The following is a 288358-nucleotide window of genomic DNA, read 5'->3' as shown; positions in this document are numbered from 1 at the left end:
TCATCCCACCGCAGTGAATGTAATGGTGTCTGTTTATGTCAACATGCACAGCTCATTCAAATGAATTCCCGTTTTAATTGTGGAAGCAGTGACGTTAAACAGCTTGCGCAGGGTCTCCACAGGTCACATGAATAAAAGTAGCCTCCGGCCTAATTAGCGCATCTTTTTTCTCCAGTCTAAAAAGCAGGGGACGCATCCAGCTCTCCGCATGGTCGCCACCTCTAATTGTGTCTAATTAAAATCCCCTAGTCATGTTTTCAAACTTGACCAGGTGTGCTTTGAATGGGAGCATTGGTGGGCTTTAAAGTCTGGTTTCAGACTGGTATCTGGAGAAGAATCGCTTCTGACGCTGGAACAGAGACAGCTGAGGTGAAGCTGAAAACTTCTGGGTGTTACTGAATACTGACGTGTGTGTGTGTGTGTGTGTGTGTGTGTGTGTGTGTGTGTGTGTGTGTGTGTGTGTGTATGTGTGTGGTCCAGGTATTCCTCAAGTTGTGTGGATTTAAATCTGTAAACATGGTCATGTTGTGGGGACTCGAAGTCCCCTTAAAGTAAATCATGAATTTTAGGGTGAAGACTTGGTGTAAGGTTAGGGTTAGGGTTAGGACTGTCTCCACACCCTAGGTCTCCAGGAAATTAATGTAAGTCAATGTAATGTCCCCTGAAGTGATGAAAACACGACTCTGTGTGTGTGTGTGTGTGTGTGTGTGTGTGTGTGTGTGTGTGTGTGCGTGGTCTGGTTTGTGCTTCTACACTATTATACAAACTAGTTTATAATAAAAGACATACTGTGGCTCTGAATCAGTCACCATAACTTAACCAGTGATTTGCTGGTGAATAAAAGGAGGATAAACACCTGGTGTGTATACCTGTTATAAGTGTTGTGATAATGCATTTTTCAGACCATCCAGCGCTTTATTTAGCTGTAGAAATTTTCTCTGCATATAAAAGAACACTTAATCCTTCAGTTTCTCTGAAAAATCCAAATTCACCAAATTTGGATTTGGTACACAGTTTTGACTGAATAGCGACGAATTGTACAAAAACAACATAATCAAGATAAAAACAAACTTCACCCTCTAACAAAGCAAGCCTGATCCGTAATATGTCAATATGATCTGAGGCTGTTGAACTGGTGAATATTATTTGCATATTACCGTTCTTTAACACAAATCAAGCTGAACACCAAGCCCTCATTAATGAATGCAGGATCAATAGCGAAACAAAGGTATATTTCAGAAATATGATGGTGATAATACCATTGAAAGATGCTGTATTAAACAGTGGAGCTAAGACAAAATCATTCAAATGACTTTAGTAAAACAGACACAATTTGGTTCAAAATGACTAAAATATTATCATATTTTGAACCACCAGTATCTCCTAAATTAGTTTAGTAATTTGTTTTATATCTCTTAAAAATGTAAGAGTGTAAAATGTGTACTTCTGTGTAAGTGTCAGTGTAGCAGGTAAATGTGATTTTGTTTTTGTTCTCTGTACTTAAATTGCAACAAAACCGCCCCTGACCCTGTCTGATGATACAGATTTTTTTCTGCATGTAATTATAAATCTAAATCTATAGCATACATCAGAAGTGAGATATAGATGATAAATTGGAGTTGTGCAGATTTATATCAAGCCTAAAAGATTAAGTCAAGTCTATCAGCTTTTGATAAGGGCCTTGTTTTGACATCTGCTTGTAGAAAAAGCTGAAAGCGAGCTGGGGGCAGATCAGACAATCAGCACAGATGTTCAGGTAGCTCAGCAGTGTTTTGAGTCATGCACAGCCCTTTGTTTAAGCCTAAGAAGTGGCCGACCTGTCGGTGAACCCTTACCCAGCATGCTTTGGAGGATGACTTAATCAAGAGAGTCAGAACTCATTAAGTCTCAGGAGTGTGGTTTACAAAAATCTTCTTATTTTAGATGTGTCAACTGCAACTGCAGTCCACAGTCATCAGTAGACAGAGTAACGCTGCTTACTGCAATCTTTTCAATTCATATTCCTGCAAAACTGAAATAACTGAAATATTGCACATAACCTATTATGACTGAATTTATAAATATTGTTACATTGTATTTATGAAAATGTGCTATTGCCTACAATTACATATAAAATGCAACTCTATTTGTATTTTATTGCAAGAATAATTTTGTTAAAGACACTTAACTGTGACTTAAATTATGCAGCAAAAATATACATGCATATATTTTAGTTCTATTTATTGAAACTATTGAAATATGACTTAAAATGCACAGAAAATGGCTTATGAACTTAAATTCTTATTATAATATTAAATGTTAGAGTTGATCAAACAGACTACATACAAATACTGTGGTGACTGAAGATAGATCAACACAATTCGTCTGTATAAACCACCTGATTTAGTGGTATTTTTATACTCTAATATTTCATTCTATCCATGTGTTAACTGAGTTATAGCATACAGTCCCCAAAATTAAAATAATAAACATATTCTATAGTAAAAGGGTCATTCTTGGGACTTTAAAGAAGTTAAAAAGCTCAGGACAGTATTTCAGCAGTTCAGACTACAGTTTTATGTATGGATTTTCTTTATTTTAGCTTGATTAGTAACTTCAACAGTATGCTATGCAGCTAGTTCAGCCAGTTGGGATCTCTTTGTCCAAACCTTAGTGTAATACATTCATCATGGAAACCTGCTGGCCTGTAGTCTGTCTCCATTTTCTACACTTACAGCTCCCTCTAGTGATGATCACCGAGCACTGCAGCTTCAGTTCATTTTGTTGATGTCCAGCATCTTCATGATATAAATTTTAGTGTAATGAAGAATGAAGAGTTTAGCTGTTTATGATAATTGGTAAGTCAAAAATTGCAAAAACACGCACCTACCACCATGCTATTGTAGGTTTATATATACTAACTAGAGTTCAAGCATGTTGCATTTCTCTCCACTGATGTGACAATTAATTAACTGTGATCTAAAGTTGGTGAGCAAACCACCAGCAACAGAAATGAAAAAGAACTTTAAGGGAAACTCCACAGATGAAAAAAAAGAATGGTCAAAATCAAAGCAGCAGAGGCTACGATACTTTACTACCTAGTTTGAGTCAAGCTCTAAAAATGATGGCTCCTACTTTTTCCTCTAATGCAACCAGTAGCATCTTTCTGTTAGACCTTGCCTACCCATGTTTTTCAAACTGAAGCTACCTTTAACCATACAGACTAAATAAGAGCTTGATTCCAACAAAAGTCAGATAAATGACATCATTTAGACCCTCTACTCTCTTCTAGCAGAAGAACGCAAACAGCAATAAACACATAATATCAAAAAACCTGATGCGCTATGTGTGTATGCATTGCTGTGCACAAGTGTGTGTGTAAAAGTGTTCCTTGATGTGTGTATGAAACTAAATATGTTTCTGTGTGCAGGTTTTTATCAAAATTCTGAGTTCTGAGTTCTTTGAACTTCAACTGACACCTGCTGAGTAATTCTTCCTTAGCAAGTAAATTCCACTTAATCTGTAGATTATATTAGTTCAGGGAATCTCCTGTCAGCACATACAGTATTTGTTCACCAATAATTACAGATTTCCCTCATTTTCATGTAATTTTAGGACATTCTCTACCTTTTTTGGGAAACATATTGCCCTATAAATATCTGGATCAAGTAGACATGGAGCACAATCAGATAATGGTTGAGAATCTATGAACTCAGCACAAACACCAACTAAACCTGCAGATAGATTTCCTCTCAAAGCATCTCAATCACAAAGACTACACACAGCACAATCAAATAATTGGTCCAGTAAAATCATTGCAAGTTGACAACCAAAGATATCCTCTGCATTTGGCAAAATCACTGTACAAATCTGAAAGTTCCATGGTACAAAAATCCATGTCTGACAAAAAGAAGATCCTTTTGTAATTATAAACTGAAGGATCAGTTCAACCAAAACCATATTATCCATGTCGACCATATTGGTTTTATGTCCTGAGGGTTTCAGATATCTCTCTCTGAATCAGTTGCCATGACTCCGCTGTATTCCTTTGAATGATCCACAGACCTCACTTTGAGATATTTTCACTGGGACTCTTTCTTCAGTAGAGAGCAGTGCCAATAACAGCCTCTGCCTTCTCAGTTTTCCAATGAAAACTGAGATGAAGCCAACACATTTACTGCAGTTGAACAGTTTCACCTTGATACATCCATCCATCACAAGTTCTGGGGCAGTGCCTCAGCAGCCGTGAGGAGGACTGAGTGACCACTAGATGGAGTAAGATGCTGGAAAGAAACAAAATGACCTCATACATCCTCACCAGATGCCAAAATCAAGCATCTGGTCCTCCACACTGGAAATACTACACATTATACTGTCAGTGGTGGAAGAGGTATCCAGATCATTTTCTTAAGTTCCAGTAGCAAATCCACAATGTAAAACTACTCCATAAAAGCCCCTCTGAGTGGTATTATTATACTGGATTACTACTACAGATGCAGTTATGTGCTAGATAGCAACAGATGAAAAAAGACAAGAAATGAGATGAGAGATGGGGAAGGACCTTCACCATGAAAAGGGACATAGGCATGCTTTACCCTTATTCCTCAAAATCCTGCTTAAGTACAGTACTTCAGTAGATGTACTTAGTTTGTTCCACCTCTGTCTACATTACTTTACTTATATTTATTCATAGGAATTTACAAAAGAAAGGAAAAAGCCCTGAGAATAACTACACAGGCAAAATGTACACAGTGTTCTAAGACAGTAAGTACACACTCAGTTTTTAGCTTTTAAGTACCAGGAGCTATAAACAGTGGTTCTAGCAGTTCTCAGAGAAACCCAGGTACTTATTAACTGATTTGTTGTAAACCTTATTCTCTATATTTGTTGCATGATACCTTGCTGCGCATTGACTAAAAGATGGTAACCCCCCCCCCCCCCCCCCCCCCCCCCCCCCACCCCCCCCACCCCACCCCCCAAAAAACAGGTTTGGAATTAACTCAAAGTGCACCTATTGAACACTATCAACATTTTCCCTATAATTATTAATAAAATACACAGTCCTTTACAGGAAGCTTCCTTCATCCGGTGACAAATATTATAAAGATACCATATACAGTTACAAAGTAGTAATACAAGTAGTTGCATGACATATGCCTCTCTATATATATCTTTTCTGTCTATAGCTACATCATCAGCTGTCTAATAAAGGCAAAATGCATCAAAAATTAATTTAACCCATATTAGTGTGGGTGTGTTGCTATAGTACCAATGAGAGGATCAAATACAAACCAGGATGGCCAGTTTAAAGGCTTATCATCTTAATTTTTTTTCATTTCAGATTTTATTAAGGACACAACTCATGGGTCACATAGGTCACAATAAAATACAACATGTAAAACAAAACAAAAATGAATAAATTAATAAACAGACACTGCACAGCAGCTTTTACTGCTTTACCACTCTAGGAAGTTATCACAGCAGATGAAGTGTGAAATTAGCCCTATGCTTCATACTGTATACGGGCTGGTATGAATGCTTGCACGTATTTGATTGGCCAACACAATGCATTGATTGACTGTGCTGCGACAAAGGCACAGCTTTTTTGTGGATGACCCAGCATTTTTTTTTTTTTTTTTGCTGTGGCACTGAATCTGATGCAGAGCTATGGGTTGGTCTGAATACAGCTTAACCCCCCCCCCCCCCCCCCCCCCAACCCTCTACCAAATCAATAAAGCCTCTAATGCCACTTACCTCTATCTGGATGGATATCTGATGTTCCAAGATAGAAGCTACATTCATCACAGTGTTGGCCTAGCTTACCTGTCTCATGTTGCTTTTTTGTCCTCAATGTTTCCTTTCTTCTTGTTATTGAACATTGTTCTTTACCACAGTATTAAATGCATGTCCATCTATATTGCTTTCTTTTTGTGTCTGATTTTCCATTAGTTTAATTTAGTCAAAGGATGTGTTCACAATTTTTCAAGTCTGTCCTAAAACAACAGTCAGGAGCCCAAATGAACATTGAAACATGTTTTTCTTGCTGTAATCATTCTTCCTGTTCATACTGACCAATAGAAGATCCCTTCATGATGCACTTACAATATAAGTGATGGGGGACAAAATTCACAGTCCTCCTTCTGTGAAAAAATGTATTTAAAAGTTGATGTGAAGCTAATATGAAGCTAATCCAAATGAGTCAAATCAAGTAGATATCTTTCAATGTTACAGTCTTTTTAGTGCCAAAGTCCCTCTTTTTGTTACTATACTTCCACTACAGCTCAACAGGGAAACACTGTCTGAGGAAACACAAAGAGGGAATTTGATGCTAAAAACACTGGATTTTGGCCTCCATCCCTTACATTGAAAGGACATGTGAAGGGGATCTTTTAATAGCCAGTATGAACAGGAGGAATGATTACAGCAAGGAAAACCTCTTTCATTGTTCATATGGACACCTGACTGTTGTTTTAGGACACACTTGAAAAATTGTGAACCTGTCCTTTAAGTTTTAGTTTATTTATTTACTTTTTAGTATGCTGTCTGGCTAACTGGAGGATTTCTCTTGGTTCAATTTATACCTTGTGCTAGGAGACGTTTGGTCTGAAGTCACGTCCCCTTTCCCAAATGTCGTTTGCACTAGAGACCTGCCTTGCTTGCACACTGGAGACAGTGGACTCACTTGAGGATCAGTTAACAATGTGTAAAAGCACTTTTGATGATGCAGTGTAGTTGTACATGAAACATGAAAACAGCATCAGGTAAAACCCACAGCAACACTTAAGAGTACTGGTGGCAGATGCTGCTGAAATTGAAGTGGTCAGAGAGACATTATCAGTATGTCAAGCAACCTGTCTGAAACTACAGCTCACCAAAAAACAGTGAGCAGGGTGCTTTATGACTTTGAAAATGATATGACTTTTTTGTTGATGTTTGGTTATATTATGACGTTTCTCTTAAAGTTACGGTTTTACTCTCGTAGGATTATGACTTTTCTCTCAATACATTTTAGTGGAGATCTCAAAGTTTTCAAAGGTAGGTTTTGGGAAATGTATAAAATGAAGAGACTGAGAATATTTCCTTTTGATGTAAAGATGAACTCATTGGTGTCTTGGATTGAATATTTCACTCACTATAAGCATCATGAAGTGATGGCATCAAAACCATCTAATCTTTATCTTGAACTCTCCCTCCACTCAAAAATATGTTTTTCCATCCAAATTTTATGGATGGGCCTGTATGCATGATTTGTTACATCACAACTAGTTTGGAAGACAATCCTGGTCCAATATTCAACTTATACAAGTGTGATGTGGAAACTTGAAGCCTCCATTGCACAAACACTGAGAATAGACTTTGCAGTGAAGTAGGAGACATCTTGTGTCCAGCAGTTAAACTTCTGAGATGAAAAATATTTGCATATTCACAGATTTTGGCTTTTTAATGAGGGAGAAGGAGTGGTTGCAATTTTATGGATTTTAACAAGGTAATTAGACTTTTTCGTGGAAAAGCCATATCAGACACACTTTATTGTCTCTAGCGGAGTATGTTTATGTCTTATTACATGTCTGGAGGGGATCGTTAACATTTAACTAGATTCACATAAAATACTCTCCATGTGGTATAAGACATGCCTGAGTCAAATCAGCAGGATGTCCAAAGTAACACGTCTCTGTGACTTACTGCCACAAAGCAACTAATTAAATCAACTGAAAAGTGTAAAGTCAAGCAGCATGACACCATGACATCTTTAAATTTCCATTTTTTTGTTTTTGGAGAAATTTAATACTTTTAGACCAACATGGATGAGAAGGCCTCAAAATGCTTTAAATTTTAACATCCACAATTCCCAGACAACTGGGCAAACTCCATTTACATTTAAGACTTTCTTCCAAAGTGATGTGTAAATGGCAGTTGCCCTCTGCTCAACTGCGGTCAATTTATTTTTTTTGATCCGTGGTAAGGCTATGGATAAATGTGCTTGAGACAGACATCATTTCAAGTAGGCTGCATAGCCCAGATGATTGACCATTCTTTATTTCACTCAAACAGCAGTGAGAACCCTTTCTTTCCTTTACAATCTCACGCATCTCTGAGCTTTCAATGGCTGTGATCTTCAAATGTCTCTGGAAAGAGCAGCTTTTACTCCCATTGGGAAAAAGGCTTGCAAGATGTTGTCTGGCTTTGTGTTGCTACACAGCTTTTCCAAACAGCCTTTTTATGATTGGTTGAACTTTAACAAGTCCATGCGGGATCCACATAGGTTACTGACAAATGTAAAGAAATATTTACATAAATAAATAAATAAATAAATAAATAAATAAATAAATAAAAGTAGAGCGAATAAAAAAAAATTAATAAAAAGGATAAACCAGCAAAACTAGGTAAACACACGGGGCTGAAATGCTGGTCCAACACTGACTCATTTGGGCACACATGGACATGTAAAAGGGCAAAAGTTGTTGTTTGGCTTCTACTGACACCCACCATACATGTTATTACTAGAGAGCTGAAATGATTGGTTGGCAAAATTAATTCATAATTTATCAATCATTTAAGATATTTTTAAGGCACAAATGCCCAGAATCCATTGCTCCTAGCATCTCAAATGTGAGTATTTGTCAGTTTTCCTGTTTTCGGTGATAGTTAATTCACCATCTTTGGTTTGGTTTTTGACTGTTGGTCAGACAAAACAAGACATCTGAATATGTTCACTTGGGTATCAGGGTATAACAATTCCCATTTTTCACTATTTTCTGACATTTTTTAAATAGACTGAACAATCAATAGATAAATAAATTAAATGATTGATAATGAAAATAGTTGGTTGCAGTCTTACAGTACTCCTATGATGGAATAATACTACATCGCCCTCAGTTTTCTGTGTGTAGTTTCATAAAACACAACTTAACAACTGAGCTCAATGAAAACTAAAACTATTAAAATCTTATAACTAGATTTTGACACAGAGTACAAGGACCACATGATGTAGGACCTGTCCTGTCATAGTTGATATTGCATTTCAGTGCTGCAAATTGCTGAGTAATTTACAATTAATCAAATTATGTAAACCCAAATGACATGAAGTAGAAACCTGGGCTTTTGGGGCCCCTGGGCAGTTGCCTACTTTGATCGGTTGGTAATCCAGCCTTGGTTCCATTTATCTACCTGTCCAGTTAAGTTTGTCAACATACCTCTGAAATCTGGACTCCCTCATGTTTGTCAGGAGGAGAGCACAGCATCTCTGCCGGCTGTCCTGAGCAGAGCTGCAGCAGACTGAGCAGCAGCATTCCTGGCCAGGACAGCCGTGAATGTGTTGGGAGGGGCGGACAGAGCAGCAGCAGCAGCAGTCTGGGGTCCAACATCCTCTGTGCTGAGGCACACTGCCCCCCCATACTTCAAAAACCTCCCGACCCTAAATCTTCTACATGTGCTTTTATCGCCTTTCTCATAACGCAGGAAGCGGCCAAGCGAAGTGAAGTTGAAGGGGACACCGAGTTAGCAGCGTGGAGGGTGTTTTTGTTGATGTTTTTTCTTCTTTGGCCCGGTTTTCCCACTAAACCAGGAAAATTGCTTGGTGTGGCTGTATCGGAGAGAAGGCTCGGGAGGAGGTGAAACTGCGGGATATGATGACTGAGAAAGAAACGGCGACAGAGAAGATAATAACAGGTAAGTAAGCCAACTTCGTTAGTGTTAAATGTTTTTTTTTCTTAGTTTTTAGCAGCATCTCTGATAGCAATTAATGCGCGCGCACATACGTTTTGTGGTTCGGTGTGGTGTGTGGGAGTCGTTCACGTACACTTCAGTGACATTCCTGAGGTTGGCGGTCCTAGTAAAGGGTATTAACTCAATTTAATGCTCTATTACGGTGCTATTCACTCTATAAAGTCTTTCCGACATCTGTGCTGCAGTGCAGGGAGGTTGTGTGAGCTATAGAGCACCGCTTTGGCTCTACCAAGGGCAGCCGCAGTGTACAGGACCTCGCCTACTGGCCTGCGTAGAGCAGCACTGTCCAAATGAATATGGCGATAATAAAAGTTCATCATTCTAGCTGATGTTTTCTGATTGCTAGGATGAGCTCGGTGTGTCAGGATGTTCATACTGGCTCAGAGTACCGATAGAGTACATTCGGTCCTCCATAACGGTGCAGAGTTTGGTCACATGGCCCGTCCCACCGGAGTTGTGACTCAATGCAGCAAAAAAGTCTGCACCATGTCCTCAGGTAACGCAGTGCTCATCACCCGCCCTGTGCTGCCGCTGCTGCTACGGGTGTCTGCTCACGCTCGTCCTTCTCAAATCATGATTATAATATGTCGCCGTTTTTGTCATTCTACTGTGTTTATGTCTGGTCGAAGGTTAAGATTGTTTTGCCCTAATATTACTCTTTCCTCCGTCATAGGTAGTACATACCTAACAGTCAGGCGAACTCCATTGAAATTTCTCTCAATTTAATGGTCTGAATGAACACATCCTGTACGTACTAGGAATTATTTAAGATATTTTACAGACACAGTTAACGTTCAATTCGGCATTAACTCATTTAACAGTGTTTCAACTTTGAGCTTTATTAGTCGTCCTGCTATCTCCATCATGATTTCACATGATAATCCACTGTGGATGGCGACAGTAAGCACTGTGCAATCATCCTAAAAAGTATGAATGTTAAAATGCTGCCTGGTGAGTCATTTTTATGCCGATTATTTCAGCAGGTTATACTAATTTGCATGACATCTTATGCATGACTGTTTGAGCAGTGTAACTTTATCATTAAGCAAAGAAGCATTAAATTAGTGGATTATTAAATGGAGTTTGGTTGGTTGAAGTTCTTTCCTTACAAGAGATATTGGAACTAACCTTTCCAAGGGCTTGGCAAGGCTTCAGTGTTATGTAATGTAACTGATAGAGAACCATAGAGACTGCACCCTGCTGATGTTCTGCAGGGATGAGAGCTAAATACCACACAATTGTCATTTCAGCTCCTGAAGCTTAAGAAAAGTACTTTGTGTTGTTGAAATGTAAAACTTGTGGGTTAATAAAGTAAGATTATGAAGAAGGCAGAAACCAGCTGTGAATGCTGTTTTAAGCAACAAAGGCATACTGTCGCCTGGGGTTGAAGTTAATACATTTTGCAGTGGTTGTGAAGGCAGAGCTTCACACATAGTAGAAGTTAAGAGTTTATCACACTGGACAGGCGTTACCATCTGTGTGTGATAAAAAAAAAAGTGTCAAAGTTTACAGAAAATGTAACATTTTCATAAGATTTCAAATACTTGTTGCCATTTTTCTGACTGATTGAGATTATTGCGTGATGATACTGTTATGTGACATGAATGCAGCATCACTCTGCAGATCCCCCACTACTATCAGGCTCTTTCTCCCCACCAGTCAAACCAAACTGCATTAACTTGATGCAGGATGTTGCACAAGCATGTGAAATGTCAACACTAACAGCCAGATGTCATATGTTACCACTGGGGGTGACGCTGATCTTGGCTGATTACTTTTCTGTCAAAACATCTTGTCTGGGGATTTGCATCACATTTTATAAAACTTATTTCTCATCACTAGATCCAGTGTGGCAGAGTCTCTATGACTAATGCCATTTACTTGGACATAATTTGTTTTTCTTGGATTTTGACAGCAGCACTTTGGGGGGGATAAAAGAAACCTTTTTGTTCATGTTGATTTGCTGGATTCATTTTCTGTGAGCCAACACATGTCAGACTGAACGAAAAGCAGACTGATGAGTAGATCAACAGAAATATCTGCCAGGATTTTGACAAATCTAAGGGTTTTTTAAAAGCAAAAACTCTAGTCTAGTTAACTCTTATCATCTAGCTCCTGCTTTTCTAATGTGAGGATTTGCTGATTTTCTCTTACAGTGTAAATGTAACATTAGGGACATTTTAAGATTATCACCTTGAACTTCAGGAAACCGTGATGACATATTATAGACCAAACAATTCATCAAGAAAGTAATGGGCAGACTAATTGATAATGGAAACAATAGTGAATTTGCAGCATCTGTATGGACCAGGACAAACAACACTTTAGAAAGAAGAACAATGGAGAATGTTTGTCAGGCAAATTAAGAGTCCTCATTAGTATTTGACCATTCAAAGGGAGCTGGATGGTTAGAAAACAAATGATCTCTCAGTGTCTGGTAGAAACGGGGATACAACACACACACACACACAGCCAAAGACTGCACTGAAAGAAAAAAGATCAAACAAGAGTATAGAATGAGAATGAATGAGTGGCTCTGCAGTCATTCCTGCTGCGCTGTGATGCTGATCACATCTTAATTTGATCATCATGACAGTGTCTAACAATATCAACATGAGTACAGGTTAATGACAACAGCTGTATAGTGTGATTGGCTATATTGATGTTTCAAATGAGTGATGGCAGGTCTTTCATCATTTTGCAAATGCTCCATTTTTTGGGGTGAGAAAAACTCTGGCCTAGTGAGACAGAGAAAAATATGAGTAGTGCGGGATAGTGCTGTGGAATTAAACAGAGAAAAGTGCAGCGACAAAGCATCTGTTACCATCTTTGCACAACACAAATAATGTCCAACCTCAGTTGAGCTGTGGCACAACTGGAACACAGCAGGAACCTGTTGACCTCCTGCATTAAAAGTTCAGGTTACAGATTGTTAAATTCCTGCAGTGGAAAAACTGTGTAATTGTCACTGGAATATAGATATCAGTCATATGATGTGGCTCACTGCTCACTCATACAGGTGGTGTCACTTACTCTGGCTGATCAGATCTAGAGTTAAAGCTGGTGGAAACATGCTTGGAATGATGTGATGTCATAAAACTCTTTCAACCAATGAGAATGATAACAGGGTAAATTGTCCTAGATGCAACAGCCCATAGATGTGAAACACTAGATGTGCAGCACCTCATTGCTTTACTAGAAGGACCAAAGAGGCTGACATCACTTTCACACACATCAGTATAGAGTGGATGAGAGATTTATTTTTTACATATGGGTCAACTAAAACTACAAAAAGTTAGTGAATGAGGTCACTTTACTGTTAGCTACCAAGTAACAGACCAGCTGACTTCTAAGTCAAAGTTATTGCTGATTGCTAGCTCACATTGATCTGTTAGCTAAACAGATAACTAGCAAACATTGTTTTAATGTTAGCTACGTGTGTGTGTGTGTGTGTGTGTGTGTGTGTGTGTGTGTGTGTGTGTGTGTGTGTGTGTGTGTGTGTGTGTTTCAGCGAGAGAGAGACCATTTATGACATGAATAAATATATTAATATATTACAGTAGGTGTTTCTGACTGTAACTGCCTGCCAATACAGGCCATAACACTGAATCTATTTAGGATTTCTACATAAAAGATATTGCTTAATGGAGTATATTAACCATTCAGAATACCAAAGACAGTTCTTACATATTAAGTTCAGGCAAAATTGAAAAAATGAAATCATTGCCCCCAATATAAATGCACAATAATGAGATTATTGTCATGATTGAAAGCATGATTTGTTCTCTTGGAGCTATAATAGTCAAAATTCTACCGGAATCTTTTTTTTGGGGGGGGGGGGGGGGGTTAATTCTAGACAGGCACAGTTGTCTTATGCTCATTACTTTGAATAAAAATCAGTATTGGTAGAAAAATACAAGGATTATAAGGACAACATGAGGCTCTTTCACCATAGCTTCCAATTACATCAACTATATGGTTCCATCCCAGAATGACGAGTCATTATGACACGTCACATTTACTCTTTTACATGTATGCAACAAACCATACAGGAGAGTGACTGTGACCGTGAGTACAGTGTGTACACACCCACAGAGTCTTGAGAACGGATGGAATCAGGCAACAGAGGTGACACCACCTGCGGGTGTGTGTTTCTCTCTTCACTGCAGTCATCTGTTCTGAACAAAGAAGGACTGCTGTCATTACTGTGGAGGCTTGAACTCCACTCACACTGCTGTTGTCTCCTGATATAAATGTTACATTTCCCATTAAATGAAATGTCACAGGCCATACATTTCATTGTCATATGGATGTAGAATTTAGTAATTTATCAAGTCACATCAAGGACAGTGCTTGTTGCCATGGTAATACAACTTCCACACCTTCCTTATCAGGCACTTAAACAAGACTGACAGTAATGTAAGTAAATATTGTCACTTAAATGACTTGTGCCTGTATATTGTTATAATTCTATGATGAGTGAATTATTCAGATTTAGAGGTGACTCTGCTGAATCATCTGTCTTCCTGCTGCAGTGAAGGCAGAGCCAGTTGCAACATCATCTTTTTAAACAACAGTCCAGACTCTCCAATGACAAAGCATAATTTACAATGCATAAAATAGCCATCCAAAGGAGGGATAGATGCTAATCTCATTATTCTCCAAAGGTGCTGAGGAAGGTGGAGCTAGCTGAGACAGCATTTTCCATTCAGTCACCGGTCAGATTACTGACAGATATTGTGCAGTACAGAGCGGTGCAGGGAGATAACACCGCTCAGCTGATTACTGTGACAATAAAGAACATTTCTAGACATGAGAAGTTATTATTGCCATGTCATTCTTTAACCGCCTCAGTGTTGACATGCTCTTGATGACAGTGAAGCAGCTTGAACCAACATGTGGTTCAGTAGTAGTTGAACTGACTGACTCACTCTGCTCCCTGTCTTCATTACAGTTAGTTTTGTAGTTATGTTATACAGTGATGCAGTGATTTGAGTAAGTAATGTTCTAGTCGGGGGGCTTGTTGAATGATGACAGTGATGATTGACAGTTAGGGGTCAGCCCTATTTTGAGGTTTATCAGACGCCTGAAAACTGTATAGATGTTTATAGTACAATCAGACAGAATGTTTGTCCTCTATCTCAGCTGTTGAGAGGTAAACAATATGCTGTTTAAGTTACAAAGTAATCAACCAGGAATCTTGGCGGCTGTATGGCTGGGGACCCAAGGGAGTGCAGTGTGGAATTTGGTGCAATTTTGACACGCGATATGTTTAATATTAATAAACTTTGAATGAACCAGGGATCAGTGAGCCGCTCTGCTCTGCAGCAGGAGCAGGGCGGTGCCTCAGAGCTCTACTGACTTGACTCCAGCATGTCAGGGAGAGACCAGAGACGAGGCGTGACATGAGTCAGAGAAAACTAAGTATGGACACTCTTACCCTGTGTTTAGACAGAAAATGTAGCGGCATGTTTAGCAAATCAGCAACAGCAGCCAGTGACTACACAGGAGGCACAGGAGGCGTTCAGGTGCATGGTTCAGCGTAGGCCACCAGTGTTTTGGAAGTGCTCAGAGCCCAATTCACAATGAATGTAGTTACATGAGTAAAATGGAGGAAATACTTCCATGAGCAGTTTAAACCAGTTGTGTTGTGATTTGAGTATCACATATGCTCAGAGACCGTGGCTATTGTGAAGCGCCACTACAGACAAAGCACAAATCTTTAGAGCAAACATACCCACTCCAATCCAAACTGAAGGCACAGAAAATAGGAACAATCTAAGAGCCCAATATGATTTGATGCACATTTGATACACATTACTTTATTTTGAAATGCAGCCGTACTTGAAATGAGAGAAGGAAATGTATTTACTATCAGACTACTTATTGTTTATATCATCTGTGTATAATAGAGTGTTAGTGTCTTTCATGTTGTCAGGGTATATACTCTCTTACACCTCACATCAGCTGTATTCATTTTTGTATGCGCTGAAGCAGCGGCCAGAGGTCAAAAAATTGTCCAGTTCTGAACAGGACCAGGATTCATTTGGAAAAGGAAAAAAATTCTTAGGAAATGTATTAAATGAGCCAACAGAGAGTTGTTGCTGGATGAAGTCACACTGTGTTGAGCCAGATTCAACTTTTTGCCTTGTGTTTGGCTTTTTTTTTTTTTTTTTGTCAAAGCCCTCTGTGTCAAGATGCTTGTGGAAGTGCATCTGAACATGGCCTTAGACGAGGTGATACTATGGAGGAAACACTGACTTGTTATCTCTTCTCTGAGATTGTCTGCACAGTTCTTTGTGGACATGTGCAGCTTTAGCTAGGAGAGGCGTCTCTGCATTAGCTTGGGAGGAGGAGCAGTTTGAAGGTCCAAGTCCAAGCTGTTTCACATTTTCCACATCGAGCTGGAGATACTTTAGTAGCTGGACAGACTTATGAAGCATTAAAACTATATGATGTCAGTAAAGCAGTCTGCTACTTCAGCAATGCAGGTTATTGATATAACACCATACAGTACAGTTTTAGAGGAAACACTCAATCTTTGTATTTTCAGAATTTCTGACAAAAGTTTGAAAATATCTCTGCTGCCGCGACTCAAGTTCAGCTGCAGCTTAAAGAGATGAAGCTTCCAGACAACCTAAAGGAACTTCATTTACATGAAGCTCTTGCATGTTGTTAACGTCTGCCTGTGAATTGTGGTGGGGGGAGGGTGTCAGACAGGGGGTTTGGTTGGTGGTGGGTGTTGAGGGGGTTGGGTGATTTAACACCCTGGACATTAACTTCACCAAGATCAGCTCAGACCACTTTCACTAACTGAGCAGTGTGGGCTGGGAGTATTCAGACAGATTAGTGAAGGCTCATGCAGGTTGGATTTGAAATGAAACAATGACCGTAATAATTATTTTACTGAAGGTGTTTTTTGTAAGTAGCCCCCAAAGGGTAGAAAGACCTATGAGTCTGGAGTACAGAGGCAAACCATAAGAAACACATCACTGTCCTAATAATTACAGATGCTACACTAAATATGATATGTTATCAAGTTCAAGCAGCTTTATATCATGCTTTAATGCAGAATTTACTTGTAAGAGGGCCAAAAGTCACTGCCAATATCTGCTATGAAGTTACTGTATGTTGACTGTAGTAATACTGCAGTTATGATAGTGTTCAGTGTTTGGTTGGGAGCAGCGTCATACTGCCTGGTCAGGTAAAACACAGGCTAACAGTGTGTCAAACACGTATTGGCCATTTGTAAACTGCTACAATTCCTCTGATTGTCTAATCGATGAAGTGTTGGAATGTAAATGGTCTGGTAATTCTCAGTCAGCTGTCTCTTCATCACCTGTACTATAGCACATAACTGCAGAGGCTATACCAGTCTGCCAATCAGTATCACACTCCATCTTTCCATCACTCCTGAACAACCCAACAAGCTAGTTTAACTCCTTCATTTCAGACTCAGTGCCAACCTGGAGCCTTTCATATTCTGCCATCTGTTTTCACACCTTACATTAAAATGTGATCCAGTACAACAACAGGAGCCTAGCCAGAAACTACACCCTTAAAAATACATGATTACCAAAAAAAAACAACTTTTTCACACCACTTAGTGAAACAATAGTTCCACTCCCCTAAATGATGTTATGGTTTAGAGCATTGCAGGGAAAAGGGGAGAGGGCTGCCGCTAAGCATTGTGTCATGTCTCAGACATGAGCCATGTGGAGTAAGAGGTGGTGTTCTGAGGAGGAGTAGGATTTACAGGATGGGGGGAGGTGCTGCTCACAGGCCATCAGATAGGAACTGGCAAAGAGGGAGGGAGGGAGGAAACAGGATTCATTTGGAAAAGGAAAACATTGTTAGGAAGTCTGGATTGTGACACTCTTATAAATAATTCTTCCAGCAGATACTGTGGAGGAGTCTTGTCCTTCAGTTGACCCATTAAACTGTTTGATGAGTTTTAAACGCACACCATAAGCACCAAGAGTTCAGCAGCAATATGCTGAGTCTTCAGTGAGATGGTAATTGCTTTCATATGTTGCTGTGGCATGTCAAGCATGTACATGAACATAGTATTTTCCTTTAGTAAAAAAAAAAAATAAAAAAAACAAAGCTGCACATTCCCTCTGCTGCTGTGGTTAAGTTCACCCACATACCATCCATTCATATATATCTGTGGTACTGTGCTTGACTAGTTCACAGGACTGTAGTCTGGTCAAAGCTCAGTATGTACAGTATATGATTTTCAAGATTATAAACAATTGTTTAAACTATGTTATCTTGAGCTGCTGGTTGGTGATGCTGCTGGATGATATGTAGAAAAATGTGGTTTTGAAGGTTTGGATTCTACCCTAGTGTTAGCATAGGGAAAGCTATGAGCTCATAGTAATGTACAGAGTGCTGAGGTCACACATGAGGCTAGACTTCCTACAGAGTAATCTACAATCTTCAGATAGATGACGGTGCTGAGACAACCCGAAGAAGCTACGGGCGAAACACATTGTTCGCTCCTAATAAAGTCACAGTAAAGTCGTCTCAGTGTGTGCTGGTTAGTTTTGATTTTCACCTTATATGCTCCTGTGACTGACCACCACCTGACTGAAGATACTGGCTGTGCATTCTGTCCTTCAGATAGATGTGTTGTGCTCTACATTATTGGACTGCTCTGTATGTTCATTTCATACCTGGAGTAATTGTGTTTTTTTTTTTTCAGTTTTAGAGGGCAGTACGTGTTGCAAAGAGAATGCTTCCACCTGAAGTGGCTTTGATAGATCACAAAATATCAATTCAATAAAGACCACCCTGCACCCCGATGGAGAGGTATAGCTTGTACGTGTAAACGCTGTTGCTACGCTGTAGTGGACATGCACCTTCTCAAAAATGCAGCTACACATCAGGGCTATGGCAGCTACAGAGATAACACATGGAGACCACAAGAACTTGATTGGTCAGCTTGGGCTGCTTGTGTTTCCTCCTGTAAGGTGCCAGTTGCAGGGGGGAGATTGTTGATAGTGGAAACTGCCAACCTTGTTGTCACTGTGATTACCACTCTCTATCTAAATGAATTAAGGAATGATTAGTGATTGAGGCACCAAATCACCAAAGACAGCACTGCTGTACTGTCGTGTGTAATTCCACCTGTAGTTCTAGCTGCCCGTTGTATCTGTCACTACATTTAACTTGGACATGATTAAGGCCATGGACAGGCTATTTATTGGCATTATCCAATTAGAATCCATCACTTTCAGTAATCAGGAACAAATCATGTTGTATCCTGTATAATTACAGGCGGGCACTAAAAATATGGGGAAAGACAGATCACCAGTCTATCTCAGATCTGGAGGCTGACTGGTAAATTGATGTTAGAATAGAACATAGCCCATTAGTGCTAAGAAATCACAGCTCAGAAATGCCAATTATATGTTTGTGTCATGTGATGTTAAAACTCACAAATATCAATATTGATGTTGTGTGCTTGGGGTAACCAGGGCTACACCCAGTGCATCTGACCTACATGTCTTTAGAGATGTTCTACAGCACCCAGACATCATTGTACAGGGAATCATACAGACTGCACACTGAAAGCTTCAGCTAGTTGTCAGACGTTCTGTAGCATGATTAGGATCCATCTGCATTCTTCAGCTTGTCTACAGCTTGCAGTTTCTGATCTGTACTGGAAAAAAAAAGCAAAATACAGGTAGCACACACATCAATGTTAGACAGACACAAATTGAACCTTCTCAGTCAGAACTGAAGACCAATCTGCCTGCCTGTGGTGTTCTAAACTACAGCCCCAGTAACAGATTCTGGTGTTAGTATCTGTCAGTATACTGTTTACAGCACAGGAAAGAGCAGCAGCTGTGAGCAATTTGTGAATATGAAGCAGAATTAAATGCGTTTTTGGTAAACTGTGAGGCAGACAGATATGCCCCCTGAAAACATGGAGCAGCAATGCACCACTAAAGATGTGAATACTTCTTTGTTGTTAAATAATACATAGGCTGTTAAAAAATGCACACACTCCAAGAGAAGCATGGCTGCTGAAGATGAAGGCATATGATGAAATGAGAGGACACATCAAAAAAGAAAAATCAATTGTTAATCCAGATGTGTATTGTTGTCAGAGGATACTACAGACCATGAGGTGTTGACGTGGATGTCCACACAATAGTGATCTATTTTTGTCTACTTTGGGTTAAGAGAATTGTTCTCACTAATCAAGGACTATTTCGGTGGAGCTTTTGTTGTTATCAGTTTTTCCATTACATGCAGGCAGGAAGGAAAGCCATTGTTCAACTGAGAGTTTTAAGGCTTTTCCTCAAATCGCTCTGACCTCTCCAGGAGCCTGCCTCGCTCTCTCTTTCTGTCAGACGCTTCTGTTCATTGTTTCATATAAAAGTCTTTGTTGCTTTGTTGTAATGAACAATTACAACCACTTGGATCCTTGAAACATCTGTTTCAGTAAAAGTCACGTTCTGTCTAGCTACTTTGATGTGGAAATATGGAGGTAGTTGGAAACGACAGATTTAAACGGCCAATAGGTAGTCATAGATAAAACTCTGTGAACAGGTGACTCTTAGAAGCTTAAACACAGTTACAAGTCATTAAGGTCGCTGCAGTGGAAACGGGCAACAGTTGCTAACTGAACGCCAAGACTCCGACCATAAAGAATTATTTTGGTCTAGTACATCTTTGATCTTGTTTTCATAGTTTTCCATTGTTAATAATAACTGTAAGTTAATTGTTGAGATCTGGGAACATGGTGACATCACTGCAACAAGGTCAGACAAGAAAGACAAGTGGTAAACAAAGCCCCAGGTTAGCCAAACTTATTAGGAAGAGACACAATAATTCATAAACTGGACTTATCCTTACTTTATTTTTTATAGTGTAGAATTCCACCTCTGTGGGTGAAAGCTGAAGCCAGTGTGGAAGTGCCTGAAGATGTAGTACTACTAATAGCCACTAAATGCTATCTTCAACCTCTCTCACCATCATTATAAAGTCAATTTTAGGGTCTCAGCTTTTTCTTCTTCCTTTTATAAGTTACCAGTTGAGGTGGTTTGATCAGGATGCCTCCTGGATGCCGACCTGGGGATTTATTCTGGGCAAATCAAAATGCAAGGACACACCAGGGCAGACCTGGAATATGCTGGTTGGATTAAGTATCCCATCTTGCCTTGGAGCAGCTCCGGATTCCCCAGGAGGAATTGGAGAACGTGGACATGTGCCACTGTGACCCAGACCTGGAAAATGGATAGATGGATGGTGAGGATTTACAGGTGTTTCAACACAATATAGTCAGCTGTTCTTGTTACTGGTTGCTCTCCTCCACCCTGATTGCTGCCATGATTTCTCTGATTTATCTCTGTGTGAGTGTGAAGCAGTCCAGAGAGAGGCCTTCATGCCTTACAGTTGGGATGTCTTTATCAGTCACAGTTCACTAGGTACTCTGAGTGGGCTGGAGAATTTAAAGTCAGTTCCATCATCATTCTAATCTGGCCTGGACCACATGGCTTACAGTCCATTTTCAATCACAATTCACCATTTAGGCTAAATCATAATAATCATTGCACTGGAATGATGGTCTTCTGCCTGAGAGACACTATTTATCTTTGAGCAGTCCTGCTACTAAGTATTGTTTTATTTTGTTGATGAAAATTAGCAGTTGCTTTCGTTGTGATGTGACTAAATCTACACACTAACTTATAGTGCCAGGAGATGTGTTTTCTGCCTGCTCTGCAGAATCTCTGTACGCATATAGATTTATTGATCTGCCAAGCCTCTCTCTGGCTGTTCAGCCTCTGCAGTTTATTCACACTGTACCTGCCTGCAGAGCTTAGTGATGAAGAAATGGTCCTTGTTTATGCAAGCTGTAGGTGGGTAACAAAGAAACTCTGACTTAGAAAGGAGCACACACATTATAGAGATTGTTATTCATACTAATGGTAGGACATATCTGTCTATGGGTAGTATAAATGCAACCGAGTAGGGGTGGGTGATAGGGACAAAATTAATATCACAAGATGATGCTTATCTTGTCATATTGGCACGTTAAAATGGTAAAGAGTCTAACTTTTTTTTATCCCTTTGAGTCCAATGTTTTTCAATTTAATGAAAGTCTGTGAACATGGAATAAAAATCACAGATTTACACATTTTGCAGTTGCACTGAACATTTAATTTACAATGTACATTAAGTTCACAGTGAACACCTAAAAGTTACTGTAAACATTAAGTTTACAGTGTACAATTAGTCTACAGTAAGCATTTAGTTTACAGTGAAAATTTAGTTTACAGTTGCAGCGAACACTTAGATTACAGTGAACATTTAGTTTACACTGAACACTCACTTTACAGTTACAGTGAACATTTAGTTTACAGTGAACAGTTTACAGTTACAGTGAACATCTAGTTTACAGTGAACATTTAGTTTACACTGAACACTCACTTTACAGTTACAGTGAACATTTAGTTTACAGTAAACAGTTTACAGTTGCAGTGAACATCTAGTTTATAGTGAAATAATAGTTTATAGTCGCAGTGAACATTTGGATTACAGTGAACTTAGTTTACAGTGACAGTTTAGTTTACAGAGAAAATTTAGTTTACAGTGAACACTTACTCTGCAGTTACAGTAAACATTTAGTTTACAGTGAGCAGTTTACAGTTGCAGTGAACATCTAGTTTACAGTGAACATTTAGTTTACAGAGAATATTTAGTTTACAGAGAATATTTAGTTTACAGTGAACACTTACTTTACAGTTGCAGTTTTATATTATAAAAAGTCATAGAATGTGCATATTCACATGTCAGCGATGATTGCTTTATCGCTTACTTCTGTGCATTATCCCTATTATGTGTAAAAACTGGAGTCTTAGATTAGAAATATGCATTTAAAGTCTAAGTGCACAAGTATCCATTTTTGCAGTCAAGAGTCATGTCATGTCCTTTTTAAAGGGAGAAAACAAGGTCTTTTGTGATAAATCAATAATGCCCCTTTTTCTCAAAGGAGAGCATAAGACATGTAATCAACAGAGGTCTGTATGCTGTAGCAGAAAAACTCAATTTAATTTCAATTGACCATACACACTCACATATTTTGGTTTTGTAGGTCTGGTGAAAATCATGCAGCGTGACATTGCACTTTATCTCTACACCATCCACACAGTCAGACTCATGTATAATATATTCCACTTGACAGAGGATGAAAGGGAAAAGCTGTTTCAAACCTCATGCCATAGAAGAGTAAGAAGCCACTGACAGAAATACATACCATACCTAGAGTTAACACATGTGCTATCACATACAGTCCACCAACTGCAGTTAAGTGATGTTCACTGTAGATTTACACCGATAGGTCAGGCTGATCTTAGCCTTAAAATAAAGCCAGTCTGTGTCATCCATCTCTGATATGATGAATATTTTATAACACTTGTCTGGCCCGAGAAAAGAAGCCTACCTGAGACGTTTCATCAGTATAGCACATTACTGTAAGCAGTATCCCTGGGTGTTTGAGAGACTTCATCCATCACAACAACAATTAAGAATATTTGATGTGGAAATGATCTAAAGATAATAAATATCTGCAGCTATTAGCAGCATAATTCCAAAAATATGTCCTTGAAAACCTGTGTGATTAAATATCATAGTATGTTTGTGTAGATCTGTGTGTGTGCTTTAGATGTGTGACCGTGTCTAGTGGCTGCAGCTGTTGTCAGGCTGTTTCTCTGCACTGTGTGTCTGGGCTGATGGCCAAGTGGATGCAGTGAGCTGGGGAGAGAGTAGGGGGGGTTAGTCTCTCTCTCTCTCTGCGTGGCATGAATGAATGGGACCTCTGATGAGAAGAAGAAGCAGCACATTCTCTCCCCAAACTCATTTTGCTGTCGCCCTTCTGAATGTGGTTCTTTGATAGTTGATTTTTTTTGTGTTTGTGCCTCCCAGTTTGCCGCAGTGAATTTAATGAGGCTGCTCTCCTGCTATTGTAGGTAACAGTCGGTGCCTTGCTTTGTATCTGTCTCTGTGTTTCAACGCAGTCTTAGCCACCACTGTCTTCTGAAACAAGCTGCTATTGTCTATCAAGATCTCTCTGTAGGGTTCATTAACAAGTTAATGAACTTTTTTCCATTTCAAATATTTAAACTAGATACAGTTTGCAGATTGAAAATTTGCCACAGAATGAATTTGAGGTCGACTTGTAAAAGTTACAATTTGTATGACGGACAGGCAAAATGCAAAAGGCCAAGAGATACAATAGACAACTCATTAACAAAAAAATATGCAGACAAAAGAATGATTGATTAAAAAACCTCAAAAGACAGACACCATGTGTTCAACTTAGATTGCTAGCATAATTGGCTTGATGCCCATCCTGCCTACTAAGCTTGTTTGAATCAAGGAATCAAAGGCTACTGTCATCTGATGAACAAGCAACGATGTACACATTCAAGAACAGTATAGTTATTTTGTTACTGTGAACAACATCTCAGAGATTGCCAGCAAAAAGATAAAACAGCCATCCTAGCAAACATTCTGATGTTGGAGACATGTTTAAAGCCCAGTTGTTTTTATGCATATTTTCAATTTCTGCATAAAACCTGAGTGGAAACGCCAAAATCAGAAAAAATAAAAAAGCTGAAACATTGCAAAAAAGTTTTTACCTTTGGTTGACAGAAGATGCAGTTATGGCCGATGGAAACAGATTTTATGAAATAGACCTTGATGTTATAGTACCTGCTGCAGAAGACCAGAGGTATTGTAGGTACATGCCACCCCAAACTCTGTCACCATAGCAACTGACAAAAATACCAGTTGCATGTGGATCAGAAGAGATAATTCATTTTTAGCTTTTTTTTTTTTTACACATTCTGTATAGCACACCTTGGTAGTGCTGTGCCACACCAAGCAGTGATCTTGTGTGTTTCCACAGCTGGAGATAACGGGGCTTACTTGTGCTTTTGCTTGGTTGCAGGACCAATCAGGAGCCATGTCCTGCACTAAACTGCTTGCCTCAACATGTGGTTGTGCTGGTGACCAGAGATGAGAGCACCACATTTTAAAGTCTGCTCAGTAACAAATTGTGTAGCTTGTAACTGAATTGCTGCAGTTTGGAGTTTGTTCATATTCCTTTTGTACTGTTGCTTCACACTGAAGCCTCCTGCTAAGCAACAACAGGAGGCTGTTATTGTGAAGCAGTCTCAAGAAATGCAATGTATTAATCACTGACATTAACTTTATTAGCTAGATATTCCATTTAATCAGTGGAATCAGTTTTAAATATTGCATGGAGGATGTTGTAGAGTGTAGTAAGCTGTTATACGAAGTAGTAAATAACACCTTTTATTATGCCATGCTGTCCTCTTGCTCTGGCAGCATTGGATGAATGGTCTTGGCTGCCCAAAAATTAAGGTGTTTGTTTGAAACTTGTATGATTCACGTTTCATTTTGTGGAAATTACAAATATTTCCCTCAAACTTGCATTTGCATTTGCACATTTTAATGGAAACATATAGTAGTTGGTAAGCTGTTAAGCTATATCGCTATTAGAAGTTAGGCTGATGGTGGCTGAGGAGTTGCTGGTGATGTACTCCCTCCCTTGACTGCTGGTCAAAAGCATATATTGGATTTTTTCATCAGCCAGACCCTCTGAGAAGGTGACCTCAGTTCAGCAGATCAAAAGGACTCAATGTCATCAGAAAATGGAAGACTTCCCTTATTTATCGATGTAAGCCTTTTAAACTCAGAGGAACCCCTTTTCAGTAGTACTTAGACTAATTGATTTCAGTTCGTCAAAGCAGAAGTGCCTGATCATTTTACTAACATGCTCTTGTGTCTCAGGCCTCTGAGTTAACATCGTTTGGGGAACAGATGGAATGTGAGGCCAACAGGAAGTCACTGCTCCTGCTGAGAGGAGAGAAAATAACAAGGGTCTTCACATCCTTTTCAGCTGCACACTCAATGCCGCTATGTCGACACGAGTTCCGCAGGCTTTTCAGGAATCAAAAGTTTCCTGTTTAATTTTACTCATCCTTTTCAACTGTGTTGAACGTGGGTGTTCTGCAGCTCTCACATCTATGCTGTTAAAACTAACAGTAATATTTTTCAGTGTCATGGTTGTAACAGGAAAAGCACTTCCTTTTTTCAAAAGTAATGCAATTAATTACTTTCATTATTATTTCCACCTGAGAAGCAAACGTTGGCATGTTAATTGGTATAGCCATCGGGTTGGCTACTTAAAATATCCTTGTAAATTTTGAAATGGAAATGTACATGAAAGCGTACACGAAGCATAAATTAGTTTATAAAATGCTGTTTTGCAGTCGACTCATCTCAAATAATGCTAATATTGTTTTAGACACCATTACCTTTACTCGTTTGTAAAGAGACAGAGGAGAAACACAGGGAGAGAGAAGGGTATTCTACAAAGTCCTCAGGCCGGAATTGAACTGGGGATGTTGTGGTTACATGGTATGCTTCTTGGAACACTGCCATAAAGAAATCGTACAAAATGTTTTCAAAGAGATAGAACCTATAGCCAGATTCATGAAGGATATGCAGTCTCCAGTTATGTGTAAGTGGCAGTGGGTTGGTGGTTGGTGTGTTATATTGGAAAAGACAACAAAATGAAGCCAGAAATAAACCCAAAAATAAAAAATTGTTGTTGTTGTCACATAGTATAACCTGACTGATTCACTGGCATGGCTAGTACTATACCAACTTCATCTTACAAGAAATATATGAATGTAATGAATGCAGAAGAGAAATTCCAGATATGTTTGAGGTAGTTTAGCAACTGTCTTGCTACTATAAACATATAAACGACATTTCCAACTGTGAAATGTCCCCTAACCTTACATCACCTGGGGGGCCACTGGCCAGGTTGTTCTCTCCTAGAGAACACTTGGCAGAAAAACAAATCCTTTTTCTATCCGCCCTGAAGCTGAGCAGCTGATCGTACCTGTCACACTGCATGCTTAGAAGAACAATGCAGCCTGAGTTTGTTTTATTAGAGATCAGTGACTTTCTTACAGCTAATACAGGGAGCAGTCACATAAAACTCAATGAAAAAATGATCAGTTCAAACTGTCTCTGCTGCAGGTAAAGCTTTATTTCATAGCTAATGCTTTTAAGTTCAGCTTTGATTTTGCAGCCTATCCAGAAAATGACATTATTATTCTGAAATAAGACTGGCAGTACAAATGTAGAAAATAAATGTCAGCATAATGTCTTCAACTATTTGATTAAAAAGTCAAAGCAGCGAGTGTCACTTGAATCCACAGCAGTACTAATCATTTATAGGGATGATTGATGAGTTAACCTGCATCATAATTACTTCATCGCCATTAGCTACTGACATGTTGATAGACTTTTTTTCCTTTGTTACATAAGACCTGCTCCCCTTTATCTGTTGACAATGTAACATGTTGGTCTCATGTCTGAATAAGCGTGCGAGTCATTTTCACATAAAAGTCACAATGGTAGTCTTACAAGGTTGTATTTCTTTAGCACTTTCAACACGGCACAAGTCTGAACTGAATGCTGTTAGATGAATATAAAGGCTGCAGCAGCACAAAGTCAAACATGTACAGAGAGCAGTGTGCATCTTGTAATAAATTTAAAATCTCAATCTGCACTCTGCACAAAGAAAATATGAATTTAATGAACTGCAGTGAAAGAGCCAGTTTTAAGTTGTTGAGGAGATTCTTCTCACATCAGAAAAGATCAGTGTAAAAAAATATTTTCACCTCAACAGAGGCAGAAGAGGTTAAAGAGTATGACATGCAACAAGACATTGCGATCATGTGATATGCATCTTAACCAGTAGACCACCCAAGCTATGAACTCACCCTCCATCTCTCTGTCTCCCACAAATATTGTACGAGCATTGTCTCTTTCTGTAAATATCCTGTCATGTGTCAACATTAATCTTTTGTCCTGGAGGCAATGTTATGTATTTCATGTCTGAAAAAGACTACAGTGTTTCACCTCTGTAAGAACAAAGAAACATTAACCCTTTGCACCAGAGGGATGCAACCTCAAAATTTGTACTCCTTAATCTCAAAATCCTAACTGTGTCAAACACAGACATCATACACACTCTGTAAAAATCAGAAGAACCTCCCCTTTACAAAGATGTCCATTTCTGTGCAATCTGTGAAGGATAAAAAAAAGAGACAAAAGATGTTCCCTATAACTTGAGATCTTGGTTCATAATCATTAAATCTTTTTCTCCAGCAAAGGCTTTTGCAGCTACAACCATGCCTGTGTGTAAACTGAGACTACATCCACACTATTACGTTTTCACTTCAAAATGCATAACTTTTGCTACGTTAACGCCTAGCATCCACACTACTCCAGCGTTTCGAACCTCCCTCTACGGAGATGTTTTAGTTTGAAAACTCAGGGATTGCGTTTTAGTCCGGATGGGCAGAAATAGAGACTTTTGAAAACGATGGCACAGACACCTATGTTCACTTCCTGATTGGGTGTTATCAGTCATGACATGTCCTTCCTTCTCTTCATCAATCCCTATCACGTGACGCTTTTCCAGCTACAACTCCCAATCTATGTTTTCTGCCGTTACGTTACACTATTGTTACTTTCAGAGACATTTCCACCTTGTCGTCAGTCTAAGCAGAGAAATCTCTGGTTTTACTTTTTGCTATTGCTGTTCTTCCTTTGTAGTAGTTTCTGCAACTAAGCAACCAACCATAGAGTAGACAATCTGCTTCCTGTTTACACTAGCACGCGCATTCCGAGTGTAGGTGAATGGTCATGTGATATGCATTTTCAGGTGTGTTAGTATGGATGGAGATTATTTCCAAAACGCTTGTGTGGACGGAGATCATAAGTGTGGATGTAGTCTGAAAAAATGCAGTGTATAATTCCATGGAACAGATTTGCCATAATGTTAAAAAAAGAAACCCAAAACTGCTCCGTTCCCAAATATGTGACATCAGTGATAAAATAAATGAAAATGGGGTGTCAGTATTTTGATCGTTTGGCACTATCAATACAAAATGCAAAAATTATGGCATTTCTGAATAGTTTAACTTATCCTGAAAATAATATGACATACCTGGGTGACACATATAGTTACTATACCATATAGGCTACCTATAAATGAAGGAAATGAAAAATGAGCAAAAACACCCTAGGGTTCAAGGGGTTGAAAAAAATATTAAAACATCATAAAAATTACAACAGAATGTAAAAGGAAGTACGTTTATTTTACTGTATTTTTATGGAATGTTTAAGAATTTCAATGTTAAGTCACGTCACGTATGGAAGATACAGTCAGTGACCTGTAGCATGAGCGCTGTACACAGTATTGACTGGAATGACTTCACCTCTTGGCATTAAAAGTAGGTTTGCAAGAATCAAAGTTGTTGTAGATACACAGTTGGCATTCACACTTCACAGCTGCCTGTTAATGAAATTTCTTATTACATGGAGGTAAACAAACTGAGCTAGCGCAATAAAAAAGAAAGGCTGAGCCAAACCTCAGTGATACAGCAGTTGAGATATTATTTACTACAAGAGCAATCACTTTACTTCTCTAATCGTGATTTGATTTTTATGGCCATTGTTGGGAATAAAAACTCAAGGTTGGAAAGGTGATTTTAGGAGTGGGCTGCCAGGGCCATGGAAAGACGGGCTGGATGGCAGCTAGATGGAGTCTAGCCACAGGTGGTCTATAATTCTTCACCGTAATTGCCTGGCAAAGTGTATTATGGGTCTTCAGACCACTCATCCACTCTGTAGGGGTGGACAAGAGAAAAGGGTGAGCGAGGCGGAAAAATAGGATGGATAACATGATGTCCCGTCGTGAGACAATTCTGCCAGACGCTCACAATACGTCGAGGGAGTACTATTATTGTGTGCGTTCAAAGAACACTTTCTGTGAAGGCTATTAAGCCAGACTAATGAAAATGATGGTAGCAAATGGGGAGACAAACTTCAATTCAATTGAAATGTCATTGCGTTTTAAGGACAGGTGCAACAGACGTTTTTTGCTATTTGAATGGAGTCGATGTTGTCAGTCCGCAGCACTGCATCAGGAAAAGAAGGCAGCCACAGTTCAGGTTCAGCAGCAATGATTTGGTGTTCAATACAGCAGGCACTGTCCAACCAGTCAGTCCCTCAGTTGAATTTCTGAGCCTCCTCAGTTATTCCAATTAAAATGTACCATATATCACATACCATAGTGTTTGACAAAAGCTTTCACCAGCCTTTTCTGGGGATTTTGACCACATCTCATGGTCTTCATCAGTGAATGGAGTTTTCTCAGTTGACTCAGGTGTCATCATGTTACCTACAGTAAGCATTGAACTTTGGTCACATGACAAGAGGTGTTTATATATGGGAGGAGATGGTAAATCCTGTCTCTGTTTAGAGATGGTCTCTGGTGTCAGATGGGAATGTCTTCCATGATCTTCCTCCTTCCATCCACTGACTCCTGCTCCATGACCTTTGACCCCCTCCCAGTGGAAGCTGTGAGTGGTTTTGGTCTGGTGTTCACAGACAGCTGATGTCGTCTGATTCTGATGTTCATTCAGTCTCTTGTCCATAGACAAGGACCGGTCTTACATTGGCACTGGTTCCTGATAGTGCGAACCATAATACTGATAAGCTCCTGCAGCATTCTCTACTGCTATAAGTATTTGGTTGCCATTCATTCCTTTATTTAACATTCAGCATTTTCAGTTTGCCTACTGTTAAACTAACTTTTCCCTTGGTGTGGTGGTCCATTGATCGTCCTTTGCGTTGCGTGACTACATCATTATTGTGTTTACATTCTGTTAACTGTGTAGGGCTGTAGTTACAGTGGGCAGGTTAAAACTCTCAGTGGGCTAACTAATGGGACAGTACCATATATTACCATATATTTATGGTGTTTTGGATTTTCCAAGCAAATCAGCTGCTGCTCCACTCTCAGCTCAGGTTGGCAGAACAAGCTAGTTATTAACTAAAGAATGTAGCGCACCAGTTTACAGGTCTATATTTTTAATCTGGGGCTGTACTGGAATATCTTTACATTATTTACAGTTCAAAAATCTCCTTATTTATCTCATATTGACCGTTTATGCAGCCCAGACTATTTTAACTACTGTCTCTTTAAGGCTCCCCTCCTGATGAACCCACTCTGTTCTGAATGGTTAGCTTCTGGAAGCTATGTCTCGGCCCTTTAAACTTTAGCTGTGCGACTGGCTGTGATGGTCTGACGGTCATCCTGCTGTCAAAACTCTCTGCTCTTAAATGTACGCCATACATTTGTTTTTAAAGCAACTAACTACCTGTTTGTATGACTCACCCACAGGGTATTGTATAGTTACACATCATAATGTGAAAGAGTACATTTATTAACCACGGTTACAGCTGTAGGGTGACAGTGATGACTCCTGCTAGCCAGCAGTTCCTCATGCTTAAAAAATCCAGAATAAAAATCAGCAAAAATACTAATAATAATCAAATTAAGCAAACAACAGAATGGAATGATCATCTTCATATGCAGCTATTTCTTCAATGTACTTGGTAACTAGTCTATGTTATATGGTATTTACGACATTAAAGAAGGTTAGTTACAGTTTGGCTTATTGTACAGGGTCTGGAACCAGTTTTATTCTCTAACATGGCATGATAGCAGGATACCAAATCTATCTCTATCTCTCTCTCTATCTATTTCTGGTTTAAAATAAAATGAAATAGTACACGATGTAGTATAATGGAAATAACTGACTGAACATACAGAAACATAAAGATACAGCGGGTGTGATTGTGACATAAATATCTTTGTCTCTCTCTCTGCAGATGCGATGGCTAATCCTTCTCCAGCAAAGAGCATGGGTGACCCTGGAATCACTCCACTGTCTCCCTCACACACTCAGGTAACTCAGCTCATTCTCTAATGCACATGTACTCATTTCAGTACATATTTTGAATGTTAGTAATCCTGCTTTATGGTGAGCTGTATGTATAATCTCCTGTCTGCACAGCCATCTTATCTGTTAGTCTTAGATGTTTGTCTCACAGGCGTTTCCATTATGTGCCTACCTGTGATTCTCTTTTGATAACATTGCTATCTGTCCACCAGTCTGCTTCACTGCCTGACCTTCATGCACCAGTCTTGCTGGTTTGTGACTATGACTATCCAATGTAGAAATGTTTCATCTACATAATATCCAACTACTATGGGTGAACATCTGTTTTTTGGAGAGTATTTTGTCTATATATAAACAGGAAGAAATGCTTTACTTCCATACTAGAGTGGTGAAATAGTGCTGTTCCCTGTGGTGCTGCCCAGCTCAGTGCTATTCATGGCTTCCTCTTCCTCACTCATGTATTTTTCATAACAATGTTAGCGGACCACAGGGAGGGTCACTGCAGCAACAAACAATGATACTACACAGTCAAACAAGTGAAAGTTATCATTATTCACAGTGTATAATGATAAATAACACAGAGCTGAAGCTTCTGTAAATCAATGAAATCTCCACAGTCTAAAAATATCTACACTGTGAAGTGTTCTCTGTCCTGCTGTTGTTACAGATGTGTCTGAACTAACCGCGACCCCTCCACTCGCTTATGTTGGACTAGGGTTTATGGGAAATGGTGTTTGTTAAAGACTGAAAAAACAAAAATATTGAATAACCAGCGATATACTGTATATAGTTTTAGAAAGAAACATCTAAACATGAAGCGAGCCCAATGACATACTGCTGAGAAAGTTTCTTTTCCGTGGATGGATTTTTAGTTATATGTGTTGTTAGTAATTTTGAGGTTTTCTTATTTGTGGAACACAAGTTCTGGTTTCACTTTGGCTCTCTGTGTTAGTCCTTTCATTACCAGGGGCCTGTACCACAAAGCAGGATTAGTGGGTTAGCCAGCTATCTTTGGGCTTAACTCAGGTTTTCAGGTATCATGTAACTGGTTACCATGGTGACCTATGCTGAGCAGCAAACCTGATCTGGAGCAGAATAACTTGAAAGGATCAGATCAAAAGACTGCTGACCAATCAGATCCCTGGAAAAATTGAGCCATCATTCCTACAGGATGCTTACAAAAGTCCTGAGTTTACAATGAAGGTTTTTACACTCTGATTCCATCACTGCAGCTCACACAGCTGAGACAACTGTGTGATGATAACTGGAAATAAAAACTAAAGCCTATGTTGTCTTTTATTAGAAAAATAATCCACATACAGTGATTAGCTCCCATCATTATAGATGCAACATTTGGGTCAGATAGACCTCGTCAGGCATTGACTACTTTTCCTCTCCTCTCTGCTTTGGCTGCACAAACATTACTTTTTTATGTGCATCACATATTCAGAGTTTGTTCATCATCCAGCAAAAAAAACAAAAACATACTCATTCTATACTGAAGTCATATATAATATATAACCAGTTTCATCATACCAGTCATCCAAGATCACAAATGTTAGGCTCAGTGAAGCAAGCTAACCCAAAGAGAGCCAGACTAGGTTGAACTTGCTTGGTGGTACAGGCTGCAGGTCTGCACATATCATTCACATGTACTGTTTACATTAAGCGCCCAGGCATGCAGACATGTTATCTTAGCGCTGTATGTGTTCATGTCTGTGTTAAGTAGTGATGCAATATTACATTGTAATTGATGTTTCTTTTCAATTTTGACTTTTTATATGTTATTGATCTGGATCTACAGTTGTGCTGTCACAGTTAATGGCTGTTGTGAATGTGAAGAGGTTTCTAACAGGTGAATATTTGTGTGTGTGTGTGTCTAACACTATGAATCTATATATCATCTCTGTGCAGCAGAACGACACAGACCAGGTCCCGTCAGGACCGTCCTTCATGGTGGTGGTTGCCATTGACTTTGGCACCACGTCCAGCGGTTATGCTTACGCCTTCACTAAGGAGCCAGAGTGCATTCACACCATGAGGTAGGCCAGCACCGCAATGCAGACACTCATTGAGAGGTGTGGAGGTTGGCTGAAGCTAGAGCAACACATTAGACAAACACTTTGCCAATGGTGGGCTACCAGTGAAAAACAGAAGTACTTCCCTTACATAATAACATGATCCAAGAGACATTCTAATGATACCATGTCAGACTTGCTCAAAAGCTATGAGCCACAGACCTCTCAGGTCATCTGGTTCTAATATTTTTGCTATACCAAGAGTCAATTCAAAGTCTTGACAAAGCTGCATTTACTTTTTATGCCCCTAAATGCTGGAATTGCCTCCCTGAGGACCTGAGATGTGCTCAGTTTCTTTTAAAAATGGTGCTTAGTCTTTTCTCTGTTGCCTTTCAATAATATGCAATTCATCCTTTATAACTGAATAATCTAGATGTTCCTTACTGTATGCTTGTTGTAAATGGCTATTATCATTATTACTGTTGTCATACCCATCATTATTTTTATGAATCTTCTTATCATTATTTTATTTTCTCTCCTTCTCTCTTCTTCCTCATCTCTGTTCTTGTGTTCTCACATTATCTTCATCCTAACATCAGTGGTAGCTGTTATATGAGTGATTTAAGAAAACGCAACTTTTTTGAAATTCACAAGTACTCCAGGCCTGTCGTATGAGACATGTAGATCTATGTAGGCTTTTTCTACCAGGGAGGCAAATTTCAAGGAATTCCCTAATCGATTATTGGACGTTTCAACAATCTCACTGCCCACCTACTCATGAACAGGTCAAGATGAAACAAGCAATATAGATCAAGTCGGTGAATCCTACTTGAAACACTCGTACAAGCAAACCTCACAGAAAAAAGTAAGAGAGGTTTAGGATAGGAATACAAAAATCTCCTTGCATGAGATCCAGTGAATGTTCCTTGGCTGTGTCTGTAGAGGATTTAATCAACCAATGAGAGTGTGTCAGCCTCTGAAGCAGCTCTGCATCTGAACAATACCTGTGTGACTAAAAACTGCTTCTTATTCATTACAACAGAGTGCAGGAGATAGTGCAGCCACTGAGATACTCATCCCTCCATGAACCAAGGGCTTATTTTGTGGTCCCAGATGAAGTGAAAGTCGTTACTCAGTCAACTTCATACATTGCTAATAAATGTAATTTTAAACAATAGGAAGAAAGGTAATATAAGATGTTGTTGAGTACAGTGAGTATGATCTGTATGATGCATAAACCTGCACATGACTGTGTAAGTGTTGAGTGGAAAGGTTGTGAGGGTTGTGTGTTGTCGTGTGTGCAATCACACAGTAATAGACGTAGTGTGTACATTTCTCCTTCCTGTTTCCCTGTTTTTGAAAAAAACATTTTAACAACCTGAAAGATATGATCTTCAGCAGTCAGCATTAGTGAGCTTGTTATGCTTAAGATGGTTGTAAGACACAGGGAAGCTCCTCAGTTTAGAAAGCCACATTTTTGCACGTTTGCACATATTTCACATTTTGGTGAAATGAGCTTATTTATCTTTTTACAGAGAGTGAGATGAGAAGATCGATAGCACTCTCATGTGTGTGAACAACAGAGCTGGAGGCAGGCTGTGGTTAGCCTAGCTTAGCATAAAGACTGAAAGCAGCTAGCCAGACTCTGTCTGTTCAGAAACAACATCTGTAAACATCTCAGAAAAGTCAAAATGACAATTTGTGATTTGAAGTGATGCTACATGCTGGAAAGTTTTCTTGATGAACACTAGTGTATCCATGGTGCTGGCTCATTCACTGCATCCGGCTGTTGTTTGCTAAGAAACTGTTTGCAGCACACATTGTTGTTTTTACATTTCTGTTTATGTACAGATTAAACTAACAAGATACAACATATTTACTTTAGAGTGTTTAGCTGTTTTCCCCTTTTTAGACAATTTCATTCAGTTATTTTACAGCTGCTTATGATTGGACAATATTTAGCATCTGAAAATGTTAGCTTCTTTTGTTAAATGAGAAGACGGTTTTATAGAAAAGCATGTTCATATTCCTCAAAGCAGGGTAATAGAAAATAAATACTAAAACTCAGGTATTGTATTGTAACTAGTACTGATAAATCCCAAATGATAGTCAGTCTCATCATTGATTTCATTATTGATTGATTAGTTGTTTGGTCCATAAAATGTCAATCACTGTTTCCCAAAACCCAAGATAACATCCTCAAATGTCTTATTTTCTTAGCTGTTGTTGTTGTTTTCTTCACCTTTCAGCAAAACTTGCTAACCCTAACCCTAGCTAATGGAGCTGGACGATCTTCTCTTAGCCCCAGATCTTTTCAAATCCTACCAACACCTCTTGGCCCTGACCGCTACCTCTGTCAGTATAGTCTAAGTATAGCAGAGGAGAGAAGTGGTTGAGGAAGAAAGAGTGTCATGACAGCAAGCTTTGTCCAGACCAGAAGACAGAAAAAATGATGAGGGCTGCAGCTTCCCCAGAGCTCATGGATATGTCTGTAGATTACTAAAGAAACTGAAGTTACAATGATAAAATGCATGTTTCATTACCAAAATGATGCACCTGTGTGTTACTGTCACCTTTTTCTACTTACTTGAGTTTGCAGCCATGTGTTTATTCAGTTTACTGTCATAGAGGACTAAAGAAAGCAGAAAATATTCACACTTAAGAAGCTGGAACCACAGAATCAGTCATTTGTTTTTTAATCTATTACGGATGATCAAAATAGTGGACGATTAATTTAATAATTGGCAACTAATCAATTAATGGACTAATCGTTGCAGCTCTACATGATTCCTTACTACAGTGTTATTTAGCTGCTTGCAGTGATGGTGTGAAATATAATCTGATTTGACAGTTTTGAAGCTGTGCGTACTATATGTACTGCAGGTTATGATAGCAGTAAGTTATTTACTGTCATACAGGAGTTTCCACATCAATAATAATAATAAGTAATGATAGATATTTCAGCAAAGACCCCTATTTGTTAAGGCAAATCTATATGGAAAGTAGTTTAGTTTGATTTACCAAAATGTAGACAGTAGTTCTAGTTATTATCATCAGTGTTGGTTTTAGACTTTGGGATTTTTTTAATCAATTAAATTGTAATGAAATTCAAGTATTAAGCTTTAAGCAAGGCCTTCCTGCCTTGTGTCTAATGTTAACAAAGTTTGATTGAAGTGGTGAAAGAAGCTGGACTACAACCCTGAGAGTCCCATGACCTCTGAGGTCAGGGCTCCTGGCCTCAGTGCCGGGCACCACAGGGGTTAACAGCTTCCATCCCACCACAGGCTGACAGGTGTTTAAGTTGCAGCTCATGTGTGATTCTTCACATTCTTGGCATTGCTCTCTGTTCTGTTCTCTCTGTTCACGGTGTTGCACACACTCCGCGTCCTTAAATCCTTCTATCTTATCAGCCAAATCGAGCGGTATAGTGTAAGTAATGCTGATAGATGTGAAGAGAAGCAGGATAATTGCTGCTCTGTTTAATGCAGCCTTACCTACAGCGCTGTTGCTAATGTGTTCACTTGCTGCAGTATAACATCTTGTACCATACCTGTCTCAAGACACACATTTTCATCAGGTTCTTCTGGTTAGTGTGATTGTTGTAAACATTTATAGTAGAGTGCAAAAGTTTTAGACACTAAAAGCAAAGTGAGGATACTTTCAAAAATAATGCCATGAATAGTTTTTATTTACCTTCATACAAAGTTCAGTAAACATCAGAAACCTAAATGAAATCAATATTTGCTATGAGCAGCTTTGCCTTTAAAACAGTAGCAGTTCTCCTCGCTACACCTGTACATAGTTTATCAGGTAGTTGGCAGGTTGGTTGTTCCTGCATCTTGGAGAAGTTGCCACAGTTTTTCTGTGGATTTAGTTGCCCTCAGCTGCTTCTGTCTCTTCATGTAATCCCAGACTGACTCCATGATGTTGAGATCAGAGACCATCTGTTGCAGGACTCCTTGTTCTTCTTGTTGAAGATAGTTCTTTATGACTCTGGCCTCATGTTTGAGGTCATTGTCATGCTGCAGAATAAATTTAGGACTGATCAGGTGTCTTTCTGATGGTATTGCTTAATGGATATGAATCTAAACATCTGAAGTGCATAAAGCTTTTGCACAGTACTGTACTGTATATCTTATTGTCATTTTAACAGTTGAAACTCCATTCACATTTCAAAAAGCTCAGTTACTTTGCACTCATCAACTCTATATATGCTAATAATGATAAGCTGTATACTTTGTAAGTTATTATAGGTTATATAATACATTGAAGTCTATGGAGGTCCCATTGGTTATATTCAAATGTAAAAACACTCAGTATTGCAGTATTGCACAGTATTGATCAACTATAGATAAGTAAATCCTAATTAGTCCCATTGTATTCATAAATCAGCACTTGCATACAGCACAATCTCACATTTATATTTCAAAATGCAAATTGATCAACTGTACAAAAGCTCATTATGATGACATGTGTAAATATACACCATTGTCTTTTTGTTTGTTTGAAAGCCTTATTGCATCTATAACTCAAAATCAGGCCAATCAGCATCAGTGGCCACAACATTCTCTTTTGTTATAAAGACTTTTTGTGTAAAAATAAAACTCACTTTATTTTGTTTTTTGAATCCCTTTAATGAGAGAAAATATCCAACACAAGCCTTTGGGCATTGCCTCAGGAATCCCTCTTCACACGAGTCATTAACTCTAACCATCAGATTAAACTGAATAAGATATTTTCACTCAGTGCTACCACATTTGCAGTGAAAACAGCTCCAGATCCCCCCGATTATTTAACTTGGGTGAGACCCTCCTCTGCCGAAATCCTTACCCAAACAAGAGCTGCCGAGGAGAAGCACAAAAGCAGCACAGAGGCTGCCTGTGTTGTGTCAAAGAGAAGGTTTTTAGTTTCTAGCAAGAAATTCTTGAATAGCTGCATCAGAGGGGAGGGGAGTGTACTGGTGTGCTAGTACGAGACATTCCTCACCATATAGAATGAACATTAGCATTCAGCAGCTGTCTTCACTTGTGAGCGAAACAAATGGAGCAGGGACCAGATTGCTGGCGCAACAATCCCCCCAAATACAGAAAACAGTCAGAGGTGCTGACAGCTAGAGATGGAAGCTAGAACCTCATCTCATCATTTCAAATGTCCCTCAGGGAGATGCTGCTTCTAAATAATCTTTTTAAGGAATTAATTGTTTTGAAATGTTTTCTACCTCAGCTGACCTTCTCTCAGAAAAATACATTCATAATTAATAATCCAGCAGGATTCAGTGGATGCTTCAGTCAGGTGGAGCAGTGTTCAGGGTGATGTAAGGCCAGGCTGTAGTGATGTAATGCTGAGCCTAATAAGGACAGGTAGCCTAGCTTTCATTGGTGTTCTGACTTATGCTGGTGTATCCAGCCTCAAATATTTCAAACCTGATTCCGTACCCTGTCAGTGACTGTCATCCCCAACGTTTTGATCTTACTTGGATCTGATCATCCGAGTTATACTTTATAATAATGTCATTAAAGTGAGACTATGTAACTTCTGAAAGGAAAAATAACACCTTTTCCCCTTACAAAATGAAAAGTTGAATTCATAAGCAATAAAACACACGGTTGCTCAGTGTAATACACTCAGAGTCTTGCTGCTACAATCTTACTTGGTCTGGTATTTTTATCATTATCCCATAATTACCACTTGTGGCCACAGTGACTGCGGTTTAGCTAATTTACATAGGCTCACTTTAAATACAGTATCATTAAATTAAGTATTCCCTCTATGTACTTTCTGGTAGAAATCCTCTGGCACAGAACAACCGATGCAGTTTATATGTATACACTCAGTGGGAATAAATTATAGTGTTGTTTGCATTAGCAGTGATAATCACATTTACTGAACAGACTAAAAAAAACAGTGGGCAAAGATACTGTCAATCAATCAAATATAGATTTTGTGGCTCAGTAAAGATAACAGTAAAGAACAGAACAGTTTCAACTCCAGTGGGAATAAAACTGCTAACATAAAAACATACGCAGGAATTTTTTTCAGTTCAGTTTGTGCCAACAAAATGAAAAAGATATCCCATCAACCCCATATTTCATATCAGCTAAAAACTGTTCCATCCAGTTTTTTCCAGGTCTCTCAAATTAGTTCTTCTTCAAATCAGGTGCTCTTGGTGAGGCGGCCTCCATAATCCCATCAAACACTTTTCCCAAGGAAAGGAGATAACACTAATAATAGCTGACCTCCATTTGTCCAGAAATACTGTGGTATCTCAATTAGCCTACAAGCTGAGTTCAGGTGGCTTTTCTGAGAGAATTGAATCACTAATTTGAACCTCATAAAAGTATTTACGACTTAAATGTGAATGTTAGAAAAAAGAATTACTAACTACAGAACTAACTTTTCACTATACATATACAGTAGCATGTAGCAGATATATAACTGCATGTGCAATGGATGGAAAGTCCCAGAAGAGTGGTGCTTAAATAGGTGGGAATTATTATTCAGCTGACCTTTGCAAGGTGCTAACAGTTCCAAAACTGTGTTCTTGATTAATACAAAAGCAGATACAGACTTATGGTATGTATGTATTGATAACTGATTTGTTTTTATCCCAGGCGTTGGGAAGGTGGGGACCCTGGTGTGTCCAATCAGAAGACTCCAACCACGATCCTGTTGACTCCAGACAGGAAATTCCACAGTTTTGGCTATGCGGCTCGTGACTTCTATCATGACCTGGACCCCAGCGAGTCTAAACAGTGGCTCTACCTGGAAAAATTCAAAATGAAGCTCCACACCACTGCAGTAAGGACAAACACACACACACACACACAGTGCTGATACTGCAGCACACTGCTGCCTTTTTCTGCCAGCGGCTGTTGGCTCAGGCTACTTTACTGCCCATAATTCACTGCAGGACATGATGTGGATGATGCCATTACCATCAGCAGTACACCTCTGTGTCTGCTGTGGTGTTCATCCAACCACAATCATTTTGTAGTCGTAGTAATTATAGCAACACTTAAATAAAAGCAGAGATGATGTTGATGTCAATGCTGTTCCACCCCGACAAAAATAAATATGAAAGTTAGTGAGTATTCAGAATTTAAATGGAGACAGACAAGATTAATAATAAGTAATTTTGGAAGGATTGAACCACTGTACATACTGACAGTTATGCTGTCAGCATGAAAATTTAAAGAATATAAATATAAGGTTTGATCTGAGGGTGGTGCTAGAGGAAAGATTAGGTGGTCATTGACTCCTAAGGCGAGCATGAATATTCTCAGAAAATGTCATGACAATTTGCGATATAAAATGTCTTCTGAGCAAAGTTGACATTGAAAAGGTTAAGGTCAGTGATGATATATTTTACATATTGTGAATAAACCCTGTAAAAAGACCTAAATCAACACTGAACTGATCTAGTGTTGTCTGTGTATCAAACTCTGATATATCTTACTTCTCTGTGTCATAGAGCTCCGTTGTTGTCCAAAAACTATTAAAATCACATCAATGAGCCACAGTGGTGCACTGGGTGACATGTTCCTTCATTACCATGAACACACACTGTAGTTTATTTTGACTCAGTCCTACACACACACCGTCCTACTGCCAGAAATACTCAGTGGAACACCGAATGTGGATTGATCCACCACTGAAAATAGTCCCAAACAAATGCACTATTTCCTCCTGTTTGAGTAATGCTTGATAAAACTACAGTTTTTATAGATTTATGTCTTCAGTAGAAAACAATGGACATGTGTCACAGACAGGGAAGGGCAGGCAGAAAGTATTGAAAAACAGACTAACGCATTGTTGGTTTTAGTCTTTTCATGGGATTTGTTGACAGTAAGAAAAATGTAGCATAACACCAGCCTTATCCTTTTAAGCCTGATGATGGAACAAAACCATTAGAAATCATCCTCTGGTGACCATGAATATTTTATGACAATGTGGCCAGTGGCTGTTGAGAGACACCATTTTGAACAAAGTGTTTGATTGATGACTTGAATGATCAACTGACTGACCTGGCCCTGCAACAAGGACAAAAAATAAGTATACTGAGCAGTGTCATATGTCACATCCACTACAAGGATAGCTGAAAATGTCATTGCAAATCTAGACCTCATATGTCCACTATATGTGACAAATGAGTATGTGTCCTAATTCATTCATTCAACTCAGACTTTGAATTCTCTCCCACAACCAGAATCTGTCCATCGACACAGACCTGCAGGCAGCCAATGGGAAGCGAGTGAAAGCTCTGGACATTTTTGCATATGCGCTGGCCTTCTTTAAGGAGCAAGCACTAAAGGTAACACACCTATCTCATGTATATTCTGTTTTACACTATGTATTTTTATTTGGTTGCTATTAAAATATTTACATTCTGTAGAATTTATTTTCAATATACAATAGTATTAAAAAATACCTAATCTGACTTGTTCAGGTGGTATTTTGTGACATAGTGAGTAGCTAACATGTAATTCATCAAACGGTAATGGGGAGCAAATGAAATGCACAAGCAGTAAATTCCTTTTTCTGAATTGAATTGAATGGTCAGTGTCACATTAACAGAGTGGGTTTGACTTTTCATCCTGCAGGAGCTGAGTGATCAGACAGGTGGCGAGTTTGACAACAATGATGTGAGATGGGTGATCACTGTTCCTGCCATCTGGAAAATGCCTGCAAAACAGTTCATGAGGGAAGCTGCCTATAAGGTGGGCGGAGAAGCTATACTCATATATCTTACTAACACATTTGTTTCTAGACTCCAGCGAGGGCAGTTTTCTTTCCAGTTAGCAAATGACTGATTCCAAACCTTAAAGGAATCATAACTATATATATAGAGATTAGCTGAAAACAGGATCTAACAGGTAAAATGATGTCTGTGTTACACATGTATTGTGGAGGGAGAAGGAGTTGGATGCTCAGGGCTGCTGCAGCTCCACTCAGTAATCAAGACTCCCAGTCATACGTGACTGTCATACACATATACAGTGACCTACAGACTGTGGTAGAGGACATGGGGATAGAGACTGTCATCAATATAGAGAGAGAAAGAAACACAAAGAAAAGAAGGAAAGAAGGAGAACTACAGAGTGATAAAGCACAATAACAAACCCTCCACAAATACTGCAGTTAACCAACAAGTTAACACATCTTACACATTTAATCAATGCAAATACATCTTGCAGGGCTCTTTGAGAAATGTTCTTTTGTTCTTGCTAGCTTCTGTAACTCAGTGCAGTCTCATTCAGCATTTCTTTCAATGGCCATCACTAAAAAGCATATAGTTTCCATTCTAGGACAAATTTCTCTACAGTAGTTGCTTTTAGACACTGAGACGTTTGTGATTTTAACCAAGTTAAACAACAATTTATTTTTTAGCATAAAACAAAAAATTGCAGCTCCCATGAAAAGTTATTGGTGCATCAGTGCAGGTACCTGGTTTCGTCCATATGCATAAAATCCGCCAACACTTGTCTAGAGCCAATTTTCCAACTTTTAATTGTTATCTCTGCTGTCTAAAACTTATAGATTTTTAGTTTAGTTTAGAGTTTTAGTTTATTACAAATGTCAGTGAGATTATAAATTTTCCTACTTCTGGAACAGAATCTGGAAGTTATAGTTTCACTTTGGCTCACTAGATGGGTGTCATTTGCATAGCAATAGAGATCAGTACTGTGCTTACGGATGATGACTCCTAGTGGTAGCCTGTAAGACTTAAAAGGAGTGGACCCAGGACAGAACCTTGCGGTACACCATATGGGGCTTTCCAAATCTGATCAAGCAGAATTTAGGTTTGCAGTACAACTCCTGACTGTCACTTCTAGGTTGGCTTGCAGTATGTATTTTACACTCAAGTATTTATTCATTGTACACACAAGGAATATATATTGATCTCAATTTGCTGTGAAATGTAGTCACCACAGAAGCTTGTAGTTTTGTCTGCTTCTCTACTGATTCTACTTAGTCACCACTTTTCTCTTTCATATACAGTATCTATACTGTATATATATTTTCATGTAGATAAAAGTAGCTCATCATAGAATCTCAAGAAATATTAACACCTTTGTCTGCTTGGTGACATGCCCCTTGCAGTATTTGTCCTTGCAGTCTTGTAAATAGAGGGTCCTCACTAGCAGAGAATTTCAAACTTGTCTCTCCAGACCATCAGTGTATGTGGTCACCAGGGTGTGGCTATCTGCAGTGAAGAAAGAGGCTGGAGGAAGAGAAGGGAGAGAAACAGGACAGATGTGAAGGGTGGGGGAACCAGGGATGTGTGTGTGTGTGTGTGTGTGTGTGTGTGTGTGTGTGTGTGTGTGTCATTGTGTGATGGGTGTGTTTGTGTTAGCGATTTGAATTTGCTGAGGGTGGAGAGTGTTGAATCTGAACAGTACGTCTCCCCCAAAGCATGTAATAAAGTAAAGAGCCAACTAGCTTTTTTATATTTTGTTTTTCTAGAGAATTGTTTTTGAATACCACCTGTTCACGAGAATGTAAATTACCAACACTTTATTAAATTTTCTATCATGTCACTTTTTTATATTTAATGCCTAAACAATGCAAAGGTATCCCTCCGCATGCTGAGGGAGACTAGGAACTTAACCAGCTTGGAGATGCTATAAATTGTGCTATAAGATAAGTGCACAAAAGAAAATCCACATGTAACAGTGTCAGGTGCCAAGGAAGGTGAAACACATGGAGGTTTTTGCCAGTTGGAAAGACGACATACAATTCACAATTTGCATTTGTGCACTTCTCCTCCATTTAACCACTATACTGTGTGGCCTGAGATGTGAGTGCATCATTTATTAACTCAGCCACAAAAGGCTTGAAGGAAAGTCTAGCAGGCAATGTAAAATGTATTTAAATGGTCCTGCAAAATTTAAATTGTTGCCAAACCTCATTCACATTTGGGTAAGACACTAAAAGGCAGTAATACAAACAAGGCTTCAAGAGGGTATCTGCTGATCTTGAGAAAATTTTGAAATATTAGTCTTTAGTCTTTTTTTTCCTGTTCTCTTAATCTGCTCGGTTATAGTTTAATATTAGCTTCATTAGCTATGTTAAAGATGGTTATTCTGTCTTAAAGGAATAGTTGAACATTTAGGGGAATATGGCCGTTCGCTTTTCTTCTGAGAGTGAGATGTGGATTGACACCAGGATGATGTAGCTTAGCATAAAGACTGGAAGCACAGGTAACAGATAACCTACCTTTGAAAAATTAACTACCAACATCTCCAAATTTGACTTAACGTGATATATATAGCATTTTTTATCCTTAAATGAACAGATACATGAAAACAACAATTTGTGGTTTTAGGTGGAATTAAATGCTGGAACTGTTTCTTGACAACAGTTCATCCATCCGCTTGGCACTTCTGTGCAGTGTCTCTGGCTGTAGCTTATGATCACCAGTATGGTTGGTGAGTACAGACATGATGGTACCAAACCTGGTAACCACACTGTGATGACATGATTTCAGGAAGCTGTGCACTGTCACTGTGGCTGACTGAACATGCAACTCAACCTAAAACCACTAATTGTCATTTTTATGTCTCGGTAACAACTACAACTTCAGTGTGCAGTGTCTTAAACAAATGAGAAACAACATGTTCATTAGTTTTAGCAGGAGTACTACAAGCGACACCTGTCACATTACACATAGTCATTTGAGCCACTGCTACATATATATAAGATTTAAGTGCTGCTTTAACACACAGACATGAGACTGATATTGACCTTCATTTTATTCTTAGAAAGAAACAAATAAGCTTTTTTCAAATAAAATGTTAAAATTGTTCCTTTTTGTTTTGGTTGTACAATTCATTTTGAAGTACCATCAAAAATCTTACTTTAAGAAGTCTTAAATGTGGCTCTCTGAAATCTCAAACTGAATTCCATTTTCACACTAACACTAATTCACATTCCTGTTTGCCTGCTGTCTTCCCCAGTGATATCATTCTTTTGTCCTGATCACATCCCTGGTGTGCATGCTCAAAGAGGAGCAAGACATGAGGGGGAATGTAGAGGAGGGCAGAAACAGAGGAGGAGGATTTTTAGCTGTTATCTGCAGTGTGCCTGGAGGCAGGGATGGAGGGACGAGCTGGCAGAAACAGGATGTGATTAAAACACAGAGGTAGAGAGATAGTGAGCAGGGGGGAAGCTGGGCATCCACAGTGACTCAGCATCGACAGTGGCATTCATTTGATTGGCTGTTCATGGAGGATGGAGGGAATGAGCCCCCTCCTCCTCTGATCACATCATCCATTAATTCTCCAGGGGCCATGACATAACCCCACAGCCATTCTCTTGCACTCTCTTCAACCCTTTCCTCTTTTTATTTGATCCATCTAAGGAGCTGAGGCATTAAGGCTAAGGACTTCTCTGTCTTCTCTGGCTGCTTCTCAAACAGAAAAGCAGTGCAGCTTATTTGGACTTGGTTGTTATTCAGGTGCTCTTGGGACTTAAAACAAGCCAAGAAATCTGCCTAGCAATAAAAGTAAACTCAAAAAATCTGAAATATAGTATATTCTGGATTTGACTTTAATGTCTGCAGAGTGCAATTTATAATGTCTGTGTTTTTCTGTTGGAGTCTGTGGTCCTGAAACAAGCCTCATTCCTTACCAGGAGCTATTAATCAGTTAGATGAACTGAATTATGGATGATCTGTATCATAGCTAATGTTCTGCATTTGTCTGTACTCCCCATGACACATTCTTGGCTCTTGATTGCATGGGTGTATCATACTCTTTAAACAAAAACTATACAACCATCTGAAAATCTTTCGAAACACTTTGACTTGCGCATGAATTCACATGTTCTTGAAATGTTTATGTTTAGTCCTCTGGTTCCTGTAATGATCAGCAAATTAACAATTTATAGCAATTTACATCCATTTGTTCATGATGGACAGATTGATGTCCAACTCTAAAACTAAAATGATATTGAATCCACAAAAACATTCAAAGATATTAAACATATGCCAGACAATATTAGATGTATTTTTGGTCCAAAGCCATCATCAGTCTGTCTCCTCATCGAGTCATCTTTGTGAACTCCAAGTTTAACCTTAAAAATGTTTAGTTTTCTTCTCTATCACAGCACTTTTAATTGCAGATATCCAAAAGTTTTGCTTTAGTACTTCTTCTGCAGTTTTTTGAACACATGTGTCTGGCACACTGACGTGCCAGACATAGAAGGTCTTAATGCATTTACAGTAGTGGGAATAGTGTGTTTTCTGTCTGCTAGTATGGTGGATGTTAGAGTCATTCGGACACATGTACTACTGTGCTCAACATACTGTGTTGTTCATCACTTTTAACACCACACAACTCTCAACATGTGATGTCCCAAACAACATTATCACGTTTCAGAAGTAAATAAACCAGTAACATTTTACACGCCTGTTTTGAGTAAAAGCATGAACAAAATATGTAGGAAAGAAATAACAATAAAATGTAATATTAAAAGCTGAAGTGTATTTTTCTGTCTGCATTGTGTACCTGTGTAGTCTGGTCTGGTGTCCCGTGAAAACCCAGAGCAGCTGATCATTGCCTTAGAACCCGAGGCAGCATCAATCTACTGCCGCAAGCTCCGCCTCCACCAAATGGTGGACCTGGGCAGCCAGACCACCCAGAACGGCTTCAGCCCCACGGAGAACGTAGGGAGTGGAATGACCCAAGGTAAGTCCCATCAACACTGACAGTACTAACTTTATGCTTTCATACAGTATGTATCACCTAATCATGCACACCACTGTACTGTTGAGTAGATTGTTCCAGTGTCTTTCTTATGGCTGCATTAGTATTGATGTTGTAACATACTGTTTTTCCTTCTGTTGATTGTTGTTTCTTCCATAGTTTCTCCAGGTCATGGTAAACGTGCTTTCATTTTAAATTCAGACACAAAATACATGAGGGTTTAAAGGCACATTGACTTTTTATTTATCTCCAGTCATCACGTTTCAACTTGCTTTTGCTTCTTTTCCATTAAAGCCCTTGTATTCACTCTGAAATTCTATCCCACACACACACACAAACACCTAGGAGGCTGGGAAGTTCAATAATGAATTATTCACATCTCTGGGAAGGAGCTGGGTAGAAATCTGGACACTGTAACAAAATCAGAGTGTGTATCTTTTACATTACACCAGTTGTCAGATACTAATGCAATAACTTCCCATGAACATTATGAACACCAACATAAGATTAAGGTGCAGTTCGTTGTTTAATAAACCGGTTAGCAACATACAATTTGTTTGATAAAAGTTGGTAACATTACTTAAGACACTTGAAAAACTCCTTTTCCAAAACTGTAATAATTATATAATTACAGTTAAAATTCATCACATGCAAATTTCAACAACTGACCCAAAGTGAAACCTGGTAATATGACCATTATGCTAATATAGGAAAGTCAGTATATTAATAGTAGGTATCTGTTAAAGATATAGGCCAACAATTCTGAAAATGCACTTATTTCTTTCTTTCTCAGAGTGAGATGTTCAGATGGATAATAAACCTGTGTAGTTAGCTTAGCATGAAGCAGGGGAAAACAGCTAGGATGGCTCTGTTCAAAATTCCAACCAACCCTCCAGCAACACCTATAAAGCTCACTGATTAACATCAGATTGATCTCCTTTGTGTAACCTGTGGATGGATACACTGTTGTTCATCAAGAAATACTGTAGTTCCAGCATATAACTCTCCCAAAAACTACAATTTGTTATTTTTAATTTCTCTCTGTGTACAGATTAAACTGCTTCCAGTCTTAATGCTAAGCTAAGCTAACCACATCCTGATTCCAGCTCTGTACCTTAAGGACAGAGATTGATATCAATCTTCTCAACTCACTGTTGGAAAGAAACTGAATAAGTTAATTTCCCAAAATGTTGATGTTTTCCTTTAACACATGGAAATGCATCATATTAGCAAGGTCCAGGTTATCACATGGTTATTTATAAACTATAATAAACCATGTTACATTATGGACAGTTACTACATTTCTAGTCATAATATCATTATTCTTCCACTGAAAAATTGGCAATGCAAGAACATACCACAGAAAAAATGTTTCAGAGCTGAATGGAAAGCTGTTATTTACTAGCAAATAAAGCAGCAACAGCAAATGCCTGCCTCCCCTTTCCTTTCTTCACAAGTCTTTCACCTTTCATCATTTGGGTTTGTTTTTGTTCTTTACCCATCTTATAAAACGAGGGTTTAGAAGGTTGCTTTTTGTCTAATATTCACTGTAAGGATCTGTCACAAAACTGTATATCACTCACTCACCTATATGCAAATAAAAACTGTTTTATTAATTTCAACAGCTCAGTTTTTGGTTATCCACAATAAACAGCTGTGTAAAAAGAGCATCTGAAGGTGTTTCCTTGGAAAAGCACTTCCATGCGAATCGTACAGACACTAACAGACTCCAGATTTATTAGGATGTTTCAATGTGAATTACTGTAATAGTACATGGGTTTGGTAAGATGCATTAATCTCATGTTTAAAACATGTCAGACAAATTAACTTTTATTTGTCCTTCCATAAATTAAATGTTGTATATCATAGCTCTTTCAGATTTAAAACCATCAACCATTTTACTCAACAAGTGATCCATTTACTTCAATCTTGATATTTGATTGAAAATCAGAAAAAGATGAAGAACACAAGACAAAGTTAAATGTAGTAAAACATGGAACATGCTGTCTGATGAAGAGTGGGTCACTTCTTCAGAAAGCCAGGACAAATCCTGAAAAGAAACATTTTTATTGTCTGATTAATACAGATTATTATTAATACTGATTAAACACTGAGGGTGGTATAGAGTGTACAGCTAGACACTTTGTTCTACTGCTGTACTACATTCTGGATTTTTGTTATTTTGCAAAGGCTCAAGGAGGAAGGTTTTGCAGTAGATTGTAAGATTTAGAAGGCTTGAATCTATTTCCTACTCTATCAATAGAATGTATTAAAGTGGACCATACAGTGCACAGCAGACAATGCAGTCAAATGCAAGTGAAGTCCCCCAGATAGTGAACTGCCGCCAGCTCCTTCTTATGATGCCAGGATTTTATGAGTCAGACCTTTAGAGTTTCTCCATTCTCTGAACAATCCAGTATCAGACTCTCCCTCCTCTTTCATGGTCCTCAAGTCCCTTTACACCTGGAACATCATGCTGTATGACTCCATATTAATACCAGAAATATGCGCCTTTTCAACCAAATGCTTCCAATAACCATGCAGCCTCAGGAACTAAACCCAAGAACTAAAGCAGGAACTAAGATTGCCTTTTGCACATTCCTGTTTGAATGAAGATGAGACAAAATAGTGCAAAAATGAATAAAAAATACATTTGAAAAATAGTCAGGAAGCATTCATAATCAATACCAGAAGTATAATGTTAAAAGATCAAAAGGATTACATGCAATACTACAAGAAATGTCTGTTGCTCATCCTAATATTGAGCCAGTGGTGTGTGACTTAAACTCTACAGCAGCCACAAGGTTTGTCTTCGACCAGTCAGTGATGTTCTTTCCTTCAAACTCCTCCCTGAGAGTTCCAGGGTCAGCAGGAAGTACTACTCCCAGATCGGGGCTTTTTTGACACTAAGGAACTAAATTTAAGTTCTGGTTCTGCTGGTTGAAAGGTTCCTGCGTTCCTGTGAAATTTCCTGAGGTGGAAACTGGCTCATAGAGAGCATATTGTCCCTGTCCTGGCATCCCTTTACTGGCTCCAAGCATGTCAGAGAGTAGCCATGTAGATTTTATTCAAAGTGTACAAGGTCCTCTATGATTGAGCCCTTGTCACATTTCTGTCCTCCTGCACCTCCACATTTCCTCCTGGTCTCTCTGGTCATCTGACCAAATGAGTCCTGTGTTGCTGGGCCCTTAGACTGTGCATTGCTTTACCAATTGACGTCTTCAGATCTCTGTTCTTTTACCTTTGATTGATTTGCTGCTTGTGTCTTCACTGATTCTCAAAACTGATTTATTTGATGTTATATTTGTTGTGTACCATCCTCAACAACATTACTGTACTTTAACTTAACATGAATACTTTTATAGAGCATAGCTACAGTATAATCTATGTAAGAGGAATTAGATTGCACGTGACCATGATCACAGACAAAATCAAAGGATGCTTATGACATAAATAACAATAATGAAATTCTTTTTCTGAGATGGTTTGTATTGTAATATTGGTGATGTTGGCTGGTTAATCCTTCTGTCCATGCTGCACTTTTGTCCAGAGTGAGAGTTCTCTACAGGCCAGATTGCCATAAAAATAGCGTAGACATGAATAGTCTCCAGAGGATGACTTTCCTGTAACACCACCATCAGGCCATACACCTGTACACCAGTTGGCTGTCATACTGGTTTTGCTTAAAAACATGAGATGAAAACAAACACTTCTTGCCAGTTAACCCCTTTCATGTTCCATGTCCAGCCACAGCAATAGGCCATAGATGTCTTTTTAAAGGACCGGTGTGTAGGATTTAGTGGCATCTAGTGGTGAGGTTGCAGATTGAAACCAACTGAATACCCCTCCCCTCCACCTCCCCTTCCAAATGTGTAGGGGAACCTACGGTGGCCACAAAGCCTGCGAAAAGCACGAAAGCTCTTTCTAGAGCCAGTGTTTTGTTTGTCCGTTCTGGGCTACTGTAAAAACATGATGGTGCAACATGGTGGCCTCTGTGGAAGAGGACCCGCTCCCTGTGTAGATATAAAGAGCTCATTCTAAGGTAACTAAAACACAACAATTCTTATTATCAGGTGATTATACACTAATTAAAACATACTTATGAATATTATATCCCATTTCTGCCAAGTTCATTCCACTAGATGCCACTAAATTATACACACTGCACCTTTAAAACACATGCTATATTATGAGTTTACTTCACATACCTGGTAATGGTTGGTGATGGCCAGTTTTAGCTGTGTTAAAATCCCGAGGGCAGCTTATAATACAGTCAGAGGTGTTTGAATTAAATCTTTCCTATATGCTGAAAATGCTACAATGAGTGAAACTATGTGTCAATGTTCCCCAGCTCAGGTCTGTAGGAGTTGTGAGGTAATTCAACTTTGAACCCTACTGGTGTTGTTTCCATTGGACTTTCCCATAACGACCATTCTCACTGAAGCACCCTCTATCTGATACTTATCACCACAAATGATACTTCTGTCATTTAATGTTTCCTATTAAGGAGTCATTTCCTTCCTGATTGTACATTTTACTGCATATGTAAATTATGTAGGCTTTAATTTTTGTAGTGGCAGATGTTTTATTAGAATGATTCAGATTTAAGGTAATATTTTGGAATACAAACAGAAGTATTATATAAGTATGAAGTTCGTGGAATGTTAGGCTGACGTAATGTTAAGTGTAGACCTCTCTCATGCCCTCTGCAAAGCTAATGAGTGTTGGAGAGCCCTCTTTCCTTCTCTGTATTGTTTCCTCTGTGTAGGAGGAAATGTCCATTTGACATTTACTTCTGCCAGATCTTCCTGCTAGAAGCAGTCAAGCACAGGTCACATGGCTTCACTCTCCAACACGCTGGATAGCAGGGAGTAGCAGACTTACTAGAGAAGTAAAAACGATGATTTTTTTTTTTTCGGTAAATATTTTCTTCACTCTTTGTGTTGGTTTTTGAACATACCAATACCAAAGCGCAACATGACACACAGACAGACAGATGAGACATAAAAAAGACAGACCTTTGTATTGTTATTATTGCTACTGGCAAGATAGATAGAAATCAACAATAATACAGTGTTGTGGTGGAGGTATTGATAGTGATAAATGATTGAATTTTTCAGGGGAATCATGAAGCACATACCTGCTTCTCTAATTTAAGTTGACTTGTGTGTGACTGGGGAGCTGTAGGCTTCCAATACAGTTAACGCAAAGGATAAAAATGTATATTTAACAAAACTACGGACCTCAAAAAATTAGACTGTGAACTGATAATAGTACGTAACTGCTCCAATATTTCATCTATAAAGAGTTATATTGATATTTTCAATATCATTACACCTCCATAGCTGGAAAGGAGTTATACATGGAGTTATATGGAGGGAAAGAACAGTTAGGAGAAGAGGACCAAATACATCCATCTGTTTGTAATGATTTTTGTGTTCTTTTAGTTCAAATAACCTATGTAAAAACATTATAATTATTGTTCTTTTTAACAATCTAAGAAGTGTTTTTCTCTATATATAATAATATATCAGACCAAACCACTACAAGTTGATAATACTTATGTACTTTCACTTAAAAGTCCAGTATGTAAGATTTAGTGGCATCTAGCGGAATGGACTTGGCAGAAATGGAATGTAATATTCATAAGTGTGTTTTAATCAGTGTATAATCCCATGAAAATAAGAATTGTTGTGTTTTCATTACCATAGAGTGAGCCCTTTATATCCACACAGGGAGTGGGTCCTCTTCCACGGAGCCCGCCATGTTGCACAGCCATGTTTCTACAGTAGCCAAGAATGGACAAACCAAACACTGGCTCTAGAGAGGGCCTTTTGCATTTATTGCGAGCTTCGCGGCCACCGTAGGTTCTCCTACAAGCTTGGAAGGGGAGGGTGAGGGGAGGGGTATTCAGTTTGTTGCAATCTGCAACCTCACCACTAGATGCCACTAAATCCTACGCACTGGTCCTTTAAACTTACAAGTGTCAAGGTGAAAATTTTCCCATCACTTTCATGGAACATGAATGTAGAATTATGAACCTGCTGAGTTAATCTGTATAAACTGATCTGGATTTAACACACTAATAGTGAAGACTTTTATTACATGTTAATTTCATCTTATTTCCAAAATGGATCTGTTTTTGTTTAGATCTTTGAGAGTCAGATGTATAATTTCAATGAGACTCACATGGTTTAATTAAGGTTTGATAAAACATAATAAAATGAAAGAAAACATCACAGACTAGGTTTTTAACTCATGTTTACCGTGGCAGTACATGCTACATGTTACCACATGGACTGGTGAACTTGATGTTCTGTCTCATACTCTTAAACACATCACCTTCACTGCATGTTCACACTGTGAGCAACATGACTGGTGAGTTACCCTGTTAGGCTGCGAATGCAACAGTATATACTTTTCTACCGAAGAGGCAAATAATCTATTTATTACTGACTTGAAGTCAGCTCTTCTTGCATCAGACTTGATGAGCTTGCACACAGTGTGGACATACATGCATCTTAGCCTGCTGCTTGCCTTACACACTATACAAACCTCACAGCTTCACACAGCAGAGCTTCACGCCTTTATCACACTCACCAGAACATTCTCTCTCTGTTAACAACCAGCTAAGGAGCATGTTCGGCGCAACCGGCAGAGTCGCACCTTTTTGGTGGAAAATGTCATAGGGGAGCTTTGGTCGGAGCTGGAAGAAGGTAGAGTCTCTCTCCTCTTTTACTCATCTGTTATGATTTTCTCTTCCTCCCTCTTCCTCTAGGGTAACTGCTCTTGCTGTTTCTGTTGCTGCCGTCTAATATTAGATATTGGATATTAGATACTAGATGTTAGATTTTTATGGTGATAGATCTAATTAAATAGCGTGAGTTTTGTTTGTTTTTTTATTTTATTATTTTTTCCATCATATGACTTTGGAACACAATCATTTTGTTGTCATTGTTGTATCAAAATACTTATATAAACTACAGTATATACAATATTAATCAATGACATGTGATACTTGGTGATACCTTGATTAGCCCATCAAAGGGTCAGCTCAATTACAAAAACATTTTTCTGGTGAACGGAGGTGAATGGAATTTTGTTTTTGGTGAGTAAGGGGTTAAAAAATAACATTTGAAAAATTCAACTGCAGCTTGTGTTTCCAGAAACAGTCACCCCTTTACTCTGGAAAATCCGCAGATGTCACTGTAAACAGTTTTCATTGGAACTATTTCTACTGAAGAAATACTCTCTCTGACAGTGACTTCAAATCTGAGGGTCGGGACCACCTGAGGGGTTGCAAGATGGCTCTGTGGGGTCATAAGATGATTAACAGGAAATACAAAACTACCTGCATGGCTAGATAACACTAGTGTTGAGTGACAAAATGTGTTATATTAACAATAACAAATTACTTGTACATTTTGAATGTCTTTAGTAGAGTCACCCACCTTCTTTAAAATGTGAACTTGGTTGTATTTTACTTTGTGAAGCATCCCAAATCCAAACTGACAGTTCAGCTCTTTGTCAAAGACAATCCTGAATCCCACTCGTTACCTCATCCAATATTTATTCTTTCGTTGCTTCTCCACTTGGCCTCACTATCTTCTTTTTTCTCCACCACTGACTTACAGCCACAGAAAATCTAGGTCAGGAGTACTCTCTGTGGCTTATTTGAAGAAGCTAAAGTGTCACAACGAGTCAGGTCCAACCGCCCTTGAGCATGTTCCTAAAAACAGTAGAGTTGTGGTAGATAGAGGTAGTAGTCCTGTTGGGTAGGATGCTGTTTGATAATATTTTAGATGCCTTGTGCCTGAGCACACTATGTTTCAATTTCTGTGTAATGTTTGTGCAGGTGACCGTTATGTGGTGGTAGACTGTGGCGGAGGAACAGTGGACCTGACTGTCCATCAGATCCGCCTTCCAGAGGGACATCTAAAGGAGCTCTACAAGGCCTCAGGTAAAAGGATGTATAACAAAACACTTTTTCTGTCTGCTTTATAGATGTAGTCTATTGAGTTGAGTCTCAACTTGTTTTTGTTTTTTTTTATTCATAATCACAATCCACTCTTTTCCCAGGTGGTCCCTACGGTTCTATCGGGATTGACTATGAATTTGAGAAGCTGCTGTGTCAGATCTTTGGTCAGGATTTCATCGACCAATTCAAGATCAAGAGGCCGGCTGCATGGGTGGACCTGATGATTGCATTTGAGTCACGGAAGAGGGCAGCAGCCCCTGACAGGACCAACCCCCTCAATATTAACCTGCCCTTCTCCTTCATTGACTACTACAAAAAGTTCAGGGGCCACAGTGTTGAACACGCCCTGCGCAAAAGCAAGTGAGTGCAGTCAGCTGTCTGGATCTCAAAAACCTGCAGATAAAAACATTCTGCCTGTTGTATATGTATTAACCGGTAGCCATGAAAAGATCATTACATAAATACAGAATAAGAAATAAATAACAATAGAAAAGTACTGGAAGAAGAGCAGGAGCTGTTGCACCTTACCTCACGTCAATAAGGGATGTCAGTTTTGGTTGATTTTGCTTTCAATAGACTGACACCTATTAACCAGTAACTAACTGGTTAATTGTGGTCAGACCTAGCTTGTCTGCCCTGGTTAGCTTGACTTTTAGCTCATCCTTCTTCACCTCAAAGTGTTTTCAATGCGTTTAGTCACAGTACCTCTCAATGGCATAACAAACTCAGGCTTGAGTGAGTGAGTGATTGGCAGCATATTGGTCTCAATCATTTGGCACACTAACTGGGTGATGGCCTCGGACCAGCACACATGACACTTTCTCCCCCCGGCTAGCTGTGACGTGATCATTGGCTGCGACTGAGAGCCACCCTCAGACATGACAGCTGAGTTCTTATTCTTAATGTGGTACAGCATTGTGCTAGTACCATATTAGCCTGAATATACAACGACCTTGATTATAAGACAACCCCCCTTTTCTAACAAGTGTTTTTGGAAAAATAATATAACTTACATCATAGTATAGTTACTTACTCACATTCTCCTGCCAGGCTCTTGGAAGTGGTCAAAAATGATTTTCTCTGGCAGTTAGCACAACTGCCTGTTTGTCTTTTTGAGCTCCTTATCATCTGTGACAGTGGTATTTGGCAGCTTTACATATTCCATTTCTGCAGTATAGACGTGGGAAGACGCTTTGGACTCGTTTTCACTCTCCATGAATTTGTTTCCTCCATGGCAGAAAAACACATCACACAAGCCTTCAGAAACTCCTGCAGGTTGAACTAGACTAACGAAACACTTTTAGGGCTGACTGACTCTAACACACTCACTATAAACAGACTTAAAGACACTCGCTAGTCTAGCAACATTAAGGCTACAAACAACCCACAATACAACACTCCATGTAGGAGTCAGTTTTACATTATATTTTTAATTTATCCATTCAAAAAGAATATCTGATGTTGTGGGCATGTAATTGTCTAGCTGTTAGCAGACTGTGCATGCAAATTAACCTATAGACCGACATGCATAACAAGTCAAAATATTCTCGGCAATTAACAGTTAACCATTGACATCCCTAACTTAAATACACTTCTGTTGTCATTGATGACTTTGCTTATTTGCCTTTTCCCCCAAGAGTGAGATGAAAAGATATCAATCTCTCTAGAGTCAAGACATAGTCAGCCTAGCTTAGCATGAAGACTATAAAGACTGGAAGCAGGGGGAAACAGTTTGAAAATACACCCACCAACACCTCTAAAGCTCAATTATTAACATGTTTATCTTGTTGTTTTAAACTGTTTTCAGGATGTTACATGCTGGAAATATTTCTTGGCCAACAACCCTTTATTCATCCATGCTGCACTTCTGTGCGGCCTTGCCAAATAGGAAACAATTTATTTTTATCCTTCCTCTTTTTAGAATGTTCTAGTATCTCATAAGGTGACCTGACCAGCACTACTTACTATGAAAGATTGGATTTTTTCTTAACCTCCTAACTTGATAAAACAATACAGCATTAGAACTCAGTGGCAGACAGACAAAATATTAACGGTGGTATAAGTTTTCACTCCCAGCCATTAGAGTACTATAACGACTGACTTGTGGGACCTCCATGGAGTCTAGATTTTAATGGCCCTGTCTCATGTCTGTGTGTATTTTCATAATCCCACAGTGAGGGACATTAAAAGATATTTATATGGCTGTAACTGGAGCCTCCAATGGCCCCCAGGCTCCTGTGACGCCTAACTGGAAGTGCTCAGTCTGTCACATTGTGCGGGAAAGTCTTGGGAGGAGCCAACATTAGCAACCTCACACACTTAAATGGAGACTCACATGTGAACATACTGTACATGAATCACACACATGGGATCAGAGTAGATGGATACTATGGTTTCTCTCTGAATTTATGATTCACTAGACACACTGCATCAGCCATGGAGTGATATGATAAGTGGCTGATCTGGACACACCACATTTCTCTTAATCCATCCAACAAAATCACTTTCTGAATACATTTTAAGGTGTGCAGGTGTACAATCATACTTCATTTGGATCTACACCTTTCATAAATATTTACTGACTGATCCTATCTAACCACATAGACTCCCAAGGTGGTTGTGTCCAGGCATGAATCTGTAGACTGGCTGTGCAAGGCTATTCCATTCATGTTACAGCCATTGCTGTCAGTGAAGTGAATCAATATGTTGCATGCGGAATGGACCATAGAGGCAGGGGCAAATGCTTTCATCTACAGTATGTCTTGAGAAGAAACATTTCATTTATGGAAATAGATTAAAACATCAACCTTCTTGATGAAGGTATTTTTATAACAACAAGTTTATTGCCAAGTAGGTTTATGCATACAAGGAATTTGCCTTGTTGTTGTGGTGCATCGCAGTCAAAAAATAGAAGGTAAAGAGAAAAATACCACTACCAGGAAAGATAGGTGCTATAACTACTGTATAGAAATGAAAAATCACAATTAAAATTTGAAATATGGTAAATATAGTAAAAACATATATGGAATTGTAAGATAGTGACTGGGGATGTGTAAAAGTTCACAATGTAAAACAGTTTAAATAGTACACATGTAATGTGCAAATGTAAAATTACAAATAATTGCGTTAATGTAATACACAATTGTTCAATGTGATGGTTTTACAGGTGTGCAGATGATGACGTTTTTATATTATTATAATGTGTAGTGTCCATGGGTGAGATAGAGTCAGTGTCAGTGGGGGTCCCAGGCCTTGTTGATGAAGCTGGCTGCAGACGGGAAGAACCGTAGAAGAACCGGAGGTTTTGGTCTTGACAGACCTCAGCCTCTTGCCGGAAGGGAGTGTTTATGTGTGAGGTGGGAGGGGTCAGCCATAATCTTTCCTGGATCAGCTGACTAAGTTTTGTATGAAAGATGTTCCTCATATTAATGAACCCACAGAGAATTATCACCATCTCTGCACTTCCCCTCAGCTCTGTATAGCTTTTTTGTATCTTTCAGCTACTTATTTTGGGGTTTCCCAGCCCAACACTGCTCTCATCACCCTCATTTCCAGCCACTGCAGGCCACTGTTTACAGCCACTGTACAATTCAACCCCAGTGAAGCCATGCAGTGTAGCTTGAGGGATGGCAGTGTTGGTTGGTTGGTCAGTTGCTCCACCACTTTGGTCCAGTATCAGATGGATTATGGAACATTATGTTATCAAGAGTCTAAGCAAATAGTAACTGAAAACTACAAGTGAAGAATTTTGTCAGCTTTTAATGTATAACAGTGAAACACAATTAATTGCACTGAACATCAGTTTGATTTGTATTCTATATGTGATTTGCCTAACATTTGTCATGTTGTGATACAGTATATCGGTATTGGAACTGTATTTTCATTAATATTGTTACGTTGATTTTAACAATGTCACCCTGCTTTAATTACAGATGATCATAGTTCAATGTAATTTAACACTGCATGTAACTGATTCCCTCTCCTCTCCTCCCCTCCCCTCCCCTCCCCTCCCCTCCTCTCCTCTCCTCTCTCCAGTGTGGATTTTGTTAAATGGTCATCTCAGGGGATGCTGAGGATGAATCCAGATGCTATGAATTCCCTCTTCAAGCCCACCATAGACCACATCATCCAGCACCTCAGTAAGCTACACTCCATTTCTTCTACACCTCAACCCATACATATCTCACCGTGACATTCCCAATGTGGTACAGGTCCTGTAGCTGCATATGACACGGTGCTCGACATACTGAAGTTAAGTTTTTTTGAGCACTTTTGGGGACAATAATAAGGACATCTGTTTAATCCTCATTTAAATTGGTAATGTTTTGGAGCATCCATCTTCCCATAGAGTCCAGGCAGTCCTTTAAGTCAGTTAGTTTGCTGAGATCATCATGTCTGATGGACAAATATAGCTGTGTATCATCAGCATAGCATATAAATAAAAGTTTAGCATTCTGTGACATAAAGATGATATAGGCTAGTTGAAACAGACTGTGTAAAATAAGCTTGAGGCACTAATAAAGTTATGTCTAGTTTGGCACAATATGTTAAAATATTTTTCTGAGCTTCTAAACTTGTATGTCAAATTAAGTGAGAACTTTTTCGAGAGTGGACGAGGGTTAAGGAAGAAATACTGAAATGGAAAAAAAATCACAGTCAAACTTTTGGAAAACTATATCATACACTGTATATCATATAAAGTACTAAATTTCACACTTAACATAAATGACTGTAGGTACAAACAACCTCAATCGAGCACAGTACCAATTTGAACCCCTGTCACTCTGAGGAATGTTTTTTTGTTACTCAGTTTTCTGATGAAGAGGGTTGGGCTCTCTCTAAAACCAGCCAAAATACATAATTCATAGTTTCCTTAACCAAAGGAAACTAGGTCACATTACTTTAGCACGAACTGGTTTTGGGACTGGAATCTAACTGGTTTGCTCAGATTGTAAAATATGTTTGTGACTCGTTTGGCTTTCCTTCATGAGGTCAGTAACTTAAAACTGATAAAATCAGTCTGTTCAGAGAAGGAATGTAACAGGAAATGTAGCAGGAAATGTGCACAAAGTTACATGTGCTATACAGATTTATGATGTGTTCATGAGTGGACCAGCAGCTTCTTAAGTAAAATGCAGCGCACAGAGGAGAAACAGCAGACAAAGTAACAACATCTTTCTAGAACCAATGCTGACAGTCTCATAACAACTTAGTTAGTGGAATTCTCTGAACTCTATCAAAAGAATAGTTCTACATTTTGGGAAATACGCTTATTCTCTTTCAGTCTGAGACTGCAATGTTCAGATAGATATTAATCTCATGTCTATGTGTTAAGTACAGGGCTGGAGTCAGGATGTTGCTAGCTTAGCATAAAGACTAGCAAGCCTTTGTCTGTCCATAGTAAAAAAGTACACCTATCAGCACCTCTTCACTAGTTAACATAATGGACCCAAATGCAACACAATTATCTTTGTTAGTTCAAGACCGACGCAGTTGTCATTTTTCCCTCCAGCGCCCAAGTTGTTTAAATAGCAATTGCACTTGTGCCCATCAAAAATCAAACGAAAATACATTCGCAACAAATTAATGAACAGGATCTTAAACTGGTGATCTGGGGCTGACCACAGGAGGGTCCAGGAGCAGCAGGAGCCAATGTGCTCGTTATGGATCATGCACTTTCACTTTGCGCACGAGCAGATCCGTTTCCTCTGCAGAGAGGCATTCCTTCTTACTACTTGGCAAATGCTCCATCATAATAGCAATCCGTCAAGGTGCAAGCACACCTGGCTTTTAAAGGGAATGGGAGATGACACTCTGACTGATTTATTGCATGTTACACCCAAAACACACCCATGATTGATTAGGTGACTATGGACAACCCCTTTGAACCATGCGCCTGGCGCATTGACCATTTTTCCACCGTTAAAATAGCAAAAGTGGATTTGGACACACCCTAAATGCACTTGCGCCATGCGCTTCAGACCGTGTGCTTTAGCTTGTTAAAATAGGGCCCTATATCTTGTTTGTTTAATCTGTACACAAACAGAAATGTAAAAGTGATGATTTCTAGTTTATGGGGGAGTTATAATAAGTGCTGGAACTACAGTATTTGTTGATGAACAATGGTCAGGTGCAGTGACTGTCTGCAGTTCCTTTAGTCTTGTTGCCAAAGTGAGGTTGCCAAGTCTGGATTCATCGTGCCTGTACCGAGACCTCAACCAAAACCTCACTGACCACATCTGGTAATCTGGAGACACTTGGACAGATAAACTCTTGTTTTTCTAGGAAAAAGTTCCAGCATGTAACACCCCCAAAACCACAAACTGCTGTTCTTTACATTTTTATTGGTGTATGGATTCAACAACATTTTAATTATTGAGCTTTAGAGGTGTTGGTGGGTGTATTTTTGAACTTTGGACATAGTTAGGCTAGCTGGTTCCCCCTGCAACCTGGAAGCAGCTAGTCCAAGTCTGTCCATAAATCACAGTATACTGTATGTACTCTTTCTTGTAAATGTTGTTTTTACAAGGTTGTTTTGTTCATTCAGATTCTGTTTTTCTCCTCTAGCTGAGCTCTTTGATAAGCCAGAGGTGAGCGACATTAAGTTCCTCTTCTTAGTGGGAGGTTTTGCTGAGTCACCTCTGCTACAGCAAGCTGTCCAGAACATGCTCCAGGGCCGCAGCCGCATCATCATCCCCCATGATGTAGGCCTCACCATCCTGAAAGGCGCCGTGCTGTTCGGCCTGGACCCCAGTATCATTAAAGTCCGCCGCTCACCCCTCACATACGGTGTAGGCGTCCTCAATCGCTTCGTGGAGGGCAAGCACCCGCCAGAGAAGCTGCTAGTGAAGGATGGCACACGCTGGTGCACTGACGTCTTTGACACCTTCATCTCTGCCGACCAGTCTGTAGCGTTGGGTGAGATGGTGAAGCGGAGCTACACGCCGGCCAAGCCCTCCCAGCAGGTTATTGTCATCCACGTCTACTGCTCTGAGAAGGAGAATGTGGGGTTCATCAGTGAGCATGGCGTCAAGAAGTGTGGGACACTTCGCTTGGATGTGAGTGGAACGGAAAGCACGGCACCGCGCCGCGAGATCCAGACACTCATGCAGTTTGGTGACACAGAGATTCGTGCCATGGCAGTGGATGTGTCTACTGGACGCACCGTCAAAGCTAGCATTGACTTCCTAAGCCATTAAGTAGAGAACAAGAGAGATAATGTTACAGAATTGTAGGAAGCAATGGAAATTGAAATATACAGCTTACACACATACACAAAGAAACACACACACACAACAAGCTGGGGATATTTACTGGAAGGCAGTTAAAGTTAATGAATCTCAAAACTCAGTCACTCACAGTTTAGCATGGATGTTAGACGGTTTGTGTGAAAGTGTTCAACTTCACCTTAATCAGGCTGACATTCAACTGTAGAATTCATGTTACAATATGGAAAAGGAAAAGACAGCCTGAGTGAGTGCGTTGTGTTTTAGGTCTGTCAGTCACTTCACTACATAGTGTCCACACACCACAAACCCATATACCCTATGCTGAGGCTATAGCTTTGTTGAGTTGGGTTTAAAAGCTCCTGACAGGAAAGATAAAGGCTCATTCACTGTTGATGCTTCATCACTTCTCAGCCATAATGTATTACAGCTTTTCAAATCTTAGCTCTGAGCATTCAGAGGAAAGCCAGGAAAAAACAGACATACAGTATCATATAACAACACAAACATGGTGGATAGACATTCAGAGTATGTCTTTACACTATTTAGCTTCTTTAATGCTTTCAACCAGATTACAGCAGATCATTAATGATGCTGATTTATGCAATGTCTAGTTGTTCCATACAGTATATGTGCACTACAAAACAGTTTTGTGTTATAAAAGCTCAGAAGGATAGAATTAAATGCCATATAGCTTTGTTGGCAAGTATTCACTAAGTTCATGTTCTCCAAAAACAACATACAGTTCCACTTCACTACAGTTATGAGGATTGTACTGGTGGATTTGCATCATTCAGACCTTTGATTATTAATTGTGTATACTTCACAGCTACCAACCATTTTTCAAAACAGCATATGATTTTAGATTGAGTTTCTATGTTCTAGACAGTCATTAGTAATGGTAATCCAATGAAGTTAGCATTTAATTGATTTAGTTTTTTGGTCTCAGTTTCAAAGTCTACAAGAACTAGGCTAAACAGTTACATACAGTTAGCTTATGCTTTTAGCTTGTTCATAATAATTGGCTATTAGCCTTACAAGCTGTGGATATCTGTGTGAAACATTCTGACTATGGGTAGACCAGCAGCTGGCTCTGGGTACAGTGAAACAAGCAACACAACACTAACATATTATCACTTATCAATTCAATCAATTATGAAGTTGATATAGCTAATATGTTAATGTTGTTAATGATTGTTATGCAACAATTGACTATTAGCATTCATTTGGAGCCGCATTTGTGTCAAACTATTGAATGTAAGACCAACATTCTCTTTCAGCTCTGATTTGGTCTCCACCAACTCCTGAAAAAAATATCTGGTTCTTTAGCTGCTAAATCCTCCACTGTGTTCACTAGCTAGCCACTAACGCTATCTGTCTGCTGTTTGGTGCTGGAAGGGTAGTGTACAGTGGGTTTTTAGAGTTTTTTTGTTTAAAAAAGCTGCCTGCTTGGTTGATGAGAGCAGTAAGACTGCACCAGACTGAACCAATCAGTAAAGTTGCGGGCTGTAAAACCAAAACAATGAGCTGAAAAAGGCTAAAACCCTCTGAGCTGAGAGGAACCGGAGAATCAAATGACAGTTCTCTGTGGGTTCATCTCTATGAACAACTCCTTTCACATTACACATATTTGATCCTTTGTTAATACAGAAATTTTGATTAGCGTTGCGTGAAGATATGTGGCTAATTAGGCTAAATAGTTGCATACAGTTAGCTTAGTTTTTAGCTTGTTCATAACAATTTGCTGTTAGCCTTACTAGCTCTGTGTGGTTCTGTAAATGTAACACATTTTGATTCAGAGCCTTAGCTTGGAAGATAGCAAATCAGTCTAAACACTGATGGCATGCTTTGAAGAATGGCTAGCAATAATGTCAAGTATATCAGATATTAATCAATGCGCCAAATCATGCAAAACCACCAGATTGTTCCTTAAAGATGATCCACAGTTAAATCTGAATCCAAGAATGTGAAACGATCTGAAAAGCAAGTACAGCCATCAAATGCGCTTAATTAATTGCTGCCTTTATTTGTTTATGCTTCAGATTATTACATGTGGACAAAATGCCACTTTCCCACTTGAATATTTTAAATCCAGGTGTGATTCTGCACAAAGGTGCAGGCCAGTTGAGACAAACAATGAAGTGTGTTTATTTCTGTAAATACAGTATTTAAATATTGTACAGATTTTTAGCATTGTTTCAGCAGCTTTAGAGCCAAGAGTATGTGTGTTTGTGTGCATGGGCGCGCGTGTGTGTGTGTGGTTGTGCGGTTGTGTGTGTACACATGCTTTCACATGGACATCTCTCAACATTTTTTCTCTCACCAGCCATAGCATGAGAGGCCGAGGCAGGTTTGATTGCTGTGTTCATTCAAAGTGAGAGATTGGATGTGTCGCCTGCCTGTTACTTTATTTTGCAATCACAAAAGAAACTTGAATACCTCCGTCCTTAAAAAACATTTCAATAAACAAGTCTGTCTACTGTCAGTTAGTTTTTAAAATGGTAGCAGTCTCTGAATGTGTCCTGTCCCCTTTTAAAATCATCCTTCTCACAGTACAAGTTCTGTAGTGATTCCATAATAATATGACATTACATATTCATTGGATAAACACTGATAAGAACTTATGGCATTGAATTCAGCAGAAAGTGTTATTTCTGTGTTAAAGACTGAAGCATAGTCAGCAATAACCATACAAGTGAAAGCCACATTCTCCAGATAATTAAGAAAAGTTTTCAAGTCTTAATTAAGAGTGCCTAGTATGTATAATGTGATGTCGAGATTCACTCACCCCATCAGAGCATACAGTGCATTCCTTCATTCTCCCCATGATGTATCTAGCCTTACATGTCAGTGTGTCTTCAGATGTAATCACTGAGCAGCACACTGATGGTAAATTCATAACATGTGAATGTTCTACAAGTTTGTCTAACATGCTCGTGAAAACTTCACAGGTTGAGTTAAAGGGACATTACTGTGAATTCTCTTAATCAACCACTACTGACAGCCAGGAGAAACTGCAACTTCTTCAGTCCCTGGTCACAGCAGGAAGTGGCACAGTGAAAATAATCGGTGCGTCCTTGCAAAATAGGTGCTGCTGGAATAGAGAGTGAATACTTAACATATCGTGCAACACAGTTAATATTATAGCTTCCTCCATTTAGGGGTCGGAAATTTGTACCTTTGAAGGTCAGCGCTGTCAGTACGGTTTGGTAAAGGCCACCAGCGCTTATTCAAGTGTCAAGACCTCACTATGCTTCAAACTAACTAGGCCACTGCCTCCTCAGTCTCGGGGGCAGACGTTCATCTAAGGCGTTGGTGTTGTGACTAAAATAATTGCTGCGTAATGTTAGTATGATTTTCGAATTGTCTGTTTCGGAAAGTTACACAAAATGCTGTTCGATGATCTAAAAAAAGCATTTTGTTTGAAACATACCGAGGCCTTCAGAGTTCACCAGAGTTGAACTAAACATGGAAGTACTGCACAAATGTACTTTGTCTCTTCAGGTGAATCCACCAATTCCATTCAAATTAACTAATTTTGGCTGAAATGTTGCTGTTATAAATGCTGGAGTTGTCTAGCCCTTACACCTGCTTCAGCACGTTAGCTTGTTCCAGTTATTTCATACAGAATGCTGTGCTTCCCGCCTGCTGTGGCAGTCACATTCCTGACCACAATGTCAGATCATCCTAATACAACTCAAGAAGGCGGATAGTGTTTACAAGACTTTCCACAAGTCCCTACGCTAAGCTGATTAGCGCAGGGTAGACATGAAAACATACCATAAAGAGGCAACATATCACTATGATAAAAACTGGAAGGACAATAAACCTTCTGACGTTCGTTTGCTCGTTTAGATCAAGAAAAAGGCCAAGTCATTGTTGAGTCGTCGGTATTGATCAACAACCCCCACAGATATATAAGTAAGTGTGTGCTATAGTGTTTCCAGGATCTTTATATCTTAATAATCAGAACTTATAGCCAGTTTTGAAAGCCATTTTCTTAGATTCTTTATTTGAACTGTGAATCAAGGCTTGTCTCGCTTTTCAGTGTCAATGTATAAAGTCGCACAAGCTTCAGTGCCCTCGGCTGTCCTTGGCACTCGCTCTGCAATGCACGTTTCGCATGTGTCACGTAGGAATGACCATCAACAAGTTGATTGCTATTACTAATACACAAAATCAAGGTTTACCACTGATGATGATGCTGATGATGACGATGATGATGATGATGATGATGATGATAGTTTTTTGGAAGAAGATGCGCCCTCCTCAGCCTTGTTAAAGTGTTGGAGAATGGCTGGGCTGTGTGTAGAGCCCTGCTTCTTTCTGAGCTAATGTAGCTGACGTTAATGCTCATAACTGACGGCAGCTCATAACTACTATTGCAGGGCAGCACTTCACATACTTAACTGATGACTAACCTAATAACCTTTTATTTCCTCTGCACATCTCTGTACTCACACAGGTTGAATATGGAGCAGAAGGATTTAATTACACCATGTTCCTATTGTTCCTATTGGGTAGATAATTACAATGTATTTTGTGCAACCTTCAGTATTATGTGACGCACAGGATACAGTTATGTAGCGGCTTTATACATAAAGCATTAATAAAAATGATATGAAGACATGTTTAGCCAACATTAGCTTTCTATTCTTGGTGTGTGAGGCAGCATTCGATGTTTCAGCTGAGGTGTCAAGCAAATTCTTGGTTGATCAGTCTGAAGTGGTTCAGTGGATGTGATTTGAGGTAGCAGTCTAACCAGCTTGCATCATGTAAAAAGTATCTGCTTAATACTATCTAGAATATACAGTAAAGACAGAAAATTTTACAGCTAAAATGATTGAGCTTGTAGTTATGATCATCTCAGCCACTCTGGAACGCAACACAGTGTACACATTGTTCTTTTAGTCCTTTATTGATGATGCTAAGGAGTTTTTTTTTTTTTTTTTTTTTTTTTTTTTTAGTTTGTTTTTATCTTGAGTTACTTAAATGTCTTGTTCTCTTGCAATTTTCACACAGTAATGGGTGTATTTTGATCAATGCCAGGTATTCACTGTCAGACTGTCACCAATAAAATGTATGTGTATTTCAAAGAACAGTCATTTGTGTGGTGTTTTTCTGCTAATTATCTTTCTAATTGATAATTGGTGTTTTACTTTTACTCTGCCACTATTTCAGAAATACTGAGGTCATGAGTCCATCTCCCCTCTCCCCCAGAAAATAAAAGACTAGACACCAAAAATAAAGTCTTGAAAAGTATAAAATGTATTTCACAACATGCAGACCTCTGTCCTCTGGAAACTGTGTATGTCGAAAATGTCAACTCTTCATAAGGAGTAGAATTGAGAATTGTTTCAATCATGAAGGAATACTTAATCCTTAAAGTCCCCCTCCAGTCACAAATGTGCTTTTCTTCTTGTTCCTTCAGTCTTGAGTTTGTGCAGTTAGTTTTCATATTCATCTGCTGAAGGAGGAAAGTTTCTCTGTGCTCACCTTAAATCTCAGTTTAACACAAGAATACAAGAATTATTTGTGACATCACAACTAGTTAAGAGCCAGTCGTGATCCAGTATGCAACCTATGCAACTGTGATTTGGAAACTTGAAGCCTCCAGTTCACACACACTAAGAATGGACTTTTCAGTGAATTAGAAGACAGACACAAAATTAATATTTGCATATTTATAGATTATTATTGTGTGTTTGAGTGTTTTAATTGTTGTAAAAAAAATAATTAAAAATCACTGGACAGTGACTTTGCAGACTGCCAGGAATACAATTCTGCTGGAGGAATAACTCTTTATTTATGTATTTGTGGGCCCAAAAGTAGTTAAAAGTAGTTTATAGTGAGTATGAAAGATAGTGAAACTAGCAAAATATCCAGCAATAACATCCCAAATTCTAAGGGAAAATATTGATAACCTCAATATCTTCAACAGCTACAACACTGCTTACATGAATGATTGCTAAATAAAAGTCTGGGGCAGATGGTCCAGAATTGAATGGATCAATTTCAGCTATCCAGTCTTTAGCTCTGAACCTCCCATACTGGATCCCAACGAGTCTACAGAAAGAGAGAAAAAGAGAAATCCATGTAGACATTATTAAACACTAGCTTCAATTTCAGTTCTTTCTCATGTGTCCTTTAAGTCTGGATTGTTCTAGAATCATTCAACTTAAACATCAGAACAGATCTTCCACTATCTGGACTGTGGACTGGACTTTGAACAGTCAGTGGAGTCTTTGTGAAGCAACACTGCCACCAAGTGGATACAATGAGCAGTTAGATTCAGATTTTTTTCTTCTACACTTGGAGTCCATCTTCAGTATTTTTATGTAAGAAGCCAAAATATAAAAAATTAGGTATATATAGTATAGGATTTACATTTGTTGTTTAAGTAGCTGGTGACAGAATAATAGAAGTAACATGTAAGATGGAAGTGTACAGGCCATGTAAGAGAGATGTAAATGTACTGCAAAACAGTTGAATATAAATTGATCATATTAGTTACTGGTGAAATGATTAAGTATCCAGCTCTAATGAATAGAGCACAGTGAATATGTGAATTTTTTTCCACTGAGCAGCTAAAGCCCAGTGCCTCACTCAAAGGCCAGTTAAGGATAGTTAGGAGGTGATAGCAATACTGACTGATTCCCCAAACTTGTTTTACTCATACGTCATCTGTGTGTGGTTGGCATCTACATCTATATTACTACTTTAGTCTCTACATGTACAGTGATGCACAGAGAGAGTGAGTGAGTGAGTGGGCCGTTTGAGGAATACACTCCTCCTTTGTGTTTCAGAAGCCCTCAGCATGTATCAGTGATATTTCACCACTTCTAATAGTTTTCCATAAAGAAAATAGGCAAACCAACATCTACCAATGTGTCATAATAGTTGATCCATAATTCATTTATTGATAAATTGCTGCAGTTTCATAAGAGAAAAGTAGATGTTGTAGCTTGCTAGCAAGACATCTTCAGATTTGATAGCTGCTGATATGCTAATTTTTGACATAACATTGTTCACAACACCAACTGTAATGAGTCTATTTTCATGTTGTTAAATGTTGAGAGATGCTGTTAAGTATACTTAGCAGAAATATATATAAATAAATTCTCACATTTTGGACATCAAGAGACGTGTAGAACAAGACTAAAAGTGACTGTGTTGCTAAAACACTTTGGACACTATCTCAACAGCAAACACATCATTTCAATTTGCTTCTTTGTTAGTTAGTTAATAAAGAACAATTTCTAAATAAATATCACCCGTTCAACTCTACAGCTAGCAGTTTTTTCTTTTAGTTCCCCCTCAAACACCCCCACCAGTGATTCACCCAGAGGAATATGAAACTAAACACAGCCACTTATTCAGTAACCAGAATACATTTACGCAATGAGTGTATTATTCTTACAGAAGTGGTGGTAGAGAGCCACTCAACCCTTCACAGGGCAAGGTTGTTTTTAGCTTGGATGTGGTGTGTGTGTGTGTGTGTGTGTGTGTGTGTGTGTGTGCGCGCGTGCGTGCGTGTGTGCGTGTGTGTGTGTGTGCGTGTGTGTGTGTGTGTGTGTGTGTGTATGTGTGTGTGTGTGTGTGTGTTAGGGTTGGGGTAAGGGGACTGTGGAGACAGGGTGAGAGGGTTGGATAGGTGTGGCCGATTTCCCTCAAATAGCTATGAAGTAGAGTAGTTGCTACGGCAATCTGGAGGGACCCAAACTCTCCAAGTGGCCCTTTAGTTGCCGGCTCAGCTGCCCTCCCACATACGCGCTCTCTTCCAGTTAATGGCAGGGTTCAGAGCTACATTGCTAACCAATGAAATCATGGGACGATAACAGGGAGCTTGACACACTCTGTGCTTGTTAAAGCTTCACTTGGTTGAAAACAGACAGAATGTAAGTTCAGTAGAATTTGTTTGTTTGAATTGAATATTTGTGTAACCTTCTCAAGTGTTCAGGTGTAAAGGTACGCCGGAACACTTAACATGCACACACACACACACACACACCCTCACCCACCCACCTACATACACACACACTCATGCTGATGCTGACTGAATGAGACAGACTGAGGGCAGCAGGATACTTCAAACAAAATCTGGCATGTTCTCAGACTGTTGAATACACTCACTACAACTCCAGTTCTGTGTAATGGCGTCCATGCTTGTCAGAGACAACGAGTAAACATAGAGCTGCACTAAAACTAGTGTAAAACATGCAGCCAGCAACCAGCCATATCTGTAAAATGTGAATGGTGCCGTGCATATATTTGCACGGCCATATTAAGAAATACAAGCCTCTAAGTGTAGGATTTTAAAAATTCTGACTTTGCTGACTCCTTGTGGTCGTGTCAGAAAAGAAACTGTGGCAGACAGCAATACAAACCACTACAAACCCCCTTCGTCCTGCACCTGTATACATTTCAATCAGGAGAGACTCAATTGAAGGAGAGGCTTAGAGGGTAATAATATTAAATGAATTTAACATAGTGTGCACAATACAGAAGGTTGAAGAATATGTGAGAAGTCTGGCGATTAGACCCTTTTGTGACATCATGATTTTCAGGGGGAGATCATGCCATGAGTGTACAGGAAAAGAGTGTACAGGAAAATCCCCCCGATGGAGTCTAGACACTGGTGGCGGTGGTGAAGAGGTGAGAGTAATAGTTAAACATCTGGATGGATGAGATGTGGAGCAGGAGTCTCATGATGACCCATAGATGCTGAATCTGTTGAGAACTGGAGGTGAATGGCGTGGAGGGGGGTTGCATCCATCTGACACTGAAATGACAGCTGACAGCAGCAGAGGAACAGTTTTAAAAGTTTGACAGCGACAAGGTGGTTGACTCACAGAGGATGTGGTAAAATCTGATTGGTTTAACTGAAAGCGTGAACGCCCTTAGTCAGCTGATTACGCTGAGGCAGGAACAGAGAGAGAGAGAGAATAAATAAATGGAGTAGCATGAAGATAGTCTTCCTGGTTGAACTTTTGCTAAGCTTCATTCACATGTATCTTCACTGAAGCATGTTTAAGCCCTGGACAGTCTGAAGAGTCTATCCCAGTACCCTCTCTCAGTCTTGAGCACTTCAGCGCATGTCCACGCACCACCTCTGAAAAATGCCAACATCACTTCACCCACACTTACTGTAATGCCTAATATCACTGCAGTTGTTAGGTAATGCGTCTTAAAGTTTGCTGCCTGAAAATACGATCATGAATGCAATGAAATACTCTGACACTGGAGTCACACAATGTCACAACCACTACCTGTCTTGAAGAGGTCAAAATGTTTGTGGTGCATGTTCCTATTGGATTTAGATACAGAACTTGATGCCATCTATTAAATGAAATATAGCGGGTAAAGCACCAGCCGCCACATGACCACTCCCCTGCTAGACGGTGTTGGGGTAATAGTGAAACATGAACAGTTTGTGTTGGCCAGGCTCCAACTGCCATGTGGTCAGTTCATGCTTTTATTTCATCTCGGTTAGATTACTGTAATTCGCTGTATTCAGGGTTAAGCCAAAAAACAATTTCACACCTTCAGCTGGTACAAAACACACCTTCTTGGCTTTTAACAAATACTAGAAGACAAGATCACATCAGCCCTGTTTTAGCCTCTCTTAACTGGTTACCAGCAAGTTTTAACATTGATTTTAAGATTTTACTGATCACATTTAAGTTCTTCATGGTTCATGGTGGCCTCAGATCCTCAGACAGGGCTCTGCTGGCTGTTCCTAAGTCCTGACTCAAGACTAAGGTGATGTGTTTTTGCAGTCATGGCCCTTCAGCTCTGGAACTCCCTGCCCGAGAATCTGAGGCTTGCAGGATCAGTGACGTCTTTTAAATCACTTCTCAAAATGTATCTAAAAAGCCTTTGATTAATTCTAGCACACTGTTTTATTTCGAACATATCTTACCTGTTTTATTATTACTGTTTTTTTTTTTCTTTTTTATCTTTATTGTGGGGGATTTTATTCCATTTTAATTTTGTATTATTTTAATGGCCTGATTTTACTTGCTTCAGTCCTGATTTTTTAAAATCCTGGTTCAACCATGTGAAGTACTTTGTTGCTTTGTTTTGAAATGTTCTATATAAATAAAATTTATTGTTATTATTCATGAGAAATCACCAACCAACCACTGACGGCAACACACAGCTGATGTGAGGAACAATTGATGAGTGAGTAGCTACAGCAGCAGCAGCAGCAGCAGGGAGCACAGCTCAAACACAAGCACTCCTCCATAGAGACTCAATGGCACATGAGCATGCTTATTACATCATCTACACTGGATGTGTTTCATCTGTGGTTGACTGTCTCATTTTTTTCTGACAGAGCAGATATACTCCTCCCAAATGAGCCTGTCAACAGAGGACTGATTGTAATATCAATGCAGGTTCCAGCCTTCTTTAGAGCTAAAGTGTCCAGCATGCAATAGATTCTGACATACTGGATTGACATGGTTCTCGTCCCGTTTGGCACTGTCTCACCCATAAGTCACTTCCAAAACAGTGTGTGACGGGCCTTCTTACTCTGCCTGGTTGTTTGCCTTACTCTACTCCCTTTTTGCAGATACTGGGAGTCAGCTAGCAGGTGGAGCTGTGAGGTTTTCCCTCTTGTACTTGCTCATCTGGGTTGGGCTTCCCAGAAGGCATAAAAGGACTGCCCTTCTGGGAGTCTCTCTCTCTCAGCCGGGCCTACTGCAGGGGCCTCAGCATTCTTCCTTTGTTTGGTTTGTTGCACCATCCAGCACTCTTTACACCACATTTTCACTCATCCAGACATTACTAACGGAACTGATGCCACTCCTTCTTACACACCCCGCTGGTTAGTTGATATAGTATTTCTTTGAGTTAAATAAATTACTTTTTGACTGATATGCCTGTGTGTGGCCTCCCTTCTTGTTGCCAGCCTTGAGCCAGGTGGTAACAAATGGGGGCTTGGCTGGGATTGAGGAGAGGTTACTGCTAGGAGACTGGTAAAGCTAACTTTTTGTTTAAGGGAATGCTGCACACAGATTTTGGCTTGCTTTGGTATTCTTAGGGGTTGATTGGTTGGCCTAGTGTGGTTGTGATTTTGGCCTTGAAATGCAAATTGTGTTTTCCTGAGCTGCCAGTAAGTGGTAAGGGCTGATTAGTCATTTGGAACCCTCATTCTTGATAGGCATAAGCAATGAGGGGCACCAGTTGTCCCCATTGATCCTTTTTTTATTTTATTTTGTTTTTTTTGTGCAGTTAATGGTTAGAGCAGTTGCTCGGGTGCACTTCCATGACTGTCGAGGTGATTTCCAGCATGCTGAAGATTAACCGTGTTACTGGGCTCTGTGCTTAATTCATCCTGCCACTAACCTGCATGAAGTCTAGGGTTGAGTGAGTCAGCTAGTATTGTGTAGGCAGTTAGCCAGAGGAATGGGGATCCATGTTTAAAGCAGCCTGTTACCATGTCTGGTAGGGATGGGATCTTTGTTCCAGGTTGTAGTTCTGGCCGATCTGTGGTGTGGTACAACATGGTATTTCATGAAAGTGTCCATAGGTGGTGAGTTGGTAAGATGGCTTCCATTGAAGACTTTGTTCAGTGTCCAAGTGAGGATTTGCTGAATTCTTACAAAAAAGATCAGCTTTTGAAGGTGGCTGACTATTTCAGTGTTGAACTTCCTAAAAAGTTAAACAAAAATGAATTGTTAGACACATTAAAGGCCCAGTTGGTGGAAAGAGGTTTTGTCTGTCGCAGTGGAGGGTGCAAGTGCACCTGTAGAAATGACTGGTTTTTCAAACCTGCTCACACCACCCACCCTAATCAATGACTCACTGAAGTCATCAAAGAGCAAAGAGCAGAACTCAGAGCAGCGGAGAGAAAATGGTGCAAATCCAGAGAGTGCACTGACCTCAGTGACTATCAGGGTCTCCTTGCATCATTCTCCTCCAGTCTAAAAACTGTTAGGACCTCTTACTATCAGAACAAGATCTGCGGTGCCACAGATGCATGGAAAATGTTCTGTTTTTAATTCACTCCTCAATCCGTCTCCTCCTCCGCCCTCCACTCTGCTCACTGCAGACATGTTTGCCTCATTTTTTACTTACAAGGTCTCTGCCATCAGTAACCAGTTCACTGAGCCTGACCAACCCAGTCTACAGCTGCCCACTAACAGGGCCACACTGTCCTCATTCTCCCCTATGACCAAGGAGGAAGTCTCCAAACTTCTTCTAAACTCTCGTCCCATTACCTGTCCACTGGACCCAATACCATCCAACCTGCTGCAGAATATTTCCCCCACACTTAACTCCGCGGTCACACACATCATCGACTCCTCACTTACAACTGGTGTTTTCCCCACCGCCTTTAAGCAAGCTCGAGTCACCCCTCTGCTCAAAAAACCTACACTCAACCCAACTCAGGTGGAAAACTACAGACCGGTTTCACTCCTGCCCTTCCTGTCAAAAGTACTTGAGCGCACAGTCTTTAATCAAGTCTCTGAATTCCTCTCTGCCAACAACATGTAAGACCCAAATCAGTCCGGCTTTAAACAGGGTCACTCTACCGAGACTGCACTGCTGTCGGTTATGGAATCACTGCGCTCAGCTAGAGCTGCTGGTCAGTCCTCAGCCCTTTTGCTACTGGACCTGTCAGCTGCCTTTGATACAGTTAACCACCAACTCCTCCTCTCCACACTCACTGAGCTTGGTATCTCAGGATCCGCCCTCCGCTGGTTCATGTCCTACCTGTCAGGGAGATATTATAGAGTATCTTGGAATGGAGAAATGTCCAAACTGCACAGCTTATCCACAGGGGTTCCTCAAGGGTCAGTGCTTGGTCCCCTGCTTTTCTCATTATACACCACCTCACTTGGCACAATCATCCACTCCCATGGTTTCTCATACCACTGCTATGCTGACGACACCCAGCTCTTCCTGTCATTCCCAAAGGAAGACCACTCAGTCTCCGCTAGGATCTCTTCATGCCTTGCAGATATATCAGCATGGATGAAAGAACGCCACCTTCAGCTTAACCTCTCTAAGACTTAGCCCCTTGTCATACCAGCCAGTCCTTCCATACAACAAAACATCAGCATCCAGCTCGAATCAACCCAACTCATGCCCACAAAGTCTGCCCGAACCTTTAAGGTTCACGTGGCCTCAGTTGCTCGATCATGTCGATTTGCCCTGTACAACATCAGGAAGATAAGACCCTACCTGTCTGAGCATGCAGCACAACTCCTGGTACAGGCTCTCGTTATATCACGCATCGACTACTGCAACTCCTTACTGGCAGGCCTCCCTGCATGTACACTTAAACCTCTGCAGATGATCCAGAACACGGCAGTGCGTCTGGTCTTCAATCAGCCCAAAACAGCACGTCACCCCACTGTTGATATCCCTCCACTGGCTCCCAGTTGCTGCCCGCACCAAATTCAAAACCCTGACACTTGCTTTCAAAATAGCAACTAAAGCGGCTCCTGCCTACCTGAACTCCCTCATTCCCTCCCTCCCCCCCCCCCCAAAAAAAGACATACTTCTATGCACTCTATGCACGCTAATCATCGCCTTGTTGCACTGCCTGTTGGCATCTACGTCCTATCAGGCCCAAACTTAAGCTTTATGGCACTTACTTGTGTTGTTGTCTCCTGACTAGATCCCTGCTTGTGTTGTATCTGTCTCATATGTACGTCGCTTTGGATAAAAGCATCTGCTAAATGAAAAATGTAAATGTAAATTTACGGGAAGCTGAACTAGCTCATGTTCAGGCAAAACAACGGTTAGATTTGGAGCGCTACAAGTTGGCACTTATAAGTGAAGGTAAGCTTCAAGCTGAGCCACCAAGGGCTGAAGGGTCAGGATTTCTTGGTGCTCCTACACACAGATCATAACCCTCTAACCTTTCTCCACTCACTCCAAAACCAAAATCAACAGCTTATGCGTTGGTGTCTTTTTCTCTAGCCCTTTCATTTAGACATACGACATGTAAAGGGAGCTGAAAATACAATGGTCAATGCCATGTCCTGAGCTATGACTGTTTAAGTTAATTGTGTTTTTCTCCCTACAGTGTCTCTTTTGGTTCGTTCTGGTTTTCCTCTCTTAAATTGCTTCCTAGGTACTAAGGTTGCTGAGAGGGTGGTCTCTAGGCTCAAGATTGGAGATTATCTGCAGGTTCTATAGTAATTCACAGGTTAACATGATTATACCAACTTGTATTTGATTGAGATCCTTTAGTTTTAATTATTATTTTAGGCTTTTGGGAGAATATTTGAGGGTTGTACTTGAATTTTAAGGGAGGGGGTGTGACGGGCCTTCTTATTCTGCCTGATTGTGTACCTTACTCTATTCCCTTTTTGCAGACACTGGGAGTCAGCTAGCAGGTGGAGCTTGGAGGTTTGCCTTCTTCTACTCGCTCATCTGGGTTGGGCTTCCCAGAAGGAATAAAAGGACTGTCTCTCTCTCTCAGCCGGGCCTACTGCAGGGGCCTCAGCCTTCTTCCTTTGTTTGGTTTGTTGCACCATCCAACACTCTTTACACCACATTTTCACTCATCCATACATTACTAACACAACTGATGTTTCTCCTTCTTACACACCCCACCGGTTAGTTGATATAGTATTTCTTTGAGTTCAATGAATTACTTTTTGACTGATATGTCTGTGTGTGGCCTCCCTTCTTGTTGCCAGCCTTGAGCCAGGTGGTAACAAATGTAAATCTTACCTTTTTATGGCTTGTCTAAGTGAGTTCCCAAGTGTTGCACCTCACTCTAGTGCACCGCACTCGAAAACAAACTTGGACAAAGAAGACTTCAAGGATAAGGCCTAACTTGTTGGTTTGGTCTGTTTAACTTCCAACCTCTGATAAAGGACAGTCCCAAACAGAGGTTATCTGTTTCTGTTGTCAGAGTACAACAGTTCCCTGTGCTACTGAGTTTTAGAGGAACTTTCTGGGACAGACCAAACAAATAACAAATGGCAATAATTTACTTAATTTACTTTACTCAAACTCAGAAAAATAAAGCTCAAACCTACGGGACTTTATGGAATCACACACTGAGTATCATCTGGGAGTGGACTGCGAGGACACTGTAGCAGTTGTCTCCTGAAAACATTGAATATCAGCAGAAAACAGCTTTAGCACAAAAAGTCAGTATCTGCTCTAAAAAGACTCTCCTGACCCCTCCTCTGAACCATCTGCCTCTATTCAACCTCCCTCCTGCTCACTATAATAGATTCCTTTGTGTACTCTCATATTACTGCTGAATCAATTTATTATGAAGGTCATAAAATATTGTGGTATTCAAAATATTTTTATTATGGAGGTCAAATAGACTTACCCTTTCTTCATGTGACGGCTTCAGGAAGGCGCTGAACAATTGAAATCCTTAAAACCCTTTGGCAGTTCAGCCTAATGTTTCTCTCTGCTCCCTTCAACATTGTCTTCTATATGAAAATATAATGTAACATGTTGTGTTCTGGCCTTGTTTCTGGACTTTCATTTCTTGCTTTTCCCCCAACTTTGCAACAACACACATCTGCATTCTTTACCTCTCTGTTCAAGCTCAATTGTTCTTGACGGCAATACAATGTAGCTAATGGCCAGGGGTTAAGTTTGTTGTGCAAGCATTCCCCAGGGGAGCTATTTTTCTCTCGCCACCTACATCTATACCTCACTAATTCATGACCTGTCTATAAATGCTTTGTTAGTAACAATGCCACCCCCGAAGCTACTGGCTTAAGGATCAGAAAAAAGAAGCGCTGTCATTTGCAAATTTCCTCTGACAAACACACATAATTACAGGAATTAGCACGCTATTTTGTCATTAGCCTTCACTTTCAATGAGCCAATAATGAAAAGAGAAACAAGAGTCGGAGACAAAGACGGATGTCTTTAGAGGATTTCAAGACACTTTCCCCCCACCTCTTAGCCCACACATTCAATTTGCTGTTTTATTAATATTATTAATGTAGTCAAGCTTGAAGCTTTGAAGCCAAGAGTTTTTCCCTCTGATTGGTATTGTGTGAGCACTGATGGCTGAGCTCAGGGGAAGTCAGAGTGATTTCAAATGCACTTTGTTAGCGCCATGATGAAAATGGCAGCTCGCCTTTTTAAAGCAGTATTGCGAGCGTGATTACGGGGTGTGTGTTCAAATAAATGAAGCCAAAACAATGACACACAATCAGGACTTCATAAGCCAGCAAAAGGCCACGGACAGATTAATAAGTGCTTTGCTGACACACACACACACACACACACACACACACACACACACAAACACAAACACACACACGCACACATGCACACGTACATGTACATGCAGCAGCCTTTTGGAATTACAGATATATGTGACACATTAGACAAGATTGTGTGCCGGACCATTCTGCAACCAAATGAGCAGGAGAAAGCAGTGTTCTCACCATGTAATTTACTGTTGATTTGTGTTTACATAAATGGAGTCTGATGTCTTTCAACATTTAAAAGGGTAATATTTACCCTCTCCTTGTCCTGACAGGCCTTGGCAGTGAGGAACAGTTAGCTTTGTGAAGATAGAGGAAGACAAGGGATGTTAACAGTTGGACATGTGAAGTATCCCTTGTAATGCTCTTGTTGAGCCGGGAAAAGTGACAGTAATAACGCTGCAGTAATGGGGGACTATAAATAGCAATGAAGTTGTCAGGGATGATTTTATGTCAGTTTATGTGAATTCTCAGTCTACTACAAAGATTGATAAATAATGAATGGAGATAGTAAGCTAAGCTCGCACTTAAAGATGCACTCCCCACTGACAGATTTATTGAGACGCAACAGTGTTCGCATAACCACAAGCTGACAAGAGTGAGTGTATACATGTTTCCTGACTTTACAGCTGCAAGATCCCACTGTTTTTAAATCATAATTACATAACATACATGTCAAGGTTATATTATACTTTATGTGTCTGCATGTTTGTGTGTAAATCCCTGGTTGGCATGCAAGTGCCTTTGCAGCAACAGGCCAAGCTGTGTGTGGCCAAGCAGTAGGGAGCATCAGAACAAGAAGGCTACATGTACGAACAAATCTTTAATACTTCCAACTGAACTGACTATGCTGAATCACCACTGTCACTGACCAGTAGCTTTTAGTGGAGCTCCTCACTGGTGACTGAGCAGTGATGTCAGCTCATCTGGGTGTGTTACATTCTCGTTATAAACTTATTAAAAGACTGCAAAAGCCTAAGATCTGTGGTGGAAAGTAACTAGGTACATTTACTCAAGTACTGTACTTAAGTACAATTTTGAGGTACTTGTACTTTACTTGAGTATTTCCATTTGATGCTACTTTATACTTTGACACCACTACATTTCAGAGGGAAATATTCTACTTTCTACTCCACTACATTTATTTGACAGCTTTAGTTACCTTTCAGATGAAGATTTGACACAATGGATAATATAACAAGCTTTTAAAATACAACACATTGTTAAAGATGAAACCAGTGGTTTCCAGCCTTTTTGGCTTTTGACATCTTACAAAAAGCAGCTTGTAGTCGGGGTCACATTTCACATGTCTATGAGTTGTTAACAGCTCCAACAAATAGTGATTTTTCCCTCTAAACTTCTCACATGCTTTCATTTCAATAAATGTTCAAATGATCCAATATTTCAGCAAAAATCAAAGATTAGAGAAAAAGTCCAAAAACTGAAAACAGATTTGTGTATCTGAACTTTGTTTTCTCTTCTTTCCTCTCCCATTAATCATCTCACGACCCCTCAGATTTATCTGCTGACCCTTTGGAGGGGCCTGACTCCTAGGTTGGGAACCGCTGGACTAAACTAGCTAACTGTATATAAAGTAGTTCAAACTAGCTCCACCTCCAGCAGCTACAACAGTAACATGCTGCTCTAACACTGATACTTCAGTATTAATGATCTAATGACGTCATATGTAATAAAAAATCAGTCCAGTGGACCAAACCACTACAAGCTGATAATACTTATGTACTTTCACTTAAAAGTTCAGTATGTAAGATTTAGTGGCATCTAGCGGAACGGACTTGGCAGAAATGGAATATAATATTGATAAGTGTGTTTTAATTAGTGTATAATCACCTGAAAATAAGAATCGTTGTGTTTTTGTTACCTCAGAATGAGCCCTTTATATCTACAGAGGGAGTGGGTCCTCCTCCATGGAGGCTGCCATGTTGCACTGCCATGTTTCTACAGTAGCCCAAAATGGACAAACCAAACACTGGCTCAAGAGAGGGTCGCTGTAGGTATTCTTACAGACGTGGAGGGGAAGGGGAAGGGTATTCATTCATTCATCTGCAACCTCACTGCTAAAAGCCACTAAATCCTACACACTGGTCCTTTAAATAGGATTTTCCATGCAGGACTTTTACTTGCAACAGAATATTTTTGCATCTCTGTACTGGTAGTACAGAGATGTTAAATGCTTCTTCAACCACTGCCTAAGATACAGTCACGATGTAATAACTCTGTTGCAGGTAGATGAGCTATTAATTGTATAAATAGTGCTGGGACTAGTTTAGTAATGAACTGAATGTACCAGCTTGAACCAACAACAGACTGAACTGCAGACATAAAGAGCGCTGAACACTGAGATGGTATGAATGATGATGCATTCACTTCCACAAGTGCATTTGAACAGTGATGCACCCCATCAAATAGGAAGCAACACTTTGTTGAACATCTTTTATAATTATTATAACACATGTATTGATGTACAGTACAGTATCTGCTAGAGGTGTTTGTTGCGTGGCTGCTGACTTTTGTCCTTCTAGACTGCTCATCATGATGCTGAGGGGACGAGGGCAGGACTAACACTATAGTTTTTGTACTTTTTATGCTTTAATGATGATAATATTTTCTGCATCAAGGCCAAATGTTAGAGCTGAAAAAGTTGTGGCTTTTAATGTTTTGTCCTTTCATCATTGCTAACCTGAACCTGCTCTGGAGGAACTACTTCAAACTGTATTTTATATCAGGTCATCAAGTCCTTTCCTTTTTCCTTTATAATAATCTCTTTCTTTGTTAACTGACTTCACAGTTTAGTCCTGCTTTAGTCCTCCACTCTTTCCTCTAGCTCACTACATTGTCTGATTGATCACTGTATAACACGGCTACATCCTGCACAACAGTACAAAAGATCAAATGAGAGAGAGCTGAAGAGGTTTGAATGCAGAATCTTTATTGAAAGACCTTGAGTGACATGGTGGTCTGGGCAGGTTAAACTGTGCATGGAAGCACAGACTGGATTGCATTCTCCGTCACGTTTTCTGTTCCGCAGAAGAGAAAGCTGTGAGAGAAGAAAAGCAGATAAAAAGAGAAAGAGGTGGACATAATGAAAAATTAATATTTTGGGTTTCAATTTTGGGTTTTATGCAAATGTGTCTACATAACAGAGCCTTATCTAACTTCTTGATATCTGTACTGAGGAGTAAATCCTAGTGTGGATTGACTTTGAAATCTGAGCACACCGTGACACAGTAGTACAGGGAACTGCTGCAGTTTGACATCAGCAGCATGTGAAGTCAAGCAATCACTTCTTCTAAATGTCCAAATGTTTCCTTTGAAGAAATGTAATTCTCATCCTGACATTATGATCACTTCATGAGGACTGCTGTGGCTCTTCATACTGCCACTAGGAGGTGTATTACCAACATGGAAATGCAGAGTAAGAAATGACCTGGAATGGTTGGGACATTTATGCCCTAATACGGATAATATTATTAACCATATTTAATATTAAATGTGTGACTAATATTAATATTAATATGTTGAGCTTGTGAAATGATGAGCATACATGTACAAACATTGAATATGTAGTGACATGTAGTTTTAGAAAATAAAATTAAAATGTCTAAATATCAAAATATAAAACACTGTGTGACAGACGTTACACATGCACACACACACACATAAGTTACAAGTACAGATTTTACAAAATGTGCGTTTGTATTCGGAAACATGGATTCCTTTCTCACATTTTATACAACCACAGGCTTTAAAATTATGACTGAACATCATTTCTTAAATTTAAAACATTAATATTACTTACATCAGCCCACAGAAGCTGTGATGGTTAAATAACATCAGTCACTGATGTTAATTTATTTACTGCCTATATTTATCAGTGTGACACACATAACAACAGAGATAATGAATACATGATCACTTTACCTCAGACACCTTTAAAAAGGATTTACCTAAATTATACACTGTATATGTCAAATTAAAGTTTTTGTGCAAGGAAAGATACAATCTGAACAATGCATAGAGTGGGATGATTCGACTTTGGAACAGACTTGTGAATATGCCTGAACATCGGCTCACTAAAACAATTTTTAATTGGGACATTTTGCATGGACACCCTTGGATTAGTGAGATTAGTGATGAAAAACAGCTACAGTGTGGAACTGTGTGTTACATTCAAGTACATTAACATCAGCTATAGAAACAGGCAGGTTTACTGTCTTCTTGAAGAGAAAAGACTCTGTTTGCTGTTTGATTTAGGTGAGACTGAAGACAAAATCCATGATGTTTTATTATTCATTATAGGATGATTTAAGGGCCAGGCTATTTAGTAAAATGTCATTAACATCTGATGAATTTTTCTGGATGAATGATTATAAAAAAACTTGAACAGTGTTTCAGGAAGGAAACCTTTTGTGTGTCTGATTTTATTTGTAGAGCAGGTACAAAAGACAAAGTTCTTTGTTTGCAATGTAATAGAAGAAGTTTTGTTGTTGTCTATGTTTGACAAATGTTTCACAATTGCACCTGTATTTTAGTGTCTTGTAAGTCCATGTGGGCTGGGAAATTGTGTGTATACTATACTAACTAACTAACTCACTCATTATCTCCAATTACAAAAAATATTTTTTCTATTTAGTAGGTTGCAAAGCTTAACTATTTAAAAAAGGATGATACCTAGTTACATCATTATCACTGAGAACAGCAGACATTACATACAGTATCTGTCAACATATAGCCACCAAATTTAAAGAAAGAAAGAAACCTGAAGCAATGGCTGAAATATACAAGATTAAAAATGTGATGTGTAGGTAATGTGATACATATTTTCTTGTAGTCCTATGAAGTATTCAATTTAAAGGGACTGCTATTATAATAATAGTGGTTTGCAAGCTTGATTTTCACTCTGGGTCATAACTTTGCTTGACATGTTTACAGAAAAGGCAGACTTACATCCTCTTGTCTTTTCCTCTCTGCAGCTCCACCTTGGATGCACCGTACTTAGGTCTCGAGGGATTTAAGATGTGGTTGTTCCAACGAAACTTCACTTCTGTCACCTCACCCACATCAACCTCAGCGTCGATCATCGCCTCGTAATCCCTTCCAGGCGTCAGCGCACCCCTGCAGAAATGTCACAACAGTTCACAGTCAATACAGTTCATGAAATGTACCAATCCAATGTGTCAATGCATTAAAAAAAGTTCTCCTTGGTTGGCTTTGACAATGAAATCTTAGCATCATTACCAGAACTGGGTGGTGATGTGTTACTGAGTAATGTTTTAATATAGCATCTTACGCAATACAATGCAGGTTAGAAACTTTGTTAGAAGCTCTTATTGTGAAATTCGTAAAAGACCAGGTAAAAGGCAAGTGGTGGCATTGGATATGGAGTTTCTGAGATGTTGAAATTTGAGAAACTTCAGAAGGCATATTGCTGAAGATGATAGAGGGCAATCTTTTCCATACATTATGGAATTGTCCAACAATCCAACCTTACAGACCTGATTCAGCAACAAGGAAGTGCTCAGTTCCCATTGTTTTGTCTTTTAACCACCTGTATACACCGGAAGTGGGGATGTGTTGCATTGTGTAGGTAGACTTTTGCTGCTTGAGATTGTGTTGTGCCTTCATTTTTGCAAATATCTGACCAGAACATACAGCAAAGGACTGACAGAGCTGGATGGAAATGAGAGACTTCCTCTTACAGCCGTCTGACAAACTAATTTTAGTTACAACAGTTGTGATGACTGGTCAGAATGTATATACAACATTATGATAGAAGTACAGAAGTGTGACTGAGTGTGGCTGTTCAAAACATATGCTAACATTTTACTTTTGTAGTGCAAAGTGGAGACTCATTTGGTTAGTTACACTATTACACTACGCAGTCCAATTTCCCATGACTCGCAAGCAACCCGAGGTTAAGAAACAAAACTAAGAATGGAAATGGAATCAGAAAAGGGGCAGATCCTATAACAGAAATAAAGTCAATACACAATATAATTTGGTAAAATACTGACCAAACTTGAAGCTAATAACAAAGATCTTCCAACAATAATACCTGTAGCAAGCTAAAGGAAATAACCAACATGAGGATCCGCATGAGGAGACAGGGGCCTTCGTAATGATACAAATATAAACTCTCTGTGAAAATTGGGAAAATCACCCTTGTTTTGCCCAGAGTGCCTCTGTTATGTTTATTTTACCAGTGTATTTTGTTGTGTTTTGATGTTATATTCATGTTCCTTTTCAAAACTTCAGAACTTACTTTCACATGATCCAGTTTTATGTAAACTTAAGAAATAAGCCATCACATTAGAGCTCCTCGCCACACAGTATACAGCTAAGATCTGACTCCAGGTTTTGTAGTGATAACATATGAAATCAGGATGAAGGTAGATATAAATGAATTGTAGCACATCTCAGGGCCATCAGCCTCCAATCCTTGGAGGAAAAAGGCTACCAGTGCATGCAGACAACAATGAGAGAGCTCTAAAGTAAATGTCTCCTCTGTCCAAAACATGGACATAAAAGTTGCTGGAATCTACAGGTTGCAGTATGTTTTTTTGGAGGTATTATCAGATGTCACATGTGCTAAAGGCCCTTGGTGTGCTCCGCAGAATGATGTCATAATGTTCTTACGCATGAATTTTGTACTCCATGGTGGTCTCAGTGCCTTCAGTGAGTGCCACATACATGAAGCCTGGGTTAGGCCAGCTGGGACCATCCAAAGTTACATTCACTCTGTAGCTGTAACCTAGAGATAGAAAGAATTAGTAAGTGCTCACATTATTTCACCATGGCTCTCACATAATGTCAGAAAATCTTGATACATGCACTCACTCGACTTATCCTACAGTGTGCCAAAGTTTAGCTTGCTTTAAGCAGTGCATGTGGTGACTTGCTGATGAATAATTTCTTCCCCTGGGGGCTTACTGTAGCTATAAGCAGTGAGATCATTCATAATCATTACTATAGAGTATGCAACTTAATATTTAAAAAGGATAATGAAGATGAATTATTTTCCTTTCACTCATAACCCCGACACATCCTTGTGGTCTAATAATGTGCAATGCCTAATATCTGAAAAGTCCAAAGTTTGATGTACTTAGAGGTCCAGAACCAGTATATACAGTACATGCTGGTAAGCAACATAACACTCTCACTTCCTGACACTACTCCAAAACGTAAACTTATCAGGACCTTAGAAAAATAGTTTTGTTTTAACGGTTGACAATCATTTTTGACCTTCCCCAAATTCAATTCAAAAGGACTTCATGAGCCTGCTGGCATGGAGAATGGTACCAGCCCATACAGGACTACGATATGTTATCCTCCAGCTGAGCTCAAAGCATGAAAACACCAAAACTGGAGGTACCAATTTTCCCCAAGACAGAAATGATATGTATAGGTTCTGTAAGTGTGTAAGGTGTATTAGTCATGCTTTTATTTTTCCAAGACAAAAAGGGCAGAGTACATACGGCCAAAGGGCTGTGACCTGCCCGTGTTGAGGAAGTACTTCGTCTTTGAGATGCCATCAGTCATGTCAATGAATCTGTCAGCCTTGTGGCCCATCTGAGGACATTTGTCTGCACAGGGCAAACACTTTCCCTGCAAAGACAAGGACATTGTAAGGTGTAAAGAGTGAGCTCACCGTATGAGGTGATGGAGTCTTCAATAAATATTCAGGGAAGAGTGACAACCCTGAAAGGCTTCAACTATACTCATTTAAAATTTTGAAAATAAGAAGGTGGAGAATGTGCATATTTTGCAGTAAGCAACTGTGTGGGAACAGACTGACTCTGTGGCTGACAGCTATGGCTGCAGTAATAACATCCGAGAGCATTTACGATGTGAGCGACAAGGAGGTGCTGTCATCTCTCAAGTGGGACATAGTCATATGAGGTCATTCTCGGCACTCCCCGGGCCTCCTTTGATCGGGACATGTGTCCAAATCAGGGATGAACTGTCATTAACACCAACAGCTGCAGATACAAGCCCTCTCCATCGAAGCCATGAGGGAAGCCCATTAACATCTGCCCCTCCACCGCAACAAGAACCCAATCTTGCCGAATCAACTTCTAAAACCAAAGAAATTGTTCACAGCCATATCAGTATCATACTGCAGCAACAGGTGGCAGCCCCATAAACATGCTGTGGTGGTGGAGATATGGGCCCCTCCTCTTGTCTTATTTCATCTGATAGCCCTGAGTCACATTATAAATTGAGGACAAACGATGCCTGGATCCCTTGTCTGTAGCCCATACAACCACAAGCTTTTCCTGGGGTCATTAAAGCATCTCTACACACTATTTTTATGTAAAAATCCAGCTAACTTTTCAACTTTTATAATGTAATGTTTAGATTCACAGACCCAAATTAATTTGAGGAGTTGGGTATGGTCACTAGTGGTAAAAATATTTGACTTCTACTACACCACTCACTAAAGTTCAGTTAACTCTAGCATTTATAATAGCAAAGTTTCAAACTGAAATCAGTTGAATTGCTGCAATGCGTTCATTAATGGAGGCCAAGTAGAGTTCAACTTTGACATGGGAATTCATCAGTTACAAAACCACTGAGATAGTGGTTTGTAGTCCAAAAAAGAGGCTTTCATATTAAATGTGTTGCACCATCCAATTTTATAACCCTGCTCTTTTAGAGCATGATGTGGCATTGCTTGGATGTGAAATGTGAGACAGAAGTTGATGGTACAAATAAGTCTCTTAAATAAATGATGTTAACTTGTCCCATAAGCTAGTTAGCAAGCAAACTATCTTGGGGGGTATTATGGCTGGCTAGTGCAGGCATGTTACCCAACAAGTCCTCTAAATTAAATGGTAAAATATGTTGTTTTATATAAACTTAGCACAAAAAGTAAGGGAATTTGTGTTTGGTAGATTATTTATTTGCCTGTTTATTTCCCTTTTAAATGATGCCACATTTGTAAGGAACATGCATTTGTGGGATGAGCAGCAAAGCTGAGTATGTGGGTTGTGCCAAATATGCCAAATCTTCTCTGCCAATGCCAAACAGCTTATTCTGCCATTGACTCTTATTTGGTGTTTGGTGGATTGAATGATTGAAGTTTGAAGAAACAAGACATATTGGCATTTAATTAAATTTATTCATTTAACAAACCAGGCTGGTGACCAGCATGAGGAGGAGGTGCCAGGCTGTTGTGGCTCTATATGATTCTTCCACACGCTACAGAGGCTCCTGTTTGTTAAATGAATAAATTGTTAAATTGCCAATATGTCTTGTTTCTTCAAACTTCAATCATTCAATCCACCAAACACCAAACAAGAGTCAATGGCAGAATAAGCTGTTTGGCATTGGCAGAGAAGATTTGACATATTTTTCATGGGCGCAACCCACATGCACATGTTCCTTACAAATGTGGGACCATTTAAAAGGGAAATAAACAGGCTTTCCAACGGTATAAGATTTATTGTCAAGAATCATTGTTACAATAAAGAAATAATCTACCAAACACAAATTTCCTTACTTTTTGTGCTAAGTTTATAGAAAACAAGATATTTTGCTTTGCTTTGACTTCTAAAAAACAATGTTGACTAGCTGATCCTATCATGGCTACAACTTGAATACTTCAAGGTCAGCTCACTGCATTATCAAAAAAGACTTTGAACACAAGCACAGTAAAGAAGACATTTACCTTTGTGGAATATGTAATTTACTGAAAAATAAACAATTTTCCATTGCTGCCACTTGGCTTTAGCACTGTTAGTTAAATCAGAGACTCACAGCTGCAAAACTGTCCTTGTCAGAGCAGGGATATCCTAGAAAGCCTTGGGGTTTAACAATGCTCTCGCTGTAGTACTGGTGGGCTCGGACGTGATTGCAGGCATCAAACTTCTTGGTACCTGGAAAAAGATAGGATAAAGTGATGACATGGAGGAGGAGAAATGTGAGGGACATAGTGTTCAAAGAGGGAGGAATAAGTGAAGAAATGTGAATGCAGATTTGAGTCTTGAATTTCAGATTGCTAAGTATGAACTTATGACCTTCTGACCAGAGTCTTGTCATTATGCATTGCTAAGCTGGAAGACACATTTGGAGGTCTAACAGAAAACTGACAAGCTGTCAAAGAAAATGATTGGTATAATTTTGAAAACCAGCCCTGATTTTGTACAGAAAATAGAAAATGACTCCTAGCCTTCAGGGCCTGTGTAGAGCTAGATGAGGAAGATGACAGTGAGTAGAAGTAGTCTGTCCCCTCCGATCTCTCCACCTGGACACTCCTCTCGCACTGGGGCTCGCTGATGAACAACCACTCTCCCATAACATTGTAGTTCATGTGGGCTGCAATGACATTCCCAGACAGTCCTCTGAGATTTTAAAACGTGACTTAAGCAAACTCCTTGACTCCCTCATGGTCCATAATAAAGTGATCTTCATCTCCAGTCCCCTCCCCCCACTCAACCCTGCCATGGGTCACTCAAGCCACACTTTTAATTTTCATACGTGGCTTCATTTAACCTGCACACCTCGCAACATAGCTTTTATTGACAATTTTAACCTCTTTTTAACCCTCCTATGCATGTCACCTGCAAAGCTCACCCTCCCCTACAAACCACACTAGCTTCCCCTTGTGGCTAGGTGGGGTAGTTTTTGCTTCCACAGGGATAGAAATACACCGCCTATATCTCAAAGATGTCCAATACTCTTTTAATGCACTAATACAGGAAGCTCAGCCTGCTTACTTTGCTAACTTAATTTCTTCTTCAAGAAGTCCTAAAATCTTATTTGACACTATAAATAACATTGTTTCACTGCCACTCTCCACATTACTATGTTTCTCTATCGATGATTGTAACAAGTTCTGTAGCTTTTTTGTTGATAAGGCTATGGCTGTTAGCTCCAGTATTCATCCTGGGACTTGCCTGCCGACCTCTATCCCTTCTCTATATCCTACTGTTGTGGACTCTTTCCAACCTATCAGCTCACAAGATCTGATGGATTTGATTAGGAAAATTAAGTTATTATCTTCTAGCCCTCTGGATGTAATACCATCTCTCTTCTTCTTCTACCATCTCCGTTTTTAAAAGTTTTGCCAATTATTGGTCCCGCTGTATCAGCTATTGTTAATTCTTCCTTGTCTTCAGGATTTGTCCCTTCATATTTTAAGCATGCAACTATCCAGCCCATATTAAAGAAAACTAACTAAGATCCTGCTTTGCCCAGGAACTATAGGCCTATATCTAAACTCAATAGACCAATAAACCCACTGCTGCATTGGAGAGGCACAATATTTACGAGTTTCAGTCTGGGTTTCTGAAACAGCACTCTACTGTAACTGCTCTTCTGAGGGTTTTTAATGATATTTTAATGTCCTCTGATGCAGGTGATTGTTCTGTGCCAGTAGCAGTACTTGACCTCAGTTCTGCATTTGACACAGTAGACCATCCCCAGATAGCAAAATTGCTGTGGCCCATATCCGGCCCACACCCAACACTTTCATATGGCCCACATACCGCATGGAATGATGGCACTTGGGCTGTCCGCTCCTGTTTGCCAGATCCAGGCCACAAGCAAACCATAGCAATGCCACATGTCAACCAAAAACCAACCAAATAAACAATATCTGGCCTAAATCTGAACCACAGTTCATTTTTATTCTGGCCCTGATCCGGCCTACATTTCATATCCTCATTTGGCCCAAATACTGCATGGAATGATGGCACTGGGGCGTTCCACTCCTGTTTGCCAGATCTGGGCAACAAGGAAGTCATAGCAATACCGCATGTCAACCAAGAACGAACCAAATAAACAAGAACTGGCCCACATTCCTAATGTTCATATGGCCCACATCCTGCATGGAATGGTGGCATTTTGGCAATGCATTCCTGTTTGCCAGCAACATTGTTTTTGCAGTCACCACAGTCAACATGGTTTGCTAATTCCAGGACCTGTGGATAAAGCATTTGTGTGTCACTGGAAAGACAGCTGCGTTAAGCTGTGCAGCCCCCAACAAGGTGCTATCAGTTAATCAGTTCAATTGGGTACATGTGGGGTTCAACCCTAATTGCACCAAACAAGGAAGCGGAAATTAGAGGTGGGGACTGTGGCTGGACTGTTAGGACAATGATCCCTGGACTAACATAGAATAGTAAATTCCATGTTTATAAGAGGAGGAGGCCAGGGAAAACTTTGCTGTAGAAAAATAATCTTCTGGGAGCATTTCCACCATTTCCATGATTCATTTAGAACCACAGCAAATCATATCATATCATATCATATCATATCATATCATATCATATCATATCATATCATATCATATCATATCATATCATATCATATCATATCATATTAGCCAGTTCTGAGTGTGCCGTATCTTGGCCAAAACCGGCCCAGATATGTTTTAAGATGACCGGGCCACATTGGCTGCATCATATGTTGGCCACCTCAGGCTCACTTCCAGATTAGCCAGTAGTAATTGTGCTGCATCTTTACCTATAGTGGCCCAATACTGTTCAACCATATTTGGGCCATATTCATCATTTCAAATATGGGCCATTCTAGGCTCACACCCTGATTAGCCAGCGCTTACTGTGTCGTCTAATTGCTAGAAATGGCCCACATATTTTTAAGATAAACGGGCCACATTTGCTGCATCATATGTCGGCCACTTCAGGTTCTCATTCAGATACGCCAGTATCAATTGTGCCACATCTTTACCTAAAGTGGCCCGATAATGTTCAGCAATATATGGGCCATATTTACTATTTCAAATGTGGGCCATATTAGGCTCACACTATGACAGCCAGTGCTGACTGTGCCATACAATTGCCAAAAGTGGGCCAAATTTGTTATACAGTATTTAGGCCAATTTGCCATATCATATGTCGGCCACTTTAGGTTCACATCAAGTCAAGCCAGTGCTTACCACATTTGCTGCACCATATGTGGGCCACTTTTGGTTTACACCCACATTAACTATTGTCAACTGTGCCAGATCTTTGCCAAAGGTGGCCCACATTTGTTTTAGGATATTTGGGCTATATTCACTATGTATCACATGGGCGACTTTAGGGTCACATCCAGTTTACACATCGCCGAGAGCACTGCATCTTTTCCCAAAATGGCCCACATTTGTTTTGGGATATTTGGGCCATATTTGTTATTTTACATGTAGGCCACTTCAAGCTCACATCCATTTTGTCCAGGCCAGAAGAAGGCCAGCAGTGCAGCATCATTGCCTGAAGTGGCCCACTTCTGTATGCTATCTGGGTCGTATCCTGATTGAGAGGTGATGTGATTGGGTGGGCATATCAGGCATAGCATTAGACTGGTTTACATCTTATCTCACTGACAGACATTTCACCAGAAGTTTCTATTGGTGACTTTGTGTCTGATGCCTCTTCAATGTCGTGTGGTGTCCCAAAGGGCTCGGTTCTGGGGCCCCTGTTATTCTCTTTATATTTGCTGCCCTTGGAACAGATCATAAACAGACTTATTATTGCTTATCATTTATTTGTGGATGATATCCAATTCCACTTTTCATTCAAACCTAGTGAGACTTTTAGGTTACGTAGGCTCCTAGACTGTCTTAACACTATTAGGGACTGGACAGCAAAACATTTTTTACAGCTCAATGCAGATAAGATTGAGATTCTGGTTGTTGCCCCAGAAAAGGTTGCCCTTTCCTCTGCTGCCCACTCCAACCTGCATAATTTAGGGGTAATATTAGATCAATCCTCGTCGTTTGACACCCATGTTAAGCAGATGACCAGATCTTGTTTTTTCCACTTAAATATTATTAAACTGAGATCTGTAGTTTCGACTGCTGAACTAGAGATTCTTATACATGCCTTTATCTCATCTTCTCATCTCTCATAGACTACTTTTATGCACATTCTCCTAACTTAGTATGTCTTTTCTTGATCATCTGAAGACAATCCAGAATGCTGCCACAAGTCCACTCACTAGGTCAGACAGATGGTCTCACATTACCCCTACACTTAAATTGCTTCACTGGCTCCCTGCTGTGTATAGGATCCAGTTTAAAATTCTCATTCTCACTTACAGAGCATTGCACGGTCAGGCTCCTGCATATGTGGCTGATCTACTACACCCTAACTCATCAGCTTGTTCTCTTAGGTCAAATATGCTAAACTTGCTGTCTGTCTCATGCACCTTAAGACCCATGATGATCGAGCTTTAGAGGTCATTGCATCTAAACTATAGAAATGCTATACCTGCACCCTTACAGTCTGCTGTATTGATGATTCTGTGGATTCTATTGAAAAGCAGCTAAAGACATACCTGTTTAGACAGATGGTTGGATAACCAGTATGCAACAACTCAGCATTTTATGTTTTTATTGTGTATTTTTATTGTGCATTGTGTTTTTCCATCGTGTATTGTGTTTTTTAGTTTTGCACTTTTTAATCAAGTGATTTGGGTGGTCACTTCATCTGTATTTCTTTTTTGTATGCTCTTGTAGGGCACTTTGTGATTAATGTCTATGAAAAGCTCCATACAAATACATTTTACTTACTTACTTAATAAGTAAATCAATAAGAATAGACAATCTTAGCTAGAGTTGACGATGTGAGATAGAGAGACAGACATAGAAAGAGGTCATGGCTTCTGTTGTTTTTTCTTCACAGTACAGGGCAAACACCAGGCTCTCCGAGACCTCCAGCTATGCAGCCCTCGCTCCCACTCTCCCTCTCTTATCTATAGGATCAAAAGTAGCAGATTCAGCTGTGCCAACACCCCCCCTCCCCTCTAGACCCAGGCATGGCACCAATGCAGCCATTTGAGCCTTGCTACTCAGCGTAACATTTCAAAAGAAGGCCATCGTCATCCATTTTAGAAAATATTTGCTAAAATAGGTCCAGCAAGAATAACTCCGCCTGGGGTTTCTGTGCAATTTTTCCATTGGGACAACTCCAATATTCCACAGGGGGCTCTGCATTGTAAGTTACATGGATGAGATGGGATGTATGAGTCATTGTGTTAAGTATAGGAAGAGTGCCTGTGCTGAAGTCCATATTAATGAGAACACTGGACCTTAAGTGTGTAAAGCATATCAGAATATGTCAAAGGTCATGTTCTTGTAAGTTCATAGAAACATTTTACTCTCCAAAATGACCAACACAGGCAGAGGGACCACCTTAGATCAACTTTAGACCAATCAGGAAACTTTTCTTTTTTATTGTGATTTTAAAGTGAATGATTGTTGTATGAATCCTGGTGTTTTTTGTTTTTTTTTTTTTACTTTTGGTGTACTGTCTAGCTGCCAAATAAGGTTTACAGATTAATTGCTGACACTGATTGATGACAAGTGACCCATTTCCTGACATGTCAGATGTCTAGTGAGACTTGAATTGTTCATCCTTAAATACATGTTTAGTAACTTCTCAAGAGAATATTTGATGATTTTCTCTGTTTAAAATCATTGTAAAATAAAATAAAAAACCTTTGATTTTCTCTTAAAACACAAACATGGTCAACTAGAACTAGAAATATACCATTTGTACTTGTTTTTCCCCTCCTGTGGGCCAGATTCAACCCAGATTAAAGTAAGATCTGGACCACATGGACATAACAAGTAATACACTAGACACAACAATGGAACAAAAGCCAAACAGCCAACTTGATTGAGTGTGAATGACTGGGGTCCTTCACTGGGTGGCAGAGGAAATATGACAGCATCATTGCACTTCCATGTTTTCTAGTATTAGTCTAGTGTTTAAGTGGGTCTCAGTTTATCTCACCCTGCCAGAAGGCATCAAGGTCAGCGGGACGGCCTCTGTTGCGGGAACAGCCAGGCATCAGTTCTCCTCCGTTGGGATAGAAGTCAATGTGGCCCACAGGCTGTGACATCCCCAGACCTGAAATGATGGAAATACAATCATTGTTTTTCTCAGGGACAAAAGAATTTTCCCCAAATTTGATGAGGACGATCTGCCTCATTTACCTTATTTTCAAGTCTATTACTATCTTACCAAATAGTAATAGTTATTGGAGTATACAAATGGTTAATCTGAAATTGTCTGGTAACTTTTATTTTTGTATATTCAGCACTGCAGCTTCTTTTCTATAACTACTATTACTTACAGGTAGTATATTACTAATTATTGTAGGACTAGAGGACTAGAGACAGTAGAAGGAAGTCACTGAGTGAATCACTTTCATTGATTTCATTGTGATCAACAGTGATATATGTACCAAGTTTGGAGTTGAAAGGAAGTCCATCGGTGTGAATGACATCCACAAAGGTGGCATCACTGATGTCCAGACGCACAGAGACAGGAGTGTCCTGGAAGTAGGGTTCAGCTGGGTCCAGTCCTGAGCAGAGAAAGAAAGGTATAAAACCAAATCAGTAAAGATACACAAAAATAGATTCCTATTCCGTCTCTGCAAGCTAAATCACAAGATGGGCTGCAACAGAGAAGATCACTTTTCCCCAGATTTATCCTATTTGCCAAAATTAAATCTTGGTGTCAGACAGTGTGCCTGCTTCCACCATAGGAAATGACAATTCAAAATGAGCAAAATTCAAGCTATTTTCTAACCAGAAGATGTTGTGAATTTTATTGAGTAATTAGGTGTGAAAAAAAGGCACTGCCAAAAGTGGTGAGAGAATCTTTATTTTAGGATTAGGACATCTTTCAATTCATTATGATTGCGTAGGTTTTTATTAACTCCACCAATGTTACACTTCAAAGTGTGTTTCAAGGTGTTGCGGAGTACTACTGGATGTGTGTAAAAAGTTGTGAAAAGCCTTTTGTGCCTCCAGAGGGAGCTGTGTGAAATCTGATAAACAGCCTCAAGTAATGTCATTTGAGTCAGTGTTGGTTGGATCTGGAGAATACAAGTTTGAAAAGTAAAGAAGAATCTGGGGGCATGGAGTTAGAAAGAAGAGAGGTTACTAGATCTCTGTAGCCCACTCTGCTGGAGGCTAGCAGCTCCAGCCTACATTGGCTAGCACTAGCATAACACACCTGAATCTCGGAACCTAACAGCTGGCAGTCAAGTTGCTTTGTGACAAGGAAGAAGAATGTATGGAATAAAAAAGACCTTTAAAAACTATCCATTGTGAGTCCGACGATGTTATAGGAGTGCAATATTAAATCAAAATACTCTTTTAATAGAAAAATGCATCAAATCCTGTAAAAACAGGAGAGTGTCATTCAGTGTCAAGCTGGTAATCAATGTCAATCAGTCAATTGTATTAACATTAGACACGAATTCAAATGGTTTTTCAATTGTCAAACAAAAGAACCAACAAAAAAACAACTAAATATATTTGATAAATTATATTTCACAACAACATGGATTTACTTATCATTGTCATATAAACCAGAAAGGCATCCACGGTGACAGTGACTTCAGCTAATACACCAGTAAGGTATGAGTAGTCTGGGGGGTTTACCTGTGATGCGTGCAAGGCCGCTGATCTTGCTGCCAACCTCTCCTGCAGCGTGAGCACCGAGGCTGTGTCCGATAATGTGGAACTTATCAGGCTTCTGCTTGAAGTTGCCCTGGATCATGCAACATGTATTTTAAAGTCACAGATACTGTATCTACCACACTATACCACATGTCCTTCAACCATTCTGTGTGCGTGAGAATATTCTCTAAGCTTCCAGCTGTGCGTGTCTGTGCCCTTCAGTTATTCTGCTAGGACCATGGATGTTGTGTAATTTTAGGTTTATTTTTGGCCTCAGGTGATTACACTGATACTCAGCTGTTTGGAAGTAGTCATATGAAAAAAAATCACATACTGCATGTTGATAAAAAAAATTCTGCCATAAAACAGCTCTCCTCTCATTTTACACATAAAGATCAGTTGTTTTGTCATGGGGAGTGATGATGTCATCAGGGTAATCTCAGTTTGGGCTTGGAGATTACAAATTTATAACAAACTGAGGGTGTGGCGTTTGAAAGATGTTCACATGGCAAGGAGGGTCTAACAAAAAGATGCTATCAATTTGCAGTGTAGGATCCAGTGTTTTTGGATCTTTAATTTATGCTTAATTTTGTGTAGCAGATATTGTAACGTACAGTATTGTTTTTATTTTTGTTCTTTTCTATTTTGTTGATCATCTTGCGACAGGAGGAAATTGCTTATCTAGCTTTATCAAAAGGTAAAAAGTATTTCACTGTATCACAGACAAATGTATCCCAAAATGTCAGTTATGAAAGAATAATCATAGTTTCATGAATGTGACCTGCACCTACACTATGCCAGTGTTTCTCAGAGAATGAAGTGCTGCATTTACCATGAGAAATGTGATCATGGATTCCACCTGGGCAGCCACCACCCTGGCGTTGTTGGCAGCCTGAGCATACTGAGTCTTCACACCTTTCTTCCACTCCACAGCAATGCAGTTCACATTCTCCCACTTCATCATCACCTAAACACAGCAACAACACTGTTTTGATTTACTGATTTACAAAAAAATCATATTTTCACACATACAGTGCTTCAAGTGGTATCAAGAATAAATAGAATAGAGGGGGGGGGGGCATGATGGTAAGAACTGCAGCCAGTCATTGATTGTCCTAGAATAAATTGTAACATATACAGAGTTGTTTTCAGTGACTCAGTCTATTCTATTCATGCAAAATGTATCAATTGTATCATACCCATAGTTTCATTTTTCATTCATCCTCATGATCATTGCCATGTTAACCTGCTATTGAGCCCCTACTGACCCCCACCTACAGCCCTCTGTGCAATTTGTATGTACCCTCCAAGTTCCCATCAGGTCCAGTGCAACCAAAGCTCTTATGCTGTAATGACACTTAATTGATTAAGTTGATATTGTACTTAAGTTGAGTGGAGTTAACTTTATTACCATTACAACAAACGTTGTTAAGAATTTGTCTTGGTGACCTCAACAGACAGGAGAACATTCAAGACGCAAACTAATAATAAACTTAAATAGAAAATATAAAAGACAAGCCATAAACAATATATCTTAAAGTGCCAAAGGTTTACCAAGAATCTAATAGCCTCAGGGAATGTACCTCTTTCAAAGATTTAAAACAGATTTGTCTCTGAGAAATTGTAATTAAAAAACCAGAAATTAAGTTATCAGATCAAACTATCCACAGAAATTTATTTCAAATCAAATTACCTGAAACCAATTGACATACAGTGAACTTTAGGCTTTTGGGGGTGTTGGGCCTCAAAGAGTGGGGACCTGGAGCAGTTTCCTGTTGGTAATCCAGTCTGGTTGGGGATGAAGCTGTCATTGCGGGTTCCTCTCATCTACATCTAGTTCTTCAAAGGATGTGTCTCTTACCTTACACATCTCCTGTGGCCAATCCTCATCGTCTTTCTCCAAATACCCAGGAATGATGAACCGAGTCTGTCTCACCCCATTGTAGTTTGATGCATGGATAGTTTTGTCAGTTTTGATCTCCTGAGGGTGTCAACAGACAACCAATTATGAATAGAGTCCTGCTTAATAATATTTACTTGTATCTTCTAAAAGAGCAGTGACATGCAAAAGCTCAAATAAAAATAAAAACAGAGCCTCTTTCTTACTTGGTAGTAGCGGTTCTTCTGGGTGAAGAGGAGGAAGCGGGTGCCTATCTGCTCAGGGGCCCAGGGCAGGACGGAGATAGGTCTCTGGGTAGTGCCCCCCCAGGGAGGCAGGTCATTAAAGCAGCCCAGCTCAAAACAGACCTCAGCCGCTGTACATGGTAAACACAATACTCAGATAAACCATATGAGTACATTGGATCTACATCTGACCACCAGTAATGGAAGATGAGAGCAACAATATAACAAATCCACTTTAATCTCAGCATGTTGACCATCATTACATCCTTTATCATCACATTTATGTGGTACTGACTAAGTAATTAGGGAGTACTTCAGCTAGCTTAGTCAGGTTTTTGATACAAACATATGATAAATTCAAATTTTTGATCATTCTCCAAATACATACTTTAAAGTACCTTAATAGAGAGTGTTATATTTTCTAAAAGCTGATTGGAAAACCTTTCCACCACTGACAAGAATGAAATAAGATAATGATTAGTTTTTCAGAAATATGGTCAAATGTAATCAGCAGAATCCTGCAGGGGGAACCATAATTACAAATCCATAGAACTTTATTTTGAATTCTAATGGGATCACACATTTTCCACCAACACCAAATATGCCACAAATATGTCAGGCTGAAATGTGTAAAAAAAAAAAAAAAAATGCACAAGACAAATAGAATATTTCCATTTGATGGAGTAATGTAGCCATAAAGAATACAGAGTATTGGGTTAGGGTTATAATAATGTAATAATACAGCTTGAATTAAATAGCTGACACACAACATATATGATACAGTCAGTATGAAATAAGATTATTTCAACAACCTTAAAGGCACTTAAGATGGAACTAACTGGATGTTGAGGGGTTTAAAATGCAGCCTGACATTTAATCACAAAAAAAAACTTACCACCTAAACTAAACATTTTAACATTCCAGGCCTAAAGACAACTTACCATATGATGCGCCAGTGAGGAAACAGAGCAGACCTAAACTCCACATCGGTGACATCTGTTGTACATAAAATCATGTGAGTCATAAAGGTTGTTTATAAAGAAATGAAACACAGATATGAATATAATGTGTGTGACACTGTATACTTACCTCGAGGCCAGACAAGAAGATGATGACCTAACTCTGGACTGCTTTAAATACTCTGGATAGATGACCTTTTGCCCGCGAAGGAGTGGGAAACACGCAGGTGACAGATAGACAGATGTATGAGTGTCAGGTCAAAACAGGTCACTAATTTCTTATATGTGTGCTTCAAATATGCTTTTATTGTCAGTTTTTACTTCTTCTGGAAACGCCCAGCCTTCTTACGTCATGATGGCATCAATCCAAATGGCCTAGACTTACACACTTTAACTGACAATATATTCTACAGAATGCAACTCTCCTTCATCCTGACTATCTCTTATCGCATGTCCTTATCCAATACCGGTCACTTCTGGTCTCCACCAGCAAACCTCTCCCTCCCCTACAAACCACACTAGCTCCCCTATGTGGTTAGGAGCACCTACTACTATCTCCCTATGCATATGTAACTCTACACCACCTCACCAGTTCTTATCTACAATAGACCTAGAAAGTTCAACGCTAACATTGCCAGAAAACTTGCCTACGTGCTATTCCGACCTCTTTGTCTGTGTGTTCATAAACTCCAAGGAATCCGCCTTTGCACAATCTATTAACAACAAGGGCAAATTTCTTTGTGATGTTATAATAGACAGATCTTTAGATTTTTTATTTTTAAGTGAAATATGGCACCAACCAAGTGACTTTTTAAACCTAGATCTGTGCTCTCCTCCTGGTTACATTTACATTCATAAATCCAATGCCACTAGAGTCGGTGATGGTCTTGCGGTCATCCATCATGCTGCATTTCCTGTTTCTTAAATTCCGGTGCCAGATGTAACCTCATTTCAATGCCTAGGCCTTAAACAGTGTGCAATACTCCTATTCTTGCTGTTTTAATCTACCGACCACCAAAACCAAACCCACTGTTCTCCAAACTAACTGCTGCTAACACTTTTAAGTCCACACTACTCCCTCATGCTTGTAACTGGGGACCTGAACATTCATGTTGACGAACCTACAGATACTACAGATACACTATGCTAGTGTACTGTCTGATTTACTTGACTGCCTTAACTTTTCCCAACATGTTGACCTCCCTACCCATAACAAAGGTCATATTCTCGACCTAGTCTGCATTAATGGACATCAAATAACACATTTAGAAGGTGCCTTTCTGGGCATATATGATCATAAACAACTCATGTTCCTTCTTGACTGCCCCCTGCCTCAAGCTTCTAATACATGCACAATCCAATTCAGAAGCCTCAAAATCTCAACTATGCCCTCGTATCCAACACCATATTGGAGCTTCCAGTTAGTGCCGCTGTTGACTCTTACAACTACAGACTTTCCTGCTTGTGCAGGTTGCTCCTCTAAAAGAGCATATAGTTTCTTTCACAAAGTCATCTTCCTGCTTAACGAGGGAACAGTGTACCCTCAAAACCAAAGGGCATCAGCTGGAGAAACAATACAGTCCAGACTAACTATCCATTTACAAATAAATGAGCAACATCAGATAAGCTACAATAATGCCTTGAAAGCATCATACTACTCTACACTAATAAATGATGGCTCCAGTAACCATTAACCCCAAATCCCTATTCTCCACAATTAACAAGCTCCTAAAGCCTACCAGTACCCCCTAAACACCATCCACTGAGCAATATAATATATTTTTTAACATTTTCATAAACAAAATTGCAGACATTAATATCAGCACAAGCTCTGCTCCTGTCTCTGTTCGCATTGATTTTCCCAATTTCTGTCCTCCCTCTAGTGGGTTATCCAGATTCAATATGATCACTCTCAACTACATCTCTAAACTTGCCTCCATGATGAGGGCCACCACTTGCTCCCTTGATCCTGTTCCCAGTCTGCCCACATAATACCCCCATTATTAACAACTTCCTGTCAATGTCAGAGCAGCTCAATAACCACCTCTTCACTCACCACCTGTTAGAGCCCTTTCAGTCAGGCTTCAGAAACAAAACAGCACTTGTCCGGGTAACCAACGACTTTCTGATGTCAGTTGATTCTGGAGCCATCAGCATTTTGATCCTCCTGGAGCTAAGTGCAGCCTTCAACACGGTCAGTCATTCCATCCTTCTCAACCGCATGGAAAAATTTCTGGGCATATCAGGAACTGCACTGATGTGGTACATCCTACCTGACAGGCCGCTCTCAAAGGAGTCCCACAGGATTCTATTTTGGACCAAATTTTATTCTGCATTTACATGCTGCCTCTTGGACACATCATTAGGAAATATGGGCCAGGATTTCATTGTTATGCAGATGATACACAAATTTATATAGCAACCAAGCCTGATATGACTGACTCCTCCCTGACCCCCTATGCCTGCTTGAGAGACATAAAAATTCAGATGCAGCACAACTTCTTAAAACACAACTGTACTCAATTACATTAATTACTGTACCGCTCTGTTTAACGGCCTTCCATCACTTATCACAAGTAAACTTCAATATGTTCAAAACAGTGCTTCCCTTATTCTCACACGCACCTCCCCACATCAACATACAACTCCAATTTTACTTAACTTATACTGGTTTCCTGTTCACTCCCACATTGAGTACAAAATCCTCAAGTTAACCTAAAAAGCTGCTCATGGATCTGCGCCCCATTATCTCTGTGACCTTATTCAGACATACACACCCTCCCACCCACTTTGCTCTAGTAGCCTACCCATTCTCCACCAACCCCACTCCAACCTGAAAACTCTGGGCGACAGACCCTTCTTCTGCAGTGCCCCTCAAATCTGGAATACTCTGCCTGTCAAGCTCAGGACTGCACCCAGTCTTTTTAGCTTTAAAAAATTTCTTAAAACACACATTTTTAAACATGCTTTTAACAACACCTGGTAGAAATCTTGTCATCTACCACTGTCTGTCCTACGATACTTTGTGCTTTTATGCTGCATGTTTTTGTTTTTGTATAACTTGTATTGCTTTTATATATTTGTCTGTTGCTGCTTTGGATCTAGATAAGTGTTTTATAAATAAAATTAATTATTATTATTATACGTACTTCAGCCTTCACCTATAATTCAGAATTTGAACAGATGTGTTGATCAATATGTGGAGAAACGCAAATTTGCCTAGATACTGTTGATATCTTCAGGCAACATGATTTCATAATTACAGGAATGCATTTTATCAGCAGTTAGTAGGAATAATTTACAGAAGTATATAACACAGTTTAAGTATGCAGAGCACACAGTCAGCCTCAGCAAAACTGTGCTGATATCACCACTCACAACTACTCACTAACTCATCAGGAAGGTATGAATAGAATCACCATTCAATTACACCATACAAGTGTCACAGCACAGGTAGCACTGGAGAGATCATTTTTTGTAATGATAAAAGGAATTTATTAACACTAAGCCTTGCAGAAACTCACAAGCTCACAACATATACTGAGTGCCAATGGCTGCAAATGTCTGAGAAAGTTTGTGGACCTACCTCAACACTGTTGAGTTTGATTTGTCTCCAATGGTGTAGCCTCATTCTAGTTGGGTGGGGGACCCAGTCTTATATCTAAGACTGCTTTGAATAGTGTTTCTGTCCCATCAAAATTATGTTTTCTACAACCTCTTCTGCAGCTGGGGCTTTGGATTATGTTATGGTTAGGTGTAGCAGAGATAACTGGTTGGGGTTAGGGATAAGGTTGGATTATAGTTAAGTGTAGCAGAAATAACTGGTTAGGGGTTAGGGATAAGGTTGGGTTATGGTTGGGCGTAGCAGAGATAACTGGTTGGGGTTAGGGATAAGGTTGTGTTATGGTTAGGCGGAGCAGAGATAACTGGTTGGGGTTAGGGAAAAGGTTGTGTTATGGTTAGGCGGAGCAGAGATAACTGGTTGGGGTTAGGGAAAAGGTTGTGTTATGGTTAGGCGAAGCATAGATAACTGATTGGACTTAGGGATAAGGTTTGGTTATGGTTAGGCATAGCAGAGATCACTGGTTGGGGTTATGGTTAAAGTAAGGAGTAACACATATTGACAGGGAAACAGTCTTTTACACAACACTGGCCTGGTGGCCTCTTGTGACAACAATCAGCAGGACACTGACTGTTAACAGCTCCATGTTGGTTTCAGTTCATTTAGATTAACTTATAAACACAGACAGAAACTAAACCAAACTACATCAAGGATGAGGGTTATTATTTATTGTCCATCACAGTCTCTACAAAATATTTCCTCACTATATTTGCAGCTTTCTCATATTTCTGTGTTCTTACTCTGATAGGTCTCAAATTAGATAAGACCCACCTCCTGCAACCAAGGACAACCAGGTGACCAAAACGCAAACTAGAAAACAAGCTAAACAATAAAAGACACAAGAGTTAATAATAATAGAGTTAATAGATTCTTTTGGCCACTTGGGGGCAGTGAAACAAGCTGAAAACACAGTATTGACATCACCTTATTGAGTTATAAAATATTTGTCTCTTTAGCTGCTAAATGCTCCACTGAGTTCATCAGCTAGTCGCTAACTTTGTCTGTTTGTTGCTGGACAGCTTTTCAATGAAAACAGCTGCCTGCAGCTGGAAACCAGGTTGATGAGTAAAGTACAGTGCTTCATACAATTTTGGACCATAAAATTCAAACAATAAACTAAAAAAAAATGCTAAAATGCTTTTTCTTGATGAATGACACTGTAGAGGCAGGTGAAAAATCTGACACCTTTCACATTACATTTTGATCCACTTTTAAAGAGATCCACACAGATTAAACAACTTTTTGGCTGGTTATCCAGCTTTACCAGGATGACATATATACTATTATAATATTCAAGGTTCAAGGTTAATTTATATATACTGTTTATACTCACAAGGTTTTACAATATGTGCAGGATAAATGTAATATGCAAGTTAGAGTGCAAAAAAACTTGAGGTAGTCATTGGAGTGAGGGTAGTGCAATGTGTATAAGAAGACGAATAGTTCAGTGTAAATTTCACAGATGTGGTGCAATATATAGAAGAGGTGCAGAGGATGAGGTGGAATTGAGGAGCCTCACACCCTGAGGAAAGAAGCTGCTCTGTAGTCTAGTGATATGGCAACAGATACTTCTGTATCACTTGCCAGGCGGCAACAGGGTGAACAATCAGTGGCTTGGGTCACTCTTGTCTTGAGAATCCTTTGGGGTCTATGGGGGCACCTCATGTCATCAGTATCACTGATGATCGGGAGATGAGTACTAATGATGTTCTTGGCAGTTTTATTTGCCCACTGCAGAGCCTTCCAGTCCTGGCCATGCCATCCCATGGGGGGTGCAGTCCTGAGTGCACAGGGTGAACAAGAGAGGATTACTAAACTATGACAAAAATAGAGTCAGATATTGTGTTCACAGTGGTTTACCCAAGCAGGTTAATTTATATAGCATCATAACATGTATAAAAACACAAACATAATAATGAATAAATATGGGTACCTGGTGGGGACTGTATAGAAAAAAAAACATTCAGAAAATTTAAAGAATGTGGTGCTTTGGACAATGGCCAGTAATAATAATTATAAAAAAGGCTGCAATATGCAAAACACTGGTGTGGTACATTTAAACACAATACAAAACAAAACAATGCCCTCTTGAAAATCTGCTCAACATTTGTTTATATGACTATATGTGATGTTTGACTTATGGTGATGAATAATTATTTTAAACTACATTTCTGAACAGTAACTGTGCGGTGTAAGAGGCCACATGTTGTTGTTTGTCCCAGTGGTGTCCTATAAGCAATACGTTTAAGATACAAGACTAATAATTCATTAAAATAATGAATTACCACAGAATATTAGAAACATTTTCACTGTAGGTTTTAACCTGATGGACTTTTTTTCTGTTACCTTTACCTAACTTTAAACTCTCTAAACTCTAAAATCTACATTTTACAGCAGCACTTTTTGAAAGCATTTAAGACATTTTTATTGAATGAAATACTCATAATGGCACCATCACATCATACCATATATCTAGCATACAGCAGATGACAACTATAAGTTATATAGTGTATTTTTTAAAACTATAAAGTCTTGAGTTTAACTTATCCTGATCTCTGTGTCCAGCACAGGAGAAAGATGGATGGATTATCCCACTGGAATCAAATAAATTACTGAATTGATGATTTTGACATAAAAATAATTTATTTTCCTTTGGTTTTTTGACATTTTGTTTATGTCCAATAGATGGCAATAGAGAGCAAGTAAATGCAACACTGTCAGACCTCAGGTAAAGTAGATTCCAGCTACCAATGTCTCGTTGAAAGTACAGATTTAAATTGTGGTGATTCTTAATGAATCACCATCATATTGTTATATCTTTAGATAACACTAAAGACATAACACAGTATGTCAGACTCATCACACTATGTGAGCAAACCACATGTATACAGATCTGTAATGTGTTACATTTAGCATAAAATAACAAACAAATCCAAACCAGTCCAGTCTCGACTGCAGCGTTGATGTATTTTACTACACTTTCACATGGCACATCTACATGAATCTCCAAGTTTATAACCCAGGATGTCGTGTCTAAAGCCCTAAATGTGTCTTTAAAACCCTCTCTTCTCTTAACTCATTGTCCACTTTGGACCTAAGGATGGAAATTAAATTAAATTAATGGACTGATAGAACAACCTGCACCCAGCCAGGTTTTTTGAATGTTTGTGTGTGTGTTTGTGGAATAAAGAAGATTGAATGTTTGTTCTCTCTTCCCCCTTTTTTGTTTCTTTTTTTATAAAAAAAAAAATTAAAATATGTACATGTTTTGCTTCAGTTGTCTGTTTTTGTTGGTTTTGTTATTCAATAAAATGATTTAATCAAAGAAAGTTCTATATCTACATTTTGAACGTCAATGTACAGTATATGGTTGAAACTTCAGTTTTCCTTGTTGGAACAACATATTTTGTAAATAAAAAGGCCAAATTACATGTGTTAATGTGTGTCATTCCAACAATATTTCTTGATTTTCTGGGCTTCAGAATTTTAATTTGGAGCAAATCAGTCAGTGTAGACAAGATATGATCCCTTCTAGTTGATGTCTATACACATCCATGTACAGTATATATTTCATATTTCATATATTTTTGCATGAAAACTGAGCAAACTCTTCTGTTGACCACGAGATGACAGATGAAAGCTCCAGAAAAGGCTAGCAAACAGACCTTGAGTCAAGATCATTTGTCAAAGTCCATGTATATAGTTTGAACTTTTTGATTTTTTTCTGTTGTTGGAATATCAGATTCTGTAAACAGAAGGTCAAAATCACAGGCTGTTTCTATGTTTTTCCAACCATATTTCAGTTTTTCTGGCCTAAGTAATTAAGTTAAATTCTTTCTTTGTGATCCTTCCATAACTAATCTAAATTAAGGCAAAACACTCCCATGCACAAAAGCAGTACTGCAACAAAATAATAAAAAATTAGAATAATGTATACCTCAGCAATACAACATGAGAGTATTTTTCAAGAGTGCGGCAAAAAAAATTAAATAGTTATCAGAGTTGTTCAACTTCCACAGGAAGATTTGGGGGTGACCAAATTAGGAGCAATGCATCTTAATTAGGTTTGAATGCAATCAGTGGTTCTTGTTGGGGTGGTCTGCAGTTTTGGTGTGTGATATATACTGTACAACCAGACCTCAGTAAGGAGTGTCTCAATGCAACACCAAATGCAGGCCACTAAAGGCTGTCATTCATTTCAGGAATTGTCTTGTTCATCATATTTGTACTAAGCTATAAAACTTGATATACTATCACTTTTAAACTCATTGCCAGCCAGAAAGTCATCAGCCCAGAAACACTGAGCTAAATCAGAGCGGTCAGATTGGGTAAACAGGCCGGCAGGGGCCAATCTTTGCCAGATGATGCAGTCAGAGTGTTGGGGTTTTCTTTGTGAAGTGTGCTGGGATTTGGACCTGGGTTAATCCCATGTGAAAACAGCCCTGCGTGCACTCTGCTCTCCTGGGCTCCTGGATAAATACCGGCCAATTAGAGGTGTCTGGGATAGGTTTTAGACAAGAGCTGCAGCTACAGCCTGTGGGAGTCTCTCTCTTGCTCTCTCTCTCTCTCTCTCTCTCTCTCTCTCTCTGTGTGCGTGTGTGTGTGTGTGTGTGTGTGTGTGTGTGTATGAAAGTTTCTGTTCTTTTTTTTTATACTTTTTGGATTTAAACTCACATAAATGACAATGACTCGTCTGATCTGATGTATGAAAAATAGAGGCAATCAGATATTAAATATAAAGCTGACAATATTCTGTTTTTACTGTCCATGAATCCCTTAAAAAGACAAACCAAAACTAACAATGAATTGATCTACTGACAAGTATTGTGTGTGTATCACAGCCTGACATATCTTATTCCTCTGTGTCATAGAGCTCCATTGTTATCAAAAAACTACTAAAAACACATCAATGAGTCACACTGTTGTACTGGGTGACATGTTCCTTCATTACCGTAAACACACACTCTGTAGTTTATTTTGACTCAATCCCACACACACCATCCTGCTGCCTGATATACTCACTAACAGTGGTTCCCCATCTATAAGCTCAAGAATTGTTTTATTTACGCTCATCATGTTCCAAATGTATTTCAATCTTAGATCTTTTCCTCCTTTTTTACACCGTTTATAACTGTATATAAATGTGAACATTGTTACAATTACAATTTTCATACAAGACACAGTGAACTTGGAGTTGCTGATTTTTAGACTTGGCCTTTTTTCCTTCTTCTTCTTGAGAAGGTTTGGTTAAGTTGACATTTGTACTACAACTAACAAATGTTTTCATTATTGATTAATCTGCCAATTATTATTCTATAATTATAAACTAATTATTTGGTTTATAAGATGCCAGAAAGCATTAAAAAAAATGCTTATCACAATTTCCCAGAACCACATCTTCAGATATCTTGTTTCATTGAATCCAAAGAGAATCAGTTTACTATAATGCAAGACAAGGAAAAGCAGCAAATTCTCACATTTGAGAACTTTCAACTGTTGGGCATCTTTACCTGAGAAATTACTTAAACGAATAATAAATTATCAAAATTAGCTGCAGATGAACTTTCTGTTGATAAATCAATTAATTGACTTATCATTGTAGCTCTAAGAGTGGAAGAAGCTGCCAACATTTTTTAGACATACAGCATCTTTAGCAATTTATTTCAACTTCAACAACTAGTTCATGCACTGTTAAAAGCAGCAGAAGGTGTTAATATGTTACAAGGTGGTGTGATAGGCCCTGCCATAGCTGGTAGTTTATTGGTTAACATGACAATAAACATATATATATACATATTCTTAAATCAGCCTCACCCCAGTTTGTAATCTTATTTGAGCATTTATTTTCCTCCTAAATGCAAATATATTTTAACATTTAGTATATTATGTATTGTATGTATTATATATTTTTATTATATATTTTGTATATTTTATAAATACATTTTTAACTAATCTAATTTTTCAACTGAGTTGAGCTACTCCACAGTTTTTCCGTGTACACCCTGAAAACTGCAGAGGGACTCTAAATGTAAATTAATCCGTGGCTGAAAATAGTCCCCAACAAATGCACTATTTCCTCCTGTGTGAGAAATGTTTGCTAAAAACTACAGTGACCAGCTCTTTTAAGAAATGACTGAACCTTTTTTTTTTAAATGAAACTCTGTAATTAGTGGATGAATTAGGGCTGCAGAGTGGTTTTGCAACACAGTGTGTGTCTGCTTATATACCTGCAGTACAGAGTCACAAATACAACTTCAATCTGTGTGCGTGGCATGCATGTTGGAGTCCATTATTAGGATGGTGGGGGAGTTCTAAGGCAAACGGGAAATTACATGCAAGACAGCACAAGCTGGAGGGGCTGGGGAAGAGGACAGAAAAGCTCGGTAGGTTGGGTCTGCACTGCGGAGGCTTACTGTAGGAATGTTAATCCTCCTAATGTATTACAGTTGGAGGAAGAGCAGGACCACAGGCTGAACTGGGCCTTCAGGGCAGGAGCAGGAGGAGGAGGAGGAGGGAAAGGACGGGGAGGAGGAGAGCAGGATGAAAAAATTGAAAAGGACAAAGATGAGAAGGTGAGATGAGAGAAGAAGAGTATAGGAAGGGACAGAAGTGAAGGTGACAGGAGAAAGATGGTGAAAAGAACCAGTTCACTTTAGCTTCCCTGAACAATAGAAAGTCTGGTTACTGACTGACTGACTGTGTGTGTGTGTGTGTGTGTGTGTGTGTGTGTGTGTGTGTGTGTGTGTTTCCTGTCACCTCGCATATGGACAATACGTTTCCCAAATCCCTGAGACAGCACTGAGCTTATAAGAACCTTTTGAGAGGCTTCAGGTCCTGTTTCACTTGAGTCAAAATTAGGAGTTTAAATGAGTTGTTCTCCTGGTTCATCACTGAGTGTGTGTGTGTGTGTGTGTGTGTGTGTGTGTGTGTGTGTGTGTGTGTGTGTGTGTGTGTGCGCGCACGTGTAGTCCAAACACCCTCAGGTAAATCAAGCACACTACACACACCCAACATTATTTCTATTATGACTCCACATTAGCTTCAGAACAATATGTTGCTTTGTTGGTATATCGTACTGATACAAGTGGTTTAAAATCCACATCCTCCAAACGAATTGCCCAAATCCTGTACTTCATCTGTAACTGCACTTCACAACAACACAGAAGCATTTTCTGAAATGATACATTTTATCATGTCATTTAAATGTGATTTGTATGTGCTGATATTGTTTACCTGAATGTACATTATCCTTTTGTTAATAAAAGAAAAAAAAGGAACCACATTATGGCTAAGGTTTGGTTATGTTTAGTCATAAACATGACTTGGAAAGATCACAGTTTGAGTTCAAATGACTACTTTGTTAAGGTTTTGGAAGACATCTTGGTATGGTATGTGTTGGCTGGTGGTAATGGGAAATGAACAGCAGTCTGCTGCGGCAAAGTCCCACATCTCTTTGGAAATGAAGAACCTTAACCTCCACACAGATAGTTTGGATTTTATATGTACAGAATTTGAGATATCTCAAATTAGGATTTGATATATATGTAATTAAAGAAATACATTGGAATGAGCACCTTGTGCATAAAAGTATGGATGGTACTTATTTTATGATTCTACAAAAACTCAGAATGACTCAGAATTTACCTGGATCAAATTATTCTGTTACTCCTCTGAATACTGATGCTCCCACTCTGACTTTTAGAGAAGTGAACAACTCCAAAGTATATATGATTATTTCCTCTCTTAATTGCTCAAGGGCAAAGGATGTATATGTAATGGACACAGTAGAGGAGGTACTCATTCCTCCTATTTCAAAAATTAATTGGGCCATAATTGAAGGAGTGTTTCCAAGTGCCTGGAAAAGTGCAATAATTACACTAGTGTTCAAATCAGGTCAACACTTGGTCATTAGTAACTACAGGCCTGTCAGAATCCTTCTGGCTGTATCAAAAATTGCAGAAAATTGGATCTCTGAACAGATAATATCATATTTAAATACTACTTCCTTCTCATTGCATCCTATGCAATTTGGGTTTTGAAAACATCATTTCACTGAAACTGCAGATTGTTTTCTTCTGGAAAATATTAAGGTTAAATTGGACAAGGGATGTGTAAGGGCTGTCTTCCTTGATTTAAAGAAATCATGAGGTTCTAATTACCATGTAATCAAAGTTTGATTTTTCACCTAATGTAATTAAATGGATAAAATCATACCTTACAGATAGACAATGTATTTGCGTAGACCATAAAACCTCACAAATGGTTGATAATTATGTTGGTGTACCTCAAGGTTCAACTTTGGGTCCTCCAGTTATTTAGTTTGTATATTAATGACCTACCTGAAGTTTGTCCACCCACTGTAACTTGTCAGATGTATGCTGATGATATGGTCATATATCTACATGCTAAAAGCAAGAAGCAAGCTGCAGAAAAGCTTCAATGTCAATATCTCTAATTAGTTAACAAACTCATGTTTACATCTCAATGTCAGCAAAACTGTATCTATGTTTTTTTCAAAATCTGTAAATACAGATCCAGACCGAGATATTATAGAGATGTTATAGATGTAGCAGGGAGAAGACTATCAGTAGTGCGATAGTTTATATATTTATATTTAGGCATAATAATAGATTCACAACTCACTTTCAAAACAGTTGTGAACAGAATCAAATTTAATTTGGCAAATTTTAGACACATTAGGAACAATTTAACTACTGAGGTTACAAAGCTGTATATCAGTGTCATGATTCTCCCACACATGAACCAGCTGGACACAGACAAGTATGACCACATTACAATCAGTAGGAGGCTTTGAAAACATTGGATTAAAAGTAAAATTCATATCATCATTGTACAATTTCAACTAAATATGATTTCTTAAACAGGGAAAACATGATCAAATTTGCAGATATTTTACTTGTGTATAAAAATATTCATGGCCTGGCCCTCCCTCCGCTCAGTCATTAAACATTTTAATGTGCCATCAACCTACCAGGGACTGCAGATGAAAATTAGCCTGTATGGCTAAATCTGGCACATTTACATGATGGACCCAAGTGCTCATGTTAATTAATGTGCATTGTCCCTTCTTAAATAAAATAAACATAAACACATCTGCCTCCACTCCAGTACAATGGAGGTTAATGGAATTTTGTTGTTTGTGCTCTAAGCATTGAAAAATTACATATTTAAAATTCAAACTTACTTCAAAGTTCAAATACCAAACAACACCTCTAAAGCTCACTAACATCTGCCTTGTTTCACATTTGTTTAACCTCAAAGTAAACAGAAATAAAAAGAATTTAATCATGTAAACTGCAGATTTGTGGTTTTAGGGGGAGTTGCATACTGGAAACGGTTTCTGTACACAGCTTCTAAAGTCTTATTATCATGAGGCAGCAGTTGCTCAGTGACATCCCCTGGCCACAGAAAAATGGTACTAATAATAATAACAATAATAATAATAATGAGAGAAAGACAAACATTGCAACGATATTTAAACAAGCCAGAGATCATTGTTTAAAGAAATCTGTCTGTGTTTAACTTGGTTCATTTTCACATTAAGACAGTTTTAGCTTCAGGAGCTAACAGCAGCTAACAGCAGCACTGACCTGCTGGAGGAAATCTCTCCGTCTGTGACTGTTGCGGTGCAGACCTTCAAGGCTGCAGTCCTCTGGACAGGTTCAGTAACAGTGGTGTTCCAGTTACACAGCAATTTAAGGTTTTGAAACAAGATTTTACCAGCTTATAACTGCAGGAACAGACAGCCGGAGAGTTAGAGAGCTACAGGACAAAATACAAAGAGGATTTCTGCTGTTTTTGTGGCTGACAGCAGTGTTTCCTCCCGCGGACAATCACAGGCGGATTCCTCCAGCAGGTCAGTGCTGTCGTTAGCAGCTGTTAGCTTCTGAAGCTAAAGCTGTCTTGATCAGCATATATTTGAAAATGAGCACCAGGAGGCTAGGCAGTTTCACAGACTCACACTCAAGGGTTGGGCTTGGGGAGGTGGGCATTAACATTCTACCATTTATATAAATTTCATGACATAGAAAACTCCCAAATGGTCAACTCTACGTCAGCATTGACCCCGCCTTTTCAGGGCTGATTTTAACAGCAGATGACAGGTTGAGCCATTTTCAACCCATGAAATGCTGATTTTTATAAATTTGGTGTCAATGTCAATATTAACACCAGCATTCATGTGTTTTATTACAGTACAGTCATATAATTCAGTTTACAGCTCAAAAAACACGTTGAAGTGTGCAGTACCTCAGTGGCTGTGGCTCAGGAGGTGGTGGGTAGAGTGTCGTCCACTAATCAGAAGATTGGCAGTTCAATCCCCGGCTCCACCAGTTCTCATGTTGAAGTGTCCTTGAGCAAGATACTGAACCCCAATTTGCTCCTGAAGACTGCACCGGCGGTGTGTGAGTGAATGCACATGAGATTAGATCCTGATGAGCAGGTTGGCACCTTGCATGGCAGCCTCTGCCATCAGTGTATGAATATGTGTGTGAATGGGTGAATGTTGACATGTGTTGTAAAGCACTTTGAGTGGTCAGAAGATTAGAAAGGTTCTATATCAATGTAGTCTATTTACCATTCACAGTATATATTTCTATGTATGTTCATATTCACATTTTAAATTTAATATTAATTCATAAAATACAAAAATTGGCGCTGGTGGATGTGAAAATAGCTTTTAAACAGATATTGTAATTATGTAATTGTATGATCAAATGAGATGTATTTTGTTTTATTCATTTAATGGAGGACTGAATGTGGTAAATGCAGTGGCTCAAGAGTCATACGGTCAGTCTGCACTACGCAATACTACACTAATCACAATGGATGGATTCAATGGTGACATTTAGATCAGAGAGGCATCATCCACAGAAGTAGAACCAACAGCAACGACAACAGTGGTAATTCTTATTCATGTATTGTAATAGTTGTAGTTGCAGTTTCTTGTATTCTTTGTGAACATGAGCATGGTCAAAATGTCTGACATTTGGAGCACAATATTTACAGACCATTACTTTAGTGTTGGCCGGAGGCTTCAGTCCAAAAATATCACAGTTAATATCAGTCTTTATGAGCTGACCACATATCTTCTGATGTGTTGCTGATAAAAAAGACGGCTTTGTTCTGTGTCTAACTCCAAACAGGGTGTACTCCTTACATCTGAACAGGTGTGGCATCATAGTCTGTTAGCTGCAGGGAAGAGTTCATTGTGCAGCCGCTCACACCTGCTGTGAGGTGAAGAGCATTGTGTACATTACAGTTAGACTGGTACACTAGTTTGCTGATATACTGGACTGATATAGAGAGACGCTGCTCCACTTCTGTCTGTCTGTGACTCTATGCAATTTAAGTTCATTGGTCTTTGTGAAAACATGTTCTTGTGGTTTACTCTACTGCAGGATTTATTATAATTTTATTTTCAAAAATGTTCTATTTTTATTTTAAATTTATTTATTATAATTGTTTCAACAATTAATTTGTTAGCGTAAAAAACGACAGTTTTCCTGAAGTTTTACCAGTGAGTGTTCAATATTGTTACAGTTGGTTTCAACTGTCTGTCCCAACTTAAAAATCATTAAAACTTATTAAAAAAAATTAAAACAGCAGTAAATGACAAAGACCTCCAGTGGCTGTGTGAGTCATGACTGAAAAAAAGTCGTTTGATGCTTTTGCAGATACAAGATTTTATTCTTATTCGTGACTTTAACACCAGAGATCTTTGTCTGCTTCCCATTTCAAACAACACTCAACTTTCTCTACAATCTTTCTCTAATCCTAACCAACTCATTTATGTGCCTAAACTTTTTTATCTGTATTCTCTATTGTCTAAAAACCATCTATGCTCTTCAGCCCTCTGTGTCCCGCCATAGTCACAACTATCTCTGGACTAGAGGACGCCATTGGACTGGTCCGCTTTTGGTAAGCTGTTGATTTTTAACCTGCAAAGGTCTTAGTCTTGTGGGAAATGGTATTTATTAAAGGCTTCTAAAACAGAAACAAAATGAAAGAAATAACAATACTACATTTTTTAAGCCATTAGCCAACATTGCCATGCTTTGCAGGTCCACCATTCTGGTCCAGACTGAACTATCATGACAACTATTGGATGGATTGCTATGAAATTTTGTACAGACATTCACGGTGCCCAGAGGATGAATCCTGCTGACTTTGGTGATCCCCCGAGGTTTACTCTAGCACCACCACAGGTCAAAGTTTTCAGTTATGCTGTGATACATCTCAACATCTACTTGATTGGCACAAACTTTGGTTCAGACATTGATGGTTCTCAGACAATGGATTCTAGTAACTTTTGTTATCTGACTGATTCTGATTCTGACTTTTCTTCTAGTGCCACCGTGAGGTTGACTTTTCAGTTCTTTACTGAATATCTATTGGATGGATTGCTGTGAAAATTTGTTCACATATTCATTTTCCCCAGAGAATGAATTGTAATAACTCTGATCTCTTGACTCTGGTGCCACCATCTGGTCAAAACTCCATTTTCATTCATTTTTATGACAAAACTCATGACATTCCCATCAGCCTCAGCAATACATTTAATTCTGTGCTTTTCTTAAAGATTTACCATCCTGATCTATGGCTTGAACCACACAACATACTTTTGAGTAAGGTTATGTTTCAAAGCTGACATTTTAGTAACTTTGAATGAGGTTTTCTTAAGGTACTGTAACATTAGCCTTCTGTCCAGCAAGGTTTCCCCAGAGAAAGGATGTGATGTGATGCTCAGTAAATATTGAGAAGAGCGATCAGGAACAATGAACAGTATATGAAAGCGATGTTGCATTTCGTAGTCTGTAAATGTCATATTGTATAAAAACAAGGGAATGACACACTTCTAGAATACTGGTTGACCATGTGAATTCAGTGTGAAAACATAAAAAGCATACTTATCTCATACAGGCTGCAGCTGAATGGGAGGTGAAGCGAATTTTTGCAAAACATTTCACCTTTCTCTTGGCCTTTCAGTGATTTCTGTCTGTGCTCTGGTCAAACAGTTCTCTTTCAGTGCGATGGAGGTTTCATCTTGACCAGTGACCACAGCTACCTGTAGTAAATGTTTGAAGTCGATTCAATTCGACTTGTTCATCTTCCTACCCTCTCATCTATGAAACTTTTTTCCTAAATCAGCGCTTGCAATTAACTCCTGAGATTTATCCCACTTTAAATAGGTTGAGCAAACAGCTCATAAAAAGTATCACCAAAAGTCACTTTGTTTAGTTAATAACTTTGAAAAGCTAGTATCAGCCAGTTCTATTTTTTTCTAATCCCCTACCAGGAACAAACAGTAAGAAGAGTCTGCTGAATTACTCCATCACTCTGTATTTTCAACAGTAATTACCATGAAGGTGTTTTCTGCTTGAGTCCTAATTACATTCATAACATTCCTCGCTTTCATTTAGTCCACCTTCTCCGAGACAATAATCTACCATATCAATGAGGAATAATGAAATGCAAATAGACTGTACTTCCTCAAATTATAACGAGGTACTTTATGCAACCAACAGATTTATGGGCACAGGTCCGAAGAAAAGAGCTATTCAATTGACCCCTTGTGGATATGAAACACCTAATAGTTTTCTATAATACACACATCAGCAGCAGCATTTTCATATTAGATTTAACAAGGATAATCCTGCATAATCAGTCTTAAGTTAAATTACTTCAACATCCATGTGATTATTGTACCTGCAGAGATTAAAATGTATGTGTTACAAGTGGCTGCCTGCAGCATCATGGATTTTTATAGCCTCAGTAAGCTTTTTCCATTATAATTCATTTAAGCTGAGACTGTGTGCCATCATGTTTATGTGTAATGCTGATTTGATGTCTGCTGGTACGACAGGAAAACTGTTTGTCGCAGGATTGTAAGTGCATAAAAATAGCTGCGAAACACTGCATATTGTGTTTCAAATATAATCTTAAATCTCACTCCATGTTCCATCTATCAGACTGTCAGGAGGTGTCTATGAAAGGCTTGAAGCAGATGTAAATGTTAGGTGCCTTAACCCTAGTCTTCTGTTGACTGCAAAAGTGATATCAGCCCCCAGGAAGCTGCAGTGACAAGTTACAGGCAGATAAAGTTGCACTGAAGCATGTCAGCTATCGGCTCAGTGCTGATGTGATGTTGCAAGCTCTAAGTGGGGAATAAATGTGACATTTTATTCTCCCTCTGTTCGGGTCAAGAGTGTAGGTTTGGTTTTAGCTGTGGTTGGGACATTTTTTGTCAGATAGCCAAAATAACTGTGTATATACACTTGCTCTCTATCTCTCTCGCTTTCATATGCATGTACACACACACACATAAAGAGCCTGACTATGCAAAATGTTTACTTTACTGAATATGTATGTGCTGACTTGCCTGAAAACAGACTTGTATCATGAATTTTTTTTTAATGATTTTTACATTTTATTTTACTTAACTACTTAACTAAATATATGATCAGGTCAGGTATTCCCCCATGCTCTTTCACTCTTTATCATAATAGTGTACTTTTTTGCAGAAAACACAAACACACACAAACCTGGAAACTCTGCACTCTTTCCAGGGACATTTCAGCAACACCTTCATATTAGTAGGGAAATGTCCCTACCGTCCATACCCAAATCTACATGAACACTCTCATTAGTGCTGCTGTCGTTGCTTCACCACTGTTACTTGCGGCTTGTTAGTTCAGAGAGTACATACCATCATTTATCATTAAAACTGTCTTGTGTTTAAACATTCATGTGATTAACAGAGAGTAAAAATGTTTGGCAAATCACTCAGTGTTGATAAAAATATATTCAGATGTAGCATATTAATCATGCACCTCATAAATCATAACATATGACTCTTCCCTACATTATAGTAGATAAACCACGTTTAATATCAGTCCTGGCTCTCATATTACTTGGTATTGAATGGAACCACCCCTGTTTGGTACCATCACACCTGCATAGAGCATAGATGTCTGCTAAGTGACCGTATCTGGCAACTCAGATACTGTTGTTTGTCAAAATATAGTAACAGCATGTAGATTGTCCAGCTGTTTCCCCATGCTTCCAGTCTTTATGCTAAGCTAGGCTAACCACATCCTGACTTTAGCTCAGTACTCAATGCACAGACATAAGATCTCATTGTGAGAAAAAGAACAAATAAGTAAAATTTCCCAAAAATGTTAAAGTATTCCTTTAAAGGAAAAAAACCCCACATTCTACCTTTTACTATGAGCCAAGATCAATGAAGAAGATGAAATGCAATATCAAACTGAACAACTCGGAAATAGCAAATCAGGTTCTTTCATAGTACATCTGTGTTGTTATTATTATTAAAATAGATACATCAGATATAGTGAGTGTTAGAATTCAGTAACTAGCATTTCCACTGTCATCCACTAAAATAAATCCAAGCTTCTTTGTGTGTGTGTGTGTGTGTGTGTGTGTGTGTGTGTGTGTTTATATATTTTCTTGCTCATGTGTATGAGCACAGAGATAAAGGAAACAGCACAAAAATGTACACATGCATAATACATCATATTAGACTATTAGTTATTGTATCACTTTTATTTTTGATGTTTTGTGTGTATCGTTAGTCTGTCAACTAAAACTAAAACTATGATGCCACATTTTTGTAACCATCTAAAGTTGTTGTGGAGTAAATATTTCATATCATCCAATGTTTAATTAACTCCTGGGAAGTGTCTGCATTCATTTCTCTTTTTTTTGACAATATCAGGTCAAATCAAAACAATTTGAGTGTGTGTCCCATAGAACCATGTACAGTATGTCCCTTCAAATATTTCTACCTCTAATTCCACCGCCTGTTATCTTGTCTTTTCTCCACTCACTCTATTCTCTGAGGTAATCGTTAGAACTTCCTCGGGTTCTGTATTTTTTCCAGACCACGGTCTGTGCTCTCTCCTCGCTTGCTGTAGTTTTGCAGTGTGAGTAAACATCGGGGACCGGCACACATCTCCCCTCCGGTGGAATATTGATTCTTTAGTGTTGTGTGGCAGTGAAGCGCACATACTGTGACCGCTTCACCTCAGTCCACAAAACAGGTTTGTGTCTTCATGGGCCACTGGGAGAATAGCTGCTGTCGGATCAGCGAGTTGATTTGGAAAGCTCCTCGCTGCCTGTTTCAGAGTCTGAAAGGCTCTTTCTCTCACAGAGGGTTTAGTTGATACAATAACACACTGTCACTTCTGTGTCTAATTAAGAATTAATACAGTACTTTTCAGAAAGTAAGAAAAACAACTCTGTATCAACTGGAGGACAATACATTTTAAATATGCCCCAAAAAATTATAAAATTAACATGATTTAATGACTTTAAGATATTAAAAGTGGCCCCAGCCTATAGAGGAGCATTTTATCCTTCAACTGATTTGAAAGCATGAAAGTCAACAAAACTGGAGGTACAAGGTTTTCCCCTGAGACAATATATCAAGATGTCTTATGAGCAGTAGTGTCTCAGATTTGATGGGTCTGACAGAAGAGGCCACTCTGATTCATAGTTACTCGTTTTTAGGTTGATTCCAGTATTCTTTCACTAGGAATCAGTATTTCTCTGAGGTATTTGAAACAACATTTCGGAAAAAAATGATAATGCTTTATTTTACTTTAATTTCCCAGGAGGTTTCCTGGAAAGAACTACCAAATCTGGTACTAATTACAGGGAAACAGAGACAAAGTTATTAATGCAGTTATTATAGCTTAGTTATACAGTTTAGTTCATTGCATTGAGTTTATAAGCAGGTGTTCAGAGGAATTTCAATGAAAGAAGTGTCTGAACTGAACAGGTGTTTTAAATAATCCAAGTGATTGAGGGGGTGGTTGAGGGGCTTCAGTTCATGACTTCAGTATTTCTAATATCCTGACTCTGCATATTATAATGTGTATATCATCTTTAACATATATATATATAAAACTCATCTCATTGTCTTTTTTCAGTGAAGAAATGTTTACTACAATTTTAGAAAAGTAAAGAAGAGAGCAGAGAGAAGATGATACCTTAAGATACCTCTAGAAAATCAGATTGACATATTGGAACGTAGTTGGCAACCTTTAATTTTAATATTACTATTAATTTTGGGCAAAATCTTGTATTAAATACATGTATGTTATGTGTATGTATGTTTATGTTTATGTTTGTTTTATATTTTTATGCTATGGGATGAGTGGGATGTTCTTTACTCTGTTTTAGGACTCATGGATGTTTAGGAAGAGGTCATAGAGAGAAAGTTGTTCATGTTTTTCACATTTCTTTGGGAAAATGCTTCATCATCTTATTGTAATATTTTTTGTACCTTGCCTTTGCCTTTTTACTTTCACTGTACAATGTATTGTTTTGACAACAATCTTATCTTGAGGTCCACTTACTTACTTTTGCTGAGCTAACTCAATCCACTGATGAAGACTATGAGATGTGGTTGAAAGCTCTGAAATCAACTTTGATTTCTATAGTTGGAATATCAGATTCTGGAAGGTCCAAATAACAGGGTTTTTTGTTTATTCCAACAAAAGATGTATTCCACCTTTTTGGCCACCAAATTAAAGCTAGTAAGTAGACCTTGAGTTTTTAGATATTTTTCAAAATATTATAAATGCATTTTTCTCCTGTCTTTCCTTGTCCTTCTTTTAAAAAAAATAAGCATATGATTTATTAATGCTTTTCATTTTACTATACAAACATTAGAGCCCAACTGATGTATCGGTCAGGCGATATTATCACAGATATATTGGTATTGGTGTATATGTTGTCCGATATGCGCCGATATATATATATATATATTTTTTTTTAAGTTATATGGGCAGCATTTTATGTATATTTGATCCTTTTTCTTAATTCAAGTTTAATGTGTATATATATACACATATGTATTTTTTGTTCTATTTATTTTTATTCATAGTAATTCATAATTATTAAATTCCCAGTGAAGTTTACTGTTTCAGTGCACTGATGTCATTTTATATAATAAAGTTTATTGTTAAACTGTAAAATATCATGCCTCCATTACACAGCTTTGTCACAAGTGTTTGATAGCCACATTTGAGGGATCATTGCAAAAAATGTGTGTTTATATATATATTCTGTATATATAAGATTATTTCCAGTATATCAATATTGGAATTTTTCTACCCCCTAATATTGGAATTGGCATCGGCCCCAAAAATCCAGTATCGGTTAGACCCTAACAAACACTGTCATGAAAGTTATTTAAAAGATCAGAGCAGTAATTATACCAGTCAAAGCTGTAGTTTCTGTCATAACTGTAGTAGAATTTGTGGGGTAGTAGTAGTAGTTAGTGTTGAGTGGTCATGTGTATGTGGTTATAAATGTGAGTGTAGAATTTACCTAGAAATGAGTGTAAAGGGACAACAACAACAACAGTGGAAATGTCAGAGCAATAAACAGTTGCAGGGGCTGATGGGGATTGATGGGCTGCTAACCCCTCGTTTGTGGCTCCACTGGGACACCTCGCTCCTTGAGGCCCTTATGTAATCCTGGCACTGCTTCAGCCCGGGCCTCTGTGAATTCCTGCTGTGTTACTGGATAGCCTGTGGTTACCACTCGGAGTGTAGGTCAAACATATCAGTGAGCAGGCATCGGGAACATCTATATCTCCCCGCCTCTCTCTCTCCAGCCTACTACTCTCTTTCACCATTGCGTAAGTGTTGCCATGGAAGTGAGACAGGGTTTCCATGGCATTGCGCTCATTGTTGTGAGAACATCATGTTTTGACCTGTGACGCACCAACTAATGTCATGGGCTATAGATTAGAGATATGGAAGGACATGTACTGTTAGTCTATGTGTAGTTCATAAAAACGGATCCTTTAATTGGTTCTTTAATGAGACAAAGCAGGCTACACCAGGAAAAAAAGCTTGTTTTTTGTTATAACAACTGCACTCTTACATATATTTTTACAGTCATGGACTCCCTTTGTATAACACCACACAAATCTATATACTCAATGGCTTTTTAGAGTTTTTCTTGAAAAAGGTTGCTGATATTCTGGTATAGTTTGAGTAAACTGTTGTTGTTGTGTCATTTTCACTTTCCAGTACTGCCCTCCTCTTGCCCGTCTAAACTGAACTTTGACCTTCCAAGGGGAGAGGAATTAACAACAAAGTTTAAAGTTCCTAAAGGATGAGCTCATAGCACATCAACCTAGGGCCTTTGTTTTTGAAGAACATGCTTTTCTCATCTTTAAAGTACTACGTTTTCATATATTTTTTGTCACATACAAAACAGAAAAAAGTCCATTATATACATCCTCCATTTCTCCCACATTGCAACCACAGGTCCCTTTTCCTGCGACAGTAGCGAAGATAGCATTTGACGTTTTTGGGCCAAGATGTTGACCACCAGTCCAGTTGAAGCATCCATGTTTCATTTACCCTTGGTTTCTACATTTACTCTAATCATGCAGTTCAAAAGAAGGAAAAAAATGATAATGAATAATAATCTTTAGAAATCCTTTGAAGCAGTTGGTCAGTTGAGCGACAAAGTCTCACATACTGGAGAGAATTCCTTTGAAGCACGGTGGTCCATCTGGGCATGTCTATTTGTTGTGTCAGTGTTGAAGATTATTCTCATTGTGTACCATCAAAACAAGATTGCCAGTCTGCAGCACATCTGGCAGCTTAGAGATGGAACTGAAGAGATGTGAAGTGGGGCAATAGTGGACTTACAGCTGGTCGGTTGGACCAGGGGTTGTCATTGAATCTTCTTCTTCATACCGGCCGGTCCACGGCATACTGGCAGGGGCTCAGGTTGGACACGGGGTTCTGCACAGCTGGATAAGCGAAGTTGGTGTGCTGCTTGGCCTTGAGCCGCAGGCTGGCCAGGCTGGAGTTGCAGGTGTCTCTGTACATGTAGGGGCTGGCTGTGGTGGCATAAGGGCAAGTGGCCGCCGTCACCGCTACCGAGTTGAGCGCCGTGGGGCTGTTTAGGTTGTTGAGGTTGCCCAGGTTGTTGAGCCCTGTGGCGGGAACCCCTGCCACCGCCGAGGGTACCATGCTAGAGGCCATGTTCATGGAGGGGATGGAGCTGGGGGGGGAGAACATGGGCTGGGATGACAGGGGGCTTACATTCATTGAGTTAAAGAATGGGAAACTCTTGGCGGAGAGCGGGCTGCTTGCTAGGCTCTTGGTGGCCCAGTTGTTGTAGGAGTAGCCCGTGTACATGTCATCGTAGGGTTGCATGAGTCCATTGAACTGGGCACCAAAGCCATTTTTGCACAACTCTGCCTGCTGGTTCCTCTCCCGCTTCCTCCACTTAGCACGCCGGTTCTTGAACCATACCTATAGGAGGCAAAAGGAGAAAAATTTGAGTGTACAGTCTAAATGTTGAAGTCTCTTTGAACCTTTATGTTCCCCTTAAAGTCCCTGAAAAAAGGGTTCCAACTCTTGAAAACGTTACATGTTCATGACAATAAGCAAACAGTCAAAATATTTTTTAGAAAAAAACAAAAAAAACATCAGTTATTATTTATTCAGGGTCCAACATTCAAAAACTCTGTGGGTGTGGTTTGATTAAAAGTAAGTGACATCACCTTTTTCCAGCTGAGCCCCACCCAATTCAAACCAACTTCTAACTTCAGCATGTTATTTTGTGTTCATGTATGAACCCATTGCACATAAAATGAGCTGACGGAGAAAATGGGCTTTCGAGGCCTTTACATTTTTCATTGAGTCACGTTTAAGAATTTAAAGCAAAAATATTTAATTTTATATGTGATCTTTATTTGAATTTGAAGGAAAAGTCCTCTTTACTACAAATCAGATCTTAATTACTAAGGGAACACGTCAACATCACTACACCTAAGCAATCAGACGAAACAAGCCAACAGTCAGACTAACTAAACCAATTCAAAAGTCAGCATAACAAAAATGTCGTTACAAACCCTCAATTGCACCAAAACTGTGTGCACAAAGCTAGGCAAGTACAATAGGTGAAAGCTGAAACAGAAAGGGAATTTTGAGGACCAGAAGTGTAGTTTACATTTTATAATTTAAAGTTACACTTGGTGGGATTTTTTATAAGACTAATATGTTATTATTATTAAATTAAATTATTTTAAATTATTATATTCTGGAGGAGAAAATTGTTAAATGGTGACTCTATATATATATATATATATATATATATATATATATATACATATATTATATACTCAGTCCCTTTTGCAGATGTAGTCACCATTATATTTATATATATATTTAGGACAAAGGTTGAGAAACAAAATAAATACAAAAAATTAACAGTTTTCTCCTCCAGAATTTCATGGTGGAGCAGAAAAACTCTCAGAAACCAGCCTTTAGACCATCATACAGGGAAACTCTTAGACATACAACTGTTTATTGACAGGTGTCTGGCTACGGCCCTGGTTGTAGCAATGTTTCTACACACCCAGGTCTCAGCGACTGACTTGGTGAATAAAACAGGAATGATGGCCATGACTACAAATTTAAGACTCAAATGTAACTCCTTAACATAAAGTTTTAAAAGTAGCATCCTCATCTGTGCAATTGTATGTATTTGTAATGATGGACTAGCAGTGCATCTGTTAAGATAGAATGAGTTCGTTTGCAGTTGGAGAGTCATAGATACACCATGAAAAGTTGTTGGGAAGTGTTAATTGAATTTTGGGAAAATTAATTGAAAATAATTTAAAATTATAAAAACATGTGTGGAACACATGGGTAGAAAGGTCAAATGAACCTCACAAATGGCAGTGAGAGGCAAGTGAAACTCTGACCTACAAACAGCCGTTTATGATGTTTGGTTTGGCTTCGGGTGATACTTTCCCACTTCTCAATTTGAAGGCATGATATATTCTCACAATTTATGAATTCAACAATGTTATTTTTACACACAAAGAAAAAATAGAGAGACTGAAAAAGTTATTTTCAAATGACTTTCCCTTTAACTATCAAAAAGAGTCAATAAAGTCTAATTCTAAAACACATCCAGTGAGAGTATCCTAACCTCTTTCAAATACTTCCAGTAATATTGGGTGCATATGTATCCAGAATTTTTGAAAGACATAATAATCCCAGAAAGTAAGTTGAAGTGTATCATCAAACAGTCATATTAGGCAAGGCTTATTAAAACTAATCATTGACTTATTTGAATAGTGAGATCCCAATGAAAGAAATGTCAGGGAAGGGCAATCTTCACATTTGTCATTTTATGGTCCTATATTTGGAGGATATGAATTGGATTAAAGCTTTAGTGGAAAATCTAAATTGAGGGTTTTTAGAAATGAAAAGTGTGCCAAGTTCCTCCCAGTGTTAAGTTCTGGACAAACTTTTGTTCTGAATTAAGACAAAAGCCCTCATCAGCAGTTAAAAAGTACAATTACAGTATCTGACAGAGCCCTCCTGGTCATCTGTTAACACTCTTGTATTGGTGTTACATTAAAATAATTTGGTATCAAATGTTTTATCTCTTTAATCCTTGTAAAACTTTTACAGGCCCTTCGTGTGTTGATACTCAGCCGTCTCTCTGCTCGCTTGGCATACATGTTGTGTATCATCCAATCCTCTGTTATTATAGTAACAGAATGCTGTTGACCATTAATATGAGTATAAAGTGCATGACTCTGAGTTTTCCATCCCACTCAGTGACAACAGGGGAAACCCCACGCCGGAGGACAGAAGCTACCCAATCTTTACAGTGACTCGGAGGCAATGCTGTTTGAAGGTTTGTGGAAGAGGCTGAATGTCAAGGTTATTCAGTGGCTCATCAGCAGACACATTTATACTTCTCGGAAATAGTCAAAAGACTGAAAAAGATGAATACTCTGGAGATCAAAATACTCTATTTGACATAAATCAAGCAATCCCTAGTGGTATTAATCCCTTCTGGAGAAATTCCATGGAATAGTATTCATGTCCAAAAGGGTTCTTCTAAGGATTCTTGGTGAGTTCAGCGCAAGGCTATATCTTACGCATCATCTTTATCGTCATCATGTTGGATTGAAAGATCATGACTCATCAGTCCTGTCTCTGTAGGAATAATGTCCAATCTCACCATCCAGTGCCATTGCAGGAAATAGTGTGACCTTTAGAATTGAGTAGCAAATGTTAAGGGTGATGAGGACACAATTGACTTGTTGCCCAGTGGCTTAAATCTGCATTTTATTCATTTTTTGGCTAACACAATATGTGACATATTATCACCCTCTACAGTTGCTAGCAAAATGTTAGCAATCAATTGCCTGTTTACACATTCTGCAAACATGGAGCTACATTCTTTGGGAGTCATGTTTCTAACCACCTGATGAATGTAAGTCCATATTCAGTCTCCTTTTAGTTCAGTTTTGGGCTCAGAGAAAAACATTTGACTCTTTACCTGCTAAATACTTGACTATGTTCACCAGCTAGTTGCTAACTTTGTCCGATTGCTGTTCACTTCTGGACAGGTAGTGTTAAGTTAATTTATCCACTCTGGGTTAAAGAATACGAGTGACATCTTTCCACTACACATAGTCTTTTGTATGTGCAGATGTTGTAGGAATAATTACGTGGAAAATGTTTGCATTAAACAATGTTATTTACAGCTAAAAAAAGACAGCTGCAGTCCATCACTTTGGTCCAGACTCTAATATCTCAACAACTGTTCAAAGGATTGCCACGAAATTTTGTACAGACATTCATGGTCCCCAGAGGATGAATCCTACTGATGGGTTTATCCCATGAATTTTTAGCCAGCACCATTAGTAGGTCAAATTATCCAGTGAAAATGACTCAACATCCATGAAGTGGCACCAAATTTGATGCTGACATTATAGTTCCCACATGATGTATTCTACCGACTTTGGTGATTCCATGACTTCCTCTAGTGTTCCATGAGAATTAACATTTTTTGGATCAAATTGAAATGTCTCAACAGCCCCTGAATGGATTGCCATGAAATTTGTACTTTGGTGATCTAACACCTTTTATCTAGCGCCATCATCAGATCAAAATTTCAACTTAGTCCAATATTTTGATTTATGACCAAATACTGGTAAAACTAATGACATTCCCATGAGCCTCAGCTGTGCTCTGTGCTTAGTGCTAATTAGCAAATGTTAGAATGCTAGTACACTAAACTAAAATGGTAACTGCTCTGGAAATTACCCGCTAAACATCACAATGTTAACATCTGAATTGTGAGTATATTAGCTTTATGACGTTAGCACTTAGCTCAAAGCACGGCTGGGCCTTAGTCCAGGCTCACAGAGCCACAAGCACGACAGCTGTAGACCAAAACACATGCGGCGTATGAGCTGTTTTTGTGGCATACCCGGGAATGTCTCATTACATGATATTAATGAAAATATGGTGAGCATTAGTCAAGTAAAGTCAATTATATTTATATGCCCTGAAGTCACAAATTTTCCTCAAAGGGCTTTACAGCCTGTACAGCACATGACACCCTCTGTCGTTACACCCTCAATTGAGTGTTATCAATATGTTCCGTCAGGCTGCAACTTTGATGACTAACAACAGCTCTCTGACAAATCACATGAATCAAGCTGACAGGTGAAGTATTTTGGGCATGCAGGAATCTGCCTGCATGCAGGGGTTAGAAGGGCCACTGATAGACATTAGAAACGAGACAATGTGTGGTCTGTTGTCCTTTCAAAATAACAACCGGGAGTGCGTGCTATGTGACCTTTCATCCGGCCAACATTAATTTGATCCATTACTTGTCATGCAGGCCAGCAATTGTATTGTCAACCATCAGAATGTGTGTCCTCCTGCTCCATATAGCTGCAATGACCAAACCATCGGGTGTGGCCACAGTCTGCTGCACCTTTGACATTTAGGTTTAGTGTGTGAACTGAAGCTTTGGTGGAAAGAAATAAAACATCTTATGAAGTCCATGAAATAAACTGGAATCTGACTGAGGCCTATACCCAAAATGTCTCACCAATTTTCCTTCACTTCACACTTCACTATTCACTGCATTTCTCACAAGGGAATGGTTACTGTAAACTTCATGTAAAAAAAATTAAAAATAGATAACATATAACAAATAATCTGATTTTTTTTAAAGTAAAAATAATTAGAGTTGGACTAGTATTTAGCATTGCCAGTAAATGGGGATGATAATGGCATATTTTAAAAAAATGTGTAGTACATGGTCACTGCGAAATTTAACAGAGTGGTAACATCATGAGTTTCAGAGAGTTAAAGGTTCAGAGACAGAATAAAATTCTGATTCTCGTTTGATTATATTTTCTTCATAATTTGTAAGGTAATAACAGAAAAAAGAAAAAAGTATTCAGTAGAACTAAAAGCATACTGATAATTTTGACTTTCATAGAGGTTTATCAGTAACTGTACTTTAATTTCCTCCTATTTAGCATTTATAAGCAGTATATAAACTTTTAATAAAGGGTTTATAACACATTATAATGTAGTTATGAGCAGATATAAGGACATGTGAGTGTTTATTAATGTGCAGTATTTTTCATCAATTATAACTTCTCCTATGAAGACATATTTTATATAATTACAACTGTATTTTACTGTATTGTCATTCATTATCTGTTAATACAGCAGCCTCCACATGAGGAGTTATAATTGTTAATTAATAAGCACTTATATCTGCTAACAACTACATTATAGCATGTTAGCATAAACTATTTAGTAACAGTTAATACACTGCTTATACATGCTGAATAGAGGGGCTTAAAATAAAATTATAAAATTTGAACACCCTAAAAATGTCAAGTTAAGGCCCCAAGATGATTGAAATTCATTAAAATCAAAAGTCTTTCTATCTCTTGGAATGAATGAGTGTTCCTTTAGAAGCTTGAAGGTGCTCAGCAGATGAGATGTCTTTTGTGTAAAGTGGAAAAAAGTAAAGTAAAGAATACGTCTCTGCACATCGTTTTTGAAATTTAGTGGCTAAAAGTGGAAAATGATAGTGGTGCTACAGCGAAGATCAGGGTGTCAAAAACATAATCCAGAATCAACATCTAGGAATCATGAACATCTAAATGTCATGGCAATGACTGACACACAAATCAACCCATTTCCATCTTTTTCAGATCCGTTATCCTGTAGTTCTTCTAGCCAAATACTTAACTTCACTAATATAGTAGACCCACAACAAGACAGAAAGACCTTGTCACTGAAATCTGCTGTTGTAATTATCTGGTGCTTGTTCAGAGGGACAGTGATCATGTGTGTGTACCTACCCTGACCCGTGCCTCAGTGAGGTTGGTCCACACAGCGATCTCCTCTCTGGTGCTCATGTCGGGGTAGCGGTTCCTCTGGAAGGTGGCCTCCAGCTCCTGGAGCTGCTGGCTGGTGAAGTGAGTCCTCTGCCGCCGCTGCTTCTTCTTCAGCGAGCCGTCGTCAGCACTGGACTCATCCAGCTGGTTCTGGTGGGATTTCTCTGTGTCTGCAAGCACGCAGAATAAAAAAAGTCATAAGGACAGTGGGAGATGCAGCCAAAATGGGAAAGATAGTTGAGGAGAGACAGTAACGAAGAGAATTAAATCATTGAACACAAATAGTAGAGTGTGAAAGTTCATTCTTTGACCTTAAAAATAGTAGAAAAAAATCCTCATATAAAATTGATATTAGGCTTGAATAAGGAATATTAATCATAGCACAGTTGTGAATTCCAGTAAATGTAGCACTATGTAATTTGAAAATAACAGAATTGAATAATTCCACTATTTGAATTCAGTGTTTGTGTGGTGAGAAATGAGGAGAATGAGCTGGGATATTTCACACAGCGGTCTGAGAATAATGACTGTCCTCCAAATATATATAAATATCAAATGTGAAATATTCATATTTAAAAGATGAATCACTGAATACGTGTAAGAGCGTATTGCACACATTTCAATTTGTGTTTTGATTTTCTTTCTTTTAATGTCAAATAAACTAAAAGAGTGAAATATTGCAAAAACATGAACATGAAGAAGAGGTTATTATAGTTTTGATATATTTAGTAATATTTTAAAAATTTGTTGTTACAAGACAAGCATGTGTGCCATGACGTGTGCTGACATTGTTTGGCGATTCATCATCTTGCACTACACTCAGGGCTGGATTAAGCCATTACAGGGTCCATGAGCTGTGGGCCCCAGTGGACCCACCTGTTTATTCCACTCAGTGCATTGTGTATATATGTATATATGACCTGATAAGGCACAAATTTATTCAGTAGAACGCACCATGTGAGCACCCATGTAGACTGACTGATAGAATATTTATTGTCCAAGGAGTGAAATTAGTTTTCACAATCGGCACATGTTCATGTCTCAAGAAAAATATACAAATACACAAAACAAATATATACGGTCACACACATTCATGCCCTTTCCTGTATCCACACCTAAACTGTTACACACAAGCGCACATGCTTACATACAATATACTGTAGATACACACATCTATATGTCATATTCAGCCATGGGATGCCATGGCAGAAGGAACAAAACTTAAGTCTAACGTGAGCTCTCTGCCATGTTAAGTCCCGTATCTGCAACAGAAGCAGAAGTAAAGTGAGGAGTGGATTGAGGGGCTGATCGGTGTCATTTGGAGGCAGTATGTCTGATACTGTTAAATTTGTTCACCAGGGAACAGTTCAACGGGATGGAAACTGAAATAATACAGGCCTCAAAACTGTATTTTAACTCAAACAAGATCGGCCTTAAGATTAAAAAATAATGCAGCTATAATGATCATTTAAGTTATATAATGTTCTTTAGTAGTGCAGTCAGTATTTACAAGCAGATTTGGCATTAATTAAATTACTACAAACTAACTGTCGCACAGTGAACCCAGAAACTTCGACATAAATTACACTTTGTGTATTTATCGCATGTGTTGTTAAAGTACAGTCATGTTTTATTGTACAGGTCCCACCAAGTTTCTTGGAACTATGTAATTTGGTGTTAATTACAGATAAAACGGCAACAGTGTTCTGAGACTGTACATTTGGTATGTGTACATTACATTTTTTGAATTTGTAAGAACAAATAAGAATAAAGTAGCATCAAATGGAAATACTCAAGTTAAGTATTAAAATTGTACTTTTGAGTAAATGCACTAAGTTGCTTTTCACTCCTGCATAGAAAATAGAACACATAAAGCTGGATGGAGTTTATATGTAGTTATTGAGGAAATTTGCAAGAACTTCCAAAAGATCTATTTAACCTCAGTGTATAATCATTTTTCCTATAATAAATATTCATGAATTATTGACAATTTTAAGGACTGTCGGGCAGGTTAGAAATGAATTGGAATAAATTCATTAGACTTGTACAAAGTTTGACCTGTAATTACAAGTTGGGTATATATACTTTTACATGAACCTTTCTAAGAATTTTATATCACTTCCTTTCTAGGAAACTACAGGGATACTAGGGGACCTTTAAATGAATGTGTTCCCAGTCAGTATATACAGTCAAAGTATTTAATGCAACATGCACTAATAAAGTTCCTTCATGTTTATTATGTCTGTTACACACACATACACAAACTAAAAGTGACATAGGAAACACATTAAAGCAGAGCTCTTTCACCATTTGAACCCTGCTCTGAGAGTCTACTTGGAATTCTCCACAGAGAAGCAAAAAACTATCAACACTTGAAACACTAACAAATTGTATATGTGTGAAACAGCACATTATTCTGACACCTTTCACTCTGGATTGCATCTGCACTATCCAATCCCTGCTGAATCACTGGATAATATTGTCAGATCAAACATCATCTGAAATCCCTCCATCCCACAGGCTGGAAAATGACAAGCATGGCTGTGACAGAGCCAAGAGAGAGAATGATTCCAAACACTGCATTACATTCAAAGATGTGCAGAAGCAGTGAGTGATTGCATTTGGCCCCCAGCGCAGCGAGTTTAAAGGACCACACATCCATGTTATGTCTGCCAGGGCTCCTCTCTGCCAGATCTGACTCCCGCAATTTGAGGACCTCACAGAAAGAAGTGAAATTAGTTGGCCAGCTAATCCTGCGGATCAGGCTTTTGTGACTGGGGCAGGTTGGGCTCTGTTTGGTGAGGGCTTAGCTCTCTGGGAGCAGTTCGAAATGATCAGCAGGGTTTAAAAAGAGGCTCCGCAGGGCCACCGGCAAAACCAATAAGGGCCAGGCCGAGGCTGTTATCTGGCAGTAAACTGACACTGGGTAAGCTGTCACTTAAGGCCAAAGTCTATAACACAATACAGAGGAAAGGGCAGCCCTTTTTAGAGCGACGCGCTGACCATCAATAGGAGCAATCTGACTGATAATGTGCCGACAAGACAGAGCCGTTCCAGGTCAGCTTCTCAGAGGGGTTTCATCTGGAAAACAACTACAAGAGGCTTTGAGCCAAATCTCTTTTCAACATCTGGAAGAACAGCAAAATTCTGAATATGTTCCCAAAAATAAATGACTTCATTTTGGGTTAACCAAAATATGTTCAGAATAGACAACTCCTCATGCATCCCTTTAACATTCTTAAACTTGCTCTCAAGAGTGAAATGGAAGTCAGTTTTTTGCAGTAGCTGCGTGTTGTTTTCAGAGAGAAAGCTTCAGGTCATTCAGTAGTGGGTGTGAGATAGTACACTTTTCCGTGCCTGTGGTATGGGCGTCAGTGTGGAAAGGTGTGGCAGACATACTTTAGTATAACCAAGTCCAGATTTAATGTTGTATTTTGTATTCATCATAAAGGAGAACAAAGTTCAACAATAGATTGTAAGAAATGTGTTTGTGCAAATCTCTCCTCCTCCCCCTAAAAAAAGATCCAATCATGGATCATTCAGGACCAGTCCTCCCTTCTTACTGTTCCACTCAGCTTTACTAAAATCATATGATTCTAAAGGAACGTCATGCTGGCCTTCTTAGAATGACGCCAGGATGTGACTATTTGCTGGCATTTTCTATTGTGACATTCTCAGGTTTGACTCACATACAGTTTATCATCATTGCAAGTTAATGTGAAAGAGTAGGGGGACAGCTAATCAAGAGCAGAGCTGTTTTGTAAAACAGGATTTTTACAAATGCGGTCGTGAGTTTACCCAGTGCACTCTTCACCACTCTCAGGAGATTTTGACCAGAAACAAAAACAAGGTCTCTGACTTTTTTAATAACTTTTTTTGACGTTTACTTGTGACACTTCCTGTGGATCATGTTACCCAACATGAAAGTCTAAATGGGGATTCAAAGGTGTTTTCAAAGATTTGAGGAATAAAAAAATATAGTTGATTTAATAAATCATCGTAGCTAGTGAAATTTAAACTGCGCAGAATTAAATCAAGCCGCCGCACTGGGAGTGTGATGCTCTCAGGAGAAATAGCCTTTCGCGATTCATTTTCATATTCAAAATAAAATGAATTAGGCCGAGGCTATATATCATTACAACCCATCACCTGAGCCGGAGCTGGAGGAGGCTGCTCTGTTAAAGACAGCATCAGAGAAACTGACACAAATAACCCTCCAATTACAGAGGCTTTGATTTCAGGATCAGAGTCTCTGCTGACTGATGGATGTCGGGATGCGTCTAATTCCTCTCAAAGCCGCTTACAAGCCAAAGGCTGCATGATTAATGGCGTATTTTCTTTTTATTAATTGGCTGTGGTTAAACTGTGCTCGAGATAATAATAAAAAAAAAAGAAAAGTAATCGTTGGATTGAACTCAGTGAACGAATGTAGGATGAAGCATGCAGCTTAAAATAATTGCAATCTGTTTATTGTGGAGCCAGAATGCATCCATAATTTATGAGGATGTTTTACAGAAATACACATGCTTCACCCGGTAATAATAATAATAATAATAATAATAATAATAATAATAATAATAATAATAATAATAATAATAATAATAATAATAATAATAATAATAATAATAATTGTCTGGTTCTGAATATTATTATTACTAATATGTTTCGTGTCATTTGCATGATATGTCTGAGCCTTTGAATCCAGGTATTATTTCCATAGGCCTCTCATTTTTTCAGTATTTTTCTTTCATTTTCATTTTTAGTTTTGGTTTGACTTCATGCAGCGGGCAAAAATGTAACATCCAAATAATAAACAAGACTTCCAGACATCAGTCCAGACGGGTAATGTGAGGCGCAGTGCACACAGTGTTGGTGCGGGACTGACCGCTGTTATCCTGGCCTTTACATCCCTGGTCGTGCTGCGGGGTCCCGGAGTCGGAGAGCGACAGCGCCGGGCTGCGGGCTTCACTGTCCGTCAGGAGGTTAAAATCCATAACCAGGCTCTGCAGACAGACAGACACACACACACACACACACACACACACACACACACACACACACACACACACAGACACATGTCAGCTTCAGACCTCCCACCGTTAAACAACACCGCAGACACAACAGCAACAACTTCATGACTGCTTTAATAATCATATGTCGAAACTCTGAAGCTCTGACGGGCCTTGGCGTCCTAAATGAGCAAGTTGAATTGTACAGATTCCATAATTATCCTCTAGTATCACCATAATATTCCTATAATATCCCTATTTTTCCTATCACTCCTACAATATTCTTATGCTAATAATAATATAAATATAACAGCCTATAAAGCTTATCTGTGGTGAGTTTACACAGATCACCCTGTTTTTAATGTTTCCTATAATATTTCACTGGTTGATAATGGTGATTTATTCGTTTATAAATACTCTTATAATATTTCTGAGGATCATTTTATGTGATGTTGTAATTCTCGATCCCTGTGTTCCGCATGATTTTTATTGCAGAGCAGTTTCCGTGCTGGTTCGGTAATGACCTATAAAAAAAAGTAGCTTACGTTCATCATTTTTAACACAACACATGTGATATTTTCCTTTACGCACTGTGACAGGAGCACCCGAGGGTGCCACGTTCACTGGGGATGTGGGGGACAAACTTGAATTTGTAATTATTTTTGGTTTAATTAACATTATTACGGAGGCATAATAACTCATTTCTTATAAATAAATTTGCTAGATTAATTCTTACAAAGGCCTTTTTTTTTTTTTTTTTAAAAAAAAGAAACATTTTCGCTTGAAGACCACCTGACGTCATTGTAGCAGCAACCTCGCCCCGGAGATCAACATTTCAATAATACGTATCATATCAACATTTCTACACTACGTAGCATGGGGAAAGTGACGTGCGTCAGATGACATCTATATGAGCTGACTTTCTTATTAGGAGAGGGAGGGGTGGTTGGGGGGGGGGGGGTGGTTGGCTAGAAACTTCGATGGAAGAAAGTTGGAAAAAGCAGGTGGTCCACTGGCCGCTTCCAGTTTCAACCGAACAAAACCGGGTGTTTTTCAGCGAGACGTCGGGACATTTGCAAGCCGTTTTTCTGGCGACATAACCGGGTATTTGAACCCAAACCATGATCTTTCCCAAACCCTCACCAAGAGGTTATTGTGCCTAAACATAACCAGACCTTAACAGCGTTGTCACATCATAAAACTTAATTATCCGACTGATAATAGCCATTTAATACGGTGTTAAATGACACGCGAAAACCTTCAAATACGACCAACATGGAAACGCAGAGATTCAACGTATCCGTGGTTGGCAGAAACGTACAATACCAACGTTTTATTGTGTGGCGATTGGGTTGCATTTGATGTGGGTTTGTGTTTATTTGCGTCATTTTCTGTTTCTATTTCCTCTTCGATCTTTCCATTCACCCTGGGTTGTGGTTGTAATCCTGATCCATTTATAGGAGCCTGACATAAGCTGTTATAACGAGACCTGCCCTGCATTGACTCTATTTCGGGCATCATGAGGGGAGAGCAATAGAGTTGTTGCCGTAAAATACACGGTGACATTTCCAAGTCGAATGGCAAGCTGGTGAGGTACAACTGTTGCTCAATGGAGCCCCAAAAATAGCTGATCGTTTATTTATCCGAGAGCAGTTAACACCTTGAAAATGCGAGGGGGCCACAAACACCCCGTCCAAGCTGAGAGATGATTTATATCCTCACTGGCTATAAAGTCGAGGAGAAAGCCTCATATTTTGCCGCGTATTTGACTCTTATATGAGCGCGATCAGAAATGCATCCTGATTCAGAAGTTTCTGTCAGAGAAGCAGCTGGGATGTCAAGTCACATTTACAATTTCTTCACCTACTGTAGCCAACTTTATCAAATGATGGAATCACTTATAAACATAGAGAGAAAAGGGATAAAAGTGGGCGTAAAGTGAAGCCTGGCGCACCTCACATAGCCAGCTCTTATTGTTTGTCCTCCTTTTTTTTATTTGTCTTGTACATCAGCGAGTAAAGTCTAAAGGTTGAGAGGAAGGAAGACTTCAGGCTGCTGTAGACTACAATGAATGCATGTCATCAAAGATTTAAAAAGGTGATAAATCAAACGCTGAGTTTGAGCTGGGTTTAACCATCCCTGTTGCCAGTCTGTGTGTGTGTGTGTGTGTGTGTGTGTGTGTGTGTGTGTGTGTGTGTGTGTGTGTGTGTGTGTGTGGTTATGGACAGTGAGCTTTCCCGCTGTGTGTTTCCCTGCACTGTGTTTGCCACCATGCCAGTCCTTTGTGTGCCAGTCACATGTGACTTCTGCTGGGGTTAAATCTGAAGCCTCGCGGTGGAGGCGGGGCTCATAGCGTGGCATGGCGTCAAACAACCCCCCCTCACACACACACACACACACACACACACACACACACACACACCAACAACGCATTGTACAACTTGGCTGAACTCTTGAACCAGACTCACTGTCACCGTTTGAAGTTGTTGAAATGACATTATTTCCATCGGCGCTCTTTGAACATCAGTGTGCGCTCTTTACTCTCTATCAGTCAGTCCTCTTATAGAGCTCATCTACTCTCTCTGAAACTCTTCAAAAACACACTGAAACGACGGGATGTATTGTTATCCTCATCTAATGGATTCAGTCAGTCATACTATCATTTAGGATGAAAATAAATAAGAATATCTCTTGTTGAGGTATATAACGGTGGTCATAAAAACATATCTGCGACTTTTAAAAAAGCTTTAAATAAATGGTGAAATCCAGAGGATCAGAGCTGTTGGAAGGACTTTTTTGAAATCTTGAGGTTATGAATTCAAACCCCACTCAGTGCCTCCCCGAAGACATTTTTGACTAGCCACCAAAAAACCTCTCATTAAACTAATGATACTTTCCAAGTACATTTTATCTCCCAAATTGCTGTTTCAAAGCCGATTCTATTTTCATTTAGCTGGTAGATTTTGTCTGAAAACAATCATATTTGAAGATATAGAGTTTAAAATACAGTATATCAGAATCAGCTCCTCTTCAAGGTTGTTCAAACTCACACATTTCCAGACAAAAAATACTAAGATATGACCTGGCTGTCTCTGCCCTGTAAAGGATATATACAGCTGGTAGACAATGATTTGGGATGAAAGTTCATCAAAAGATGATTTGGAGGTTAGTATTGCTCTAAACTCTTGATTGATAGATCAGTGTCTTTTGCTTACATTTGAAGAAATCAGTGACAGAGTGCTTCATGGTTGAGTGTTTTATAAATATACATCATAAGCAGCCAGAGATCTTTGCACTTTTTTCTTTCAGCTGAGGTTGAATTCAGTCATACTTCAAATATTTGATATTTTGGCTGACTTTTTTAAAGCAAATATATCTTTTCTGTCCTGAAAGTAAAAGTCATGTAGAAATAACAAAAACTAAAAAAAAAAAAAAAAAAAAAAAAAAAAAAGCATCTACAAGTTCAGACCAAATCAAAGCAGCTGAACACTGGCAGTGAAGCTTCTGAATGTATCATCCACTTCAACTGGCTTTGTAAAAGTCAAACAGTTGCACAAAGAGCTGCAGCTTTCACTGCCACTGGACAGCTCAGCATGTAAAAAAAAATCCTCCACGAATACTAATGATGATTTGAATTTGGCAAGACAAAGACACAAACGTGAACAATGTCATCACTGAGTTTTCCTTTAAACTCTTCCTGGCCCTCACCTAACATTGTCAGTCACTTTGACAAAGCAAACATAATGCTGCACTAAAGCCAACCTGCATATTCTGATTAAAGGTTTAGCACCTTATTACCACTGAATATCTGTGACATCTGATAGGTGAGGCAACGTTTTCTTCCATCAAACACACACACATCTGTTATCTTCCTCCGTCTTGCTCCCTGTCCTCACAAACAGCTCCCTGGCGTTTTTAAAGTGCTGCCTAATGCATTTTAATATTTGTCACTCCCACAACACTGCTTACATTTTGCCGGAGACTTTAAAGAGAGACTTGCATCTGTTTTTTGTTTCGCATCCGTGAGAATGATCGGAGCATTTCACAAAAGATTAGAAGACAGGAAAATGGGTATTCTGGTGTCAGCCGGAGGCTATCGCTGCATCCCTGGGAAAAAAGATGCGAGACTGAGGATAAGGTCAAGTCTCCCAGTAGAGAGATTACCTTGGTAAGCACACTGCCTCTGTGTTGTGGCTTTGGATTAATGAGCCTCTGATATGGATTTGTGGGTTAAAGTTGACTTGCGGGTCAGAAAGCTCAGTTTTCCCTTGTTCATAACCGCACAAATATGGTTTCACTTTTTTTCCGTTTATTTGGCAGAATGACTCAATAACAACAAATGACGCTGATCTATGTCTGTTTTTTTGGATTTCAAAATGTCTGTGCTGAGATAATCACACCTTCATTTTTAAAATTTTAAAATCATTTCTTTGCTTTTCTGTGTCGGATTTGTTTGACAGACCTGATCTTACATTTGTCTCATTTTATCTTTGAGGTTATCTGATCTGACATTTCAGTGAGCTGATGGAGCTGTAGCACATGTGATCATAACCTGCCATGATAAAAATGTTACAGCAAATTACTGGTCTGGCAAACATAGCCCGCCATCATGCTGCTGCCGCGTATGCTTCTGAGTTCTCTTTTGGCTCCTTTCAATAAAGGTGAAACAGTTTTATTTCCGTCTGGATGAGGCTTTCCATGAAAACACTAACTCAGCACAAATGTGCAGCAAAAAGACGCAACAGGAGATTAGTTGAACACACAAGCACTTTATGTTAGCTTTTATTCTGTGAAATTAAAAAAAAAAAAGAAGAAGTTGACCCTTCACTCTTTGTTAAAGCAGTGTTACCTTTGCTGTGGATTTGTCTTGAGTCGTTTCTCTGTATTTTAAAAATCAAAGAGACACTCCACAAAACGAGTCCCGCTTGCTGTTGGTGTTCAAGTCAGTGTACTTGCCTGACAGAGCAGCTGTCCCCTTTGTGAGTGCGGAGCCCAGGTCTAGTATCAGCAAGGTCCAGTATTTTGGTCAGAAATATGAATGTGAGCCAGTCCGGGGTCTATATCCGCCGCAGCAGAGTGATGGATGGACAGGCGGCCTGGTGTCAATGTGCTGCTGAGAGGCCGGATGGCTTGGCAGCGAGGGGAGTGCGGGTGATGCAAGCCAGTCATTTTGTCCAGAACAAGGTGTCAGTACCCCCACTCCTCCCCCTCCCCACCCCAGCTACACATACACACACACACACACACCAGGGGCGCCACATGATTATATTTCCGAAATCAAGAGCCCTTCTCCCCTCCCTCTGGACTCAATATGGCCAACAAGCTATCACTGAGCTAACAAGCAGGCTGAGGCGCACAGTAGCTATTAGCTGACAGTCAGATTGATCACTGAGCCGCTCTAATGTTTAAATGCTGGATGTGTTTATGTTGTTTCCCTCTGTGTGCTAGTGTATCCCAGCATGACATAACTGTGAAGTGAAGTTAAGGAAACTCAAGAAATCGACCCTGAGTTCATTCGGTGTAGCTTTAAAAAAAAACCCTCCTCCTCATCTACAACAGTGGCTATCAGAGAGAGGGGGCCCCGGCTATTTCCTGGAGGAGTGTATAGCACTGCTGCAGCCACCTTATACTTCCACATCCACCTGACAAGCTGTTCCGCCGCCTTCACGCTTAAATAACATCGGCAGGATGGGAGTGTGTGTGTTTACTCTTATTGCTGGGGGGGCTTCGGCCCGTGTTCAGAAATGGACGCAAATCAACAGCAAGATGAGAGAATTCGGTTTGCATAAGCTGCTGCGCTTTGCATAAACAGTCGCCCGGTGACACTGATCTCATTAAAATATATATCTGGTGATAATAATAAAAATAATAATGGAAGTAAAAAAATCCTCTCATTTTTCGGGAGATTGCCGGGTCCATCTGGCGGTGCGCGCGGCAGACTGCTTGCATTTCCACGGACTGCAGGCATTAGCCCGGGAATTATTCATAAACGCGTCGAGAATTAATTCCCGGGATTAAGAGTTGATTAAGATGTGTGTCACTTTGCTGTCTGAGAACTTATTAAGGGCCTCCTCGAAGAGGCGGCAGATGGAATTTCAGTCCAATGTTTGTAGATGTTAATTTCTGCCCTCCTATAACAGACATTTGCATATGATTGAGCGAGCGAGCGAGGCCGAGGCAGTCCTGCAGCACAATCACAGCCTCCGAGCACAGACAGGGGAGGGGAAATAATTGGCTGTGCAAGCCAACACAAGTCCACAGCAGTGATTAACACAGAGCCCCCTCCACATCAACAATTTATTATGGCCGATCAAAAATATATTTCACTGGTTTGACTCAGTCTATGAGTGTAAAACAATCGAGGCTATTTAATTGATGGGAAATCATTGAAATGAGAGAGATGAGCTCCAGGTAATCTGCCTCTTTATTATGGAAGTCGTCCATTTGTATGAACTGATGCATATCATATATTTAGGTAATGATATTTTTAAAATGTGAATATTTTTAAAGTTTTTCTTTCGCCTTTTACTTGATAATTTTGAAAGTCACTAAAAATAATCCTATAGAAAGAAAATATCGTAACTGCCGCTTTGAATTTATGTAAATACATATTTCACTCTGCACAATTAGCAATTTCAGTCAAAGCTAAATGAAATTCCAACCTGCGAAGTGGAATAAAGTTGATTTTTAATGACAAACTTAAATGCAGTATATAATTTTAAAATGAAATAAAGATTTTGACATTATTACAGATGTGACCTCTCAGTCCAGCAGGCCGCGGCCTGCTGCACACCAATAAAAGAAATATTTACATTGTACCCTCAGGCCAAACGTGAACTACGTTTAAACAAATCTTATTTTCATATGTCCTGACCTGGGAACAGATGCAAAAGAGGTTCGTACAGGAGGTCTGCAGCAGAAAAGCAAAGCCGGAGCTTCTTCTTCTTTAAAAGAGGAAATAAACCTCGCGGCCTTAAAAGTCACATGTATTTTTTTTTCCTGTAAAATGAGCCGCAGTCTAAATGAATGAGGCCTTTTATGTTTTATGTAGGCTTATAAAATAACGAAGCTAAATGACACTTGTAGGTTACAACATTGTAGGCCTCTCTTTTCTTTTTTTATTTTCCATACTGACTGTGTTTTTATTGATCATTTATTTTCCAGGTTTAATGATGTATTGCCCTCGTTCTAAAAACGGAAACTGTGTAATGAGAAAATGTCTTTGACATTAATATAAACCTAAAAAAAAAATCCATCTGCGAGACAGAGCCGACATGCAGTTGAAAGCTCCGGTCAAACGCTACTAAGTGGACCGCGTTATTGTTCCGTTGCTGTTTTTGTTTGTTTGGTTGTTTTGTTTTGTTTGTTTGTTTTTTGTTGTTGTTTTTGTTTGTTTGTTTGTCCAACCAGGCTACTGTTTTCAAGGTCAAAAAGGAACGTTTACGCTCAAATATTAAAACGCTAAAAAAAAAAAAAAAAAAAAAGAAATGATCTCAGCAAAATGTTTGTAATAATGAAAATAATATGAAAATAATTTAGATTGAAGTTGTGTGTGTGTGTGTGTGTGTGTATTTGTGTTTGTGGTTTGTGTGTGTGTGTGTGTGTGTGTGTGTGTGTGTGTGTGTGTGTTGGGGGTGGTGGTGGTGGGGGGGGGGGGGGGGGGGGGGGGGGGGGGCGCAGCTCTGTTTTGCAGTCTCCTGTGGCCCGGCAGCCACCTGCCACCTATCAATTTCCTCCACATCCCCAAATATTTTTGACCTCCCAAATATTTTCACAACGTCCGCCTCTGCGAAGTCTTGCAATTTTGGAGAAAACGTGTCCAGCGAAAAACATGAAAATTCACTTTAATACTATCGGAGAAAAAAAAAAAATCCTTTTTAGGGTTCCTAAACTGTCTCTACCTTCCAACAGGCCTCACACACACACACAGACGGAGAATTCAGAGCTGTAGAGCTACATCGATCATTGATGGTCACCAAATCACAGAAACGTTATATTATAATAATTCAAGCAAGGCCGTATTGACCTGGAATCATTACACAGCGCGTTTTTCTCTTTGATTCAAAGTTCAAAAATAATTTTTGAGCAATTTGTAATCACGGTGATCATGTTTGTGTGCGCGCAAGATGTAAAATGTATTTTTAAATAAGTCACATATTTAGTCAGATGTGTCAGCTCTCATCAACACCATCATCTGCTCATGTCACCAGGAGACACACAGTGAAAAGTAAACTCCCACTGTTCACATTTTGCCTTTTCTATGAGTTTAGAGACATCCTGTATCTAAGGTCCTAAAAAGTCGATTCTTCATTCTTTAACTTTCATTGAAGTATCAAGCGCTGCTAGCGCTGTGGAAACTGCAAAATGAACCCTAGACAGTTCATTAAAGCCCTACTTTACATCTCGACTAGATGTGGTCAACTTTTACGCACAAATAAAATAACGCTGGATGGATTCCAGACGCACAAAGACAAAAAGAGATTTAAAAAAAAAAAAAAAAAAGATAGAGAGGAGAGGGGGTAAAAGTGCGGTTATTTGCACTTACATCAGATCCCGGTCTGGTTAAATTAATCCGTGGAAAAGGCAAAGAGCTTTACTGCAGGCTGATGGGTGTCCTGGCCTCAGGTTTGCTGGTGACATGGACAAAAAGTTCCTCGGTGCGTCAAAAAGCCAGAAAAGCGTCAGTCAGCCAGTCAGTTTCCTTCTTCTTCGTCTTCCCTCTGTGCTGTCAGACATGAAGGCTGTGGAGGAGTGAGGCTTGATCCCCACACAGAGTATAGGGAGGGAGGGAGGAGGGAGGAGGGCTGTGGGGGGCTGACTTCATGCTAAATATTGTGTGTGACAGGTCCACTGTAGAAAGGACGGCCCCCTACTCTCTCTCTCTCTCTCTCTCTCTCTCTCTCTCGCTCTCTCTCTGTCTCTCTTTCTCTCTCTCTCTCGCGCGTGCACACACGAGGCACACACGCATTGTACCCCCCACCCCCCCTCACCCCCACCACCACCACCACCACCCCTCTCACATTGGCTCTATGTCTGCAAACATTCTCTCCATCTCTTTCTCCCTGCAGCCTCCACAGAGCAGCTTTTTATTTACCTGCACTGTTGCCAGTTAGGATTGCACTACATGGTAGCTCATAGGTCATCATTTTATTGTTTTGTTTCATTACTGTAATGTTGTATTTTCTTGAACTCTGAAGTGAAACAGGAAACAATTCACTTTAAGCAAAAATAGAACATGAGAAGAAGTAAGAACCAAAGTTCCTTCAAATGAATTTAGACTTTTTGACATTCAGGCACAATGTTTTAGCACATAAATGCATATTCATTACCAATTTTGACATTCACAAAGAAGATGGTGTGGGCTATCTCTTGCCCAGGGCCTTGTCAGCCAGGGTCTTAGAGAAGAGGCCTAGGCTGGCTCGTCCTGTTACCCCACTAGCGCCTTCTGCATTAGGCGGGACTCTGCATCACCCATCGCTTTGTCAGGTCTCTATTTCCCTTCCATTTGTACCTCTATTCCAGCTATTGGGACCTTTGGGTCCCTGGAGTCTCTGTACTGAAGAGCTTCTTCTTCTTCTTCTCGTTCGTGCTAACATGAACTCTTAAATGAGGCCGATGAAAGGAAGCTGCAAGATGTTACTGCTTCCGTACAGTGCTGCGCTGCTTAGGCCTTGAATCTACTGGGCAGATCTGACTTGTCCACCTTGGTGAGTCAGCCCTCAAGATCTTATTTGTTCCTCTGAGTGGCAGCAGAATCTTTCAGGCTGGAATCATAAATGTTCCTGGCACCACTTGGTCCACCACTTTCCCCTTCTTTAGCATCATGGAATTTGATTTGGTGGGTTTGAAACTCATCCTTGACCTTGCAATATCCATCTGATGTTGCTGCCATGATGGTGAGATCACCCATGAATGCTCTGATGGGGGGCTGCCGTGTGCCAGACATGTTCAGCTGATTTGGCCACCATGTTCATAGTGGGGGCTAAAAGATGCTACAATGAGTCTCACATCTGTAGGGAGGCGAAACTTTAATAAAACTTATTTGGGAATGTGTTTCAAGTGTCAAATCCAAAATATAACACATACACATAAAATACATAAAATACACATATATTACAAGGCCAACTAAAGTTTGCCCCCCACCCCCCAAACTCACACACACACACACACACACACACAAAAAGAGGGCCTTCTTGTTGCATTATTTCAGAGCCTCCTGAGAAGGAATGACCTAAGCAGATGAAGAAGTGGCTACACTGTACATTCTTACAATGAAGGGGATTTATCACCCGTCACCCCCACATATGATCAATCATCCATTTTGACCACATAGTTTATTGACGTTCAAAGGTTAAATGTTCCAAATTCCTTACAAATTTAAAAGTTGTGAAATTGACAATAAGTGGAAGAATACATGACTACACATCCATTCATTCTGAAAATGAATCAGTCAGTCATAGTTACATTTTGACTTTGACACATTTTATCTTTATATTTCTGCAGATATTACATTGACCCAAACCCAAACATTAGAGGGGTGTTATGTATTGACCCTGGCTTTTCCATCCATCCATCCATCCATCTGTGAGGCTTCACTGATCAGATGTTGTCTGATCTTTAGAGTATGATGTGTGTCATAGCGTCATGCCGGAATCCAGAAAATCTCAAAGGCTGATCACTTCATCTCTTTATTATCAGCTTATATTTCCCCTTATGAACCTTTAAAGTTGAAAAAATCATCTTATTCCAAACTGTCTGACAATATAATTTTTAATCTATATTAACTTGTTCCCACTATTCACTGAAGCCATATGACAATTGGAATTAAATATTGGAACCCAAGACTCCTATGAAGGAGTTTATTAGATGGACTGGCACAAAATTTGGTAGGGCACCATGAGGTTTACATTTGAGGGTTGTTTTGTGAAATGTCTCAACAACTTTTGGATGGATCGCCATAAAATGTGGTACAGACATCCATATTCACCTCAGGAGGAGTTGTAGTAACTTTGGTGAAGCCTTAACTTTTCATCTACCACCATCATCAGGTCAAAATTTTAATGTGTCACATAGTTTGGTCAATAATCAAATACCTGCAAAACGTACTAAATTGTACTTTGTGTTTGGAGCCAATGAGCAAAAGTTAGCATGCCAACAAGCAGGTGAAAATGGTAAATATAATACTTGCTAAACATCAGCATGTTTAGAAGATACTGTATGATGTCATTGGTTAGCATACTGATGTTACCCTTTAGCTCAACCATTGTGCTGCCTCACGCTGTAGGCTCTTTTCTTTCCTGTTACTTCAAATAAGGAAAGTTCACATATAAGTAAAAATTTAAATGTTTTACACCTGCCATTACAGTGGTAATGTTTGCTAAATGTTAAATGTGGCATATTTCCCATGTAAAACAAAATTCATCTGGGACTTATATTTTATGGACAGTGGAGGTTTGGGATGTAGGGAAAGAGTAGCTAATCATCTTGCACTTACACTGATAGAAAGAAAGCTATGAATCACACTTATTTGAAGAGTGTTAACACATTCTTAACACAGCTGTGGGCTTTGAGATATGATGTTGGTGTACACAACGACAACATTTGTCATCTTTCACTGACCTTTGCTGGTGATGCCAGATCTCTGAGGCTTGCTAAACTGACTGCCACAGCCAGTTAGGTATGAAAGTGACCAAAACTCAAATGCAGGTGTATTTGTTTTTCTGTAACACCTGCCGTGTGAAAAGGACGCTGCATGCCAGCGCTGATAAACTGCTTTTCAGCATTCTGTAGTTGGGCGATACTGAACTATGTATGCAGATGAGGACAGTGAAGGTCTAACAAATGGGAGGCAACCCACTATGTCATTATTTTTCATGTAAAAGTGTAAAAGTTGGTTCAACACCACCATCATCAAAACACCGAGTGAGGGAATATCTTTTGGAAGAATGGAGTTCAACCCTTCAGTAGAGTTCTGCACATTTGGAGAGTCTGAGACAAGGAACACTGAAGCTGTTCTGAAGGCTAGTAATGGAACAATACTTTACTAAGACACTTCATTTCATTTGTCACCACTCTGTATCTTGTCATGGAGAAATGTGTTGCAGAGACTGGTGGACCCTGCTTCCCATAATACAACTTGATAGTACCCCTAACTGAATAAATAAAATAAAAAAATTCAAAATCTGAAATTAGTGATAGAAATGTATCATTCCTTGTCTGGCACATATTTTCATCACTATAAGCATGCCCTCGGGCTGAAATGCTGAAGCATTGCACAAAAATATCTCCCAAAATGTTAGAAAAAGCCATGATAAACAAGCCTCCATTTACAACTTGCACATCTTTCAAACAAGATCATACTCGCCAAACGTGACACAACTGTTTTGCAACACAAAGCACATTACTTTGTTTGGGCTTATGTTTGTATGTTTCTTAAAGCCAAACTGGTGATTCTTTGTCTTCTCACCAGACACCAGGACAGATTATAAATTTACACCATACATGGCAAAGCAAAGTGGCAATATGACCAAGGCATCACTTCCTTGAGCATGAAACCCTCAACTGGAGCCAGGAAAATGTGTAATTTTGGAGTTCTTCCTTGAGGATAAGTATTTTGGGTAAATGAGATGGTCAAAATGAAAGGAATCTCCCTGTTCTCATTCTTGTGCCCGTAATTAATGACGAACAGACTCGTGTCCAAGACACTTACATAAATATTTTCAGTTTGGATGAAGGAAATGTAATCAAGCAAAATCCAGCTGTTTCATGTGCAGCTGAACCAGGATAGGATAGGGATATGGTAGATCAACTGAGGATATGCAACACAACATCATGGTTATTAAAGATGAATTCTTAGAAAGATGCTGCTTCTTTGAAGGTTAATGAATGAATGTGGATTTACATGTAAAGCATCCCCTTTAATGGCTAAAGCTGGTATTTAAAAGCAATGATAAATCAACCTGTCAATACTGCTTTTGAGAACATTACAAAGAAAAGTGTTGTTATTGCCTCGGCGGCACAGACGTATCTGCTACTGCAGAAAATGACGTGCGTATGTTTGCAGATGAAATGTTGAAATTACAAATCCCACAGGTGATCAAACACTTTGCAAAGAGCAAACAGAGGTCTGACACAAGTTGATTCGACATGCTTTAAACACAGAGAAATACTTTGAGTGTAGGTGTTCTGATTGCACAGAGAGATAACAGATTGTAGAACTGTATCTGTGCAAGCTTTGTACCCCTCCCTCATGCCCCCACCCAATATAAAGCAAACACACACACACACACACACACACACACACAGAGTTTTCTATTTAGTTATACCATACATTGTGTTTTGTGATTTATTTTTGATTCATTAATATTTGATTGGCACATTACCTAAAATCCTTTGATACAGGCTGGACATTAAATGGCTTACATACTTGATCCACACACTTACACAATATGAAATTGTTGAATATATTCCATAACACTGTTAACTCGCCCATAAATTGCTCCCAAATCTTACAACCTGAAACCATACAATCTCATGCAGAAAAAGTGAAGTGTGACAGCAGCAAAAGGAAGCAGGAGAACAGATGCATAGTATATATACAGTAAGTAACCTTGAAAACCTGTAATACTATACACATTATAAGCATTTAACATATTGAACATGATGCATGAAAAACAAAAATAAAAGGTACTATATACACCATGTAAATAGAATTACAAAATATGTTTAGGCACAAATAATGACAAATAAAGTGAGGAGATGAGGAAGTTACAACCAATATTAAATGCAAAAATTGCACTTGCTTTTGAAGGAATACAATCGGGTGGTCCAGTTTGTCAAGGTTTTTCTGGACTCTCTAGTCCTGTTTGCTGTTGAGGTGAATATCCTGGTATTTGTATGACCAACCAACCTCTATATCCATTCACTGGATGTGCACTGGTACCATCTATCTCTAGCTCCTTGGTCTGTCACCTGTATTTACATGATACATGTTATAATGGAGTTATGGTTTATTTGGGAGCAAGACGTTAGAGATGACCAACCGGTCAAATGTCTTTGTGACAAGAGTAATGGAGCCTGACCAACCATTAGACATGAGCCTGGAGCCATCCATATGTTGCTAGCAACTCATCCCAGCCATGCAATCCATGGAAGATAGGAAAATCCTCCGCTATCTTCTCCATGCTGCACAGCAAAAGGGCCAGTAGAAGAATGGGTGAAGTCCCCCTCTCAACACAGCAGGGGATGTGTTCATGTTTCCCAAATAATAATAATTATTTTAAATTTAAGGGTCATTTGATATAGTGAGGTAATTTTTTTCAACAACCACAGTGTATATGTAGTATGATCATGTGGTGGCAAGGTTAATGTTTGTTAAATGATTTGTGGGGTGGCTCCAACCCAAACATGATTCAGAATCTAATATTGTATGGTTATGCTACCAAATCACAATTTTTAAAAATGTTTTTTGATAGTAATCTGTGTAGAGATGGTTCTAAATTTAACTGTATTCAGAATCACAATCAGAATTGGAATCTGTCATATTAGCCAAGTAGTGTGCAAGTATGTGTCTTGGTGTTTGCTCCCACAAATGCAACATAGAAGAATAAAGAATGAAAATAGAACAAAAGTAAGATAATAATAAATAATGAAATAAACAAAAATAATAAAATTAAATCTATTTAGAGAATGGAATAATAACAGTTGTGAAATGAGACATAAAAACTGAGTGTACAGAAGAAATATAGACTGTGCTGTTGACAAAGAAATTAAGTTTATGAAATATATAAATGTGACGTGCAATAAATTGATTAAAATTATGTAACTGTGGAGGTTGAATGAAATGTACAATGTTGACATATTCATCAGCCTCCTGCATACAACAAACAATACTCTTAAATGTAATTAACTTTATGAGCACTCAAGCTGTGGGCCCTTACATTTGTCTCCACAGTTCTCACCATTATGGCACAGACTTAGACAACAGATCCCTCTTTTCTCCCACAGCCCCCATAGAGCATACATGCATCCTATATTTTATATAAAATAGGCTATAATTTAGCTTTTATATCACATATGTGTAGGCATGTGTATGCCTGGTGAGTTAGAGTAAAATGAAATGAAATGCCAATTTATTGCAGCACTAAACCCTCTGGACCTTACTTTGGGAACCTGTGATTGGTCAAAAGCACAAAGGTCTTCCATCACTGATCCCTACAAAGGGTATCAGTGCCAATACTGTAGAAATCTTCTGCTGAGACCCTCTGATAGTAAACTGAGAATGTCATTATTCATATCTGACAAGAAATAAAGATCCACATCAGGTTGTAATAAATAAATAAATAAATAAATAAATAAAAAGTTAAATAAATAAGTTGTAAAGCTTTAAGTTTTAACAGTTTTTTTTGTACATTCAGATATTGAAGAAATGTATTGTTTGATATGGACAATCATCTCTGAAAAGTTTGACTTTTTGCTTAAGAATTTGGATTTGTGAATATAAAATTTGGTCAAAATAGTGAGCAAATTAATCAAATAGAACTGCAAACAAAGATTCCTGTAATATTCTGTGAAACATTACATTACATTTCTCCAAATAATAAAAAGTTAGGGGAGATATCAGCAGTAAATCGTGTCAGTGGAGACGCAGACGATGCTTTCGTCATCAACCAACCTTCGTTTCAACTTCTCAACCAACCCTTACTCCACTCCTGCTGCTTTTGTCCCGCCCTCATCTCATTGTAACACATGTGATATTTTCTTATTTGTGAATTCCTGTTATTAACTATGAATGGGAAAAACAAGCACAAGCACTACTACAACTAAGACTTTAATTGTCCGATATCTACTCGTACTTTAAAGCTTTAAATAACGCTTAAAGTGATTAGTTTAGAAGCCTGTCAGTCAAAACTCTATCATCAAGTTAGGTTGGTAGTGCACAGCTTTTCCACGTCAGTGTGTTTACTGAGAGACTGACAGCTGCAGGAAGCTTCACTTTATTCACTTATGCAGCGCTTTATGGCGAGTGAATGAATACGCGCTGTTTGGAAATATCACGTTCTGACGCAGTGGAATGTCCGCTAATGTTAATTTGTCTGTTTGTCGCAGTGAATTGAACTTCGGTCTTCTTCAGTCACTGTTGGCCGGCTAGCCTGCTAGCTTGCCGAGCTAGGCTAGCTAGCATTAACTAACGTTACAGCTTGACTCCATCTTTGAAATAGAAGCCATAAACAGGTAATATGTGCATTTGTCGACAGGTGGTTTTGCTTTAAAGACTCAATGACATATAAATAACGTGTTGTCTGAAAGGACAAACAGTGGGGACACATTAGCCAGTTCACGCTAGCTAATTGAGCTAGGTGGTTAGCTCTCAGGCTTCTGGACATGTAATCAGTCTGTTAAGTTAGTTAATGAAACCAATCTGTAGACACTTCATTATATTGATATATATGAACTAAACTGTATTTATGTGTCTTTTCGTTGTGTGTTTGTTTGTCCCAGAGGGCTGTCATCTGCCTATCAGCCTCTTATTGCGGTGGGTGGCTAGCCTGTTAGCCTGAGTAGATGTTACTGACTCAACTAATCTAATCAGCCAGCACCTTCCTATCTCACCTGACAGCCGACCTGCTGGCTTCTGTCACTTGCCTTTTGTGTATTACTGTGTTATGTTTCACGTATACCTCTTGTGTTTTGGGGATTTCACTATGACTATATTGGATTCACGTTTGACTTTGTTCGAGTCTTGGGTTTAGTTTGCTGTTAGTGTATTTCTGTGAAGCTACATGCAGAGATGTTGTAGTATCGTGACAGCTGGTTGCTGTCAGTGATGTCTAAAAGTAAGGGGGGAAGTCTGAGTCCTCTCAGTTACATACAGTGATTGATACACTTTATTGCGAGCCTGACTTTTTTAGCATCACTAGGACAGCTCCTATCATGCCAACACGTCATCCAAACTTAAAGGATGGGTTCACAGTTTTCCAAGTCTGTCTTAAAACAACAGTCAGGAGCCCAAATGAACATTGAAACATGTTTTTCTTGCTGTAATCGTTCATACTGACCATTAGATAGTCCCCACATAATGTTTTGTTCCATGTAACTTACAATGTAAGTGATGGGGGACAAAATCCACACTCCTCCTTCTGTGCAAAAATGTATTTAAGACTTTATCTGAAGCTAATATGAAGCTTCAGCGTCCAAATGAGTCAAATCAAATTGAAGTAGTCTTTTTAGCGTCACAGTCCCTCTTTTTGTTACTATACTTCCACCACAGCTCAACAGGGAAACGCTGTCTGAGGAAACATAAAGAGGGAATTTGATGCTAAAAAGATGCAGCAGATATCTACTTGATATGACTAACTCAGACTGCTGAAGCTTTATATAATCTTCACATCAACTTTTAAATGACTGTGTGGACACACTGTGGATTTTTCCATCACTTACATTGAAATCACATGTGAAGGAGATCTTTAATATCCAGTATGAAAGGGAGGAATGATTACAGCAATGAAAACCTCTTTCATTGGTCATATAGACACCTGACTGCTGTTTTAAGACACACTTGAAAAATTGTGAACCTGTCCTTTAAGGCACTACAGTGATCTCAGAGGACATGTGAACATGGAATTTAATATTAAGAGTAGAAATTTTTTAAAATGACAGAATGTGAAATTTTGCTTATAGGGTGAAGGCATTCATTTAGAAGAGCTTAGTGTACAGATAGACCTGAGACAACTTTGTAATTTTGGGTTATCTGTCTAGTGTTGTGGTGGTCCTATCCACAGGTGTCCACTGCTTTTAACCTCTTGCATAAAGTATAAATCTAGCGTTAAATGACATTTAGCGCTCTTTGAAGTGTTAAGACTATGGAGTACGGATGAAAACTGTGCCCCACTTACACCTCATTTAAGAGGTTTATATTGACAGAATATTTAAATCACCAAAAGAATCAGTGGAAGGTGTAAACCTGTAGGTCTGCTCATCTGGTCCCAAATTGTGAGAACTGGCCTCTAGTATTCTAAATTCGTGTCAAACAAATAACTAAACATCATGCTGAGATGGCTGTGCCTCATGAAATGAATCCTCCTGACTACTGTCTGCTCCTGAGTCTTGGGTTCTGGCCCCTTCAACCTTTCACCTATAAACTCCCAATCCAGATAGTGTGGAGTGGATGTGCACAGTATCATTATCTAACCACAAGTGCGGATGACGGAGAATGAAGGAACATCATAAAAAATTGATTTCCCTCGCTTTGCCCCAACTACATTCATACTGATTCATTGATTTTATAGCACATGTTGATTATTTTAGGGACGTTATGCATTTTACAAGTAAACAGTACACGATATCAATCAAACAGCTGATAGCGTAAGGTGTAAGTATCCATGGTGATGGATGTTTCCTTGCTTTAAAGGAGAGATGCAAGTGTGTCCCAAAGTTGACCTATTTGTTGACACCCTCTTATACACTTCATACTGAAGTGGTAGTGAGCAGGGACTGGTTTGGTATCCAGCCAGACAACACAATAGTCTACCATCCCACAGAACAACCTGTAGCACCAATTCACTTGTTGTTGCTCAACAAAGTAGCCTAGTGAGACAGTGGTCAGTTACACTGGGTTTGTTCTTGTGGGCCAAATGAAATGACTGCAAGCATTCAGTGTTTCCCCTGTAATAGTGCAGCATAGTGCAACCAGAACCTCCGCCAGGCCAAAAAAATATTTTATTACTGCCAAAAATAACGGCAAATATCCATTCATTCAGAAATCAATAGCGTTTGGGAGCCTCTGTGCAGCGCTGTTCCGAAACGTGAGTTAATGTTTGTGTCGTTGCCTGAGAAACTAGTCTAACCTGACGATGCTAACAGAGAAATATGTGGCTGCTGAGTCTCCCGACTTTTGCTCAGTGCACCCTCCCCCCCGCCAGGCCAAAACAATCAACCTAGGGGAAACACTGAAGCATTATTGCTTTGTTTGAATGTCACATGAACAATGTCTGTTACAGATTGTAGTTAATGATGTTTCAATCAGAATCCACTGAAGTAAAGCTGTGATGTAGGCAGTTATGTATTAATGCATAGTTATTGAGCTGTCAAACATTTTTTTTACCTAAACTGAATACCTGCTGTGTGCACTGTTCAGCTGTATGATGTTGGAAATCATTAGATGAGGACTTTGTATCAACAGACACTCAACATCAATGATATATGACAGTCTTATCAGCCGTGATATGGCCGGCTATCATTCTGTCTCAACATCTTAGCCTTCCCCTATCATAACTTCATCCTCTTAGTGTTTTGAATAGGCTGCTTACCATGAATTTAAAAGAACGTGGCCTCAGCCACCCAATCTCTATACTCATATACTGTATCTCCCTGTAAAGTAAGCGTATTATCTCACATGGCTTCCATGGCACAAGAAAAAAGGTTAATCCAACAATTTTGATATCCCGTGCTTCTCAAATATGAACACCATGCCATTTTGATTCTGTTTGGTTATCCATATTGGTTTCAGGCATTGTCTAGGTGGACATGGAAATTTTCTGTCCGCTTCGTAGATTCTATTCATTTGAGGCTGAGAGCTCTTAGTTTGACTTTAAGCTTGGCTACTCAATTTTCAGATACTTTTTGCAGAATATTAGATTTGTTTATTGGATTTATTTAGTCAAAAGATTGTTTATCCATCACTTAAAATTCCTGCATGTACCTACATACATGAATTTATTAAGGACAAAACAGTCCAACAAGCAGTATCACAGTTTTTTATTGATGGTTATGTGGTCTGTGGTGCATTTGTTACTGTATGTACTTACATATAAGGCTGCAACTAAATTATTTTCATGATCAATTAATCAACTGATTATTTTATCAATGAACCAATTAATTGTTTGGTCTATTAAATGTCAGATAATTGTGAAAAAATGACTCTTATAATTCCCCACAGCTCAAAGAGATGCATTCACATGTCTTGTTTTGCCCGATCAACAGTCCAAGATATTCAGTTTACTGTCATACATGACACAGAAAAGCTTCATTTGAGAAGCTGCAACTGGCAATTTTTCATAAAAAATGACTGAAATGATTAATCGATTATCAAAACAGTTGTTATTAATTTCATGACCATCGACTAATCAATTAATTGACTAGTAATTACTATAGCTCTACTCACACACTGGCTGCATACTTCCATCCTTAATACCTCACCAATCAAGGTACTTCATTATATCATTCCCAAAATCCTGTTAATCTGAAAGTGGCATTAAGCAGTCCAGCTTATTGATTTGCAACATTGTGCACTAAGGCCTGATAATAATGAAAGACTTCAAAATCACATGCTAACAGTTTGATCTCATGTTTTTCCCTTTGAGTCCAATACTTTAAAGTGTTTTCTACTTCTTGGGAAGGCAAATTGTAATGATGTCTCTTATTATCATTCAGTTAGATGTGACTACTTTGAATCATGATATTAGAGTTACAGTACAGTTATGTAAAGGGACTAGTAGTGATAATGTTGAATTTTTGCCCAGCTATAGATTGTGTCGCTGCCAAAATCAACCATCTCTTCTTTCCTTTTTCTGTCAGAAAGCAGCATGGTGGACAAGAATATCTACATCGTCCAGGGTGAAATTGGTACTGTTGTCGGGGCTATCAAGAGGAACTCCAGATGGAACACCCACACTCCACTGGCAAGTTAAAAAGAACAACTATATTTTTTATTGGAACTGCATTAAGGTTAGATTTAGTAAAGATGTAAAAAAAAAAACTGAGGTTTTTCATAGAGCTCCACACTAGTCAACTCAATTTCTGGTATCCGAAACTTGACCCAACTAGGGCCAATCTAATCAATTCAGTCTAATCATTTGGGGTCCCATTGCATTGGTGAGTGGATCAGCTCTAACAGCTTTTGCATTATCATCATTGCAGAAGGAAAATGTCCAAAGTTGTTAATAACAGGTAATTGTATCTTCTAGAATAGTTGGATATAAAATCATGACTCTCACACAGAGGTTCTCAGTCAAGGCTTCATTTCAACCATCTAATCAGGGACTGATTTCATAAACAGCAGGATAACAAACACAGTGTCATGTCTCTCAAGTGTCAACATGTTGGGCACTTCTTTGGGTGCAAAGAGGCCTGTCACCATAACTACTTTTGTTGGACGATATATTGTCCCAGAAATAATTGCGATAAACGATATTATTGGCATTTTAAGACCATTTTATGCCATAGTTGCAGTTAACATGGTAACATTGGTTTAAATACGATACTTACCTATTTGGGAGGTGCTCCCTAGCTTCACTTTATTCACTTACACCATACCTGCAGCCTACAAACATAACCTACACACCCCCAGCATGTGTTCACTAGTGGGAGTGAAGAGTTTTGGGAGAGTTTTGGGTTTCTAGAAATGTCAGGAGCTGTTTTTATTTATTGAGGCGAGTGTGATGCTCACAAAAACAGGATTTTATGAGTTAAATAGTTCATAGGACATAAGTCTGTTTCTGTTGGTCTTAAAAAAGAAAACAAAAACAACTTTATGACCAACACAGCAGCAAAACTTGAGAGAGACTCAGCAGCCAGACATTTCTCCGTTCTCTGTTTAGGAACGGCTGAGATCCACCTGAGGTCCACCTTAAAGGTCAGACCACCTTAAGTGAGCCTGGTCAGGTTAGGCTAACCCATTGTCGCTAACTTATTGGCTAACCCCCTTCACTTTAATCAGCAGATGGCAAGGAAGACACAGGAACTTGGCTTGGGTCTTGAGGAGTTGTAGCGTTTATTCACTGACAAATACTCAAGATTGTACACACACTGCACCACTACGTTCTCCGCTATACTGCTAACTTCATACTCTCTGCTGCCGCTCCGGTCGCCAGCACCAGTGTCACTGTCACACACCCGCTCTCTCTCTGTCTCTCGCTCTGTCTTGACCGTACACTCGCTACACACCTGGTGGCAATCTCATGTAAAAAACCATGCATGTAAACACAATGGGCAATATCAAAGTCAGCAAAAATGATCAAGGTCATGTCCATATATCATATGATAAGTCTATAATGTATTATTGTGACAGGCCTGTACATAGATATACTGTAGATACATAAAAGATACATTTAGATAGATATATACATTTGCTAAATCGCTCATTACTGTTTTTGTCTAGAAGATACTAAGTACTGTACTTATTACAAGAAAAAGTTGATTTCGTAGCACACATTTAACTGAATACACCCTGATTGAGCATCCTGAACACCCTAAATAGCAAATTCTCCTATGCTTCCATGATTTCTGATCATGTTTTTTGCTCTACCCAGGATGAAGAACAAGACCCACTACTGAACAGCTTTGGCCACCTCAAGGAAATACTCAACAACATAAAAGGTATGTGGGTGCTGTGGTGGTATACTGTAGGTTGGGCGGAAGGTGATGGTATCAGTAACAGTTCAGGTCAAGATGTTTGACTTACAACTGTCATATCACCATAAACAAACCAAACAATTCACCAGAGTTTGTCTGAATTGCACAAAGCAGGTTAGGAGTGAAAACACCCCAAATCTGCAGAAAAACTTCACGTCTGATTCTGCCAATGTTCAGGAAAGATCGCACAGTGGAAGCTACCCTTCACTAAGTTTTTTTTCTTGTCCTCCAATTGTTGTTGTGTTAATACATTACTTGAATAAACCTCAGGGAATTAGGACTGTGAATTTGAGTATACTCGCATTGCCTTTTCCCATTTTTTGTCTCAACAGTAAGGTGATATTTAATCAGGTGTGCTCAGTAGATTTCCACTGAGAAACATCTTGGCCTTTCACACTTGTCAATATTATTTCTCAACATCTTACGGCGTAAGAGATTTTCTCCATTTGATCATTTTAAAAAGTCCCAAGGTGTCCCAGTAATGCTGTTGGTCGATCTTCTGTAAAATTGTCCTTATTATGAGAAGACAATGAAGTTAAATGTTATGTGGAGGCAAATGTTATGTACAGTGCAAGTGTCTCCCTACATGAAAAGGGTTGAATTAGAGTATTTAAAGTTGACTAATTTGCCAATTTGGATGAATGTTTTAAATATTAAGAATACTCAACATTATTACTGATGCATTTTTATCAGTATACCTTACTTAGACTAATGTGAAATGGCCTGTTATAACATGTGGGCCAAGTATAACAGCCTACATATCAAAGTCTCATGTTTTCCTACCTGAAGACTGTAAATAAATAAAATGGATGCTTCTTAATGATAGTTATATCACATTGGAAGTGAGTAGCGGGGCGAGTAAAAACTCTCTGCCCCCCTTCTCCATCACCCTTCTCTCTACTTCCATCACAGTAAAGTTTGCAGGTAGGTCATTTTCAGATGACTGTATGTAAAACTTTGTAGCCTGCAATGCTGTTATCCTGTGTCTCTCTGTATAGAGTGAAAAAAAAGTCCTGATGCTTTTATAGACAAAATGAGATTCAAACCAGGGGCTCCTCAACAGATGAAGAACATTTAGGGAGGCAGCCCTCGTACACAGGAAGCTTCAACAAATGTGCCAAGTGTTTTCAGTGGCTGCTTCAAAACTATAGGCATTAAGTGGCATGTTCTAAAAGTTTGATGTGACTAAGCCTATTGTAGGACAGCCTTTCAGGAAAAAGAGCATCAACATTGTGTTGTTTTGGTACCTGCACATAGATATTCTGTTTGTTATTAACTATTAAAGCCTGAACTCCTGTCTGCACTGTGTATTAGTGACACATTCTCGGCATCCAAACAAGTGCATACCCTTACTGGCATCTCTGTGCAGGGCTTACACGTTAAAGTTTGAACAAGGCTTTTCTCCTAGTCTAATCACACTAGCACTACATGTGGTGACTGATTATTTGTGAGTCTAAGTGTGGAGATGCAGTGGTGCTGTCTGGCAGCCCCCCCCCCCCCCCCCCCCCTACTGAGAGAATCAAGCTGGCTCTGAGGACAATCCTGCATGTTGTCATGCCTTTGCAATGAGAGTCCTGGCAGCTCCTACAGCCCTACAGCTCCAGTTGTAAGCAATGGGAAAGATTCAACACATGGAGCTGCGCAGCCTGAGCCCCCACCGTTGCTGCCTCCCTCCAGGGAATGCCTCTGCCACTGTAAGATGGACAGGCGCTTCTGGTCGAGGAATCCACCACTCTGGTTAACCCTCCTCTTTTCCTTTTCCTCTCTCTATAACCCTTTCTTTTCTGTCTGCAAATCATCAAAAGCCTATATTCCTCTGTTACTGTCACTTAGACTGATTTCACCACAGCTATTGTGTTCAACTTGAATGGAAGTCAAATAAAAAACTGAAATATTTTTTTTCATCTTTTTTTGAACATTTGCATGAAGTAATGAGTCCATGTCAAGGATGTTTGAAGGCCTTGTTGCATCCTTAAGCCCAAATCCCATGTGCACCCGGCCTCTCAAATGTTTCATCCTTACTCTGATGAGAGTCAAAATGGAGATCAAATAACCACAGTAGAGCTGAATTCTGTGCTTGACATACTGATCAATTTATGTTTTTGCAGCAGCATAACAACCTATTAGATCTCTCTGCCTCTGTCTTTCATACAGAAACACAGCAATATTTTGGTAGGAAATCTTGCGGGTGGGCTGTGTTGTGCTGCTGCTCTGAGGCTTCGCAGCGGCCCAGCTGTCTGCTTAATGAAAGCCCAGTAATTCCATTCACTCTAGTGTGTATCTCCGCTCCCTCTAACAACAAAAGCCAACCAGCAAAGGAAATATGAATTAGTCCCCACAAGATTTCTCAGCCCCTCTCTGTCTCTCTTCTCTTATTTTCTTTCTTTCTTTCTCTCCATCTCTGTTGCTCTCTCTCTCTCTCTCTCTGGCTGAGGGTTTCTGTTCTGTTCTAGCCAGCGTGATTGACAGCACCATGTGCCATAGAGCTGGAGAGTAGTGCAGCTGGAAGTATATCATCTGCAATTTTAGTTGGGTAAATATAGCAGGGAGTCTTGTCAAGCAGAGAGATAAATTGTTCTGGGAAAGGAAGTGTTGTCTCTCTTTTCTGAAAGGAAGGAGAAAAAAGTTTCCTCCAACTCCTGGAAAATGTAAAGTTCTCTCTGGACTCCCAAACAATGAAAGCACAGTTGCAGAAGCTGGGTCAGTAATGGACCATGTGTTGAGATGCCTCAGCTCCACCTTGCTTAGTCAGCCAGGCAAATCAGACCCAGGAAGCAGGAGCCTATCATCCGATTAAAACGGGATGGTTTGGATTGAGCCTGATACCTAATGTCCATCCCTAACCTCATTAGACCCATATAATTGAGTGCTTTCCACAGCTTTGTGGCCAGCATCTGTCTTTAAATGTGTACTTGCTTGCAGAAATTATGTGAGTTTCTGTCCTATAAAAGTCCTTTGGTTTTAAACCTAAAGACCAGTGTTTTTTAATATAAGCATGCTAGCATGGCAAATTAAGGCTTTTTATTCATTTTCCAGATGGATACTGGGTGTTAGTGAGATGTGCAACAGTGCAACATAAGCGGTGATACAGTGTTTAAGCATTGTCTGGGAAGCGGTCAAATGGGCCTATTAGTGCTTTACTTTGGGGTTGATGGAAAACATTACCATGAACTAGGGCTGGGTGATATGGTCCAAAAAACATAAAATCTCTTTTTTTCTCCCTTTTTTTTTTCTCAAGCTTGGAGGCAATTTACAATTTCAGTTTATTTATCTTTTGCTGCAGATTGCAGGAAAAGACTTCATGTGCAAAACAGTTGATAGATCAGCATCACTAGCAAGGCTTTCATCGTCATGCATATTGAAAAAACAAAGGTTATCCCACACAGCTGTGGTAGATGCTTGAACTGAGTAGCACATGTTCACTTTAATAATCAGTTTTAGATAGATCAGATAGAGCAGAAAAGTCACAAGGCACATTCATCGATCTGCTCCTGTAGCCTGGTATCTGCAGAAAGCTGGCTAGTCAGTGTTAGCTACCTGGCTACATGGCAGGGACAAACTGAACTTTAGAACCCACATACTGTTATGCTGACTCCCGTGTTTTCACCTCTCCTAACCACATAATGCCTCATCAACAAACGTAAACCGAGAGAGCAGATCAGTGAGTATTTTTCAGTTTGTCCTTTTCATAGATGCGACTGTTAGATTTACGACGAGACAGATAGAGTCAGCTAGCTGCCTGGAGTCACGGCAGTCCCGCAAACTGCTACAGGTGCGTGTGTATTTCACTATTTACATCACAGTTAACAGGACTGTCGTGACTCAAGACAAGACTAGTATCAAGCTATCATCTACTTTACTTTTTGAAAATAACCTTTTTTGGATTTTGTTATATCTGGATTCTCATGATGTAGACATTTGACACATTGGGTAAAAACAAAGAAATACTAATGATAAGACATATGCCTTATTCCTTAAAGCCTCAGTTCTAAGTTGTTTGTCATCATAAGTTCAAAAACTCACATTTGGTTGATTGTTTTTTACATTATTTCTTGACATTTTGGACCTTGATGTCGTAAGCGTTGTGGTATGGTTAGAGTTCATCAGTTGGCCACATGGACCAGTAGCAGTTGTGATGATAGGAACAGCCATGTGGGCCATGCTGCACCTAATCCAGGCGCTACATTGGAATTAAAAACAAGTGACTAATAGTGACGAATTGGCTCCAAGATCTTTATTGTATTTGGTGTTGTAAGATGTGAAACATGGTTTTGAGCTGCAGATTGAGTCTTTGTCTCTCACGTGACTTTGACAGGTGTCTCTCCTGAATAAGATTGTCATCACACAGACAAATCTGTCTCCATCTCTCGTTGAATAATTTGGATTTATTTTGTTGCCGGACTATACCTCAGAGAGTAAGCGTGTGTGGAGAACAGCCATTTGTTCTGACATACATTTTATTTCCTCTAACGCTCACCTATTTTTTTTTTTCCCCAGTAACACCTTTTTTTATGCAGAAGTCACTGAGCCTCAGCTTCTCAAATCTTCAATTCTCTCCTTCCACCCTCCTCTCCCATCGACCCCCTCCGCTGCAGCGAAGGTCAGGTTTTTGACAAGTCTGCAGAAGAAACAGTCTGCTCCTAAATCCCTTCATTTTTATTCATACAAATACAGGTTTAGAGCTCCTAGCAGCCCCATAGATACAAAGCCAGAGTGGCCTTTTGACTGACAGCTTTCTCCCTTTCATCCAAACACTAACGAAATTCACAAGCACACCTCTAATTGACTCGAATCACCAGCACGGCACCAGAGGTAGATATCAGGGTGCATGGCAGTGGATTTGCAGAATGAACATTGTGGAGGATGATTTGATTATACTCCAGCTGACCTTTCCAATAATTATCTGGGTTTCCCATAAGCAAAGCACAAAGCAGAGGTAATTTGGCATGGAATAAGGAAAATTATGAGAAAATTTATGTATTTTTAATCGCATTCTTTGAGTCTCTAACATGTAAGAATTATTATAATATGTACTCATTCATTTATTTTATCTACTGCAATAAAACGAAGGTGCTCAGTGGCACCAGTACAACGCCAGTTTTGTTTTTAAAATGTTCTCTTTTTGTTTTCACAAAGCCTAATCCATGCGTTACTGACAACCTCACTAATTCATCACATTTTACCATCATGTCAGTCATCAAGAGGGAATGCACACATGCCGCCCCTCTTAGTCTCATTTCAAGGTCAAGCTTGTGTGTGTGTGTGTGTCGTCTCAGTCCCCAGCTGTGGTCAGGCAGGCGCTGGCGGGCCTCCGGGGGTCGCAGCCCGAGCACTTGGGAACTGACTGTGGCCTTATACCCCCCTGCCCCCCCCCCCGCCCCCCCCTTCCACTTCCCTGCCACCTGATCTTCACACATATATCACTCCCAATTGAACCGGCAGAAGGCAGCTGGCAAATGCCGAGGAAGAGGAACCATAATTCATGTCGCTCAGCCACTTATGCAAATATGTTTACTCACGGAGGCATTCAGAGCAAGGAGAATCCACCTCATGGCAATTCTTAACATGTCTGCCGCGTGGCCCTGGTGTCCTGTAGCTTTAAGTATGAGATCATGAGATAGATTCTCAGTCCTGCTGTCAGTGTTATTTTTATTACACGGTCAAAAGACAATAAACTGAGTGGGCAGAGTTGTTACTCACATTAGTGTTTGTCTGATTTCCTCAGGCTAATGTTGTGCGGGTATACCACCTGGATAAATTAATCCCTTAATATTCGCGGCCTGGTCCGACTCACTAACAGGATGATATTTTTGATCTTATTTCTTATTTCTCATGCGTGCAAAGACATTCAAGATAATATTGGTATCTTTATTCTATATATACATTTCTTGGCAGATTTTGCTCCAGTGGTTCCAGTTGGCAGTAAATAAAATGTTATGGTGATTAACCTGCACACTTCTTGATCCTCAATTTAGACCGAAATTTCTTTAAAGTGGCTGAAGGTGTGAAGCTTGCCAGCTTTTTTTTTCTTCAAATGTCCTGGGTGACATGTTCTCATATTCTCATTTAACCTACATTTTTCTAGATTTATCCTGTTACATATATTTCGTTCGTATAGGTCCACATACTAAACAACATTATTACATTTTGTTTCTTTGTTCAATACAGTGTCCTTTTAGAAATATTATTCATATCTCCACCCAGTTACTGCAGCTACAGTCAAATCAAGTGCACCTGCCCTGCACTAAACTGATATAACAGCTACATAAGTCTCATGTTTTACCTGTAAGACTTGTGTTTTAATGCAGTTGCTCATCATTTGTGATGTGAAAACGTCAGATTTCCACACAGTCACAGAAATAAAAAGTGTGTCCTGGTATTAGTTCAGTTCTAAAAGCCAAGCGCAGCATGGAGCATCTCTCCTGTCAGCTGAAGAGTGGATCAGACTGGACGGTGGAGACACTGGTACGTGTCTGTTTAAAAAGGAGTTTAGCCGACTTTGCTGCATTTAACATCGGCGCTTGAGTTTGGAGAAGGAAACACATTTTCTCTCCTCTGCATCACGCTGTCCTCCGTTTCCATCACAGTTATGTATTTAGATCATTTAGAGACAAGAATCTGGAAAAGTTTGCATCCTGTCATGTTGTCACCCTGTGTTTCTCCGTGTGTAATGACGTGGATTTTAAAAATGGCAGCAATTTGACCGACAAAGTGTGAGTTGACTCAGTGGCTCATCGACTGATGTAGCGACTAAGCAATTTTTAGGGGGCCACTCTAATTTATAACTATATAGAAGGTTGCATCTTATGTATTCATGTAATACTACATTTTAGCACCCTATATTTTTCGCCTTTATTGTCATAGGCTTTACTGATTAATGGAGGAGTTACCTTTAAATGTATGGTTTTGTATTTAAAATGTCAAAAATAATGAAAATGCCCATCTTGACTTTTCAGAGCTCTTTTCAGAGTTACATCTTCAGTTGTCTTGTTTTGTCTGACCAACAGTTCAAAACAGTTTACATTGATCTACATCACCATTATTGGAGATTTGGTTTTTTATGTTGAGTTTATTGATGTTGTTTTTTGATTTAGTTCATCATTACTGTTTAATGAAACAAACTAAATGCCATGATACCACAGAGAATATAAATACTAGCTGCATTGGTGCGTGCAGTTGTGATTGATGGCTGATGGGAGGCCCTTGGATTATACAGGTGTTATACAGTGGCAAGCCTTTGGCCCGCCAGTTGTAAAAGTCCCCATCAAAAGAGCTATGATTAATCGGAGTGTCTCCCACTCCCCAGACAGGCTGCCACCTAGTGCTGGTTAGTAGCTGTAAATCTGGCCAGTTAACAGTGCCCTAACCGGGGACTGACAGGCAGGGCTTAGGCCCAGTGTGAAGAGGGGATGCAACTGTTGTCCTGTTTCAGAGGCTCTCAACAATGTGCTGAGTGGATGGAGAGTCCCAGCAGAGGGCTATTAATCATGCCGGGTGTCTGCAGGGTGGGGAGGACGGGGGGGCTGAGGGTTAGAGGGAAGAGAGGGTCGAGGGTGCCGCGGAGGATCTGGATGTGCTGACAGGAACAGTGGGCAAGATGTGAGCAAAACAAACTAGCCCCCATGAGCCCCAAAAGAGAGGAGGAGGAGGGCAGGCTGGGCCAGAGCTTGGACAGAAGAAATGTGCTGTGCATTCACACTAAAGCCTCCTGCACGCATGGAGGAGTTTCCACACAATTGTGTATATCATTCACTCCAGAAATGGTGTCAAATGAGTTTAGTAATACAGAGATGCTCTTAATTGGGAAAGAATGATTACCACGTATTGTCATCATCTAAACTATCCTGTCCCTTTAAGCAGGTTGCATCAACATAATTGATCACTGTTATCACTGTCAATATTGTGATTATGTGAAATGTGTATGTGAAACACATTCACCATAATGGACTGCATTAATATATTTGTAAAGCTTTTATCCAAAACACTTAACAGTACTAATAGTGGTCTCACTTAGAAATTATTGTCCCAGTTTGTATGACTCATCCAAAGTGGTAATATTATTCTGTGTGAGACTGAAAGGAAACCTACAGTTTACTACAACATGGGATTTATTTTCATATCTACAGCCATCAGTTGTATTGGTTGTGATGTGATTATATTGTACTTCCCAGTTAACTGGTGAAATCTTGAAATGTGGCAACATGTAATAGGTTCAACTGGGCAACAAGCACAAGTAATCAAACTATCATACAGGATGAAAAACAAACCTCCAGCTTAGACATACTTACTTCGAAGAGAAAACAAAGGTGAACAGTGTAATTATGATGCACACTGGCCCAAAAAGCATTTACCCCACACACAGTCATTGGAAAAGGAGTGGCTATAATACAGTGAAAACATTTTTCTGAGTGTCACAAACTCTATGAAATGACTATTATCAGAGTTTGATCCACTCAGTCCAGTGATATTTGAAAAGTCTATATTATATTAAATTATATATTATATAAATTATATTAAATTATTTGATCCCTTTCATGTGAGTGGGGAGTCAACTGGAAGTCAGATGTCTCAGCCAGCGGAAGTCTCTGGTGCAAATGCTCTAATTGGTTCAGCTCTATGGGCCCAAAAATGTGGAGGCATGAGGAAGCGTGCGAAAATATGGCAAACTTTCTGGCTTCACATACCACTGAGCAACTTTCATAGGAATGAATGGGCGTCATCTTTGATCGTTGTATCCAGTCATACATTCACGGTGTTGCAGCCTGACTTCCTGGTCCAACTTTAACCTTCCATACTCACTGTAGTTGTGCATACTCAGCTTTCCTGTGCAATGAGTGGTTAGAACAACATTGTGGTGTACTCACCTTCGGTTTTACCTCCAAATAAAGTGCCTTTGTAAATCTGGCAAAACTGTCAGACCCCTCCTGTTTGTTGCCCCTTTGGTCCTGTAGCCATGTTCTGAAATCACAGTTATTACTTTGGTGATCTCTTATCATTTCTGATGGACCCGTTGGCCAGAGCTACAAAAATGCAACGCAAGTTGTAATAAACCATAATTTTCCAAAGAATAATGATGATCTCAAACGCTACATTCAAAGAATATAGTGAATCAGTCTTTTAGTGTGTACTAGGTAGATATTTCCACCAAAGTAGTAGTAGTAAAAAGTGCCAGCCGTTTTCTTTTCCAGCCTTGGTCCTCAGAGTCCAGACTGGATCAGTGAAGGTCTAGACCTTATCTATGTTGTCAGCTGTGACTGGATTTAGTGTTTTCCCCTGTACAACCTGGATTGTGTTTTAATGTTCTGTTAAGCATATTCTTATGAGGTGGTAATTGGAGTTCAGCACGAGACACCGACACCCACCTCACTTAAGTTTACCCCTGAGCTAATGGGCTTTGAGTTCAGTGTTGCTTTAATTACTCCACACTGAGCTGAGAGCATTAATAAACAGGGGGTATTAAGGTAGGGTTTGGGATGTTTCAACACCTCTGAATCCAGTGCCCACTCTTCACTGGAGGTCTGCTCTAAAAACAGACTCGTGCTGGGCATGTGGCGATACTTTGATTGGCCCAACAGCATTTTCAAGATTGACTATACAAGCTGGTATTGACAATTTCTGGAGGTGCCAAGTGTAAGTTTTCAATGTGTAAATGATTGCGTCTCTAAGTTTAGCTCACATGCGAGGCAGGGTTCATGGACATCTGAATTTTGTTGACATGACCTACAGTGTATGACTGTATATTTTTGGTGAGTATCGACAACAGTCTTTCACTGACATTCATACGACGTACACTGCCAGTCAGCAAACATCAGCTAACATCTGCTGCATCTATTACAGTCATAGTCATAGTCATATTTGACTAATCTAGATTTTTTACATTGTTTTACAACTAAGCTGTTAGTGATTATTTGAGATTTGAACCTCCATTTTGTAGTTATTTTTATCAGATTATTTGGTGTCACGTGTCCTTGGAAATAGCAGTTAGACAAACTAACTCAGTGTCCACTCATTAGCTGACAAACACCAAAGAAAGTAGATGGTGTGTTTAAGACTGATTGATCCATTTCTTGTCCATACTGTAGTTCCTACACTGAAACAAGCCTCAGCACCATGCTTCACCCTGGTTGAGTTTAAATGGTGACAGTGCTTAGTGACAGTGTTTAGATTTCTTGAGACCGTTGTTGTTTGCCACCAGTGCAAGTGAGCATTATACCTTGCAATTTTTTTTTTTTTTGGTCATTTCCTCTTTTTGAAGAATAAGCAAGATGTTATGACCATGGGTAAACCAATTACATTTTTATCAATCATTAGCAACATTGTGGTAATTAGAAACAAAATGAGACAAACTGAACAAAATTTCATTAAACTTTGCTTGAAATGCAAGGGTTTTACCGCTGTATTGTCAGTAAACCTGGGAGCAAGACAGACTTTGTCATATATTTTTGAGATATGATGATATGATAATCTCATAACCTATGCGTTTATAAAGATGAGAAGAACAAAATACACTACACTGGCAACATACAGCCACTGTAAAGGTTTAAACTAAAACTAAATCTACCCAGCAGCCTTCCTCTGTGTAGATTAGTCCAGTGGTTCCCAACTGGTCTATCCACCAACTCAACACCCATTCAGTATATTTCCATCAATCCATTCCACCTGTTGGATGTGGATTCTCTGGATTCAAACTACCAACCTTCCTGTTGTGAGGAGACAGAGCTAATATTGCCCCTTCACAAAATGAAACTAAAACAGGCTAACTGAAGTACAACTAGGCTTAAACTAGAAACAATAGGAAGCATTGCAGTGAGAGAGCAATTATGGCTTTAAACGAACATTTAAACAAAACTAGAGTCATTCAGTTGCAGTTAGCCTACAAGTAATTCAGTCTTATTTAAACCAAGTTTTAAACTACTAGCCTAAACTAGTAAAACTTTTTTACACTGCTAGACTTATACTGAAACAATTTATTTTACAGCAGAACATGCAAATAATAGAAAGAACAAGGCAAAACAGCTGCTGAGCTGATAATTAGTTGCTTTTAAGCTGGTACAAGCCCGACCAGTACTTTACTGCATTAACGCTTATTTTTCTTCTTTTTGTGTTCAGTGTAAGTTCAGATTAATATATTCTGTCAGTTTGGTTCAGCCTGTGGTGCCAGAGCTTCATTTCCATCTCTGAAAGACACTGCATTCAACAGACTTGTAAGGCAAGTGATGCTTCCCAAAGCTGGCATCGATAGGCTACCCATACTGTTAAGTTGCATGTTATAGCGCTGCTACTAACCATGAAGTGGGAACTGATACTTCAAAATAAAAGCATGATGCTGGAAACTCGCTGCATTTGAAAGTAAATTTAGTTTTTTATAGCTACATTTATCCAGTTGCTTATGACCCAGTCAAAATGACCATATCAGTTGGGAACCACTGGATTAGTCCACAGTGCCTACTGCGGTGTCGGAGAGCAATGGTAACTCTCACATGAACTAGAGCGCGGCTTATGTGAGTATGTACACATTAATTGTTGTGGACAGTACGCACACACCCACAGAGGAGATCATGTGCACGGACCATGCTGAGAGCTTAACACTTGTTGCACAGTGTAGAGTGGTAAGTTATGTTCATGAGACAATGTCGAAAACAGTTCATTGCTGAAAAACAACCCGCAACATACATATGGCTAAGTATGCTAATGCCACAGAACTGTTTGACATTAGCTAGTCCTCTCAGGGAGTTGTATTATGTGGATAGTGCATAAGTCATGGCTACTTAATGGCGTTGCCATCATTCTGATGTCTGCTATGTTGCCATACCATGGTTGTAAAATGTGTTTGTGAGAAGGTGGACTAAAATAGGGTCTTTAAATCCGCTGCACCTTTGACAGAGCCCTGTAATTCCACACTGACAGTTATATAGGGTAAAGTCCTGTAAACTAGGCTTCACACTACCCTGGTGATCATTATCATAAACAGACATTATTTTGCAGAGTGAATGACAATGAAAATCATTGGTAAAGAACTGAGACTATTGTTGATAATCTCCTCAGTAGGACAGCAAAGCTGGTCAAAACAAAGCACACAGTCTGTAGCTGTGGAAGCAGTGCTGGTATAGAGGTGTTGGCTGTGGAGGGGGATGGAGGGCATGGGGGGTTGTTGTGCTAGAAAATAAGGGCCCATATTAGTATTGCGGAGAGGCACTGTCTTGCTGTCTAGCTTGTGTGGCGCTCACATCCTTAAGCCTTGGGCGTCTCAGTGTGAATCCCACACTGCCTTGATGGACTGGGTTAATAAACCTCTCAGCAGCCATCCCTCCCACACACACACGCAGACAAACTGAGCACACACACACACGTGAAGTCTCCTGACACACACAGCTGCTTGTTATTTCATGCCCCATAAGGGTGCTGTGACCACGGACATTGTAATACACATATCCAATTAGCTAAGCATTGTATCGCACATTGGTCTCAAGCTGAAATTCTCACAGATACATACAGTCCAGACCATAAGTATTTGGACAGTTACACATTTTTTGTTCTCTGTGCTTCAGCACATTCAAATTGTAATAAAGTAATTGGAAACTACATAGAAAGAACTGTGTGTGAGACACAGCCCTTTTAACAGATAACTTCATGACTTCATGTGTATCTGTCCAATAACGTTTGAACCCCTAAACTTTGGGCACTTTGTGTTAAAAGGGCTGTATTTCCAACACTTCTTTCTATATTAATGTAAACCTACTCAAATTAAAACTGAGACTTGAATAAAAAATATGTAACTGTCCAAATTAGAGCCCGACCGATATATACGGGTCAGCCGATATTATTGGCCTATCACAGATATGATGATATCGGCTTATATGTTGACCGACATGCACGGATATATATTTTCTTATTCCTTAAAGTCATATAAGCAGCATTTTATGTATATTTGATCATTTTTCTTAATCCAAGTTTAATATATATATGTACATTTGTTTTTTTTTTGTTCTGTTTTTTTATTTGTAGTTATTTATAATTATTGAATTCCTAGTGAAGTTTACTATTTCAGTGCAACGATGTCATTTTATACAATAAAGTTTATTGTTAAACTGTAAAATGTCATGCCTCCTTTACATAGCTTTGTCACAAGTATTTGATAACCACTTTGAGGCATCACTGCTGTTTTTGTATTTATTCTGTATTTATAAAATTATTTGCAAATATATTGATATTGGAATTTTTTTACCTCCTAATATCGGTATCGGCCCCAAAAATCCAGTATCAGTCGGGCCCTTGTCCATATACTTACTATCTGGGATTTATTTTCTTGTTAGGCCCTCATCACAAAGTATGGCTTTTTATTTCAAGTAATACATTCACTCACATGAAACCTAAAGCTGAATGCATTGAATTTTAGTCCTCTTGCTGTTAGTTTTAGTCAACATTATATTCACAGTCCTTGATGTTACGTTAACAAACCATTTTATAAATCTGGACGTGCTGGCCTGTGTGTATCTGTTGTTGGTCCCAGCTAGTGGCCACACTTGTGAAAAAAGTATATTTTATGGCAGTGGGGGATACTATTTTACCAATCAGGAACTATGTATGATTCTGCAGATGAATTCTAGTCCTTGGACAAAAGACTGCATTACTTAGTTTATTTGTCCATTTGTCTATTTTTTAGATTCTTGTTTAGTTTTTATTTGTTGACTAAATGACTAGAAAGTTTACTTTTATTTAGTTTTCACTGGTGGGAAAAGGCTGTGAAATATGTTTTGCCATAGTTTTTGTTGAGGAAACTAACACAGCTGTTATGGGACCTTGTTTGCTGAACATGGAAAGGCTGATTTTCATTTCATTGAAATCACTTGACAATCTCTGTAGAACATCCATTCGGTTGTCATCCCTCTCCTGTTTGAGCATGGAACAAGAAACTGGCACAAGGCACTCGCCTTTGAGTAGAATTAAAAAAAGCTGTCCTATTTCTGGGCTGCAGCTGGGGGGTTTGAAAGAACTGTCTGTGTGTGTGTGTGTGTAAAGGTGACATGGGTCAAAACTTTCTTGTCGAGGGATGGTGGGAGGGTGACTGGTGGGGAGAGGAGTACAGGCATGCTTAGGGGGAAGGGTGTTATTAAACAACTGCCCACATTTCATAGCACAAATATTGAATCAAAAAGAGGTGACACATGTAGCAGGAGTGCCTTAAACCTGTTGACGCACCCCTTCTTAAATAGAGCGGGATCAGTGCCGCTGATAACAAATTTTGACAAAAGCTGGCCTGGTGACAGGGGAGGGAGCCGAGCAGGCCGATATGGCCCAGTGCAGCTGACGAGGAGACATGCTAACAACCTGGGACAACAAGAAGGTGTTGATTGCTCTGAAAGCAAAATAGACCTGCCGATATGTACGACCATGTTCACTCCCTGCTCTACGGCCTGCCTTTTTTCACGGCTTTGGACTTTACAACTTTGGCACAGCGATGTGGCTTAGAAAAGGACTTATTAATTTGAGCTGTAGAGAGCTGAGGTTGAAGTAATTCTTGGTGAAATATGAATGGCTTTGTATGTGTTTACATTAAAGGAGATTATGAATTTTTAAGCAACCAATCCTTGTTCTTATTATGAGCAGGGAATTAATTCCTACACTGAGCAAGATGAAGTGGGTACATTTTTATCAGCCTAAATGATAAAGTTTGGGTTCAAGCAGGGAAGACCATCTCATCCTTAATAACTGCACAGCTGAAGGCTTACCCTACTGCTGCTGAGTGTGGACACCAGTGGGAAGCTTTGTCCACACAGGAAGAGTGAAATACAAAGTTTTCTGTTCCAAGAAAACTGGAATCATCAACATTAACACTACGCAACAAACTCAACACATTACACTTTGAATTAGAAATTACTAGACAGGTCTGCAAGTGTTACAGTGATTTAGTGATGTGTGGTGATAAGCTAGTTAAAGTTAGTTTGGCTCTTCCTGTGTTGTGCATGTTGAAACGAATCCAAAGCAATTGTAAAATAATAACTAAAAACTGACATCACCTTACATTTATTTCTTGATATTAAAATTCTAATAAAAACTAAAATAAGTCATAACGTTTATAATGGAAACACTAGAGATATAGCTGCAGTAAAAGTGAGGAAATACATGTGTGATTTAAATATACCTCTATGGTTCCCCCACAGGTGGTAATAATGTAGTGAATAGCAGTTGGAGATATTTATCCCTAGATTTGTCCATTGTACTTCATAATCCCTGTGTGAGAGGAGCACCACTCTCTGAGCTCTGCCTCCTCCCAGCCTGACCAGCGCCTGTATGCACATGGCAGCTAGCAGCCATCCCAGCTATGCAGATATGTCTATGTTGGTTTTAAACTGTAAAAATTCCTGCTAAACTGGCAGGAGCTGAGCATGTTATGAGTGGTGAAATGTCACTAAATTTACGACCTGGGAGGACCTGTGGAGTGCAACTGGGGGTGGGGGTGGGGGGGGGTCTTCTGGGCAAGTTGGTTGACAGAGTAGACTTGGAGTGGGGTTGGTGTTGTGGTGTCGTAAGGGGTCAGACACAGAGGTTAAGGGAGAATGAACTTGTGAACTAGTGGGCAGCAGTGTTACTGTTGAGTCAAGTATAGGTCAAACCAACTCAGGGCTCAAAGCTCAGATTCCTTTAAACTCAACACCACAGATGTATTGGTCTGGGTTTTAGACTGTATGTGCTCTGAGAAAACAGGGTGAACAAGAGCAACTTTTGTACATTTTCTTTGAGAAACGGATACCATTTATTCATTTAAACCATCTATGACTCTCAATTTACTGACAAAATAAAGAAAGGAAGTGTTATTCAGTGTTGCAAAGTAGTGAGAACAGTTTGATCTCTTGATTGACTATCACATGTATTTAGACTGAACATATTTGGATGGTACCCACACACGCATTTTTTTTAGCACATATTGTTTTCGTATTTGTATTTTTTACTGAAAACCAATACTGTTACATTGCCCTTTTTGTGCCCCTAGTAATTTCAAAGAAAGAGTGTTGCTATAGAAAAGAAAGCTGTAGTGCATTGTAGACAACCAGGGCCGGTACTGGAAAGTAAGTAGTGATCTTCATTGTCAGAAGAATTTCTTTTGTCAGTCCAGCTTAACACACAACTCCAGGGATGGCAGTCTTATTCAATCACCACAGTCCACCACTTTGGTCCAAGTAAAATATCTCAGCAGCATTTGGAATGGATTGGTATGACTTCTTGTACAGTCACCGTTGCTCACTGGGAGACTTCCTCAGGCTTTTGTGATTTTGGGTTGATAGAGCATGAGCATTATAATCCTTCTATGACTGAGCTGACTGACTTATTACTGACTAGCCACACATACATTATAAAAGTTAGGGCTGGATGCAAAAGAGTAATTGTGATTCGTATTAAAATGATCCACAATCAATCCTTGAAATCCAGAGATCAATCTTTGCATTATTATTACGACTTGCACAAAAATCTTATTTTAAGTTAAAAAGTAGCCCAGATGATAGCTGGCTGTATTAGCCATCTTGAGTCAGGACAGTCCTGTAAAGTGCGACATGACTAGTTACAGTCTATGGACCTGCTGCAGTTTATGGGACTGTTGTGACTCAGGGTGGTTAGCTGACGCTATCTTGTAGCGGATCTAGAGATCACATCTATGAGAGGAACAGACTGGAAAAAGACTCCACACACTGATCTGAGCTCTTTTACGAGACATTATCTCTGACTACAAGATGTGAAGCCGTGGAAGTGGACTTTATGCTGATTCTGCTGTATTCAGTCTGTCCTTACCTGCCAGAGAGCTAACGCTAGATAGCAGCTAACAGACTGATGTCTTATCAACACAAACGCAAATACAAACAGTGCAGATGAATGAATGAGCAGACTTCATGTTGGTCCATAGTTTTATACCTGGGAAATATGTTGACAGTTCAGCCTATAGAAGACTTTTCTTAGGATAAATTGAGAAGAGCTTTATGCAATATTAGTATTAATGTGATGCAACTGAATCAAGAATCAAAATCAAATTGAAATGAATCGATTCTGGACTTTGTGAATGGAAATCAAATGAGTGGTGATATCCAGCCCTGAATAAGGGCATGAAAATATTTTTGTGATACAGCTTTTTGAGACTTTTAAATTTATATTTAACCTGATGGATCAAATTGTAATAATACAAAGAGTGATTTTGGGTTGTTTGTGAAATTTAGAAAAGATGTTTTAATTGTTTGCAATGATTGTGTATGGGAAAGAGTCTTTTGGGGCCAGTGGGCATCATGTGACCTGCAGTTTTGACTCTGTCTCTATGCTGACATTGCCTCACAGCCTAATGCTGGTTTAGAGGCTTGTGGTGATCTCTTCAACTTTCATTTAGGGCTTTTATCTGGTCAGAATTTCATTTAGTCCAAAGTTTTGGTTTATAATGAAAAAAAAAAACCTGTGAAACAAATGACATGCTCATCGGCCTCAACTGTATTTTGTGTTAAAGTGCTAATTTGCATGCTAACACACTAAACTAAGGCGGGGAATAGTCTTAAACAATACATACATATATAGACACATGCATATACATATGTTCTCAGTCTGTTTTATCTGTCAAGTTGTTTTTGTCCAGATTCTGTTTTATTGATTGATTGATTTTTGTTTGATTCTAACCGAGATGGAGGCTACATATTAGCTTCTGCTAGATGCTGTATAAATCGGTAGTATTGAATAGTATTGAAGTATTGAATTAATCGCCAACTATCTGTTTGAGTCATTTTTTTAAAGAAAAAAAAAAGGTCCAAATTCTCTGATTCTTTATTGTGAATATTTTCTGGTTTCTGTAGTCCTCTATGACAGTAAACAGAATATCTTTGTGTTGCGGACTGTTTGTCAGGTCAGAAGAAAACGTTTTAGGTTGCATCTTGTGCTCTGGGAAACAGTGATTGACATGTTTCACCATTTTCTGACATTTTATGGACCAAACAACTACTCGATCAGTGGAGAAAATAATTGGCAGATTAATTGATAATGAAAATAATTGTAATTACGATGTTTATCTACATGGTCCTTGTTAACGAATCAATAAAATAAACAATCAATGAATAAAACATTGTAATTGTGAGCATGTGGCAGCCACTGACATTTGGGATGCCAGATGTTATTAACCTTTTAATCTTATAATTTGCTGTTCTTTACAAAGAGCATTACAGCTGCACAGAGTGCTAGCACTTACCTTTTTAGCTGGAATTAGTCTGACTGTGACATATTGTGACTGTTCCCCACCACTGTACTACCTGTGAACTCCTGCTATACAGCTGCACAGATGCTCATCCAGTAGATTCAGTTGTCTCTGAACAGATTTATTGTAGAACAGATTGAAAGGATATCTCATTAAATGTGACTGATAGTTTTGGTATCTTCTCACAGTGTCAGTGATGGAATAGAATAGTTCTCCCTTGAAGAAAGGAGCGATCCTTTCTGAAGAATTGAGTGGTTTAAGCAGAGAAGTGAATATAATATGTATATGGTTATCTATTCTACATCTCTCTACAGTTGTTTATAAAGAAGTTTTGTTTAGCCATACAGATGATATCTGTCACTTACACCCAGAGACACACTACCCACGCCATTTTCTTTAAAGGTGACAAAAGGGATAACCAATTGTTTTTCTGTTTATCAGAGGTGACATGACCAGTGGCGCAAGGGGGCGAGGAGGCCCTGTGTTGCCATAGCTAAATATACATCCCTGACAGCTCCATAATAGGTTCCAGGAAGTTCAGTCGAAAATAAAAACAAAGCAACATTTCTAGCTGATTGGCTTTGAAAGGCCGTTTTTCCTTGCTGAATGGGAAAAATGTGGACTTCAGCATTCCATGGCCGTGATGCCAGTCGGATTGGATAGGCGCAGCCTTGCGTGTGCAGAACGAGCTTGGTGTGAGGGAGACACATTGCACTGCAGAAACCAACTTTATGGGAAAGAATTTGTCTGCATGTTTGAAAGGGCTAACAGCAAACAAAAATAACAGGAGTAGTTTGAGCTGTGCACATCTCTTCTCGTCTTGTATTATGCATTATTTTTTTTAATTTTGCAAGTAAGTGTCGGCATTTTTGTGTTTAACCCAATAGAGTGTAGTTTTCAGACATTTAATATGTTGACACTGGCACCTTTTCTCTCTTTTGTAGTGTACGACATTGAGTGTAAGGCCCACTATTTTGTGGTTTGGAGCTAATCCTTGTAAAGCCTGTAGTGTAAGCAGTTGTCTGAATATTGGACTCAATTATTCACTTGATGTTTTACCAAAATAACTTGAAACCATATACGAATAGATTTCACATAGATGGCTTTTAGGTATCTTTTCATTTTGAAGTTGCCTATGATTTTGACTTTTTCCAGATTTTGTAGAGTCTAATTCCTTCTTTTGAGAGGGCGATGCGTGCAGTAGTGATGACACCATGTTTCTTTTTTCACTCCAGTGATACTGCAGGCAGAAGTTAAATGAGACAAATGAAGTCACATCAAAGCTATGCTGTACACTGTAGATTTTCACTCTTCAACATTCTTTTGTGAGAGCAGACCACAAGACAATGTGTTTACAAACACCTACGCCTCGCTCATTTTCAGTACAAAATTTAGTCATGAATTCATAAAGATAATGCACTTCCTGGATCTCATCCCATTTGCTCAGCTGTCTGACATTACCCCACAGTATCTTTTGAGGAGCCACTTACTGCGGCATGGTTTAGAATTACTGCACTCCTGGCAAACAGCCTCAGTATTAGAGTCCAACACCCCTTTAGTAAATTATGTTTGTATTCCATTTTTTTTTCTCTTTTTGCCTCTCAAGTTTGGTTAAATTATGTGCTGAGAGATGTTTTATGACAAACAGCAAGCCCTAGGGAAGTGCACTTTATACATCAGTGGAAGTGAGCTGCCATGTGAACAGCAGTGGAGTGGCTCGTTTTTTTCCTCCTCTTCAACCACTCAGCCCCCTCTTCCAGTTGACATGAAAAGAAATGAGGGAACTTGGATCTCATGGAAGCAGAAAAGAAGGCTGCTTTGTTAGAAAGCTTTGTTTTTAAAGTCATTTCATTAGAATCTTTTAATATTTAATCTAGGACATCAAATTAATTTGAACATAGACACACAAAAGAAAAAAAAAAGAATCCCATGTTCTTGCTGACATGTTGCTCATATATGAGTAAAGAGGTATTGCAACAGTTTGACTGTAGGAAGGGTGACCCCCCCCCAAGCCCCCCCCCCCCCTTACATCCCCCAACCCCCCGGCCCCTTTGCTCCCTTAAATCCAGCCCTGTTGCCCCTGAGTTTCCCTAAAGCTGGTTCTAACATGGCAGACATGTGGGCCCACAGGGGAGTAATTTATGACAGTTGTCGCCTTGGTCTGCTAAGCCAGCCCGGGACATCTTCAACCACTCTGAGCGGGGCAATTCAGTGCCCCAGTGGGGATAAACCCGATAGGCTTTAATGTTTCCCCGCCACGGAGCCTGTGTGGCATCAGTGGTTAGAAATGTCCCCTGTAAGCCTCTTGTTGTTTGAAAGTCACCAAGTGTTGCCATGGAGAGGGCAACCTGTTGCATATGGAAAGCTTACATGACACCAAGGCGCGCGCATGCGTGTCTTTTGTGGAAAGGGCTGCTATGAAATGCATGTGGTATTAAAAAAAGACCCTGCGCATTGGACCTTTACAATCATTTATTGGGTGGATTTTGTCATATTTGTGAAGGATTAATTGCGCTCTCTTTAAGGCCCAACTATGCTTCAAATGAAGCGCTTTTCAGATTGGCTAACAACTTCTGAAATATCTGGGCTGCATGTGATCATTTTTGCCACTTTCCGGAGCAAACATCTACCGATCCCGTCCACTTAATGTAGCTATTGGCTGGGTGTACAGAGTTATGAAAGTAAAGCTGAATGCAACACAATTAACGCCTTTAAGGAGAAACTTTGAGCTGGTATCCTCACATTTCACTCCTCTGTATGATGGCAGGCTTTTAGCCCTGCTTTTTGGGTGGGTGGGAAGAGGGGGGGGGCTTTTAAATGTGGTGGGACGACTCATCGCTCTACCTAGTTCATTTGAAGCATACTAAGACCTTTAAGGTTACATTCTGGAACGGGTAAAGCTATGTCACCTGTTCCATATGATGGATACCTACTGAACCAAATAGCAACATGCATTTCTCAGCACCAGTTTAAAATAAATTGCCTGGGTCAGTGACTGAAATATCCTCTGTTTTTCACTGCCCACTGCTGCAATACAATGTATCTTACAGGCCTTCAAAACATTATTTATTCATGACCCTTTGTTGTGATGTGTATATATGTATGTCTGATCTCTCTTCTAAAAGAGATCTCAATGACAATGAAACTTCCTGACTTTTGCAATGTATAGTTAGTATTCCACTTGTGCTGGTGACATCAGTAGGTAACAGCTGCCCCACCTCACCTCATCAAAATGCCAAAAGTGAAACAGCCTGGATGTAAACATTTAATACAGTATATCCGCTGTCTACAGGTGGGTGTACAGAATATAGAAAAAAGCAGAGTTGAACTTCATTTCACTATGATCTGCATTCATATAGCTTTATTTATCCAAAGCCCGAGACAGGAATAATATAGTTGTTTAACAAATCAGTGCAAGGCAGTGGTAAGATGCATCATTCCCCTAAATCCAGTTAGTAACAGAGCGTGTCTGGTAAAAATGATAAATATCCCCTCTGCTACTTGCTACACTGTGTTTCACGTCAGCTGTTATCCTTATTGTAAAGTGCTGTTAGAGTAAGAAAACCCTCTGCCAGAGGACTTGTTGTGGCTCAGGACTTGTGGTCACCAAGAGGACCTTGAGGCTTTCAGCTCTGTATACCCAGTCTCAGATTTTGTTTGTTTGGGTATTTATCCCAGCTGTAGAGAGTACAGGGCGAGGTGCTATGTAGGGGAGGCTTTTTATTTATGTGTGCACTCTGGACTAGCTAAACAACATGTAGTCCTGGAGATGGATCATCAGCCAGGCTTTTTCTTTGGCAGCCATCAGCATACAAAATCAACTCAATAATGTACTTTAGCTGTGTTTGGGAACTGGCTGACTAGCTGCTGGCCAGGGAAACACACACCGCTCCGTTGTCCCCTCAAACCACCCACCCCTTCAGCCCAGGGTAAACTGAAACAGCCAAGATTAGTATTAATCCCTCTTAATGCCGTGGCTCATAATATAGTCATTAGGTGACTTGAGACTAAGCCATCCCACCTAACTGCTGCGATTTATTAAACACACACAGAGGATTTGCTGTCAATGCTGGGTGGGTATAAAGCGAGCATCACGTCTAAATACAGTGGTATCAGCCTATTAATACTGATGAGCTGTGCTGTGAATGGTTACATTCAAATGAGGGGTTCACACACTGAGGCAGGGATGAAATGGGATGACTGGGCTCTCCACTGAGTCCTGCTTTCCTGTATGTTGTGGAAATTCCTGAGCATATTCTGCATGTACCTCACTCATCTGTCAGTAACATAGACCTGTGTAAAAATAATAACATATCAAATTCAACTACATATAAGTAAACCAATGTTTTTATGGTCAATTCTTCTCTCTGTCCTAAATCTTAAATCTGAATATTATAGAACACATTTCCTTGACTTATCCCATTCCTCTGTTCAAACCACACAGGGACTTCTTTCAACTTACTAACAGGGCTTATGTGTTGATTTATTGGCTTATAGTCATCCTCAACCATCCTTAAGAGTGGTTAAACCACCACCAGTGACGGTACAGCTGGCTGAGAATGTAATGTTAAGAAAATGAACCATGGCCCTGAGATAGTTCAGCAGTAGCTCTTGAGGGATTTCACTCTGGAGGAGTGCCAGAGTTTTGAAACTCTTGATCTGATTTGCATTGTCTGCCTCATGCTGTGAGGTCGTAGTGGTGTATTGTCATGTCATGGTTCCAGTTAGAGTTGGGAAATATGTTGATATTGATATTGAGAGTAGGTACCCACCAAGGGTTTGTTAAATGTTTTTGAAAAATTGAATCTCTCAAACTCCCCGAGGATGCTGGTGTCCTCAGCCGACATTACTGTCTTTCAGAGGCTGTAGGGGGCTCAATTTGAAAGATAAGTGAAGATTGTGGTATCATATGAAATTAGAAGACCTCAGGCATCCATCGGTACCATACGTCATGATAGCTTGTCAGGAAGTGGACCAAATAGTGCTCCAAAGTTACGCTAACTACTGGAGGTCCTGATTCAGAAAGATTGAGTTGATGAGTTTAAAACGCTGACATGAAATGCATAAAAGTTTCATTGGCAGATTCCATCCCCAGAGACTGATGATTACAAAAACACACGGGCCACTTGTGAATTTTGGCGATCATGTGCTTATCAATGTAGCTTCATTTTTTTTGGTCTTATCTGATAGGAGTGGAACCCAACATGGTGTACTGCAGTTGTAGCCCTTTCACTCACTTCAATGACATTTGCATTCTGAGATTCACTTTTGCACACAACTTATCATTAGCCCATGTCTCTCTTGTTGACTTGACCACATTTTGGCCATTCTCCCTTAACCTTAGTCACTAACAAGGTGTTTTTGTCCACAGAACAGTTGCCAACAGCATGTTTTCTTATATGACACAACTTTGTGTAAACTCTGCACAGTTCCCAGGAAATGAGCTGTTTCTGAGATACTCAGAAACAGGTGTCACAACCTCCACTTCTGACACCAATACACCATTGCATGTTCGAAGTCACTCACATCACTCATCGTACCTATTCCAATGGTTAGTTGAACTGTAACAGAACCTCTTGACCCTTGCAACACGCTTCATATTCTGAATTACAGCCATATGATTCACTGGCTAAAAGTGTCCAAATCTGGGGTTTTGTCCAAATTGTATTTAATATAATCACATCCACATTAAGATGTCATACTGATTTTAATATAGATGTAAAAAAAAAAAGCAGCTCTTTCCCTTCGACTAAGTCTAACCCAGTTAAATAATGTAAACAATGCTTTGTGACAGTGGAGTGTTTCCTGTGAAGAGAACATTTCCATTCAACAGCAGTTTTTCAAACACTACATCAGTTTGTTTGTAGCGGCAGTGTGTAATTCCCGGCAGAGTGCAGTTGCAGTGTGAGCCTCTGTGGCGGAGGGTATTGTGCCCTGTGTGAACACAGCAGAGTCGGCCTGTACAGTGCGTGGTTTCTGGAATCTCTCCTACCCCATGGGAATGCCATTAGTGGGGAGCTGAAGGAGTGCAGCAGGTGAAACAAATAAGGACGATAACTCCCCACTCCTTCACTCACACACACTAACACACACACACACACACTCTGTTTTTCTTTGATGGTATACTTGCTTGTTTTATACAAACAAAAGAAACCTTTTTGTTAAAAAAAAAAAATTGTGTTCCTCCACACACCAGCCCACACCGCACGTCCATCTGTGATTGGTTTAAAGTGTCACATGGTGGTTGTGTTGCTTCAGAGATGGGTTGATGTGTCCTGTTTCCTTTGCCTTCGATCTCTATTGTAACATCTGGCGGTCAAGTCAGACTAAATCATCATATTGAGTTATTGTCACTATATTTTGTAGTTTCCCAGGGCGAGCTATAATTTGTAGTTGCTGTACTACTTCTCCTCATGCTTCTCTCCTCTATCCCTCATTTTTCCCCTGCAGTTGTGGATGGCGGTACTCATCAAGAGGGGTGTGAAATCCAGTCCGAGCCTGAGCATGTGTGATGGTTTATCTTGCCGAATGAATGCCATCTGCAGCTTAACCCTTTACTGTACCCAACCTCGAACCCTCCAAACATTACCCCCAACTGTATGGCCCCCTCCCCTTTCTTCGTCTTCTCGATCTCATCCCCCTTCTTTCCCCCCCGCCCAACATCTTAACCAAGACACACGCTGACATTGGCAAGGGTACATGGTCAAAGGATTGGATGGAAATTGTGCGTCTTGCTCTGCACTGTTTGTTTTTCTGGAAATAGAGGTGATAATACGAGCCCGCCTCATCTGAAGGGCACCTCACTGTGACACTGCAAGCAAACACTTATGCATCAAAATGAACTGGAATGATTTGGATTAGGCGGCTGCATTTATGGCGAGGCATGTCATCAGAAGAAATGTTTAAAGAGCTGATGTTTTGTCAGTGGAGGAAAAAGATCTTTAACCATATAAAAATAAAAAAAGTTATTTTACAGGAATGACATTCTGATAAATCAGCGTGCCACAAAATATCCACCCCCCCGCACCACACATTCATACAGAAATGTTCATGTGCACCCCCTCAAGTTTTAATTCAGCATGATAAAACATCCGTTATTTATAAGTACACTGAGCGTAAAGTATGTCCATCCATCACAGAGGGGACAGCAGGCTGTGAAACACATTAAGTGGATGTTGGGGCCCGGCCAGCTCCCTGCCGGAATAATGTGGCCTCTGTGCAAAGTATGCAGCATAGAAAATACATTTTATGTACAGGATAACAGGTGCAAAGCAGCGCAGTGGCTGGCAGGCTGCGGCCCAGGCAAGGTTTGGTAATGAAGTCATGCTGTTTGAATGCACCTGCTTTATTTTTACTGGGTCTGGTTTTTTTTTTTTTTTTTAGGTGCAACACAATTCTGCTGAAAGGCATCATCTTTGAACTTAATAAAGCATTTTGGTCAGATTATTTTCTATTGGAGGTCCATGGTCTATATGTTGTTCCAGAAACTTTTCTCATGACAGGAATTCTGGTATTTCATATTTTAACAGTAGGGCTCTCCCATATGGACCAAAATAAAACACCTTTTTTTCTAGCTTTGATTTTTTTTTCTGGAAAATGCAAAGACTACAAGATGATTGAAACATTTAAGGATCACTTCACTGATATTGCATATGGATCAGTTTTACTCATCATGGTTTGTAGGAGAACCTACGGTGGTTTGGTTTGTCTGTTCTTGGCTACTGTAGAAACATGGTGGTGCGACATGGTGGCCTCTGTGGAAGAGGACCCACTCCCTGTGTAGATATAAAATTCTCATTGTAAGGTAACGAAAACACGACTCTTAGTTTTGCGGGATTATACACTGGTTAAAACAAACATGTGAATATTACATTACATTTTTGCCAAGTCCGTTCCACTTGATGCCACTAAATCTTACACACTGGACCTTTAAATCATGTTGGCCTTGAGAATTACAGGTGCAGAGTTTGAAAGACGTGAATGTGGGCTGGATAGGGGGAGTCAACAAAAGATTCTGTCGATTTGCATGAGTTGCATTATGGGAGTGGTATGATCCAGAATTTTTGGAACTTGATCCACACTAGGAACTAAAAGTCAAGAGGATATCTCAGCTTCTGCTTCTTCAGTTTTGACCATTCTCTTTTTAATCTGTCTTTTGAAAGTCCCCTAACTTTATGGAAATGGTAAATAGTAAATCACTGACATAGCACAGGAATCCAGTTTAATTATCAGTCTCTGCAGAGAAAGAGCAGAAACTGATAGACATATCTAATTCATCATGCTCCTGCTGTTTGTGTTTCTTAACAAGACATCAGCCTGATTCTCCAAGCAGCTGGAAGTTGCCGCTTACTACCTTCACTACCTACTTAACTTAATACCAACTGAACATTAGCTGCAGGCTAGCTAGCAACAGATGCACTAATCGTGTCTGTGTGTTTGTGAAGTGAGCAAATTTGCATCTACTTGTGTCTTTGCATTGACTTTGTATGTATTCGTGCCATGCCTAAATTTGCTTTGCGTTTTGTCTGAACCATAGACTGTAAAAAATATAGACGTAACACCATTGTGACGTCACCTACTGGTTTCTGAAGAGTGGTTTTGAAGCTCAAAGTTGGCAGCTCCGGCTGTCGCCATCTTGGTCTACGGGGATTGACTCGCTTTTGGAGTCAGCCTCAAGTGGCCATTCAAGGAACTGCAGCTTTTGGCACTTCTGCATTGGCTTGGTTTTTCAGCCCAGGAGGTTGCCGCTTGGTGTGAAAACACTGTTAGATTCACTCCCCGAGAGCCATCATGAGCATCATGACAGTCCAATACACTGCTATGGGTGCACATATTCTGTAGTGTAGATAAAGTTTGAATAAATCAAATTAAAAGAATACTAAAGTGATTTAGTGTTGCACCTTTATTTATTTGGGGAACTTGAAAATCAAAGCAGCAGGCTGAGAGCTATTAAAGTCTCCGTTGTCCATAATGCCTGTAAATGCATCTTTTATTTAGACTCTCCCTCACCAGTAAATGTCGACATCTTTTAAACTCCACATCCTCAAATTATAACACTTTCCTTAAAACATTTGTGGTCTCCTAGACCAAGCTGACATAATACTGATGACATCATTAGAGTTATTTTCTCAGACTTGAAAAAAGCTCTTCTGGAGGCACCGAAGATATAATTATTTTCAAAGGCTGAGTAGTCTGCTTGATTAGTAAACTGACATTGATGTGTAAAATTGGTGGAGTTTGCTTTTAATTTGAAATATTGCCCAGTCCTACATACCAGAGAGAGGTGGCTGTAATACCTCTCTCTCTATATACAGTGGAAACCACTAATAGTGATCATGGTTACAGTGATCAACCACTTACATGGATCAAAAAGCACAACCTGTCTGCTGCCAGCTGGTGACCTGAGGCTGGTGCTGTGTGCACATTGAAATCATGATGGGAAAAAAGAAAAGGAAAAAATCATTTTCTCTCAATGAAAGACGTAGTCTCTTTGAAGCTTATGACAAACAAAAAACGAGCCAATGAGAGCGTTTGAAATAACTGTTCTGTATATTGAAGCAGTCGATAAAATTCAGTAAATAGCGAAGCTGCCCGTTTCATTACTTTATATTCATGTAATAAATATACAAACGTCAATTAGATGGTAACCTAATTAAGAAAAAGGAACAAAAATTGAATATAATCATCTGTTCATAGTGATCAATTTGACCTGGACAAACATGATCACTATAAGCGGTTTATACACACATACTCTCTCACAGCTCATAAAAAGGGGGAGCCCGGTGTTTCCCCAGTGACAGGAGCTGCAGTTTGTCTTAATGATCAGCATGGAGTCCAAAGGGCAATTTGAACAGAGCCCTTTAGGTCAGAGGTTGCCACCAGGGCTGTGTGTTTGTTTGGTCTTCAGTGGTGTCGTCATTAATATTGGGGGGGGGGGGGGGGGGGGTGTTTGGTGGTGGTGACTTTCTGAAGGATTTCAGTCAAGGATAACGGGGAGATAGAACATACACACAGTAATGCTCATAATGACGACACAAGTGAAATCTCTTTCAGACTGCGATTTTAAGTTATTAAAGCTCCATCTTTGGAAATGTGCCTTTAACTCATTTAAAATTGTATTTAATTGTCTAATCGTTAAGTCAACATGTCATGTGTTTGAAATGTTGTCATTGGTGTTGTGTTTATTTGCTCTATCAAAAAAGGGATCAGTGAGAGATTTTGCAACAGCAGTATAACTATGCCAGTATTGACCATGATTATTCATTACCCCAAACTATGCATATTAAAATCTAGTTAACATAGAATGTCCTGAGAACCTCAAATGTCATTTTTCTGTATTTGGGGTCAAGAGTTCCAATATAAAGCTCACAGGCTTTTTAAGGAAAGCTTTAGAAATTAATAAAAAAAAATCTAAAATTCTAAACTTTTTGTATAGCCCATGTAACAAACGGGTAATCTCTGTAAGAGATGCTAACTAAAGTTGTTTTACTTACCTCAGTGTTGAACAAAGACAGTGAGTCAGAGTACCAATTCCTATCTAGCATTTAAGGCACATGGGTGAGAGCGTAGAGTTAAAGTGATGTCTACGATTGGAGGATATATGCATTCTGTATATAATCTTAAACTGTATTGATTTGACTGAAATTGATTAAGCATGTTTCCAGATATCTTCCCACTCTTCGTCATCAATTGTGACAGATAGCTCTTTATCCCATGTGCCCTTAAGCCTCTGTGACAGAGGCTGTAAGTAAGTGACATGGGGTGTAAAACGCATAGCTTTATAAAACAAACGGACACACATCTTTCCAGCTGTTTAGAAATAACAGTTTCTCAACAGGAGATCTTTCAGGATTGTCCATTAACTTTGTGGTATGCATTATATAACGCCTTATCTGCAGGTAACGAAAGACATCCTGCCTGGGGATACCATATTTCTCAATCATTTGTTCAAATGTCATTACTATGTATTACCAGAAAATAAGTCCTTCAGCGTACTAATTCCTCTATTACCCCACTGTCTAAAACCAGCATTGAATAACCCAGGCTGGAAATTCGGGTTGTTCACTATAGTGAAGATGGAAGTCAGTTTTGACCTTCTCTCAAGTAAGCGCACTCATTGTCAGGCCTGAACTGTATTAAGTATAATAGGGTTGTCACAGCTCGACCTAATAGTGTCTAATATCTTAAAAAAAAACAGTAAGTCCCTCAGTTTATATTTCAAAAGGGAAGCTTCAACACCCACCCAGATAGAATCTGGATTATTTACGACCCAGTCATAAACATATCTCATATGAGCACACAGCTGATGTTTGGTAAGTCTAGACCCCCACAGAGACTGGTAGCTACAGTCTAGTATTCTTAAGCTTTGGTCTGTGCTTACTCCATATAAATGAACTTAACCAGCAATTTAGGTCTTTTATCACTTTATTCAAGAGGACAACAGGAATCAGGGCTGTATTAGTGATTAGCCTGCGGATTGTTTTCTAGATGAATTGTTTGATCTATAAAATTCCAGAAAGTATTGAGAAATGAAAATCAGAAACTTTCCAAAACCTTATTTTATTTATTCAAATGTCTTGGTTTGTACAACCAACAGTCCAAACCCCAAAGGTACTCAGTCTCCTACCATAGGGCAAAAAACAAAACTAGCAAATACTCACATTTGAAATGCTGAAACCAGTGGATTTTTGGCAATTTTGATTAAAAGATGATCCAAATGATAAATCAATGATTAGACTTTTTGCCAGTTCAAAGTTGTTTGAATCATTTCTACTGCCTTGCCTCATCTCGGAAGTTATACTACTGTGTGTTTCACTTCTTATAACCTGGAGGAAACACTTGTGCTAGAGGTAAAAATGAGGTGATCGTAAGTAATAGATCATCTAATGTCTGTTTAATGGCTGTTGTATTTTCGCAGAGACAGATGTAGCAACTGTTGCATTCTTAGCTTTTCTTAGCAAGCACTGTGAAGTCGTCTCTTGATTGACTTTGCGATTGATTAGGTTTTAGGAGCTAAGTGCTTGTAAGGCTATTGGTTCTGTGCTTGCTGATCTTTCTTTCTACTTGAACAATCTAGTAAGGGAGTGTTCTTGTAAATACAAATGCAAACTATATTCCATGTAGCCCTCTAGGAAATGCTCTCCTGCAGTAGCCATTACAGCCGTCCTCCCAAGCATTTGGAAAAGTTTTAATTTCTCCGGGGCTTTCAAATTGCCTGTTTAGGTTGCGCAGAAGCATTGTTCCAAGCATCTATGAAATACCACTGTGGCCCAATGAAATGACCATATGGAGCTCCATAGCATTGTTCCATCCTAATTGCCCCCTTCTACAAGTGTCAATTTCATTCAGGAGAATACAGGGACTGAGGGCAGAAAGGAAGAATGAAGGGTGGGGGCCGAGGGCTAAGGAGAGCTGACATTCATCAAACTTCTCCCGACAGATGGATAAGAATACTGTCGTGCAGACTTTGTTCAGCAGATGAACAGAGAGGAATTCTCCCTGGATTTCATTTAGCCTTGCTGGTCTTGTTAAAGCGTCGCCTCTCTCCTCAGCATGAGGAGCCTCCGCATTGCAACCAAGGACCCTGACTCTTAATTTCAGCAGCTGAAGAGGTCCAGATCAATAACCATCAGTGTTTGGTTTTGGGCCACTGCGTCGGTCAAGGGGGGGATTCACCCCTCCCTCATCTGCTCCCCCCCCCCACCGCTTCTCTTATACCTTATAGAAGGTATCGTTTTGCTTTGTTCATTTTCTCTGTAAGCTTGTGTGTCAGTGTTAGGGTTGGGTTTGTGTGTTTGTGTGCAGTGTACACAGGTCTGTATTGATGTCTCAGAGATGTAACAGTTGGACGAGGTTGTTTCCTTGTGTATTTCTTTTGTTTCTGCTGTCTGCACCAAGATGAGTAGATTTTCTACATCTGCATCTAAACTCACCAACACCTACAGGAGGCCAGTGCCCAGCTATGACAGGCAAAACCATTTCAAACTATTAATCTGCTATCTGAAAACTGAAGAATATGGTGGTGTTCATCAGTTGTTCATAAATCGCATATTAGGGCTGCATGATATTGGAAAAAACTGACATTGCAATGTCTTTTTTGTCTGCGATATACTGTATAATGCAATATGAAAAAATATAGGAAATTTCACCAGATACATGCAGAGTTATTCATGTACAGATATACAATTAACTCATCAACCATAATTTTCATCATTTGGGTACTTTAAAAGCCTATCCTCTCCTAACAAAACAAAACCCCATCCTACTTCTACCACACTTGGCTCAGCCCTCTGCCACCCCTCCAGAAATCAGCTTGGATTCCTCCACTTTCAGTTTTACGTATGCGACTCTGATACAGGCATGGACAGGTGGAGAGGTATTTGGGAAAAACAACACGTTTCGTAATAAACTTTACAAATGGACTTGTGTGTCACAGTTGTGCTGAGGACGGTGAAACTCTCAAACTAAACTAAACAAACAGATTTATCTATATGCAAGCAAGATGTAAATACAGATAGATCTGGATACTGCAAGTTTTGTGTGTGTTGTGTGTGTTAAGCATTTCTTACATTAACGCACAGACCAGCCCCATGACTAAACTTTTTAACTTTTAACCAGCACTGCGACGAGGTGCTGCTGATAACGGGAACACAGGCACTCAAAAGCTGCCTTGTGTAACTAAACACCTGCCTCTAGCACCCAGGTGACATTATCTGTGACAGTAGGATGCATGTTTACAGGCAGGTGATACACAGAGTCTGCATGCACAGCGATCAGTTCACTATGTGCTCTGGTGAAGGGGTGCATTTCATCAGTTTATCAAATAACCAGAACAGGCCGTGATTATTTTCAGGTTGTGATAGGCTTATAGTGGGGCCTGCTTTGGTTTGGTAAATTGATGAAGTGCACCTCTTCACCAGACCACATTGGGAACTGATCAAACTCTGTGTGTCCATGAGCCCTTAAATCAGACTAAATCATGTAATATCAGCTGGACTTTTCTTGTAGATTAGTTATGGAAAATGAGAACCTTGCGAGTTTTCCTTTTGTATCAAGCAGCAAAAAAGTTGTAGCATAAATATGTTTGAGTTAATTTGCCTTACTTGACATTGCATGTCCTGCGATGTGACTATTGCACATGCGCACATCGCAATGTCCATGCTAAAAGGGGACTGCAGATGCAAATTAGCCTTGAGCTAACTCCGGTGCAGTGCATCTTTAATGTTTAAAAACTGCACACTGTCCCAATCAATAAATCAAATCAATGTGCAAAAAACCCACAATATATCCCGAGCCCTAACACATATGCTATCTCTTCATCTCTCTACAGTAGCTGGAGACCAGGAATAGGTGATGTCCTCAGCACATAATCTGTAAAATGATATTTAATAATATGGAAATAAATGATATATAAAGACAGGACATACATTTTAAACTTTTACACATAATAATCTATCAGGTACATCTGTTTTGCTCTCTCACCACAAATACCACATGTAGATTGAGACCCTCCTTTTCAAGAGGTCTTTGTCCAGTTTTTCAATTGACAGCTTTCACAGCAGCCCAAAGGAACGAAACCAAATGGGCAAACACACAAAATAGGTCTGATCATTTTGGTAAATAATAAAATGTTTGAGAGATAAAATAGTTTGAATGATAATCTAAAACTCCAGGATAATAGAACTGAAGGAGAGGTCTCTATTACTATAAAATATGTGACACATTAGACTGGCACATTCAGTTCTTTGTCTTTTTGTTATTTTAATGAATCAACAACAGATGAGTTTCCAAGCCCTGTGGCTGCAGTGTTTGTGTTTCTTTGTGCTGCCTTCAGCACCACTATACCTTGATCACAATTACTGTGGCAGTCTCTCCATCGTACAAACACACAGCGCACACTGATGCACACATTCCAAGGGCTGCCTGGTTTACAGTGAGGAAAACTTCTTTCACTGTTCATATGGACACCTGACTGTTGTTTTAAGTCACACTTGAAAAACTGTGAACCTGCCCTTTAACTAGGCAATTACTAAAGAATGTCAAAATATTTGAGAAGGCAGAAGCAGTGGCAGCCTTACTAATATTCACAACCTGTAACAATGTAACCTGAAAATGAGATGAACAGCAGAAGATAAAAAAATAGGAATGCAACTTTTTCTCTATACAGATTTGGATATCACAACTAAAGGCTGACGAATATATTGGTCAGCCGATATTGGCGTATCCCAGAGATATCTGTATTGGTGTATATATTGTCTGATACGCCCCAATATTTTTAAAGTTATATAGGCAGCATTTATGTAAACTTAGCACAAAAAGTAAGGAAATTTGTGTTTGGTAGATTATTTCTTTGTTGTAACAATGCTTCCTGGCAATAAATCTTATACCGTTGGAAAGCCTGTATATTTCCCTTTTTAAATGGTGCCACATTTGGAAGGAACATGTGTTTGTGGGATGAGCAGCAGAGCTGAGTATGTGGGTTGCGCCCATGAAAAATATGCCAAATCTTCTCTGCCAATGCCAAACAGCTTATTCTGCCATTGACTCTTGTTTGGTGTTTGGTGGATTGGATGATTGAAGTTTGAAGAAACAAGACATATTGGCAATTTAACAATTTATTCATTTAACAAACAGGAGCCTCCGTAGCGTGTGGAAGAACCATACACATCCACAACAGCCTGGCACCTCCTCCTCATGCTGGTCACCAGCCTGGTCACACACTGCTGTGGGATTCTTCTTCTTCATTCTTCAACCAGCATTTGTCGCAAGTCAGCCAACGTGGTTGTGTTGGTCACTCTGAATCTGAATCCGGACTCATCGCTGAACATAACGTTCCTCCACATGTTCAGGTTCCAGTGCACGTGTTGCTAACACCAGCGCAAACGGGCCTGACGGTGAAGGGCAGTCATGGCAGGCCCCCTGGCAGCCTTATGAGACCGGAGATTGGCTGCATGCAGTTTGTTCTGGATTGTCTGGGCAGAGAGCTGTCGGCCATATCATCCTGCAAACCTTGACTACAAATCTGTAGAAGACAGCCTACGGTACCTAAGTGCTGACAGGGTTAGGAAACAGTCTTCTTGGGGTGTCGTCTTCTTGGGACACCCATTTCGTGGCCTGTCTCTGACATCCCCCGTCATATGGAACTTGGCCTTCACTTTGGAGATGGTACTAGGGCTCACTCCAGATAATGCCGCAACTTGGTTTTGCGGAACACCAGCTTGAAGTTGCCCTATTGCATGGGCCCTATCCAGATCAGTCAAACGTGGCATGCCGATTCTTGGAGCAGACACCTACTGACCACTGTAGCAGGGCCCATGCTCACAGGTGCCTGGGGGTACCAGAAGCTAAAACAAGAGTCAATAGCAACAGCAAAATAAGCTGTTTGGCATTGGAAGAGAAGATTTGGCAAATTTTTCATGGGCACAACCCACATACTCAGCTCTGCTGCTCATCCCACAAATGCATGTTCCTTACAAATGTGGCACCATTTAAAAGGGAAATAAACAGGCTTTCCAACGGTATAAGATTTATTGCCAAGAGACACTGTTACAACAATGAAATAATCTACCAAACACAAATTTCCTTACTTTTTGTGCTAAGTTTATATTTGTTTATATCCTTTTTCTTAATTCAAGCTTAATATTTATATATTTTGTTCTATTTGTTTTTTTTATATTTATAGTTAAAATTATTAAATTCCCAGTGAAGTTTACTGTTTCAGTGGACTGATGTAATTTTTTACAATAAAGTTTATTGTTAAACTGTAAAATATCATGCCTCCATTACATAGCTTTGTCACAAGTATTTGATAACCACTTTGAGGGATCACTGCAAAAAATGTGTGTTTTTGTATATATTTTGTATTTATAAAATAATCAGCCAATATATCCATACAGTTGGGCCCTAGTCCATAAACTTACTATCCGGACTGTACATCCTTTTTTGTATTGGACATAGAATTTATTTCCTCGCATGAAACCCAAAGCTGAATGCATTGAATTTTAGTCCTCTGGCTGTTAGTTTTAGTCTAGTTTTAGTCAACATTATATTCACAGTCCTTGATAATGTTACGTTAACAATGGCTTACCTTTTTATAAATGTGGATGTGCTGGCCTGTGTGTGTTTCCATTGTTGATCCCAGCTGGTGGCCACACTTGTGGAAAAAGGTATATTTTTTGGCAGTGGGAGATACTGTTTTACCAATCATCATCTAAGGATATATGTATATGTGTACATATATATATATATATATATATATATATATATATATATATATATATATATATATGAAGAAAACATGAATTAGTGACACGACAGTGGCAGTAAACCCAATGTTTTCTTTGAATTTCGCTCTTTGATAATGTGTAGAGCATGGAGAGAAAAAAAAAAGATTCAGTAACATTTGTTAGCTTCAAATATGGGTCTTTTGCCAACCTGGGTATTATAACTCATTGTCACTTGCATCTGTGCACATGAATAATTTTCCTGTTCTCACACTCTAAATTTCACTAACACATGAGAGAAATGCTGGCACTTCTTTTTAATTTTATACATTTCAAACTGTGTAACATTCTTGTTCTATTTGGACATTATCCAATGGGTTCTTTGTTTAAGTTGCTCTTGTAAGATGAAGACATGACTCAGTTGCAGTGCCAGTACCATAAGAATGTAATCCTCCTCTCCTTTGATGTATTGGCCATTAAAAGAACTTGATATTTTGCTTCTTGTGCTCCACTCCTCTACACTGTGATTCTGTTGAAGACAGACCTGTTTGTATAACTCTTGACTCTGCTTTGAAAGCCTTGCGATGATCTTGGAGGCTCCAGATGGAAATATTTGTATGTTTTTAAGTGAGATAGTTTGGTTGGGTGTAGATATTGTTTGTGTTTCATTTCTTGATGTTCTCTGTCCATTTGTTTTTTCTTCTGTTGTCTGGACAATAAGGTGCGTCTGCAGCTCAGATTCATCTCCTGCTGTTGCTCCCTGTGTTCTAAGCCTTTTCTGCTCCACTGCCAATAGATGTGCATGTGTTAAAGATGGCTTCTGTTTTGCGGTGAGCCTGCCTCATCCCGAGGTGCTCTCCTGGGGGCAAAGGTTCACTCCCGCCTCCCCTGTCTCTCTTTGCTGGGGTCATTTGGAGAGGTAATCCACACATGGCTGGATACTCTCAATACAGCTCCAAGCAGAAAGATGGGGCTCCAGCATGGTAAAGGTAGATAGGATTAGGCTCATGGTGAATTGTAATGGGCTCATTTCACAACCTTTCTTTTTTTACCAATTAAGCTGAACTGAGTTGGACTTGTACATGCTCTTAAATCAGGACTTGTACCCAGCAAACCCAGCCCTTAGATGGCAACATGCATGGCTGGGTGAGCCGCTTTAATCCTACGTTTTTTTTTTTTTTGTTTTTTTTTTTTTTTGGTCAATGTCAGCCAGAGGTCAACCTGGTTATAGAATGATTGCCTCACCATGGCTGTGGCCGTCGTTATTTATTTCACTCCACTCCACAAGCCCCAGAGATTGACTTGAAGTACAGAGCCTGTATTTAGACTTTATTTAAGAAGATTGGTGGTGGCCACTGACAGACCGCTCCTGTCAGCCCTGTGTTCACCGATGGCCAGCTGGATCAATATAACACAATTGAGTTTTCCAATCTGTGGTCTTTGGGAACGCAGCCACAGCACTTATAGGGTGATCGCCTCTGATGAAGTCTTCATCAGGATCTATTGACAGATTCATTTGAGCACCCTCCTTCCACCCGTACTACATGTTTTTTCACACTGTAAAGTAATGGGACACTAAAACCCTCTTTAAAAAGTTTTCTAGCAGGTGATGGACAGATTGAACCAGAAGTGCTCCCTCATTTCTCTCAAGTTAACAGATTTATATTTGTATTAATTCATAAATTATGTTTTATTATATCTTTCATAGGAAAGCTGTTTATTTTTTGTGCTGTTGTTGCTAAATTTACATTTGGTGTCCCCCTTCATGCTTAAAACCCAAAACTGCTCCAAGCTGTCAGATTGAACAAAAATGAAAATAAAACACCACATGAAAAAATATTCAATAAAGCAGCAAGAGGTTTGCTTTTGAAAGCAAGGCCTAAAAGTGACCTGGCGGCCGATAAAGGGACTGTGTAAATTTCCAAATTATTTCATATTTGATTTCTAAACAAGCCGCAGGGGTATTGGATATCACACACTAATGCACGGCGGTCACATGTGCACTTTTGGAAATTGGTTGGACACTCTCTGCGGCTCTTTTGATGTCCAAGTTGTTTTTACGCGTCTGGAGTGGAGCTGCTCTTAAGACATAATCCTCACGGTATTGCTGTGGCAAGCACTCCTCTGGCACAACATTTCACAGCGGCGTGCGTGACTCCACTAATTTTCCCCGTTGTTGTTTTACCTGTTTTGTATTTTTGCTACCCCCCTCTTGACCCCCTCTCTCTCTCTGAATTCTCCAGAGAAAGAGAGACTATTGAAGTCAGGGTGGATTGGCCAAAGGTGCTTTGCCAGAGTGAAATGCCCAGTGAAGCTCCCTTCTTTGAGAACTGATTACAGGAGAAGATCTGCTGCATCATACTCTGCAGCTGCGTTTAATAAACTGTAGTGGCTTTTGACACTGATGTTGATGTTTGTGGTTTCCTTCTAATAGCTGACATTTTGTTGAGCTATCATTATGGCTCATTATTTTAGGTTTTTATGTGAAAGGTCCCACATTGTAGAAAGGGAGATTTCCATTTCTTTTTCCATTATAAAGGAGGTCTATATCAATACTGTGAAAGTATCAAAACCCTCAGACCAAGGAGAAATGCGTACAGCCAGTATTCAGAAACTTTGCCTTTAAATGAGCCGTTTTGTTTTCCAGAAGGTTGTGATGTCACAGCTACACGACAACCCACACCTCCTGAAATTTATGTTATTTACCTAAGTTATGTGCACTTTTTTAATTTCAGTTCAATGTGAGAGTCTCTACTGCGTTTTGCCGTCATTTATGTTCACGTTAGTTTTCTCCTCTCCTCTGCTCTGTGTGCTCACACACAGAGAAGCAGAGGATAGACAGTCGCGGAGAAAACACTGCACACTTGTTGGATGTCAGGAAGCAAATTTGTCATTGCACAGCCTTCCAAAGGTTGGATAACACCTTCTGCGGTGGCCATAACAATTTACTGATGAGTTTTATCCAGAGCCCTGGTTTTACCTAGCTACAGGCTAGGCTACAGGCTGTTACCTGTAGTTGGCCTGGGCTTGCGTCACTCAGAAAACAGTAAGCCAATCAGAAGACAGGGGCATTGAGCAGACACAAGACAGCCTGTTCTTGGTAGAGCTCTAGAGAGAAGCTTAAGAAAACCATATTGAGATGTTTTTTGGTACTTAAAACCACAAAAATATCTCCTATGGTTATCAAGACTTCAAACAAAACACTAAAAAAGTGTTAATATGCGACCTTTAAAAAAGTAAGCTATGAATTGTGTTGCTTGTTTGAAAAACTGCTTGCTCTGGCTCTGTTTTTGCGAGGTTTCACGCATTTGCTGCATCTCCAACCTACTTTCATTGGTCAAAATCAACACTGACATCCTTCCATTTCCACTCCGGTCAGTTATCACTGACGAAGAGAGACTAATTTATATGTTGAGAAACGGCACATCTTGTACCCTTTTTATAGGGTTATCATCTAAAAAGACGAGTTTTGGAAGGAAATCGGGGACCTGTTGGGAGTTACAAGTAAGTAAACTGTCCTCCAACTATATAAAAACAAGGCTGACAAAAGGTAACTTACTCTAGCAAATGTTAGCTAATGTTAGCTGCTTGTTTGCAGAACAATACTAAAGTGCCAGGCTTTCTCAGGTATTGTAGTTGACTGAAAAATAGCAGTGTTGGCTGAATAAATAAGCTACATCGACATTTCTGAAACAAAACTATTGTCTCTGAACAGTTAATAACTGTTGGGTCCTAATTTCAAACTCAGTATGACCTGCTACATATAAACTGGTATAACCCCCCTACCCTGGCTAGCCAGTAGCCACATAGACAGACTGAGCACTCACTGTTGCTGCTGCATCAGCGGTCCAACCCATGTCACTGCTTTTTCCTAACAGAAAAAGTAGGTGTTTCCATTTGAACAACCTAGAAAAAAATGCAGATGGAGTTGTCCATTAATTACTCAGAACCACTCAGAAACACAGAACAAAAATGAAAATATTTGTTTTTTTACACAAAGTAAAAAAAATGTTTCAAGCAACATTAATGTCACCCCATTTACAGTAATAATGTCTTTTCAACAGAACTAGAGTATAAACAGCTCTTATAACAAGTGTTGACAGTGTTATATTTTTACTTCTATATCTACTGTTATAACCCATGAGGCAAATCTTATGAAGGATAGTAATATATTTAATTTGTTGTTCTACTTTTTGTCAATGTTCTTTTTCCTTTTTTTCTTCTTTTTTCAGTTCCAGGGGTAATTTAAGTGAGCCAAAACAGAGCATGAACCACCCACTGCAGTCCCTTGACACAGATATAGTGTCTGAAACTGAACCCCCAGAGAATGGCTGTGATGCGCTGGAACCCCAACTAGCTTCCACTCATGTCCTGCTGGAGCTCCAGGAAGTCTCCAGGCAGATTTCAACTGGACGTCAAAACTCAGATAGAAGCATCACTTCCTCTGACTACTTCATTTTGAGCAGGAAGAGATGTACATATACACCAGCCATTAATCCAACAAGTGGGCTACATGCCATCTTTAGGAGTCCAATACCAAAAGATGACGAAGATGAAAGCTTTTTGATGAGCTTGGCGCCTGAGCTCAAAAGATTGTAACTAATAAAGGGCAGCTTAAAACACAGCTGTTAACCCTAATTGTAAACTGGGAGGGACAACAGATGGCGCTCTCTACTGCGTCCTCACATTGATGTGGCCCCAGCAACCAGCAACCATCCTACCCTCACCACCATCCAGCCACCTATTCTTGGCCAAGTAACCCTGAGTAACCCAAAATGGAAATTCCTGTTCAATTGTTCTTTTTTGTCTTTTTATTTCTTTCATTGTAATATTATTGTTAAACATTAGGTTATTTTGGAGGATGGAAAGTATTTGTTTACATTTTACTGATGTTTCAAGAAGTATTACAAGATGATTATACTGTGTCTTTCTGTGTTCTCAAAAAGAGGGCACTATGTTTATATGTTACTGGCTGTTAAAGAAATGGCAGCTACTTGAGTGTTGACCAGTGGGTAACCTAAAAAAAAGATATTGCATTTGCCAGATGGTTTAAGTGCTTAATACATTGCTTTTGAGAAGTGAGAAGTGTCTTGTTTTTATTACCTCAGAGCCAACAGCAAGTCATTGCTCAGGCTCAGTAGACTCCCTGAATATTGTTGAATAATCCAGAAAATTCTTAATCCAGAAATGCTGTAACTCCAGGTGTGATCTACAAGTGTTAAATTGGTCTTTTCATATTCCTAAACCAAGAGTGTTATCCAAACTGTCATTATTATTTCCCAGGCACCAAGTCCCTACCAAATGGTAGTATCTGTCTCCAGACACATAGTGGGGTTAGGGGACAGACAATACTGCCCACTACTGGAGACAGATGTCCAAGCGCTCACACTGTATCCAGTCCATATTGTATCAAATTTGCTTAGATATATATGTAATCCAAATGTGTCCATGGTCCATGCCCCCACTACCAAAGGGCAGTTTGTGCCTGTCAAGAGAAGTGCAGAGGGGTGTTTCACAAAGCAGGATTGGGTTTTCAAACCCCCCAAAAGTTTTTAAACTAAACTAAATTAACTTTAAGTTAAACTTTAAGTTTTATCATGTTTTAAATTTAAATCTGTGAATTTAAACCTGACTATTAGCAAAGTGCTAGCTGGATTGTGAGATAACTCACTTATTCTGACAGTAACTGACAGTTAATCAATATGACTCTTTATTACAGCCTATATAATTATAAGCATATTTAAATTATCACAGTGTCCAGATCACAAAAATTAACCATTCTAGCTGGGGAAATGATTAAAACGAAAGAAAATGACATTAGCAATGAATAAATAACTTAGACACTTACTTATTTACAGAGGGTGAAATCACAAGCGGTGCCCCAAAAAGATTTCATCTCCTTGCGCTGCAACATTGCTCGTTGTATCTGGACAATTTTTTGTGCTCCATCCGCTAGAGTTTGCTCGCTCACTGTAGGAAGAGTTGTAACATTTGAGGTCACTCACTCACTCGTAGACATTGAGGTGACGGTGTGTGTGAATGTGGTCTTGAGCAGGGTCTGCGTCTCTGTACTGAACCAGTTATTCTTCCAGGCAGAGAGGAGGTTTTCTCTGTATATGGGGGTTTTATTACAGTGTAGCCAATGCTGCAACTGTTGCCAGTTAACAGCATTTGACCCTTTGCTAAGCCTGGCGCCCCTTTAGTTACTGTTGCTACTGTATGCCTGTCAAGCTTTCCAACTGCATGCATACAGTTTAGAGTGTCAGTGATGCCTCTCAAAATGTGTAATAATATGTATTCATTTTTGGATCGATGGAGCCTTGATTTCAGACAGAAGTAGACAAAAGTAGCTTCTCAGAGCCAGGCTAGCTGTTTCCCCCTGCTTCCAGTCTTTATGCTACGCTAGGTTAACCTCATCCTGACTCCAGCTGTGTACTCAACACACAGATATGAGATTGATATTAATCTTATCATTGCAAAGAAATAAAGCAAATAAGTGTGTTTCCCAAAATGTTGAACTATTCCTTTAAACTCTCCTCCCCTCTCTGTCTTTCATCCTGTTTCCTTTAACTCACATATATTCCTCCTTTCTTTTTTCACTCTATGCTTCCATCATTCTTGTGCAGCAGAGAAGTTCCTGCCCCCTGTGATGTTAATTCCTCAGTGATCTGGCCCGCTCAGGGCACTGGTGCTGTTTACACAGACCGTCATATAGAGTGCAGGGAATATATTAAACTCCACACAGCACTGTTGACCACTCTGTTCTAGCTTGTTTGTGAGTGCAGCAATGTCTAAGGGTCTATGTGTACATGTCATCATATTTTATATATTTCTTCTGAAAGCTTTTACATATATATCACTTGTCACTATTTTTTTTTTTTTTTTTTTTTTTAGAATTGTCTTTGTTACTGGGTGAGAAAGTATCTCAAACAGCCTTTTCTTCAGTATGTAAAATATCCAGTTTAAAAAGATGTGGGTGACAGTCACAACCTGATGTCTAAATTTTAACAAGACTAATATTAATCTATTGGCAAATGCAGTAAATACATGTGAGAGCTAGAGATGTCCTGAGCTGATCCTGTGGATCGGTATCAGGGCTGATCCGAGCATATTTTACGGGATCAGTATCTGCTAATACAAACCCGATCGGAATCCAGTCCTTTCTTCACTGTGTTTTGTCCACATCCGTCCTTTACAACAGCCAACAGTGCAGCATTTTGCTGCTTAGAAGAGCGAAAATTAGAGTGTGTGCAGATGAAAAATTACGTGGGCGTACCGGTGCAATTGTTTCTGAACTCTGACACCCAGAATGACAAAATACAGATTCACTGATTCACCTGCGTTAATGACTGTTAACAAATCCTTAATCTTTGCTCACTTCTACTTGCAAATATCAGTGTAAACATTCAGGTATCAGCTTCTCATTTGTTGTGGACTCTGACCATGACTTTCTGTGGTTAATATGACAAAACATCAACGGTGAATGAGAGTTGAATCTTCCCACATCAACTTGCAGCTTCATATCATAATTTAAGGACCAAGTAGCACATGAAAAATAAGTCTACAGCTGTTATTTGAATGTGTCAGATATATATTTAGTCAACATTTAGATAAACATACAGTATGTATCAGATCAGACTCTGTATCAGCAGACCAAATATTAAAGGACTCAAATGGATCGGGATTGGGGCCAAACAAATCTTGATTGAGACATTGGTAATGAAAACTGAAAGGTCTAAAGTTACCTTACAGACAAATGTCAGTGGTCTCATGTTCTGTGGTTACATGCCTGACAGTTGTGTGTCTCTGTCTTTCTGTCCTTCTTTTCAGAACTGTCAGATGTCGAACCCAACGTTTTCCTGAGGCCCTTTCTAGAAGTGGTCCGCTCTGAGGACACCACAGGACCCATCACTGGCCTTGCCCTTACCTCTGTCAACAAGTTCCTTTCATATGGCCTTATAGGTAAGATATCTTGACATGGCTAATGTTTATGCTTTAAAAAAGTAAGAAACCCAGTGATGTTGAGGAAGAGCAAACATATTTATCCACCTGCCTGTTTTCTCACCTCTATACTTCTGACCAATGACTGTGAAAAGTGTTCATGTATCTTAGTTTAATATTGAGTTGGCATCCCCACTGTACAATATAGGTAGATATTTTAACCTTCAACTCATCTGTTTATAGTGTCAACATAGATTCTTCAAATGTGCAGTTCATCTAAACCCAGTCAAGTGTATTCCTCTTATCCTGCAATATAACTGGTGTTTGGTCTAATTAGGACAGCTCAACTTCATTTAGGCATTTTCTGAACATCTATTGTTTTTAACTTTCTAGGGTAATCTTTGGCCACTTTAGTCCTACCAAAGTCCATGGACTTATTTCATTCTAATGGTATTTCCTCATCATCAGGTTGTAGCCACCGAGTTTTAATGATTTATAACTAAGTGAATTAAATTCAGTAAGGGATTTGAAATTTTCTGATTTGATAAGTGGAGTCTATTCTGGATTCACAATTGTTGAAATGCTAACCATTGACCCCTGGAATCTGTGGTCCAAGTTATCTCCTTGGGAATTTAATATTGTAATCCAAATATTTTCTTACATTTTCACCGTAAACCTGTTGAAGTTGAGATTGGGAGCCTCAGTATCATCCTGTCACTACAAAAGGTCAGTTTTTCACTGGGAAGCTAAGTTTTAACCAATTGTCAGGTCAGTCCAGGAATGCCTGGAATGGCCTTTTCTCATCATTGATGCAGAAGCTGACTTGTGCTGGCGTACAGTCAGGACTGCCTGTCCTTATTAGTCTCATCATGGAAATATGGCCCAGTGTCTGCCAGTTGTTTTGTTAAGTGTGAAATGAGCATGCATCACCAGATGTTAGTCTAAATAGCAGGGGTTGAGTCAATGTTACATTGCTGTCAAAACAGCTGCAGTTATTGCTAAACTAAATAACAGCCTACGAATACATGACCAGTACACTGTTGAAAAGCTATCGGGAACATATCTTGTATTTCTGGGTCCGTTAGATGGTTTTTTACTTTTTACTAAAGTGAGCAGCAGTATGCAGGCAATATGGTGTGATTTTGGTTTTGAGCTTTTCTTTGAAACCAAATGTTATGCATGTCTAAGAATTACATTCTCTGGAACAGATGAGGGGTTGAGGATTTTCAGGTGTTGAATTGAACTGAAGACCAGCAGAATGCATTCTAGACCCAGAGTACAAGTTAGAAGGACTGTTCCCCCTAGGCTCACACACATTCACGCAATATTTGTGCAAAGATCCTCTCACAAATCGCTCCCCAACTCCCAGAGCTTCTGTCTGTCACTCCAGACCTGACACCAGCTCCCTTAATCCCCACCACCCCCATCCTGACGCCATCGCACCACCACCAGCATCTCATCAGCGCTGGTCTAAGGGATGCATGTGCTGTGGCGCGACGCAGCTCTGCCGCTCTTAAGGTGACGGCTCCCGTTCTCCACTCGCAATAAAGATGAGGAAACACGACTGGTTGGACAACTTTATTAACCCTACTGCATCTCAGTTTGACTTTTATTCCTCAAACAGAGAAAAGTCTCCAGCAGCCTGTTAACACACTCACCTCTTCTCTTCTCTTGTTTAACTTTGCCATGCATCCATTTTTTTTCTCTGGTAGTGGGGGCAGGGTGGCTTGAGCTGGCGATACTGAATGCGTGTTCAAAGAGTATTGTAACTTGATCTGAAGAATGTGTTAAAATCTCCCGGAGGAGACTTAAGACATATTTTCTCATGAAAGTGTAGAGTGACTGTGTATAAGAATTAGATTTTCACAGAGAGTTTCGCTGTACAGAGAAATGATTTTAAGTTATCTTTATTATACGAAATATCCATGTTTTTTAAAAAGGGATTTTTCTTAATTTAATGTTTTGGCTTCTGTTTTATTGAAGTGAATTCTACATTTTTGTTCTTGTTGAATGTCATACAGATTTTTTATGTGTTAAATATATACAGTACAGCTAAAATTGGGTACTGCATTATTCTGTCTGAAAGTTTGTCCTTGACAGTTGTATTTGGGTATTTTTCTTGTTTGACAGATTCTATTCTGTAAAATATATATTTTCAATTTCCTAATTCACACGTAGATATGTAGATGGATAAATAAATAGATAGAATAGGTAGATTGATAGATAAAGTAGATATATTGATTGATGGATATATTTGGTTGATAATTAATCATTTGCAATGAAAGAAGTACAATGTTCCAGCAGCAAAGTCATATAAATCACAAAGCAAATGATGCAAATGTAATAAAAACTCTAAAAACCTAGATCCATACACCCTATCCTACTGTATATGTATTGACTTTACAGTGCTAGTGCCCAGTTATATACTGTATACTGCCAAGTCAACTAAATAATGTAATAGCCGTTCAGGCCACTAAAGGAAAAACATAATTCATACATTAGAAATATGATACTTTTAAAAACACACCAAGGTTTGTATGAGTCCCTGCAATTCTAGTTAAAAGCTAATAGTTCTCAGTTATATACTTTTCTTTCAATAATAATAAGAGTTAATCAAAACATTTGATTAACCAATTTTCTCATCTCTGAAGGAGCATTTGAGGACTTTACTGATTAAATTCAGCATTACACTCACATCAAATATCCTTTCAGCTGAAGTCATCACTGAAGTTAGAGTAAATAAAATCGACCACATTAGAAACAAGAGAATCGGGCACATATCAGCGGTAAATGGGCAGAATGTACAACAACACTGGTCTTGTCAAGCACTGCCATCTCCTGGCTGGGAGGAAATACAAAATTTAACAAAGTCACTGATGAACACTTCTCATGGCTGTGTTAATAACAAAATACTATGCATTAGAGTTATTCCTGTAAGTAAGACGGATGATGTTGTAATTGTACATGATACTTTAAACACGGCTAACTTGCTTAATTATACATGAAATTGTTTGATATCTTGTAAGCTTTCAGCAAAGGAGAGTGTGTTGATGCCCTGGGTCAGTTGAGTTATTATCCCTCTCTCTTCATCTGCTGTCATAAAACAGCCCCTCTTTATCCTGGGTGTTGTGTTGAATATGATCCTCCCCTTCAGTGTGTCACCCAGAACATTTCCCCCCCTTGTCCGTCCAGCATGTCCCCCACCACCATTTTGCTTGTCTAGGGCCCAAGAGAAAGGGAAAGGAAATCACCTCTCACACACACTTACTTTGCTAACCCTTTTCATTTAGTGTGAGGTAATTCCTCTCAATCTGTGGCCTGAGGTCTACTGGCATGGAGGGAGCACTAAACTAAGCCCCAGTGCTGACAGACACCCAAATCGCTTCTCTATCCTCTCTTTTCCCACTGCTCATCTCTCCTCCCCTGTTCCTCCTCTGCTCTTCCTCTGTTTCTTCTGTTGCCCAGCAGTCAGCAAAGGCCTCACTGTGCTGCTAGTGGCCTCATGGTCACTTGCCCTCATAGGGCTCAGAGCGAGGCTCAGCTGAGGCTTAAGCTGCAGCCACTACCAGAATGGATGAGCTTAGAGTACAGCTGTAGCCTGCGTATGATTTTAGGGTTGAATAAATTGTTATTCATAGAAAAAGTGGCTGTTGTAATAAAAGGAAGAACTGCATAATTAACATGAGCAGCATTATTAAATGTTGCTCAACAAAGAAAAGAGCGCCATCTCGAACCCAAGAAAAAAAGAAATCACAATAAACATCAGAAATTCACAGATCATGAGAGGAAACAGGTTCACTACTACTACACTAATTGGAAAAAAGAACTACAGTTCATGAAAAAGGTTGCACTCCGATGGTTAAGAGAAAGCAAAAAAATCACCTCATGTCTTAATCATGTTGGTAATGGACAAAGCTGCTGAAGTGCTTCAGTGTCAAGTCTTCACCAGAGAGTATATGACAGTAGTGGGCTTCCTATTTACAGGACACCTCGTGCAGTCAACAGGAAAACAGTTGTACCTGTGAGAACATCCACACAAACTATATATATATATATGTGTATATATATATATATATATATATATATATATACATGTTCTAGTTCTAATTGTGGTTTTATATTCAGAGATTTGTACTTAAATTTTCTTTTAATTTGGTTATTAGTTGAAAATAAAATTCACCAAAAAGACATAGGATGAGTATTTATGCTTTTTTGTAACTTCAGTGCCATCTTTTTCCTGGATTTGTTTTGGGGAACCAAAACCAAAACATTGAGGTGCAAAAACACCACCGCTTACCATCAAGAAAACAAAATCCTATAAATATATGCATTCCATGCATTGACTGTTCTACACTCTGACTGTGTAGCTAAAGTTGGCAGCAGAGCAGCCTGGCTGAAAGGTGATCTTGTGCTATTCAGAAGATGAACAGGTGAACAAACTCATTTTCTTCTCTGAGCATGGAAAAAAGCAGCAGTCCCTTTGTTTGGTTTCTAAAGATGTATTGGCTCTTATGCAGAGTGCAGCCTGAGAGCTTTTTGTGTGTTGCTCTCCTAAAAACCAGCCACTCTGCCCTCTCTGCCTGCTCTCACTCACGCCACGTCTTTGATTTTTGTGACCGGAGTTTGATATACTTAAACTGCTTTATGTGGCAGCTGGTTCAACCCCCTATTGACTTTGCCCACATGCCCTCAGGCGCACACACACACACACACACACACACACACACACACACACACACACACACACACACACACACACACACACACACACACACTGAGCCTCTCCTTTCCTCAGTGTTATTTTAACAATGCCCCCCACCCACCCCTCCTTTGGACAGTGCTTGTATAGACTGTGTGCCAAGAGAAGGATTAGTGTTTTATATCACTTCTGACATTCTGCTGGATCCCCCTGTGGCTCTAGTTTCTGCGTCTGGACGTTGGATGTTTTCAGCACAACTTCCATGCTTGTTGTCGCCCTCGCCTCTGGAGGGATGTCGGCATTGCTCGGCCTCAGCAGCCACACACACACAGACCGGTTCTCAGCCATTAACCAACTTCTCCCTGATGCTCTGCCCTCCAGTTCTTTATAACAGCAGGCAATTACTGAAGTGTCCTAAACATTTGCTAAGTGGGGAGGTTCCTAAGAAGTCACCTCATTCGTCTAATGTCTACTAGTAATCACATGCTCAAACAGAGAGGTTCACCGTAAACCCTGAGCAACCCATCCTTTCCAGATATCAGAAGCTTCATGTTGACAGGCTGCATTGTTGCACTACTTGGAAAATCCTCATCTACGCCTCCCTTTCTCTGTCTCTCCCTCCGTCCTTCCGCTCCCCTCTCTTTCCCCCTGTGCTTATTAGTTAATGAATTGCTGCTCCTAAAGGCGATGGGAAAGGAAAACAGGCTGGCTCCAGGCAGATTGCTGGCCAGCCGCTCGGGTTTCAAAAACACTGGCTCCTGTTGCTCTGACAGCCAATTTGTCCCAGCCTTCCTCCAACAAAAGGCCACATCTGGTCATTAGATCCCAGGGTTTGAAGGACAATGTGGATGGACCACACCACATTTGTGTAGTTTTGTTTATGTGCTGAGCTGTTAGAGCTGTGTTCTTGGCTGAGTCCACACAATCATTACCCCCCACTTCTTAAATATTATGTCTCATTCAGCCTAGATTTACATTATCACTGGCATGGTGATGCATTCTCATTTGTTTGATGTCATATCTGACACACAATGGTTTTAACTGCCTTAAGTGCAAAATCTGTTCAGAAATTGAATTTAGACACTCGGGGGGGTTGGTTTCCACCACATGCACGACAGGTAAAGCTAGTACAGCTCTACCCCTCCTCACTGACATTGGATGGTAGAAATGAGTATCCTACTAATATATGGTTTCCTGTTTCATTCAAACGTTTTCCAAGCTACAGGGATTCAAGAAATAGTCCCCAACACAGTCCTGCCACCCTGCTGTGTGTCCTCTCTGAAGTAGCAGACATGGCAGCTGCAGATATTAACCAGCTACTACATATGCTCTCTTTACTCTCATGTCAACATACAGTAGTGCCTGTAGAGTAATGTTCCTATAGAACATATATATAGTCTGCTTTCTGCGAGTCATTCATGGAAAAATGACTGTAGGATGGAGTATTTATAGTGTATAATGAATTCCTGTGTAGGCTATAAGCAGAAGGGTCAGACTTGTTCTCTTTACTTAACATTTACATGTCAACGTGCACTCAGCGGCTGCTTTATTTGGCACCTGAGCTGTGTCATAAATTGATATAGGGCTGCAAATAACAATTATTGTCATAGGTTAACCTGGGTGACATCTTTCAAATGTGTTATTTTTGACCTATTGTAAAACCCAAAGATATTAGGTCTATCATCTAAGAAAATAGTCACATTTAGGAAGCTGGAAACCAGTGAATTTATACCATTTTTGCTTAAAAAATTACAAAACAATTACCAAAGTGGTCGCTAATTTCATTCGGGGCGGCTGTGGCTCAGGAGGTAGAGCGGGTCAGTGTGTGAATGTGTGTGAATGGTTAGATTTCCTCTGATGGGCAGGTTGGGACCTTGCATGGTAGCCCCTGTACCCATTCAGTGTATGAATGTGTGTAAAAGCGCTTTGAGTGGTCGGAAGACTAGAAAGGCACTATATAAGTACAGTCCACTTACCATTTACTGTCAATCAACTGACTAATCGACAAAGCATTTCATCTCTAAATTCTACCTATATGAAGCTTCTAATGTTCATTTTTTGTTGAGGAGGTCAGAGTGGTGTTATTAGTAGTTAGTGGTGGTGTTGTATTGGATTGCACTATATTGAGTGTTCATAATATTCTGCCCTGTATGTAAATTGTGAGGACAAAAACATTCCAAACAGCAGTCAATGTAATGCTGTCCAGTGCATCACCACATTGTAAGTATGACATCAATAATAAACATACAGTTGAATGAACATAACAGTTGCAAAACTGAACATAATAAGTTTTATAAAGGTAGACTTTATGGCTGAGCTGTTGTGTTGGATTGCATTACAGGTCTTAAAGTGGCTACTGAATGTATTCCACATTCACTGTGACTCAGCTGCATAGTAATCATAAACATGAAATGATTGGACTTTGAGTGCAAAATCATTTGTCAGATTTTCCATATGTATAATGTCAACTGTAAAAATGACTCCAGCGATAACATGGCTTCAAAAACAAATCATGTTGGTTTTAGTGATTGTATTTTCTGAGTCTTGTGTTGAGTCAGCCTTTGGAAACATGTCGTATTGCTTGTCCATTTGCAGATGCCAACCATGAAGCAGCAGCTGAGGCCATTGAGAACATGGCAGACGCAGTCACACATGCCAGATTCGTGGGAACAGACCCTGCCAGTGATGAAGTGGTCCTTATGAAAATTCTACAGGTACGATATGTTTACTAGCAGTAACTACAATGATCTTGCTCTGACCTGATAGACATGACAAATAAGGTCCATGTTGTAGGTCTCAATCCCCGTACAAGTGAATCCAGTACAGTACAGCAACTCTCATGTGAAGCTTATTGTTAAGTTTTGTTGAGTCTGTGTGACAGAAGTCTAATTTCAAGTTCATAGTAATTGAATGTAGTTTCTGAAGCCTCAAAAATGAACATGTGGTAAGAACTTTGCTTTCCAGGTAGTCTGTAAAACACTTAGAGCAGGAACTTTTGCCCATGGTCTTAAATGAAAACAACATTCAAGGCGTCCAATGTTTAAATAAAATCTTAAAATATACGTACGTATCATGGATCAACTATGATCCGTTACACCACTACTGAACGAGATGGCTAAAACATAATATCTCAATATTTTTCTGCCTTTTGGTAATATAATGCATATTATGATATTGTTTAACATTTTGTTCTGAAATATCTGTAAAAACGAGTCAGACCAGCATCTTACACTAACCAGTCTGTAATTAAATCCCATTAGATTTGAACTGGCAGGTACCACCATTCTTTCATTTAACATTATTAAACATCAATATTTTTAACAAATATTAAGACAAAATAAAATTAAAATCCAAATCTAAAGTCAACATACTTAACACAGTGCTACCTCTGTTTTTGCCATAAGAAAATCAAATATATCCTCTCATATAATGCACCAGAGGTAACACGCACTCTTTAATTTAATGAGGTCTGTTAGTGCTACCTAGTACCAAACCGTACCAGCTCACTTTTTCCTATGCACAACAGTAAACACATGTTCAAATAAATGCACACAAACAGCATTATTTCTGATTACAATATCTTATCTTTAACAAAATCCCTGGAGCTCTGTGTTTTTCAACATATCATCAGAGTATTAGTATGACTTTACTTGACAATTCCAGTATTTAAATATTTTTGTTTTCGTCATCTCGGAGACTTGTAAGATGAGCTTGATTGTTGAGACTGTGAACTTTAATACAGTGGTATTGTGCTGTTTCAGGTCCTGAGGACTCTGCTGCTGACACCAGTTGGAGCCCATCTGACCAATGAGTCTGTTTGTGAGATCATGCAGTCCTGCTTCCGTATCTGCTTCGAGATGCGCCTAAGTGGTTAGTCACATCAAATACTCATTTGTACTTTTTCTGATATAATAGTCATCTCTAGGAAGATTCAAACTGATTTTAAACGATGTCACTTTAGTTATAATCACAACTCAAATGCTGTAAAATCTTTAAGCAACTCCTATGGTTGTATGTGCATGCTCACAGCTTTTGGACCCCAACCTGTGGGTTAGGACCTTCAAATGGGCCACAAGAGAAATCTGGAGGGACATGAGATGACTAATGGAATAAGAATACAATCAAAAATATGTTCTGTGACAAGATGTTATGTTTTCAGACTTTTCTATAACCATGTCCATTTTATTGTAAAATACTTAATAGTTTTGCTCCTATATTATTCATATTAAACAACCTCAGAGGGAAAAGCTCTCAGGTAATGCTTAACCTTTGGAACCTGTGATGAAAGATCACAAGTATTGCTTCATTTTAAGGGGCCTTCATTTAAACTCCTTGCTGAAGCTTGACTCAATGTCTTTCTGACTCTCATTCTTCTATCTACTGTATCTTACTTCTCTATTACATCCTGTTTGGTTCTAATGTCTGTTGTTCTTTTGTGTGTGCAGAGCTCCTCAGGAAATCAGCTGAACATACACTGGTTGATATGGTGCAGCTACTGTTCTCCAGGTAAATGAATGGGACAGTGATGAATGAAGATAAATGAAGTGGTAGACCTCAAGTGTTTAGGACTCAGTATAACACTGATATAATCAAATATCATACTTTTAGGGACTGTATTGTTAGTTAATAAAAACACTTTTTGTAGCACTAGAATTTAAGTATGAGTGCTGCTTCCAAGTCCAAGAGCAGAGTAGTTCCAAACCCCAAATCTGAAGTTGTTTCACCACAGAAGAAGAGAAGGCCCGACTGCTGCTGCACTCTCCCATCACCTCTGGATTATAGATTTGAGGTTTTCAGCATATATCTGTCTCCCAGGCCTCATTATTCCCCTAAAGCTCATGAATTTCATTTTGCACTGTGCACAAGGTCAATGGGCCACTGATTCACTAATGCCATAACATGATTTCTCCTTTGCATGGCATTTAACATAAGAGCTCTTCTTTCCCCATCATCCCCCTCTACACAACCCCCCATGTGCAGATGCATCAGAGTGCCAGTCACATTCAGTCACAGACAAGGGGATGAGCCAATTGAGCTACACACTGTATGATCTGCATATAGATGAAGCTGGTCTCAGCTTCAACAGCAAAGCTCCCAGCCCCATAAATACACACACACACACACATGCACACAGGTACACATACAGAATTAGCATTGCCAGCGATCCCAGACAGGAGCAATCAGGAAAATCAGCTACAAAAAAGCTTGTCTGCTCATCTGAATGTGAAGGAGCTAACTTGGAGAACAAACACAGCTCAAAAAAAGTTATGGTGTGATTCACCTCCTCTCTGAAAGCGCACAAATCTCCACCAAGACTATTTGATGCAGGATTTGTCACAAGTTGCCATTCGGTGACACTCCCTCCAAGCATTCTCTGGCTGTTTTTATTTATTGGCAGGACTCTTGCATTGCACCTTGTTATCAGATCCTCTAACCAGATTTTACTGTGCAAACATGGAAATAGAAAAGCATGGCAGCCACAGTCGTAAACAGCAGCATCCCTGTCCATAAACAGAAGATATAAATTTAGTGTGGGCGTTTTAGTACATACTTCTGATACTGCTCGCTCTCTCTCACACACACGCACACACACACACACACACACACACACACACCTCATTTTGATCATGTTCAACCCCCTGCCCCCCACTTGTCTACAGACCCTGGATAATAGAGATGTGAGTGGGTCTGGGCTGCAGCCCCCACCCCCCATCAGAGAATAATGAGCAGCAGCTCTCTTCAGCTCCTCAGAAAGAGTCTTAGATTGCCTGCTGAAAGTATTAGGCATGTTAATCTGTTGGACCCACAGATCATCCAATAATCGTGCTCGCAAGACAACACTCTCTGAACGTGTTAATGTCAGGAGAGGGGCTGCCGTCTCTCCCTTTTTTTGTTTGTGTGCGTGTGATTGGTGGTGACATCTCATTTTCCAGCAAAGCCTAAAAGTCCACAGAAACCTAGTGGTACACACATAATAGCAGCAGAGGTAGGGGTATCCTATACATAATCTGTTAAATGTTTCACTACATTTTTAAACAAAAATTTAAAAAATCTACCGGTTCCATCTTCTCAAATGTAAAAACCTTTTGGTTTGCTTGGTCTCTCATGACAGTAAATTAAATATCATGGGTTTTGGAGTTCTGGTCAGACAAAAGAAGACATTTGAAAACCACACATCGTAACACAGGCTTTTTTGAAAAAAAAAATATTAGACTGCAAGATAACCCCAATGACTTGCTCACAACAATACAGTTCTGTATTATACTATACTTTAATATGAGTATGTTATCCCAAGGAAAAACATTTATCAGAAATAAATGAAAGAACTGGGTAAAACAATCTGTTCAAACTATAAACTGTTGCATCATCTGTATAACTATAAAATTTTAATTTAATCTAGTTGCAGGTGTTCAGGAACAAATGTACCCAAAATGCATTAAGAAGGGAGTGAGATCTGATCACTCAGTGGTGTGGTGGATGAAAATACAACAACGTCCTCATTTAAACCAACAAGAAACCAAATAAAGAGATTGTTTGTGCTAATTGCTGATGGAGCATCTTTAGACTACACCTCAGCACTTAGACCAGCTTCATTTACACAGAACAACTTGATCAGCCCAGTTAACGACAAGACATGCTCTGCATTTCACCGTGTTTGTACTGTATTCATGGTGTTTGAGGTTATTTATCAGTGCCAACAAGCTGTTTAGCAATACACATGCACCCCAAGCTACAGTTGTAATAGTACAAGGTGAGAGTAACAAATCCAGTTTCAGAAACTTGTTGAGCTGAGCTTCATAAAACCCCAACAACAAAGCTGCTGCGCCACCTCTTGCACTAGTGTTTATCAGCTGCACACATTTTTTTTTCTCTTCTAACATGGAATAAGATCTCAGATATTCATGTTTGGACCGTGCTTGAACTTTTTTTTTTTGCTCTGTGACAGTGGTGGACAGTGCCCAGTGGTTAAAACTTAGCATCTGTACCAACAAATTAAGGATAATAAATAAAGATGAGAAAATGAAGGAAGAAACAATATAGAAGCAAGTTTTCAGTACCTATAAGGATGATGCCTGGATGATTGTCTGCAACGTTGAGATAGATGTATGTCAGAGGATTGTTTTCCCGAAGACTTGACTAAATTGTGTTTTTTTTAAAATTTATTTCTTGCAGACTACCCCAGTTCAAAGAGGAGGCCAAGAGTTATGTGGGTGCCAACATGAAGAAGGTAACAGGACTGAGATGTTGAATGATTATTGGATCTGCTCGCTGTAAATGTGCTCTTTTCCCTCTTTTTTTGCTGTCTTGGTTTTTCTCATTGTCATTGTGCTGTTTTCAGGTTTCTGTCTGAACGCTCTGTCTGTGGCCGTGAAATACAGTTAATGACATAATGGCATCACTTAACTGAATGAGAAATGTGAACATGTCCTAAATACCAAGATCAGCCACACTGTTCCTGTCTATTGTCATTTTTAATACTCTATTTACTTCTCAACATGATAGGTAAAATGGCCTTGATTCATTAAACAGTATTATTAAGGACTTAAAGTCTGGATAAACATTATAGACCCTTATTTGTGGTTGTCTTGGTCCTGTCACCTGTTCATAACAGTGCAGCGCTCTCTAATCTCATTTTTGCTCTTTCAGTTCAGTGTTGCTTTTTGGAATATTTGGTTTTTGTTTTGAGTTGCCCATCTTTGTGTGTCTGCCTGTTTTCCTTCCCACAGACCCCATCCTGTATCCTGGACTCTCAGGATCTTATTTGTGCAGAGCAGCATAGAGACACAAGTCAGAATGGCCTAGAGAGGGTACTTAACTGGCCCACGCCACTGGTCCACTGGGATAGTGCACTGACATAGACAGGGTTAGCATGGCTTCTTGGTGGGAGTGCATGGGGGTGCACTGGGTTGCAAGTAAACACTGTTGGTTTTCAAGTGACAACCTCAAAACAACCAAATGTGCCCGTTTTGATTCCCTCAGGAAAAGAGAGCAGAGATGTATACTCATATTCGTCAACGCACTTGGGGAAAAAGCCGATTGTCACAGTCGACAGCTTCTCCATTTTTTATGATATAATTTAACAAGCAATTCATGGTAACACATCGCTTAGGAAATATAGTTGCAATGTGAGAAAATCTCTGCCCAATGCAGCACAGTATGTAAATTGGAAGATTCTGGGACTGTCCCCCAGGCAGTGGATGAGACATTCACAAACTGGGCTAGGCTGGAATTAGCTTGAATTTTATTACTTTGAACTGAAACTCTTTCTTTGAACATGTCTACAATGTATCATAGCAAAGAAAACAAGCCACATACTGTATGAATATACCCTGACTGAAACTTCTCCTGTTTTACTGTTTTGTTGAATGGCTTTCATATTGCTGTAATATATGTAGTATATATGTGTGACCTTAACACTGAGCTGGAGACAGTTTTTCCAGCACTTGTTTTTTTGCATGGTCTGCCTGCCCGTCCACTCACACTGCCTGCTCATTAACTGGCTGTTCATTCTCTAGTGGTTAGAGCCTATAGTGGCTGTGTCTTGTGCCTCCAAACTCTGTACCCTGTTTGGATACCCTGCCCTTCCTATCATGCAAATATGTATATGCCTGAGAGTGTTGTGTGTTCCTCCCACTGCTGACATGTACCCATCACTAATCACGGGCACCTGCCCGCTCCCCTTCTCTTCTGAGGCTTACAATATCTTGTGGAAAAACAAACGAGTGCAGGTAAGGAAGATGACTTCAAGTATTTAGACTGGAGATGTCTCCCAGTAACCTTTCCCCTGTCCCTTTTAAGACCTCACTAACCTCCCACCTCTTTATTCAGCAGTTAGGCAGAAAGAGGAACTTAAATTGCCATGCATAGTGAACAAAGCAACTGATGTAGATGAATTTGGATTGTTATCACATCATAGTTCACTATGACATGTCTGTGCTTGTGAATGCTTGCATAATGTTTTTATTATTATTGGATTTTTAAAAATGATTTCATTTTTTTGTTTACACCCTCATGCTGCTGTATATCATGCCACCCACATTCTTCATCAGCTGTTGCAGGATAGCTCATTTTCTTTTAAAGAAAAAAAGTCGGATAAGGTCACAAAACTGTTATTAAAAGGATGCCTGAATCCTGAAATGGTTTGAATAAATAAAAACACGCACACACACATGATTCTTCATAGTGTACAGTATTTATGTGCATGACTGTGCTGTTTCTTTTTTCTTTACATTGCCTTAGGAAGGAGTTCTCTAATCCACAGATGAAACTGTGTTTGTTTTTGGCCATGATCAAATAAGATGTTCTCTTTCCAACCTCGCTCGGTATTTTCCCATAGTGAGATACCTCACTCAGTTCTCAGAGAATTGGGGTTACTCTTATAACCAAACCAGGTTTTTGAGTCGTTTTTTTATGTCCATCTGGAACACACACACAGTATGGTGCAGACCAGTATGAGCTTTAATGCAACTCCATCTAAATTAAAAAATGTCGCACAGTTCTTCTCTATTACAACATGCTTCATTCAGCTATCTCTCCTTCATCAGGAGGGTGTCTAAGATTGTTTCTGGTTTCCATATATACAATCCATCAGTCAGTCATGCAAGTGATAGATTACGATAGGTAGTATGTATAAAAAAACATTACCATCATCTTTTTAGAATAGATTTTCCAAAATACAGTTTACTTTTAGTGGATACAGAAATTTACAACCAACTCCTCAAAATACAAAATATAACATTTTATCATGAACAATGTTATGTTATCCAACAATGTTGCATCATCATTTTTCAACACAAGCAAATTTAATACGGTTTGAATCTCATTTTGTAAAACACAGTATAATTAAATGTCTTTGAAGTCAATGTATGGTATTACATGCAGTATTTTACTAAAATTCATATTTTTTAAAAAAAAACAAAACAAAAACTAAACCACAGATTTTTGTGGACAAATTTTTGTTGACACTCCAGAAATGGCTTCAAGACTAGTTCCTGATTGAACCCTCTCTGGCTTAGAGTGCCCAATTTAAAAGTCCAAAATGCCTGCCTCTTAAGCAACCCTTGCCTTTTTTCCCTCAGTCAGGGCCTTTTTTTTCCACCAGTTATGTTTATTGAGTTCAATATTATGACAGGGGCATGTTTATTTCAAATATTTAAATTAGCTTTATTTGCATGACCATAATTAAGTATAGTATTACCAAAGCATGTTGCACAAGCTTGACAGTGTTAATATATGATACATAAACCTTCATTTCAGAATAGGATCCTCATCTCTTTCATGTTTAAGCACAGCTATACCAACACTTAGGTAACTTAAAAATTGTTGTACTGCATGCAACAAGTGTGATTTCACTCTCACACACTTGCTTACACTTTGTTACTGGCAGTAATAAAACTTCGTTTCTGATCATGGCCTAATTCAGTAATGAATGATCATTCTAAGATAAACAAAAAAACCCTAACCCTAAGAAAGAAATTGCACAGCTGACTAATTTAAAAACAGAATGGATTCCACCAAAGCGGATCCCACAGGTGAGCTTTAGAGTCAACCAATGCCAAGCAAAGTGACTGGTTGGCTGGTGCTGTGAGCTTCTTCTTGTGTTGGTGCCTAGCAGTACAGTGTCTTTAGACAGGCCTCACTCATTGATCACCTCTGTCTCCTCCAGTTGAAGATGCGTGCTGGAGGAATGAGTGAGTCATCTAAATGGAAGAAGCAGAAACGCTCGCCAAGGCCACCTCGCCACATGGTCCGAAGTCCCTCTGGTCAGATGGATCCAACCACCCTCAGCAACAACTTATCTGGTAAGACACACACATACTGTCATGATATAGAGACAGGTAACAAATTAAAGGAAAAAACAACATGAAGTGTCTCAGTAAGGTGCTGGGCCACCATGTGCTGCCAGAACAGCTTCAATGCGCCTTGGCATTGATTCTACAAGTCTCTGAACTCTACTGGAGGAATGAACACCATTCTTCAAAAAGGTATTCCCTCATTTGATGTTTTGATGATGGTGGTGGAGACCGCTGTCTAACACATCGGGTTGAGATCTGGTGACTGCAAAGGCCATAGCGTATGATTCACATCATTTTCATACTCAAATTCAGTGACCCCATTGTGCCCTATGGGGGCATTGTCATCCTGGAAGAGACCACTCCCATCATTTTGCAGTGACACTTCACAGCATAACCTCACTGTAGGGGTCAAGCATTCAGACCTGTACCGGTCTTTCCTTTAATTTGTCACCTGTCTGTATATGACCATCAGATTAAAGAATCTGTGGTAGAACTTACATACAGTATGGCTGTTAATTATGATGGAGAAGGTGCATGTGGCTGTCTGACGGCATCATTCCATCATTATCACATCATACCATTGTTTGACTATATCTCTTTCTGGTTAGGTGGTGTCCCGTTCATTGAGCAGGGCTCATCCACCTCTACCTTACCAGCTTCAGACAGTGCTGGCTCGTCCATCTCCAGCCCTACAACTACAGACAGCGGCCTGGACACCTGTTCCAAGGCCACCTCCAAGGAAGACCTTTCTGACCTGGAACAGTGTAGCTCATCTGCAACCACGCCAAGCACAGCTACCACACTCCCCTGTTCTGAGTCTGGCTCTCCAGATGCACAGGTAGGACTGTAGGCCTGATTTCTGTCAAACTGATATATGATGTTAACTTTCTGCTAAATGAAATTGTAAATTGTAATAGTAAATGACGTTAACTTTCACAATCACCAATGATTTATGTTCTCTCTTTCCATTTGTATCCAGCCTGAGGGAAGACAGGTTGAGCCAGCTCAGTCAGCCTCAGTGGAGTCCATACCTGAGGTTCTGGAGGACAAAGACTCCATCACAGAACAGTCAGACAGCACCTCTGTTCACGACATGGACTATGTCAACCCCAGAGGAGTCCGTTTCACACAGTCCACACAAAGAGACGGTAAGGATACAGACGGTGTTTAAACCACTCAACTGTAGTGGTAACTTGTGCTGTTAATCCTTGACCTCAATTCTGTTTTCATGTATTGCTTTATGCCACTATAAAAAAATAGCACAAAAGGGTTTGTTACTCTTCATACTAGAGCTGCAACAATGTTAATCGATTGACAGAAATTAATTGGCAACAATTTTGATAATCAAATAATTGTTAAAGCAGTTTTGCACTGAGTCCATCTTCCAAAATGTGAATAATGTGAAATTCTGGTTTAACACCTCGTCTATTATAATAAACCAATTATTTTTGTGTTTTGGACTGTTGGTTGGACAAAACGAGACATTTTGAAAAGTAACTGGCCACTGGAAACTTGTGATGGACATTTTTCATTTTTACAATCTGCTTACATTTTACAGACCACACAAATAATGGTTTAATTGAGAAAATAATCATTAGTTGCAGCCCTACTTCATATATATTTTACAAGTAAATGGTAACTTTTTAAGCATTGAGCTTAATAAACAGTGCATACACATTAACTTTGGGAGCTCTGCATTGTACAATAGCTGTGTTTTCCTTACTTACTGAAAACGTTTTCTTTACTTGTCATAATAAAATCCTTATCTTTCATCATCCTCTTACCTCCCCTTTAGGAGCATCTCTCATTCCCTATGGCCTTCCATGTCTAAGGGAGCTTTTCCGCTTTCTGATCTCACTGACTAACCCCCATGACCGCCACAATACTGATGCCATGATGCACATGGGCCTGCAGCTACTGACTGTAGCACTGGAGTCTGCACACATTTCTAACTACCAGTCATTACTAGGACTGGTCAAAGATGAGCTCTGCAGACATCTCTTCCAGGTAAAGTGCAGCTGAATGACCCTGCTGTCACATAGTTTCATGTTTGTAGGCATTCTGTATATATTCACCTGTGTTGTTCATTATCAAGTTGATACTTGTGGAGCATTGTCTCTGCTCCGACAAGACAAGACTGATATGTTATTTAGCACAACTTAATCTCATTGAAAATTATGGGTATGGAACTGGTCCAACCTGTCATATTGATTTTTTTTTTTTTTAACATTAGAGCTTGGGTGTGGGATTTTAACCCTGACATAATCTTGTTGATGCCTAGGAAGAAGAAGCTTTCAGCACCAGCCACTTGCTGGCTTTACTTTATTTGGCAATGGACAACTCTAAAGCTCACTTGTGGGATCCACTTTGGTGGAATCCATTCTGTTTTTAAATTAATCAGCTGTGCAAATTCTTACTTTAGGGTTAGGTTTTTTTGTTTATCTTAAAATTATTCTTTTTACATACTTTACCATGATGGAATAGAGTAGCTAACAGTTTTGTTTAATCCTCTCCAGCTAAACTTAAAAGCTAAAATATTTAGTATGTGTTGGGCATAACGATTTTTCCTTTTGTCTTCCATTCCAAAACAAACTGAAAGCAGGAAAAAACATGTTTAGTGTGCAAGTTACATAAGAACAAAATCCAAATTTCTATCCAGAGAAAGCTGGACTAACTAATAATATCTGTCTTTGTTGCAGTTGCTGTGTGTGGACCGTATGAACCTCTATGCTTCCTCAATAAGAGTTTGCTTCTTGCTTTTTGAAAGTATGAGAATGCATCTGAAATTTCAGCTTGAGGTAACTATATAACTAGTTTGTTGAATGTAATTTTATTTGTCAATTTACTAATCTAAAGTGACTCCAATGAAAACCATATCTATGATAAAAATGATCTTGAGCAGTTAATAATCATCACATTGTGTGCTAAACCTGGCAGATGTACCTAAAGAAACTGATGGACATCATCACATCAGAGAATATTAAGATGCCCTATGAAATGAAGGAAATGGCTCTGGAGGCACTGGTCCAGCTGTGGAGGATCCCCAGCTTTGTCACTGAGCTGTACATCAACTATGACTGTGACTTCTACTGCTCCAATCTATTTGAAGACCTCACCAAACTGCTTTCAAAGGTAATGCTTCCTTATGCGATCATGTTGATGATGAAAATTTTAAGCCATTCAAAACATTGTGAATTCCTTGTCGTGCATAAGACTATAGAAGTCAATGAAGATATTAGATAAGTAAAACTTTGTCTTTCTCTCTTTAATTAACCTTCCAGTTTTTTATATGCTTGTATTTTCTGATAGTGAATTCAACATGTACTCATCAGCCCATTGTGACCCTCGATTGACCACATGTGTTTTATTTTATAATACAAGGATATAATTTTAAATACAAGCCCTTAACATGAAGAGTCTTTTGTCATCTTGACCATTTTTGAGACAGAAGGGGTGAATTAAATGGTATTGATCTAGATTATTTTGTACAGAACTTCTCTAGAATTTGTATGATTTTTCTCCATCTTCCCAAAGAACGCCTTCCCAGTGTCAGGGCAGCTCTACACCACCCATCTCCTGTCACTAGAGGCTCTGCTGACAGTGATTGACAGCACTGAGGCTCACTGCCAGGCCAAGGTGCTCAACAACACTGCTCAGCAAGACCAGTCAGAAACATTGCTGGCGGAGGGGGAAGGTTCAGCGAAAAATGGAACAGACACTACAACTGGTATACACACCTCTGCACACAACTCCCTATGACTTTATGGATATTTGACTATTTGAACCCTTTGGAAAAATTGGTCTTTTAACCCTGTTGTTTTTGCTAGTGTTCCCCCTTCTTATTCTGTATCTTCCCCATATTTGTTGTCTTTTTCTAATACTGATAATAGATACAAATGTATGTTTTCTTTAGGCCATCAAAATGCTTAAAAATTAAAGATACATTTACATAGGTATTAAGAAACGAGACAAATGTTTTTAACAGAACACTTTTTCCTTTTGTCTTCAGATCTTAATAGACTGGGCAGTACCAATGGTCTTAGTCTTCCACAAGCTGAGAATGCTCCAGTATGTCCACCTACCAGTGGACATTTGATGGCAGAGAAAATGAGACTGGGTAGACAGGATCAAGGAGATAGTGATACTGGTGAGACTTGGAACATATACAGGGTTTTATATTAATGTCTTACAAGCATTGAGAGGAAACTTTAAGTTGAAGTTGAAATAAATTTTCATTCTTGAATCCAGCTGAGAAGAGAGCCCCGAAAAAGCCTCAACGTTTCTCATCATATTTACCCGATTCCCAAGAGTTGATGGAAATCAGAACAAAGAAAAAGGTGAATTGTTTTAATTGATGGAGGTTGGCCACAAAATTACACATTCACAGCCAGCAATCAAATCCATTCATACATATTCTCAAACAGTAGAGGACAGTTACATTCCACTGAATAATGCTTTTTTTTGTCATGTGTCCAGCTGCTGATCACAGGCACAGAGCAGTTTAACCAGAAGCCCAAGAAGGGAATCCAGTTCCTGCAGGAGAAAGGCCTCCTCAGTAACCCCATGGACAACAACCAGGTGGCCCAGTGGCTCAGAGAAAACCCCCGACTGGACAAAAAGATGATTGGCGAGTACATCAGTGATCGCAAGCACATGGAGCTCCTGGACAGCTTTGTCAAGTATGATGGAAAAAGAAGTTCATTGTTGCCTTGTTTTATTTACAGTAAAATATTTAGATGCTATTTGACAATCTTGTCATAAGGATGTTGATGTTTTGGTTCACAGGGAGCATTGGGGTGTTAGATGTTTAAAAAATTCCAGGTTGTACTAATAATATGAATCCTTGCTGCAGTACATTCACCTTCCAGGGGCTTCGTATTGACGAGGCCCTGCGGCTCTACCTGGAGGCCTTCAGGCTTCCTGGGGAAGCTCCAGTTATCCAGAGACTCCTGGAAACCTTCACAGACAACTGGCATGTAAGGCACATTTCCTCAACTTCTGAAAAATGTCTGAACAGTTCTCCATCACCAAGTATTGGCAGCATTTTGACATTTAGAACAAGGTTAGTAGCACAACATTCCAGAGATGTGGCCCTGACTATTATGCTTTGGATTTGAGTCACACTTAAGTAATGGATCAGTTTACTTCAGACTTAACTTAAAAGCCTAAAAGCCTTGAGCTTTATGAACTAAAAAGTTGTGACATCCTTGCAAAAGCCAAAGATGAAGCATCTTGACTGACAGCAGCATTATCAGAACATGATTAGTGATACAGAGAATCTCATCAGGAGGGTGAGATTTTCCACCAACTAGAACAACAAACACCAGCCAGTTGACTTTCAGATTCAGGTTTCCAAGACTTGCCATTTCGAAATGGAATAACTTGTGATTTAAAAACAAAAGTGTAGGACTTGGGACATACTCTCAGAGATGTACACTCGAGTCACATGACTTTGAGTGAGACTTAAGCCACAAATCTGGTGACAAAATCAAAAAAGACTTGCAACTTGGCTTCACTTGTACTTTAGCTTTTGGACATGGAAAGACTTAGACCCCAAGCATAAAACTGTATCGAATTAGCTTGTTTTCCTGACAATTGATATACTTTGAATCAGCCTGTCAGCAGCCACAACTTCCAAATTTGTTTGACAATTGAGGCTAAGAATAGTAATTTGCATGCAGCATTAATTTTAGCCATTTTAGCCAACTATGGCTTATGGCTGGAACACAGCCTCTGTGAGCAGTGCAGTGCATTGCTTTTCATTTCGACGCCCATGTTAACAGGCTAGAGCAGCCACACAGTGGCAAATGAGGACAGAGATACATAAACAAGTACAAACGTTCCAGAAACACAGATGAGGAAACAAGCCACTATTCAGACAGGCTAACCAAAAGCCTGGGAGGAGGAGGTCACCACTGCAGGTCAGCCTGCGTGGTGCATGCTGGGGCAGAAAGCCTCTCTTGTGAGGAACTCCAGCGCGGAGAGTTGGTGACACACAGAGCTTCTTTTCTCGACTCCTGCTCGCTTTCTGTGATATTAATTCAAACTGGGACTCCTACCTGTTGTTTTACCTGCTTCCACACAGAGATTTGGTGTTATTTTCCTTATTTGTTGTCAGTTTCCCTTCTGACATTTAGTTTGGAGGTTTATTTGTCGGAGTGTGTTTGGCTCATTTGAGGAACTTGGTGTCGTCTGGAGGGATTTTCTTCACTTGGATCGGTGACAGCGGGGGCTTATCTTGCGGAATAATCAATATAATCATTAAAAAAACCCGTCCTTTGTGAGGAGTGTATGTGGCTGACACAGAGGTATCACCAACCAGACCCCACCAGGCCCGTCAGGAAGAAAGCCGCTTTCACCTCACATATTATTATTTATTTTTCAAGTTTCTTAACTTTTTACTGTCTAAACTAAATGTAAATTAAATTTATAATGAAATGATATGAAACATTCTATTATTGATGGCTATTATCAAAGTCAAACTCTGTGTAGAAAGATTGGGCTAGCAGTAGCAGTGCCACAGCAGCAACGCTGACACAGACACAGCAGTTCAACAGCACACACGCGCTGCTCAGGTAGAGGTAGGCAGTGTGTTCCAGGCGTTAAGCTAACATTAACTAAGAGGTAGTGTTTAGTAGTTTACTTTGCAAACTTGAAATAAGTTAACCCTCAAAACAGTCAGTGTGGTATCAAAGTATTTGTGTCAAAGATTGGATAGCCTTAATGTTGTCTTTTATAATTAATAAACTACCAATGACTAATGTTAGCTATCTGTCCTCGATGGGTGGCCAGCTGTTAAGTTATTGTAATGTTTATGTTGTTTCAAATTCCAGAATGACCCGTGAAACACAAAATTTGCTTAACTTGGGACTTACCCATGTTGACTTTGGGCCTACCCTTCTAGACTTGGGACTGGACTTAGAACCTACCCTTTTTGACTTGGGACCTACCTGCCTTGTCTTGCAACTTGACTTGGAACTTACCCATCTTGTCTTGGGAATTGACTTTGGACTTACCTTGCGTAACTTGGGACTTACCTTTCTTTATTTGAGACTTACTAATGTTGACTTGGGCCTACCCTCCTTGACTTGGGTCTGGACTTGGAACTTACACTTTTTGACTTGGGACCTACCTGTCTTGTCTTGGGACTGGACTTGGGACCCACCTATCCTGACTTGCGACTTACCTGTCTTGATTTGGGACTTACCTTTCTTTGCTTGGGACTTATCCATGTTGACTTGTGGCTTATAAAACAATGACTTCTTTGTTCCACCTCTGTGATGACTTGTGATTTGGAAAACAATGACTTGGTCCTACTCGCTATATACACCATATCTTAAAATGTAGCTAAAATCATGTCTGTTAATTAATCTCCTGGTGCCACTACACACCACACACACACACACACACACACACAATGATGGGCAAAGGACAGACTCTCTGTGGGGGGACATTTGAGTTCTCAAAATAGCAAGTGGAGCCATGTGACCTGGAAACTATTCCTAGTAATGTCCTTTTCTTAGACTGACTACATACACACAAATAGTCGCCTTGAAAGAGTTGATGAGTAATTTTAGGCAGTGACACTGTAAATGAGTTTTCCACTCTATGGGGGACTGTAATATCAGCAGGATTTACAATGTGAGATTCAGTCTAGAAACAAGGTTAGCTGGACCTATGTAACATACAGTAAAACAATGCTCTGATTTGGTGTTTGGTTAAAAACCAGTGCTTTTAAGCCTCAGATGATGTACTGTTTATTGTGTGTTATATCGTGTACTGTGTGTTTGTGTTTTTGCAGAAAGTGAATGGCTCTCCTTTCATGACCAACGATGCAGGCTTTGCCTTAGCCTATGCTGTCATTATGTTGAACACCGACCAGCATAACCACAATGTCCGCAAGCAGAATATCCCCATGACTGTAGAGGTAAGTGATCAGGCACACACACACACACTTTTTTAAAAACAAAACAATTTTTCTTCATTTTTGTTTTGCAGTTGTTGCAGAAAAAGTGTCCTTATTACTCTGGATAATCCACACATTTTACTGTCAGTAGTTTCCATTGGAACTCGTTTCTATGGAATATGTAGTTCCTTCTACGTATGTAGTTCCAACAGCAGGTCTGTGGGTCGTCCAAAGTAACTGTGAAATTCCCTCTGGAAATAGACATTGGTGTTGAGCTTTGAGCTGCACAAATGAAATCCCATGCATCTCCATTGTGTTTTGTGTTGGTCAAACTTTGAGAGGTGTATCTTGCAAAACCTTGGCACAAAAACAGAACAATTTGAATAAACAGAGGAGAATGGAGCACACTGATTAATTTTCAGCCTTTAATCGCTGCTTTTTGTTGGAAGATACGTGGAGAACCCTGTTTCTACAGAACAATTTGCTTTCCTCAATGTCCGCGTGGAAAATGCTTTTCAACACTAGTAATCAACACTTTAATATTTCCATTTCTCATCATTTGTGCCAATAAAAGTTGAATAATTCTCTGTGCCTTTGTCCTGCAAAAATCAGGATGAAGGACAAAGTGTGCCGAGTTTCTGACTTTGGTAGTAATGAAGGACCAGTGTCATGCTCATTCTGTTGAGTAATGAAAATCCTTAATCAGAGGAAGCAAAGGGATTATATGCAACAAGAAGCAAAGATAGAGGCTAAGCTAAAGTCATCTTCACCATAGTCTGTTTTCTAATTGTAGTTATGCCAAGATATCATAATGAATCTGTCATTTCCATTTGTAGTTCTGTCCAGCAGGACTTTTTGTTCCTGTCAAACATGCGTCAGAATAAAACTTGAACTACATTAAGATAAATGCACATCTGTAAACATGGGAAAAGAAATGTACCTTAGTGTTAAACAAATAGTTTACAGAATTAATACTAAATAGGGGGGTAGCTGCACTGTATTCATTTATCTATTTTTTCTCTCTTTTCCATTTCACTGGGACATGCCACTATTTGTGTCTGATGGTATGACATTCCTCTGGGAGTACTAGCATTTGCACTGGTGCAGTTTGGCGGCTCAGAAAGCCCATGGCGAACAGCTGTAGCCAGTGGTGGTCCGTCTGAGAGGTGAACTCATCCTAAACAGGCGGCGAGGGGGACGGGGGCTGAGGTGGTGGGTGGGTGGGGGTCTCTCTCTTCATCTGCTGTCTCTGTCTCTGTTTTTTCTGTCTTTGATTGACAGCGTCTGAAGACTAAACAGAGTCTCTGGGGCAGCTTGTGAACAGATTGTGGGTGGGCCACTCTCACTGACAAACAATAGCAAGCGCTTGCTCTCTCTTTTATTCACTCACTCTCTTTTATGTGCACATACTTTGTAGAATTGATCTTTCTTGAGTCGAATCATACCTCATCATACAGCTGGTGTAGTATTTTGTTTCAATTATCCCTACGCATTCCCAAAAGGTCAGTCGCGGTGTGGTGAAGAAGGCTCGTTGACCTCCAGGCTCAGACAACAGGCAGAGGCTTCCACACAATAGTTTGGAGAGGGCCAATAAAAGTGGCGCCTAGCACTTCAATTACTTCGCAGCTTGCAATGTGCAGTATTCAACACAGCATGTGTTGGCAGTGGGGTTATTTTTGAAATGGGAAAACTATGCCTCTGTGTAAATCAGATCCCATTCCCATGGATTTGAGAATGAGATGACATGTTTTCAGGGAGGTACAGGTAAGGTCAGTGGTGTAATGTTAATTTTGTCTTAAGCATGCTGCTCTTGCTTTTACACTTGTGATGATTTGGCAGCCTGTGTGTCAGCTATTGTTACCAACGGCTGCTCCAAGAGCTGCTGTCTGATAGTGACTGTGTGTGTGTATACGTGAGTGTCCCTGATATGAGCATGACAAAAAGAGGCCCGATCCTCAGAAGCCTCCTGCTCTCTCTGGCCCTCTCTGTCGGTGTTTATTTCTCTGTCTCTGTGTTCCTGCAGAGAAGCTCCTGTTTCCCCTCTTCCTTACCTGCAAGCAGAACAAACCCTGCCAAGTTGAGGCAGGAAACCGAGCCTTGAGGCCGTCAGTCATCGCCTGGTGGTTGTGTTTATTTACAGGAGGCTCTTGGCTCTAATCCCTGTTTTCCTAACGCTGCAACTAAAGCGTATTAAGTGACACATAATGATTGCGTTTCCACCCGAGGCCCTTTTAATTGTTGGTTGGTTGGTTGCTCGGTTAACGAAGCATTGAATGCTTGAGACTTGGGTGTCTGAGCTAAGCTCCCGTGTTGAGATGCATTGACTGACATATTGATGGTGGAGATTGGAAATGACTGGCAATGATTTTCTCCCCAGAGGCATGTGAGGTATTTCAATACAGTTTCTGCTAATAAACAAAAGTTTTTATTCCACTGCTGACTTCATTGTTTCTGTCTCCAAACAGCAATTCAAGAAGAATCTGAAGGGAGTGAATGGAAACAAAGACTTTGACCAGGACATGTTGGAGGATATCTATAATGCTATCAAGTAGGCTGCCATCACACTGTAGCACTCACCTGGGTTTCATTAGCCACTGACCAATTCAGAATACAGGCATCTTTGATTAAGATGGAAAATACAGATAGAACATAAGCATCTATTTCTATATAAAAATCTGTATCTATATTTTTGGTATTTGTTTTACAATACATTCTGCCTAAAAGAAGTTTCATTCTCCTTAATGGTCCATCTCCACTCCTAACGGCCTCAGTCATGCTTCAAATAAACTAGTTTGTATGAGGTGTTGTCTGACCATGTATACAAAAGTGTTTCTACCTGTTCCAAATGGTCACAGTAGAAGGTGGGCTGAAAAGCCTGCTGTCATAGCCTTCACCTGGCTGCATCCCACTGCCTCCCCCATCAAGATATTTGTGTCTTTTGCATGTCTTAGTAGTCTTGACACCATGAATTATACACATTGGGGTAACAGCAAACATTTTTTGACAGTCTCTCCTTGAAAGCATTAAGAGAATGAAAAAAGACAGGAATAAGAAGGGAACACTAGTCAGCATCAATAGCTTTCCCAGCTAGCTGACTGGTTAACTGTTAGTTAGCAAGTGTGTGGATTTACTTAGCCCCTGCAATTGAATTTTAAGTGGTGATGTGAGCAGGTCTTAGATCTAAACACTTAGTTTGAAGCATACTGAGGCCTTAAGAGTAGGGCTGGTTCTCAAACCTCAGTACTTTTTAGGTACAGACCAAAATATGTCCATAGCAATAAATAGCTGGTCAGATTTGTTACATTTTTACTTATGCCTTCCTGATTCTGTTTGGCAAGTTATTGTAGGGCTGTTTGTGTTTAGACAGTATTTAATGTTTTTGAATTTGGCTTTTTTTGTTAATTGAGAGAAAAAAATGTGTAAAAATGTTTATATTTCTAAAATTCAGGAATTGAAAAAAGTATTATTTTGATATCAGTACTGAAACTGAGGCATCACATCAGCACAAATAAAAACAAAAACAAAAGAATACCCATCTCTTCCTAAAAATGCATTCTTAAGATGACATGAGTGAGCATAGATGTTTGTCTTCTGTAGGAATGAGGAGATTGTGATGCCTGATGAGCAGACAGGTTTAGTGAAGGAGAACTACGTATGGAGTGTGCTGCTACACCGCGGCGCTACACCTGAGGGGGTTTTCCTCAACCTGCCACCCGGCAGCTACGACCATGATTTGTTCACTATGACCTGGGGTCCCACCATCGCTGCCCTCTCCTACGTCTTCGACAAGAGCCTGGACGACAACATCATCCAGAAGGCCATCACTGGCTTCAGGTACATATGCTCAAGCAGCTTAAGTGTGTGGAACAGACATATGATTTGAAAGGATTTAATTATACAGCCCCACGGCATGAAACATTATTCATATATCGCCTACAAGCTGTCGATCCAGTTCTAGATCTGAACCAGTGCTGCTGAGATTTCAGGCTCTCAAATGTCTTTCTGACCTTTAATATTCTAGATTTGTATCTTTTGTTTTTGTCATTGCCAGGCCACTGAAACTCAAAGGCCTCTCCAGCACAGAATTTTTGCTTAGCTTGTTGTGGTACAGAAAGGCTCAATGACCATTTGCTCAGGACAAGCATCATTTCAATTGCTGCAGACTATTTGATTGATGAGTGACCAAATCATTGACAAAACCTTCATTGAACCTAATTAGACACCTGGTGAACATATTGTACCATTCCATGGGCTGATGTTGATCTTTGCTTTTAGTTTTCAAACTGTTAAACCACTGTCAAGAGTTCTACTGAAAGATCCAACGAAATCGAAATCATGATTAATTTTAGATCTACAGTGGCTGGTTCAGGATTCATAGGGGGTAAAGTTGCATCATAATTTAAACTGCTCTCTTTAGTTCGCTGAATGGTCTAAGAACCAAGCTTCTGAGATAAAAATAGACGGTCAACTTTTGATTGTGTAGACCAGACCTTTTCATTTCTGACTTAAACTCTGAAATCGAGATATACTAATACGTGTTTATGTCTGTGCAGGAAATGTGCAATGATAGCAGCTCACTATGGCTTCAGTGATGTTTTCGACAATTTGATCATCTCCCTGTGCAAGTTCACCACTCTGAGCAGTGAGGTGAGAAAGCAAAGTTCATAGCATCGTACTGTTTTAATATGATCTGTTTTCAAAGTTGTACCTGATATGCCATTAAAAGGCAAAATTTGTCAGCAATGACATATCAGAATTTGTTCAATTAAAGACAATTTTCTAAATTATTTTTGAGTTAATGTGTCATAATCACACTGTATGAAATAAAAAAGAATGTTGCTTGTAATCAAGAAAATATGATTATTTTTTTATTCAGTAGGCCATTTCTTTATTGCCGTTGCAATTGAGAAGGCAGTATAAGAAGCTGGATGCCGCTGTTGATATACTAGTGTACAGTGTATGACACATGCAGCACTATCATGACAGTAAAGCCTTTTTCATGAGAGACACCAAACACCTACTGTGAATGAATGAAAATAATGAAGTTGTGAATATAAACAAAATTAATTTCTAAAACTAAACAGTTTAAATCGCATTAGTAAAGACGTGTAAATAAAGTAACTGTCTGTTGACTGAGTGTTGGTGTGCCCTCTCCCCCTGCAGTCTGTAGAAAACCTTCCTACAGTGTTTGGCAGCAACAGTAAGGCGCAGACAGCAGCCAAGACAGTGTTTGACCTCGCCCATCGGCACGGCAACATCCTGAGGGAGGGCTGGAAGAACATCATGGACTCCATGCTGCAGCTGTTCAGGGCCGAACTCCTGCCCAAAGCCATGGTCGAGGTCAGGACTCCAATTCTACACTCTGAAGCTTTTCCACTCTGTCAGTGATTGGACAATGTCTGCTTGATGATAACACTGCAGATACAGTCCTTTCTGTTTGAAGTTATCGTATTCTGTATGTACTGCTGCCACCTACTGTTCAGTCCTCATACACTGTGCTTGTCGCCTCAGGTGGAGGATTTCGTGGAGCCAAATGGGAAAATTTCTCTTCAAAGAGAGGAAACACCTTCAAATCGGTATGCACAAATCTCTCCTGATAATGTAGAAACATACAGGAAAATCATGTCATATATATATTTTTTCTAAATATAGCTACAGCCATTGTTTGTTGCGCCATCACTTCAGCTTTCTAATTTCTTCATTTAGTACTCGTTAATTCCTAGAATTACAAAAGCTTTCTATAAGAAACCCTCTTTCTATAACAAGGAGAAAAGTTTTTTAATGAAACAACCCTGATCAAGAGGATCAGACATCATGAAGTTAGGAGCCAAAAGAAAATCTTTTCTCCTCTGTTGCATGTCAGTGGTGAGTCAGCAGTGTTGAGTTTTGTCAACTGGCTGACCCTGAGTGGAGCTGAGCAGTCAGGACTCAGAGGACCGTCCATGGAAAACCAGGAGGCGAAACAGGCCGCCATCCTCTGTATAAAGGTACTGAACACTCAGATGCCTGAATCACAATGAATGATGTCTTATTGAGTTTTTTTAATACTCTGTACTGTGCATCACGCCCTTAGATGATGTGAATTTAGAGCTGCAACTAATAATTATTGTCTTTATTCATTATTATGTTGATTATTTTCTAGAATAGTCTATAAAATGTCAGAAAATAGTGAAAATGTATGTTTTCATTTCAATGTGATGTCTTAAATGTGTTGTTTTGTCTGATTAACAGTCCAAACTCCAACGTTGTTTCATTCATTTATTTATCTCATTCATTTATTATTTTTCATTTATTTGATTTACAATCATGCATGAGTCTAGTAAAAAAACGTATGTAAAAGCCTCAAATCCTCTCATCTGAGAGGCTACAGTCAACTAATTTTTGGCATTTTTGCTTAAAAAAGACTCAAACTATTATTTATTAACAAAATAGTTATATAGCCAATTAATTTTCTCTCAAACGACTACTCATTGCAGCTCTACTTATATTTTTTGTGTTTCTTTTAAATTGTATTTGTATTATTGTATTGTAATAAATGTACATGAAAGAAGCATGTAGTTAGAACAACGCCAAGGCATTCATGTGTTGCTGTAAAGGCAACATTATTTGTACAGTTTCATCAGCTGTGTCAAAACTGAACTGGCTTTACTTGTTTCATTATTTTGATGTTAACATTGCTCCTAAAGGTGTTAGAAGTTTTTAAATGTGGCTTTTTAATATCTGCAGTAGTACTTTTTATACTGTATGTCAAGCAGATCTGTATAAAAAGTGACATAACTGAATTTTTTATTACTCTCTGTGTAGCAATGTGACCCAGAGAAGCTGATCACAGAGAGTAAATTTCTACAACTGGAGTCTCTACAGGAACTAATGAAGGTAACTGTTATTATTTCTTTGTTGTTCACAAATACTGGTCATATTAGGTATTGATTTTATAGGTGTTGACGTTGTGCTGTTATAGTTAGACTGAAAGGGTAAAGCAAGCTACGACATTACTGCTAGAGTTATTAGTATCATTTTTCTTGCTCAAGGGGCTCACAGGCTTGTTAATATATAATATGTGTATCCAATAAATGACACTTCCATCATGGTTGAGTCATAAAAGCCACAAACTAAATGAACTTGATTATCCTCTTCAGGCTCTGATATCAGTCACCCCTGATGAAGAGACTTATGATGAAGAGGACGCTGCCTTCTGCTTGGAGATGTTGCTGCGTATTGTTCTGGAGAACAGGTAATACAGTCACAACACAGAAACTTGTCCCTCATCTTGGTCATTTTTAGCATTCTTAAACATCTTCTCTATGTTTCTGTGTGCAGAGATCGCGTGTCATGTGTGTGGCAGACGGTGCGTGATCACCTCTGCCACCTTTGCGTCCACGCTAACGAGAGTTGCTTCCTGGTGGAGAGGGCCGTGGTGGGACTCCTTCGACTCGCCATCCGTCTGCTGAGACGAGAAGACATCAGTTCCCAGGTACGCTAGACACACTCTTCTACTTCTGTAAGTATCAGACATGCTGCCCATGTAGAACCGGAGGGTTGCTTTAAAAATAAAAGCATCCTCCTTTACCATCAATTTCATCCATATGCTCAGGATGTTCCTACGTATAGTTATTCTAAAATGTGGCCAAATACACTGCTTTTATTTTGCTTTTTTTGTGCCAAAAACAAGTAATTCACAACACAAACACAAAAATAAGAGTGAATGATACAAACAAGACACAGTCAAAGCATTGAGGGTGCTCTGCTTTTGGGTCACTAATCTAATCCTACAACATTCAGTCATTTAGGTCAGGGGAACACAGACATCAGAGAGAAGGATGTACTTATTGCGTAGAAGTATAGCACTGCATTTCGCAGGTGTCCATGTTCTGGGTCTGCGTTTGTCCATGTTTTGTTCAACAGTTGGATCAGCGATATTATAAAAACTCCTACATTGTGTCTAAACAAAGACTGTCTGATGTGCACTGATAAGGCCTGACCTGACCTCATATTAAAAGAGTGGCCTACATTTAAACCCCATGATCTAATGTTCAAAAACATTGGTTTTGTTTGTTTACATGTAAACATATGGAGAGAAATTTACATTACAAATGTACAAGTCAAGACACTTGATATGTAATATATGTATGTTAATTGAAATACAACAAAAACCTAATTAGTGTTTCTTTCGTCTCATCTTTCTCACTTTTTTTTTAACATATAGTACACTGTACATCTCAGATAGATTTTTTAAAACACCTTTTCACTCTGTAATGTGTGTGATGTGTGCAGTGAAATAGAGAAAAAAGAAAAGAAAAAGGAAAGATGAATAAACAATTTTGAATCTGATAGGTTATAAGTCAAGGTCTTGCTGGAGTTGTTATATTTGATTAGAGAAGGTGGTTTTCAGCACAGTTGATGTTGATATCAGATAGTTTTTCTGCACCATTTCATAAAATATAAACAATCCTGGAAGAGAAACCACTTTAGGTCAAGCACTGTGGCTTTGGTTACCAGCCAATCCTTAAAGCTCCACTAAGTAATACTTTTATATTAACGATGGGAAAGTGTGTCAAAGCCAGCTGATACGGTGTATTCTCCTGGACACGTCACTAGAACTGCAGGCTGCTATTCTTACTTTAATATCAACTTAAATGATGGAAGAATTGAAGACTTGATTTAATTAATGAATTCATTACAAGTTCAAGATTAGAGTACTTCTCACCCATGATTTTCTTCCCCTGCTCACCCACAGGTGCTCCTCTCTCTACGTCGCCTGCTGATGATGAAACCACAAGTCTTGTCCCGGGTCAGCAGGGACGTGGCCTACGGCCTTCATGAGCTGCTGAAGACTAACGCAGCCAACATCCACTGCACAGATGACTGGTACACACTCTTCTCCCTGCTGGAGTGCATCGGAGCCGGAGTCAAACCTCCCGCTTCTTTCCAGCTCGCCTCCACCAGCAATGACATCGATACAGGTCCAATATTTCTCCAGCATCATCAGCATTGAGCCCTAGTTATACAAAATAATCTAAGCATGTTAACATTAGAATGAAATGAAAATAATAGTATATTGGTATGCTGTGTGTGTCCAGGTGCCCAGTCAGACAGTGAGCTGCCCTCCCACCATCCCAGTGAAGTGAGCTTAGACCGCGGCTATACATCTGACTCAGAGGTCTACACTGAACACAGCAAGACCAGGATCCCCCGCTCCACAACAGATGTGGATGTGGCGAGCAGCGGATGGCTCGTGGTCAGTGCACGCACACACACACACACACACAGACACACACACTTACAACCTCACATACAGTACACAATACCTGCATGATGAGCATTGAAACGTACTGTATATGTATATGTCATGAAAGGGTGAGATAAGAAAGAAGAAGAAGAAATTGTATAAAGACTGGTTGTGTCTAATTTGCCATTTTAAAGAATGGAATATAAAAACTCACAGATCCAGCTATGATACATAATTGTATTTCTTGTAAAAAAAAACAATTCACAGGTTGGTAAAGATGACCTAGAGACGAGTAAGATCACTCCACTAAGCTCTAAAGCTCAGCTGAATCACCCACTGGTCAACCAGTACAGTCTGACGCTGGGTCAGGATCTGGGTCAGCACGACACAAAGTCTCTCATCAAGTGTGTGGAAACACTCTCTTTCATCGTCCGTGATGCCGCCCACGTCACCCCGGACAACTTTGAGCTGTGTGTCAGAGCCATCCGAGTGTTTGTGGAGGCCAGCCTCAATGGAGGTGAGATACTCGAACCTGAATATTTTACATTTCATAGGAACTTATTAAAAACTACATTTACAAAGTACTGTAGAGAGTAAGCTATACATTCTGTCAGCTCTCTGTTGACTGGACAGTATTAATTCAACCTGTGAGTGTGGGTTTTTATTTGTTCTCCATTGATTTCACAATGCCCCTCACATAATGTTACTTTGTAACATACTTTCCCTGTTATTCACTATGCTTCTATTCTTGAAATCAAACAAAATGATACTATATGATACTCATCTCCCAGACTCTTATCATTGCTATGGTTAAGGGGCCAGTGTACTCAGACGTCAGACGTGCTTGTCGGATGCTTTAATAGCTTCAGAAACCTCCTCCCCCCATATCTTTCTGAGGTTGGATTGGAGGGGCTGTGCAGGGCCATATGTGTAACTTTACTGACATTCACACCCACTTCATGCAGTGATTGGCCAGCTTTGCGGAGGTGAGAAAGGAGCCAGGGTTTGATCTTCTCTCTGTAACTCTCTTTTACATTTTGTTATTTTTTTATGTCACTTTTCACATGAACATATAAGTGCAACACTATGAATGTCTTCCACTTTTCACTCTACCTTTGAGTGTGGCAGTTTGGAGCAACTGTAGGAAAAGAAATTCCCACCGCTGTGGCTGTGTGCTTTATAAGCAGAGCAGCAGCCTGAAGCATCTTTTTCACACTTCCATTTTTTTTTGACCCTCTTTGGGACAAGACATTAGACTATTTTAATACAAGTATACCAATCAAATACTATAAAATGCAGTTCTTCTCTCTAATATCCACCAAATGATTGTATTTTCCATACTTGCCTTTGTTTGCCATGGTTATTCCAGAGCAGGTAACTATTTGAGAAAGACCATCTATTTCAGGAATGAAATGTTGTTGTAGTCAGTTTTTGAAACCTATAGTTCAACCCACCTCTCACATGTCTCCCCATTAGCTGATTGGTTGATGGCCATACAGTTATGAGGAGATGCATATAAACTGATCAAAAACAGGCTTTTCAAACACTATTTACTGATACCTACCAACTCACCAAGTGACACTAGGTTTGTTCTTGGGATGGTGGGATGGTGTGTTTGGACAGAAGATAGCTACTATATCTTGTTCATAGAAGCTGTATACTCAAAACAAAATGCAGCTGAAGGTGTTGACACTGACACACAGGTTGTGCACAGTTCATGCAAGATTCTACATGCTGCTTATGGAGCTCATCACACTGTCAGTTACATCCAAGTGAGATAAGACAAACCATAGTCGTTAAATATCTATTTAACCTGACAGACTGTGTGATTGTTCTTTCTAATAGCTCCATCAGTTTTTCCTTTGTGCTTTGTATTTTGTCCTTCATGTTTCTGCCTCAGTGTTCTGCCCTACATTCTTCTCCCTCTTCCTCTTTCTGCCCTTTATCCTACTCATCACCTGCCCGTCAGCCCTTTTCCTCCCCCTTTTCCCATTCATCCCTCCTTGTGCTGTTTCTGATCTACAGTAAGACAGGGATTAAGGTTGAGAAATGGCAGTGGTGCACTTGTGCCTTGGCATAGCTGATGGCCTATTCATTTTCTCCTAGTGCTTGAGGCTTTGGATACACGCTGTCAACACAGCTTTACACAGACGAACAATAGCGATCGGTTGATCAAAGTGCTGGGCTGAGGCATGTCTCTAATCTGTATGAGATACTAATAGAAAGTGCAAAACCTGCTATTACTCTATTAAACCTATGTGGTCTGACTTCATATTCTTTTGTTAAAGGTGGTTTCAAGATAAATGGAAAGTTTTGGAAAAGTCCCTTAGCTTGGCTGTTTTGTGCATCAGGACATCGTGGGTGTGATTGGTTCATGACAAGTGTTTTTTGGCATGATAATGGACCATACCATTTAGCACAGATGTGGCTTCCGACTGCATGCCAGTAAAACAAGGTTTAGTAAACATGTTTGTCATCAACCATTAGTGAGTCCTTTCCACTGTGCTGCTCATGCTGCGAGGCAATCGCTATAATCAAACCTATAGCCTCTTTTATAAAGGGAAAGTCAGTTCTGTGCTTACCAGCTGTGCACTTCCTCACACCCACACTGGGAACTTCTCAGTATAACTACAGTTTACTGCTGTTTGTATTCTGACAGCTGAGTAGCACTATCCGGACTGGTTAGCAAACGCTTGCTTATTTACACATCCAGTAGACTCAAAGCAATATCAGCTGTACTAGTCAATATTTTTATGTGAACAAGGATTCAAATGACTATTTATAATGTGTCACTCACAGTGATGAACTCACAGAGAATTATCACCAACACTGCAGTTCCCCTCAGCTCTACAGCCTCATGCAATTTTTGGTTTTACAGCCCACAACTTTTGGTTCACTCTCATAAAGGGCTTTTTTTCAAATGTGTGTGATTTTTGGTGGCCAAAAAAATGAATGGAGCTTTAATATGGAGTCAAAATTATTCCCCCAGACTGGTTATGTTTTCATTGTCAACCAATACCATCAAAACTCCATGTAAAATAACATACACACTCTTAAAACATGTTAAAGATTGTAACATTGTCATGATGTTACATGTCAGAATTGGAAGTTACACATCATTTGGGCTGTTGAACTATGTTACCCATAGTGCCTCACAAATAAGAAGTGAAATGAAGGAGTTGGCTGACAGAGGTCAGTTTGACTGTGAGTAAGACCTACACACAGTAGTGGCAGTATTTAGGGCTGGACGTCCTTCATCCACTCTGGAGCTGTTGACTTGAACGTACATAAATATCAAAATAGACTGTGATTAAAGCAAACAGACATTACATGAATGAGTGTCAGTCCAACCCACCTGAAGAGTGAAAGGAAAAAAAAAATCTAGACTCCCTCTGCCTGCTGCTGTAGATCTTAAGTAACAATTTTCTTCCTCAGGCTACCGCAACCACGACAAGAAGAAGAGCCACAAGTATGACTCCTCCAAGTCCCGGATGAGGAAAAAGGTGGGGGGAAGGGAGAAGGAGGGTGGAGGCGGCACAAGGCGAGGTGGCAGCCGGGCATCCAGCCAGCGTCCATCACGTTCCCACAGTGACGACGAGGAGGACGAGGGCGTCCCAGCCAGCTACCACACGGTGTCATTACAGGTTAGTCAGGACGTAAGTACAACAGCCCTCTTTACCCTTCTACCATATGTCGATTTGAGCCCAGCTGTCCCAAAAGCATCTTGTTCAACCAACTAAAGAAAGCTTTAGGCTAAGTTGAACAAGATGTTTTTAGGAAACTATAGCTTTGGCTCTAAAGGGGACATTTAGGACGGGTGTAACTAACTTTATATATGTTGTATTTGAGCAGAGCATTTACACCCCTCCTGACAGTCTCCTGTTTGTCTTGTCTCTGTTGTGGTGTGGTGTTGGGTTGGGTGGGAAGGTAAGGTTAAAAGCCTTACCACCGTAGTTACATTTTTGAGCGTGCACATCACTGCGGTTCAGTTTCAGAGCATATGCACGTAGCCGCAGTAGGTGTGGCATATCCAGAAGTATAAATGAAGCTCTGTGGTTGGACAGAGCTAGAATCAGGATGTGTTTATCTTAGCATAAAGACTGGAAGCAGGGGGAAACAGCTAGCCTGACTACACTTAACAACACCTCTCAAGCTCACTAATTAAAGGATAAGGCTGGCAATGTTCTATGTTTTTCTTATCCTCAACAAATCTCATGTGCAGAGCCAAACCAACAATCAACTGATCTACTTACAAGTATTGTGTGTGTATCCAAAGTCTGATATACAGTATCTTATTCCTCTGTGTTGTCTGAAAACTATTAAAAACATGTCAGTGAGTCACATCGCTGCACTGGGTGACATGATCCTTCACCACAAAGCCAGTGGCTACTGTAGTTTGTTTAGGAACGGTTCCAAAGATTAATAACAGTGATCACGTTTTCAGTCTCAGGAAAGCATTTCCTTGTAAAGCAGTCGCCACTGAGCATGTGCAGGAATGAGGTTCCATTTCCAGAGCTTTAGGAAAACGTACATTGACCAGTATTATCTTTGAGTTTGTGTTGTGAGGGGGAATATACACATAAAGTAAGCTTTGCTGTTTTATATGTTATCTGGTTTAGAAAGAGGCTCTGTCAAGATGTCTTCATCTTGTTGAAAGTGAAACTTGTCCTCTCATCACTCTGTCAAATTGAAATCATTCTTGTGGAAGCTCTTCTGTGTGGTTAGCTAACATGGATTTAAACTCTTTTTTTAAAAATGTGATCAAGTTCTTGAAAGAGGGCTGTTTTCTAGCAATACACTTGTAACTGGAACTGTAAGAAGTATAAAGTTACAGGTTTGTCACCTGCATTATTTCATCTCTATAATATATGATGATTGTATCAAGTTGTTCAAAGACAGATATAAACAGGATGTCAGTAAGTGATTCCATGCATGTTGCTGGTAGTAAATGATTAAATTTTACATATGTATTATTATATACATCTAGTATTCAATATGGCTTCACTTGTGTCTGTGACTGTGTCATCATCCCACACTGGACATTTAGTTTCATACTGTAGATATGAATTCATCCTGTTGTTGTTGTTGTTGTTGTTGTTAACACTGGTGTTGGTGTGTGTGTGACGGTGCAGCTGTTAGACCTGATGCACACACTGCACACCCGGGCTGCCAGCATCTACAGCTCCTGGGCAGAGGAACAGCGCCATCTGGAGGCTGCAGGCAGGAAGATCGAGGCAGACTCTCAGACTCTATGGACCAGCTGCTGGTGCCCACTGCTGCAAGGTTGGCTCTTATCACAATATACACCACGGAGGGTAGACAAACTAATGCAATCCAACACAACAGCTCTGCAATGAACTGCAGCTTTATGAAGCTTGAAATGTTAAATGTGTCTCCATACAAACTTTTAAGGCTGTTCTTTAGGAGGGTGTTGTTCAGGAATTTATTTATCCCAGACTGAATGAAAAGTTTTAGGTAAGTTTGAGTCTCCACCATGATTCATGTCTGTTGTTCTGTATCGTTTCCCACTCAAGGCATCGCTTGGCTGTGCTGTGATGCCAGACGTCAGGTCCGTATGCAGGCCCTTACCTACCTCCAGAGGGCTCTGCTGGTCCATGATCTGCAGACACTGGACGCCACCGAGTGGGAGTCCTGCTTCAATAAGGTAATCCTCTATCTGCTTACAGATTAAGACAGAATAAGGTCAATGAGATATTCTCATGAAGTGGGATATCACAAACTAAAACATTTTGTCTCATGCATCTCTTTCTGACACACTGTTCACTTGTAGTTTCAGAACTGTGGGTTCACCAGCGGCCATTTTCTAACTAGATTTCAGCAGCTTGTTGATGTAGTGGGTGTGTATGTGTTTGCAGGTGCTTTTCCCCCTGCTGACTAAGCTGCTTGACAACATCAGCCCTGCAGATGTGGGCGGTATGGAGGAGACAAGAATGAGAGCCTGCACACTCCTGTCAAAGGTTCACAGCAACACACACTGCTGCACACATTAACAGCAGCCAGAAGATATGTCATATATATGATAGGAACTACTCACATGAGGAGATCATTTGGACAGACACAGGTTTTGACTGTAGACACATGAAAGTCTTTACATTTTGTTGGACTGTAATATCTCAAAAACTATTTCAATGTGCATGTCAGTGTTTTTTTTTAAGATAGCCCTAAAACGTCAACCTATCCTGTAACTGAGCTCCTTCCTCTGGTGTTAGTTCAGCAAGAAGTCAGATTTCCTCTGTGGACCTGTACTCAGTGCTGATGGCAGCAGCTGTTTCTGATCTGTGATTGTTTTCCATTTGTCCAGGTTTTCCTGCAGCACCTCTCACCTTTGTTGTCCCTGCCCACCTTTGCCGCCCTGTGGCTCACCATTCTGGATTTCATGGACAAGTATATGCATGCAGGATCCAGTGACTTACTGGTGAGGACAGATAGACACATTACTCACATACCTGTAATATGTTTGCAGCTAACTGATAAATCAGGCTTTTAAATAACCAAATGAGTTTTAAAGGGTTTTATGAGCCTGAACTTAAAATGTAAACGTGACCTAATTTGGAACAGAAAGGATTTTATTAGCTGATTTTTATTGACTGTGTGACCTCTGGGTTTGTAGTTGGAGGCGATCCCTGAGTCTCTGAAGAACATGCTGCTGGTGATGGACACCGCGGGGATCTTCCACAGTGCAGACTCCAGGACAGGATACTCTGACCTGTGGGAAATAACCTGGGAACGAATCGTCTGCTTCCTGCCTTACCTGAGAGAGGAGCTCTTCAAACAGACTGTCATAGCAGGTACACAGCAGACATGCATGTTTACGTTTAAACTGCAGCCTTGCACATTCCTCTAAGTGTTTGTGCACTTGGTGTACAGTAATGCCATGGCAACACGTGCGTATTACCGTCTATGCTCCATTGTAGTAAAAGGAAACGCTGCTTGACACCCGTGTTGCACATATATCTTTTCCGTTTTTAGATCCAGTACCTAGTCCTCCAGCAGAGCCTGTGCAGCCAACATCTCCAGCAGGCCGGCCTCCCTCTCCCCAGGCGTCACCACCACCTGCCCAGCCACCCTCCCCAGTCCCTGTTCCAGTAACCCCAGCAGAGTCACAGACCCCCAGCAGGCCAGCATCGCCCCAGGAGCCCCAACCAGCCAGTGCCAACGGTAACTCCTCCAAATGTCTCACATCGCTTTTACACAGTGTTCATGAAACTATCCATGTGTGAAATATCATCAAGATCCAAAGGCATGGTCAAATCATTTTGCAGCAAAAATAGAAGTAAATATTTTTTGGAAAGCACATTTCTATTTCAAAGATAGATAAAGTCCCAGTGTGTGCCCAACTTCCTGTGTTAACAGTGTGTCTTTATGCTGCTATTGATACACTTCTGTCTGTAGTTTGTCTTAAAGTATTCTTATGATCAGTAGAGTATGGAAATTTATGTAATGTAAAAATCCACTTAATAGCTTTTTCTAGAGCTCACAGACACATCTCATGGCTTTCCTCTGCAGACTATGGAGTTGACAAGTCATATAATAAATACTCTAGCTAATCAAACTTCATACCCATCCCATTAGAAGGGAATGATACTGATAATACCAGAGCCTGTATTATTATTTAACCTCTGATAATTGCACAGAAAGAGGAATCAAATTATAGCATATTGGCAAATACGGAAAGAAAGACAATATTACAATTGTGCAGGAAGGAAAGCTGCTGCTGGTAGAGAAGAAAACCAACACTGCCAGAAAACATGAGCTGAACATTTCTCTCAGCTTGAAGTGTGAAATATGATAAATATCTTTAATGATGAAGTTTACATGTACTAAGAAAAGTATCCTATGTTAATGCTGACAAGTGAAATTGACTTATTGTATTAAAATGTCTGTTGTGTTGTGTATGTTTTCTAGGATCAGACCGATCGTCTCCGGTCCCCACGTCGATTCCCCCCATGCCAGTACCGTTAACAACATCTCCAGCCCAGGCTCCCTCTCCCCTGAGCCAGTCCCCCCTCATCTTGCAGCCCCTCGCCTCTCCTCTGCAGGTGGGGGTCCCGCCCATGTCCCTGCCAATCATCCTAAACCCCGCCCTCATTGAGGCCACATCTCCGGTACCACTACTTCCTGGTCCCAGACCCACAAGCCCCTCTGACGAGGTCAAGTAACAGAACTGCAGCTCACATAAAACCTCCACTCAATACAACACCAACAGACCACCACCCATTTTAAAGGACCAGTGTATAATATTTAGGGGGATCTATTGGCAGAAATATTGGCAGAAATAGAATATAATATTCATAAGTATGTTTTCATTAGTGTATAATCCCATGAAAATAAGAAGTGTTGTGTTTACATTACCTTAGAATGAGCCCCTTATGTTTCTACAGTAGCCCAGAATGGACAACTTGAATACAGGGCGTTTTGCCTTTTTCATGAGTTTCGTGGCCACCGTAGGTTCTCCAACATGCTCTGCAACCTCACCACCACTAAATCCTACACACTGGTCCTTTAACAGCCGGACCCAACACCAACCAATTAGATGTGACACCTTAATCATTCCACATTTGAAGGGAAAATACACCTAAACATCTCACACTGTTAAAAAACAACCATGATGATGATGCACCTTGCATATGATATATGCCATTTCTTTAGCTATATTGTGGATTACTGGATAAATAGAGACAGTGTCATATCATGTCCACATATTTTGGAGCAGAAAATGGAACACTGAAGTTGTTGAAAATCATTCCAGGAAAAATATTACGAGTGGGTTTAACAAAAATTTTAATTACAACCAGATCACTGAGGTCCTGTCCTCTTTTTTGGGGGGGGGATTTGAGTTTTTTTCTTCTACTGCACACAGTGAGAATTTCACAGGCTGATCCAACATGTTGTAGATGCACTACATTTAAATTAGACTTTTTGTAGGTCAACATGTAAAAATATGATGAAGGTGTAAGGAAGGCTTTAAAGGATAAGTCTGGTGTATTCTGTAATATTATTATAATCAATAAATCTCATATAAAGAACCAAACCAACAATGTGATGTCTGTAACACTGAACCCCAAGTCCATCAGTTCTACTCAAAACATTGATCTTTTTTTTAAAAAAAAAAAAATCACAAATACATAGTTTTATTTTTAAAAAACAGTCATTTCCTGTAAAATAATGTATTTGTTTGGGACTCTTTTCAGCGCTGGATGAATCCACTGAGTGTTTCTGACAGCAGGACGGTGTGTGTGTGTGTGATTGAGTCTAAATAGACTACAGTGTGTGTGTTCCTGGTCACCCTGTGTGTCTCACTGACATGTTTTTAATAGTTTTTTCGACATCGACGGAGCTCTATGACACATAATGCTTATTAGTAGATCAATTCATTGTTAGTTTGGGTCTTTACAATGAGATATCACCAGACTGATCCTTGAACAGCATTTAGATACTGTGAGGAAATCAGATTTACAGAAGATAATATATACATATATAATAGTTAACTGAATAAAGTAAATATGGAAAAATACAAATCATTTTTGTTTTTGGAGTCTAATTAAAGTTTTCCGGGTTGGGTAATTTGTTGGGGGGGGTTAGGACTCATGACCTGGATATCGCAGGTTGTCTAACAGTGTTAGAATGTGAGGGTGGAATTACTCCTAAAATGGTCAATATCAGGTTCATGTATTCAAATGCATGAGTCTGATGTTGGAAATGATTCAAGCTGTGGTATAAAATAGTAAATATCCATAACTGGAGTTTAACGGAGCATCATCACTCCCATGTTTTCTCATGAATTTTCATTGGGAACATCTGCAGGATACACTTTTTTTCTTCCACATAACCCCCCCCCACCCCTCCCCACTGTTTTTAACTTGATAAGACCAGGCTGACCTCATCGCTTCACTCACACATCTCCTGTGCTTCTTATTAATCTAGAGATTTCAGGCAGGGACAGTAAAGAGCCACATGAGTAAGTTATTTGGATTTTAGGTACTGCATGTTGTTGATTAAATAGGATTTGCTTGGACTTTGGACTTCAGTTGTGTTATATGACACCACTGAGGGATCAGCGTCTCATTTCAAACTGTACAGATACAGACTTTATTTATATACCTGTGATTTTTTTTTTCTTTCTTTCATAGAGGCCAAATTCTATTCTGTTCTCCTGTAATGGCCAGAGACACAAGTGATGCTGGCCTGTACTGTTCATTTCTATCTGTTTCTTTTAAATTCTACATGAGCTTTTTGACCCCCAACGACAACATAAAACAAGCTTTGATTTCGGGCACCTTATGAACTCCCCCTCCACTAAATGAAGAGGAAGAGGGATTGTGTGCACGTGTAGCCTTTCTCAGAGGGACTGAAGATGTCATGTCTACAATATTCCAAAATGTAGATAGTAGAGTCTGCGGTGAGCTCGCTGCACTGTACAGAGGAGAGGTAGACATCCAAATAGTGACTTCTATGGTTAAGTCTAACAGATCATTAAAAAAAGTGCAGTATTGATGTCATTTTATCATGTTTCTCATGTGGTTTGTGTAGCTCGCTGTGTACAACATGGCACACATGGTTAGACCCCAGGGCCTGAGCAGCTCTTCATCATACCAGAAGTACATCTAAACTGAATACCTTAAATGTAACACTCAATTTCTAGCACTGAAATATTTCACTTCAAAAACCTAAATCTATCTTCATGTATGTTTATCTCCTCTTTTCAGCAGGTCATTACAGGTGCTGCAGTTACACAAACTTGATTTTAAAGATGCAGAAAACTTGATTTAGAATCATGTTTCTTCCATATCTGTGTGTTCTGTACAGTAGGTGTACATGTGATATACTGTGCAGAGCATTTGAAGTTACACAAAACATCAGGTAACAACAAAAAGAGTTTGTCATGGAGGTCCAGACCCCAGGATTATTAGGTTACACACACAAATACACACACACAGAGCTGTGTATTTTTCAGGGTTCATAAATTCAGGGAGAAAACTTAAGTATCTAATATTTAAAAGACTGTATTCAAGTTGCACAAATCCTGATTTAAAAATTCAAGTCAGCCAAAGTTCAGACTTGATCATCTGAACATCAGTATCCAAGAACGCTGCTGCTTTCTTGTTTTACAGGCAGAACATAAACTGATGGGATAGACCTGATTTTTTTTTTTTTTTACTTGACTTGAATTTTTATATCAGAATTTATCTGAGCTGAATATGAGCAACTTGAATGTCATTTCATGAATACTGGACACTTGACTCTTCTATCAGAATTTGTAAACCCTACTACAACAACAACAAATCATAAATCAAGTTTGTGAAATTGCACCACTTTCATTACTCTCTAGAAATGTCAAAGATGTGAATTCAAAGCACATGAATTCAGACAGAAGTCAAATATTTCAGTACTATAAATGCAGTTTTATTTCAATCTTAATATAGCAGGTAAATCTCTCAATGACTGCAGATATTAAGTTGCTTCTGAAATTCAAAATATTATAGCCATTATTTTGCTTCCATACAAATCTGTTGTTGCATGCTGATTGTGCCTTGTGTACAACGACATGTACTCTGTTGAGATTCATTCGCCATTTTAATGCCAAATATGTCACCCAGACTGTGGTGTGGATGTGGACAGAAAGTTGATTCAGAGTGGCCCTGGGATTCTCTCAGTGATGTTTAATGTTATTTATTGAGTGTGGAGAGATGAGATGGACGTCTCCACTGCAGTACAGCTGACATGGATATAGTATGTGTGTGTCGGACAGGTAACACTACAGCCTTATAGAGCTACCAACATGAGACAGCCGGAAGATTCAGACATTTTGTAAGCTGTGTGTTCAGTTGTTGTACGGGACTCTTCCATATATCAGGAGCTGATTCTTGCTTGAACAGAAAATTACATGAATATAATGTGTATATATAAATGAAAGGTAATGTACTTTTTACAATGTAATAAATATAATGTAAAGAATGGTTTTGTGTCATTTCTTTTTTTACCCCCATGAAATAAAGGCTGTATTCACTAAGGATCCTATGTTACCAGCAGGAGTCTTTCTAAACATCACTATGACTGGCCTTTGTCAGTCAGAGAATGTGAAATAAAATATTCATCAGTATACAGGGGCATGACGAGGAACTTTAATTCCACTTAACTGTATAAATCTTCATCCTCTGATGGTTCATATAGCACCAGTTCTACCTGATCATCCATCAAATCAGATTAATTCATTTATTTATTGCAGTTGGTGACTGTTTCATGTATACCACATGAACTGTCAAACAAATTGGGGTCTGGAGAGCACAGTTTTGGTTTATCAGTCACAAGTTGCAGAGTACCAGTGATGGTAATTTGTAAGTAAACTGACTAAATCCTTATTAACTCACCATTAGCAGAATATACTCTTAAAATGTCATTATTGTATTTTTATACAATTCTTACATGGCTCGGGGTATCTCTGCAGCTGCTGACTGATTTTAGAACTAAAATGCTTTGTGAATCAGTCTCAGACCAAAAGCCTTAGACTCTTAAAAGGGGACCTATGATGCTCATTTCCAGCTCTATATTATTATTCTGGGACTCCACTAGAGTAGCTTTGCATGATTCACAGTTCAAAAAACTCTTATTTATCTTATACTGGCCCTCTATGCAGCCCGTCAGTTTGGCCTCTGTATCTAACAGTCAGTCTTAGCTCCTGTCTCTTTAAGCCGATGACTCTATAAAGAAATACAACACGAGCCGATGTCAGCTTGTGCTTAAAGTAGAAAAAAAAATGTTGGAAACTGAGTGATCAGAGCAGTCTGAGTCAGTGCTTTTTGATCACAGGGATTACTTCTACATATGTTTACCTCATTATTTGACGCTTTGGCCACGTTTAATATGAACATCCAACATCACATTATATATGACATGAAAATAAGGAAAAGTATAATAGGTCCCCTTTAAGTTAGGAGTTATTTTTAAAGGACAAGTCTGGTGATATTCTATATTTTCCTTCAAGTCAACAAATCTCATGTTTGATATATCTTCTCCCTCTATACTGTCGAGTTCCATTGTTGTCCAAAAACTATTAAAAACACATCAGTGAGCCACACTGTTGCACTGGGTGACATGTTTCTTCATCATCATGAACACTGTAGTTTAGTTTAACTAAGTCACACACACACACACACGCTCACACTGTCCTGCTGCCAGAAATACTCACTAGAGCACCAAATGTGGATTCATAAAAACTACAAGTGACCAGCTGTTTTAGAAAATTACAGAGCCTTCTGTATGATTTACATCTTCAGTAGATTGGAGCTGAGTGCCGCAGACAGAGTAGGGAGTCAGGAAGTATAAGAGACGGACTAACACTGTTTGTTTGAGTCTGAACATGGGATTTGTTGACAGTAAGAAAAACATAGACTAACACATCCATTATCCTCTAAGAGTTTCTCCTCACTTGACCAGTCAGGTTATCAGCTACTGTTATAGCCTCAGAATGTTCTGTAGTAGAAGTACAAGTGATTTCTGCTGTCTAACACTCTTTCTCCAATTAAGTCATTCCTCTAACAATATCCTCTTAAGTGAGACAAAAGAAAATGGTCTCTGGTGTAAAACATCTGAGTTTTTATTTCAAAGCAGAATGAGAACCACAGTTTTTTTTAGTAAACTAACTGTATCAGAAACTACAGAGGCCAGGAAAAAAAACTGTTATATTTGTACATGGAATGTAAAAACATCAGTGAAACAAGGAACCATAATGGCAGACTGTACGGATTTAAATTATCTAATTGATAAAGAATGCAATCTCTTGAAGGGACAGTGTAACATAAATGTGAACAGCACTCCACTCACAAATATTTTTTTTCCTCTGTTACCGAGACAAATTCCACATCAAACCCTCTACTGTCATCACCTATCTACACCATCAGCAACAAACAACAGTTAGAAAAACACCCCTTAAAACAGGAATCCTCACTTGGCGTCCAGCTTGGCCATTTCCTGAAGGTATATTCCAATGCTCTCACTGTCAAACAGCACAAAGTAAATGTTTTTCAGAGAGGAGCTGGTGGACGACACAAAATGGTTGGAGATGGCCTTGAGGATGAGCTGGGCGGCTGTTTGCTTTGGGAACCCATTCCTGTAAAAGAGATTCAGGTTAGACATGGCAAACGAATTTGTAGTGAGCAACAGCCGCCAATAAAAGACTTTTTAACAGTGTTTTCATTGCTGAAGACTCATGTACATGAACTGTGAAATGTCACAACTGTCATAACTGCTGTTGATGTTTTCAAAGTTGCATGAAATTGTGGTTGTGACCCAACAGCTTTTACATTCATTTCATTCCACTTCATTCAGTCTGACATCATCTTCACATTCTCCAGGAAGTCCAGATCCATTAGTTTTAAAGCTCATCACCAAAACACTGCACAGACAAGATTTTACAACTCTCAATTTTATCAGGCGGCAACTCTTTGGCTGCAAAGATCATGTGTCGACAGACTGGTTGTTCAAATGGAGGCTGTGTTTTTTCATGCAGTGTCTATTTACAGCCTTGAAGGACAGGTTTATAATTTTTCAAGTGTGTCTTAAAACAACAGTCAGGTGTCCATATGAACAGTGAAAGAGGTTTTCCTCGCTGTAGTCATTCCTCCTGTTCATACTAGCTATTAAAAGATCCCCTTCAAATGTACTTTCAATGTAAGTGATGGAGGCCAAAATCCACAGTGTGAAGCTTATAAACTTAGCACAAAAAGTAAGGAAATTTGTGTTTGGTAGATTATTTCTTTGTTGTAACAATTCTTCTTGGCAATAAATCTTGTACCATTGGAAAGCCTGTTTATTTTCCTTTTGATTGGTGCCACTTTGCAGTAAGGAACATGCATTTGTGGGATGAGCAGCAGAGCTGAGTATGTGGGTTGCACCCATGAAAAATATGCCAAATCTTCTCTGCCAATGCCAAACAGCTTATTCTGCCATTGACTCTTGTTTGGTGTTTGGTGGATTAGAAGATTGAAGTTTGAAGAAACAAGACATATTGGCAATTTAACAATTTATTCATTTAACAAACAGGAGCCTCAGTAGCACGTGGAAGAACCATACAGAGCCACAACAGCCTGGCACCTCCTCCTCATGCTGGTCACCAGCCTGGTCACACACCGCTGTGAGATGGCATCCCATTCTTCAACCAGCATTTGTCGCAAGTCAGCCAACGTGGTTGTGTTGGTCACTCTGGCATGAACAACACGTCCAAGCTGATCCCACAAGTGTTCAATGGGGTTGAGGTCAGGACTGCTGGCATCCTCTCCACTCCTAAATTCTGGAGGTAGTCTCTGATAAACCCCGCTCTGTGGGGGCAAGCGTTGTCATCTTGGAGGACAGAGTTCGGTCCCAGACTGTGGAGATATGGGATTGCCACTGGTTGCAGAATCTCATCTCGATATCTCTCTGTATTGAGATTGCCTCTGATGATGACAAGCCTTGTTTTTCCAGTGAGGGAGATGCTGCTCCACACCATCACACTGCCTCCACCAAATGACGTGACTCTGTCGGTGCAGCAATCAGCATAGCGTTCTCCGCATCTTCTCCACACTTTGACCCTACAATCCAACTGCCGTAGGCAGAATCTGGACTCATCGCTGAACATAACATCCCTCCACATGTTCCAGTGCACGTGTTGCCGACACCAGTGCAAAAGGGCCTGATGGTGAAGGGCAGTCATGGCAGGCCTCCTGGCAGCACCTGGGGGTACCAGAAGCTCAAAACAAGAGTCAATAGCAACAGCAAAATAAGCTGTTTGGCATTGGCAGAGAAGATTTGGCATATTTTTCATGGGCACAACCCACATACTCGGCTCTGCTGCTCATCCCACAAATGCATGTTCCTTACAAATGTGGCACTATTTAAAAGGGAAATAAACAGGCTTCCTAACGGTATAAGATTTATTGCCAAGAGGCACTGTTACAACAAAGAAATAATCTACCAAACACAAATTTCCTTACTTTTTGTGCTAAGTTTATGAGGCTTCAGCAGTCTGAGTTAGTCATATCAAGTGGATATCTGACACATTTACAGTCTTTTTAGCATCAAATTCCCTCTTTGTGTTTCCTCAGACAGTGTTCCCCTGTTGAGCTGTAGTGGAAGTATAGTAACAAAAAGAGGGACTTTGGCACTAAAAAGACTGTAACGTTGAAAGATATCTACTTGATTTGACTCATTTGGACGCTGAAGCTTCATATTAGCTTCACATCAACTTTTAAATACATTTTTGCACAGGAGGACTGTGGATTTTGTCCCCCATCACTTCCATTGTAAGTGCATTATGAAGGGATCTTCTAATGGTCAGTATGAACAGGAGGAATGATTACAGCAAGATAAACATGTTTCAATGTTCATTTGGGCTCCTGACTGTTGTTTTAAGAAAAATTGTGAACACGTCCTTTAACCCCAGCAGCCATTACAGAACAACTCTTGATATTCAAAACAACCAACCACAACTGTTATAACCCTTTTCAGACATGTAATACATGTTACATGTAAGTGTGCTGCCTCCATCTATCTGTTAAAGATACAGGTAAATGTTTACCTGTTTACCTAAGTGACATAAATGCTCCTCACGGCTTCATTCAGAGATGAAAGGTCAGTTACAGAGAGAGCCAGCTGGTTCACAGCAGGAACTCTGTCGCTGCTGCAGAACAGCAGTGAGATGAAAAGTGATGATATGAAGGAAGAAGAGTGTTTGTTCTCTCTCAGATTGCATCACTGATGGACGCTGAAACCTGTTTTGCTGTTGAAGTCTTAATGAATGACCATCTGCTCCTCACAGTAAATCCACTGATACATTTTATCATCAATTCATTAGATAGAGAAGTCTGCTGAGTGTTTTATAAAGAATTACAAGACTCAACACACATGTATGTAAAGCGTTTTGCTATATATTTATATTTTCATTCTTGCCAACTGCACTGTGAGGGGGAAAATTGTTTTTATAGACTGATGTGATCTGAGAACAACTTCAATCTGGCTGTTTCACAGCGTTTTATAGTTGACTTTATTTTCTTTGCGTGAGAGATGGTGATTAAATAATAAACATATTATGGGGATTTTAGGGTGGAGAAACACAATGTGTAATAAATCTCATGCTGCTGTAGTCTTCATGTTAATCTGACAGTTCAGACTTGTTATGTTCAAAGTGCACTGAAACTAACATCTGGGGCCTCTCAACAGCTGGACAGACGTCAACTCTCAAAGTCAGGAGGAACTCGGCTCTCCTGACGTGCTTGTCAACTTTGAGTGAAGCAAACCTTTACAGTTACAGCACTGATTGACACACAGAGGGTTTGAAGTACAGCGAGTCCTCACCGTCCAGCAGGAAGCGAAGGGAAAGCCACAGACTTGAGCTTCTTCTCCTCTGCTGCTGAGAGGCAGTTCTTCACTGTCTTTTCTAGCTGGTCCTCACACTTTTCTGAACCCCACTGAGGGACGTTACAGTGGATGATGAAGCGCGCTGCCATCCCACTGGCCTGGCTCACTGCCACTGCAGGATGCACACACACAAACACATAGTCTGAACTTATAATACATTCATTCTGCGGCACATATGAGTGATGGAAGCAGTGGTTCCCAACGTCTACTTGCATTTGTTTTGACCAGTTAATCCAGTAAGTGATTTAGATGAATATATTTAGAGGCCTAAAGAGAAAAAACAACCATTATCTTGCGTAGCATAAATTTCTTGTGTCTTTTGCTTTCCTATTCTGTTAATCATGTCACAACACATTTTTATGGAGTTACTTTTGCATCTTTACTGTGCAATCCAGCAGAAAAGGTTTGCAATAAAAAAAAAGACTTGAAAGCAAAACTACTGACACTGCAATCAAAAAATGTTTTATTGCAAGTAAAATACATTTGTGATTAAAATGTGAATCAAAAACTTTGGTTTGCATGTCCAAAAGTTTTGCTTGCTGTTGAACTGAATTTTGTGGACGGAACCTACGCTGAAAGATGTAAAATACATCTCTATTGGCCAGTCTCAAACGGAGTGGCAACATCCATGTCCACACATAACTTCTGTCCTAGTAACGGCAAGAATGTTATGTTTGAACTGGTGCATGTGGATTGCTTTTGTTTAACAATCTGTGATGTTGAAATGTGGGTTAAAAATTCGTATTGTTTTGTCAGCCTGCTTGCAACCAATTACAACATCACAGATTGTTAAACAAAAGCAATCCACATGCACCTAACATAACATTCTTGCGATTACTAGGACAGAAGTTATGTGTAAACGTACCTGTGCATTAATTTTCTGTCTCCACTCCCGCTCTGTCTTCTCCATGGACTTCAAAACTCCCTCTCTCGATTACTAACATGGATGTTGCCAAGCTGTCACTCCATTTGAGACTGGCCAATAGAGACATTTCTTATATCTTTCAACGTAGGTCCCGCCCACGAAATGCAGCTCAACAGCAAGCAAAACTTCTGGATTCACAAATGAAACTTCTGTATTTTAATCACAAATTTATTTTATTTGCAATAAAATATTTTTTGATTGCAGTGTCAATAGTTTTACTCTCAAATCTATATTTTGATTGCAAACCTATTCTGTTTGATTTCATAATAAAGACGCAAAAGTAACATATTTTATCTTGTGACACTCACAGGGGGGTTAGAGGACGAGAGTGTAAGATTTAGTGGCATCCAGCAGTGAGGTTGGAGATTGCAACCAACTGAGTACCCCTCCCCTCACCCTCCCCTCCAAGCGTGTAAGAGAACCTATGGTGGCCACAAAAATCACTAAAAACCCGAAAGGCCAACTCTAGAGCCAGTGCTTTGTCCATTCTGGGCTACCGTAGAAACATGGCTGTGCAAAATGGCAGGCTGTGTGGAAGAGGACCCACTCCATGTGTAGATATAAAACGCTCATCATAACGAAAACACAACAATTCTAATTTTCATGGGTTTATACGCTAATTAAAACACACTTATCAATATTATATTCCATTTCTGCAATGTCCATTTTGCTAGATGCCACAAAATTCTAAACACTGCACCTTTAAGAGAAGTTGTCATATTCACCAATGTTCTTGTCTGTCTTGTCTAGATTCTTCTCAGGGGTACAAAAGAAATGAAATCATGTACAGACAGTCTGTTCTCCACAGGGGGACTTGTAACTCCTTCATCTGAAAGACTGCAGTTTAAATGTTACAAAATCAAAATTCAAATCAAAATCTAAAAAACTGAGAAAAAAATGAAATAAAACTAAAAGTAGCAGCTGATCAGCATTTTCAGGCAAGTTGGAGTGCAGGTGAACATCACCTATTATGGAACGTGTTCTGTCCTCTACCTCTGTGGAGATGCCTGCACATCAGCTTGACCAACATCCGCTTTTGTAATGTTGGATCACTTTGCTTTAGAAAGATGTTTTTGTCATCTAATAATTCATTATTTCTGTCTGGCACTGCAGTGACACAGTACTGACCACTCTATATTTATAATATTTTCTATTTTTTCAGGCCCCATAATACATCTCCTCACACTGCTGCATTTGTTCTGTTTTTGTCTGCTCATGTCAATCTGCTGGATTCATTACTCATAAAGTTTTAAAAAGCACAAAGAGAAACCAAACAATAATCTGTCAGTGAAAGGTGTTGATGGAGGGCAGCGAGCGCAGCAGGAAGGAAGCTATTAAACAGCCTGTAGACAGTAGTGCAGGGATGGATCAGCACATTTATGTCCCTTCACTCACAGTGGAGCATCAGTTGGCACTGAGGCTCCATTTAAAACACTAATCTCAAACTCCCTGTCAAACAGCACTAGCTTCCTACGTACCTGATGCTACCTCCAAAGGCCCCTGTGCTTTCCGCAGCTCTTTGACTCCGTCCAGGAATTCTCGGCCTCCAGCTTTCTCCAGAGCGTTGCCTACAGGCACAACACAGCAGCAGCAGGTGAGCAGAGGAAACATGAGAACTTGGTAAGAATATAAAATACATGTTAACACTGCCTCCTCACCTACACCGTCTTTGAGGTCCATCTCTGCATTTGTCGGATTTATTATCCCCTCCACCTTGATTGTTCCGATTTTGCTGATTTCACTCTCTGTTAGTGAAAGCTGTGGATTCACACAGTCATCAGCATCGGGTGAGACAACATTCTGTATATGCTTTATGTGACATGATACATATTGACACAGGAACTATCAGCAGCCTCAGCTCTGGTCTTCAGTGTTACCTTTTGTCCGAGGAACAAGCTCTTTGCTGAGAGGATGGTGAATCCGTCTCCAGGACCGTCTTCCACTGTGGAGTTTGGTACAGACTCTTTGTCATTGTCTGTGCTCTTTGCCAGATGGAGGAAAAATGAAACAATTAAACCCCACTTACATCACAACAGGATTAAAGAAATCTTTTTCAGTATTGACAGAAATGTGTCTGTGGCACTCAGGACAGCTTTCTAACTTTAGACTTGATTTGATTTGGTCAAAGTTCTTCATTTAACACAAGTTAGGCAGATTTCATTATATGCAAAAAATCAGTTAGTATGTTGAGCATGAAAGTTCTTTTTTTGACCTTGGAAATTTGAACTATTTGACCTTGGAAATATTTGAACTAATCAGTAACCATAACTCAAGAAGCACTAAGTGGCCTTTTCCAGAGCTTTCAACCACATCTCATCTTGAGTTCAGTTTCATGTGTTTGGACTTGATCTCTGAGCTGCTCAGACTTGAACTTCTCATGAACTTGACTGAAGTCCTGCCATGAGATGCAGTTGAAAGCTCCAGAAAAAGTGGACTTTGACTTGAGATTAAAAAATGTTTACATTTCCCAAGCTGTTATTTCAAAAAGTATTGTTTTGGAATCTGAACTGAAACTCAGGTATTCACACTAATATTGTACATTTTCCAGTGAACGCCATGATGAAAAGGAATAAAATAGAACAGAAATTTGAAAAGTTAGAATTTCAATAGATTGAATTAAGTGTATTTGTGTTTGACATGAGTGTCTTTGCACTGGACATTTTCTATGTGATGACAGGAAGTTAATAATAGATAACAGTATGAAAGAAGTTATCAACATATCAGCTTCTGATGTGTTCCATGCACCACTAGAGGCCTCAGTATGCTTCTAACAGACTGGTTTGTATGACTCATGTCTACAGGCAAAAGTCTTTTACCTGTTTTCGGCCACACCAGACGGCAGGTTACAATTCTGTGTGTTGTGTGTCTTTGTAGTCACGACAGTTGGGACAGTTGTGCACATGAAAAGTGAGAGAAGCAGCTGTGTGAAGAACACTACTTTGGACACCTCTGCACACTTGGCCAATCACTGTGTAAAGTCTTGATTTTGTTACAAAAAATAGTTTTAGTTTTTCTGATCGCAGAGGTTCTCAGTCAGAAGGCACTTTGTTGGAAGTATACTGAGGCCTTAATAACCACCAAAATCATTATGTTGAGCGGACCAACCTTTGGCTTGCGGCCTCGTTTGCCTTTGACCTTTTTGAAGGATTTGACGAGTTTCTTGCTCTTGGAGCGTTCTTCCTGCTTCTCGGGGACGGACGCCTGGCTATCCACTTTCACCCGGCCTCCCCTCTTCTTGGAGAGCAGCTCTGGGTGGATCCGAGGCAGAACCCCTCCATTTGATATGGTCACGCCCCGCAAAAGCTGACGGAGAGGACATTTCAGAAATAGAGTTTGACTGTGGACTGTTACACATCATACAATAACACTTAACACACACACACACACGGATGTGTCGTGTGTGTGTGTGTGTGTGTGTAGCAGCTGTGGTTGTTCCCAGCTGAGGTTAACTTCAGTGTTGGGGTACTTCACACCCTCTGAAATATTAGCTGCAACACACACCACCTGCTGTCAGCTGACACCTACAGTATCACCACACACATGCCTCACACTCCAGGGGAAAGACTCTAATAAAATGTCACATCATCATGACAGGACAGTAACTAACGTAACAGTGTTTCTGCAACTCTAACAAAATTCAAACACCATTTCTTATGGCTGCATCTTTGGAAAGATATGAATGTCTTGTTCAACATTTAGACATGTTGTCAAAAGGTTTCCCCCGACACAAGATATCTCTGTAAACTCTACCATCTTTGCTTTAAAGTTCTGAGAATGTGAACAAAGATCTGCTGCTTAACATGTTTGTAATGACTAGATGAGGTTAAAGGTGCAGCAGGCAACCTGATCCACTGGCAACCCCGGAGAGCAGAGAGAGAGATATGTCTTTGAACGTTGAGGTCTTCATTACTTAGAGACCACGCTGGGGAGTGTCACTCATTTGAATGTGGGCTGGGGTTATGGGGGTGTCAGTGAGTCCAGCTTTCTCTGAGCCCATTTGTACTTGATTCTTCCATTTTTCAGCTTCACTCCCTGTGAGGAGACGCTTTCCCACCAGTGAGCAAGCAAACAACTCATTTAAAGCTGCACTAATCAGTTCCTTTATATTTGCTGGATGAGTCCAAATGAATGCTAATGTTGCTCTGTGTGTGTGTGTGCTGGATGTGTAGATTAGGGATGTTCTGATATCTGCTTCCATTTTGGATCCAGTTCCTGGTCAGCAAAATACTTGAATTTGTTCAAGGACCACTTTGCTGATTTTCAACCTTATCTCAATCAATCCAAATTGGGGATATAGTGTGAAAAACAACTATACAGTCTCTGTGTCTCTGGGGAACAGCTGCAAAATCTGTTCTTCCAGCACCAGCGTCATCATTTGATGCGTACAGTGACGTTCAGTAGTTGGGGTCAGGGAAGAACTGCAGGCTGTATAGGTAGTGGTGCCTTCAAGGAACGTCAAAACACACTAGCGGTAGGGAAAATCAGACACTAAAATATCATACTACTAAATACTTTAAAATATCATCATATCTGGAAGAAAACTAGTGACATGATACAAGGCTGCATATCATGCTGTGGAATCAGATAACAGTGTGGAGGAGGAAGCTGCGTTACAACGGCAGCTGAAAGAAAGCTGAAAGCTTTGCAGCATTGACCAGTGACCGGTGAGGATCGTCAGAGAGAATGGAGACAGACTGAAAACTCTGCTTTGCGGTGCTTTGGTAAACCTGAATGTGTTTTCTGACAGAACTTTATATCGGATTTTAACTCTGAATACAGAACAGTGAACAGCAGTGTTAAGTTACCTGTTAATTTGAAGTTAACTTTTGTGCCTGCATCCAGTTTGAGCACAATCCGGGGTCTGACTCATCATTGTCAGAAATAGGTAAAAGACGCAGTGGTTGGTTGCAGTTTTTCACCGCTTCATCCACGATTGTTTCCCAAAACAAGCTCAAATGGAGACAGCAGACACAGAGGTGTTTTGACTTTTTTGACTATTCATTGGTGGCTCTGGCTTGTGTGCAGCCATGCAGCTCTCAATAAGTTTGTAATGATCAACATAACTGACTTCAGCGCGCTGTTTGTTTTATGATCCTTGCACACTGGTACAATATATCCAGACAGGATGAGGTTAAACGTTTTGTAAATGAAAATAAGCCTCAGTAAAAAGATATAATGCTGTTCAGTCTTTGCTAAATGGCCACTCTGCTGGCCATAAACACACCATCAGTAGACACAGTTAGTCTGAGTGGACGTGATGCGCGCAGTGCATTCTGGTTGTTGTAGGATTCCCCCTCAAGAGCAGTATGGGGAATCTACAGCCTTTTTCTCAGTTTTCTCTAGTCATAGGGCATCAATTTCAAAAACATTTGGACATTTCTACTACATAGGTGACATAGCTTTAAGAAATCATCATATTCACAGTGGTGAATTTTCCCTTTAAGCTCTGCTGCTGTAGCTAACTGTGGTCCTGTTTACACCTGGTATTAACATCCGTCTCAGGTGATCTGATCACAAGTGGACAGCTCTGAGTACAGGTGTGAACGCACTCAAGACGCATTGCGGACAGATTGAGATCCAATCATTCAGACCACATTTGGAGGTGGTCTGGGCCACATGTGACCACATTCATTTAGCAGTGTAAATGCAATGCGTCCTGGACCATACTGAAGGACCACCTAATCAACTGATGTTCTCTATTTTCCAGCAGACTAGACACAGGACCCTCCATCCAAAGCTGTTCAACTGGTCTGATAACAGGATAAACAAATTATTTCATTTTTCATGTGAATTAAAAACGTCCCGTTTTTTGCTGTTTTTCACGTTCTCCTGACCGGTTTCCCTCTTCAAATCAACAATTACAATAGAACCATTAATTTTTCGCTTATCTGTCTAAAAAAACATTTCAGAAGTTAAACGTAGCTGCATAGTTTCCTCTGTCCAGTTAAGTTGATAACGACAGTTTTTAGTTTTGATGTGCTGCTCGACATGATGAGCTCAGGATATATCAGGAGGACGGCTGCTTTGGATGTGTAGAAGAACACAGAACATTAATGAACATTAGATCCTGACCGCTGCTGTCGGTGTGTTGGAGATTTAAATAATCAATGAAGTTATGCTGTTGTGTCTTGTGTGTAAATGCGCACAGTGTCTCTGAATGGAGACGTGCATAACTCTCTCTCTCTCTCTTAATGCCAGGTGTAAACAGACGTGCTTAAAGCTGTCCACTTGTGATCGAATCACTCGAGACACGTGTTAATACCAGGTGTAGACAGGGCCTATGATAATTCTGTAAATAAAAAATGTATACAGCAGGTCTCATTACTTTTACTTTTTACATGAATTTATTGGTGGTTATTTTGACCAATATTTTAAATTGGAAATCAGACAATAAAAATCTGTTACATAACAAACAGTTTATAGTTTTCTTTCTGTCATTCACTTGAGAAGTCCTGGTGAGCTTCCCCTCACTCTTCTCTTCACTATATTGTGAACTGACAGTGACTTCAAGAGGATCCTGTTTACTCGGGTGAACACCAAATTATGTTCCTTTTTAAAAGCCATCTGGCTCATGAAATGAACCTAGCCCACGTGATGACTCTACTACCTAAACTGTAAACACCTACACACAAACAGCAGTCAGCCACTTTGTAGAGCAGTTGTGTTTGTTGTGTGTTACCTGGTTGAGCTCCTCATCGTTGGCCACAGCCAGCTTGATGTGCCTGGGAGTTATTCTGCCTTTCTTGTTGTCTCGCGCTGCGTTTCCTGCCAACTCCAAGATCTCAGCTTAGAGGACAGAAAACAGTGGAGAGCCATCAGACACGCAGCCACTGTGTGACTCTCAGCCCATCAAGAACACAAGTACAGCAGTCGAGAGGATTACACCCAACTATCTTACATGTGGACTGTTGTAACAGTGATCTGTACACACACACACAACAAAGACATGTTAAAAAAAAGTTGGGTTTTTTTTCACTATCCTCTTCTTTTAAACACAATGTTTGTTGTCTAATTCAATTTGATCATAAATGTATAATTTATGATCCTAGTGTTTTGTAGATGGTAATCCAGGAGGACAACTGAAATAAGTTGTAGTGTTTTGTAAGTGTGTGTGTTTTGTCTTTTTCTCATATTAAGCGTTACATGTTGTAAATGAAAATTATTACCGAATTATTACCGATATATATATATGTACATAATAATAATAATATTACAAGAAATGGATATTAAACACAACATAATCCAGGATTATTACACTAGTACATTCATTACAAACATATAAAAATGAAAAGTAGGAACAAATATGTCAATGTGTAAAATATGATATGAAAAACAGTTCATTTAATGGCTTTTTATAACCAGCTTTACACCATACAGTGCACGTTTGATTTTCAGCACATGAGCAGATGGACAGGAGATGTGCATGTGTAGACATGTTAACAGCTGGAATGATACACATGCAGAAACATGTTACAGACGCTGAAAGCTGAAGTGGACACAGGTATGATAAATCCAATCATGTGATGTTCCCCCTACCTGCCAGGTACTCGATGACTGCTGCCATGTAGACGGGTGCACCCATGCCAATGCGGTATTTGTGCGTGCCGGTGCGGAGGTACCTCATCATCCTGCCCACAGGGAAGATGACACCCGCCCGGGCTGAACGGGACAGTTTGGTGGCCTTCTTCTTTCCCCCTCTGGCTGACATCCTGCTCTGGACACAGAGTACAACATTTTTTTTTATTTTATTATTTTTTTTAATATCATTTGGCTTGAACTGATCTAATGATATTTTGATTTAATTGCCAAAGAAATGAAACCATGATGGAGATTACTGTAGCACTTACAATGACTGACTGGAAGTGCTGCAGTTAATGAACTACTTTTCCCATAAATCCTTGTGACTGCATTGGATAATTAACTTCATTCAAGTGTATACAAAATGACAGTTAAATGAAGTATGTAGGTATAATACAGCAGGTGGCAGGATCATAGACAGGATTTATGAAATACTGAATCATGAGTCAAAGTTCTCTGAACGCTCAGCACGTTGTGACCACACCACAGAGTGTTTACAATGTTTTGATTGGATTAGTCATAAATGATTCATTCAACCGTTCAATTATGTTTGTTGTCAATTTTATATTGTAATGTGAACATGTAAAAACTTATCTTCAGTGGCAGAAATAAAACGATATTATTTAAACTATATAACTATAGTTCTTTAATTCTTGTTTTCTTTTATTGGGTTAAAGATTTAAGTTAGTTGAGTCTGGGAATACTGGAATAAGCCGGTTAAATACCTTCATTACTATCTGTTCAATGTCAACTCTCCAAAGCTGCGAAACTTTCCAAACTCTCAGAGAAAATAATGAAGCCATGATCTCAGTGTCAGTGCTGCAGTCCTGCGTGTTGTTTGTTGGTTTTGTATAGTTTTGTTTGTTTGTTTGTTTGTTTGTTCCAAATATCAGACCAACGTGGTGAGCTGATCCTCCAACATGATTAAAAATGAATGAGGAAGGACTTGAGAGGCTGTTTTCATATGAAACCTTCAGTGTTTCATATATTTAATATCCACTAATTTACGAAGATGTCTTGAGTTGTTTGGCTGCTTAACATCAAATATGCACGAGGGAGACATTCATTTGGACTCATGTTTCTGACTTTTTTTTTTTTTTTTTTTTTTTTTTACAACTGAATAGTAAAGTTCTAGTGAAAAAACACGTCACGTCCACAACTTGTATCTAGGAAGCCATAATGTAGCCCAGTTATTCTTTTTCTTTTAAGCCATATATTGACCGAGGATGTAACGGAGGAAAGGTTACCGCTTCCCCCGAGGTTTCCATGTAAACAAGTCCCAGCAGTGAGCGGTCTGATCGGCTGCGGCCTGTAAGCAGCGCCGCTGGAGCTCACACATCATTTACATGCATGCACTAACTAACACGCAGCTCACCGCTGGCGTTAAAGGTGGAGGGATATGGCTTGACCGTGCCATGTTCGGCGGACGGACCGAGTGGAAAAAGACGGGAATGTGACCGGAGCCATGTAGGCAAACGTTACTGTAATTACAGAGTCAAACGTTACAGGGAAGCAAGCAACACCTCCTCGACGTAGCTACGCAGACGTTAAACAGGGATTTTTTTCTGCTGTTTAAATAGTAGCACAGCCGGTCACGGCAACGTTAGTTTACACGGAGAAGTGGAATTATTTATTAACACGAATTCAGCGGAGGACAAATATGTTCATTTAAGCTAGCTGAATTTAGCTAGGTACACAAAATTATTCAATAACTTACACCTTCTGTGAGACACTTTAGCGTTTTATTCTATAATAGAGACATTAACCGCAACAAGCCATTTCTTTAAACATGCCCCCGCCCGCCTGCTTCCTTTCTTATGTAGCCTCCAATCCTCTGCATGTGTGTAATCTCATCAGACATGGAAAGTAAAGCGTCCCCGTCAATCCGGATATGCGCCGAGGCATGAAAAATGAAAAATCCTCCAAGTTTCTACCTGTTTTGTCCTCTCTCGCGAATCCGCGCGGGCCCGAGGTGCTCCTGTACGGACGACAGACGGATCCCCCCCCGGTGAAAAGACGGCGGGTTTTGTTTTGGTTGTGTTTATTTGCTGTCCTTGTGCGTAATCTTGTTTCCCAACCTGAGGGAAAAAAAACCCACACAGCAAGCAGGAACAGCGGAGTCTGGTCGGAGGCTGGCTCTGTGCTACTGATGCTGCAAAGGGGAAAAATTCAGTGAAAACGCCCCCTTAACATGGCTTCAGTGGGAAAAATGTTGGTTGAAAGGAACGCGATGTGCTTAGAGATAAAGATAGCATTGTGCTTGAAGGCATAGAAGACAGAAATATATATGAATACATTATTCTACAAGCGCCATAAGATCCAAAATTGTACCCAAGAATGGCTTAATATCAGGCCTCAGAGTCAGCCTATAATTTTACTTCACATTTTTCCAGCCCCTCCTCCTGCAATTCGTCAGTGATTTACAGTGAATGTGGATTGACCTAACACACAGCCTGGTCGGCGTGATTCCAGGTCTAACAGGTAGTGTAACTGTATATAAAAAGCTCTCCTTCAACATGCAGACTGGGAGAAGTGAATCAGACAGATGATCCTGCCAGCCTGTTTGATGCATCAGAGGGAAAATCACAAGGGACTTAGAGAGTCACAGCAGCCAATCAGATCCATTGACTCCATCTTTGATGTGTCAAAGCCAATACCTCCATGGAGCGGGATAACAGCCACATTCACTTATTGAGGATATGACTCTTTATATCGCATTGGTTATCTTTTTAATCAAGGACCACACCAGTCATTATACAAATCACATCTACTGTACATCACTCCTGGCCATTTAAAACGGAATGTCATACTGCTTTTTATTTCTATTTTTAATATTATTCACATTCAATATTTCAGTATGGCATGAAAATCAGCTCGCAGCAGCTTTACTTCACATATTACTGTGATATCTTGTCTGCTTTTATTGTCAGTTACATTGTCAGTTAAGCTGAGCAGACTTGTCAAATCAGTCTGGACTTACTGCTGCATCACTACACGCTCATAATGTAACTTTGATAATAAAAACAGATACAATGTGATGCATTATCTAAATAAAACAGTTGATTTTCATTTTGTTCTGAAATGCATGAAAATCAGTGTGGAAAGTTTGTCCTTGAGATTTTGAATTGTCCACTGTGTTAATAACTAAAATAGTTTAACACAGATTGTGACTATCCCCACAACCATCAATATAGTATAATGAATGTATATATCAGGTATGATATTTATTATGTCAAGCCTTCACAAGTACAGAGTAGGTCTGTGCAACATACTATATGAGGTGTGTTGAAAATAACTTTACATTACTGTTGCATTCTGTGTTTCTATATTCTTGATTTGTATGAATATTTTTTCTGCAGTCATAGAATTAGACAAAGAGCAATAATGAAGAATATTTAGTAATAGAATAGACTCAGCTGAGCAGGACCATTTTACTAAGAATTGCTGAAAAATTATTTAGGCCTGAAAACAGGCCTCTAGAGGAAAATCTACAATTGATTACATGTCTATTACAAGTCCACATCTTCAGCTTTACCAACACACTGAGATAATAAACACTAACAACAGGCAACACAGGATGCATCTTTTTTATGGCAGTCTGTGAAGCAGTAAATCACTTTTTTATTGTTGTGTTTTAATTTGATAGTGTAAGAAGTGTGTATATTGTGTAAATACAGTAAGATTTGTAGCTCTCTATAGAACATATTCAACAGGAAGGAGTCATAGAAATGCAGCAGGAAAGCTTTTCTCATTATTTCTGACACCACATCTTGTTTATCGGCTGAATATAGATGTATTTCAGTGTGGTTATGATTTGGCAGATTGCTGTCTGTATGAATACATAAACTGAAGAGTTTTAAAGTGAGGATCTAAACGTGTAAAATGTGCTGCAGATCCACAGAGTTTTGTTGCTTGTTTCTGTTTGAGTGAGAAAAGTATTGAGGACATTTGAAGGTTGTAGTCACTGAATGCTTTCTGTGTGAAAACTATGCAAATGTTTCACAGCTTGGTCCATAATTGTTGCTGTTTTGTCGAGTGTGTGAAGAGTTTTGAAGATGCGTAATCATCCCTTTACATAAGAAGAAAATACATGTTACAATGTGTTTTGTTTTTATCTTTCTTTCTTTCTTTGATTTGTTTTTAGCAATTCATTTCAAATCTTCCATCTCTATAACTTCCAATTAAAATAAATCTTATGTTACTGCATGCAAAGATATGAAACAACAGTTTTCTTTGTGGCAACAGTGTCATGTGTCAACATGACAGAGCACCCATGCAGCTCCATAGAGAAATGCTTTTCCCAGTTTGGTGTGGAAGAACTTGACTGGCCTGCACAGAGCCCTGACCTCAACCCCATCCAACACCTTTGGGATGAACTGGAACAATGACCTTATCACCCAACATCAGTGTTGGACCTCACTAATGCTTTTGTGCCTGAATGGGAGCAAATCCCACATACTTTAGACAATATAATGTACCGTCAAATACTTTTACACTTTGGAAATGGCAAAAATTATGATATTTGGGATTAAGGTTCATATTTGAATTTGTGGGCCATATAGATACCATGTTATACCATGTGTCCATGAGTTCTTGTTGACTATGTTCATGTTCACTGGGATGTGCACATGTCTCTTCCTTAATGTATGTGGCACTTATGCTGTGGTGAGTTTGATGACTGTGTTGCTTGGCAGTAACATATAATCAACATAAACCCTAATCATATGCTCTTTTTTTTCTGCCAGGGTGTAGAGCATCTGGGACTAGCTTGACTGTCTACACATATGTATTTCCATTATTCAAGTCTTGTAACACAAATGCAGAATCTGTGTTGTCTCAATAATGTCACAATAATCCACAGTAGTGAGTGAGGTGTTTATTTCTTTCATTCATTAGCAGTGGTGGAAAGTAACTAAGTACATTTACTCAAGTACTGTGCTTAAAGGACCAGTATGTAGAATTTAGTGGCATCTAGGTTTAGAGGTTGCAGATTGCAACCAACTGAATACCCCTCTCCTCCCCTTCCCCTTCCAAGCATGTAGGAGAACCTACAGTGGCCACGAAATTCATGAAAAATGTGAAAGGCCCTCTCTAGAGCCAGTGTTAGGTTTGTCCGTTCTGGGCTACTGTAGAAACATGGCGGTGTAACATGAAAGAGGACCCGCTCCCTATGTAGATATAAAGGGTTCATTCTGAGGTAACAAAAACACAACAACTCTTAATTTCAGTGGATTATACACTAATTAAAACATACTTATGAATATTATATTCCATTTCTGCCAAGTCCATTCTGCTAGATGCCACTAAATTATACACACTGGACCTTTAAGTGCAGTTTTGATGTACTTCTACTTTACTTGAGTATTTTCATTTGATGCTACTTTATACTCCCACTCCACTACATTTCAGAGGGAAATATTGTACTTTCTACTCCACTACATTTATTTGACAGTTTTAGTTACTTTTCAGATGAATATTTGACACAATGGATAATATAACAAGCTTTTAAAATACAACAACCAGTGGCTTCCAACCTTTTTGTCTTTTGACGTCTTACAAAAAGCAGCGTGTAGTCGGGGTCACATTTCACATGTCTATGAGTTGTTAACAGCTCCACCAAATAGTGATTTTTCCCTCTAAACTTCTCACATGCTTTCATTTCAATAAATGTTCAAATGATCCAATATTTCAGCAAAAATCAAAGATTAGAGAAAAAGTCCAAAAACTGAAAATAGATTTGTGTATCAGAACTTTGTTTTTTCTTCTTTCCTCTCCCATTAATCATCTCACGACCCCTCAGATTTATCTGCTGACCCTTTGGAGGGACCCGACCCCTAGGTTGGGAACCACTGGACTAAACTAACTGTATATAAAGTAGTGTAAACTAGCTCCACCTCCAGCAGCTACAACAGTAACATGCTGCTCTAACACTGATGCTTCACTATTAATAATCTAATGATGTCATATATAATAATATATCAGTCAGAGGAACCAAACCACTACTTTTACTGCAATACTTTAACTACATCAAGCTCATAATACTTATGTACTTTTAATTAAGTAAGATTTTTCTTGCAAGACTTTTACTTGTGATGGAGTATTTTTACATTACTGCATTGACACTTTTACTTAAGTAAAGGATCTGAATACTTCTTCCACCACTATTCATCAGCAGCTCCTGTGAGGAAGTCAAAGCTGTGAATGTAAGATTGTGAACAGCTGATAGTGAAGAGGCAGACATGAAAGAGAGTGAGGTATGATGTGCAACAGATATCCCTGGCTGGATTCAAACTGGGGACGCTGCAATAATGTGGTATGCACCTCAATCACTGGGCTTCCACGATGCCCTTATTTTATTATTTGTTTTGTAGCTCGTTGTTTGATATAAAGACAATAAAGTACCTGGAGGTTAACCAGTGCAGGGTTGACATATGCATCATATTGTTGATAAATAGATTGTCTTTTTATGTATGTATGTGAATATAAATTAATGTAATTATTATTTACTTATCCATAAATGTATAAATGGATTACATTTGAGGATGTTGTTTTGGTTTGCTACTGTATCTGTCAAATTAATCTCATTATTTTAGTTTGAATTCGTCTTTCAGGGCTGAGTGGGTGGAATAGCTCACTGCTCAGGGTTTTTGTATGTGTGTTTAATCTTTTACTTATTTTCCTTCCCTTTCTTCTTACTTGTGGTTTGCTATCTACATTTGTTGCTTGCATGTTTATAGCACTCTAATTAAAACATGTGCATGTAAATACCACACATAACCTTGAAGCAAATACATTATTTTTACTATTTGTGCACTTACAATATATTATGTTTCTTTTTTTTCTCCCGTGCTGAAATCTGCTCCTGCAGCAGAATTATTTCTCCACAGGAATCAATACAGTTTCATCCAATTAAATTAAATCCATGTCCAAGCCTGTTTTTTTTTAATACTTCTAATTTTCCTTTTTACTTTTGAATGCCAGTATAAGCTCCCTGCAGCAGGCTGACAGTATTAATGAACGATGAAAAGTAGTGATACTGACTCCATTAAAACTGAGAGTTATCAGAACTACCAGGCAGCCTTTAAAGAGTCCATAGAGGGCAGCGGAACACCAGATTTGAGAAGCTGTGTGTGCCCAAACTGGACACCAGAACATGATCATAATTGTGTTCAATGAATAGTAGATAATAATCTTTGTTTATAGAGCACTTTGAAAACTCAGGTTAAAAAGTACTTTGTTAAATCCGGCAAATGAAAATCGATGGTAAAAGTACATGTATTAATACAGCAACCTATAATAATACAGCAATCTGTAGTAGTATGTGGAACTGACAAAGAATCAGAAAATATAAAGTGTGTAAAACAAATTCCAGATATATAAAATAAAAGGAATAAAAAGACAATTCAAGTCAAATAAAACAAAAGAAAAGAAAACAAAAACACCTAAAACTTAGCTCTTAGAAAAAAAAATGTGTTTATCTATTGACTTTGAAGATGTTACTGAGTCAGCATGCATTATTTCCTCAGGCAGGTCATTCCAGAGCCCTTGAGTCCTGCATGAAAAGGCTCTGTCCCCTCTGGTTTTAAGCTGAGACCCTGGATCAGACAAATTACCATCTCCCCAAAGATCACAACATAACTATAGGCTCATACGGGACTAAAAGCAGTCAGCAAAATACCCTGCGACAGCAGATACACAACACACAATTAAAGATCTGCTCCTTACCATGCATCATTCTGCACAGTGACGTTCAGAATCAAAGTTAAGGAAAAGCAAAACACATCTCAGAGTAGAGAGAGACTTTAAACATGCTGTGAAAACAATTAAAAATGTTACTGAAATCGTTTTTCAATGGTTTAAAAATGCAAGGACCTTTTCTGAAATGATCTCCACACTAAAAGTGTCCATGTATGGTACAGTCCAGGAAATACAAGCATGTAAGATGTGTCTTTGACATTTAAATGTTATTACTGTTATGCTGCTCAAAACTTAAATCACTATCAAGCTAAACACCAAATTTCTTGCAGCAAGTTTGATCTGCGCTCGCGCTTTGAGTGGTCGAAAGACTAGAGAGGCGATATACAAGTACAGTCCATTTATCTGTTTAAACAGGGTACCAGTATTTGGCAGAATTTGTCCTGTGGCATGCTGGAGTACAGTAACAAGGCGTTCTGTTTTAATAGAGATCATTTAATTATTTTCATTCAGTTTCTTATATCACATAGGTTAGATCGATTAGATCATGAGGCTTAAGAGGGAGCTATGACTGTGTGATGTAGATTTACATTACATGACTGTGATAACTTTTGTTACCGCATGTAGTGCTGGTTGTTCAGCTGCCTTCACTGCTGTTATATTTCATCTTTACCAGTAGAGGTCAGTACAGGACTGACTGAATGCCTCTGTTGACTAAAGGGCAACATCAGGTATGTCTGTAACTGGGTTCAGTCTGTTAAAGAGAACCATAGGAAATAATGATTTAATATCATAATTAGCATGAGGGAGGGTTGTGTTTGTGTCTGCGGGACTGCCAACAGGATCAGCTTCAATTCATTTCATCCAAACAGGATAAAGTTAGGTGGGCTGCTTTTAAACTGGATTAGCTTAAATCATGTGCTTTAAGGACATGGAATACACCCTGCTCAAAACTTCATCCTGCCAATCAATTTTAAGCTCTACTGCTCTTTCCGTTTGTATTTGGTTTTGAATACACTGCAGTCTGTAAAAGCTAAGTGTTGGAAGACATACAGTGTCAGAAATAACCCTGGCTGTTGATTTTTAAACAGAGGGAGTGAATGAGTGTTCATTGGCAAGGTGTAGCTGCTTGGAAACTGGGCAAAATAATTGTGAATACCGACAGTGTTAGAGGTTTCCAAGCTGTAGAGGTGAAAACAGTATAGCCTTGGGTGAGTTGGGGCAGTGTGTTCCAACACAGCCAAACAATGACGGCTCCCAGAGTAAATTATCTGGTGCCTATGACCTAAAGCTAGGAATCAAAACACTACTTTTTTCTTCCAGTAAATGAAGAGATACAAAAGCTTAATTGATGGAGAACAAATAAGATACCCTCAGTGCCATTTTAGGTGATACCACACAGCTTGGATTAAGCTGTAAGACAAAGGTTCATTTGCAATGGTAAAGTGTGTTGGAGTTAGTGGACGACAGTCTGTGAACTGTAGCAACAATGCAGTGAATCATTGGAAGAGTAGAAAAGAAATTAGACATGGAAACAAAGCACAATATTAATCAAATAAAAATTCATATGTTAGGATATTAAAAAGAAACTAAACTAAATTCAAAACTAAATTTTAGTCATTAGTTAGTTAGTCGTTGACAATAAGCTGTGAAAATATAAAATAACAATATTTTACAGCTTCACAGGTGGGATGAAGCTGCAAGTGAACTGAAGGAAGGTTCACCTGCAGTGGCACAGAGTGTTGGGGACAGTATACTACGCTGTGAGCTTCCTGCAGACTGTGAACAGTAGTGATCCTCATGAAGGAACCAAATTTTCATTTTATTTCTATTGTGTCTTTGTCCCAAAATACTTCACAAAAGTAAAAAACAGCAATGAAAGGACACAAGTATCATTAGTTGTGCCTCACAACCTTATACCTCACACAAATAAATAAATAATAATAAAATATAATGATGTTTATGGTAAGGTAAGTAAAACGTAATCAAACAGAAAATCTGAAAAATCAGAAATAGCAGCACAAAAAAGCTCTGATAGTAAACATTTCCTAGTCCTTCTTTTTTCCATTCCATGTCAGTGGAGTAGTTCTGATACATACAGTGATCTCTGTGTTGTAGCTTAAGAAGAAAGTTAATCATGTCCCAAAATTCTGATTGGCCTCCCGTAGGCAATGATAGAAACATATGTGCATCCTTAAATGAGCCAACATTCCTTTTTAACTGACTTTTTGGGAACAGCTCAATCAGCCCAGCTTGTCCTTATGATTTAAACATTAAAATATCATCCAGATTGTCCTCAAGTATGCTTGCAACAGCCTGCCAGACTGATGAATGTGCTGCAGTGGACGGGGTACAACTCCTGTAGAACAAAGAGCTGTACATATAGAGAATACTACAAGGAGAATTATTCTTGTGTCTTTCTGTGATTGTGGTTATCAGATGAACTGACAAAAAAGTTCCAGATCTGTGGAATCTCTGTCTCCAGATGTCTGTTGTTAGCCTGGGAACCGGACAAATCTGCCGAGCTCATGTTTTATTTGCTCTGGCAGATACAAATTAGTCTGGCGATACCAGGCTAGTCTGTTGTATCATGATGGGCAGGCCCTTGTGCACTTGTGAGTATTAACATACAGATTCAGTCACTGTGGGAGATTCTGCAGGATGCTGGATCCACTTTCCTACAGGATGTGATCAATGCTGTCTGTGTTGTTCATAGGTACAGTAAGAGAGTAGAAGTTACTGCTGTAGCAGATGCTGCCTGCTTCAGCATCCTTCTTCAGAGGGCCCCGGCAGATGGCTTCCCCAGCCTTGCTGTCTGAACTCTTCTAAGGGATGCTTCAGGGAGGGAGAAAAGCCCCAGAGCCCCTTAGCTAAAGGGGCATGGACACTCTTAGTCAGCATCCACTGTGAATGGAGAAAACACCTGGATACAAAAGGCAGTCTAAAAAACCCCTGTGCCTAGTGCTGAAAAGACTGGACCAGGTCCCCTTGGCTCTGAAGCTGAAGGAGGAAATTGTGTTATGGAATGTATTGCTGGTGGCTGTTTTGTTGGATTTGAATTTTAACACAGCAATAAATGTTATGCAGTGAGTTGGGATTGACAGGAGCTGGCCATACAAGTTGTAGTTTACTGTGTGATTTCACTGACTCATTCTCAGTATAAGCAGGGTCAGAGACAACCAAAGGCTGATGGGAATGTCATTCGTTTTTTTGGTCAATAAAATTTTAGATAAATTTAAATTTTGATGTGATGATGGCACTAAATGAAAAAGGACATGACTGTCTGTAACATATTTCATTCAAACCATCCAATAGTTGACAAAACATTTCACTCTGAACTAAAAACAGTCACCTGCTGGGGGTATTAGATGAAAAGTAATGGAGGCCATGACTGACTTTACTAGATTTCATGGCAACCTATCTATCCATCAAGATATTTCAGTCTGGACTGAGACATTGGCATCTTCCATACTAGTCCTTCAAGCCACAATTCAAGCTAAAACCAATAACTTTGGCTTGAATTACTATAATGAAACAGATTGGAACAGAATAGAGTATAATTTTAAGTACTGTTGGTTTGGGGCTTTTTCCCTGGTTTGGGCTACGTCCCTTAGTTCCAATTAAAGTAAATCTTAATGCTACAGCATACAATGATATAAAACAATAGTGTGCTTCCAAGTTCGTGGCAACAGCTTGTGTTGAGTCCTTTCCTGTTTCAAAATGACAATGTCCCTGTGCACAAAGCCAGCTCCAAAGAAATGGTTCTCCAGTTTGGTGTGTAAGAACTGGCCTGCACAACCCTGACCTCAACCCTATCCAACACCTTTTGGATGAACTGGAACACCAGCTGTAAGCCAGACCTTATCACCCAACATCAGTGTTGGACCTCAATGATGCTCTTGTGGCTGAATGGGAGCAAATCCCTGCAGCCAGGTTTCAACATCTGCTGGAAAGCCTGAAACCACAAGAGTGGTTGCTGTTATAGCAACAAATAAATGCCCATGTTTTTGAATGACTTGTTCTACTTGTCCGTGTGTACATATGCATTGTTTGGGTGTCCACATTATTTTGGCTATGTTGGGAATTTTGACAAATTTGTAAATTGGATTAGAATAACTCCCTTCAAAGGGGAATCCCAACATGATTAGGATAGAATAACAGAAAATGTGTACTTTTCACACAGGAAACATTCACAGCAGCAGTCCAATACTTCACAAATAATAATATCACATCTCCCCTGTTTGTATCCATTTATAATGCTGCCAAAATGCTTCTCTTCATCATGATCAAGCAGCCTCATGAGCACTGAGCTTTTAAATGATGATCATGAAGGTACCTTGACAAATGAACATCCACTGGGGATAGAACAGAACAAGAAAGCTATGTCTATACAGGTTTATCTACTGGCAGGCTCAGAGGATGACTCCATGCTATCCTTGAGGATCTGGCTAATCATTTAGCATGAAAATAAGCCCTTCCCTTATGTTAGTTTTAGCTTGTATCCATGCAACAGACACATGTTGTACATGGTGAATGATGATTCTCTGTAGGTGCATGAGGATTATTTATCACTGCAACATCCAGGTTGTCTTTTTCTGGTGACATCTGCTGTGAACACGTCATCTGCTGGGAGTGTTATGGTAGAGGATGTACTATTTACCTAATGTTTTAGATTGTTTAGTCAAAGTGGTGTTTATCTACACGCTGATGTCTGCCTGAACTTTGAAAGAGGATTAGAAAAACAGAATAATGTTTGCTGTAGACCAGTTAAAACATACTGTATATCATTCCGAAATGCGGTATAAAAAACAGAGAAAATAACAAATTCCCTCAAAGAATGGAGGAAGAAAGCCGTTTAATCTCTAAGATGGTTTGTCAAGTCTCAGTATGCTTCAAACCAGCTAGACTTTACAAAGGTTCATCTGAACACTTCTAAAGACAACCTGTTCCAAATGGACAAACCTATATCTCTATCCAAGTTTTCGGTGTTTTTTTTCTGTAGTTTTCATGCAATGAATTGTACAAATGGAGATTTACTGCACACTTTCAGTCTCCCCTTAAAAGCATTATTGGTGTTGCAATTAGTTGTATACACAAAAAACTGATGCAAATAGTTGTGTGAAGAATGAAAAAAGACAAGTTCAAACCCTGCCCACTTTATCACCTCTGCACATCTGAGACTGTGTATGTTGTGTTAACTCTCATTGCACATTTTAATCGGCCAATGTCTGCCCGGCTTTAAGTGGCTGTGATTGTCAGGTCATTTTCATAAAACTGCAATCAGACCCCAGATTCAGAATTTTGTCACTTAAAGATAATGGTCAGATTGGTGATCAGTCCACAGTGCAACACTTGGGTCCAGAGTAAGATACTGATGAACAATTCTGGCCAATTTGCCATGCAGTCTGGTATGGATAGTCATGGTCCCCACAGAGTGACCCTGGATTTTTTTTCTAGCATGACCATCAGACCAGAATTTCCACTGGACATATTGTTATGATATGTGAGCATTTGCTGCCCAGAGGATTAATCCTTTCTACTTTGCACACTAGATGGCCTGTCCTCTGGCACCATCCTTAGGATAAGATGCCAAGATACCTCATAATCTAATAGGTAGATTGTGATGAAATCTGCCGAGCACATTCATGCTCCCAATGGGATAAACCATTAGATTTTTATGAATCTTATTTCTAAGGCCACCCTCAGGACAAACTAAAGCAAACCTAAGAGTAGTAAAAAATCCACAGTGTGGTGTTCGTTCCATCCAACGAATCAGTATTGTGGGGTGTAATACACATCAAAGCCTCTAGAGGCTACTAGCATGGCTTTAGAATTTGAGACTTGTCTGTACTTTGCATAATTGTCTTTTTCTAAATTGTGATGATGAGTAGGCCTTTTGTGCTATTTATATTTATCACTGTTCTTGCTCGAGTCTTTTGTAAAACATCAAGGAACTTTGATTTCATCCTGTTCATTTCATGCACACTCTTGTTTATCTCACCCTGGGAAAGTGACCTGCTGGCCAGTCGGGTGGGACTTCCTACCATCCTTTCCCCCAGACTATCTCGTCACCTACACACATCTGACATAAGAGGGAAACCCTGCCTTTCCTCCTCATTCTGTTTATGGACAAATATCATGACAGCTTTTGGGGTCACTATGTTTATTTCAGTGCCTTTGTACTTTGTGGTGTGACCTGTAAGCTGCAGGTCAGGGAAAATGTGATGGAGTGTGAGTCTGATCTGTGAGGTTTTGTAATTGGAGGACTTGAGCACTTTGTACAACAAAGACCACTTAGACCAGATTAGAGTAGGGAACGGTGACGTATTACAGCTTGACGCTTGTTATTTCCTGCTGTGAAGCTAATTTGTTGCTCTTGGGTTCACTTATTGTGTCTCTCCTTGTGGCTGGCTTCCCAGTCAACTGGCACGTTACCCATGTTTATCTTGGTATATTTGTGCATCCCAAATTCTTACCAGTTGTGTAATTACAATCACACAGCATAATCCAGCCAAGAGCTGCTTTACAAGTGCTAAGTGCCGCATTTTGTGTTTCTAAGAATGAAGACGTCCTGTCCAAGAGCCTATTGAAACATCTCCCAAAAAGGATGTTACCACTTACTGCCCTCTCCTTCCTTGGCATCACCCTGTTTGTTTCAAAGAGGAAGCAGAAAGATAAGAGCTGATAACAACCAGTGTGCATTCAAACCAGGTAAGTTCATGTCAAGTTGAAAGTATGCAGTCAAGAGGGGTGGAACTTGAAATAAAGAGTGGGCTACCAGAAAATATTACAGCTGATTTAGTGCCAAAATCTGATGTTAGCACAGAAATGTACAGGCTGACAGTATATTTCTTTTAAAATTCATTTTTGTGGAATTTTGCCTTCATCACATAACTGACAGCTAGCACAGACAGAAAACATGGGAATAGATAGAGGGGAGTGACATGCAATAAAGATCAACTGTTTAAATCAAATTGTTATATAGTTTGAGTCATTGAGGACACCCTGTTTGACATAATGTTAGCCATGGTATTTACCATTAATTACCATTAATTAATGGTAATTTTAGAGCTGGCCAGCCATGTTGTACTATGGTTTGTGGTTCATTGAGTGATTTTCTCAAGTTGAACAAGACTTGATGCCCCCTATACAATTGCTGACAAGACAAATCAGTGAGTGTATCTGCTTTGCTAAATCTTAAATTGTTTTATTGTGTATTTATGTTCGGTGCTAATTAGCAAATGTTAGCACACTAACATGCTAAACTAACATGTCAACATTACCTTTGAAACATCAACACATTAAAATTGTTATTGAGAGCATGTTAACATACAACTCAAAGTCCTACTGTGCCTCATAGAGCCACCAGCATGATCATAGACTATTAGGTGGATATTTACTAAGCCTGTTACAAATTTACAAATTACCATCAGGGGTGCAAACTTTTGCATCATCACGATTTTTTTTATTTGGCAGGGTACAAATGTAAATGAGCCCAATTAATCTGCTCTGCATAAAGTACTGCTAAATAAGAGCTGATGCAGGCTGCTTTGATGTGCATTGAGCATGTCTGTAAAGTAATGGAACACAAACTAAAGTGTTTTCTGCTGCTGAACTTGGAATACTGATTGAGCATAAGATACTTTTGGATTAGCAAGGTGTAGCCCTTTATATAAGGAGTGTAGCACCTTAAAAGAGGCTGCAAATCTTTAGTAAATATCACCCTTAGTTATATCATCCCTTTTTGTATTCTTATTATTATTAATACTAACCTACTATTATTAGTGTTAGTAGAAGGAAAATTTACACTATGCATTGAAAAGAAAGCTCTGATTGCCAGACCACTAATTTCCAAGGTATGAAGCTTTCCCAAGTGCCATCCGGTCTAGCAACAGCTCATATTTAGATATCCCACTTATGCGCTCTGTAACAGCCTGGGTATCCTACTTCAAGAGTGATGACACAAGTGCTAGCAAGATCATTAAATACATATCCAACAGTGTGGCCTGACTGAGGGCCAGCTGTCAGCTGTAAAATCCAGATTAAACACAGAACAGTCTGACTTGTAGTATTAGGCTGCCTGTTATGTAGGTTGTGTATTAGGTACATAGTCTGGGGACAATAATAAAGGGCAGAAGTTAAGCTCAAGAGACATGTGTGTCAAGTTGTGTATTGCAGTCATAACTGACCAGTTTAGCATTGTACTTTAACAACAGAACATGACTGACTGTCCTTAGAGCATTCAGTCTTTTATGAAACTGTAAAATATTGTTAATCTAAACACAAAAACTAAAGACATTTATATTTTGTTTAGCTTTTAACTGGGTCTGTGTATATGTCTGTGTGTGTGTTGTTTTACTGTTTTATCTGTAAAGCACTTTGAATTGCTTCTGTATGATACTGTGCTATACAAATAAACTTGATTTGAAACTTGTAGTCCTTTGTTAAAATATTATTTGCACATTCTGCACAAGTCACTATGTCCAGACCTTTCAGTAGCCTTACAGTATGTATCAGTGAAGCTCTAGCACCCGTGCACTGTTTCTTACAGTCCTTTACAAAGCTAAGGCTTTACTGTAGGCAGCCTTGCACCCATGATTTCTCATTTTTCAAAATGCTAATTAAATATAGTTATCCATCATTCTTTCACTGTAAAAGTTCATACGGACTGAATGAGTGGAATCACCTGGAACTTCTGCTTCATTGATATCTGGGTAAACATATAAAGAGCCAAGTCACTTCCTGGACCCTGATGATTTGGAAATTACCACATGACTTGCCAACTCTACTCTAATGTTGAAAATGAATGTGCTAATGATTTATTGACGTAAAATACATCCACTTCCAATCATTTCCCCTGCCTTATTTAGTAAAAACTGACGAGTTCAATTCTCCTTCTGTTCTTCCTGTTACGTGACTACATGTATCTGCACGTATTAAAGCGTGTCAGCAGTCCCATAAGCCAATTCAGTGTGTTTGATCTTCCTAACATCCTGTGGTTTTGTGATGTTCGCCATAATTAAAGTCAGATGGAGCCCATTTAGTAATCCAGCATGGGTTAACCCAGGCCTGTGTGACAAACCCATCAGCAGCATGTGGGATGGGCTCAGAGTTGTTTCCCAGCAGAGGAGCCCCTTGAAAAGTCGTCTGCCAAACCGCACTCAGGTGGCAGCGTTAAGAGGCAGCTGGAAAAGCTATCTGACTGTTTATGCTCTGTCTGTTTGGCCCACTTTCCCATGCATTCATGACTTATGTTAGGTAATGATCAAACTTATTTTGGATTACCTCTGAAAGTTATCAAAGCACTTCCTCAGCCGGGGGTCAAAAGGTCTGCAGAGGTTTTGGTCTAATTAAGAAGCCTCAGAAGCCAACTGCATACTGTAAGTGCTCTTTAAAGCAGCACTGCACCTCCAGGCCCCTCTGGACATCAGTACATTTTATTTCCATACAACTAAGCAGTGGTGGAAAGTAACTAAGTACATTTATTCAAGTACTGTACTTAAAGATCCTGTCCACACATGTATTAAGACATATAAAGATACTCTGCTTGGAACAATTATGTATGACTCATATGGTTTTTCCACATAAAAGTTAAATTACCGCTTTAAAATCCTTAAAATGACTTGTCCTCCTCCTCATTAAAAATTCCAGAATCTTGAATATGCAAATATAGTCATGACGGCGTGCAGCAGTGCAGCGGCTTCTCTGGCTTATGGTTATGGTGTAAAGAGTGTCAGGGACTCTTCTCTTAACATGAGTAAGTGTGCAGATAACACGACCAGTGCATCTATGCCAAGAAAATACAGCCTGACTGAACTTCTGAACATCATCAACAACTCGCCTGCCTCACTTCCACCGAAGCTAACAGCGGCGCTCAGCAGACTGCAGCTCCTGAGGACACATGCCCTGCAGCAGCAGACTGGAGTAGTAGACTACAACAGCTCATAGGCAAGAGGAAGTGATGTGCACGGAAACAGAAGAGGGGTTAGCGGGCTGGTCTGTTAGCCAAGCTAAAAGCTAACACGACCGGGCCAGCCATTCATCGCTCCTTCTGGTCAATGTTCGCTCACTGAATAACAAAATGGATCTGATCTTACTGAGACTGAGCATTCATCGGGAGATGAGGAACTATTGTATTTTTCTACTGATGGAAACTTGGCTAAACAATTATACGGTGGACTCAGCTTTTCAACTTGAGCGGTTGCTACTCTTCTGTGCAGATTGGAGTCAGCTGTCGGGGAAAAAATTGAGGAGGAAGATTCTGCATATAATTATCTTGAAGTATAAATGATTGGTTCCTTAGATTTGTGAGGTAGGAAATCCTGCCTGACTGAATGCATGTTTTTGAGACTGAAATAAAGTTCTTACAGGGTTAAGAACTTTATTTTCATTGGAGGGTACAATGTTGTACAAGTAATCTATCAAGTACAATTTTGAGGTACTTGTACTTTACTTGAGTATTACCATTTACTTTACTTTATACTTCCACTCCATTACATTTCAGAGGGAAATATTGTACTCTCTACTCCACTACATTTATTTGACAGCTTTAGTTACCTTTCAGATGAAGATTTGACACAATGGATAATATAACAAGCTTTTAAAATACAACACATTGTTAAAGATGAAACCATTTTTCAAACAACAAGCACAAAGTGCTTTCCAAGGTGAGGAAATTCAAAACATGAGCAACATTAGTGACAATTGCAAGAGGTGAATAATGAAACATATACATACACATACATACATACATACATATACATACATACATACATATAAGCACATACAAACACACACACACACACACACACACACACACACACACACATACACACATATAAGATATAAACTTTCAATGACGGAAATGAAAAATCAACAGCTCGTGATCAAGAGTGTGGTCTATCAGCTGTTAGGAAAAGCCATTCTGTAAACATGAGTGTCAAGACGAGATTTAAAAGCAGCAATTAAGTCAGCTGACCTGATATTCATTGGAGCCAGTGCTGAAAAGGCCCGATGTTTTTAACCTGAACTCTGGGAATAGTTATAAGACCAGAATGGCAGACCTGGGGGGCCTGTTCAGACAGTATGGTGTAAGGAACTCAGTTATATACTCCGGTGCCAGATCATTCAGAGCCTTGTATGTGATTAAAAGCACTTCTAAAGGAGATTGGAAGCCTGTGCAGTGAAGCCAAGATTGGTGTGAGAATTGCTTTGTTTTGGTCAATAGCTGCTGAATTTTGAACATTTTAGAGCTTCTCCAAAGCTCGATTGTTCAGGCAAGTAAACAAGGCATTACAGTAATCAAGGTGGGAGGATATAAGAGCATGTATAATTTTCTCTGTGTTACCAAAGGACAGAATGGACCTAGTTTTGAAAACACTCCTCAGTAGATAAAAACATGAGTGGGCTACTTTCTTTACACGATGCTCCAGGCTCAAGTTACAATCCAGGATAACACCCAGGTTTTTTGTAGCTGACTTTATGTTGGGAGTGAGGGGGCCAAGGAGTGGCTGTATTTGTTTTGAGATGTGTTCAGGGCCAATGATGAGAGCTTCTGTCTTGTCAGACTTAAAATTTAAGAAGTTTTGGGACATCGAGCTTTTTATGTCATGTAGGCAGCTATGTAGTAAAGCTAATTTACTGGTGTCAGAAGGCTTACATGACAGGTACAGCTGCGTATCATCTGCGTAGCTATGGAACGAGATATTGTGATGATGGATTATCTGTCCCAGGGGTAACATGTACAGGGTAAATAGAACAAGTCCCAAGATTGATCGTTGTGGTATTCCATGTTTAGTCTGAGCAGTTTGTGATGTAAATTCACTAACAGAAACAAAAAAAAATTCCTTTTGGCTAGATATGAGGAAAATCAGTCCAGAGTAGTTTCAGTAATACCTGCCTACTGTTTTAATTGGTCTGCAAGGACAGAATGGTTGATGATATCAAATGCTGCATAAGGTCAAGCAATAGTAACAGAACATGTGCCAGAGTCTGTAGCCATCAGTAAATCATTTGTGACTCTAAGAAGGGCAGTTTCCATGCTGTGTAGCTTGCAGAACCTAGATTGAAACTTCTCAAAAATATTGTTATTAAATGCCTGTAGTAGCTGATCCAGCACTACCTTTTCTAGGATTTTTGATACAAAGGTCAGTTTGGAAATTGGCCAGAGGTTTTTTTTAAGTCTGTGGGATCTAAACTGGGTCCCCTCAGCAGTGGTTGATCTGGTACAACTCAATAGGTCAGAGAGCTATTGAGTCTATTGCTTCTTTAAACAGTTTTGATGGGATAATATCAAGGGAACTGGATGAGGATCTCATTAGTGACACAGTTTTCCTAAGATCATGCAGTGATATAGAGCAGCAAGTAATGAACCTGCAATTTACTGGACTTACACCTGCGTTCAAATTTTCTACAGGTTCTTTAAAGGCTATGGATTTCTGTGTTCACCCACGGGGCTATTTTGACATTGGACTTGAATTTAGTTTTGAAAGGAGCAACCATGTTTAGGGTAGATAAACATAAGTGATTAAAGAATGATAACTGGTCAGTTGTATTACTGAGAATGGGCAAATTGTCACCAGCAGTGTTAAAAAGTGAGGGGAATGACTGAGCTGTGTGTTTATTGAGAACATGGAACTGTACCTTTTGCCTTTTTTTGGTTTTATAGTAGATTGGAAAACTGTATTAAGCAGGATACATGTGATCAAAGACAGCAAGATCTCAGTTTTAGGTTGGACTGTGCACATGTTGGACAAAATTGTAGGACTCAGTAATACTTAAAAACTTGGTTGTAGCACGGTTTATCGTTTTGTTGACATGAAAGTGAAAATCCCCAATGGTCATTATTTTATCATACTTAAGAAACATGGAATGACAGTTAATTTTAAAAATCAATATCTCATAACTTGCTAAATTATTAACAGAAATAATGCTGCATTCAAGGTGATTTTTGAAAATTACAGTAAGGCTTCCTCTGTGGTCACTTGCCCTTGGGGAGCTGAAGAATTCATAATTTGGAAGACAGGCTTTATTTAACTGGCTGTGATCACCTGATCTTAACCATGTTTCTGTTAAAATAAGAAATCAAGGCCCTCAGTATTAATAAACTAATTTAAAGTAAAGATTTTGTTTGAGACTGACCTCACACTAAGCAAAGCGATTTTAGCTTTAACAGATTTTGGAACCTCAGTTGCAGTGGGAAGCAACATGCAATATAGCTGGTTCTGATGGTTAATACCACCAAACTTTAAACCGGGGTGAATGGCATCTCTGTTAAAAAAGTATGCACACTCCCAGGAAAGATTAAAATGATCAATTATAAGTTGTGTGAGGAGCACCCTGACTGTAGCCATGTGTGGAGACTGCAGCCTGCTAAAATGCCCTACACCTCCAGGCAGAGTTTTTCCAGTCCTTGAGTAATTTAAAAAGACTGTGTACTTGTGTACTTCGGACTGTTTGTAGGCGGTATCATTGGTGCCAATGTGGATAACATTTCTGGTGTGAGGATGTTTACTTAAAACAGACGGGATCTGTTGAACCATGTCCAAAATCTTGGCCTACGCAATATGTTGTGGCCGTTTTTGTTCCTGACTATGGAATCAGTGATAATCAGTGAAGCAGGAGGAGGGGGCTTGGAGGTCTGAACCATAGAGGAGAGTACAGGATGGGCGGAGAACTGCATGCAGCTGGATCGTGGAGAGGGGGCATGTCGTTGATAGTTCCCTCTCCGGTTTGGAGGCCTAAACTGGAGAGCAGGTTACAGGATGAGGAGTGTACTGCGCATAGTGGGGTTGTGAAGAGGGGGCATATCGTTTAGAGTTACGGTCAACAAAAAAAACAGATTGCTTGGAAACAGCCATGGAGAGTGGAAGCTGCAACAAGGGGCCATCAGACTCTGGAGACGAAGGAGGGTTGCGGTGACCGGCGAGTGGAGAGAAGTCCTGCTCATCCAAGATGGAAAAAGCTGTTGACAGCTGGATGGCCTGAGGTGGATGGGGATGAAAGGGGAGCTTCCCATCATGTTTACCCTTACAGGCAACAGTCCTTAGCTCCTTCTGGCTAGGAGTGGAGCTAACCAGGACCTGGGGGTGTGTCTATCAGCAGGTCTGAACATAGGGACGCACTTTTCCTAATATGGATATCACTCCTGGAGTTGGGAGTGTTCCCCAAAGATGAAGCTGAGCTACTGGCACATGCAAAGTGCTTTCCAGGGACTCTCCATATCCTGTTGTTCCCCTTCTCCTTTCTACAAAGTTAGGTTGTAAAAAATAGACAATAAAGGAAAAGTGCAAAGCAATAATCACCTTTGAAGTTCTTCCCTACATGTTACATGACATGGTGAGCTGTCTCTGTGTTATGGGTGTATTAAATAAGTAGAGGTCTGTCTGCAATGAGGTGATAAGTAAAGTTTTAGCTCAGTAGTCAGCACAGTCATCTATGATCTGGGTGACTCCAGTTCGAGACCCAGTGTAGGGACCTCCTTCGTAAGGTGGTTTATTCATGAACACTTATTGTAACACTTTAATTTTCTAAAATTAAAAGTGTAATTAAAACAAAAACAAAAACAGGAATTTTAAGCCTCTTTCCACTTTTATTCGAATACAATTACAAATATAAGTAATTTAGCTGCCTCAACAAATACAGATGCAAATCCAAATACTGGGCCCTCTTCACATCCCTACCAGGACCTTGGGCATAGTTCCCAGCTGGGTCCAGTGGTCTGCAGCCTGGGCAGCGGCAACATCCAGACATGGGACGGTAGAGTCCAGTTCTCTGGTGGTTGTGGTGGTGACAAGATGTCAATGAGTTGTTAACAGCTCCATCAAATAGTGATTTTCTCTCTAAACTTCTCATATGGTTTAATTTCAATAAATGTTCAAATGATCCAATATTTCACCAAAAAATCTAAGATTATAGAGTAACTGACAACAGATTTATGTATCAATTCAATTCAATTCAATTCAATTCAATTCAATTCAATTCAATTCAATTTTATTTATATAATGCCAAATCATAACAAAAGTTATCTCAGGGCACTGAGATGTCAGGACTTTGTTTTTTCTTCTTTCCTCTCCCATTAATCATCTCACGACCCCTCAGATTTATCTGGTGACCCTTTGGAGGGGCCCAACCCCTAGGTTGTAACCACTAACCTAAACTAGCTAACTGTAGATTAAGTAGTTTAAACTAGCTCCACCTCCAGCAGCTACAACAGTAACATGCTGCTCTAACACTGATGCTTCACTATTAATAATCTAATGATGTCATATATAATAATATATCAGTCAGAGGAACCAAACCACTACTTTTACTGCAATACTTTAACTACATCAAGCTCATAATACTAATGTACTTTTACTACTAGTCATTTTTAGTGAATTTTTCATGCAGGACCATTACTTGTAATGGAGTATTTTTACATTGCTGTACTGGTACGTTAAGGAAAGGATGTGAGTATTTATCCAATACTGCAACCAAGCACTACAGCATCTTGGATGTGCTAATCAGCCAAGTAATGAAGTGTCTAGTCCAAACAGAAACCTGCAGGTACTTCAGAAGGTTTAGAGCGATGGCCAGGCTCCCTCCTGATTGGCCAAATAAAATGAGCAGTCCTTTTATTTAACAGGCCATATTGACATGAAGGCCCTCACTAGAGCCAGTGTTAGGTTTGTCTGTTCTGGGCTACTCTAGAAACGTGGTGGTGCAGAAGAGGACCCGCTCCCTCTGTAGCTATGAAGGGCTCATTCTAAGGTAACGAAAACACAACCATTCTTATTTTCATTTAATTATACACTACTGTAATTAAAACATACTAATGAATATTAGTTAATTAATTAATTTAGTGGCTAGATGCCACTAAATTCTACACACTGGACCTTTAAGATTCATTTGTCAAACTGTGAGATATCTTGTTTTTGACATAGGGAAATTTTATTGACATGGGCAAATCTAATAAAGAGGATTTATGCCCAAGATGAGTACATTTGAAACCACCAGAATCCCTCTTTAGCTTTAAATCATGTGGCACCATTTTCAATTTAGTTTGTGTTCTCATCTGTAGGAGACATTACCAGACTGGATTGGTTGTTTTCTCTCCTTTTACTGAAATAATAGATGTGATGGATTCAATGGAACGACATTTCGGGGAGGTTTTAAAAAGCATAACACATAAAACACCATCAGCATTCCAGTCTTTGTAAGGAAGCTGCTGCAAACATTATTGCAGAATTCACAGTCACAAGTCACAACTTGTCTGTCTGTCATTGAAATGTCAGACAGACAAGTTGTGACTTGTAACAGACACTTCCTTCTCTACAAGACTGCTAGGACATCTGTCAGTGGTAATGGCTGCGCCCCACTGAATATCAGTGACTGAATAAAAAGAGTGGAAGAGATGTGAACTTCTGTTAGTTGTTCTTTTAGCTGTAACCCTCACCCCTTTTTTAAAAAAAGTAAGAAGTAAGTAAAAGCATGCTTCTAAATAACCAGATAGCATGTAAAACTAGGATTGGTATGTATAAAACTTAAAAATTAAGAAAATTGCCTAAAGAACTTTAAAACTTAGGAGCTACAAATTCTTAGTGTAAAGTAACAGCATTGCACAGAGAAACTCAAAGTAACTTTGATCAAAGTCTACATAAGTGCAATAAGTACAATTATGTTTAAACCCAAATGCCGTCCCTCAAGCACTGAATCAGCCAATAGCAGATCTCCAATTGTGATACGTCATGGCTGCATCATGTCAGTCCTCACAGCCTCATGACAATAGGCTTGTTCAAGTGGATGAAATTAGGTGGCTGCAGTAAGAGGAAGTAACAAAAAGCTGATTCCAGCAGCCCAAAATATTTACCTGCTTTTAGATCTGATCCTGATTTAATAAAATATTGTCAGATCAATCAAAGCTTGTACTCAAGCACCAATAATTGTTGTTTAACTAATGGTCTTCTGTATGATAGGGCACCTTATTGACATATGGGCCCCTACCACTCAGCATACTGACTATAAATCAGCTGCTGGTCAGACTTGTTCGATGGATCTGTCCTCCTCTAACTCGCTCAATTCACATTCAAAACATCAATCAATAGTCAATTACACAGAAAAGTAAAATACAAGACTATTTACTCTATTGATTTAAGTCTGTCAGGGCTTCACATCTGTACAGATGTTTCTTCAAGAATCACCAGAAGTCATGTATTTCAGTCAAGCCAACAATAATAATTATTGCACTTTTTATAATCAATATAAATGTGGTTGATGTGTACATTAGGAAGATAAGTTAAAATAGAACTTTATTCATCCTGAAGAAAACTTCTGTGCCCTTGATGCTCAGTATACAGTACTGTGCAAAAATTTCAGGAACTTTAGATGTTTAAATTCTTATCCATAATGCAATACCATCAGGGAGGCATCCGATTTGTGCCAAATTTATTCTGCAGCATGACAACAACCTCAAACATGAAGCCAGAGTCATAAAGAACTATCTTCAGCAGCAAGAAGAACAAGGAGTCCTGCAACAGATGGTCTGGCCCCCACAGAGCCCTCATCTCAACATCATGGAGTCAGTCTGGGATTAACATGAAGAGACAGAAGTAGCTGCTCCACAGAAGAACTGCGGCAACTTCTCAAAGATGCAGGAACAACCGACCTGTCAACTACTTGTGCAGGTGAACCGAGAAGAACTGCTCATGCTGCTGAAGAACTTTCATTTAGGTTTCTGCTGTTTACTGAACTTGCCTAAATATATAAAATAATAAATAAATTACAAGCAGAAAATAAAAGAGTGCAGGGTAATGGTTACAGTGTTCCATATTACAAGCAATGAATGATGTATTACTGTTTTACAAATGACATGCATAGAAATATACAGTGTTAATGGAAAATAAAAAAGCTGAATGAACTGTATGAAGCACATGTTGATAAAAACAGCAGTAGAAACAACGGACTGAGCTGGAGGTCTATGATAGCAGTGTGTGATAGTAATCCTTGTCAGTGTCGGAGTCCAGCAGTGAGAGAGGAGCTGTGCAGACTGATGACAGGTGGATTTCCTGTGGTGTTCAGTGGTGACCTTCGCTGGTATCAGTCTGTTGCTGAACGTGCTCCTGTGTTCATCCAGAGAAGCATGAAGGGGGTGAGAGGGGTTACTAGGCCCAGGCCAAGGATGACTCATAAAAACTGTATCAATGCTGAATCCATGATTTTGATTTTTTTTAATGTTGTGTTGCTATTGGGACAGATCATGTATACATTTTTATCAGCCTATCATCGTACATCATACTGGTCACTCCTAGCTGACTGTGCTGAGACCAATTCTTCACTCTTATAAATATATGGCACTTATTCTTAATTCTAAAAATAAGAGCAAAACTCTATCATTGTTAGACACATACATTTTACAGTGTAATTTTAAGTCCATTTGATTCAGTTCATCCATGTAGTTGTCTCCCACTTTTGGCTTCATGAATGTCTGATATCCATAAACGTACGGGTATGTTTTGATGATCAAGGCGACATTCTTGACAGCTTACTTGCCACACTGAGGTCGTTTTCATCCAAATATATTGCAAATTTTAACAAAATATCCAGGATATCTGCAAAAGGAAAATACAGATTAATGTGCATTTCCATCCACTGCTGCTATGTGAATATTAGGAGTTGGTTCGTCAAGATAAACAGTTGGTGCCATTAAACCATTGCAGAAGAGGAGGACAACGTGAGACAATGTCATTAAAAGAGACAAAGCTCAAATGATGGAAAACGTGATGGAAATATGACATTTCTGTTTACTTTTATACCCCTGCATTTCAACTCAGGTTTTATTATGGGCAAATAAAAAAATATGCATAATAAGCAGGTGGATGAAAATGCACTTTATGACTTATGTTAACTTCTCCCTCACAAACACATACATTAATACTCTGTTGGATTGAGCTGCTGTTTGTCCAGCTCTGCTGACAGATTGCTTCACCAGAAGCACATCTGAGCTATGCCAGTGACACTATGATAAAATATACCTGTGAGGGGAAGAGTGATAGGAACTCAGGTTAAAATAAGCTGTGGAGATCAGCAAAGCATAACGAGAAGCAGCAGAGGCCTGCTGCAGACCAGAGGCCCTGGCGATGTGGGTTTCACTTTATTTGAGTTGGAATCAGTCAGAAATATGTTGTACATACATCATATCAGAATGGCAGTGCTAGAGGAACCTGAGACAGCCTGATAAGTGCTGGTGATGGTGAGAAACTGTCACTGAATTATGAAGTGAAATGTGGAACTTATTCAGAACTGGTTTAGTTGCCAATGAGAAATATTCAGGAAATGAAACACAGGCCACAACAACTCAAAGACGACATTCATTATACTGTGAGCAGCATAATCAGTGAGTCACTGTAAGTCCATTTATTATCTGTGGAGTTCAGTCACTCGGTAGATGTGTGCACAGTCAGCCATACAAAGTTTGTCATCAATCAGTTTTCCATATGTTGTTGTTTTTTACTGCTGTGTATTGTTTTTACCTATAACACATCTGTCTGAAAAAATGGACAAGAAATCAATCAAAGCTTCCTGGTTCTCTACTGTGTTTATTTGACAGACTAGAATAAATGTCTTTTTGCAATGTATGGAAAACAGATGCATCAGTACTTGTGGTACATACTGTAGATGTAGCTCTTTTCTTCTCTTTTCTTCTTTTTTATTTATTGGTGAAGCAAAACACAACTGAAATAATATTACTGTTAATTAATAATAACACATACTGTAGATTAAAAGACACAGATTAAAAAACTAATATGGGAGCTCTATAAAGTAAGAAGTACAAACAGTGAAATAGTAAGAATATAGTGGTCAGAAATGTTCAGTGTGAAAATGTATTCTTCACTTCTGGAAATAGTTTAGAAAATATTTGTTACCTTTTCTGGAGCTTTTGGTCACATTTTTATTTTTTCATTCATCACATTATTTTTTATTTCTCCTTCTGACAACTGAACCTGGTATGGTGCATAGATGGTTCAGCAGTGTCACCTCTATGAACACTTAAATGGAACGGAGCCATCGTTAAAGTCATTAGTTCCACCTGTGCTTTAACTGCTATGGCAGGTCAAAATGTTTGCAGTGAAAAATGTCTATTTGAAGCTGAGCGACAGCTCAAGCATTAAGGCAGGTAAACACAGTGTTACAATCGTCCATGTGTGTCCCAGATTTGATAAAAGCATGTTCTATTTCATTGTTCCGTACTGGGTGATGGAAGCCACCTGAATAAGAGCCTGACAAACAGCAGTCGCCTCATTCTCATGTGCACAGTTAGTATTAGCGCCACATCACATATACCAGTAGTCTTGAAACCAGTTAGTTGGAGTCACTACTGCTTGTATCTGGTTCCTTACTACATCTCTTGGGTTTCCCAACTTTGTATGACAGTTGTGCCGGCTTTTAATAGAATGTAGATGAGATTGTTTCCCGCTGTGATGCTGCTAGTCTGTTGCTTGTCCTCGCTATGACCTCCAAAAGGATTATGAGATAATTTTGGGATTGTAGCTGAGTGTCCCTATCTGCTGTTACTGTACAAGCAAAGCTGCTCTTGCAGGGGTGGATCAACAGGGGGACATGGGTAATTTTTGTAAAATAATGTAAATTTCGGTCACCACTGTGTCCCTAAACTGTCCAAAGCACTGAAATAAGCAAGAAATAGAAAGAAAATCCACTGCATCCTATTGGTGAAGAGATGGAGATAGATGGAGGAGAGCAGAGAGAGAGACAAGAGAGACTGGAAGGAGATATAGAGGACAACAAACCCACAGAGGGAAAGAGAAGTGATATGGAGAAGAACTGAATATGAAGGATGAAGAACCAAGTGAGAAAGATGAGCAAGAAGAAGAATGAGAGTGGGACAGAAACAGAAACTGATGAGAGAAGTAAAGACTGGGGGACACTTGAAGAAGTATATATCTCACGGGGACCCCCAACCACTGCCCTCCCATGCCACCCTGACAAAATCTCTTGCCACCCTGGTGCCACCTCGTGTAACATTTTCTAGATCTGCCGCTGTGCCCTTGCATTGGTGATATTGGTGTTTGATGGGCGTTTAGGCCACTGTCAAAAATAAAATACGTTTTTAGAAATAAACTAGCTCTAAAATACCTCAGAACAACCTATCATCAACATTTCTGGCTCTGTGGAATTACACAAGGCCACTTAAATGACAGGAGTCATCGCAGAGACGGGAGGTGGAGCAGGAAGTGAAGTTTGAAGTTAGAACAAGTTGATCTGTCGTGCGGTCCAGGCCTGGATACCTATATCAGGTATTTATAGCCACCAGACGGCTGAGCAATACTGCCTGGCAGACAAAAAAAAAAGGCTTTCAGAAGACTCTCCCCAAGGACCCCAGGAATAGCACCCCCATATCCCCCTCTCATCTGCTCTTGGAACCTCTGCAAGTATCGCCTCAAAACTCTCCCAGAAAAAAAGTGGAAGATTAAAGCGGCGCTGAACCAAGGAGCCGGCTTCGGGTTTCGGTCTGACGGCCCTGAGAGTGGCGACAAAGCCCGGGCCACCAACCTGTCCCGCCTGCCAAGTCCTGCATTCCAGCTGGGTATTTTTAGTGCTGGCATTTAAACTTGGCAACACATTACATACTCATACCATCTGCACTATTTCCTGTTCCTGTGAAAGCACACATTGCCACCTATTATAAAATGTGCAGCTAAAAATGTAGACATACTTCATGTGTACTCAGTAAAAGTTCTTTTATTCTGCAAATATAAAAGAAAGTATTGAATCCCACTCTCACGCACTAACGATTACATTGTCAGCTCTAAGTTTATGGTGAAGATCTTATACTAGAACCACAGGCTGCAACAAACAGTCGATAATGTATCAGTACTTAATAAAAAAAATGCATATGCAAAATTTTTTAAGTTTAATTTGATGAGTTTAAATAGGGAGGAAGGGGAGAAAGATTTGAAAACAACAAATCAAAAAACAAAGAAAGAAATACTGGTTATAAATACTGGTTATAAATATTAAATGTTTTAAAAGTCTATCATACATTACTATCAAAGAAATATGGAATAAACAGTCTGACATTACACAAGCTATCAAACCAATTGACAAAACTATCTTGAAATATTGGGTTGAGATTGAGATAGAAAGTTCATCCTTGACGTTGAAAAGAGCAGTACTGACAAAACAGTCTCACCAT

At 39.5% G+C, this 288358-nt stretch overlaps 5 protein-coding genes and 1 long non-coding RNA gene across 18 annotated transcripts; 3 read left to right on the top strand and 3 right to left on the bottom strand.

Moving 5' to 3' along the window:
- The first annotated feature begins 9118 nt into the window (after positions 1 to 9118).
- Positions 9119 to 67609, top strand: hspa12a (heat shock protein 12A). 3 transcript variants are annotated; one of them, XM_044372770.1, is made up of 12 exons: positions 9119 to 9648; positions 31510 to 31586; positions 33498 to 33622; positions 40210 to 40396; positions 41805 to 41909; positions 42199 to 42315; positions 47115 to 47286; positions 53934 to 54020; positions 55160 to 55264; positions 55384 to 55642; positions 59318 to 59421; positions 61850 to 67609. In XM_044372770.1, exons 1-12 carry the CDS (start codon positions 9606 to 9608, stop codon positions 62479 to 62481), a joined length of 2013 nt encoding a protein of 670 aa, XP_044228705.1. In that variant the 5' UTR covers positions 9119 to 9605; the 3' UTR covers positions 62482 to 67609. The 3 variants fall into 3 exon arrangements, with proteins under 3 accessions (XP_044228705.1, XP_044228706.1, XP_044228704.1); XM_044372769.1 differs by having other exon boundaries at positions 9124 to 9648; positions 33495 to 33622; XM_044372771.1 differs by lacking the exon at positions 53934 to 54020 and having other exon boundaries at positions 33495 to 33622.
- Positions 67610 to 68112: 503 nt separating this feature from the next.
- Positions 68113 to 75736, top strand: LOC122997296. The gene is made up of 3 exons (XR_006407199.1): positions 68113 to 68124; positions 73891 to 73898; positions 75288 to 75736. It is a non-coding gene; the product is annotated as an uncharacterized LOC122997296 (long non-coding RNA).
- A 5915-nt stretch (positions 75737 to 81651) lies between these two features.
- On the bottom strand, positions 81652 to 99426 carry LOC122997126 (inactive pancreatic lipase-related protein 1-like). Its single transcript, XM_044373125.1, has 13 exons — positions 99376 to 99426; positions 99228 to 99282; positions 98269 to 98417; positions 98024 to 98143; positions 96995 to 97129; positions 96145 to 96253; positions 94938 to 95057; positions 94484 to 94600; positions 88503 to 88621; positions 86219 to 86348; positions 85380 to 85494; positions 83691 to 83858; positions 81652 to 81780 (listed from the first exon to the last, which is right to left on the bottom strand). The coding sequence occupies exons 2-13, from the start codon at positions 99280 to 99282 to the stop codon at positions 81711 to 81713; spliced, it is 1407 nt and encodes a 468-aa protein (XP_044229060.1). The 5' UTR covers positions 99376 to 99426; the 3' UTR covers positions 81652 to 81710.
- A 22277-nt stretch (positions 99427 to 121703) lies between these two features.
- pitx3 (paired-like homeodomain 3) lies at positions 121704 to 142921 on the bottom strand. Of its 2 annotated transcripts, none has more exons than XM_044373870.1 (4): positions 142685 to 142921; positions 134016 to 134133; positions 129095 to 129300; positions 121704 to 123197 (listed from the first exon to the last, which is right to left on the bottom strand). In XM_044373870.1, the coding sequence occupies exons 2-4, from the start codon at positions 134122 to 134124 to the stop codon at positions 122628 to 122630; spliced, it is 885 nt and encodes a 294-aa protein (XP_044229805.1). In that variant the 5' UTR covers positions 134125 to 134133; positions 142685 to 142921; the 3' UTR covers positions 121704 to 122627. The 2 variants fall into 2 exon arrangements, with proteins under 2 accessions (XP_044229805.1, XP_044229806.1); XM_044373871.1 differs by lacking the exon at positions 142685 to 142921 and adding an exon at positions 138989 to 139296.
- Positions 142922 to 150071: 7150 nt separating this feature from the next.
- Positions 150072 to 240889, top strand: gbf1 (golgi brefeldin A resistant guanine nucleotide exchange factor 1). 5 transcript variants are annotated; one of them, XM_044373852.1, is made up of 42 exons: positions 150072 to 150372; positions 150640 to 150673; positions 154714 to 154817; positions 156447 to 156513; positions 199819 to 199950; positions 207224 to 207342; positions 208390 to 208498; positions 209074 to 209134; positions 211802 to 211856; positions 212356 to 212436; positions 215295 to 215430; positions 216033 to 216262; positions 216404 to 216572; positions 217220 to 217431; positions 218124 to 218222; positions 218362 to 218556; positions 218959 to 219151; positions 219434 to 219571; positions 219673 to 219761; positions 219901 to 220103; positions 220277 to 220400; positions 223226 to 223351; positions 225796 to 225878; positions 226928 to 227164; positions 227884 to 227977; positions 228494 to 228670; positions 228842 to 228906; positions 229194 to 229317; positions 230135 to 230206; positions 230470 to 230564; positions 230651 to 230804; positions 232068 to 232293; positions 232411 to 232568; positions 232827 to 233076; positions 235995 to 236215; positions 237692 to 237842; positions 238094 to 238224; positions 238436 to 238537; positions 238882 to 238995; positions 239191 to 239368; positions 239550 to 239738; positions 240486 to 240889. In XM_044373852.1, the coding sequence occupies exons 3-42, from the start codon at positions 154722 to 154724 to the stop codon at positions 240737 to 240739; spliced, it is 5709 nt and encodes a 1902-aa protein (XP_044229787.1). In that variant the 5' UTR covers positions 150072 to 150372; positions 150640 to 150673; positions 154714 to 154721; the 3' UTR covers positions 240740 to 240889. The 5 variants fall into 5 exon arrangements, with proteins under 5 accessions (XP_044229787.1, XP_044229788.1, XP_044229786.1 ...); XM_044373853.1 differs by lacking the exon at positions 150640 to 150673 and having other exon boundaries at positions 235995 to 236203; XM_044373851.1 differs by lacking the exon at positions 150640 to 150673.
- A 5269-nt stretch (positions 240890 to 246158) lies between these two features.
- On the bottom strand, positions 246159 to 260731 carry LOC122997275 (core histone macro-H2A.2). Of its 6 annotated transcripts, none has more exons than XM_044373320.1 (9): positions 260553 to 260731; positions 258433 to 258610; positions 257576 to 257682; positions 254002 to 254199; positions 252774 to 252878; positions 252555 to 252654; positions 252375 to 252464; positions 249909 to 250083; positions 246159 to 246687 (listed from the first exon to the last, which is right to left on the bottom strand). In XM_044373320.1, exons 2-9 carry the CDS (start codon positions 258602 to 258604, stop codon positions 246522 to 246524), a joined length of 1113 nt encoding a protein of 370 aa, XP_044229255.1. In that variant the 5' UTR covers positions 258605 to 258610; positions 260553 to 260731; the 3' UTR covers positions 246159 to 246521. The 6 variants fall into 6 exon arrangements, with proteins under 6 accessions (XP_044229255.1, XP_044229256.1, XP_044229253.1 ...); XM_044373321.1 differs by having other exon boundaries at positions 258433 to 258605; positions 260573 to 260730; XM_044373318.1 differs by having other exon boundaries at positions 260409 to 260727.
- Between the last annotated feature and the right edge of the window lie 27627 nt (positions 260732 to 288358).

This window comes from Thunnus albacares, chromosome 14 (assembly GCF_914725855.1).
Source record: "Thunnus albacares chromosome 14, fThuAlb1.1, whole genome shotgun sequence".
In the NCBI taxonomy this organism is placed as follows: Eukaryota; Metazoa; Chordata; class Actinopteri; order Scombriformes; family Scombridae; genus Thunnus; species Thunnus albacares.
Note: the sequence above shows the minus strand (reverse complement) of the source record. Positions and strands in the feature narration are given on the sequence as shown.

Excerpts from the sequence above, each read along its gene's own strand:
- hspa12a (XM_044372769.1), top strand. The coding sequence starts at position 9,606 with ATGATGACTGAGAAAGAAACGGCGACAGAGAAGATAATAACAG. Across the intron at positions 42,316-47,114 it reads TGAGGGAAGCTGCCTATAAG|TCTGGTCTGGTGTCCCGTGA; the intron begins GTGGGCGGAGAA and ends GTACCTGTGTAG. Across the intron at positions 55,643-59,317 it reads CACGCCCTGCGCAAAAGCAA|TGTGGATTTTGTTAAATGGT; the intron begins GTGAGTGCAGTC and ends TCCTCTCTCCAG.
- LOC122997126 (XM_044373125.1), bottom strand. The coding sequence starts at position 99,282 with ATGTCACCGATGTGGAGTTTAGGTCTGCTCTGTTTCCTCACTGGCGCA. Across the intron at positions 96,254-96,994 it reads CCATGATCACATTTCTCATG|GGCAACTTCAAGCAGAAGCC; the intron begins GTAAATGCAGCA and ends TGCATGATCCAG. Across the intron at positions 81,781-83,690 it reads AGAGGAAAAGACAAGAGGAT|CTTTCTCTTCTGCGGAACAG; the intron begins GTAAGTCTGCCT and ends CTTCTCTCACAG.
- pitx3 (XM_044373870.1), bottom strand. The coding sequence starts at position 134,124 with ATGGATTTTAACCTCCTGACGGACAGTGAAGCCCGCAGCCCGGCGCTG. Across the intron at positions 129,301-134,015 it reads TAAAGGCCAGGATAACAGCG|ACACAGAGAAATCCCACCAG; the intron begins GTCAGTCCCGCA and ends GCGTGCTTGCAG. Across the intron at positions 123,198-129,094 it reads TCACTGAGGCACGGGTCAGG|GTATGGTTCAAGAACCGGCG; the intron begins GTAGGTACACAC and ends TGCCTCCTATAG.
- gbf1 (XM_044373851.1), top strand. The coding sequence starts at position 154,722 with ATGGTGGACAAGAATATCTACATCGTCCAGGGTGAAATTGGTACTGTT. Across the intron at positions 215,431-216,032 it reads CCTCAGCAACAACTTATCTG|GTGGTGTCCCGTTCATTGAG; the intron begins GTAAGACACACA and ends CTTTCTGGTTAG. Across the intron at positions 218,223-218,361 it reads ATCTGAAATTTCAGCTTGAG|ATGTACCTAAAGAAACTGAT; the intron begins GTAACTATATAA and ends TAAACCTGGCAG.
- LOC122997275 (XM_044373317.1), bottom strand. The coding sequence starts at position 259,891 with ATGGCACGGTCAAGCCATATCCCTCCACCTTTAACGCCAGCG. Across the intron at positions 257,683-258,432 it reads AGTCATCGAGTACCTGGCAG|CTGAGATCTTGGAGTTGGCA; the intron begins GTAGGGGGAACA and ends CTGTCCTCTAAG. Across the intron at positions 254,200-257,575 it reads ACGATGAGGAGCTCAACCAG|CTTTTGCGGGGCGTGACCAT; the intron begins GTAACACACAAC and ends CCTCTCCGTCAG.